Here is a 264,240-nt window from a genome sequence, read left to right on the forward strand (position 1 = left end):
AATTCTTTGCCTTTCCACCACTTAAAATTGACATTTTACTCCTACTAAATATATATATATATATATAAATATAATCAATAATCAATAAATATAATCATCTATCTAGTGTTCAATTAAGAAGTTTATATTTTTATTAATATATTTGCATGAAAATTCTACGTACTGCGAAGGAGATACATTTTTCAAAACAGAAGTTCTTCGCATTCAGCCGTTCAAAATGGAAGCCGCCTGAAAAAGTACAGGCAGCACACATTTTGGTCGCAGGAAAATGAAGGAAGGCGCGGCCCGAAAGAGAGGAGAGAGAAGAAGACAACCACTGCGAATGAATCTGAAATTACAATTTTAGCATTAGCCGAATTCCTAACTAGGAATTGGAAATAGTGGTAGTTACTATTTCCAAGTGGATGGGCCTGGTGAACATTAGGCCTTCCTGGCCACGTTGCACTACATCTGAAATTTCTGTAAAAAAGGTCATCCACCATGACGAAGAACGTCAAATTTCAAATTTTCAAATTTCAGGATAATTTCCTGGCAGTTCAAAATTCCATTCTTCTCCTTCATGCCACTGAAACTCCTCCAGCCTTGCAGTTATCAGCTTGTTGCCATTAAATACAAGTTTTAATTGTAAAACATTGTCTAAAAAAAATATAAGATACAATTTTATCATTGTAAGTTCAAATGAACATTGCTCGTGAGCAAATTCAACGACAGAGAGAAGAGAGATGAACACTTCGTTGAAAGCAGCGAAAACCGGTTCCGATGACGAACCGAAGAGAGCAGACGTGCGGCGAAATCGATTCGTCGAAGCGAGGCATTGCTATTGGTCGGATTTGAAGGGCAAACGCGGTTGGCCGAAAACGGGACAAGCCGAAGAATGCCGAATGCTGCCGATCGCTCTTTGATTCAATGATTGGCTTATAGCTTCGATTCGATTCAGAGTGCTCGTTTTGGGCGTTTTCCAAGTTTGGGTGGTGGGTGGTTGTTTTTGCCTTTTCTGGGGGCGACTTTTCGGGCCAGCCTAAGTGGAATATTGATTGATGGGCTAAATGGGTGGTTGAGGTGAATAAGCAGGAAATTACCTAGCAATACATTAGCGCTGGAAGTCCGGAAAATGGTCAGGTAATTGAAAAGCCAGCAGAGAGCTCAACTTGATGCCAGCTCAATTGGTCAACAGTACAGTCGTGCTTGACCGATCTGCGTTGCTATTAAAGCCTGGCCTGGAAGCCAAGTCTTTTTGCATTCAAGGCCAAACAGAAACATACACGTCTTCCCTTCATTATTCATTTGCGAACATGACAGGGAAGAAAAGCAAACCACTTCCATTCAAAGTCAGCCATATGGAAAGATATCTTTTCAAACAAAGTGAGCAAAGAGTAGTCAAAACAAAGGGAAAAGCGGTCTGTCGCTGCGTGTGTATGTATAATACAGCTCGTGGCATTTTCGGGGGTTGTTCGACGGCAATTGACGGCAGCACTGGGTGAAGTAGAAGTACTGCGACAAATAGAACAGTGTAGGAAAAAATATCTGCAGAATATATCATCTTCAGTTCGATCTGGAATGGGTGCTCACAATTTTAAGTGTACTGATATCTGCTCTGTGATGCTTATATATACATATACAGAAATGAAAACATAAATCAGGGGTAAAGAAAACCTATTTAGGTTGTATATAAAAATCTTTTAGGGGGAAAAGAAAACCTATTTAGGTTGTATATAAAAATCTTTTTAGTCCCATACTCAGGTATTTCAACGGATAAAGTGAAAAATTTGTATTATACCAATTTTATGTAACCTTGCTTATAATAATAAAATAAAACTATTAGAATTTCAATTTTAGCGCCATCAAGCAGTTTTAAAGCAGTAACAAGCAGCAAAACGTGTACATGTAAAATATTATTGACATTCTTCTATGTACAAAAGTAATGTAAGATCTAGGTTTCAAACCAATAAAGCAGTATATTCTACTTCATAGGTTTTAAATGGTGCAAGTCAATGCTGCTACGTTAAGCAAATTAAAACTCAAACAAAGCAGTGTAATATTTTAAAGCAGTAAATGTAATGATGTGAGTCTTTGCTAATTTTGAAACAAAACTACGAATTTCGTAAAAAATAAACAGTTTTTACGAACAAGAAGATTATTGAATTAAAATGTGAACCACTAAAATATTTCCCTTTATACAGGAATGTTTAACCTAGATTTTGCCTAATTTTGAACTTGTAAAGAAGCAAAATTAATTAATTTAGATTTATTTAAATTGAAATTTATTTCATATTTCACATTCAAGATAAACATTTTAAAGTCCACTTGCAAATTGTGTATTTGCGCTTCAGTTTGTGTTGAAAGTGGAATTAACAACACCGGTAGTTTTTGGTTTCTGAAAGCGATAAGTCCATATTGGATATGCAAAACCAACGTAGCCTTTTGATTCGACGACCATCATCAATATTGATTGCCTGCTGCTCCAGTTGGCCCTGCGTGCGAAGGTATTTTACAATTTAGCCGCTTAAAATTTGTTATGCCACAAATCCCCAGCAGCGCCTGTCAAAACGTAAATTCAGGTGCCGAGGCGACACCTCACCTGTCCCGAATGTCCTGCCAGCACCACTCCCCACCCCACCCCACCACCGCCACCACCACCACCGCATGCAATCAGCTCGATCATAAATACTTCATTACCTTTTCCAAAGGCTCCTGCGGCCGATGACTGTGTGCGGGATGCACATTAGCTGCAGCCTTTTGGCCTTGTCCGCTGCACATTTGAAATGCTTTTTCCACCTGCCAGCTAAAATAATCACAGCTCAGATTGGTTTGCCAAATTGCTATTTATTAAAAATCAATGCTGCTGGCCACCGCCGGCCAACGTAATCGCAATGGACGGCGACAACGCCAGCAACAGCAAATCAGCAATTTCAGCAGCCTTAACAGCCTGTCCGACACCCTTTTATGTCGTGTCCCTAGGACACCACCTGCCACAAACCCCGGCCACACTGCAAGAAAACATGTGTCATCTTATGAAAATAATATTTTTTTAGCTTACCTATACATACACGAAAACATATCCCTCGGGCGACAGGTATTTCATTTTAACAAAATTGCACTTTTCATATTTCTCTTTGAAGATTTAAAAGTATTTATTTAATATATATAAAAAAGTTTATAAGTTTAAAGTCAATTTAATAATCAACTTATATGCCTGCAAGGTATAAATTCACTAAATTCAATATTAAAATAGTGCTCCCTTTTATATTTCACTGCCATTAAGATAGTTAAACCAGTTCAAGTTACTATCTTTAACCTGCAAAAGAGGTTGTAATGATAGGACCCCATTTGGACTTCATTTTTATCTGTGCACCCCGGCAGTGTCCTGTCCACGTGGCAGGGTGAGCCGCAACACTGGACAACACAATCGCCGGCTGGTGTGAGACAGTTGCTGCTAATTGAAATCCCATTTGAGGCGGGTATTTTCGATGTTCCACAGCCACAGCGGCCAGTGTAAGCAGATGCCGACGCTTGTCCTTGCAGCGCCAGACATATGCCACACCCCCAAAAGCGAGTGGGGGCGTGGGGGAAGACCGAAGGCGGTGGGGTTCCGGCAGGAGCTGTTCCAAGCAGCTGCCATTGCTGTCGCTGCTGGTTTTCGGTCGACATTTCCGGGCAGTCCGAAGTAATTGCTCGGCAAGCTGTTGCCGCTGATGGCTAGATGGGAAAGGGGGAAGAGGGGTAAGTGGAGCTGGCAGGACACAAGGTCCTGGCGTCTGGATGAGTGCCGAAGTGGGGGAGTGTGTGTGTGTGTGTGTGTGTGTGGCAGGCTGGTTACCCGGGGACACCGATGTAGTGGTCAGCTTAGCCGGCAAGCGGCTTACGTTGGGCATTTCGTTGTGACGGCCACGCGGCGTATGAGGAATGTCAAGTGAATGCGCCCGGAAGCGAAATTCGGCAGTCGCATTTGGCAGTTCTTAAAGTTAGCACACAGCACACAGAGCAGCAGGACAAATCGAATTCGGATGCACCATCTCCTGCTGCTGCTTTTCTCTCTCTGCTGCTGCAGTTACGTGACTTTTTGGGGGGCAATTTTTTATCGAACGACTTTCCCTTTGGCGGGGGGGGGGGGGGGATGAATCACAACCGCCAGCTGTATCCGTAGCCGTAGTCGAAGCCGTGGCCGTATCCGTAAACATATCCGGATCCGGGGCTTTGCATCGCAGCCGAACGGCCGCGCTTTGCATATTAACTAAGTGAAACATTTTCGTTGACAACTTTTCAAACATTTGTGCACCCTGTGCAAATGTTTACCGCCACCTCGAATGGCGGATGGGAGGTAGCTATCCGAATCTGTAGCCTCAAGACGTTTAAAATTGAAATTTAAATTCGATACATAAACTACGGAAATAGGAAAGCGGAGAAAAGAGAAAAGGGACTGCGGCACATCCTTTTGACCGTGCAGCTTAACATATCGACCCCCCTTCGGTTTTTTTTTTGGGGCTGCTTTTGGCAATTCGAAATACAAATTTTACACCATCCCCGGGAATCAAATGAGCCAAGGCCAATAAGTCTGTCGCCCCTTCGCTGGGCTCCAGTTTCCCTCTTTTTCTTTGGCATCTTTTTTTTTTTTCTTTTTGTGCTGGCTAAGCCCTCTAGCCCTTTTAACAGTCTGTCTGGGCCTCACAGGATTTGTGGCCAGTAGTCCTATACCCAGCCTTAATTTCGATTTACTCTTGCCAACACACACACCTACACACACTCACTGATGTTTATTAAATATTGAATGTTTTCCTTTGCTAGATGACTATGCCTCTGGCGGGCAAAAAGGAAAAGTTTCCTCGGGCGCTCCACTTTCATCCTTTGTGCCGGGCAGAATCCAAGGGAAAATTCTAAACTTGCACGGAGTTTTTGGGGATTGGCCCAAGGCTAATATGCGATTATGCAAAGTCCGGCAGATATAGATACATCAATATGCTATTCCCATTGACAGCACACACTGATAAAGATAACCACCGATTTATGTTTGAATATGATAGACTCTTGGCGATTTTCACTTTGTGCACTGAACTGTTAAGGGCAAACTTTTTTGTTATTAAATATTTACTATCATGTCTACTTTATCTTGATAATTGCCTTTTTTTTACATATCAATTCCGCCTTTTATATTTACTTATAAGCCATTTGTTAATAAAAAAGTGAACTTGCTTTTTTAACTGATTAGATACACGTGGGTAAGCCGGAAATTATTTTGTTTACTTCAGAAACACAGTCTTATTGGTATTAAAAGCTGTTGGTTTAAGGTTTTTGCAATTAATGAAAAAAGCGCCTTGTTTAATACTGCCATATATATGTATGTATTTTACTGTATTCTTTTATTTGTTAAGATTGAGGATTTAGCTTTGAGTTGCGTAAGAAACATGTTTCAGTTGATATCCCAGCGACTTTCAGTCGGTTATAACAGATTCGTTTGATCACTTAACGACCCCAGATCTCGACGGTGGAGTTGATTCCGCGGTTCACCTGACCACGAAGATTCACGGTGGCGAAGCGATAGCCCGGACCGCCGGAATAGAGGCTAGGAGATGCGCCGGAGTTGTTCTTAAAGTTGTCGTAGACGATCACGGCGGAGATGTTGTAGAATCCGGCGGGATAGTTCACGTTCACGTTCCAGTAGTTGTTCTTGATCGGATTGCGGACTTCCGTGGTGCGGGACAGCAGGTAGTCGTTGTTATTGCGACGCCCCCAGGTGGCGCCGTAGGCGTGGCAGCCAAGGATCACGGCCAGGACAACTGAGAGGATGAGCAGAAGACGCATGTTGAATGTTTCGTTTCGACGTTCTTGTATCGTTTGATAGTAACTGCTGCGAATGGCCAAGCTTTTATATCGCTTCGCATGACTAAGGCAATGTTTACAAAAGCGCTTCGCTTTTAATTAACTTCTGTTACAGGGCGGACTTATCGCAGCCCATGAGGTGGGGCATGGGGGCGAGAGTCTGGCAAAAAAGGCCCAATAGCGCGAAACGAAAGTAAGGTATACGAAACCCCCCGGCAATCAAGTGGCCGCGATAAGATTACCTGACTCACGCCAGCGGTTGTGCAAAACAAGGTGGCTTCTAAAGTTTTTGGCCAGCCTTCTAGGAAAAGATTTGGCGGGCTTATCACCGAACGCTAAGCCCTCCATACAGGAATTGAAGATCGGAAAGAAATCTCAGCTGCAGATTTCAACTTATAGATACTGGGTCTTGATTGGTAGCACTCGGACTTCTAAAGTTACCGAGGGCCATCTAATCAAAGTTTTCCATAGAAAAAACAATCGAATGCGATACATTCAGTTATTAGTCAGAAATTGATTTTCCTCGAAACTCTCATCAAGTGGCTTGCACTGACAAATTTTCACTCATTAGTTTGGCAAACAAAATCGAAATGCTTTGCTCTATAAATAATCCATAATCTAATGTAAGCCAATATATGCAAATTGGCAACGAACCAAACTTTCTGAAGCTGTCAATAGTTTTGTATATTGATTAATCAACTAGAGAGGAATGTGAATGCATAAGCAATTAAATTATGGCTAAGTAATTAAATTGTGAGTTATACGAGCAACATAAGGCTTGGCTGATGGAGAATTCATTGAAATTATAACATGGCCAAGACAAGTGTCTGTCGATTTAAGCCATGATTACGTCGGACATTCCTCACGACGCATCGCCTTTTGCCCACAAAAGTGTCGAATAGCGAACTTTTAATCATCCCTAATGTAATCCAACTTAAGCTGCCTGCTGTCATTAGCATTGTTTGAACTGGAACTCGCAGCTACTTTAATTAAGTCCAGAGATTATTCCATTCATGCCGGTGGCATTGCGTTCGTGGAGTTGGTTAATCTGCTACGGAATGCATTCGTGGAATCACAGCTCCACCGCGATCCTTGGGGGGTGGCATCCTTATCGCCTGACACACAAATCGAGCTGCTGGTCTCATCCTGGCTGCATATTTATTGCGAATTACCACGGCTAGCAGTCACTTGGTTTGGAATAAAATCTCATTACTTGCAGCAGCCGTGGCTGATGAGGGTGGACGTATTTGTCACTTATGAAAGGGATAATTCGCCACGCTCCCAGGATGTTTGCTACCCCCCACCCCTCCACCCACCACCCCCTAAAAAAAAGAACAAAAAACCGAAAAGGAACCCCACAATGACAACTGAAAGATACAAAGCAGCCAGAAATGCCTGAGGGAATGTCGGCGAAGCATTTTGTACCCACTGCCATTGCCATTATCCGATTGCAGTCTGTGCTGGCATTTTGTGCAGCAACTTGTTAATCACATTTTATTGACACATCGCCGACTCTCGGGGGAATCGATTTCCATTTTTAAATTGGCCAAATTAAGGGCTGCTTTTGGCCTTGCTGGGCCCCCCCATTTCAGTTTGGCTGCTACATGCGCTCGCTTGATAAGCAATTTGTTGTGGACTCACCCGAACATGAAAGACATACACTACAAGAAAAAGTTGTATCTAACAGAATTAGGTTTCGAATTAAAGGTGCAAATGTTTGTAAATTTTCTATATACGTGCAATTCTAGCAAGTCTGGTAAGCAGTAACATAACGATAAGAACCTAACCAGAAAAAAAAACAACAAGCGCAGGGTTTTATCTAAAAAGATCTTTTGATCTTTGTTTATACTTATTTTGCTTATACTTTGATACCCTGTGTTAACCATTCCTTTAATTAAATAAAATAATATTGCTTAGAACTCTTTCTTTATTGATTGATTCCATAGTTTTGCTTTCTCAATTTCTTCTCAAGTATAATAAAATTAATCATGTTTGCCATTTCATATTCGACTTCAATTCGTTTACAACATGCTCCCAAAGATCACTTAACGACCCCAGATCTCGACGGTGGAGTCGATTCCGCGGTTCACCTGACCACGAAGATTCACGGTGGCAAAGCGGTAGCCCGGACCGCCGGAATAGAGGCTAGGAGATGCTCCAGAGTTGTTCTTGAAGTTGTCGTACACGATCACGGCGGAGATGTTGTAGAATCCATTGGGGTAGTTCACGTTCACGTTCCAGTAGTTGTTCTTGATCGGATTGCGAACTTCCCTGGTGCGTGAGAGGAGGAAATCGTTGTTGACCCTGCGCCCCCAGGTGGCGCTGTAGGCGTGGCAGCCGAGGATCACGGCCAGGACAACTGAGAGGATGAGCAGAAGACGCATGTTGAATAGGTTAGTTGAACGTTCTTGGATCGTTTGTTGGCAGCTGCTTAAAATCGGCGAGCTTTTATAAGACAAGACACTTTTAATTAAATTTTTTACAACGCGCTCTTATCTCGCAGAAAAAAGTGGGAAATGGAACAAGAGTCTGGCAAAAACAGTTCATATTTTTGTATTCTCTAAATATCACGGTTATTAGGTGTTTCGTCAAAATGCTGATAAGAAATGATGATCCCCTCTTGAATGACTAACAAAAACATAAATAGCAGCTTTATCTAGAAAGTGTTTGGTGTTTCTTTAACACTTTTATGCTTTCGTCATTCTGACAGTCGAAACACTTTCGTTACTCTAAGCCCACTTTAAGACCATTTTGGATTCCTTAAAAACAGGATGTTAGATAATAAAGGCGATTGTACACTATTTGTTTTCAGTGCACACACATGCACTTACCATCGTCAGATTCGACAATTGGCAAATTTAAAAGCAATAAACGTACAGAGAGCAAATTTTTGGGTTTATGCCCCGTCCTCGTTTAGCCTTTTTTAACTGCTTGTCAGGGGCGTGCAGGGGGCTGGAGGCGGGGGGCGTTCCACCCCCAGGGGGGCGGACGAACGCGTGCCGTCGGTACTTTCCAGCGATGGCGGGTTTCACCCTATGGGATTGGGATATGTCTGGGATTCCATCGCAAGCTGCCAGTGCCATTCAAAAGAGGACTTCCCTTTCATTTGCGCTTTCAATGTCGATAGCTGGCACGACACTTTCCCACTTTTCCATTTTCTCTCGCCAATCCCCTCCTCCGTCCCCCTTGAAGACCAGAGTTCAAGCTGCGCTTTGGTAAAATGTCAAGAGCGGAATGTGCACTTTTGACAGTTTCAGTTCATTCGTCGTACCCCCACCGAAAGCCCAGGGTAACCCTAAACATCCACCCGACATCCGCACACATGGCAACCCTGACACGTACCCCTAATAAAACTTTCTCGTTGGACGAAAGAACAAAGTCAAATATTAGGAAAAATGGGAAGTATGGCAGCAGCAGTGGCAGCGGCTGGTTTATTTTATTTTATTTTTTTTATGATTTTAATGTGCTTTTTGTGCCGTAGAAACCTCTCACAACCACTGAACACCCCCTTCAGTGGAACGAAAATCGAGTTTAGTTGCTATGCTAAACAATGGAAAGGCGAAATAATAATCCACACAATGGGGTTGACTCCTTACTCGCATTATTTCGAATTCAAGGAATTTTCCATTTTCGAGCGGTTTTCATAAAATGTTGTTTGACTTTAAATGCGTGTGTTTGTTTGCTTTCTACTTAAGTATGCTTCACGTTGCCAAAAAGCCCGCAACTTTCGGGCTTTCATTGAAATAATATTATATTAGTATATTCTTCATTGAGGAGTTGCCATAACAACATTTTCAATTGTTTTTCACTTTAATGCACACAAAACTGCGAGCGATAAAACAAAAAATTATGAAATACTTGTAACTTTAGCCTATTTTATTACGAGTTTAAATTGCCAAAATATTGTTTTACCGATTCTGAAGTCCATGATGTTTGTATTTATTATTTGAATAATTTTGTGTATATTTGTTGATTTGTGTGTATTTCAACATAGTGTTTATTACTATATATCGAAAGAATGTAAATTGAATAAACTTTTCTTAATGATGCAACAACTGGTCGAGAAACTAATTTTCACTAATTATTAAATGTAGATTGTTTTTTTTTTTGATAAGCTTATTTATATGTTCAGTTTGTGTAAAAAGTCGCAGAAAACTTCGTATTGCCAATTTAAAATCTGTTATTTTTTTTGTATGTTTTCGTGGTTTAAGAGAAACTATTTCTTTCTTATATTTTACAAATATCGTTTGCGGTGGAATTCCGAGTAATTCAAACTTATTCCTTAAGAACTTGTCACATTCCTGGAATTTTAAAGGTTCCAACGTTGAGAATGCAGAATAAAGAGGGTTTATTTCTAAAGGTGTGGGCTGCAGTTAGCTGGGAAAATCAAAGGGTTGCGACTTTTCCACGACAGTGTGATTCCTGTGCAGGGTCCTCCTTTGTTTTTTTTTTTTAAGCAATATGCAAAATGGTTCCTGGCCAGAAACATAAGGGAGGCCCAATGAATGGCCCCCTTGAATTTAATGCGCCAGCAGCAGCAAATGCAAACATAATGAAAGCGGGAAGAGCGGAAACGGAAGCGGGAAAAACAAAAGGAAAATCTAAAGCCGATGCGAAGCCGGGGCGTCAAAGTTGTTTGCCCTTTGTTTTGCTGGCTGTTACTGTTGTTGCTGCTTTTGCTGGCATTGTTGTTGCTGTTGCTGCTGCTGTTGTTGTTGTTAATTGCTGACTTAATGGCGCTTTAATTAAATCGCAACACTGCAGGCGGCCCAACTAGGTAAACGAAGGGGGGGGGGGGGTGGTTGGTGTGGAGTCGGTGCGATTTAAGGGTGTGAGATGGCTGGCTGGCGGAATTCTTGCACATGGCGACTTCCGGTTAGTCACGAGCCAACCCTACGACCAACTTGATTTGTGACCCTTTGTTAGTTGTAAACGGTCGAAAGTTGTAAACTGTTTTTGCCATTTTTATTTTATCAATAGTCGAAGCATCAGGCATGCGAAACTGGCGTTTTTATAGCTAGGTCTACATAATTGCAAAAATATAAAATCAGCAAAGGCAAGAAATCAGTAAATTATTGAAGGTAACTCATTTAATATATATACAAATTCATGAATTCATATTTATGTTAAAGTAATATATTACAAATTTGATCACTGTCAGCTTGTTTTTTATAAGTTTCCATCAAAGTTCTGCAATAAAGAAGTCTTTTAAAAAAGGGTGTATAAAACTGTTAGTTGTTCATGATGAATAGAGCATTTCAACTACATTTTAGCATTGTAAGACACATATAAAAATTAATTCAAATAGTTGTGCCATGCAGCTGAGTAATATATACGTCATTCGCAAGCGGCACTTTGATTTATTTTGACTGATTTTGCAATCCATCGCTGTCGGCACTACGATGGCCCCACCCCCAAAATTGGGCGGCGGAAATGGCCAAAAGCTGCAGCTGGCGATAAGTTGGCAGTTGCTGTTGTGGCAGACACAACATTAGATTCGATCTTGGGCGCAGCGAGTGCTTAATTGCCGGTTTGGCTGTCTATCAAGACAATCAAGTTGAATTATTCCAGTGGTTATTGTTGCTCGCCGTGCAGTCTGGCGAAAAATTTTAATTAATGCAATTGCAGCGTATAACTACTATAACTAACAAGGAGCAGCAAAATCCATTGAATTTCGCTGTCAAATTGATGAACTTTCGCAACCAATTGGCGGTGGCGCAAGTCTGGCAGCTTGTAGTTTTTGTTCATTGTTTTTGGTACAATATTTACGTTTAATCAAATGGAAAATCCTCTGCGATAACTGGTAGCTGTAATAACAATACATCCAGTGTGCCTTGTGCCGGAGTACTCGTAAACATAATCGCAGTTTCAGTTGTGCGATTTCCTGCCATTCGAATGGATGGATAGTCTATTTATTTTGTGGTTTGCAGTTCGCCGTATATACATATGTATGTACATATGTGGATTTATACATAATTTTAATTAAAAGTGGTAAAAAACACATGTGCCGCAGCGAGTGCACATAATGCGGTGCAGATAAAAATGCAATGTGCCCGCAATACCGCAATTTGTTTAACATTCCAGGCAAAACGCGGACTGCATAAACAATTAAACCGATTGAGTTGAAAATGGCGCGTAAAAAATGCACTGTTAAAACCGCAGGATAAAAACATACATTATATTGTAATCTAACATTTCGATCGTGGCCAGTCAAAGACCGCTTGATATGTTTACTCATATTTAATTGGTTTAGTGCCTGGCGGTATCGATTTCCGGCGTGTTCATAGTGCCACAAATCATCGGAATTCATAAATAATAAAGCCTTTTAAATGATTTAAAAAGCGTTTTGCATATTTCATGCCAGTTCCCAGCTCCTCTGGCTGCCAATTAAATGCTAAATAGATTAAAATGGCAAAATAGCGATAAACTCAATCAGAAATTCTGATTTATGCCTGCCAAATAGGCTTGTTCAGCGCAGTGAAATGCATACCCACGCTCTTCAACTAGCCTGCACTGTTGCACATTGAAGTATTTATTAATACTTTTAGTATGAATGCCATTTTTATCGTTCTATCATCATCATCATGAATAATTAACATGTAAAATGACTTGACTTACACGGAGTTAGGCAAAAAATAGTTTGTTTTTTAAACTTCTGTTTAAATCGTTTAAGCTTTAGCTATCATAAATATATATCTGATCTATTAAACTCCTTCGTTACTTTTAAATTAAGCTTCTTCATAGAGTGCAAAACAAATTATTTATAAGCCCCATCTAATTCGGCGATCTTATCAAGGCAACCAGCCGCAAATCGATGGGAGAGACGTGCTCATAATGCGTCAACTAATTGCTCATTAATTCCCAAACATGATTTCCAATTCAATCAGACTCGGCTAATTACAAAACTTAATCCCATGGAAAGGCCGTTACCCCCCCAAAAATAACACCTGTTGATGCATATGTACATACATATATGCGTATATCCGCGTTGTAGACTTCCGCTTCCCGCACTTCCGATTTCCCATTTTCCTCGTACGCAGGGCCAACGGTGTTGTTCCACGGCAAACTTGCGTCCGGATTTTCCCATTTAGTTTGTTTTGTTTTCCGATTCCATTTTTTTTTTGCCGACTCAAAGGCAAACACATAACACAGCGGCAACCCCCGCTGGACACGCCACCCCCCCCTCCCTCTAGAGGGGCTGCTACTCAAAGTTTTGTCGTTTGGAGGATGGCAGAAAAAGCGAATGTCCACTGACAGCTACCAACAAGAGAAAAGCGATTAAGTCCACCCGGCGTACTACAGTCGACTTAAGGCGATATGGCATCTTTGGGTACTCTTTCTATAGTAATGAGTATGTTTTTGGCACAGCTAATTAAATATTTACCATTAAATAGTACTGCTAGTTTAAGCATCAAGGATGTCAAGAAATGTCTTTTCTTAAAGAGTTAGGCCTTCAATTATCTAAAATCATTTACAATATACTAAGTTCCTGTAGAGCTTCTAAGTCCCCACTTATGAAAAAGCTAACTAATTCTCTTTAGCAACTAACGATATCGAAGAGTATTTTTTTTTCGTTTTAGGGTATATGCAGTTCGATACCCTGTCCTAAAATTATTCGTAATTAGAGCGGCACAAACGCAGCCCATCAAGAAAGGGTAGCATGGGGTCAGCAAATGCGCATCGCTCAGTTTTTGACACGCACGGCAAATATGTTTTTCTGGCTCGAAGGATAGCGGACCCTGTCCAGGAGCGGTTCAACCAAGACAAGAGCCCATTGATTTCACTTACCTTCCTTCGGCTTAACATCATAAAAAGCACTAAATAATGTTGTTTTTTAAAGTAAATATAGCACATGCATGGGGTCAGTTCATTCAATGGGCCCCTTTTTGGCGCGGGTCCTTGAACCGCTCCTGTTGTGTGCGAACGTGCCCTCGCATGGAATGGATGCCGCCCGTCCAGCGGCTCCGCCCTTAATGCATCCTGATTTTTTTCTTTGGACTGCCCCCCATTATACAAACCGTCAGTTGATTAATAAAGCACTGGGATTGCTCGATTGCAATTTTTTGTTGTTTATGATTCAAAAGGAACATTTAATTTATTTGCTTTGTTTTTTGTTTGTTTTGTTTCCGAGTTTTTCTGTTTCTTCTGTTTTTCGTTTCCGGCTGCCGCTCTTCACAAAAATTGAATTTCTGCTTAAGGTTGTCGTTCTGGTTCTTAGCTTTATCTTGGTGCCACGCCCACTTAGAATAGCGTTCGAATAGATAGAGGGGGGTGGGGTCTCAAAGGTGTCAGTGTGTTTTGAGTATTTTGAGTGTTTCGAGTGTTGCGAATGTTTGTGTGCCTTAGCAGATATATTCCTTCTTCATTTCGTTTCTAGACGAAAACACATTAGTTTCGAGTTTTTGTATACACATACAATCATACGCTAGAGTATATCTAAAAGTAGGATACAGGGATATACATCTATATAGAGTTAAAGAGTGAGACATATGTAGAGTGAATGACAACTTGTTTTGCTTTGTGGTTTCTAGGCTTCCGCTCTGTGAATGTGAGTGTGTGTGTGTATGTGTAGATGTGTGTGAGTGTGCGTCTGGTTGTGTGTGTTTTAGCCGCTGCCTTCCGGGCTTTACACGTTTGTTGGTATTGGGGTTGCTTTTCCTCTTAATAGCCTTTACAGTTAGTTTTCAATTTGACGACAAAATATACGTTTAGTCATAGACATACACTCACGTACACATATATAAACATGAAACACATTCAGTTAGTTATAGTAGTGGGCTGCTCCTTTGATTCCAGAGCTCCGTCTCCTTAGCTTTATAATATATTTAAAGTTCTCCTCGTCATCCCCGGTTATCTTTAATTGTTGTTGTTCGTGTGGGTGTTTTCTGTGAGTGTGCTGAGTTTAGTTGGCTGCCTGGCAGCCTTATTTTTGGGGATATTTATTAAATGCAGAGAGCTTTGATAGTTTACAGTTCAGTATTTGCTTAGTAACGTTTCCATAGTCGAGTGCGAAGCTTAAGAATAAACAATATCGGAGATGGCTTACGTAGCTAGACGAATAATAAGCAGCTGCTGGTTTGGAACTATTTTCTATTTCGACCTTAGTTAATTCGGTGCGTGACTGGTTGTTGTGTTCTTATTTGCATTTCTTTCAGATTCTTTTTTCTTTGATTACTACGGAGAACATTTAAACTACGTTTAAGTGGCGGCCTTTAGCTATTTATTAATTGGAAAATATTTTGGGATGGGTGTCTGCCTTCTCTAAAGTCTTTTGGGCACATCCACTCTCATCCCATTGCATTTTCCAAATCTTCTGGGGGTTGTGGGTGTTTTTTTTTTTTGTGGGGGGGCTTGACAACTTTAAGTTGCCGCCTGAGTTGGCTAACGGAAAGGCAAATTAATACACAACTCTGAGGAAATGGATACAGAGATAGAAACAGAAACAGAAACAATTTCTGGCTAATTCAACTAAAAGGCGTACACAAGCAGCAGGGACGTCTTAAGCTGGAGATTTTGGCTCGGATTGGGGCCAAGTGACAGTTTGAGAAGCGAACGCAGACACTCACAAATGCACTGAGCGAAAAGCCAGCTGCATATTGCATTTTTCATGGCGTATCCTGCCAGAAGCGGAGATTATTCCCCCTGTCCTTTGACTTCGAAATAATTGAGCAACGAAACGATTGCGACAAGTTTCTCCGAAACTGAATTAGTGCGTTATACGAGCAAGTTGGGACAAGTTGTGGAGGTTGTAAACGATGCAGGGCATTCTGGGGTTAAGGTGCTAAGGGAGCTCTATGCAAGCGAGTGTGTAGTTGTGTTTGTGGTCGTGGGTGTGAATAATGTTCATCGGTTGTTTGCCATCGGCTTAACATTTGCTCTTTTTTGCTTTTCACCTGATTCAGATTCTGTTTTGAACTTCCTCCCTTATGACATACGCAATAGTAATAATAATAATCAAGGTAAATAAATATATCGCATTCGTAACAATCTCGAGGACAACATTTGTGAACAAAAGATTCCGCATCCTGTTGTCGCATCTCTTCCCGTTCAATCCTTCGTCCTGTGCTTACACTCTACACACATTCAATAAAATATGCACATCAATAATTCACATTCATTTATCATTTAAGGTTCGTGTATGTGTCTGTGTGATTCTATGTGTTTCGCCGCGTGTGAGTGTTTGTTATTCAATTGCTAACTACTTAAATGTCAGTTTTATCTAACGCTTAACCCACATGCCACTCGGGTGGCCAGTTCGACCCGGGCCTTGTGTCAACGGGTTGGAAAATCATAGCTTTTCTATTGTTGGGTGGACCTCAGTTGTTATTTGACTTTTGACTTGCTTTGATGTATGGCTTTCAAGGGCAGTGCGTTGGTCTAAAGCATTACGCATACGCAGTGTGGCCATTTGTTCGAGGAAAGATTCAACATTAAGGCCAGAAAATTGCATCACTCATACGCCGTGTGGCCTTAAAGCATTCGATGTTCATTTGTGCGCACTAGCTGGTATACACATCGCTCATACGCAGTGTGGCCCATGTTAATTTACCCTATTAGCATAGCCTTGTGGTATATTTCTTGAGGCAGTTTCCGTGATATTAAGCTACATGTTAATTTAACTGCTTTTATTAATTTTAATAGTTATTTTCAACTCATTGAGGTCCATCCCAGTGTACTGGTGTGTGTATATGCGTGTGCTTACGTATCTGAAGTTAGCTGGCTTTCAGTGTAATTGGTTTTGCGCCAAACTCTAACAGGTAAATTCACATTTAATCTCACATTTAAAATGCAAAAGTTTCAATTAATTTATTTTGGGCTTCGCTCCGCTTGACTCCACCTGGATACCGCTCATCCGTCGTCAGTCCTTCGTCTCGCTTAGATGTACATGCCCAGATCCGCATGGAAGTCCTGCAGATACGATAGCAACTGTGAGGGCGTAGGTCGCTGTTTGGCCTCGCAGTGCCAGCAGCAGTTCATAACCGTAAAGCTAAGGGTTGGTTAAAGTTACGGTGTAAGGGAAGAGAGTGAAATTTATATTTATATTTTTCGTAAATTCAGCAATATTTTCCAGGGGCTACTTACAATTCATCTGGGCAGTTGACTGGCTGCTCCAGCCGGAAGCCGGCAGCCAAGTAATTGGTAAGCTCGAATATATCCACCTCCTCGTGCGGCATCTGCGCCAGAGTGACCAGCTCCCAGTAGGTCACGCCCAAGGCCCACACGTCGCCCTGGGTGGCATAGACCCGCTTCTGGAGGGATTCCAGCGACAGCCACTTCAGCGGGCGATTCTCATTGTCGCCCAGACAGTCGTAGTCGTCTGGGAAGAGATCGCGAGAGAGGGCGCTATCGCAGATCTTCACATAGGACTCTTCGTCAAGGCTGTAAGAAGGTGTGATAAAATAATAATTTATTTATAATTTATTTATTATTATTATTTATTTTGTTTAAATAATCAATAGTGGTAGACCGAATGCGGTATATATGTTGAATACTCACTAGCAATTGCGTGTAGCAATGTCCTTGTGAACGATTCCCAGTGAGTGCAGATAGGCCAATCCCTTGGTGATGTGCAGCCCAAACTCAACCAGTTGGCGCGTACTCAATGCTGTGCTCGATTCCCGCGACTTTTGCAAGTACCTTAAGTATTAAGAATGTGATTTAAGAATTAATAATTGTTTGATATATATATAGGTCTTTAGAGATTTCCTAAACTCCCTTACACCTTCCATTTTGTACTTACATCTTGAGATTGCCCTTGGACGGATGGGGATAGGCAATCTCCGGTGGACCCGGCAGCTCCGTGTTGGCCAACAGCGGTGCCAGGATGTGCTGATGACTGACGCCGATCAGCAGGGAGGCGTCCTGCAGCAGGCAGGCCACCTGGGTGAGCGATGCGCCATCGATGACGGTCTTTACGAGCGCCTCGCATGACTCGCCCAGCTTGCCGGCGTAAATCCGGCCGAAGGTGCCCTCCTTGACCAGCTCCTCGTAGCTGAGGGCACCGGGCTGGACGCTGGTTATCCGTCGCAGCCGTTGGTTACCCTTCTCCCCGTGACTGGCCATGGTGATGGTGCTGCCGGTGGGGATGCCTCCAAAAAGGCTTAGGCTGCCACTTCCGCTGGTGCAGTTGCCATTGCCGTTGCTTCGGATGCTCTTCGGCGTCGATAGGCTGCAAGGCTGAAAGCAAAAATGAATGAAATTAATTTAATGCAAAATAAATAAACATAATAACAAACCACTGGCATTGTTATAGTCCTAATATTTATACAGTTTATACACACACACTTCATTCCAATCGAAATGTTTGAAATGTATATTGACATTAAAATTATTCACTCAACTTGCCACATGTATTAAACGCTATTTAAGCATTGAATTTATAAAATTTTGTGTTGATTGCACCCAACACACAAAGCTATTAATAATGAATTCAGCAATTAATATATAAGCAGTGAATGTGCAACGTGTGCGTGTGAAAATTCGAGTATCCAAAACGATGGGCGGCGATCTACCCCCCGTGTTTAGGTGACTTTGATCCAATATTGCAATCAAGATTACTTCGGGAAAGGGGTTTCCGCTCAAGTAAGCTGCTCAGTGGCAGGACACTTGAGTCAAGGAAACTGTATAAATTTCCATATTTCCGTGCCCCATCTAATTTGGGCCAACTAAGGACCCTTCGCCACCAGAGAGCCCCCCCCCCCCAAAAAAAAGGCCAACTGGCAAGGACTTTGGCAACAGAAACAGCAATTTCAGCTGCCGGATTTGCATCTTTCGACTTGCATCCGTTTACCGTTAGTCATGCACTCGGCTGCGCTCCTCCGTTCATTCATTTTAATGAATTGAGTTCCGTTTCCGCTCCAAGGCACTCCCACATCTTCTTCAGCTATAATTTAGCCCCTCGAACCCCCCCCCCCCTCCCACCCATCCGCTCGCTTGTCTTACAGCATGAATAATTTATTGGCTGGCAAAAAAGCTTTAATTCGCCGAGCATTATGTTTGCACAGCCGTCGGTTGATGGGGAGCTTGAATTTTCCGTAGCTGGAACTGGGGAGCTCAGCTGTAGGAAATTGCGAACTCGTCTTGGGCAAACAAAGTCTGCTGCCAGATAACCAGAAAGTCGGCTATGGAATGGGGCTAGCAGAGCACACCAACTCGGTTCGCTCGCTTAAATTTCAGCCTACACAGCACATTTATTCCCGCACAACATGAAACAGTTGGCCGAAACAAAAATAGATAAAAAACGAAAAAAAAAAAAAAAAACTAAGAGAAACTCGGTCTAATAAACACAAGAAAAATCAGCACAACTCCCTCGGAAATCTGCATAACTGCGGCCGAGTTCAAGTGGATTCGAGTGGCTTTTCCCTGGACACTAAATCTCCATCAGGTTTCAGGAGCAGGATCAGCGGGAGCAGCGGGAGGAGCAGGAGCTGGAGCAGCAGGTGGATGGCGTTTTTATTAAAAGCCACCGACGGCAATATGCGGGAATTATATTATTTGGTGTGGTCTGACAACAGCTCCCGCAAAAGGCAGGACAAAAGGACACGACCGCCGCGAGGAAGCCAAACGACACAATTGCAGCACATTCGCAACAGCCACAGCGACAAAAGGCAATAAAAACAATAGTTGGCTGCCTTTTGTTAGTGAATTTCATTTCATTATTGCCTTCATTGCCACTTTCCTGAAAGGGGGGGGGCAGCCCCTGATGTCCTGCTGCCCGCCTGCGACTCCTGCTGTTTGTCCTTTATTGTGTTTGTCGTGCTGCCGCTGCTGCTGTTGCTGCCGCGTTTGCTGCTGCTTTTGGCCCACAAAGAAAATTCAATTAAAACGCAACAATATCGCACTCCATCATCAAAGCTGTCCCGCCGAGTGGGATGAGAAAGTGGACGAGGAGATCCCTGGCTGGCTGGCTGCGATTGGTCAACTGGTGGGGCATGTCCTCGCTGAGCCATAAATCCTCAGAGATTCACATGCAAAGGCGCCGCCCCGTTCGCCCATCCGGAGATCCAGATTGTCTGCCAGACCTTGAACCTGTCTGGTTTCATTACGAGTCCTGGCCGCATCCTGAATCCTTTGTGGCATGCCTTAAAGCTCTGGCAGAACGTGTGCCTTAATGTGTTAATGAGCCCAGTTCAACGGCAATTACAATTTGATTAGTCCGTTCAACAATAAATGACGAAAAAGCAATTGAACAGAGTTAACTTCTTATTAAAGAAATCTCTGCATTTAAATTATAATTGCTTTGTAGCCTGTAAACAAACTCTTGGCAATTCGTTCTACTTAATTGGCATTAATATACATATTTCGTGTACCTAAAGTGACCTCTTCAGTAAACAAATTAAAACTCTTCAGCATTTCTAGAAGCATTACAAATCGCCCTTTTATCAATCTTGCAACTTTTCCAAAGCACTTTGAGTGGCTTAGCAAATAGTTTAAGGACACAGTTCAGTTTAAAATAAACCAATTGTGCACTTCAATTGACTTGTGCTCTCATGGCCTTATTGCTCTCCATCTTAGCTGATTGTCATTGAGGAAATACTTCAGATTTTCCTCTGTGTGAGCTGGCCAATAAATGCGAAAAATGTCAGTAAAATTAAAACCAAATTGGGCCAATGTTTGTTGCCAATAAATAAAGAAGGGGGCAATGGATTTTATAGGAGTGCTGCCCACCCAGTTTAAATTGCAAATGAAAATGTTCATTTCGGTTTTCGATATTAAATGCGAATGTCAAACGACGGGGCATTATTGCTTGCCATTTCATTTGAAATTCGAAATGGCCAAGCAGGCCAAAAATAACTGCCAATTGCCAAATGGCCTCGACCATTTTTGATCGTGAAACGATGGGCATGGGGAGCTTGGATTTCGAAACAGAATTTGCAGCTGGGCGTCAAGGATACGGACTAGATAGCTGTTTGAGGACAGGATTGCAGCTGCTGTTGCTGTGGCTGCTGCTTGGCTGTTGTGACATTTCTAATGACAACCGGGGTGAAAGGAGGGCGCTGTTGGGTCCTGGCTGTGTCCTGCAAATGACGTAAGCACAAACAACGAAACACACACGACTTGACAGGCGTCTGATTTGCTTATGTCACTTGCAGCTCTATGGCTGCCCGCAGGAACAACAACCGCAACCATCGTCGCCATCGTCAACCGCTCCAGCACTCCACTTCTACACCGCCCCCGCCACGCCCTCCGTCGGTGGACCAATCCCGCTTGTAATTAAAAACGCTTGATGACAATTTTGCCAGAACGTCGCCCGTCAGCACGTCACTTGCCGGCAAACCGAAGCTGCAGTCCAACTTTTTGGCAAGCAGCCGAGGGAAAAGCAGCACAACATTTTCACACAATTTTCCAACGCCGCACAGTGGGCCGGGTGGGCGTAAATATTTTAATAAAGTCTCACCGCGGCAACTTTCGTGTTGGGCAACCTCGAACAAAATTCGGTGGGAAACTTTTCTTTTAATACACAACGAGAGAGAGAGAGAGAAATTTAAAAGTGCAGTCTGTTATACATTAATTAATTAACCAAAATGTCGAGTAAGGTTATAAATCAAATTCGTATAAACTCAACGATTGTGTGCATCCGAAAATATGAATATAAATGCATAAAGTCAGCTATTGAGGTATAAAAAATTAAATGTTACTTTGGTTTTTAGACTATTTTAGACACTTTTATTTGTATTGCGTTAATAAGTGAACTCGGATTTCTCCAAGCATTGTTTAAAAACCACTGTGCCAAAAAATTGTTGACACAAAATGCAACTATGCAAAATGCTGTTCATGCTGTTGCTATGTTGTGTGCATGCACTTTCTGCGTTATTTTCCCACTAGCACTGAATTTTACTTTAGATGAGGCAATGACAGCATTTTGTACGTATCACGTATACGACCTGTCGCCTTCTCCTAATAAGCCATGGCAGTGAAGTGAAACCAGATGAAAAGCTGGCTGCCAGGTGGAGCTGACAGTGCGTCCTGCACGCCGTTGGCTCAATTATATTTCAATTTACCCGACAACAGGTCTTTTGGCCATTTTGGTACCATCCCCCTTCCTACCCGCTTTCCCCTGGGGAAAAGCCTTTAATCAAGGTGGAAAGCCTCTCTGTCTGACTTTTCCCTCAGCCTTTCCAATTTTTTTTTTCCGACCCAACTAACTGAACTCTCATTATTTTGGCATTTGCATGGCCGATGCTGCCAGAACAAACTGTGTGTGCCTTCTAATTTGCCGGCACCAACTAATTTGAATTTCGTTTGATTTATGGCTGATCGATTTGGCCATGGCCCGAACCGCCACACCCCTCGCCATACTTTTTGATGCATGGCATTTTGATGAGTCCGACCTCGTTAGGCCCGTCGTTTAATAAGCGTTTTTGGGGCAACCAAAAAGGTTCTTTCGACTAATGCATAATTGAAGAGGAGAAGATGTCGGCTGGCCGGCGTTTTACTGGTTTCTAATTAAAGGTGGCGCATACTTAACCAAAGTCGCCGCTTACACGCACTTAATCACGCATAATTGCCTTTCAATTAGCCATTGCGTGCTCTGGCCACGCCCCAAGGTACTTACCTGTCTGCCCCACCCCCTCTTCCCACACTTCCCACTATTTTCACCACCACCTTTTGGCTCAGCATTTAATAATGCGGTTGCACAATTTACACATGTCCCGCACGGAGTTCGATTGATTTTCTCGGTTTGTTGACTTAGCAAATTAAATTAATTTGCTACTGACTGGTCTGCAGTTTGGCTCAGTTCGTTGCTCCCAAGACCGGTACTTTAAGTGACCAACGAAATCTGTCAATTAAAGCTGAAGGCGGCCATTTTAATGGAGAAGTCGTGTACTCTAATTCGTTTTCGGTGATTTCCATGTTGCGCCAACGCAAAAAGTAAAGTGCAGTGTGTAAATGGCACCGCAAGGAAAAGGGGTTGGGGCAGCGCCTGGTCTTTGGTCCTTGGACCACAAAGGAAAATCGGAACAAAAGATACATCCGCCACTTCCGTTTGTCTCTCCTGCGGCTGACAGGAAGCAATCAATATAGTGTAATGCCAGACAAAAGCATCCGCCGCAGTTTGCCTGACCAAAGGGGAATCCCCAACGGATGGATGGCTGAGAGTTGAGCGACTTGAAAAAAATATCGACCGACGTTTGGGTAATTTGTCAACCTTTGGCGACGGCTTTTGTTCGCCGGCTTAACCCCTTGGATTCGTCACCTGGCTGGTCACATACCACGACACCCATTAACTGTCATTCTCTTTTTCAACCTCTACCCAAGTTTTGTTCCGAATGTAAGTAATGCCTTTTAATCAAAAGCAACAACAGTAGTAAATCCATTAATGGTTTACGTGTCGCCGACTTTCACTGGGTGTAGAACTCCCAAGGCCTTGATAGTCAGCTCCCCTTTTCACTGAACATCCCCCCGTGGAGCTTGACTTCACCCCCTGCTGAGTAGGTTGATTTACAAATTTCTTTAATGGGGCGACAACAACATTTTTAATTAGCACCTGTTCCTGCTGCTGCTCAGGTTAGTCAGCCATTTGTCGATCCAGTAATCTCCATAAAACAGGAGGACATGCTCGCAGTTCCGTGGAAATTAATTTCCAACTTTTCTTGGCTCCTCGCCTCGTAATTTCCTCCGTGGTGCGAGTACAAGTACTTCGACAACTTTCTCCCTAATGATGCCATTCAAATGCGTGGCACGATGTTCCCGGCTTCGCTTAACCCATTACATTCTGGGTTCCTTTCGCTCTGATTCCACTCTTTGCTCCAGTTCCCTTTCTCTTTCTCTTTCTTCTTCCAGCTGATCCAATATACTAATGCCTCTGTTTGGATTCAGTTTCAATGCCTTCTGGATCTACGGAACATTGCGCATCCGCCCTGTTGTTCTTACTTTTAGCAGCCCCTTTGGAATTTGCCTTTTGTTGTTGGTGCTGCAATAATATTTTGCAAGTGTTTCTAAACAAGCACAAAGTCATGTTTCAACAGCTGTAGTCTGGTTTCAGTTCGCTGCTGTTTTTATTGTTATGTGCCACTACTTTCCTCACTTCCACCCCTAGCACCCCCTTTGCAACCCCATTGTAACTGCTTTTTGCTAAACTTTCGCTGCACATTAAAGCAATTTGGCCGACGTTTATAGACTGATTTAATAGAAACCAAAGGGGGGCGGGAAGGGGGGATGGCTCCACACCCAAATGAGATATTTCCACACAAATGAACAGAGCCAGACCTCGAATGCGTGTGTGTGTGTGTGGGTGCGTAGAGTATCTGTGTGCAATTGGATATAATTGTTTGACTAAATGAGTGCGTTCGCCTCTTGTTTGTGCCCCCAAATGTGCCATACTTCGCTTAACGCTCACACATGGCCAAAAGCCTGGCCAAAAGGAAAGGAGGGAGCTGGGGTGCAAAGGATCCTTTGGATAGCGAGCTGAACATAACGGAACAACAATAATTATGGCAAGCACTCTCACCCCCCCCAACCGCATCCCCACTTCCATCTCCACTCCGCATCCACTTAAATTTTGGTGGAAAGGGATATATGTGTATCTCTGGAGAGAGTGCGAGTGGGATGGAGCATGGCGAGAGAGGGACGGAGAATTCATTTAATTCCCAGCCGTCTGCTTCGATGCGTGCATCCTTCCACTAGATAGAGGCGAATCCAAATGGATATGACTCTTGGCATTGTGTGCGGCCCGATAGCCGTGTAAGTAGATGGAGGAACAGCTCTTGCCACCCATTCCATCTGCGATTGGAGGCTGTTCCCATAATGAGCATGGAATGGAAGTCTAAACAAACAACGGCGGATCAGGCCCAAGGAGACGAATTAAGCTGAACACATAAAAATCCCATCCAGTTTCCAAGGAAATTGAATATTTAATTATGGGTCGATGGAAATTGCGTTAGAACTTGGTGACGAAAATGGGCCAGACATCATGATGGTAGGCTATGGAGTACGACTAGAAAAAAGCAGACTGGGTCCCCGGAATGTTTACAAGGACCACAATTGAAAGAGGCTGCTAAATAATTTATTCCAATTTGGCTGAGATTTCCTAGACACCAAGAAAGTTAACTTGGCTCGAAAGAAATGCTAATGTTCTCCCTAGAGGGAGAAGTGCTTTTAAAGAGGGAGCGAAAGACTTCAACTCCCAAGTTGATGGAATATAATCCCAGTGCTTTGGATGGAACCCTAATGGTTTGGTTCATTCAGTGGTTAGTTTGTATTAAGTTTACTAATTTTCGCCCAAGGGGTATTCATTGCCTAAAATTCACTGGATTGGAAGCGAAAACCGAGATAAACAGGGCCAGACTGTCTGCGTCTCCCTGAATGGAGCACTATTCGCTTATCTAGGCGGACATTCCACCTCCTTCCTCGAGAGACTCACATGCTCCGCCTTTCGAGGCACTGGGTTTGTGTGTCGCCTTCACCTTCGCCCAGCTTCCACTTCCACTTCCCACCTGCCACATGAAGTACGTGAGTGCCGCACGAAAGTTTCCCCCTTCGAAATCAGACCCAGACATCCAGACATCCTCGAGGGGAGCGGGGTGGGAAAAGCCGCATGTTTATGAATGGCTCTTGTTTCGAGTTTAACGCACTACGGGAGCTTTATCAGCTCGTAAATATAAATTAGAATTTAATTTTTATCGTCGAGGAAAGGTAGCTAAAGGTGGGTTGGGAGCGGGTCCTCCGCCTGGGGAGCAATCGAGTGGTCCTTGGCACAAATTAGAGGGTAGTCCTGGCAACAGGGAAGCGAAATCAGCTTCAAGGGTATCTCCATTTCCATTTGCGCCTGCCACGTGTCGTAATATATCAAAGGCTTTGATTTCGCAGTGGACCCCAGTCGAAATCCCCATTTCAAATCCAATCAAGCCCCTGGGATGGTCGATAGTGGGTTAGATAGTGGATCCACGGCACTCACCTGGGTCAGTTGCGAGGAGGCGTAGTAGGAAATCCTCGAGGGACAGATCGACTCTGGCTTCGAGTAAATCGTCTCTGCGGTCTGTTCAAGGTTCATGGGCAGCAGGGCGGTGGCATACGGCGTGGGGGTGGGTGAGCTCCGGAAACCTGTGGATTGGTCGAGGGAGTGCCAGGAGGAGTTGGTTAGGGGTCACCCGAGTGGACGAGTGGGTAATGAACTTACGGTCGAATATGCTGCACGACTTTTTGCTGTCCGCAGGGTATTTGTTGAGGCTGGCAATGGTCGCATAGGATCCCGTGGCACTCGGCGGTCTTCCCAGGGGATCCAGTCGGATGAACACGTTTTGGTGGCTGCCATAAGCTGCGGTGGTGAAACTGGTGCTAAAAAAGGGGATGAGTGTTAATGGAGTGGCATGGCGATTGGGGGTGGCGAATAACCCACTGTAGCGAGTCCTGGCGAAGCTGTTTGCGCGCCCTCACATACATCATGCTGGCCACTAGTCCCACGGCCAAAACCAAACCCAGAGCACAGGCGGCGGCACTGAGGAGGGCGGGTCCTTGGGAGGGTGCGTGGGCTGGCGCCGGCGATTGATTGGGCTCAGGTGAGATGCCTACGAAACGGATGTCCGATGAGTGATGGATAAGTGGGCGTGGGTGATGGAGTTCTGGGTGTACTTACCTTTGGCGCAGATCTTATTGCGCTTAAAGTGGAGCCGGGTGTCGTTGAATCGAGGAGGAGCCCGTACTACCATGTTGACATTGACGGGCATCTGTAGGCTCGCATTTCCGGTGCAGGGCAGGTAAACCAGGAAGGACTCGATCTCCTGTGGCACCAGACCCTTGTGCGGAATGCTCAACGTGGGCGTGCCCAGTGCCTCCTGGTCGTTGTTATACTCAATACTAATGGCGTATGGCAGCTGGGCAAGAGTGGAATGGTTAATTATCGCAGGTTCTAGATGACTGCTCCTGGTTACTCACTGGGTAGGCAATCAGACTCTGCCAGGAAAACTCCAGCTCATGGACATCCGCGGGCACTGGGACGGTGAAGTGCATTGCGTATGTGTTGATGGCTCCCTCGTGCACATAGAACAGGTCCGCCTCGAGTCCTGCGGGGATAAAAGAACCAACAGGACGTAGAGAAAGTTGCGGATGCGGATGCACTGCAGACGTAAAGCGAAAGTTTCCCCGCAATTTGCTGGGCACACCCACTCCATTTGAGCCGGAGATTCTTTCCGCTGAGCAAACCTTGTGCATTTGCTGTTTACACTCCCCTCAAGCGTTTCTATCTACCATTAAGCGGAAATTGATTTTCTCAGTGGACAGGGATGGTTAAAAAGGGGGGCAACACTAGGTGACAATGCTGGTGGGTAAACAAAGCCCAAGACACAATAATAATCGAAATCGAATCCGTCACCAGCAGGCGAGGTAGCAAGGAGTTTCTCGAGTTCTTCTTCAGGACGAAATGAGGAGCGACAGGCGTCCTGGGGGAAGCTGTTCGGGTTGGCGATATTAAAAGGTGTCAACTGCGACTGCTTCATCATAGGACGGAGTAGCATTGGCGGGCTCAGGAGTCCTGGCGTGTCCTGATCTTTTCCACTCTCCATTCGAATTGCCCACCCGCTGGCATTGAAAGACGAGCTGCTTGAGTTAAAACGACGTGAAATTAAATTTCTTCATTCGCTTTTATTGTTGCTCTTCCTATTTCTATTCGACGCCCCCCTTTTGGGGGGAGGGGCGTATTATTTACTCCACGGGATCAGGCTAAGTTCGCTATTCACCAGAGTGGGAAGGAGTGGAATGCCGGGTGTTTACCAGCTTCAAGTTCGAGCTGCTGCTGCCTGGTGCTCCGATCCGCCGGATGTTGAATGTAGCAATTCCGCTTCCGGCGGACTGAGCGAGGGGATGATTGGCGCAGGACGAAACCGCCTGCATTTAGGATAGAACAAAGCGCTCGCTAGCTGCTTAAAACAATTTTAAATCCAATTACAGAACAAGAAAAAGCATTTTTCGTTAGCTTTCATCCTGCTCTCAGCTTCATCTACATCTTCAGACTGATTCTCCCCACCAGCTCAGCTTTCTATGCGCTTTCCACTTTTCTTTTACCATTTTACCATTTCTGGCTTGTTTTTGAGACCAAAATTGCTTTGCTCACCGTCGCGTTTTTAACCTGGCTCTCTGAGTGGGCCAAGTGCACCACTTGGTCCTACCTACTACCCCACGAAACTTCTTTGAGCTGGTGAAAAAACACAAACATAACCCCAAAGTGCTTCCCATCAAATATGCACAAACACGGAAAAGGACAATGTTCCCCTCTCATCCTGTGCCTTTCTATCTATCCTTTCTGTCCTTTCTCTCTCATGAAGTTTTAGGCAGGAGGCATTTGAATAAATGACTGTCTCAATTAATTCAGTTCTGATTTCTGGGATGTCGCAGCTGCTTTGCCACTCCATTCTCTTAACCCGCGTAATACCTGTCACCTCGATTGGCTTCACTGGGGAGCGCAATCCTGAATTGCACTTTAAGCAGCATCAATTGGCAGTTCTCACCCTCTTGCGCAAGTTCATCCTGCTCCTGGTGGATATCTTCCCATCAGACCCCTTTCCCTATAGTGTCAAACTTTGCTCGTCTTTCATATCACGGTGCCGCCAACTTTGCCTGCGAAAGTTTCGCCGCTTTCATGAAGGCTCCTTTCTTCTTGGCTCTCTACTGGATATTCCCTTCTTTAAGACCTCTTCTTCCAGACCCTGGGTAATACCACTCCATGTGTCTTGCCTCCCTGGCCATAATTATAATTCCTGCCATTGCGATTGTCTCTGAATGACTCCGCCGCGCACACGTGACGCTGCAACCGCAACTCATATTCTCATGGATGGGGAAATGGGGCTCCAGAGATGGGGAAAAAGTCGAGTGAAGGCCAAATAGTGGCAGAAACTGGTTGGCTAAGGTGAATCCCAGTTCCAAGTTAGTTCTGCAGTCTCACATTGCCAACGAGAGGAGACACTATTTGCATAAGAGATTACCGGGGTAATTAGTGTCATTAGTTGGGAGAGTGCACACCAGCCCCCAACCCCCAACCTTCAACCACCTCTTCCGATCTCAGGGGAGTGCAGGATCCCCTCGTCGCTGATTAAGGCTGTTTCTGCTAATTGTCCCATGAATCAGAGATGAGGATTGCCCGTTCAATTGGCACAGTTTCTGATTGCCTCTCCCCCAATCCCCCTGATTTTGGAGCAATAAAGACGGATTCCAGATGCCAAGCCACCCTTGAAAAGAAACATGTAACGGGGGGTAAATTAATGTGCGGATTTTGGACTGTTTTCTATTCATTAAAAATAATTTTCTTTTGCATTAACTTTTCATTCGCAGGGAAGTATCAGACCTTACCCGCCGAAGGTTGTGGTCCACCCTTAGGGTGGGGCACTTGGAAGCTGGTCCGAGGGGATCGGGTGGTAAGGAAAAAGTGTGCACATCAAAGCGAAACTTGTTGAAATTGCATTTTTACGCACCCTTGAACAGGAAAGTCTTCAGCGGAAGGACGAAAGGGCGGAAGGGGGAGTGGCTGTGTCGGTGGCAACGGGGAAAATGGTTCGTTGCTGGGACAACACATCCAAATTGAACTCAGAGGCGGAAAATCTCCAACAAAAGCGCAGAAAATATTTAATTTTAATGCTTTCGACACTTCATAGAAGGGATTGGGTGTCACGGGAGGGGAAGTTCAGGGTTTTGGCTGTGACAATTGATACGAAATGGGTAGAAAGCAATGAACTTTGTTTACTCTTGTACAAGAAAGTCGCCAGAGAAGCCGAAAAGTGCACAACAAATGGTCGGAAGAAAAACCCTCATTTCCATGTGGGAAATGCAGCAAGAGGGTCCAGAAAAAGTTGGCTTGCATGGAATAGGGACTAGTTCGTGCATCCGTGACGAGCCTTCCACATGAAGAAACTCCCATGGAGACCGAAAAGCAACGGAGGATGAAAGGGAAATGAGGTGGAAGTCTAAGGGAAAATCATGCACAGGAATTTTTCATCTGGAGTGTGAGATGGGAGAAAATGGAGGAGGATGGGGGTCATTTTGTTTGATTTCATGCTGCTTGTTAATTTTCAAATCGAAAACACTCCGAGGGTGGCAGGCATCCCGAATGGAATGGACTGGATGGGAAATATTCCAGGGGTGTTAACTGGTCGTTAGAAACATAACGAGCTTATAGAAATGGAGGCGGGAATTCCAAGAGGAAGAAGGAAGGATGCTTGAAAAGAATCGTGGCCAGGCAAAGGAAATGGCGAGGAGCACCAAACAAAGTGAAAGCGTCTCTGGAAATGTGGCTAATGAAATCCGATTTGCATGGGGATAAATAGTTGAAATGACGGGACAAGTTGTTTATAAAGTGCAATTGCCAGGAAAGAGCCCACTTGCCCCATTGAACCGGTTGCATTTGAATGGCCTGAAGGCGGGATTGAAGGGTGTCAGGAGATGGTGGCAATAATTGGATGCAGCGCAGCTCATTCATCCATCAATCTAGTATCCATATCGCAATCCAATTGACTGTGGATTACTTTTACGCCATCAACTAATTGAAGAGTCCTGATTTGGCAACTAGGAAGCGGAGTGGAGTGGAACCTGCATAATGAGATGGAAGCATTTATGCTCCAATTGCAGCTAAGTGCCGGAAAATGCTGTGACCAGCTAAACATCGAATGATGGAGTAGCGACCGCGAACTAGGCCAGTTTCCATGCCTTCCCATCGGAGTTTCCACTTCACTCCCACCTCCACCTCCATTCCCGTTCCTGGGATCCATTAATCAACGTGAGGAGCAGGAAAATCGCAAGCGAAACTACAAGCACGAGGCCATTCCTCCTTCGCGCGTCTATGAAATCCGTGTAACTCCCATCTGGTGGAGTGGGCTGAACTGGGCGGGGGAACTTGGCCTTGGCTCGATCTGGAGCCGGCGCCATCAATAACGAGAATTCGCGTGGAGCAACAAACGGAAAAACAAGAAAACAAACAGGGAACGGCGAGCACGGAAAACATGGAAATGTGGGGAGGCAAAGGAAATGTTCGAGGGAAACGGAAAATGGGGGAAAGCTACTTGCAGCTGTCAGCAAGGTGAAGGTGGGTGGTTTAGGCCCAGCGGAAATCGATTTGTGTGCGATTTGTTTTGGTTTCGCCCACTAAGTATGCCCATATAATTCCACCTCCCCCCCATCCCTCCGGCAACAACCATTCTTTAATGGTCAACTATAATTTCCGAACTATTAATGACTGTGACATGGTCGCCGACTTCGGGGACTGTTTGTGTTTTCGTGTTCGGGGATCAATGAATTTGTACTGTCGCACTTCGGCCTCCAACTATTAATCATGGATCCTGGGTCGGGGAGCCCAATTGGTGGAGTGGGTGGTTTCGAGGTTTCATTAATGGATTAGGAAGCGGAACTGAGACTGGACTTACCCATCAGTTTCATCACCTCGTGGTGGCTGATGAAAATGTTCAGATAGCCGCTGACCGAAGTGGAAATGGTTAGGCATAGGAGCAGGATCGGGAGGGGCGACTTCAGAGGAAGGAGTTCCATGATGGAGCGGGATTTGTTTGTTTAGTGGGTGCCGCGAGGAGTCAATAAATTGTCAGAGCATGTGTCGCCGCAAGTGGCGAACATTTCCACAGCTCCACTTCGTCCGGTTGCTCCCCTTTGACAGCCAATCTCAATGTGTTGCCATTGATGCGTAGCTTTCAGGGGGAGTTGGTGCGGGGTTTCCGGGGTGAAGTTTCCTGGTGCCGAGTTTAATTCGCCTGCCAGTTGCTCCTGCCTTGGTGATGGTTGTCAGTGGCTGGTGCCACAAACAGAGACTCAGAACCAGAACAGATCCCAAGCTCTCGAATAAGCGTTAAAATCAAATTCCAGCTGCTGCTAACTGTTCCGGCTGAAAGTGGGAACGAGATGGCCAGAAAGGGGTCTGTCTGCCAAATTTGGGAACTTTTCAGCCTCGGCTTCCGCTGGCTGCTCCCCTCATTCCCCTCCTGCAACTCCTCCTGCAGTCTGTTTCAGAACAACTTTTCCGTTTTCAGTTTTGTTTTGCTGCGGTTGCTGTTGCTGGTGGCTTTCTCCGCCGCCTTTTTGCATCAGTGTGTCCGAATTTGGCCCAGACTGAGTTTGGTTGGCTTTTATTGGCTGAGCTCCTGTCAACTGGCCCTGCTTTCCTCTTTCGGCTGTGTTGTTTTGTGGCTATCGCCTGTCACTTTGTCCACTTTTCTGCTGCTAGTCACTCCATGTTCCTTGCTCCAGAGGCCTTCCACCTCCGATTTCTTCCTCGTTTATCCACAGTTCCTGTTGGTTAAAAAGTGATTTGATTTAGTGCAAATCAGACTGCAGAAAGAAATAAAGTTGACAGAAGAAGATGCGTTTATGGAGATGGGGTTTTCTCAATTGGAGGACTTAGAAATGAGGGTGTATATGTGACGTTCCAACAATTTGTAAAATCAAAATAAAAGTTTTTCCTTTGCACAAGTAATTAGAAAGTTGAAAAAAGATTAACAGCTTAGGGGTTCCGTGGGAGATCCATCTTAACTTTCCATAAAGTAACTGACTTACATCGCATATGAGTTGGTGGTTGGAAATTGCCGGCGCTTTAATAAATTTGAGGCAGTATTTATGGGTTTGTTTGGCATAAATTATGAACTGGAAAAGGGAACAAGTTTTGGCTTTGGAAATGTTTGTGGTTCAAGTGGTTCAGGTGGTTTTCCCCCTGCTCATTGTTGTTTGGTCTACGTGTTTATTCAGCTGTCCCCCCTCTCACCCCCTCATCCTTGCGGGTTATCCTTGCTGGTTGCGTGTGCAGGTAACCCGAATGGAATGCCAACTGCACTGGAGGAGGAAGGTGGGTCAAAGTGCAAGGGGCGTTGGCCGGTGGGAGATGGTGTGGGGCATCGTGAACATGGCAATGGAACCGGGACAGTGGAGTGCTTTCGAAATGAAATTGTTGCCAAGAAGCAACCAAAACTGCTTCTATCCATGGTAAACTCTTTCCCACTTGGCTTTTGCTTTTTGCTCACAGCTTTTCTCGCTTTTCGCCATTTTCTGGCCGCAATAAAAATCGAAATCAGAAAAGTTTGTTGCCTTCAATTTTCGATTTCTTCTTATTGCCTTGAAGCATTTTTGGAATTTTAAAGTTTCATTAGCAGTAGATAGTTTCCCAGCCGATGGAAGCAATTCCCGAGCTTAACCAAAGAATGTTGCGGTCTTTTTAATTAAACTTATCTGCGCCCAAAAGAGCGCCGCGGGATGGCAAGTGAATCACTTGATTAAGGGCCAGATCATCAGCACATCTAGCCACCATCCACTTCAGCCCCATCATCATCACCTTTATCATCATGAAAGGGAGCCAAGGAGCAGAGGCAGTCGCATCTGCAGATGGAAAACACGAGTTCTCCAGCTTCCGAAGTCATTCAGCGAGTGCATTAATAATTCAAAAGACAAATAAACGAAGGAAATGTGTGTCTTTGGTTGTGTGTTTTCCGAAGGGGAGCTCACGGTAACTGATTTAAATGGAGCAGCAGACAAACATTGAGCAGGGTGCACATCCTGAATGGGGCGGCCGATGGGGAAACGTGCCCATCCTTCATAGCCATCATCATCTTAGTCGATAGCATATTAACTACATCAACTCAATCATAATCATGATGGTAGGAAACGGGACGCAGCCGGGGGCAAAGTAAGTTTCCTTCGAGCATTTTCTGCTTACTCACACGCATCATCTGTCAGTCTGCCACGCCTTCGAATCCATCCATTCTGCCAACCAACCTTCTCCTCCCGGCAAGTGACAAATTGAGCATTGGCCGTTGTTTCTGAAGCCGAAGGGAATGATCGCAAAGGATGAGCCACGAATGGATGAGTTGGCGGTGGGGAAAAGTTTTCAATTACTCGGTGGAAAATAGGCGGGTGATGCTGGAACCGTAATGAATAATAATCTTTGCCGCTCTGCTTGCATCATTTTTCCCCAGCTAATATTTATCGATGTGTATTATTTTCCACCCCCCTGAGCCTGGCCTAGATTGAAAAGGCTTTCGCATCGCTGGTTGGGGATATGGGGCCTCGGGCTCCTCCCGACTCGTTTCAATTATAAAATGGCTTTCGCTTCTAATTGAATCGTGAGCTAGAGTCGGGCTGAGTTAATATTTTATTTCCACCGATTGCTCCTTCTCCTCCTTCCTTAGCCATCTCCATCTTTTCGAGCTCTGTTTGCTTAGCGTTTTCCAGTTGCTCGGTTCCTCCACCCGACCCTAAATGCCCTGTCATGGCTTCAGCCCACCCACTCCGCAATACCCATTCCCCATTTCCCAGCGCCCCAACTCCCAATCCCATTTGTTGTCGCTTGGGTTGGGAAAACAGCCGCGGGGCTTTTCGTAGTAGCAACCAAACTGGCATACCCCCCGAATTCTATATAACTGATGATAAACAGCCGAATGTGGCTGGATATCCATCTCCTTGGCTATTAAAACTCCGATGGAATCTATTTTGGCCAACAAAAACAAAAACAAATTTCGCATTTGAGTAATGCGAGTGGCCAAAATTAAAGTAAACTGAAACTCAAATTGAGTTTCGCCCTCGGCTTTGATTGGGCGCAGAATGAGAATAGTTTTTCCGCCCCCAATAAAATATCGAATTGCATTCCTCGTCATCCCTGTGGCCATTTCCATTCACCTAATATCTACAGTTTCTCTATGATTGTGTCCTTAGTTAGTAACGTGTTCATTAGTAAATTGTTATTCATTTCATTGCATGCAATGAAGAGTTTTATGCAAGTAGGAAACATTCAAATTTTGGCTTAAATTTCATTCTAGTTATCTGTCCGTTTGCATGTCCGTATAGACGTAAAAAATGTACACATTTTTTAAAAACATTATATGGATAATATCTTTAATTTCTGCACATAAATTCTCATTATCAACAGATGTCAGTACTCTCCAACAGGTGGCGCTTTTTTAAATATTTATTTGCGATTCTTTTAAACAAATATTTCTTCCAATTTGCCAAATGTTATTTTTTGAGTGCATAGGCGTCGCTCACATTAATTTGGCGAATAAACAAGCGCGCCGAACCTCATTAAATTGGCGTAAATATTTGAAAATGGACTCCAACTGGGAAAATGGACTTCGGCAACACAATGCGAAATTTTCGCGCTGACCGGACAAATTGTTGCCCATAAATTTTGATAACTGATTAAAAGTAACGAGCGACAGTTTGCCATGTTTACCTGGCATTACCTGAGTATTGTTGTATATTTAATGGCGAATTGCTAGCGAAAATGTTGTCCCAACAATTGGCAATTGCACCACCAACAACCCCTCTGTGCGCTGGCCAAAAAGTGCCTGGCCTAATGTCCAAAATGTTCGCCGGACTGGCTAATTTGTGCAGGCAATTAATTTACATTACAACAGGAGGGGGTGGTGGGAAAATGTCGGGACGATTTGTTCCATTTTGTTTAATTTTGTTGTTGCGCTCCACTGAACTAACGATTTTCGGCCAAACATGTGCGCTAAATATATATCCAAAATACCAGGAACCCTCATAAAAGACATTCATGTTTGCGGCGAAATTGAGCATTAGTGTCTAGGCCTGGCTAAGCAATTAAATTCAGAATTTGTGCTATTTCGGATGATGACAGTTTCCACTTGATGTGGCGCTACTCTAATTACTTTTGTAATTATTGTTTCCATAAATTAGGAAAATTATTGATCTCTAACTTGCCAAATTGGCATTAAAGTGGCGTTAAAATATCCATGCTGTTTGCAGCGTTCATTTATCCTTGGAAATTATGTCATGTCATATGTACTTTCCTTCAAGCAAATGTTTATAATGCAGTGAAAGGGAAATCTTAATAGCATTTCAATTATTTTTGCTATTTCATTTTTAATGGCTTGTCAAACTGCACAAACAAATGTGGATACATACATGCAAATGGAAAATGCAAATCTCATTTATTTTTGCACCAGATTGTGGTCTTTAAAAGTGTGGCAAATTAAAAACTTAAATCTAACCAGAAATTCGTAGTAATACAAACAAAAGTTCTTTTGTTTATTTAACTCCTTTAGATATTTTGGACATCTGATAGTCGAGGTCTATAGCATACTTTCTTGTCTTGTACTGCCATTGTGTTTAAAGACGAAAAAAAAAAAAACAGTTTCATACACAGCTCATAATTTAAAGGTAAGACCCAAAGATCTAACCGCATTGTGGATTCCCTACTCCGCACGGCCGGGTAAACAGAATGAGGACTTTTAAGGATGCTCGTCTGCATACAAGCGAGTGTCTAGTAAATAACCCCATAATGACCATCTCGCATATCCAGTTGCCAGCTGGCTGATCCACAGGAACATAGGACTGCGCCACGCCACTGGGCAGCCGGCCATTTAACATGAAATACAACCTCAATTACGTTTTACGAGTTTAACTCAACACCGTGCGGTTGTCTGATGGGAATTTTCAATATTATGTGGCGTAAATTTATGGTGCCAAGTGACACAAGCCGGGCTAAGCGAAAAAACACCCAAAAGGGAGGGACTTTTATCTCCGCTGAAGTATCTCGACGACAGTCAGGACCCTCGTTTTAAAGCCCCTCCAAGTGACGAGGGCAACGAAAAACGACATGCCGCCCAACTCCCCAGACAATGGGCAATAATCATTGATTTATGGCTGTCATTTTGGTTATTAAAATGATATTTTCCCCGGCTCGTGCGAAAATCTGACTGGCAACGACATCTGAGCCTCGGCTATCTGGGTCAAAACAGGACTGACGGAGACCGATTTTTACAGTTTTATGCCCCTAATTGAAACATCAAGCCGAGTGTCCCGCAACCGAGCGCTAAAAGCGTGCCTAATCTATGCATATTCGCCCAAAGACCCCTAATCAGGGGTTGAGGCATAAAAACCGGGCTAAAAGCGAAACTGTGGCCCGCACTTAGGCCAACTTTTAGTTTCACTTTGTGCCTCCTTTGTTGCTGCTCCCGTCCACTTAGCCATTCAATCAACGTAGGCTGTCGTGTCGAGGCGTTGGCGTGCACTGAGTGGTCCGGTCGGTGGGTTGGGGGTGTGGTTGTTGGGCGCTTGAGATTGGGGCACTGGCCCAAAGGTTTGCAGGGTGGTTGGGTGGTGCTAAGTGTCGGGCCAACCCAAGCGCAACGAGAGATTTGCATTTTCAGCTTTATTCCTCTCCATTTAGGCGGGGTACTCCTCGAATGCCTGGGTATATCGGTTTTTTTGTTAGAACTATTGTTAAAGTGCTGACCCCATTAAACTGATTTACTGATTTACTAAGTCCACTTGTTCTTAAACTTGTTCTTAGTCTAACTGAAATGTTAAGGCATATAGCCAAATGGCATACCATAAATAAATTAAGGAAATATTTCAATTTAAAAGTTTGGTGGTAACTAACATTCTTTGTCAACAGTTTTACTTAGCACTTTATTTGTCGAATGTAACAATCAGTAGCTATTATTAAGAAGTTGAATCTAAAAGATGTTCTATTTTGCTTAAATTTTAAGTAAGAATATCATTTTATCTTATCTGTAAACTTAAGGACCATTTAAAAGTAAGTGCAAGTAAGTGCATTCTATACCATTTCTCTACATCTTAATATTTTTGGCTGTCCACTTGGGCTTTCATTACTTTTTATTGCCTACTTTCGGGCGTCCCAAGGAAAGGGCCATCATTCTCACACTTTGCAATTAGTGTCAGTCCACACTCGCAAGTTCACTCAGTCACGCAATGTGACACCATAAAAAAGGAACTGAAAAGCATATATATATATATATACATGTGTGTGTGTGTGTAAGATGGTTGGGGTCGAGCACAATTATTTATTTAGTTCCGGTCGAGAGTTTGAAGTGGGTGCGATTCCTTGTGACGGGTTCAAGCGGGTGTTGAAATCGGTCAGAGCGAACAAAACACATTAAATGCTTACTTATATCACCGGGCAATCAGCTTAACGCCTGTCGACCGACTCGGAATGCTGGGCTGATGTGAATCCGGAGCTTAATCCTTTTAGTTCTGCTAGCCAGTTGGCATCACACAGGGAATTGTGTGGTATTATTGCACTTGTGATTAGCGGAAATTGCATATATCAGCACTGAACTCCGAGCACTTAATGCCCCATTTAAGCCGTGTCAACAAGCCGTGGGCAACGCGAAACAATTTTGTCGACGGCAGGGCTTTTCTTTATTAATGATTCGGTTTTGCGGTACGCGAAACTCGCAGGAACCACGAAGCTTCGCTTGTTTTGTTTGCTGTTGTTTGGACGGAGAATTTCGCTTTTTCCCTCGAAGCACACGCACACTCACGCACGCACGCTGTTTTTCACAGTTTTCCGGCGGTGGAAAGTCCTCGACGACCGTGTGTTTCGAATAGTGGCGAGCGACTGAAGTCCGACGCAAAGTCCACCGTCGGGAGTCCTTGACTTCAGTTCTCATTTCCACGAATTAGTAACGAAAAAGGGACTCGGCTCTGCTGTGGGCACATGCGCAGCATTTTCGGCTTCCGGTGGGTGGTGGTGCTCCCAAAATGCCGGCAGTAAATTGGGTGGCCGCAGGGGGTTGGGTGCGGATTTTAGGGCCGGAGAAAGGACAATTGTTTGTTTTGTGTTGGTGTTGCTGTCGTTGTTGTTGTTGCTGCCGTTGTTGTTGCCACTGGCGGCTGCCACATGCAACTGTTGCGCATTTTTTTTTTTGCAAATGGCCAGCGCGAAATGCTGTTGTTGCTGCGAACTGCGCTTGTTTATGATTGCACTTGATGTCGTGTTGAGTTTCGGGTATCCCGATAGCGCAAGTAGAGCGGATCCAGCTCCAATTTGTGTTTATTTTGAATAATTTAAATAAATTTAATAAATGGGAATTTAAGTTGGCAAAAGTCAAGGGTACTTGAAATAATTGTTTATTATTTAAATCCGCTTCATAATTTGCTAATTTGTAATGAGAGATAAACATATATTAACTGAAGTATTATGCAGATTTATTGTCTAAAGTATATAATAAAATATCAGTACATATTATCAGTATATATAATCTGTTTTAATGGGCTTAATTTTAAAAAAAGTCTTTATTCCTATCTTTTTGTTCGACACAATTGTGATATCCAACGCTTTGTACGTAAGAGGCGAGGAATTTTCACCTTATTAAGTCTTATGATACGTTTTGCATCCTATTAAGTCAGGATAAGGATTTTCCTATTCTCCTACTATGAACTAGTTCCAAGTACCAAGAAATAAAACCAGCACTGTTGCTGTGAAATTTTACTTGTAGTAGAAGCACTTTTAGTTGCATTCGGGGAATGTTGGCCAGAGTGAGTGAATAAAAGACCCGAATTCGTTGTTTTCTCTGACCCTAAACTAGCAGTGTTTTAGTGGCCAGAAAGATATAGTACGAATTCTCTAATTGCCTGAGAGGGTATGCGGGTGATATATCCTCTGTGCTTGCGACAGGATCTGATGCATGGACCCTTACAAGTAGCCCTATTTTGTCACAGCAAATTCAATTTGTCACTCAACAGCCGACGAAACTGAACAATTTCCTGTTGCCAGCAATGGGCAGCTGGGGAAAATCAGAAGACGCTGCCAAAAGAGCCGGGACAAACAATCTACAAACTAATTAAATAAAACGAACTCCGAACTAAGCAAATTGGGCAACTTGTCGCCGTAATTACATCAAAATATCTATAAAGAGGGGAAAGAAGCGAGCCTTGCACAAAAAGTTCGAGTCTGAAAATAAAAAAAAAAAAAACTGAAATAGAAATATATATGAGCTCTGTCAGCTTGATTCATTGTGGAAGTGAAAATGAGCCAGCAGGGCGAAAGAAACTGGACGAGGTAATAGGTCCTGGGACAGGTCCTGTCCAACTGACAGATGGCCTGGCCGGACCGAAACTTCTAGCTGAGATGGGCAAATATTTTTACGACACAAAGCTTAATTTGCTGGAAGAACGAATGTCAATTAAAATTTTTTAATGAAATAACTTTCCTTGATTTGTCCCCTGCCTGGGGACGACAGCTTTGAGCTTCGGCCCCAGGAATTCAATTAAAAAAGGTTGATTAGTTCGCCATTAGATCGGAGAATGGCTCATTACCAAAGGCAGGCGAGGGCAAACAAAAAAGTGCCAACTTTTAGGCCCTCCAACTTGTCCGCTGCGATACGCTCGGACTTTTAATTAAAGAAGGGACATCCGCACGGCAAGTGGCGAAGCGTACCGAACTGAAACGAAACGAAACGAAAGAAAACCAATTACAAATCATAACAAGGCCTCTGAAAATAATTGAAATTTTCATGGCTAACCAGGCGCCAGTCAGCGCAGTCAACCCCGTCTCAATTCCGCAATCTCAACAATCCATTGCGAGCTGTTCGCACGTGGAGCACGTGCCACGTTGGGCGCCATTAAGTTGCCAGCAAGTAAATTGCCTGTGATAAAATCCCCGATTCTTGTTCGTACGGATGGGGGCGAACGTTGGAACAACGTCAGTACGAACTGATAAGAGACCACTAATCCCCCAACCGTGCACTTATCAGCGAGACAAACACATCTACATTGCCAGCCGAACCCCATCTCGCCTAGCTCTTTTCACACGCTCACTCCTTGAGTAATGAGTACGCTGGTAGAGTCGAGGATGAAGCGGAAAAGGAAAGGTTAAGCCAGTCAACCCTCGATGCAACAAATGGCACTACTAGGGCGGATATAGAACACAATAAGCAGCCGCAAAACAGTACAATAAATGGAAGTGGGAACGCAAGTGGAAAGCACTAAATAGTTGCAGCAGTTGCAGGACGAAGGATAAGCCGCAGAAAAAGCTGCATGCCGAGTGCCAAAGTTCACACCAACCCCATCAGGGAATCCGGCGGAAGAAGAAGAAAGGGGCGGGATAAGGATAATAATGCGAGAGTAAAAACAAATATGCGTTGATCTGTGGCAGGGGTATATAGCGGAGGGTATATGGCGAAATGAATGTGTGGCAAACAGAAAATGGAATCAAATCGCAATAAAACGAAACGAACGAAACACAGCGAGTGAAAACTAAACGGAATGGAATCCCCTTAATGCGGCATGTAAACAAAATGGGCACGTGACCAGAAAGGGCGAAGCCAGCAGGAGCTGGATAAAGGAGCACGGGGTGGATTCCCTGCTCTGGACAGCGGACTGTGGATGTGGATGTGGATGTGGCAAAAGTTGCCAACTGGCCAACAAATTGCCGCATGAAAGTAATCCTGACAGCCTGCAGATTGTTGCGCCATCATAAAACCCAGTCGGATACCGAAACCAAAGACGCAGACTGCGAAGGCGCCAGGATCAGAGAATAAGGAAGCACTTTGCGAGTTGGCAGACAGCAGCACTTGCAAGACATTGTTACGCCCCGATATGTCGGGGCATGGAGGAGCGTCCGAAAAGGATTGTGCATTATTCACACCAGCGGAGTGCAGAAATGACCAGTGGTCAGTGCCATTGCACCATTCCACAGACTCGAGTGCAACTGCAGTCCTTGAATGGCTGTCAAATCAAACATCTTTTGAGCACGCCAGCATCTCCTTTACGCCATTTCATTTCCTCAACGCCTGTCGAAGTGTTTTCTGAGAAATTTCTGAGAACTGTCAGCCAGTTTTCTCTCGTGATGGGGCATTTTCAGTTTAAATACTTTTCGTTTTGACGTTTGTCTGCGAAATGAAGGCGTTTCCCGTTTAGCCGCTTCGATTGCCTCACGTATTTCCCGACTGTTAATTAGCTCGATAAATGTGAAAATAATGATGGGGCGTCACTGCCGACCTCTGTGGCCCGCAAATTGGCATGGCAAATGTTGTTTCAGCTAAGACAAGTCGCCGACCGCCCAACACTTTTGGCACTTCGCCGGCGCCCAATCAGAACTTTAGGGCCAGAAGTTATGAAGTCCGAAAGATAATAATGCGCCAACACTTTATGCCTGATGCCTGGCACTAACTCAAATCCGCCACAAGGGCAACTCAGCTCCGTACTGGCGCACAATAAAGTTAAGTGCACTGCAAGAAATTGCTGCCAACTCTCGCAGCAACCCAGTGCAATCAGTCACGACAATCACATTCTGCGATATTATTATTGCCGGGGCCCCCCGTCCCCCACAAAACTAGAATCAAAGTCGCAGCCAACTTTCAGTCGAGGAAATTGTTTGCCGCTTCCCATGCAAAGCAGCGCCTCGGGGGCGTCGGAAGTGACGGGAAACTTTCATGTTTCATGGCCAGCCGGCGGGAGTGGAGCTGGATGGCCTGGAGTTCAGGAGTCTGCCAGAGACCACCACACCAGCCAAAGCCATCCAAAGGACGTCAACTGTCAGTTGGGTGGCGGCCAAAGAGGATAAGCAGACTAGCAACACGAAGGATACTTGCTGGGGGGGTAAAAGAGCCAAAGGAGACTTTCTTGGCAAACGCTTTTATTGCTCTTAGCCGGCTCAATGTGTCTCCACTTCGAAATGGGAGCTTGTTGGCCTGGGGAGGGTGGCATGTATCCACAGGACCTCTCCCCGCCGAAGAGTTGTACTAAAGTAAATGAAGCGTGACGCTTTGTTTTCCTTTGATTTAGTTTTATGAGTCTGCATCGGATGTAATTGAATTATGCAAGTTGGCGCCGACGGCCAACGGCAGACGACTTTATTAGCATTCGATCGTAAAGTGAGAAAAGTGATGGTAAAGGGGCAGAAAGGGGATGATGACACGGATGAAGGATAACACCAGGAGGCAGAATACAGCATACAGGCGGACTCAAACATGGCTACGCTTTTTAGCGGTGATATTTGAATTTCAGATGATTCCGCACAACTCGCGATGAAATGAATTGGAAAATATGTGGATGAGCCTGATAAAGGATGCGCGATATTCGATATGCCACCGCAAGCCCGAGGAACACTACCTCATGCCGCCATCCACATCCAGTGATAAGCAGTCCAATGAATGCGCAATGCGATGGCAACAGGATGGCATCCATAATGAAATGCCAATGTGCAGGCGAACAAAGCTTTCCACAGCCTAATTGACACCAATGGATGTCCGGGATGCAGAAACTGGCTGGAGAGTCGGAAATCAAATCTGAAACTTGAATAAGGCAAGGGCCACGACAACAAGGGTGCCGTCCCAGGTCAGTCCGTTCGATGGCCATGGCAAAGGAAAGAAATCGATTTGTCAACTGCCTCAGAGCATTTGCTGGGGTTTCTGTTTCAATATTGTGGGCCAATAATTAATATGTGAGTCACCATGGTGCCGGTCAGGATACCATCAATACGATTTGGTGCAATCTGTCATCCCAGTGCGGGTTTCGTTTATCAAAAATGGAGTGCTGGTGCAGCACTCCAATGATGGCAGAGTCCTCCTCCAACTGACAGGGACACCCAGCTACAGGGACTTCCAATTACAGTTTCATGAGCTGTCAGCTGGGTTGGCAGAGTGGAATGGAGTGCTTGGTACCACGGCGGGGATCCCCAGTTCATTTGCGAGCCCAAGCCAATGACAAATTGAAATCGAAAGCGTTCGAAGTGCATCTTTACCGTTCGCTCTCCCACAAAACATTCGTCCAATCGTTGCAATCGGATCCGTGGATTGCTGTCTTGTTGCACTGTTGTGTGCTCGACGGCGACTAAGCGGGTTTGAACTATTTAGGAAACCTAGGAAAGCATCGTAGGGCTTACAATATTCCAAAGGATATCGGAGTTCACGTCAAAAGCAGACACGAGATAGGTCAACAACTTGCTGCTACCTTGTAATTTTTATAAGCCATCGATTGCTGCAGTCATCAGCAATGGAACAATGCACTTAACCAGGCCCCCAGGACATGCTTTCCGCACTTTCCCCACCTCGTCTCCCGGGGCAACTTCAATAGCACGTCGAAAAGTTGCCTAAAAATGCTCACGTCCCCGGAACGTGACCAAAATGTTTGGCCATAAACAAGGAAAATATGAAAATGAAGAGCCGAGCTCAGCAAATAAAGGAAACGAGGAAATCAGGAGGAGGAAGTTCGGAGTCGGTAATCGGGCTGATATATTTATCCTGGCTGAAAGTTCGCTCGAAGCCTCTTCAAAAATTCATCAAGGAGTAGCGCTCAAGTTGGCTTCAGCTGAGTTAAGTTCGTGGGCGGCACCACGCCCTCAACTTCGCTCCCTTCTGCGGGTGTGGACATTAACCCCAATTGGCTAAATGGCTCATTAGGTCACTGGGGGAGCTATTTCTTGTTCCTGGTGTTCCAAAGGAAATGGAGAAACAGAAACAGAAACAAACGCAAGCGAATTGCACTGCTGCGTGGTCAGTTATAATTAGGAACATTCGCATTCGTGGCTTTACGACCGAGCGATTAAGCGAAAGGATACATAGGATACACCCAGTGGGGGGAGTACTGGGATGACCAAGGCCAAGGACACGGCAATACTCACTCCACTTTGGGTTCACATTCAATATTATTAATTGACAACATGGTGTGTCTATACAAACCCAAAGAATCGTAAATATATCGCTTACAGGAGGGTTTTGTCCATTTGGAAAGTGGCCAAAGTCATGTCCAGGATATTTGTTTAAGAGCCGTTAAGGGAGCGGTTGTGAAGTCGCATAATGTCCACGGAAAGTGTATCCTCCTCTTTCGGGTTTGCGGCATTGGAGAGTTGATTAATTGGTCATAAACCAAACGATTATCATTTGAATTCAGTGAATGGATGGGAAGGTGAGGAATGTCCCAGCCCCACTCCAATCCCTCCCAGTTTCACATCTATCTCCCCTCTCGAAGTTCGAGTACCAAACATCGCTGTGGATTAGCCAGGATATGGATGTCCTTCGGTTGCATGGCTGGTGTTGGACTGATTCCCACTTGTGCGCAGGGTAACATTTCTGGGGGTCTGCAGCTCCGATTCCATTTGCCTGGGCAACATTTACCGTTATGATTGCAGAGCCCAACTTCAGCTGATGATTTTCCCTTGAAGTTGCCCCGTAATCAAGGGGATGTGGTGGGCGATGGGCGATGGGCGGAAGGGAGGAACGCCAGGCAGTAATTGCTTAATTTGATTACGTGCCGCCGTAAAAAGCAGAACAGGAAATTTGCACACACACACAAGCTCCGTGCTGGGTAATGAAGTTAGGATGGATGGATGGATGGATGCACGGGTGGATGGACGGATGGGTGGGCTGTTTGGGTGTATAGGTAAGTGAAGGTAAGACACCCAACCGCAGCTCCGAATCCGCCCCATCGAAACAGGAGCGACTTTAAACTTTGTCGCAGACGTAAGCAACTTAATTCGTGTTTCGGCTGAACCTTTCGCCAAATGTCGCAGGCCATTTGCCATAAACAACCTAACAACAAACAAGATGAAGGGTTAGGATGGGGGTCCTGGAAAAGGGGAACAATGGCGTCAAAGGATCGAAATGGGAAATGGAAACTGTTCGCTTCGTGCGATAATTAGAAGCGCCCAGTGCACGCTCAATTAGAAGCTTGTAGCCCCATCCCCGTGGGTTTTCCGGGTGTAGAACGTTGTGGGAAGTACATAGAACATGGAACATGGAAAGTCTTTCTGCCGCCCTGCTGAACGAGCCTTCCTCCAGTTTCCCCTCCTCCGCGATGCAGACACGCGATGATCCGGAGCGTAGCTCAGCGTGAATGAGTCGCTGGATGGACGATTGGTGGGTGGTTGAGGTGAGGTGGTGCAAGGCTTGAATGTCTTAATTAACTGTTAGCTGCACTCTGCGAAATCAACAGGCCATAAACGGCAAGTGGAACAGAGGGGGCAGAGTTATGGCCCGGTGTTTGCCTCTAAATAATGTCGAGGACGTCGTGCCTCATATTTATGATTCGCAATTATTCTACAACGTGTGGCGGCAAGTTTCCTCATCCCCCGCCATAAATTGCAAGGACCTTAAGCAGTGGCAAGGTGAAAACACATTCTACGGGGGTTTTGAGCTGAGTGGCATTAGAAAATTAAGTGAAGATCTGCCTTTCGTAACTTATTAAACATATACCATATACCCAGGTTTTTTTTTTATCATGATACATTCTAACAGATTTTTAGTTCAAACCAACATTATCGAAGAGTTTTATTCATTTGTGAAGTGAAGTGGAAGTGATATGCTCACATTTGTTTTCATGCACCTTTTCCAAGGATCATTAATATCATTTGAACCCAAAAGTACCCCAGTGGATGCGCCGCTGTGCTGGAGTGTTTAGGGGGTTTTAAAGCCAACTCCGGAGTGGGTTGAGCTGTGTGCTCCGCTTATCTGATTCTGGATACACGGAGAGTGCATAAACGTGAACACACACAGTGGGTCTGGAATAATTCTCTTTGCCAGACGCAGACGAAAGTGTTTCCAGACAAATAGAGAGGGGAACTAGGGGGTACACTGTGGTGGCCAAAGATGGGATAGGAGTGGGTTAGGTGGATTTACATGTCACTTGGCCATAAAAAGAGTTTATGTCTGACATGAGCCGAAAACAATTTGCATATATTTCAGCGCTGGATAACGACTTAATTTCGGATACATTCGGGGTGTCCCAAAACCCGCTCACTTTTGTCTGCCTCCGGGGAGCGTGTTGCGTAAGCGCCTTACTCTGGAAGGCCAAAACAGTAGTTTGGCTATTCACTTGTCCTGTTTTGGCCGCTTTCCGCCCGGCCTTTCCGCTGCCCGCTCGTCCACGTGGAAGGCAATCCATTTGGGGACTGCTCCGTCTTCCTGTTTCTGCGCTGACTAACGCCATATTTTCCGCTACATTTCGCAGGGCCGGATTGGGGGTGTGTTCTGCCTGACAGAGATGCATGTGGCATGCCACCACCGCGCTCAGCGACAGAGTGCAGCTTCGGAAATGGCCTGGAATTAGTCAGATGTGAGCTTGAGCTACCTCAAAGTGATTCCACATCGAATGGTTAAGGGGAAGAAGGAGGAGGAGGTAGCGATGAGAGCGCTTCTAATTTGATTTTCACCGACAATGAGCACTCAAAGTGGCCAATCAAAGTGGAAATGGAACTCGGCACAAAGTGGTTGGCCAAAACGCAGAGATACCTCTTAGAACTGCACTTAATACAGTAGCCTTCTATGGGAGCGGCAGTCTTTAAAAGGTAGATAGGACTAGTCAGCTCTTTATTGAAAGTATTATTTTACCCAAAATCCCTTGAATATACATAGTATCGCAAACTTGGCAGCCAATTAAGACTGTTTACCAAATAGACTACACAACCCAACAGTTTTGAACAGTGCATCAACTAAGAGACGCAGTTGGCCAGTCTACCTAAGCAGTTAACGCTTAACTTTGCCCATTACTGGACCCACTTAGGTGGATTCATTGGTCATGGCCAGCACTGGAATTTGCAACATCGCCATTCGAATAAACTTGAAAGTTTTTTGCCCAGAACTTGTAGTGGAAAAAAATGCTTTGGGGTGAAAAAAACTTGTTCATTGCCTCGCTGCACTCGTAATCCCATTCCATTCAAAGTTGCGGCAACAAAATGGCGCCCAATGGCGTCGGCAGTGGCGCCAAATGAATTGCACTTTGTTGAAGCAGAACCCGAACCGAATCCCCCTGAAATCCTACTCCAAACCCAAGGCCCAAAACCCTTAACCCAGACCTCCGCGTCCACCAGACTGGCAGACGCAACGCGAGCAGTTTTATTCACTGTCAAACGGAATTTAACTGAGTTCCAGTTTCAGTTGCCTGGCATTGAAATTAATTTAGCATATATATATATATATTTTTTTTTTTTTTCCTTTTCAACTACCAGTTAAACTAATTTGCCGGGCGCCATCTCCATAATTCTCGCCGGCATGGAGCATTTTTAATTCATTTCGGGAGCAAGCGGATCCGTTGAAGAGCACCATCGGTCGAATTGGTGAGATGGAGCATCCGAGTGCTTCATGGAATACTGGCTACTGGCAGTTGACAGTACACCACGGGTTGGACATGCCCTCGATGGACTGATGGAGTGGCCGTTGAAAATATAGAGATGCATATGGAGATGTACATCAATAACACCTTCGCATCGTGGCCGGTGCTCTTCAAATCCGTCCTGATTGTGTTGTTAATGCCGGTCCACAAGGGTTGCCAAGGGAACCTGCTCCTGATGGAGCCTTTTGCAGAGGCGGAGGCACGAAAAACAATTTTGCAATTGGCATGTCGAGAGTCAAGATGCACTCATGCATGTGGAACGAAGCAAAACCCACGGCTCAGTGCACTCCAGCGGGAATGGAACTGGGACTGGGACTGGGATTGGGATTGGGACTGCTATTGGGAATGGGTATGGAAACGGGATTCGGGCATTCCGATGGCATGGCAACGGGAAGTCAGAAATTATGGAAGTGGCATTCATTACACTAGAGATGTATCAGTTTTCAGTATCGATGGCCGACGCACAAGTTCAATGCTCATTCCGACTGACTGCCTGGACTCAAATTGCTTTGCTGCAATTTGGGCTTGGGTTTGAGTGGGTCCTTAAAGCCAACATCACCGACACCCCCAAAAACACTTGATTAAGGTCAAAGGCAGTTAATGAAAGTTTTCACTAGGCGCACAAACACAAATCGTTCGTTGGCCACAAAGAGCCGAAATTAATTTCATGCCTGAAAAAACACAAATCTAAAATAATTGTTGTTTGGGAAAAATCCAAAAATCCGTAGCAACACACAGGCGAACGAACACACGCAATCTCCGAGCACGACAATAAGCCAAATTTTTAAGACCCGAAAAGCAGGGAACTTTTTTTTTTGGCAACAAGCCCAGGGCTTCGGGGTGCAAAAAAGCCAACGACAATGGATTGAAGGAGCCAGATAAATCTGGTGGTTCCAGAGCCGGGCAATAAATGACATTCCCAAGCCCGAAAGTGGGAAACTCAACTGGGCATGGGAAATGGAAAATGGGAAACGGGCAATGGGCAATGGGAGAGTTCTCCACAAGCCGCAATTTGTGCAAACACGCAACTCAAGCCAAACAAACCGAGGCAAACAGGCCGCCTATGAAATCAAAGACAATTGGCAAAGTTTGTGAAACTTGCTTGATTGGTCAATTGTCCCCACTTTTGAGCCGGACATGCAATTAAAGTTTGCGGTCTCTTGGCCACTTCAAAGGCCCTGACTGTCTGTCAATTGCCCTGCGTTTTGGCCGCACTGCACTCTGGCTACTTTTAATTGTCGGACAAGTTTCGGCCATGGAGCACTTCGTCCGTAGTTTCACTACCCCCAAAGGATGCATGCGGTATGTCCTGTAAGGACCTGCCCGAACTTGCAACCCCACAAATCACTTAGGCAGCCCGCAAATACATGTGCGAATGCAATCACCTGGGCGATTGGGGAAATTGGCAGCACAAATCGCTTTGGCGCCGCCAACAGAAGCCATAATGGCATACAAAATTGATGCTCCCAGCCCCAAAAGACCCACCTCCCCCCCCCACATTTCGGGAAGCGGGAAAGTGGATGCTCCGCATTATGTTCGCGCATTGATCTCAAATTGAATGTGAATCGCGGCGAGTGCGTATCAGTATCCGCATCTGATTCGGCTTTTGATGAGGCACGTGGGAATCGGGCAGGTGAATGGGAAAAGTATAGGATGTGCAGAAAAAGCAGCTCAGCTTAACCATTTAAGAGGAACAACATCTGAAATGTTGCACAAGACTCAGAAACGTGTATAAAAAAAAAGAGTATAAAATAACATTTTCATCATTGTACCCCATAAAATCAAAGCTTATTCATGTGAAACGTGAATGGAATGACAAGCTTGGGATTCATGTAAGACACCAAAATGGCAACCCCAGTGCATTATACTTCATTCAACGGGCATTAATTTTTATATTATCAAATAATGAATAATACCGAACGTAGATTGTTTAGGGAAATATAGTATATATAGTATATGGTACTTTTTTAGTTTCGTACTGAAGAGTATGTAATGTACTTAATGTTATTTAACAATTAAGGCTTGGATTTAACATACTAAACACATATAAAACAGAGTTACTAGAAATAATTCTCAAACGTTCATTTACCTCGATTTGCATGCACTTTGAATGGACTCCACGCCACTTTTACCAGACCACCAAACAATCCGCTGGATAAATCTTTTCGAGGGAGGCTTTTCCGAGCTGCTGATGACTTCATATGCCGTTGCGAACTTATTTTCGTGTTATGGTCCTTTGAATCTCCCTCAGCTGCTGTCCTTGCCACAGACTTTTATGACATTGAAGCACATTAAATTTAACAGCTTATCAAAGCAGTTGACACTTGCTTCGTGTCCCCGTTCCCACCGCCACCCTGGGCTGCCATCCAAAAAGGACATTTACATTTTGGTTAACTGTAAATTGGCTTTGTTGTGTGTGCTGGGGCAAAAGTTTTTGAAGCTCATTGAGCGCGTTAATTGATTTTCGCGCCAAACAAAAGGCAAAGTTTCAAAAGGACATGGACACACGTTATGTCGTGTGCTGGAAGTGCAGGAGGATCGGGAACAGGAGTGGCTGCCATGAAACAAAAGCCGCAGGAACCGGAAGAGCAGCTGGGCGGAGGAGCCGAGCCCGCAGCCGGAGCTAAAAGGCCAATTGTTGGCGGTGGACAAAATAAAAAAAAAACGATGGTGGGGGAGAAAAAAAATAAACTAAAGAAAAACAAAAAACAATCCAGAAAACATAAAAGGAAAAGAACCCGAACCGAACTTTCGATATGTATGTGGATATGTATCGCTATATGTTTGTGTTTCAGCTGGAAGCCCTAAAAAAATATGCCAACAAGGGTGTGCGGTTTGTGGATGGGGATGGTTATTTTCGATGGGAATGGGGGGGGGGTGGGGGATGGGCAATGGTTATGGGGTTGGGGATGGGGCGAGGTGAAGTGAAGCAATTTACGAAATGACATTATTTGAACGCAAAGCATAAAGAAAGCGACGACGACGGAAAAAATTACCCCAGCAACTAAAATAGACAGGGAATCCCCACCGACACCTCACCCACCCACCCCCGCTGTAGTTCATGCAGCATTGTCCTTGTTGTCACTGCCATTGTCCTTGTTGTTATTGTTACGGCGACATATATATATATATGGACTCCCCATTTCATTTTTTTTTAAAGGAACACACCAGAAACAACAAGAAAAAAAGCACGGCCAGAACGAACGTGTTGCAACTTTACATATTTTTACAAGGGGGCGAAAACTATTTTTTACCCATTTTTTTAGATCCGCTCCGGGAAAAGCATTTTGCACAGCGGCGGAGGGCAGGTCAATTGCAGGCGATTCTTTGAATTTTTTCCACTGCTTCCGCTTGAGAAATGCGAGGGGGTGCGGTATTTGGGGGTGGCTGGGAGTTGGTGGGGGTGCACTCAATGCACGAAATGATAATAAAAGCGAAATAAATTTTATGCAGCGGAACGAAGCTCAGCGGCAAAGGGTGGGGCTGCAGAGTGACTAACCAAATTCATGGACATTTAAGGATACAGCGAACGCATAAAGTAAATGAAGTGCATGCAATATTATCCAAACACACACAGATACCCACCCACACATGTGAGCCATAAAAGTCCTCGAAGAACCCATGACTCAGCCCGAACCACAAATATCGATTGAAGTCGAAAAATGAGTCAATCTTCGATCGGCTTTAATGGCAACTGCATAGCGGAAATCTGTGCACTCAATCTGCATGCATGCTTCTATATTTGCCAACATTTTTGGCCCATTCGGCCTTTTAATTAAAAGCCCGCCCCTCACTTCCCTGCTTACTGGCTTCCCCAATCATTCAGTCTGGCAGTAAATTTAGCTATCTATATGTATATATATATATACATATATGGGCAGATACATCCGACTGAAATCGATGTCGGCGGAGGGAAGTTCATCGGTCAATATTTACCTGCTATGATTTTAAAATGTTATCGTCATTTTCTCTGATATGTATTTTAGTCGATTGCGAGATTTTCCAGCCATTGCCCGTCTGTGGCAAATTGTGTTTGCCATGTCGAGAGTGTAAAAACAAATAAAATAGTCCTGGGACCCTGAATGCACTTACAATAATGTCAGCCAAGCTCACCGATTGCCAAATATTTCCATTCCTGACTTTGGATGCTCCAAAAATATGGAGAAATTGGTAATTAAATTGAATATATGTTGACAGCAAATGGAAAATAATTACCATTTGATAGAAATTACCAGCATAGCAGAAATTCATATAAATATTGCAATCTATTGTTTTAAATCTACGATTTATACCTCACTTTCAGTGAACAAATTATTGTTGATGACATTGATTTTATATTAAATTTATTACCTCTTTAACCGAGAAAAAAAAATGATTTGGGATGCAAAATTGGTTTTATTATATTTAAAATGATATACTATGATAACAATTTGTCTATATATTAGTGAAAGTTTTCTGTTAAAAATTGTATTCGTTCAAATGCACTTTAAGCCAATTGTTTTGTTTTAGAGGAGCTACTTATTAAATCCACCGTTTTGCAAATGAAAACGATTTGGGGAACTTGCTCGACATACTTTGCATAGCAAAGCAAACAAAATGTTGCATGTTGAACATATTGAACACAAAGTAAAATGGCTCGAATTTGCAGTGGGGAGGGGGCTGGGCTCCAAAGGGGGTGGCCGATGGTCAATGCAATTGTAGCCAGCAAGCCAATGCCAATGACAGATGCAATTATGCAAATTCGAATGTATGTGGATGTAGAGATGGGTGGGTGGTTGGGTTGGGAGTTGGGGTGTGCGAAAGCAACAATGCATAATGAATGCTCCCCGATGCGTGGGTGTTCGTGTCATGTTGAATATGGACACACAAAAGGTTGCCAATGCCCACTGATGCGTGCAACTGGCATTGCAGCTCCAACTGCAACTGCAGCTGCAACTGCAACTGCATCTGCGTCTGCAAATGCGACTGTGGCTGTGGCATCGCCTGTGTGACTGACTGAGCAATTCCATCTGCCGTCCAGTCGGGCAACCTTTGATTTATCAAATGAAATTGTTAATTTTGCAACCAATGCCAATTTATGTCGGCAGAGGGGCAGCCGCAAAAATTGCATCAGCATCGACAATAATTGACTCGGTCATTGAAAGACTCCTTGTGCCCGCCAGTTAATTCAGTTTCCATTTCGGGAATCGACCGAACCGTTTTCGTTTTCGGTCTCTGTACGCATTTTGGTTTTCGGCTTTAGTTTTTGGCCGTAGAATACGAATTTCAATTAAAATCACTGGCAATCCGAATTAATTGATTTCCATTTAAATTTTAATTTAAATCAATTGCCCTGTGCAGGTCACACCCATCATGGCCACAAAGACAATCGCCATCCACCGCCCTCAAACTCTCACAATTATAGTCATATATTGTTGTTAATTCCCATGTACTGGCTGCATTTGTTTCATTTGCGGTCAAGTGGTTCGGGGTGGAATTGGGTGGTTCTGGGTGCTTTTGGGTGGTTTTGGGTGCTTTGCTGTCTACGGAGATCAATGTCAGACGCAAATCCATTTACCATAGCCGCCCGTTTGATGGCTTTAATTGGCTTTGATTGCAAAATAACAAGTGCATTTAATGCTCGTAAATATGGGATGAAGTGCAGGGTAGACGAAAGCTGTAAAATGTATTGAGACAAAATATCTGTTTTTAATGCAAATGTTTTAATTTAATGAAAAGAAAGGGATAAATCCGATCATGATACAAAATCAGAAAGCCACTAAGCTATTGAAGTATTACACGTAAGCCTACGATTATTAAAAAGATTGAAACTATTAATTCGTCAATGAACTGATGGTAAATTAAACGTACGTATCAATAGCAATTGGAATTCTAGAGAGAACAATCCTGACTATCAGATAACCCATACTCACGTGAGTATAATGATAGTGTATTAGTTATTTCGAACTATTAATTATTTATAGTAATTAAGCGGTTCGGTTTCCTATTCACACATCGCTAAGTGTTAGCTGATTAAATATTTATCTCGACTTAATAATTCTTCAGGTCTCGATGACAGACAGACAGTTTAAGCAATAATTTAAATAAATAATATAATATTGATCGTCTACACACACACAGTATACTCTAGAACTATACTAGATAGGCAAAGGAACAATTAAACGTTTGACTGCAAATCATTTCCGATTCATCGAGCGCCGCAGTACAGTTGTGTTCAAAAGTTTCTCCGTGCCCCTCGAACTAGTCAACTTGACTGCGGGACGAGTGCTCTTGAAAATTGGGAGAATTGTCACCCCGTTGGAGTGTCATGTGGGTGTCACCCAAACCCATTTCATCGCATGTCGTAATCAAGTCAAAGCCAGACCCGCACACATCCGTATATGGCGTTTACCCTCCGGAAAGTCCCGTGCCGACAATTCCACACCCATCCTCTTCCGGTGCCTGGTTTTTTGGTGTGACAAGCCACATTTCAGCCGCAGAGTCTTTTGTTTGACGCGAAATTCAATTAACGTACGTTTCGGGTTGGGGACACAGCCGTGGTATCCAAATTTCCGTGCCTGAGTACCGAGAGCCAATTTACAGTTAACCAAAATTTAAATGACTTTCGAGCGATACCCTCCCCCCCAGCATTCGCACCCCATGCCATCCCAGATTTTGACACATCGCCATGGCGGGTGAGTAGGGGTAGACAGTGGGGCCGGCCCTTTGATAAGTTATAAAATTTAATGCGCCATCATGGTCGTAAAATCTGCGAGACGACAGCTCCGGCAACAACTCAATGCCATACACAATATGAAGTCATAAAACGGAAGGAAGCCCAACGAAACGGAGCGAAAAGTCGACAGTTTTCTGGCGGGGCAGCGCATAAGGGAAGCATAAACAAGCGAAATATGCGAGATGAACGACACGGGATTCGCCTGGGGGAACTCCAACGAGCTGAGCCCGGAGTAAGCTGGGTCCTCCTTCAGCGCGACTACTTGGCATTCCATTGGCATGCGCCACATTTCAGAAGGTCCGGCAGGTGTTTTCCTGCTGATTTAAATTATTTGCATGCCTTACTGGGGTGTCGAGCCCCCGGCATAAATTCCCCCGCCGGCCAGAAATTTTAACCAAAGCCAATTGGCCAAGATAAGATGTAATGGTCTTTTATGGCCCAGTTCGCTGTGGGCACACATGCTGGCTGGCTGGCTGGCTAGCTCGCCGGCTGCTTGGCTGCTTGGCTGGTTGGTATTGTCGCCCCTGGTTATCTGGAAGAGTTACGAGTGAAAGGACCCTGGACATCGTCCACTGACCATAGGAGCAACTTTGTCTCCGAGTCAACGACACTGGCTGCACTCTGTTGCAATGGCTGCAGCAGCGAGGTTTAATGACAGTCGCATGATTTAGCAGAAAGCCAGGACACGAACGACAGGACGCCCCGGCGCGGCAGACGGCGTCCAGACAGGAGGAAGGATAACAGAGGCATAGCTGGCAAAGGATTCCACGCCCGCTGTTGCCCAACATTGGCAACATTGTGGCTCGAGTGCTCGTCCCAGCGGGCAGCTGCTCTTTCCCACGTGCATCATTCGAGTTGCCGCAATTTACATTCAATTTTAGATCAATACACAAGCATAATGGCAGTGCCACTCCCCCACATCGAAGTCCGCCCGCAATAAGTGGGCGGCATTTCGGTATCATTTTTATTGCTCCTTGTGGCGGAGCTAAAGCGATTTGGTAACATTCAAGGTGGTGGCGCCAGAGATGCCTGTTTAGCTATATTATTCAACTCACTTTTTTTACATTAATGCTTATAGCGAGCGAAATGGAAATTCCTTATCATGTTGTTTTTATAATTTAGTTTTCAAAAGTTTTTTATTTATAATATTTTATAAAAGTTTTGGAAAATCTTATAGATTAGTAAGTCAATGTAGAGAAATTATGTATAGACAAGTTCCAAAAATGAGCAACAGATGTCGCTGCTTTCCAGCAGAGGACGTCCTTAAATTTCACAGTTTTTGTTAATAAATTTTTAACTGCGTTTGGTAAAGCTGTTTTTCATGATTACAGCCCCATAAAATTGTGTGATTCTTGTAATTTCAGCTGTAAACTTTTGCGACAACACTGGGTGGATCAGTCACCTCAACCCAGAGGTACTTTTACTGGCGTGCTGATTTCTCAGGTGGTCGCTTTCGCACATGTATTTACATTCACAATGCAGAACGGAATGGGAGCTGGAGCTGGAGCTGGCTGAGGAGCGAGGAGCTCACTAGACCAGAGTTCTCCCATCGACTTTGTCGTGACTTGCTGCTGCCGCCTTCGCCTTCTTTTGCACATTTCACCCGGAATTTTCCCCAGCGGCTTGCCCCGAATGGCATTGTACTCGGTCTGCCATCCGTCGTCGTGTGCATGCTCATGCTCATGTTCATGGACAAACATTACTTGCATCTTTGATTGAGGCCATGGAACTATGAACCACTTGAAAGTTGTTCAACAATTAAAAGTGTTCGAGCTGCCGTCTGACGAGCGAGGCGAGCTCCCCAAGTGGCGCCCAATTGCCCCGGGGGTATTGGGCATCTCACACGGTCGTTTCTCGAGTGTTCGAGGACCACAAACTTTAATTGCATGTCCAGCTGAAAGTGCGGACAATTGGCCATTGGAGCAATTTGCCAAAGTTTGTCAGTTTGCCAGACATTCAGCTAAGCTATGGCTTCTTCGCCAGAGATGACAGCTTAATCTGCATGGATGGAATGGTCTTTTGTTCTAACACCTTTGGGGCATATCGAAAGACAGAGAAGTTTCCATTAACTCAACTATATAAAATTAGTAACATCACTCGGGTTTCATTCTTTTTTAATTAAGTTGACATGCACACATAATCAGACATTTTTCATTTATACGAACAAAGTTTAAATATCGATTGCACTTCTTACTTATTTTCCAACCCATCAATCCCGCTTGATACTGGGAATTTTTAATAGTCTAGCGCTGGCATGGCGAGCAGAACGGAAGGGAAACCAGATTTATGGGGATTTCATTCTCATTAGTTTTTATTAGTTTCATCCTTTGTTCTGGCTGAGAGTTTGATGGAGACCGAGCATGGCCATCACTTTGGCACTTAACATATTGTCCTAATTCGTTTCATGGCCGACATCTCTTTATCGTGTGATTCATTCTGGTTTGCCTTTGGCATTGGCTGTGACTCTGGCTCTGGGTCTGGATTTTCCAGCCCTTTCCCCAACCGAGATCCCTGGCCCACTTTATCTCAAGTTTATCTCAATTTGAGGAAAGAAACCTCGGTCTCCGGAGCATTTGGCATGCAGTGCTCGGGCTCACTAATCGCTTTGTCTGGAATGCTGCCTTGGCTTTGGTAATGCCTGCGGGCCATTTTCGCAAAATCCTTAGTCACTGTGCTACAGTTTGGGCCACGCCCACTACCACCTAGCAGCCTTACCCGCCCACACCCACTTGGGAGCTGTGGAAATTTGCCAGCTCATCATTTGTGCAGGGCTGTGTAATTAAAGGCGCTCGAAAAACTCGACCACAGAGGAGAATCCCTGCTGGAATGGGTGGGCAACTCCGAGTGAGTTGCTGCTATTCCTAGAGCTGCCTTTTCATGTTGATTATGCTAATTCCAAGTCGAAGCTGAACACGAAAACCACTGAACACGACCACTCGCACTCCGGGTCCGCCGTGAACCGGATCTCCCTCACAAAGGACCTTGTAGTCTTTGGCGCTCCACTTCCGTCGCATATCCTGCCGCAGGGCAGCCAAGTTGATGACTACCAAGGAGCAGACGAATCGCTTTGCCTGGCACTCTTAATGAAAAAATGCTGCATAATCTTGGCTAGCTTGAGCATGTTACTTGTGCACTGAGAAAAACTTAGTTCGCACTATTTGAGCACTTCAATATTAAATATGAAATTTGGATTTTGTAAAATTTAATTTTAAAGCGTTACTTAGAATATGTTCACACATTTTATAGCGAGTACAACAATTTAATGAAACTTTTTCGAAGTGCATCTGTACACGTGTTGTTCTTGTTGCGACGTTGTAATTAAGGCCTCGGCAAGTGGGGGCAAATGGATTCCTTTCAGGAATGCTCGGGTTGCGACGAGGCACTTCACAGCTATGGCCATTAACTCTACACTTCGATGGCTAAGCACAAAGGACACTGGGGAAAGGGCAGGCCAAGGGGTGAGATGCCAAAAAGCGACTGTGAAATATTCGCAGCTGACAGTTTTGAAAAATGAAAGCTGAGTGGGCGGTGCACTGGGTTGGTGGGCGGAGGGCGGAGGGCGTGGCACAAGCCATAAAGATCCAGTGGCAGCTTCAGCGGAAGCGGAAGCGTTCGGCTCGTGCGAATATTGCAAATGTGGCGGAAAATATGGCGTCAGTCAAAAGTCAGCGCAGCGCGTTTAATGCCCGCGACAGCAAATAAATTGCATTTCCACTGCAGCAGCCAGGAGAGAGAAAAGAAATGGGGAAAGAAAGAAGAAAGGCCAAAGGAGCGGAGAAAGCGAAGAATGCAGTCGAGAGAAAGGAAATGCGCACAGAAAGCCAGAAGTAAATGGAAATGGGAAATGGGAATGTGAAATGTGAAAAGCAATTTCAATCTAGCGACGCCACCCGCTGGGCTTCAAAGGTGCGAAAGGCAGCCAAATCGCGCATCCGCCCGAGTGGCCCTGCAGTTGGCAGCTCACGGGGGCGCACTTCCACACACCCATCCTCTGCTCCCCCCATTCCCCCTTCCTTAAAGGCGGGCTTAATTACTCCGCCGCCACCGCCGTTCCAGTTGGCTACGCAGCCGCTACGCCCCCAAATGTCTATGGGTATCCTAAATTAAGTTGTTATCCAGTGGAAAAATATGCAAATTGTTTTTGGCTCATGTCAGACATAAACTTTTTTATGGCCCAGTGACATGTTATAGTGAGCCCTCCGGCTCATGCCCCTAATCCCAAGACCCCCAGCCACCCCATTTGTCTGGCCAACACTTTCGTCTGCCGCCAAAAGAAAAACACAACACCACATAGAAACCCCCCAAAAAACAACAGCTCCCTTTTATTTGTGTGTGCAAATTGTTTGGCAGCAGTGTGCGTGAGCGGTGTACCCAGTGTATCGTCTATGCACTCTCCGTGTTCCCAGAATCAGATAGCCCAACCCTCAGAAAAACCAACTCCAGTGCAATTTTCTGGGCAAAGGCGGAGATTTGCCGCCACACGTTGTAGAATAATTGCGAATCATAAATATGAGGCACGACGTCCTCGACATTATTTAGAGGCAAACACCGGGCCATAACTCTGCCCCCTCTGTTCCACTTGCCGTTTATGGCCTGTTGATTTCGCAGAGTGCAGCTAACAGTTAATTAAGACATTCAAGCCCTGCACCACCTCACCTCAACCACTCACCAATCGTCTATACAGCGACTCATTCACGCTGAGCTACGCTCCGGATCATCGCGTGTCTGCATCGCGGAGGAGGGGAAACTGGAGGAAGGCTCGTGCAGCAGGGCGGGAGAAAGACTTTCCATGTTCCATGTTCTATGTACTTCCCACAACGTTCTACATCCGGAAAACCCACGGGGATGGGGCTACAAGCTTCTAATTGAGCGTGCACTGGGCGCTTCTAATTATCGCACGAAGCGAACAGTTTCCCATTTCCAATTTCGATCCTTTGACGCCATTGTTCCCCTTTTCCAGGACCCCCATCCTAACCCTTCATCTTGTTTGTTGTTAGGTTGTTTATGGCAAATGGCCTGCGACATTTGGCGAAAGGTTCAGCCGAAACACGAATTAAGTTGCTTACGTCGGCGACAAAGTTTAAAGTCGCTCCTGTTTCGATGGGGCGGATTCGGGGCTGCGGTTGGGGGTCTTACCCCCATTTACCTATACACCCGAACAGCCCACCCATCCGTCCATCCACCCGTGCATCCATCCATCCATCCATCCTAACTTCATTACCCAGCACGGAGCTTGTGTGTGTGTGCAAATTTCCTGTTCTGCTTTTTACGGCGGCACGTAATCAAATTAAGCAATTACTGCCTGGCGTTTCTCCCCTCCGCCCATCGCCCATCGCCCACCGCCCACCGCATCCCCTTGATTACGGGGCAACTTCAAGGGAAAATCATCAGCTGAAGTTGGGCTCTGCAATCATAACGGTAAATGTTGCCCAGGCAAATGGAATCGGAGCTGCAGACCCCCAGAAATGTTACCCTGCGCACAAGTGGGAATCAGTCCAACACCAGCCATGCAACCGAAGGACATCCATATCCTGGCTAATCCACAGCGATGTTTGGTACTCGAACTTCGAGAGGGGAGATAGATGTGAAACTGGGAGGGATTGGAGTGGGGCTGGGACATTCCTCACCTTCCCATCCATTCACTGAATTCAAATGATAATCGTTTGGTTTATGACCAATTAATCAACTCTCCAATGCCGCAAACCCGAAAGAGGAGGATACACTTTCCGTGGACATTATGCGACTTCACAACCGCTCCCTTAACGGCTCCTAAACAAACATCCTGGACATGACTTTGGCCACTTTCCAAATGGACAAAACCCTCCTGTAAGCGATATATTTACGATTCTTTGGGTTTGTATAGACACACCATGTTGTCAATTAATAATATTGAATGTGAACCCAAAGTGGAGTGAGTATTGCCGTGTCCTTGGCCTTGGTCATCCCAGTACTCCCCCCACTGGGTGTATCCTATGTATCCTTTCGCTTAATCGCTCGGTCGTAAAGCCACGAATGCGAATGTTCCTAATTATAACTGACCACGCAGCAGTGCAATTCGCTTGCGTTTGTTTCTGTTTCTGTTTCTCCATTTCCTTTGGAACACCAGGAACAAGAAATAGCTCCCCCAGTGACCTAATGAGCCATTTAGCCAATTGGGGTTAATGTCCACACCCGCAGAAGGGAGCGAAGTTGAGGGCGTGGTGCCGCCCACGAACTTAACTCAGCTGAAGCCAACTTGAGCGCTACTCCTTGATGAATTTTTGAAGAGGCTTCGAGCGAACTTTCAGCCAGGATAAATATATCAACCCGATTACCGACTCCGAACTTCCTCCTCCTGATTTCCTCGTTTCCTTTATTTGCTGAGCTCGGCTCTTCATTTTCATATTTTCCTTGTTTATGGCCAAACATTTTGGTCACGTTCCGGGGACGTGAGCATTTTTAGGCAACTTTTCGACGTGCTATTGAAGTAGCCCCGGGAGACGAGGTGGGGAAAGTGCGGAAAGCATGTCCTGGGGGCCTGGTTAAGTGCATTGTTCCATTGCTGATAACTGCGGCAATCGAACGATGTATCCTGTTAGCTTTGTGAATCAGTTCGGTACCATATCGGTGAACCATCTCTCCTGTTGATGCGAATTACGATATCTTTTGACATTTGTAAGCCTGGGTGGTGATGCGTGAGTTGCAATAGCCACTTACTGTGAATTGCCTGATGCAGCTTAGTCCTTGTCGAACACAACGCAACTCAACTCGACAGGACACAAACAGCTCTCGGATATTCTCGACTTGCCCCATCGCTTTTGGGTGGGGAATGTAGTAAAAAGGGCAGTAGAGATGCAGATGCAATTCGAACGCTTTTGAATTCAATTTGTCACTGGTTTGGTTCGGAAATACATTCGAAATCAGCACCAACCCCTCTACTTTTACCACCCACCTCATCGGGCAGCTCATGAAATTGCAATTGGAGGACTCTGCAGATGCAATTGGCAGTGCATCGTAGGACCCTCCAATGAAGTTTCCGAAACTGAGTGTCCTATATACGACAGATGACAGATTTTCCACAAATATCAACAGCCTGGCCCTCATTCGTGGGCCATGGTTACTCATATGTTAATTATTCGTCCGCGATATTGAAAAAGAGCTTACCATAAGTATCCTGCGGCAGTTTTCTGCAGCCCGATTCTTGGTATTATAATGTACTGGCCTCCATTAGGCTGATAAAAAGTTTATCATTTCATTACGGTTACATCCTGCTGTCATCCCAATACACATTTACAGGATGTGGCTGGGCTTGGTGTTTCCCTGGCCTTCGGGTGCAATATCCAATATCCTTTATCAGTCGGCTCATCCACATATTTTCCAATTCATTTCATGGCGAGTTGAGCGAAATCATCTGAAATTCAAATATCACCGCTAAAAAGCGTAGCCATGTCTGAGTCCGCCAGTATCGTGTATCCTGCCTCCTGGTGTTATTCTTCATCCGTGTCATCATCCCTTTTCTGCTCCTTTTTCCCCATTTTACCCACTTTACGATCGAATGTTAATATAGTCGGTGCCGTTGGCCGTCGGCGCCAACTTGCATAATTCAATTACATCCGATGCAGACTCATAAAACTAAATCAAAGGAAAACAAGGAGTCACGCTTCATTTGCTCTAGGCCAACTTCGCGGGGGAGGATTGGGGGTTTGTCCAACCAATCCCCGAATTCAGATTGGGGACACATGCAAACGGCTGAAAGCTATAAAATCTTTCACCAAAGAAGTTTCCGAGTTCCGAGACTTGTCGGCTCATACAAAAGTGGCATCCTTTGTGCCTGGTCCTCTTTGGACGCCTATATACCATAAAACTGGATGGCTGTTGATGTCCAATGTCTGCTGCGGATGGCTCATCTTGCCAAGGATGTGCTGCTCCTGCTGCTGGCCACGAAAGTTTCATTTCACTTCCGACACCCAGGGGGCGCAGTTTGGCATGGGAAGCGTCCAACAATTTGCAGGACCCACTTTTTCGGGGCCCTAAAACTTTGATTTCAGTTTGGCTTGGCCTTAATAATATCCTGACTGCTGGCGAATTGGGCAATAAAAGTGGCATGCAATATGCAGATCGCAAAGTACTTGAATTTCGGGTTGCATTATTCTTTGTTTCGATATAAAAAAAACTGGCAACGCTCTTTTTTGGGCTGTCACCTTTCCTAAATAGGGTTTCCATGGCTCCTAAAAAGTTGAGTTTATATTGGAAAGTGAAAAAATCGTCTGCGAAAATTTAGAGAAAAGTTTACATTAAATTCGAATAAGATCTTTGGATAAGTTGGAATCCCTTTAAGTATCTGTAGCTGCGTGAAAATCTGGAACGTTTGTGGTTTTAGATATCATAACTCACTTAACTGAAAAAGTTCAAAAATATTTGAACATGACTAAGCAAAGAAATAGGATTCTTCTAAATAATGAAGACCATATGGGTAGGCGTCGAAAATTCACATTGCAAAAATGGTATTCTGACCAGCTCTTTTGCAGATACATCAAGAGATATTTCAGTTCCCAGGCCTACTAGCAGTCTGATCCGACTTATCCACATTGAGCACAACTACAATTGCATTCCTCCTGAAAACCGAAAAGGAATCAAGCCCAAACGAAATCTACGCCAGTTGGTTTGTTTTTTGAATGCAGAGAAAAATCTTGGGCCACTTGACTTTGCGGACTTAAAGCTGCACGTTCATTGGACAGATGGGATCCTGCAACGACTTCGTCGATTCCTTGCCAGCAACCGCAGATTCATTGAATTCAGGCCAATGTCTGTACTACAAGAGGCAATTGCGCAGCATTTGGCCGGTGAAATGTGCTGCTCGACCAGATTTTATTATGATCACGATGCCAGGCGGTACTTGGTTGCCTATAGGCCCGGAATCGGTCCCAATTCCTTTGAGTTAATTGCTCGCGAAGTTAGCATTAGCGAGGATTTCAATCAGACCATGAAACCAGAAAGACATCAGAAAACATATCGAGACCACCAGAAACACCAAATAGTGGAGAACTCCTTTCGTCTGGGCAGGAAAATCTTTGAGAAGTTCCATGCCAAAAGAAAGTCCTTACGACGGAATGAAAAAACGTGAATAATGTAAAGTTGTTGGGTATAATTTATATGATTGATTTAAAATATATTTTGATATATACATATAGCAGCCTGTTTTACTCATATTTCAAGTAGCTTAAAAAATCCACAAATGCGGAAATGAAAATCTCTCTTTCATTTTATCGTCATGATATTCAAATCGAGCAGAAGGACATAGGGAGTATGCGCTTATGTGGAAAATTTGCACACTTACCTAGCTATACACTTATCTATTTTAATGGCATAAAAAACTTCTCAAATTGCTTTCGTTTGTATCTGCGGAGCTCATGAAGATGCAACTATCTGCAAAATGTCAGGATTACTTTTGTGCGGCAATTTGTTGTCCAGAGCTTGGACTTTAAACCCACATTCTTATTGCTTTCTTCTCTCTGGTCACGTGCCCATTTTGCTTACATTAAGGGGATTTGCTGTATTTGTTTTGTTGTTTAGCGATTTGATTCCATTTCCTGTTCGCCACACACATTTCTTTTGCCATATACCCTTTGCCACAGATCAGCGCATATTTGTTTTACTCTCGCATTATTGTCCTTATCCCAGCCCGGTTTTTCTTCGGATTCCCCAATGGGGTTGGTGTGAACTTTGGCACTCGGCTGCAGCTTTTACTCCGGTTTATCCTTTGTCCTGCAACTGCTGCAACTATTTAGTGTTTTCCACTTGTGTTTTCACTTCTTATTGTGTTCTATATCCGCTCTGGTCCTGCCATTTGTTGCATCGGGGGATGACTGTCTCACCCTTTTCGTTTCCAGCATTTTGTACACCCAATTCGAGGGTATGGGATAAGTCTTCAAGATGATGGCGTTTTTGTTGCAGGGAAAGTGGTGGTAGGATGTGTTTGCTTTGCTGATAAGTGCACGTCTGGGGGATTAGCGGTCTCTTATCGGCGGGAATCCGTGTAGCCTGGTCAACCCACTGCCACTCAAATCGCAGCTCCATCACAGTCAATTTACTTGGCGAGGCTTTAATAGCTGCCATCGAGTCACGTGCTCGAAAGCTTTTCAAATTTGATTACATTTTAAAGGATTTACGAACATGTCCAACTGTTTCGCTTCGATAGCTTTTATTACTCCCGTTGACAGTCTGCCAAGTGTAATTGAATTCAGCCGCTGGGGGAAAGTATACACCCTGGCCATTTAAACTGCTGGCAATTGTTTTGACCAAGTTGTGCAATTTGTCTGACTGCAAATTAAATCCATTGGCGCTGCCTTTGTGTCCTGCTCGCAATTAGTGGCACCAATTGGGATTGCAGCTCGTTCCGCAGCTGATTCGGCCAGATTGGATTAGTGTCAGTTGCCAGTGCAATCAGGAAAACGAAGCAACAGTTGCAGGCTTCCCAAACTGGGCATCCACAGGGTATCGAAAGGCGCGGGGTGATTCAACCAGTGCGCATGTGCCCACACTGAATGCCGAGTGCACCTTCGGCCTTTTCTGGCTTTTGGCCCATGTTGATGTTATGTAAACAAACGACAGTTGGACACACGGCTCCTGGCGAGACTGCGGTGCGGCTTGTCCGAGTGTTCGGATACTCGTTTAATCGAAGGTGGGCTTGGCTTCCGGACCTTTGACAACATCCGAGCCGGTACCGGTACAGGTTTTCCGTGTCGAACCTTAAAGCCAAACGGCAATGGGTAAAGGGACGGTATCCCGTATCATCAGATGCCATGTCGTTTACTCACTGTAATGAAACACCTTTGATATGAAATCCCCGAGAAATGCCAGTGGCTCGTAGTCGGAGATTGTTCCCACATTACTTGTCAGCAGTTTGAGTTGATTGCTAAGGGGTTTGCCCAGCACATTTTGCCCGTGCCACGGATGAATATTTATTCCTCTGCCGAAGGAAACGAGGGACCTGGGCAAATATTTGCTCTCCATAATGAAATAGTTGTCCATTCAGACAAAGTGCTTGTCACGAATGTATCTTCTTAAATCCTCAAAGTCTTCAAGATAATAGAGAATATTTTAAGCTCGTTGGATTTAGTCCATTATTTAAAGGGGTTTTTCATATGTATGTGTGATGGTAGATCTTATACACTCCATATATCTGAAATGTCGTTTGTACACTATATATTCTTAAATGCCGTTTGATTAATATTTAAAAGGGGTCTTAAGATTTTTGTAAATGTATCTTTTAGTGGTTTTAGACTAAACAAACACCTTAGAGTAAAATGGCATTCGAAGTCCTAAGCTTAAGTGTAGTACCAGCACCATTTCGTTTCAAAGTAAATGTCTTAAATTTAAGTTTGATACTATAAAGAAATTCCTCATCGACGATAGAAGTGCTTAGGGTAAAACGACACTTGAAGTCTTCAACTTCAGAATAAGCACTCATACGCAGTGTGGCACAACCACCTTTGCACACAAATCACACATCATGCCACAACCGCAGGATTGCGTGACCAACCTCATGCATATGTATGTGTTACCCAGTGGATGTGTGTGTGTGGGAGGTGGGGAAAACGATGGGCTGAAAAGTTGCTCTGCTTTCGCATGTGTTTACATAAAATCAAAAAGTTGACACTAATTGAAATATGCCGGGGATTAAAAGCCACTCAATAAATGCCAGCCAACGAACCCTCAAACAAGACACCCTCCCCACTAGAGGAAGCACCACCCCCTCCCCCTCCTGATGGCGAACCTTTGTGGGGCTCAAGTTTCGCGACCACAAGACATAAGCCATAAAAGAATATTATGCAAATTTGATGTTCCGCTCGAACACTTTCCAGTGGGGACCCTTCGCCCATCGCAGGGTCCACTTTCTTCGCTTAGTGGCTCGTTGATTGAATGGCCACTAAGTGCTTTCCCCCCAAAAGCAACAGCAACAACAACAAGAGCAGCAAAGGACGACCGATAATCTGACTACTTGAATTATGTCGTGACCCAAAAGTGTGCTGTGATTTTCGTGCTGGCAAAGAGAAATCCTAAATGAACTTACAGCTATGGTCGTTACATTAGTTCAAACGCAATTCAATGCAATTAAAAGCTAATTGTTTTAGCATAAAAATGCATTCTTATGGTATTATTTCATAAGTTTAAAGTTAATATTTTATAAGTTACACATTAATATTCTTATAGAATTGAAGGCACTTACGAGTGTTCTAAGATTTCGGTTCAAAAAAGGTCATGACTGACTACTAGACTGACTACTTTTTTATCACAAAACAGAAAAAATGTATTCGAATAGCCATAAATCAATGATTGAGCTCCGATAGTCCGATGCACCCGCAGTTCAAATATATTCACACATCACATTATTTAGTCTGAGTCCATTGAATGTGTACACTATATACAGACTATCTCAATGGTCAGATGCCCAAATGCGAATAACTGACTGCTTATCCCACATCAGCTGCAGGCCGAAATGTTCCATTAGCTTTAATGTGCCAGCCCAATTCCCAGAGTTTATTAAATTCGCGTGAAATATTTCGCAGCGCACGTTATAATGGACCTGTAATGCAAACTGGTAATGGAATTGGTCCCGACCAGGCCCAAAAACACCTGCCCACTGGCCAGACAAATTTTCAGCAATATATTTTGATGGCTGATTAAAAATAACGAGCGACATTTGCTTTTGTTGTCCCTGTAAATGGAAAATGATTGCAAATGCTTTGTCGAGTGGAATGAGAAGGAATGGTTATTTTTGTTCTCAGGGGCTAATTTGTACAGACAATTAATTTTTGTTACCGATTTGTTCATTGGGGAGCAGCTTGTTTAATAAAAAAAATGTTGGTTGCCCAAACAGATTTTTATCGAATGAAAAATGTATGGTTCATGTTTTGCGGCGCACTATTAAAAATAACAATGGGGGATTTTTGTGGGCTGTATCGAAGATTCAATTGACCTCAAATCAATAAATCGTCCCTTTTGCGTAAATTAAATGTTTATGAGGTTTTTTGTGAAGTTTTTCAAAATAAATTGTGTAGCTTAGTTAAGGCTTGGTTAAAAATAACGTTGTGTAAGTGGAAAGCACTTCCTCACTTCGAATAAAACATCAATCCAGCCTTAGTTCGTTAACCCTTGCCAGTCATTTGAGATGCCTTCTAGCAAAGCCAAGAGCAAATAAAGTAGAGTGCTGAGGTGGAATAAAGTATGGCCCGGAATTGAGGCAAGCTCACGATTCAATTAGAAGTGAAAGCCACTTTGTAATTGAAACAAGGAGGCCAGAGGGCAGCCCATCGATGTCCTTTTAATTGCAGGAGAATGAGTGAGCCATGTCGAGGGCCGGCAATCTCGACTGGGCAGAGTAAATATTGTTCCAGTCTGAAATTGTCCAAGGCAAAGCGGTGGAAGGTGTTCCGCCAAGGATTTTCCTAATGATGAATTGCCACGGGATGCGGAGTAACAGGGAGTTACAGATTATTATTCATTACTGCTCAGACTTCTTGTCTCAGTCATTCCTTCGTCTCCGGCCTGTTTCTTGCAAGTAATTGAAAAGTTTTCCCACTCCAACTCATCCATTTAGGGCTCATCTTCTGCTCATCGCATCTCATCAGCTCCGTTCGGTTCCGGAGACAATGGCAACTGCTCAATTTGTCACTTGCCGGAGGAGCTGGAGTTCCAGGTCCTGAAGGCGTCCCAGACTGACGGATGATGATGCCAGTGACTAAACAGAAGCCTCCTTCATTTCCTTCAGTGCTGCTCCGCTCGCTGATTATGATTGAGTTGATGCAGTTAATATGTTATCGACTAAGGATGTGCTCCTAGTTACAACTCCCTGTTTGGCTGCTGCTCCATTTGAATCCGTTACAGTGATTTCACATATGAAACCCACATTCGCTTCTCTTATTTGTCCTCTGAATAATTAATGCACCCGCTGAGTGACTTCTAAAAGCCCAATAACTCATGAGAAAAGTATACACTTGTTTTTGGGAAGATGCGGCTCCTTTTGAAGTATTTAAAGGTGATGATGATGGGGTTGATTTCCAAGCCCCACAAGCCGACCCCTAATCAAGTGAGTCACTTGCCTCTTGCCTCTTTTGGCCGCAGATAAGTTTAATTAAAAAGACCGCGAAATTCTTTGGTTAAGCTCGGGAATTACTTTCATCGGCTAGAAAACTAACTGCTGTTGGTGAAACTTTAAAATTCCAAAAATGTTCCAACGCAAAAAGAGAAATCGGAAAATGAAGGCAACTAACTTTTCTGATTTCGATTTTTATTGCGTCCAGAAAATGGGGAAAAGCGAGAAGAGCTGTGAGCAAAAAGCAAAAGCCAAGTGGGAAAGAGTTTACCATGGAGATAGAAGCAGTTTTGGTTGCTTCTTGGCAACAATTTCATTTCGAAAGCACTCCACTGTCCCGGTTCCATTGCCATGCTCACGATGCCCCACCCATCTCCCACCGGCCACCGCCCCTTGCACTTTGACCCACCTTCCTCCTCTAGTGCAGTTGGCATTCCATTCGGGTTACCTGCACACGCAACCAGCAAGGATAACCGGCTAGGATGAGGGGGTGAGTGGGGGGACAGCTGAATAAACACGTAGACCAAACAACAATGAGCAGGGGGAAAACCACCTGAACCACTTGAACCACAAACATTTCCAAAGCCGAAACTTGTTCCCTTTTCCAGTTCATAATTTATGCCAAACAAACCCATAAATACTGCCTCAAATTTATTAAAGCGCCGGCACTTTCCAACCACCAACTCATATGCGATGTAAGTCAGTTACTTTATGGAAAGTTAAGATGGATCTCCCACGGAACCCCTAAGCTGTTAATCTTTTTGCAACTTTCTAATTACTTTTGCAGGGGAAAACTTTTATTTTGATTTTACAAATTGTTTGCACATCACATATACACCCTCATATCTAAGTCCTCCAATTGAGAAATCCCCATAAACGCATCTTCTTTTGTCAACTTTATTTCTTTCTGCAGTCTGATTTGCACTAAATCAAATCACTTTTTAACCAACAGGAACTGTGGATAAACGAGGAAGAAATCGGAGGAGGAAGGCCTCTGGAGCAAGGAACATGGAGTGACCAGCATCAGAAAAGTGGACAAAGTGACAGGCGATAGCCACAAAACAACACAGCCGAAAGAGGAAAGCAGGGCCAGTTGACAGGAGCTCAGCCAATAAAAGCCAACCAAACTCAGTCTGGGCCAAATTCGGACACACTGATGCAAAAAGGCGGCGGAGAAAGCCACCAGCAACAGCAACCGCAGCAAAACAAAACTGAAAACGGAAAAGTTGCTCTGAAACAGACTGCAGGAGGAGTGGAAGGAGGGGAATGAGGGGAGCAGCCAGCGGAAGCCGAGGCTGAAAAGTTCCCAAATTTGGCAGACAGACCCCTTTCTGGCCATCTCGTTCCCACTTTCAGCCGGAACAGTTAGCAGCAGCTGGAATTTGATTTTAACGCTTATTCGAGAGCTTGGGATCTGTTCTGGTTCTGAGTCTCTGTTTGTGGCACCAGCCACTGACAACCATCACGAAGGCAGGAGCAACTGGCAGGCGAATTAAACTCGGCACCAGGAAACTTCACCCCGGAAAGCCCGCACCAACTCCCCCTGAAAGCTACGCATCAATGGCAACACATTGAGATTGGCTGTCAAAGGGGAGCATCCGGACGACGTGGAGCTGTGGAAATGTTCGCCACTTGCGGCGATACATGCTCTGACAATTTATTGACTCCTCGCGGCACCCACTAAACAAACAAATCCCGCTCCATCATGGAACTCCTTCCTCTGAAGTCGCCCCTCCCGATCCTGCTCCTATGCCTAACCATTTCCACTTCGGTCAGCGGCTATCTGAACATTTTCATCAGCCACCACGAGGTGATGAAACTGATGGGTAAGTCCAGTCTCAGTTCCGCTTCCTAATCCATTAATGAAACCCCGAAACCACCCACTCCACCAATTGGACTCCCCGACCCAGGATCTATGATTAATAGTTGAAGGCCGAAGTGCGACAGGACAAATTCATTGATCCCTGAACACGAAAACACAAACAGTCCCCGAAGTTGGCGACCATGTCACAGTCATTAATAGTTCCGAAATTATAGTTGACCATTAAAGAATGGTTGTTGCCGGAGGGATGGGGGGAGGTGGAATTATATGGGCATACTTAGTGGGCGAAACCAAAACAAATCGCACACAAATCGATTTCCGCTGGGCCTAAACCACCCACCTTCACCTTGCTGACAGCTGCAAGTAGCTTGCTCCCCCCGTTCTCCGTTTCCCTCGAACATTTCCTTTGCCTCCCCACATTTCCATGTTTTCCGTGCTCGCCGTTCCCTGTTTGTTTTCTTGTTTTTCCGTTTGTTGCTCCACGCGAATTCTCGTTATTGATGGCGCCGGCTCCAGATCGAGCCAAGGCCAAGTTCCCCCGCCCAGTTCAGCCCACTCCTCCAGATAGGAGTTACACGGATTTCATAGACGCGCGAAGGAGGAATGGCCTCGTGCTTGTCGTTTCGCTTGCGATTTTCCTGCTCCTCAGGTTGATTAATGGATCCCAGGAACGGGAATGGAGGTGGAGGTGGGAGTGAAGTGGAAACTCCGATGGGAAGGCATGGAAACTGGCCTAGTTCGCGGTCGCTACTCCATCATTCGATGTTTCGCTGGTCACAGCATTTTCCGGCACTTAGCTGTAATTGGAGCATAAATGCTTCCATCTCATTATGCAGGTTCCACTCCACTCCGCTTCCTAGTTGCCAAATCAGGACTCTTCAATTAGTTGATGGCGTAAAAGTAATCCACAGTCAATTGGATGGAGATATGGATACTAGATTGATGGATGAATGAGCTGCGCTGCATCCAATTATTGCCACCATCTCCTGACATCCTTCAATTCCGCCTTCAGGCCATTCAAATGCAACCGGTTCAATGGGGCAAGTGGGCTCTTTCCTGGCAATTGCACTTTATAAACAACTTGTCCCGCCATTTCAACTATTTATCCCCATGCAAATCGGATTTCATTAGCGACATTTCCAGAGACGCTTTCACTTTGTTTGGTGCTCCTCGCCATTTCCTTTGCCTGGCCATTCTTTTCAAGCATCCTCCCTTCTTCCTCTTGGAATTCCCGCCTCCATTTCTATAAGCTCGTTATGTTTCTAACGACCAGTTAACACCCCTGGAATATTTCCCATCCAGTCCATTCCATTCAGGCAGGCATCCCGCCTGCCACCCTCGGAGTTGTTTCGATTTGAAAATTAACAAGCAGCATGAAATCAAACAAAATGACCCCCATCCTCCTCCATTTTCTCCCACCTCACACTCCAGATGAAAAATTCCTGTGCATGATTTTCCCTTAGACTTCCACCTCATTTCCCTTTCATCCTTCGTTGCTTTTCGGTCTCCATGGGAGTTTCTTCATGTGGAAGGCTCGTCACGGATGCACGAACTAGTCCCCATTCCATGCAAGCCAACTTTTTCTGGACCCTCTTGCTGCATTTCCCACATGGAAATGAGGGTTTTTCTTCCGACCATTTGTTGTGCACTTTTCGGCTTCTCTGGCGACTTTCTTGTACAAGAGTAAACAAAGTTCATTGCTTTCTACCCATTTCGTATCAATTGTCACAGCCAAAACCCTGAACTTCCCCTCCCGTGACACCCAATCCCTTCTATGAAGTGTCGAAAGCATTAAAATTAAATATTTTCTGCGCTTTTGTTGGAGATTTTCCGCCTCTGAGTTCAATTTGGATGTGTTGTCCCAGCAACGAACCATTTTCCCCGTTGCCACCGACACAGCCACTCCCCCTTCCACCTTCCGCCCTTCCGCTGAAGACTTTCCTGTTCAAGGGTGCGTAAAAATGCAATTTCAACAAGTTTCGCTTTGATGTGCACACTTTTTCCTTTACCACCCGATCCCCTCGGACCAGCTTCCAAGTGCCCCACCCTAAGGGTGGACCACAACCTTCGGCGGGTAAGGTCTGATACTTCCCTGCGAATGAAAAGTTAATGCAAAAGAAAATTATTTTTAATGAATAGAAAACAGTCCGAAATCCGCACATTAATTTACCCCCCGTTACATGTTTCTTTTCAAGGGTGGCTTGGCATCTGGAATCCGTCTTTATTGCTCCAAAATCAGGGGGATTCGGGGAGAAGCAATCAGAAACTGTGCCAATTGAACGGGCAATCCTCATCTCTGATTCATGGGACAATTAGCAGGAACAGCTTTAATCAGCGACGAGGGGTTCCTGAACTCCCCTGAGATCGGAAGAGGTGGTTGCAGGTTGGAGGTTGGGGGCTGGAGTGCACTCTCCCAACTAATGACACTAATTACCCCGGTAATCTCTTATGCAAATAATGTCTCCTTGGCAATGTGAGACTGCAGAACTAACGTGGAACTGGGATTCACCTTAGCCAACCAGTTTCTGCCACTATTTGGCCTTCACTCCACTTTGTCCCCATCTCTGGAGCCCCATTTCCCCATCCATGAGAATATGAGTTGCGGTTGCAGCGTCACGTGTGCGCGGCGGAGTCATTCAGAGACAATCGCAATGGCAGGAATTATAATTATGGCCAGGGAGGCAAGACACATGGAGTGGTATTACCCAGGGTCTGGAAGAAGAGGTCTTAAAGAAGGGAATATCCAGTAGAGAGCCAAGAAGAAAGGAGCCTTCATGAAAGCGGCGAAACTTTCGCAGGCAAAGTTGGCGGCACCGTGATATGAAAGACGAGCAAAGTTTGACACTATAGGGGAAGGGGTCTGATGGAAAGATATCCACCAGGAGCAGGATGAACTTGTGCAAGAGGGTGAGAACTGCCAATTGATGCTGCTTAAAGTGCAATTCAGGATTGCGCTCCCCAGTGAAGCCAATCGAGGTGACAGGCATTACACGGGTTAAGCGAATGGAGTGGCAGAGCAGCTGCGACATCCCAGAAATCAGAACTGAATTAATTGAGACAGTCATTTATTCAAATGCCTCCTGCCTAAAACTTCATGAGATAGAAAGGACAGAAAGGATAGATAGAAAGGCACAGGATGAGTGGGGGACATTGTCCTTTTCCGTGTTTGTGCATATTTGATGGGAAGCACTTTGGGGTTATGTTTGTGTTTTTTCACCAGCTCAAAGAAGTTTCGTGGGGTAGTAGGTAGGACCAAGTGGTGCACTTGGCCCACTCAGAGAGCCAGGTTAAAAACGCGACGGGGAGCAAAGCAATTTGGGTCTCAAAAACAAGCCAGAAATGGTAAAATGGTAAAAGAAAAGTGGAAAGCGCATAGAAAGCTGAGCTGGTGGGGAGAATCAGTCTGAAGATGTAGATGAAGCTGAGAGCAGGATGAAAGCTAACGAAAAATGCTTTTTCTTGTTCTGTAATTGGATTTAAAATTGTTTTAAGCAGCTAGCGAGCGCTTTGTTCTATCCTAAATGCAGGCGGTTTCGTCCTGCGCCAATCATCCCCTCGCTCAGTCCGCCGGAAGCGGAATTGCTACATTCAACATCCGGCGGATCGGAGCACCAGGCAGCAGCAGCTCGAACTTGAAGCTGGTAAACACCCGGCATTCCACTCCTTCCCACTCTGGTGAATAGCGAACTTAGCCTGATCCCGTGGAGTAAATAATACGCCCCTCCCCCCAAAAGGGGGGCGTCGAATAGAAATAGGAAGAGCAACAATAAAAGCGAATGAAGAAATTTAATTTCACGTCGTTTTAACTCAAGCAGCTCGTCTTTCAATGCCAGCGGGTGGGCAATTCGAATGGAGAGTGGAAAAGATCAGGACACGCCAGGACTCCTGAGCCCGCCAATGCTACTCCGTCCTATGATGAAGCAGTCGCAGTTGACACCTTTTAATATCGCCAACCCGAACAGCTTCCCCCAGGACGCCTGTCGCTCCTCATTTCGTCCTGAAGAAGAACTCGAGAAACTCCTTACTTCCTCGCCTGCTGGTGACGGATCCGATTTCGATTATTATTGTGTCTTGGGCTTTGTTTACCCACCAGCATTGTCACCTAGTGTTGCCCCCCTTTTTAACCATCCCTTTCCACTGAGAAAATCAATTTCCGCTTAATGGTATAGAGAAACGCTCGAGGGAAGTGTAAACAGCAAATGCACAAAGTTTGCACAGCAGGAGGAATCTGTAAAGGACTGAATTCAGTGTAAACTTTCGCTTTGCATCCGCTTTTACTTTTATATCCTGCTCCCTCTCCATGACCAACTCACACCTGATGTTTTCCTTAACCTCCACAGTATGGCTATCACTAACCTCAAATTCCCTAACAATTTAGCCTTCAGTAGGTATTGACCCAAACAAGGTGAGCATTTCCGAAGGCGAAAAATTCCTGGTCCACCTACAGTGCACCTGTAGCTTTCCATCAATATGTACATGGACTGCCCTTAAAGGGGTTTTTAACCCATGGCAAGAAGGTGTTTCAACATCACTCACTTAACTTATCCGCCGAGCATCAATCATCTGAAACCAATCTCATTAACAAGCATCTCAGTTGAGTCCAATGACTCACTTCTTATCTCCCTTGATATTCCCAAGATTTGTGATTTGGAAAGGTATATGAAAGCATTGCGGTTCATAACAAATACTTGCGGGAACTAAAAACCAACTAAGCCCGCCAGTCCTTAGACCAATCCACAGGTTTCAGGACATAACCAATCCCAACCTTGCACGTTGAACAGACCGCAGAGGCGACTTACTCGAAGCCAGAGTCGATCTGCCCCTCGAGGATTTCCTACTACGCCTCCTCGCAACTGACCCAGGTGAGTGCCGTGGATCCACTATCTAACCCACTATCGACCATCCCAGGGGCTTGATTGGATTTGAAATGGGGATTTCGACTGGGGTCCACTGCGAAATCAAAGCCTTTGATATATTACGACACGTGGCAGGCGCAAATGGAAATGGAGATACCCTTGAAGCTGATTTCGCTTCCCTGTTGCCAGGACTACCCTCTAATTTGTGCCAAGGACCACTCGATTGCTCCCCAGGCGGAGGACCCGCTCCCAACCCCCTTTAGCTACCTTTCCTCGACGATAAAAATTAAATTCTAATTTATATTTACGAGCTGATAAAGCTCCCGTAGTGCGTTAAACTCGAAACAAGAGCCATTCATAAATATGCGGCTTTTCCCACCCCGCTCTCCTCGAGGATGTCTGGATGTCTGGGTCTGATTTCGAAGGGGGGAACTTTCGTGTGGCACTCACGTACTTCATGTGGCAGGTGGAAAGTGGAAGTGGAAGCTGGGCAAAGGTGAAGGCGACACACAAACCCAGTGCCTCGAAAGGCGGAGCATGTGAGTCACTCGAGGAAGGAGGTGGAATGTCCGCCTAGATAAGCGAATAGTGCTCCATTCAGGGAGACGCAGACAGTCTGGCCCTGTTTATCTCGGTTTTTGCTTCCAATCCAGTGAATTTTAGGCAATGAATATCCCTTGGGCGAAAATTAGAAAACTTAATACAAACTAACCACTGAATGAACCAAACCATTAGGGTTCCATCCAAAGCACTGGGATTATATTCCATCAACTTGGGAGTTGAAGTCTTTCGCTCCCTCTTTAAAAGCACTTCTCCCTCTAGGGAGAACATTAGCATTTCTTTCGAACCAAGTTAACTTCTTGGTGTCTAGGAAATCTCAGCCAAATTGGAATAAATTATTTAGCAGCCTCTTTCAATTGTGGTCCTTGTAAACATTCCGGGAACCCACTCTGCTTTTTTCTAGTCGTACTCCATAGCCTGCCATCATGATGTCTGTCCCATTTTCGTCACCAAGTTCTAACGCAATTTCCATCGACCCATAATTAAATATTCAATTTCCTTGGAAACTGGATGGGATTTTTATGTGTTCAGCTTAATTCGTCTCCTTTGGCGTGATCCGCCGTTTGTTTGCCAAGCGATTCCTGTTTTTTAGACTTCCATTCCATGCTCATTATGGGAACAGCCTCCAATCGCAGATGGAATGGGTGGCAAGAGCTGTTCCTCCATCTACTTACACGGCTATCGAGCCACACACAATGCCAAGAGTCATATCCATTTGGATTCGCCTCTATCTAGTGGAAGGATGCACGCATCGAAGCAGACGGCTGGGAATTAAATGAATTCTCCGTCCCTCTCTCGCCATGCTCCATCCCACTCGCACTCTCTCCAGAGATACACATATATCCCTTTCCACCAAAATTTAAGTGGATGCGGCGTGGAGATGGAAGTGGGGATGCGGTTGGGGGGGTGAGAGTGCTTGCCATAATTATTGTTGTTCCGTTATGTTCAGCTCGCTATCCAAAGGATCCTTTGCACCCCAGCTCCCTCCTTTCCTTTTGGCCAGGCTTTTGGCCATGTGTGAGCGTTAAGCGAAGTATGGCACATTTGGGGGCACAAACAAGAGGCGAACGCACTCATTTAGTCAAACAATTATATCCAATTGCACACAGATACTCTACGCACCCACACACACACACACGCATTCGAGGTCTGGCTCTGTTCATTTGTGTGGAAATATCTCATTTGGGTGTGGAGCCATCCCCCCTTCCCGCCCCCCTTTGGTTTCTATTAAATCAGTCTATAAACGTCGGCCAAATTGCTTTAATGTGCAGCGAAAGTTTAGCAAAAAGCAGTTACAATGGGGTTGCAAAGGGGGTGCTAGGGGTGGAAGTGAGGAAAGTAGTGGCACATAACAATAAAAACAGCAGCGAACTGAAACCAGACTACAGCTGTTGAAACATGACTTTGTGCTTGTTTAGAAACACTTGCAAAATATTATTGCAGCACCAACAACAAAAGGCAAATTCCAAAGGGGCTGCTAAAAGTAAGAACAACAGGGCGGATGCGCAATGTTCCGTAGATCCAGAAGGCATTGAAACTGAATCCAAACAGAGGCATTAGTATATTGAATCAACTGGAAGAAGAAAGAGAAAGGGAACTGGAGCAAAGAGTGGAATCAGAGCGAAAGGAACCCAGAATGTAATGGGTTAAGAGAAGCCGGGAACATCGTGCCACGCATTTGAATGGCATCATTAGGGAGAAAGTTGTCGAAGTACTTGTACTCGCACCACGGAGGAAATTACGAGGCGAGGAGCCAAGAAAAGTTGGAAATTAATTTCCACGGAACTGCGAGCATGTCCTCCTGTTTTATGGAGATTACTGGATCGACAAATGGCTGACTAACCTGAGCAGCAGCAGGAACAGGTGCTAATTAAAAATGTTGTTGTCGCCCCATTAACGAAATTTGTAAATCAACCTACTCAGCAGGGGGTGAAGTCGAGCTCCACGGGGGGATGTTCAGCGAAAAGGGCAGCAGGCTATCTAGGCCTAGAGAATTCTAGCCCCCCAGTGAAAGTTGGCGACACGTACACCTTTAATGGATTTACTCCGCTGTTCTCTTTGATTAAAACGCATTATTTACATGTGCCACAGAACTTGGGGGTGGTAAAACAAATTGGCGTTTTCAGAGGACAGTTAATGAGTGTTCTAGTGCAATGGTGATTCCAACAAAGGCCATGGTTATAGGTTGACAAATTACCGCACGGCCAGTCGCACATTTTTTTTTTTACAATTTCAGTTCCAACCAACTCCGCCGGATGCTGTTGTCTGGCATTACACTATTGATTGCTTCCTGTCAGACGCAGCGGAGGTCAGCGGAAGTTGGTCCTGATGCAGGGGGTATCCGTGACCCGTGCGTAGGCCACACAATCGGACATCGGCCATAGTTCTTGCCTCCGGCGGGATGCCGCGGTTTTCGCACCCAACCGCTTGAATGGATCGCGCTGTGGGCAGGACTTTATAGATGCGATGGCTGATTTCATTTGCGGTCAAGCGGTTGTGGGCCAACAACTGCTGGACCTAATCGCTCTGCCCGTTGAATAGTGGAAAGGGGCGGTGGTGGTGGGGTCAAGTTATATGAGTGGCCGGCTGGGCCTGCACTTAATGCCCACTGTCAACTGTAATGGCGCAATCGGGGGCAGATGATTAGCAAACAGTAATAGAAGACAAGGGTTTCCCATAAAAGTGGCGGCAATAACTGGGTCAAAGTGTTCGACTGAACTGGAGAATTCAGATCCGTAGAGTGTTTGACAGGCTCTCCATCGAAACGTCAATTAGAGCGCAGGGCGGAAACAAGCAGTGCAATTAAACTGCGCAGTGCAATGCTAATAAATTGATTCATTTCGATAATAATTGACACTTAAATGGTAGTGCTTACTTAATTTTCAAAGTTGTCCTTAGATTTTGAATAAAAGAAAGCATATGCAACGCGTTTTAATGGTTATATACTATTTAAATATCTCAAGTACATATTCCACACACTTTTGTTTCAACTTTAAATTTTCATTTTAATCTTAAAACAGCTTTCCTTTTCAAAATAAATCTCTGAGAAGAATGTGGAGTCACGCTGCGACCTTGATTAAAGACCTCGTGAGTAGGGAGTCCCGTTGGTGTCCTGCCGCACAACGAAAGTTACTAGCGACGAAATTGAAATACAAACGCATGCTGTGCCACGCCCCCGAGCTCCCTAAAGGGGGAGGGGGGGGCGTTAGGTGGGAAAAGGACGCCGAGCAGCGACACCTGACTAATTTATGTTCATTAAGCAGGCGTTAAGTCGCCTTGAGAGCAGCTGGCAACAACGCGGGGTCCTCATTTGCATACGCTCGAGGGGACGGGTCCAAAAAGGGGTAATAGGGGTGGCTGTGTGATGGCTGGGGGATGGCCCACAGCTTTACACACACAGCTGATTACGCTTTACGTGCCGTAATGCCGAGGTGACAAACCAAAATGTGTAGTTCCGTGTAATTTCGGAAAGGTTGCCAGGACACCAGAACAAGAGCAGGGATGGCAGGGCCAGCCAGGAGATGGGAAAGAAACCCAAGATTAATATGCAAATTCATGTAAAGCATTAAACGTGAGCGGAGCAACATTTTGGGTGTGTGCATCCGAGTGAACCGCTGTGCACAGGGAAAGTATTCCCAACTAAAGGAATTTATCAGAATATATTAACTTAAATTTAAATATATCTATGAAACGTAGTTTTGCGAAAGCAATTTCAGTTGTTACCATTTAAACGCATCTTAAATATTTAAAATATCCATCTTAAAAGGCACCAGTTTTCGCTGAGTGTGGCTGTGTGCTAGCAAATTACCGTTAAGCTGGCAAAAGAAAAGACACGAGAAAATCAATTTCCCAACACGAAATCTCCTCAGCTCCTTCTAATTTGCGCTTAGTGCGTTTCCGTGTCCTGCAGCTGGCGAGAATGGCTGGAATTAAAGCCAGAACTTTGGGTGGGGCGAAAAGGACTGCAGCCAGCCAGCCAGCGGGAAACCTCGAGGCACTCGAGACCAACTCAAAACCAAAGCCAAAATCCCATCAAAATCTATCAAAATCGTTTACGCAAATCGCAAGAGCAGAGCAAGCTCTTAATGGAGAAAGCCCAGAGTCCTTCGACTTTCAACTATCTCTTTATCTCCATTTCAGCTCGCTCCGCTTCCATCAACATCGCTCGCATCCCGAAAGCTGAAAATCCAATAAGGGATGAGCTTCTGCCAGCAGACTGGTGAAAGTTTATTAAAAAAAAACGAAAACACTTCGCACCCAAAGTGGCGCCAACTGACAGCTTAGGTCACCACCCACACCCGTCAGCCCAGTCACCCAAACACCCACCATCCAAACACAACAATGCCCCCAGGATGTCAGGCAGTCAGTCAATTGTAGTTTTCGTGGCTGTTACTCAAAGTTTTAATTACACAGTCACTGCAAGGGAGCCGATCCCCCAGGCGGCGGGTGGCCCTTAGGTGGTGGGGCCTTGGAACAGCCGTCTACAAGGCCACTGACATTCGGGTGCTGTCAATGGAACATCAGACCGGTCTTGTCGGTGCCTGCTGCTCCATGTTGCTCCCCGCCAGATGTTGCCCGGTTTGCACTTGTTTCTGGCCAGTTGGCAATGTTCTGCATGTGCATCATCCTAATTTGAAGGAGATGGGAAGGGCATATCACCCACGAACTTTACTAGGAAACTGAACATGGACTTTGATATTGTATTAGTATAAAGTTATACGCAGCCAGCTCTTTAATCACAAAAAATATGATAATAAATCAATATAAGGGTTATTTGTACATGTTTAAGTATTTGAGATACATTTTTTAATCAAAAATTAAAAACGAAAACAATTGTTTCCTTTGAACTTCAATGTGAGGATTATAAAAGATTAAACAGAATGATTATTACATAGCTATTCATTTAACACCTTTTTTGAAGTAATGATTAATCAAAAACATTAAAAAATATAATTTGTATAAACCCTCATACATAAATACTATGAGCTAAATGTTATATATATGTTATAAATAATTTGTTTTTTAATGACATGCCATCATACAAATACATTTTTCCTAATTTATTAGTTTGTAAAAAGTGTACATTTATTAGGTTTTTATGAGCAAGCTCTAAGTTGGACTTTGAATATCTTTCTTTAGCAAACTTTACGTAAACTTAATTTATTTTCCTCAACTCATTATTGCAGTTTCCCGAGCACTGGCCAAAACCCCCTTCTGCCGCCTGGCCAAAAACTTTGCGCCATGAAAAGTCATTTGCCAGCCATTGGCGAGACGTGCGACTCTCGTGGCTGCCAAATTCTTGGGGACTTCCGCCAGGGAGAAGCACCAGGAGGAGCAGCAAGAGGATCCCTGGCGGGGGAATGTGTCGCGGTTTGTCAGCTTGGCGCGTCGCCCCAATGATGGAGTGCGGCATTGTTGCATTTTAATTGAAATTTCTTTGTGGACTTGGCGCGACAAAGCAGCAACAACAACAACCGCTAACGAGTGCACAGAATGATGGCAAATAAAAGCAAACAAGCGAACAACAAACAACCAGAAACATGGCGAAACACTGTGCCAATGCCAAAGTGGCAATACATAATAATGAATGAATAAAGCGGGCAAAGCAATAACATCAGCGGGAATTTCTGTGACATATACCCTGAGAATCCTGTGGGGTATGCTTACTATTTCGATGCTTTTGCAACATTTTCCTAAGATTAAATACATTTTAGATTATGTGTTTTATTGAATATCATGCAATTTTCCATGGGAAGTTATGTCTTTTTGTTTTTGTTTTTTTGTCAATTCCAAAACACTTAACTTATTTAAAATTAAATAATAATCATAGCCAAAGCAGACCGCTTCAAACACCTAGTTAGATTAGAAGCCAAATTATTTTGGTACACCTGTCCGATTTTATTAAGTATCGCTGCTGAAGTACTGATTATAACAATTGCCAGTGACAACTCAAGAGATTATTCAATCAGGCATTTTCAATGTTATTTTACCTATCTAGTGACTAATATCAAGACTGATTGTCGTTGGCGGTTCTTATCACTGGCTAATTCGCATATAAAGGGGTTCCTCGTTCGCTGACAAACCCTCAATAACACTTTAACCAGCATGACGAACCAAGTGATAGTATTTCTACTGTGCGGTTTTGTGATCATCAGTGCCGGGAATCCAAATAGTGACGATGTGTTACCGCAGTTTCGGAATGTCAGGCAACTTAGGTCCTTGGGCATCGAATTTACCGAATACTTTCGAAATATTTCCACGCAAGATTTAGGCGGCTTGGAGTCCCAGTTTTCGAGTGAAGATGATCTGCTGTGCCTCAACGATATGAAGGCGCTGATGACAGGACTTGGAAGTGCTGAGTACTGGGCGTTGAAAAGTATGTGAAGTTTGTATAAAAAAAAGAGAGTTGGATTTGTCTATAGTTTTTAAAAAATTCCAGTGATCGATGCCTGGGGGTCCATTCCATCGGGACTACTCGCCGGTAATTCGTATGACCTGGGCAACTTTGACGAGTGTCTGAACATCAGAAAGGAGATCGGCCAGGAGAGAACTATTCAAGGAAAGTACTGCTTCCTCTCGGTATCCCCTGCCAAAATCCTGGGGATCGAAACAAGCATAGGTAGCTTCAGAACTGCCACTTGCTTTCCTGCATCCTGCTCGGCGATCAACATGAATGCGTTTGTGGATCAATTGATGATGAAGTTACTCAATGTCAGTGTTCCAAGTTCAGCCATGAGAATCAGTGAAGGCAGCTGTCAGACCAGTGATAGTGAGCCCTGGGATGCCCTCACCATTTTTATGATGTAAGTCCTTCGAAGCTTCATTCCACTTTGGGCTAACTCTTTTGTTTCCAGAGTTATTTTATCCTTAATGAGTTTCATAGTGGCATTATCTACTCTGTGGGACTACTTTCTAGTCAAAGATCAGGGTAAGTTAACCGATAATAAGAGTCCTTATGGATATTTTATACTTTTAATCGACCTTCAGATCAGCTTCCGGCCATTGTGAAGATCTGTTCAGCCCGGTCCAATTCTCGAGCCCTATTTCGCGTTGTAGAAAGCCATTCGAATCCGAATGTAATCGACTGCCTTCATGGAATTCGCTGCATGTCCCTGATTTGGGTGATTACATGCCATCAGTACTCAGTCACTCTTATTTCGCCACACATCAATTTGTTCCGTGCCGCAACGGTAAGTGATATTCTACTTATTTGAAAATCAATTAAAAAGACTTAATCGCTTTGCAGTGGGTGGAAAAACCATTTGCCAGTTTTATTCTGCATGGCTTCATATCCGTGGACTCGTTTCTAGTGATTGGCGGCTTGTTAGTGGCACTGATTCCATTGCGATTAATGGATAAGTAAGTCAAAAATGAGTGACAAAATTAGGCCTATACTGAGTGCAATTATCCGCAGGACCAAAGGCAAACTTAATGTGCCAATGATGTATTTACATCGCTTAATACGCATCGCTCCACTTCTGGCAATGGCCATAGTGGTCCACATGAAGCTGATGCCCTTGATATCAAGTGGGCCACTCTTTGTAGGTGGTTATATAGGTAATTCGGCTTGCAAGGCTGGTTGGTATTGGACTTTGCTCTTCGTGAATAACTACACAGATGCCAAGGTGAGTGCAGAGTATACTGCATACTGCATCCGAAGAAAATAACATATGTTAAAATTCCAAATCTAGTGCCTAGCTCAATCCTGGTATCTGTCGCTGGACATGCAGCTGTACATCATCTCGCCGATCCTGTTGATCTCCCTCTACAAATGGGGCAAGAAAGCAGCTGCTGGTATCTTCATTCTCATAATTTTACTTTCCGCCTGTCTATTTGCCACCATGATGGTGAACGGATATTCAATGATGATCACGTAGGTCATACTGTTTGGTATTAAGATCAAGTTCGTGCATAACCCCTTTCCTATCCAGGGCTGCCTCTCCAGAAGCCATGCGAGATGGGTACTATGCAACCCATACACATGCTACACCCTGGCTTATAGGATTCCTCTTCGGATACTTCCTGCATCTGAACAGAGGGAAGAAGTTCCAGCTTAGCTGGGTGTCCGTGTGGTCAGGATGGATCCTCTGCCTGGCCATGATCTTTACATCGATCTTTGCCCTGTATCCGCCGTCCAAGTGGTCTGATCCTGACGCGTCCACCTTGGCGGAGTCTTTTTACTACACTTTAACCAGAGTGGGCTGGGCTTTGGCCCTTTGCTGGGTGATCTTTGCCTGCGTTCAGGGATACGGAGGACTGGCCAATAGTTTCCTCGCCTCTCCGCTATGGCAACCACTCTCCAGGCTTTCGTATTCTGTTTTTATATGGCACATGTTCTTCATGGAGATGAACGCACGGAGTACCAGGACTAGCACATACTTCTCGGATTACGGAATGGTAGGATTATTAAATAATAATGCTTTTGCTGTATCTCAAATATCAAATTTTCAGATGCTTAACTTCTGGTCGACCCTAGGGTTCACCTTGCTGTTTTCCTATGCAATGCATCTGCTCATTGAGGCACCAATTGGCGGACTTGACATTTTCCTAAGGCCAAAGGGAAAGATCTCTCCTACCGAAAAACAGACATCTCATATTGATGATAAGGAGCCTAGGGACCCAGAAAATCTGCTGGAACCTACAACTTCAACTGTAGATTAGTTCAATAATAACTAAGGTAGTTCATGTAAAAAAATGTATTATTAAAGAAAATATTTTTAATCGTAACTGCTCACAGATAACACATTTCATTTGAATGCACCCAAGAAAGCTTCAAATCACAAGTGCCTTTTAAATTCGGAGTAATCTTCAACTTAATGAATCCATTTTTAATCAAGTATATTATCACTTTGTGGTCGTCACTTGAAACGTGTACATACTCGACTTGTTTAATCGCATTGAGTGGCCGACAGGAAATTATTAGACTTTCTGTTATTCTTTTTTTATTAAATATGGATTGACTAAAATATTTGACTGCCATGGATTTCTTACATTTAATTTCATATAAGAAAGTCAAACTATTTCTGAAAGGGTATTTCAGATTCGTGTTGGCTTTCTCGAACAGTCACATCAACTTTTTGGGGTCGAGGTTCGAAATCCGTCGCATTTTTGCGGCTCAACGCAAATATAATAATAAATTTTGCATATTGCCGTTGCTATTATTTTTCATAAATGAAACTGTTGTCAATGGCTGGGATGGCTGGGCCGCATTCATCGCCTACCGATGTCCTTTAATGGTTATTTTTGTTGTTGTCTATGCCTTTGTTGGTCCTGTTTTTATGCGCATCCTGTTGCCTTTTTGTCACCGTTTATTGTTTTTTGTTTTGCCTGACCAAGGTTATGGGGGGGCTTGGGGCCTCGCGATGCGGTCACTTTATTGTTTGCCGGATACGTTCCGCCACATTTCGAAAAGTGCCCCCGGAACACCAAAGGATGCCGACGAGGGAGCGGGTGAGTGGCGCGATGGAAACCACGTAATTTGCCGTCTGATGAAGATTTACGACATGAAAGCCGCAAAAATAAACGCCAAATACACGAAGGCCACATAAAGCTATCCACCCCCCTTACTTCGCCACCCACTGAGAGCCATGATGGATGGCCAGCTGGCTGAACCTGAACCCTATCCAACTTCCTTCCATGCCATTCTCCCCTCGGTCATTTATGTAAATTTGCTAAGAAAATTAAGCCCGAAATGAAGAGATTTGTCTCGGCTTTATTAGCCAAGATGGAATAGCCTAGGAGCCCGAAGTTCAGCTAGGAGCCAGGCCAAACCAGCATTTTTGGTCCGGAAAATATCCCCCGGGGGAAACAAAACTGGAGCAGGAAAATCGCATGCAGTGCAAGAAATGTTATCTCTAAAGGGGGATTTCTTTGTATTTATTTGACCTATCCATTGTTCAGGATTGCGATTAAAGGAATCCAAGATAATTAAACAAAAATATAACTTTAAAATTACTAGTTAAGTTAAATTTCCTTAATTTTTAATGATTGTAACTCATTTTCTCTCTGTTAGTTTCCTGTGTATTTTATGGGCGTTAACAAGCCTTCTTGTATGTGTGGCTCAAATGAGGGGGCGTGGTGCGTTCCAGACCCGAAAATAAGGACAAAACAAGAGGCTCACGCTCGGAAACACGGATGCAGCATGTCTCATGTTAGTATCTGTTTTTAATGGCAACTCCATTAGATGAGCAGGATCTGCCGCCCACCCAAGGCCGGAAGAGAGGTCCTGCCCCGCCCTCCCCGAGCTGCCTATAAACACTCCTACGATGCGGCGACTGCTTGTCCAATAAATAATTCATGTCTGCCCAGAAGGGCCGCTCCACAGAATCCCCCATCCGCACCCAGTTCAAAAATTCGTAATGCGGATGCAGACAGAGGAAGCTGGGCATGTGGATGTGGAAACGGAAACGTAATGCAATTCACAGGGCCAAATGAAGGGCTTAATGCATGTATTCATTGCCTCGATGTTTACCATAGTATGGAGTATACAATACGGCTGGGGTTGTCCGACAATGGCCCCCAATTTAGAGATTACAATTATTCTATTAACCGTTTGCATAGGGATAAGCAATCGGCAAGGGAAACAGACATATATCGCAATTAATTAATGTGCTTATAGCTTGTAATCTAATGTATCAATTTTGAAATGCACTTAAGTTCCAGGATAAAAATCGAAATTTCTAAATAAAAAATTTATTGATTCTGTGGTAGTTGAGGGCCGAACCACCTAACTAAATAAATGCCTCAACTAATCTCCATGTAACAAACCACTAAGGAGAAACGATGCATACGATAATACTTAAGATATCTGCGAACTGAAAGGTATTGTATAAACCATATGAAAGCCCAAACCCAACCATATCTGGGAAATCTATTTTTAATTAAAAGTAATCCATGGTAAAATATAATATTAGTACTAGCCTACAGAAACAAGGGTCCAATTGAGGATTTTCCGTTTTGTTGGGTGTGAACTCGCTGTGGCTCTTCTTATCACCCGGCAACATGATGGCCTATCTACATTGCAGAAGAGATCGAACTAAAGTTAGCTAGGATTTGGCATTTAGTGGAGTTGAGTTCAGTGTGGAGCATCTTTGAGAGCGCTGAGTGTCCGTAAATTCTGTGAGGTGACCCGAAGGCCTATTGCAGCTTGAGGAGAACGTGGCCGGCGTGCCGTTTGTACAGGACCAGCGACATGTTGACCAGAAAGGGGGCGGCCAGCCAAAACAGCCGTGTGCCGATGCCCGTGTCCTCGCGATGGAAGATCCCGGATGCAGCTCCTCGACCCGTATTACAAAAGGACTCCTCGCAGCAGGAAGTGCAGGAATAGAGCTTGGTCCGCTCGCCAATGATGATGCAGCCGGGCTCACAGTTGGCAGTACATCGCCGGTCCAGGGACCACATCTTGGGCGAACTGGTGGAGTTCTCCGTGCTGGTGGTGTACGAGAACCGCTTGACCTGGCATTGAGTAGGATATGGTTAGTGATTTAAAAACTAAAGATCAGATCCACTTTTAGAGCCACTCACCATGCAGATGAACTCCTCGCCCTGGCACTTTTTCATCAGTGCGGAATCGTTCCGGACCGCCACATCCACGCAGGCCTCCCCATCATCCATCGTGTGGCAGGCAAAGCACCACAGTTTGTTCACCCTTTCGATGGCTGCCGCCGTGCGGTGAATGTGCCCGCTGGTCAGCGAGGTACTGGGTCCGGGTCCGGGTGAACTGGTGCCTGTCACTGGACATCGAAGATGACATGGGAGATGTTATTGATTTTTCTACGCCAAGGTCGCCCTGTCGCAGGACTCACCATTATTCACACAGGCTGTGAACACGATGGACGAACTGGTCAGCAGGAAGTAGAGCAACGTGACGAAGGGCCGGATCATCCTGCTGCTGGCCACCCAATCCCTTGGCTAATCTAAAGTGGCCCGAGGTTCTCTTGTTTACGTGCTCCTCATTCCGTGAACCCCACTGCTCTCCATCTGACACTTGGACCACGAATGTCAGACGCAGTGCAACAGGGGAAGGACATGCGCAGTGGCTTCCGTGAGTAGTCGGGATGCAAACCAGGATTTTCAGCATTATTACCTTTCCCTATCGATAAGATACCGCTATTATTAATATTTGTATGTAATTTTCCGACGGTCAATCGAAAATGATTAAAAACGGCTTTTTTACCATTTGACGTAAGTGAACAACTAATATGTATTTAATTATGAATACGATGTTTTCTTTTTTTAATCTACTTTAAAAAGTAGTTGTATTGCTGGTAAATTGCATTCCCTAAAATTCTAATGAAAACACCGGATAAAGATCCCAGAGACCGCAGGCAACCCAACAGATCCCATCACATCTCACCAGAGATCTTGCTAGGTCCCGCCATATCAGTTGTTTTATTACATTTAAACTTAAATTGTGTATTTATAACAAAATAAACGACTTGACGAACAGCAGGAATACCCGATAAAACAATTTTAATAAGCATGCATATAGCATATGAGAAGCAATTGGACAGGATAATTTGGTGAGCGCATTAGAGATCATGGGAACTAGTAGAGGCGCAGGTACTGCAGCGCCTGGCGACTCTGCATGGGATACAGCTCGCCCACGTTGTAGAGGAGGTCCACCACGTGTGTGGGTCGCAGCATCCGCCAGGGCATGTACTTTAGCGTCTTCTTGTCGCAGTGCACATCCTTCTCCGGCTCCAGGGGCAGTGGCAATTCGTTGTACAGCATGCGACCGTCCACACTGCGTTGCAAGGTGCATGGAAGACCGATCTGGTCGGCCAAGCCCTTGAAGAGAATCGCCCGCTCGAACTGGCATCCACTGCGCACCATGCCCAGTGGAATGAAGTTGGTGTGCAGCACGTGGCGCAGTTCTTGCAGGTGACAGCGGACCGTGTTCCGGCAGCACTCCTCCGTTGAGTTCAGGTCCAGAATCTTAAGATTCTCGCTCATCACGGCGTTCACCGCCTGGGCGATCAGCTTGCTCCGCTTGGCCACGTTCTCAAAGTCAATTGTGCGACGCACGCGCTCGGGATTCTCCACCAAGCCGTGCATCTGGGAAAAGTTACCATAAATTATATATAGTTCCGACGGGAAGAGGTCAACCCACCGCTAGTGTCTGATTGAGTGCCTCCAAATACTGCGGCAAGTTGTTATCTCCAGGTCGCTTACAGTAGCCCCAACCCTGATCTCCAGGCAAGTCCGTGATCGTGCTCAAGCAGCGCAGCGGCACGGCGATCACATCGTTCTGATTCGGCTTGGGACGATCAAAGTTCATTACCAGGACGGCATCCAAAGGCGAGCAATCGTTGCGCAGAATGTCCTGAAATTTGCGGAAGTCCTCAAACTTCCTGCGCGACACATAAAAGTCCTTGCCGGCCGTGATGTCCGTGAAGGTGAGGCAGTTGCGAATGGCGAACTTCATAGTGGGACACTTGGAAAGGATGCTCTCGATGGCCGGGCCCCAGGTGGAAATGCAGAAGGCGTGCTTCTGGAAATCCAACAAACTGGGATAGACGAAGGGTTCAAGTACACTTTAGTGACGTGCAGATATTATATCTTACACTTCCATGATCCCACGGTCGATGTAGGCATCTATGAACTCGTTAAAGCGCGTGGTCTGTAGAATGAAGTTGGTCACCGAGGTCTTCACCAGATTGGACAGGGACTTGAGGGCCCGCTTCATGGATGAGACTATGTAGTTGGCCAGCAAAGTCTCACGCACTGGAGCCTCGTCGATTAGAGTGCACAGGCACCGGAAGATGTTGTTCACCAGGATGGAGTGGGCAAAGGAACGCTGCAATCACTTCAAGGTAAGGTTGGGAGATACACAATAATCTTAGACTAATCACCATTAGAAGCTGGGCAAGCTGCTCGGTAAGTGAACTATACTCGCCGAGGATTGTGCGGTATTCCTCTTTCTGGGCCAGGCTCTCGATGATCGTCAGCAGCAATAGGATGAGATCAATGGACAGAGTGGGCTGTCCCTGCGCAATGACCGCGGTGAGAACAACAGCGATGTCCTGCTCTTGCAACTGGGCAGCTGTCTCGCGGAAGGCGGCCACAAGGAGACGGGACAGAAACTCTCCCGCCTGCTCCCGAGCCTTGATGGCCACGTCCGGCGACATGAGGATGGCCACCAGTTTGCGAATTGCGCCCTCCTGATAGGCGGCCACAATTCGCCGCAGCGCTTCCGGATGGTGTGACATGCGATGAAGTCCCTGGATGACGTAGGCAGCCGGAGCCGGCTTGTTCTGCATTAAACAGGTGAGGAACATGTCTGCGATTTCGGCCTTGTGCATCCTTGGTAGGAACTGCTCGTACTGAGCCGTCTCAGCGAAAATCGATATGATGGTGCAGCGCATCTCCAGCGGCATGAGGTCCATGTGATTGCGCACCTGCTCGACAACCTGGTCGAAGAGGTTCTGCTCGAAGAACAGCTTGGTCATCTTCTCGGATCGCAGAGCTGTGGCCAGAACCTCGATGACATCGGCAGCCTCCGGCCCTTGTGGACTCTCGCAAAACACCTTGACCAACTGCTCCAGCACGAAGTAGCAACGATGCAGTGCCTCGAAGACGCTATCGTCGCCAGTGTCCGCCAGCAGAGTCTTCAATGTTTTAAGGGCCGCCTTGCGGATCTCCTGGAACTCGTTGGTAACCTCACAGATAATACGATCTACCGGAAAATCCGGCTGTGTTGTGAAATCCAGCATTTGATCTGCACTCTGGACCAGTAGCATCCTATGCAGTGCCTCAATCGAGTTGAACACGGTGTCCGGATTCTCCGAACTTATGAACACCAACTTAAATTTCTCCAGGAATTCGGTGGCCTCGACAATGCCATGTGCCATCTGGGGATCCTTCAGGCACACATTGAGTATATACGTCAAGTACTCGATGCAGAAGTCGTCCACCTCTTTCATGTAGAATCTGCACGCCAGCTCCAGGATCTGATCCGCTTGTTCTGGCTCATAGGTGGACATGTCCGTGTTGTCCAGCAGAGCAGTGAGCAAGTACAGAGCAAAGCGGCGGATCATCGTGTTCTCCGACGCGATGAACAAATCCTTCTCCAGCAACAGCTCCAACAAGCGATGGGCCTTCAGTTCCAGCACATTCACATCCTGGCGGCGGGCAAAGTCCGTTATGTGGCTGAAAATGGTCAGCAGGACACACTCCTCCTTTGAACTCAGGAGGAGCAGCGCCGTATCCAGCTTCTTGATCGGCACACTCACTTCCGTGAAGGATTTCTCCTCGGACTTGGTGCGATCCGGGTAAGTGGACTTCGCCTCATAGACGCGCTTCGAAATTCGCGACATGTTTGAAGAGATTTCGCGACAGTATCTATTTGTATATTTTATATATGAAAATAAACATTTATCAAATGACAATTTCTCTCTAGCTAGCTTTTATTTTAACTATATGATTTTGGTATTACATTAGGCTTTTGTTTTGATTTTAAATTTGCGCCTTCTTCATTTAAGCGCCTGAAAGTATGCAACAATATATATGATTGACTGGTTAATAATTGTGTAAACTCTAATGGTACATCAGTTTTCGGAATTCGGAAAAAGAAGTTCCGAAAATGTGGAAATCTTTATTTACTTATACGTAATCCGTATTTGAGCATCAAAACGTAAAACGTGTCTGAAATTTACCATGAACGTACATTAACATTAACTCTCTCTGGGCAATTTCTTATCTGCCAGCTGTATTTCCTATTGAACAACGGGTATTTTGAAAGATAAATCTCTGTTTTGTAATATCCCCCTTATGTTCTTGAAAACCCACCCTTCGTAAAATCCCAACTGCCGCTTCTAGAAAATGATGAGTAGTGCAAAAAATCGTATACATGATATTAAATATGGCTTCAGATGCTATGATATTTCACAGTCTTTACAAAAAGGTTTAACGCAGCAAATGATGATCTTTATACGTCATTTAAATATCGGAATGTTTGTTGAAACGAAAATGTGTATGTATACATAATTCCGTTAAATTTAAAATGGAGCACAGCAATCGATAGGCAACATTCATTCACATTTATCGATCTTAACACTAGAAACACACTAAAAAATACATACGCATCATTTGAATTTAACAAGCGAACGGGGGTGGAATGAGGAAATAGCAATAACGCGACGCTTGTTTGTTTCGCCATCGTTCGATGCAATTTGAAAACAGTTTTTAAGATTAAACCGTAAAATACGGAAATCTAGTATTGGCTGCGGACCACAAAAAACGGAATAAACTATTCGGAATGGCCAAACCAAAGGCGAAGGCGGGCGAGACGGAAAAACCCAAAACCAAGGCAGCGGGAGGAAAAAAGCGTCTGGCGGCCACCAAAAAGACGAAAAAGGATGGTGAGAAGGAAAACGAGGATCAGAGCGTGGCCACCACCTCAGACACATCCGCGGAACTCATGTACGCGATAATGCGACAAGCCGAGCTCAAGGAATCCCTGCACAAGCGCTACTCAAAGGAGATGCAGCAACTGTACGCAAAGGTGAGTGGCGTCGAAATTATTGTATATCAAATTTGGGATTTCAGGGTCTAACACTGTTCATTATCGACAGATGGGACACGAGTCCTTTCGCAAGGCCTTCATCAACGTGTTGAAAGCCGTCCTAGGGGCTGAGGAGGGCAATGAGAACGCAAACATGGCCCTCAACTTCTGCGCCACTTTCGTCACCAGCTCAGATTCGGATGGTACTGAGCCCATGCTGGCCGAAACCTTTCATTGGCTGCTTACGGTGAGTGTCTACTGTACCTACTGTGCTGACGAATTGTGTTCCTAATGCTAGTGCCTTGTTTTCTCCGCCCCCACAGACCTATTCGAGCAACCCGCACATACGTTATCGCATCTGTTACTTTGTGAATCTTATACTTAAGGAGCTCGGACCCAATGCCGCCTTGGATGACCACCAGTGCGATGATATACTGGAAGCAATGCTGGACCGGGTGAAGGATGTGTCCGCCAGTGTTCGCAAACAGGCCGTGTTGGCCATGCAGCGCCTTCAAAATCCAGACAATCCCAGCGACGTCGTCGTGGGCGCGTACATGTACCATCTCACATCCGATCCCTCGCCCAACGTGCGTCAGTGCATCATCACGTGCATGGGCCGAAATTATATTACCATTCCGCACATCCTGGAGCGTCTTTGGGATGTCGACGAGAAGGTGCGCCGACACACTTACGTCAACATGTGCAACTATCCGGTGCGCTCTTACAAGGTTGCCCAGCGGCTTACCCTGCTGGAGCAGGGACTTAACGATACATCGGCAACCGTGCGCAAAACAGTGATCAACTTCATGCTAAAGACGTGGATTGAATCCTATCAGCAAAACTACGTCGCTCTGATAGCGGCTCTCAAGCTGGACTCGAATGAAGAAGAACTGCTGCGCTTTCGACGCGTGGCCAAGCAAATGCTTAGAGTGATCTTCCAGCAAACGGACATCAAGCAACTCATCGATCAACTGCCGTTAAGCGAAGACTGCGAGCTGCACCGCTGCATCCCACACGATTCAGTAACCGTAGAGCTGTTGTTATATTGGCAGTGTCTTAGCGAATATCTGGAGACGGAAGCGCCCGAAATCGAATCGCTGTTGCCGGAACTTAGTGTCTTCTGCACCTATATGGATAAGTAAGTCACGGAATCTAATCCTTACCGCCAGTTGGTACTAAATGTATTCCGTTTTGTAGATTCTGCCAGTTTCAAAAGCCCGATATGGACAAGTTTGCCCAGGTGGAGTTCCAGAACATGCTCCTCTCGCTGGTGGAGATATTAGAGACCTACGATCTAGGCGACGAGATCGGACGCGGAAATATGCGTCTGCTGATCACCAATCTGCTAAAAGACTGTCTATTGGACCACAAGATCGTGCGCGTGCTGGTGCGCTGCATGGAGCAACTGATCACCGACACTAACGATCGTATACAATATTTTATCGAGATCATATACGAGCTATGCGAACTGAACACCAAGCAGAACGACCTGATTCACGATCGAAGTTTGATCAATAAGTTGCTGGACGACTTGGACACTCCGCTAAAAATGAAGATCTCTTCCCTGAAAGTTAAAATTCTTGAATTGGAAGAACTGGAGGGTAATTATGTGCGCCAGAGGGAGTACATACGGGCGCAGTCCGTAAACGATGAAAAGATCGCTGTCACCGAAGAGTACACCGAGCTAATAAGGCCGCTGCTGGAGAAGCACGGCGTGATTGAAATGCCCACCCGACCGAAGCTCTCCAAGCAAGAGCGCGTGCTGAAGGGTCTCTACATCTCCTACTACATGACCGCCTCGCCGCACGTCCACAAGCTGACGCCAAGTCTTTGCCAGTTGTACAAGGACTTCATTTGCCGTTACCTACCGTGCGCCGAAGTAGACATCTTTGAGTGGTCCATTAAATGCGGCACCACCTTTAGCATTTTCTACGAGGCCTACAGCAGAGAGGTCTTCGAGGTAGTGGTGGTGCAGTTTTGCAAAAACAATAACGTCCGTCTGTGCGAAGCGTCGGCCAATTGCATTTTAGAGCTATTGGATCGCTATGGAGTGGATTACTTCAACGATCTTAACCAGACCGGAGGTTCACTGTCAAAGACGAAGCGGCGACAACTGTACACGATGCAGGAGCTATACGATGACGACGATGGCAGCCAGTCGCAGAACAACGAGCAGAATAGTGACATCCTCGTGGTACTGGGCCACTATTTGGAGCGAGTGCAGCACAGAGGTGTAGGGATGGCAATCGTTCGCGGCCTCTGTCGCTTAGTGCTCCGTGGCCACGTCGACGATCGCACGGATGTGCTGGAGCTACTGCTCAAGCGGTACTTTAACCCAAACACCGAGCCTATTATCAACCAGGTGCTGGGCTTATTCTTCGAAGAGCTGAGACGCCTGAACAAGCATAGTCTCCTACAGCCGTGCTTCCTACCCACCGTTTGGACCTGCAACTATGACTCGCCGCTTCACGGCGTCCAACCTGAACACTTGACCAAGTTCTTCCTCGAAATGACAGTGCAGGAGATGAGCACGCCACAAACGAATATCCACAACAAAATAGCGATAAGTTTTCTGCAATACATTCAGAACTACTTTACGGAGCGCAAAGATATGTGCCGTCTACTGGCCAAGGAACTAACAAATCTATCAATAAACGTATTGAACGGTCCGGAGGTGAAGGCTGAACTGCTTGCGCTGGCGGAGAATCTGATTCAGAGCGAATTAGATCCGCGCATGATCAAGTGCATTCAGAACTTCAAGCTGGTGGTAAACGGCAGTTTCAATCCGCCACCTCGTCGGAATCCGGATGAAGGCGAAAGTGATGAAGAGTATGAAACGGCTACTGTGACCACTGCAGAATCGGAAACTGCAGTGCCAGCACAGTCGCAACCTCCTGTTACCGAAGAATCTCCGAACGATGTGACGCAATCTGCTGCCATAACCGCAGTAGACGCTACTGAAACTCCAAAGGCAGCCGCACCGCCAGCGCCAGTCCCGGAACCCATTGTAACCACCTTTGGGAAAGATAACATTGTGGGAATACGTCACCTGCGTCGCTCAATGGCCATAAGCCATTCAGATGCCGAGAGTTTATTAGGACCGCAGTCGCCCAATCCAGAGGAATCCACTGAGTCTGAAGCGGTAGAGACATCCAAACAAAATTTACGCCAGCCGCAAATGAGACGTCGCCTCGAAATGGCAATTGCCCGGTCGTCGAAGACACCGGAAAAGCAGCCCTCCACTGAGGAGGAATCATCCGACGAGGAGATAAGCGAAAGTCCAAATGCAGCAAACAAGGTAAGAGTAAGGCTATTCGGCAGACAACCACAGTCTTTTTTTTTTTTTTTTTTTTTTTTTTAATTTTTATTATTTATTGAATCTTCCCTTTGTGTTAAGAGACTAACAATAAGTGTTCAAATCTTAATCTAACTTAATTAACTTTCACTTAGTGATAGTTTTTTTTTTTTTCATTAATGCCCTAATAAGTTTATTGCTGGGCTGGGAGGTCGTTGCGGTGCAGCCGGCTTTGACTGCATACTCGGATTAGTTTTCTTGCGAGGGGATTTGTATGGGTGGTCAGCTTTTCGTTATACTTCGTTTTTTTCTCAGCTATTACTTCGATTACTAATTTGATTTTTAGGTCTCTGTGTATGTTTTCGTTCCGAAGGTACCACGGCGCTCCAGTGATAATTCTCAGAATTCTTGACTGTGCTCGCTGAATAATGTCTATGTTACTTCTGGATGCGTTGCCCCACAGCTCGGAGCCATAAGTCCAGATAGGTTTTAAGACGGAGTTGTATAGAAGAGCTTTGAACTCCAGACTAAGTGGAGAGCGAGCATTTATGAGCCAGTGGAGGTTCCTTGCTTTAAGTTTAAGATGTTTCGATTTGGCTTCTATATGTTTGCGCCAAGTGAGCCGCCTGTCCAGATGAACTCCCAGATATGTTACCTCGTCGGCTTGTGGAATGCATATGTTATTCAAGACCAGTGGTGGGCATGTTTGTTTGTTTAAGGTAAAGGTAACCTGCTTGCATTTTTGAACATTTATTGAAATTCTCCAGTCGGCAAGCCATCGTTCTACAGATGTTAAGTGTCGGGATAGGAGTGCCGTGGCTTTTATTGGGCATTTCGAGCGACTGAGTATCGCGGTATCATCAGCGAACGTGGAGGTTGTTAGATTGTAGTCTATGGGGAAATCCGCCGTATACAGGGTGTATAAGATTGGACCCAGTACACTGCCTTGCGGCACTCCAGCTTCGATTGCGCAATCGCGTGAAGTGCTTGTATCGCATCTTATTGCAAACACTCTGTTATATAGGTATGACTTCAGTAGCTTATGTGTGTTTTGGGGCAACAGCTTGATTATTTTAAACAAAAGTCCATCGAGCCACACTCTGTCAAATGCCTGCGCGACGTCTAGAAAAATGGCTGTGCAGTATTCTCGATGTTCAAAAGCAGTACGAATTTCTGACGTGATTCGGTTGACCTGTTCGATGGTTCCATGTTTTTCTCTAAAGCCAAATTGATGTGTTGGAAGTGTGTTGTTTATTCTAAGATGAGGGCTAATCCGAAGGAGTAGCATTTTTTCAAACAGCTTTGAAAGACATGTTAGTAAGCTTATCGGTCTATATGATGATGGCTGCGTTTTATCTTTTCCTGGCTTTGGAATCATTACTATGGTCGACTTTTTCCATTTTTGAGGGAAGTATCCAAGCTTGGCGATTGCGTTGAACAACAGGCAGATGTGAAGAATAGCACACTTTGGGAGTTCAATGAGCATTCTTGGAGTTATTAGGTCGTAGCCAGGCGATTTTCTTGGGTTCAGTTGCTCTTTGATAACCTTTGCTAGTTCACATGGTCGGAATTCAAAGGGTTCTTGAGGATCTAGATTGGCTGCTATTAAAGGAGGGAGAATAAATGTGTTGGTAGAGGGATTTGGTCGGAATACATTTTGTAAATGGTCAGCGAAAGCACTGGCTCTTTCTTCATCACTTCGAAACCAGGTGCCAGAGGGACTTCGTAGTGGCATAATTGGCGCTATTGGAGTCTTTAGGTTTCTGTGAGCTCTCCAAAGAGGGTACTTAGTGCTGGTGGGAGAGAGTTGCTCGATATATGAACGTTGGCTGTTTTTTTCCTCTTGTTTGAGAGCATTGGTAAGCCTGCGTGTGGCTATCTTAAGCATGTGCTTAGTAATTGGTGATCTATTAGACTGCCAATCCCTTCGTAGGCGTCGTTTATCTAATACCAGCCGCTCGATTTCGCGATTAGTTTTGATGTAGTTTGGTTTTGCATACGTCACTGGCGGGGTTGAAGCCTTTGCAGCCGAAACTAAAATGTTTTCAAGAGTTTCCGTTGACTTGTCTATATCCTCCTTTGTAGATAATGCCGTCGTTAGTTCTATGTGTGAACAGACATACTTTTGATACCTTGGCCAGTTTGTTCTAAAATTTGTGAGTCTATACGGTGGGTCGACGATGTGGGGGCGAGTTAGCATATTTAGAAAAACAGGTGAGTGATCTGATGATAAGTCTGCTAGTGCTTCGGCGGTGACCATGTTGCGGGGGACATGTTTAGTAATTGCAAAATCGATCAGGTCTGGGATTTTTCTTGGGTCTGCTGGCCAGTATGTAGGCTTACCCGGGGATACATAGTCTAGCTTGTTTTCTGGCTTCGTAAGCGCATTGTACAATTGCTTACCCTTTGGCGACACAAGTCGAGATCCCCAATGGGTGTGCTTGGCGTTATAGTCACCCGCTGCGATGAACCTGTCACCTAGTGTGTTAAAGAATTCCATGAATTGATCCTCAGAGATTGGAAAGCGCGGTGGGCAGTAGACTGCGGCTAGAGTCGTTGAACCATTGTTGAGTTGTAAGGCTATGGACGTAGATTGTAAGTAGTTTTTGTCAAAATTGTTTAAGTGGTGGTGTTTTATGCGATTTCTGATGAGTATTCCAGTGCCTCCATGAGCTTTACCATCTGGATGATTTGTACCATAGAACAAGTATCCTGGTATATGAAAATTGTTTTTGTTTGTGAGGTGCGTTTCTGATAGTAGCATTACGTCGATGTTTTTTTCGTAAATGAACTGTGTGAGCTCTTGTGTATGCCGTGAAACGCCATTTGCGTTCCACAGAGATATCCGTAGGGAAGCCATTATGGGGATTTTGAAGATACAAGAAGTTGAATCAGGATATTTTGGTTTTTCATGAGCTCTTGCAAAGTATTTTGCATGAACGTCATGAAGTCTTTCATGCTTTGCTGTAGGGATAGCATCATAGCTTCGATGCCACTTTGTTGTGTTTGTTGGATGTTTGTCGGTGTATGTTCGGAATGAGCAGTTCTTGTCGGTGGGGCGGGCACTTCTAGTCCGGATTTTAGGGCGCTAGCGAAAGAAATTGTTGGAGTAGTGCTTGGGACAGTTAGGGGTGGTTGAAAAATCGGTTGCGGAGAGTAGAAATTGACTTTGTTGTATGTATGTGCTGTGGCAATACGTTTGTTTAGGCGGCTCTTCAATTCTTTGTACACCACACAGCCTCTGTAGTTTGCAGTATGTTTTTCCCCGCAGTTACTGCATTTCTTCACAGACTTATCGTCCTTGTTTTTGGGGCAGTTTGCGGTAGTATGAGGTTCGCTACAGACAACACATACGGACTTAAGGGTGCAGTATGCCTTGGTGTGGCCGTATTCTTGGCAATTAGTACATTGAACTGGATTGATACGTTTGTGCGGCTCCTCCACGGTGATCCTCCGATGTAGCAAGTACTGTAAATTGTATATTGGGTGCACTTCGTTTTTCTTTAGTGCCTGGAGCTCTGGTTCGAGTTCTATTTTGAATAGTGGCTGCGGAACTTTGTCTTTGTTTAAAATATTAATAGCTGTCTTTGCAGAAAAGTTTTTGGCCTTCAGAGCCTCAATTATCTCAGCTGGTGTCACTGTTGCTTCAATGCCCTTAAGTACTACCTGTAGCCCTTTGCAACTTTTTAATTGGTATGTGTAGTAGTTTTTACCAGCATCATTTAGGTATTTAGTCACTATACGGTGGTCTGCTTCTGTTTGGATCTGTAGTTTTATTTCATGAATATTTCCTTTTTTAAGTGGGATAATGTGGAACTTGCTGTCACCAATCAAAGCAACGAGTTTATTTACAAGTGCATTTGTACTTTGTTCTCGTATGAAAATTGGTGGAGGCCTGGTCTTTTTTGGTTCCCCTACCGTTTTTTCGTTGGGTTGTTCGGTCGCAGAATCAGCCAAGATAGCATATCGGTTTGAATTATTTACTGCAGAGTTTTCATTGCCGTTGTTGGTTCGATTGATTTTGGGTTGATTACCTGCCTTATTGTTTTGAGGGCTGAGCTTTCTCTTGATTTGGATGTAGCGATCCATGCCAGTCTGCACAGTCGAAATCGACTTCTGCTTTTGTTTTGATTCTTCTTTACGTGCATTATTGTTGTTGCAAACGGTCAGTGCTGCTGAATTATTTACAGCTGGCACAGCGATAATTAGTTGGGCCGCTGACGAAGTTGATGTTGTGGCAGTTGCCAGTGAGGTCACTGCACTCGTTATTGCAGTGTTACAGTTACCCGGGACGGTCGTTTGGCGCTGCGAGAGGAGCGGGGTAGGAGAGGCGGTCTCTTCGCTCCACGACTTGTGAGCCGAAGCAGGCAGAGAGGGAGAGCAAGAACGCGGTCTGTCGTTCGCTGAGGGCAAAAGTTTCGAGTTAGTTGAAGGTGAGGTTGCTCGATCACCGATTTGCGGTGAGACGAAAGAAAAGTATGCATTGTTGCGTTGTAAAGAGAGCCGGCGCTCGTCTTGTTCACATTGTCGCTGAGAACGTATGTCGCTTTGATTCATTGTTCCAAGTCCACATATAACAATTACCAGAACAATATGGAATAATTATTTATTCCAGTAAACAATTACTATAGTCAATAATTGTTAGTTGTGCAAACTGCACTTTACACTTTGTGTTTAACTTTCACTATACTGTTGTAGTTTTTAGAACTTGCTATTCGTAGCTTGAAAGAAACACGTCTCCACCCGAAGACTGTGGAATGCCGAATGTGGCACAGTCACAGTCTTTAACATTTAATTTCTCTTTAAGTCAAACGATTCAGAGGTGATCGAAGCATCGCCCACTGCCGCCTCACCCAGTCCCAGAGCAGGACACGAAGCCAGCCACCTACGCATCCGCTCCCTGCGCATCAGAAAAGTCGCCAGCACTTCCACATCCCAGACCACGCCCAAGCCAGTTAGCAAAGTGAGTATGAGGCGCTTGCGCTTGCAGCTCTAGCCACTCCCAATGGACACACGCACCACCTACTCGCTGTTTAGTTTAAGAGAAAAGTTGCAATCGGCATTAACAATCAACAAATGTTTTTAAAACTAAACACAAATTGTAGTTTCCTTTAAGAACTTTAGAATTAATGATGCACCACTTGCTTCGCTTTGCAATTGGAAAGCTGTACTATAGAAAGCACAATAATCTCACATCGCAGAAGGGTCTTTTTTTACATTCTTTTTTTTGTTTTAATTATCATCAGCGAAAGGTCGTTCATCTGGAAACGCCTCTAAGAAACGGACGCAAACGAGTGCTGAGGAGAAGTCCTTCAAATTCCAACTCCCGATCACTGCGGTCAAGAGATTCAACGGCTCTCTCTTCGCCCCGCGTTTCGCCGCGGCGGAAGCAGCAACGCCTAGACAACAGGAGTACCCGGCGACAGCAGATGACCAAAAACACGAACAGTCCCACAGACAGCACCTCATCGGTCAAGGAGAACCAAATACCTCCTGTGATTGTTATTGAGCTGGACTCCGATACAGAGTCAGAGTCCAACGCTAAACCAGAATCAACGCCGCCTAAAAAGCCGCTCAAAAAGACGATACCTCTAATACGATCCCGCCCCAGCTCCAGCACCCCAAAGGTGACCACGCGAAACGAGGCGCGCGCACAGCGGATGAATTCCAAAGTCATGACCCGTAAGCGAATGTCTCTCGAGATGAACCTCAGTGGCGGCCAGCTGCAAGTGTCCACGCCGAAGCGCGTGACGCGGGCAGTGGCTTTGTCCATGAGCACGGACGGCAAGCGCAGCAGGAGGAAATAGCGTCAGCCCAAACTCATTCTGATAGTTTAGTTTCACGTTGTGTGTTCTGTGTTCGTTCGTTAGCGTTAAGTTGCGTACCCGTTTGTTTGTGTAAAATATGTGTAAATTATGTAGTAGTATAAAGTTTAAATAAATCGTTAAATAATTTAACATGAAACTAACTGATGGCCGTATATTAAATGTTTATAATTTATTGAAAATGTCCACATATGTGCATAAATGTGTATTTTGATGCTGGTTACTTGCATGCAGACCAAGCATGCGTGAATAAGTACATGCTGAGATTCTATCGATCCGAATGAAGAAGGGAGCCAATGGCGAGCAGTGATTACGTTAGTTCCAAATTACTTAAGCCTATCCCATGCTTAGCCTACAAATTAGAAACGATAGTTATGAGGTTAAGGCAACGGCGGTCGTTGAAACCAAATCATGGCGATCCAGAATTGGGGGCCTTAAAGGAGTATTTAAAGTTTAAGGCCATTTAGTTTGTGGGCCGTTGTGTGCAGATCCCATTCGTGCTGCTGCAGCGCTTCAAAGGAGGCTTCCAGGCTGAGATTTGCCTCGCTAACCAGGTTCTGCAACTTGATGAGCTTAATAGACTTGTGCACGTCCCAGTTGATGAACTCCAGGGCACCCAAGCAACGATTGGGAGTGCTCTGTGAAATAAATATTTGATTATATGATATTTGGTTCTTAGTGCACAGTGAACTCACATCTTTGCCGAGCACTTTTACCATGATTCGCACTTCGTCCGAGTCCACGCCTCGTTCGCAGCCCTTGGGCTTCTTGTCAGAGAACTCCAGCAGGTCCTCACAGCTCACCGAATTGGAATCCGCCAGTCGGGCGGCGGTGGCTGCAAAGTATTCTGCTTCAGTTTGAGGCTTGGCCGAAGCTCCTCCTGGTTGGTTGCTGGTTAAGCTGGTTTCGGCAACGGACTTCCTGTTCATGGCCATGTTTACGGAGGCTCGAACCTTTTTGAATAGAGCATTTCCAGCCAGCTCATTGTCCACACTTGAGAAGCGACTCACTTCCGACACAGACTCTGTTGACGGCAACGCGTCTGGTTGGCTGTGCTCCGATTCCAAAGCGCTGCAACTACTGCATGGAGTGGCTGTGCGCCGACTGCTCTCGATGTCCAGGTTACGTAGTTCGTCATCGTTCACATACAGGCCGGATATCTGAGTGGCCTCAAACTCGGCGTCTTTGCCCTTGTTGTAGTGCTCCTTCTGAATGGAAAAGTTGTAGAATCCGTCGGTTACATCCGGCGACTGCAGAATGCCCTCCTTACTGGTGTCAGCTTCCATGATGGACTCGAACTGCAACGAAGCTGTATCCGTTAATCCGGCAGCATCCGCAGGTGTCAGCTTATCCAAGTTCTGGTAGGTGTGTGCGGATTCTTTACCCACTGTCGGCATGTTCTCGTATTCCCGCTCCGAGGGTCGCGATGGACGTCGCATGCCACTCGGCCGGACAGCGGCCACTACTTCGATGGCGCGTCCTGGCTGTGGCTGAGAAGATGTGGAGATCTCCGGTGATTTGGCAGCCTCGTCACCAAAGTCCGCCAGCTTGCTGAGGGTGCGTTGCAGACCGTTGGCCGGGATTATCAACGGATACTTGCGCACATGCCGCTTGGTGCTGGTCTTCACCTGCTTTTTGCCCTCGCGCGGCGGCAAGGGTATGGGATTCGGCGACTCCGGCTCCGGAAGCTGTTCTGTCGGCTGTGCCTCGGGAAACTTGTAGCTGCCGTGGGTCATGTAGCTGGGACTCTCGCAAGCCTCCAGCGAATTCGAGTTCTCGTCATTGTGCCGACTCAGGCCGGCGGCCAGTTCAGCCTTGCGCACCCGCTGGGTGGCACCCCGAGTGGGCAATGTCATTGGGCGCTGTGACTGGTGAAGGCTTTGAAGATCGAACTCGTCGGTGTCCAGGTGGCGGAGCAAGGTGGCCGCCGGACTGGGACCAATGTCCAGCAGGGCCTTGCGCTCGATCAGGCTGTTGTAGGCCTCCAGTCCCTCCTTGCCGATCAGCGACTGCTTGGGCGGGTTGGGAATAAAGTGAATGGAAATGAAATTGTACAAAATGATAATGTAGGGATACAAAAGAATAATAACTAAAGCATAGGGGGAATAAATGTATCCTAAGCAATCGCAAGACCCAACGCCAGAAATATTGAAATTCAGAATTAGTTTTGTTTTTATTGAATCCCTTTAAATATGCACAACAATTTCGTTTTTTGATTACCAATTAACTTGTTTGGTTCTTAGAATTCAAACTCTTTTGTTTTTTAAATAGTTGTCGCTTAGTTAAATGTAGTTAAGTTTACTTTTGGGGTTTCTTGTATAATACTCGAGTAAATTTTGGTTTTTAATTTTAGTTTAATGTTCTCTGGGTTGAAACGCTTCAAACGCATAGTTTAGAATATCATGTTTCGCAATGCTTACATTACGATTTTCGTACTAAATATTTGTATACATATAATTAGGTTGATTTAGATTTAGGTAGGTGTATATATAATCTGTATATAATATTCTCATTTTAATGTTATTCATAAATGCATAGAATGCGAAAATCTTTTAGTAAGTTTAATTCATATAATATATTCTTAGTGAGGTTATCAAAAACGTTCGACCCTTGCAGCCGTCGGCAATTCAATTGAAGGTTATTTTAGTTTTGCTTTCGGTTTCATTTTGGTTAGTATGCCAATACTTGACTCTTCAATATCTTCAATCTTAAAAGATACTTAGGGTTCGACACTCTAGTTAAAGTGAGCGTAAATGCTTCTCTTGGTTTCGGTATCGTCTAACTTGTTTGGTTTTGTTTTTGGTTTTTGCTTTTGGTTTCGCTTTAGCTTTGGTTTCATAAAAAATGCAAGCGTCAGGATATGGCACATAATCCGTACGGGATTCTTGCTCCGACGAATGTCTTTGGATGTGGACAAGTTGTGAGGATTGTCAACAGTTTTGTGTGGGTGACTGTCTGTCTGTCTAGTTGTTTTCAGTGTCTGTGTGTGACTTATAACTACCGTGGGCTCTAAGGACTCAGCTCTCATCGGCAATAGGTAATACCCTGTCTAGTTGGATTCCCCTCAAAAAGTGTAGGTGTTATGTGTTTTTTTCGTGTGCCTTGCAATACTGTTTTCGACAACCAAGCTCTTGTTGGGTTTCATTTTATAAAATTCTTGAACATTTTCTATTCCGTTTGGAAGCCATTATCTTTGTTATATATGCTAGTTTGTAGTGAAAAGTTGAAGAAACGTTTGGTATATTGACGTAAGGCTATTAATTTATTTTCTGTTTGAGAAATTGCGGAGAAAACTTTCGCGGTGTTATCTTTTTCAAATTAGATAGAATTTGATGAATTGGGGCGTTTTACAATTAGTTTCAGAAGTCCAAATCTAATTACAGACCACTATATTTTCACATACTTTATCGAACTGGAAAAAGAACACCGCTTTTATTGATACAAAAGAGTTTAGCCGTTGGTGATGATGAACCATGTGATAGATGATGTAATGGAAGTTTGGAAGGTATGCAGCTGATCTGCACATCATTATTATCTGTTCTGAGAGGTCTTCGGTGTTTTCCTATAAGGCACACTCTCATCTCGCTTCAAAAAATTCAAATCCAAAAAATATATAATCTATTCGCTGTAAATACTTCTACAATTTACTCTTCGACGCCAACACTCTACGCTCCCTTCCTCACACACAGACAGTAGCACAAACACAACATCGCCAAGCTCCTTGCGGAGCATCCATTCGTGACCACGACTTGCCGTATTCAATTCGCATCTCTCCATCTCCTCATCGCCATCGCCTTAATCGGACATCACATTGCCAAACAGTAAATTGAGAACGTATTTCAGCATTTTCCTTAGTTATGGAGCCGGACTGGGCGGAATTCGCGGCGCCACAAACTCGCGCCGAAACTGGAACTCATCCCCGCTCTCGGTGCTCGACGAGGAAGAGCTATCACTAGATCTTCGGGCTGAAACTGCTCCACCAACCGCTGCTGTGATAATCGATGCTGTGGGCAGCGACTGCTGCTGGTGCACCTGTCGCCAGTGCATCTCGTGCTGCTTTACCGCCGATGCATGTATCTTCTCCGGCCAGTGGAATTCCGTGGGTCGCTGGGGCTTCGCTACCTTGTTATTTGGCGTCTGAAGGGAGCCCACAGAAAGCTGGCGCTGTTTCAGTTCTTCGGGCGAACTTCCCACGAAGTTGGTGGAAGTGGGACTCTTTCCCGTCAGACGACTAATGTCGAACTCGTGCAGAGCAGCACCACCGCTCATTGGTCGCTGTACAGAGGTTCCTGCTCCTGGCCTGTAGGTGGCCTGCACTGCCGACGAAGCAGCTGAAGACGAACCCGACCCGGATCCGGGCAATTCGGATCCATTTAAAAGGTAACTGGGCTTTTGACTAGAGCTCAAATAACTCGCTTGGGCCATGTTGTAGTTATTGCCCGGACCACGACCTCCAAAATCGTAAATGCGCTCGTCGTATTGGAACTGCTCATAGCCGCCACCCATAACACCAGGTCCTCCTCTGTGAAAGCTGCGTCTTTGCCCTCCAATATTATAGTGCGGCGCCGATTTGATGCTCGAATTGGATCCGTACATTTGTCGAGGAGATATGATAACCTCACGTTCGTCGTGGCATGCGGACTGCACCTGACGATTCATTCCCGCCCGGCGCCGTCTGCCCAACGACGAATTCGAGCTGGCCGCCACTCTGGCACGGATGTCGCACTCGGAACGGGCCAGGCTTGGCTTGACAGGCTCCTCGCCGCTGGATGAACTCGAGTCCAGGGTCATTGGATTGTAACTTAATCGCCTTAGAGTGCGAGCTCTGATCGAACGGGGCTTATACGATGCGGAGCGTCGTGGCAAAGGCTGCTGTTGCTCCAACCTCACTTGTCGCTGGATCACGCCCCTCTCCCGCTGGGGCGGTTCAGAGAGAACCGGTGAAATGGGATGGAAGCTCTCATTGAATGATGTTGAACGCTGGCGGTAGCCCTTGGATCCCATATAAACAGAGCCACTGCTAGCATTCAAGCCCACTCCGGACTTAATGGGCGAGGCGCTGGCCAGCATCTGCTTGGTGGCTCCGTTTCCGAATCTCTCGTAACCGAGCTCATCCTTGAGGCTGGCATATCCTCCTGACATAACCACTGGTGGTGCGCTAAACAGGGGCTCGCCCTTCAAAGGAAAATGAAAACTTTCCTGAGGACTATAGCTGGACTTTTGACTGCTACGACGAGACAACGAGATGTTAGTGTCGCGCGATGCGAATCCCGTGTCTGGAGTGCTCGACCGTTTGTCATCCATAGGCTTGGGATCGACGGGGGCAGCGGCGCTTAGCTGGGCCTGGTTATGCATGTACTGGAGGTGCTTGTCCAGGTGACTGGTTGCCGCATTAAAATCGAACATGGTTTGCACACCGTTGCTGTAGCTGTACACCGCTGACTTTAGGCTTCCGGTAGCACTGCTGATCCCGTCGTCCAGACTGGCCATGTGCGGCAGCTGGTCGTTGAGGATCGTGTCGTTGGAGTCGCTTTTATCTAACTCTGTGTAGGTGTGCATAAAGTCCAAGTTGAGCGCTTTCAGTGTGTTTTCAATGTCCATGATATTGTCGTCAATACTCTTCGGCGGCTGTTCATCCCCGCACTCACGTTCCAGATTCAATGGCCTGCTAAGGATCTCGCGCGACTTTTGAAATAGAAAATCGGAGCTCTCCTTGTCAAAGATGGGTACACGTAGATCGGTGCTGTTTTTGATTTCGCTCAGCGAGCGGAAACGCTGCTCGATTCAATGGAGGAGCAAAACGAGAAAAACAACCAAAACAAAATGCCAAACGCAAACGCAAAAGGGGGAAATGAAAGGGCAACGATGTATGTGAAGGAGAAAGAGCAAAGTATAGACAAAACTCAAGGATTAGAATCCATTTTAGAACCGGAGATCGGTGGCATAGCAGTACTGGGTAACTAAACTGATTGCACTCTTTAAAGGGCTCACCTGTATATCCGGAATGCTCTGCAGTTCCTCGGTGAAATTCTTTTTCTTGGGAAAAGGCGAAGCATTGCCATGGGTGGGCGTGTGGGCAGAGCCGCTGGTTCCTAATCCGCCAGACTTGTCGCCGCTTCCATTATTACTCAAGTGCGGAAACCTAAAACTAAATTTGCGCTTAGGACTGTGGATGACAGGTGTCTGATCAGAGACCAGATCAATCATCGACCTAAAACAAAAAAACATTTTAATTACAGCTTATTTAACAAATACTTAAGGTGTCCAACTTACCTAGCACTAATTTCGTTGGCTATCTCGATGGCATGGTTGAGAATCTTTTCATCCTTCACAGAAATAGGTTTCACAGTTCCCGACGATTTCTTTTTCGAGAGCGTGGGCAGCAGTCCATGGCCATGTTTATTACCATTGGTGTCACCACTTTTTTGACCCAATTTGGCGGACATTTCCGTAATCTCATTTTTATTGTTCACATGATCAAATCCGGGTGACTTGGGATGACTGCCTGTAGCAGCGCTTATCGATCCAAACATCGAGTTAATCTCGTCCAGCAGCGAGGGCCCAAAGTCCAGCTTGTCAGCCGCTATTTCATCATCTGATATCTCGTGGTATTCATGAGGATCATCTACAATACTTCGAGAGGTGGGGCGCCAGCCCGTCTCCGAATGGACACTTTTCCCATCCGCACCATAGTTGTGCAAGCCAAACTCCAGTTCATCGTCTCCTCTGTTAGGAAAAAACGGATTTGTAGACCCGCTGGCAAAGTCGAATGAACTCTGGCCATTGGTAGCTATCAGCTTGGGCGTGTGTTCAGCGGATGGAATGAAGGTGGGGTTCATGGAGGTGCCCATGGCGCCTCCGCTGTTGGCACCCTCTGGGAAATACCCGCTGGCAGTCTGAAGAGAGTCAGGACTAGTGGGCGTGGGCGGCAGTAGGAGAGGTGTTTGTTCAATGTCCTCCGAGGGTTTATAGGGCGTCACTATCTGTTTGGGTACGTGATTGTACTGAAACAAATAATAAGCAATTACATATTAGCAATATTAGTAATATTAGTGGACTAAAGGACTCACATTCTGCGAACTTCCCAGGAATGCGATGTCTCCAAATGTTGCTCCGTCAATACCTACGTGGCCGGTGTGCTTGAAGTCGTTCTGTGGCTTCGATATCATCTCAGTGCGCAGCTTGCGTTTGCTGATTCTGTGGTCACTCACCCGGCTGAATGAATCACGAGTGGAGCTGGGCAGACCTTCGAGGAATGCCACAGTGTTGGAGGGGTTGAAGTAGCCTGTTTTGCCAGTGCTAAGCACTCCTTTCCAGAAGGGTGTGCCCGTATTGCGGTCTAGAACGCTAATAATATCGCCCTGGCGATAAAGTAGATGGTCCTTTTTGGGTTCTGTGCAATTCACTACAGCTTTAAGCTGCTCTGGCTTCATATCGGGCAGTTGGTCATAGATTTCACCGAAGCGCGGTCGCTTGGCAGCGTCATCCTGCCAGCACTTCATCATTAATGTATAATACTCGCTGGGACAGCAGTCGGGCTGTTCAAGCCGCTGGTAGTTGGGTGCATCAATGGCCTCGAGTATCTGCAAGCCGGTAAGTGCCGCCCAGGGCTGAAAGCCGTAGGAGAACATTTCCCACAGGCAAACTCCAAAGGCCCACACATCTGAGGCGTTGGTAAAGCGCAGATAATTGATACACTCGGGCGCACACCATGCGATCGGCAGCTTTAAATTCACGTTGAAATTGGTCTTGTAGTAGTCCTTGCCCACGCCCAGTGCCCGCGACAGGCCAAAGTCGGAGATCTTGACCTTGTCCTTGCTGAACACTAAAATATTTCGCGCCGCAAGGTCTCTGTGGATGAGGCGCTTCTGTTCCAAATAGCGCATTCCATTGCAGATCTGTAGGGCGAACTCACAGAGCGTGGGTATGGTGAGGAAACTGACTCGCAGTCCCGAATCCTTGAGACATTCCAACAGTGATCTCAGATGGGCGAGCTCAGTGACCAGCATGAGCGAGTCAGTGGCCAGGACAACGCCATATAGGCGCACGATATTCTCGTGCTCGATGGAATGCATGATGGCCGCTTCCTTAAGGAACTCCATGGGATTTGACTGCATGCGCTCTCGGCACAGGCACTTAATAGCCACTTGGATCTGCCAAAGATGAACGATAACAATTTTGAAGTTGGTCAAAACTGATCTGAACTCACCCGTTCGTTGCCATTGGACCAGACTCCCTGTTGGACGATCCCAAATTCGCCGGTTCCCAACTGTTTGTTTACACTAATGGAGTCCGCCGGTATAATGTGCTTGTTGTTGGGCACCTTGCTCGGAGAACTGGCTCCGTTCTTGGCGGCCAGAGAGGAGCATGCAGAGGCACTACTGCCATCCAGCGCCACCTGACTTCCGCCGCCGGGCGCCTCTTCCCGCTTAACCATAGTGCCAGGCGCCTGCAGCAGACGCTTGATCTTGCTGAGGTAGCTGTGGGGAAAATGCTTCTCGTAGAACTTACGCAGCCTCCGGATTTCCGGGCGCGAGAGTCCGATGAAACGCAAATCCTCGTCCGCTGCATACTTAAATTGGGCCGCGTTCGTTATTTTCAATTCGTTTCTGCGGGGAGTAAAAAGTATAATGAGTTAGTTCGGTTGAAGACAGGGGGGAAGTGCTTCCGCTTTTTGGGTCACTCACTTGACGGCATTGTAGTACTGCTGCAGTTCGGACTCAGTGAGGAATTCGTATAAATCAATTTGTGGATACTCTGGAACGGGGGAATGTACAAAAATAAACACATTAAGATCGTGGGTATATATTATACAGATCTATATAAGCGACCGCACAAGACCAAATCTCGGGGGACCTTATCTTTGAAGTGAAGAGCGAGTAGAGGGAATACCCTATGCAATAAATAACTTCTTTAACGATCGATCCGCCAACGCAGATGGTTTTTTGAATATGATAAAATAAAACACACACATCTCCTGAATACCCAAAAGTTCTGCCACCGTCCCCGCACCCTCCCCACCATCATCTCACACAGGAGTACGTGAGCACATTGACACAGAATTCCGATTGCCTTATTTTATACCCTACACTCTCTCATAAAATGTATACAACCCTCATCCAATTCCTCCTCTTGAAGGTGAGGTTTTCGGAAGTTTAATGATTAAAGAAAACAACTTTCGTGCTATTAGGTCTATCTAATTAGACGCGCCACTTCAATTGAATCCTAACCAGAAATTAATGGGTGGTTAAAAAAACTTTCATAGGTTATACTGATTTATAAGTCACAATACGTTGAATTAGTCTGATTGATCTAATTATAAATCGCTTTAATGACACAAAAATGATAATGAACTTCATAGGCAAACGAAGAAAGTAAGAGTATCTGATAGTCGCGTCACCAAATTCGAAGGTTCTTTCTTGATGTCGCTGCACCCGCATTTGTCATCCGGCTGCAAGGGGCCATTGTTTGTCCTCTCCGGAGTTGACACAGTGGGTGGGCAAGGGGTAGGTTGGAGTGGGAGTGAAAGCGGGACTGGGATGCGGGGTGGAACTTAAGCAACAAATGCATGTACACAGATTGTAAGCTGATATCGTTCCGGGGATTTCATGGGCGATTACTGAGTCATTCGGCTTGGGAACGGGAGCTCGCTCTAGTTTCCGGCGCCGCCCCGATTCCCGTTTCCTCTAATCCCGGCCGCACTTTCCCGCAGGACTTCGCTGTCCTTGAATATGCAAAATAAAATCGATCGGCCAATACATACACGCACACACACACTTGCACACGCAGGCGGAAGCCTCATCGCAACTACGTAGCAGGAAACTGCAGTTGGAAGTCGTTATTCTTGCACTTTTCACATGTCACCCACGAGTTCATATTATTAGCCGCACAATAAGACAATTTTCCAGTTTTAAACAGCTCTTTTTCTGTCAAACTTACCCATTTTACACTCTCGTGTGCGTCTGCATTGTTTTTTGTTTTTTTGCTGCAATAAGTATGACCGTCACGCGGAGTCGGCTCAATTACCAGGCACCAGTGCTGGAAAATGCTATGTTCAACATCGTAACGGTTTGGCGGGATTTTAAAATTCACTCCTTAATAAAATTGTTCAATTCTCATTTCCTTTTTTCTTACCGGAAAATCAATCGATCATTAATCTTAGTTAAATTTAATAATTTAGTTTTAATGAAATGACTAACAATATTGAATTTCAGTTAATAGCATTTATTCATATACATATGGATTACATTAGTTATACAAAACAATGATCGCTTCGAAGCGTGAATATTTGTTGCGTATTCTGTCGGAAAGTGCTCAGAACAAACGGAAGCTGCTGGGAAAGGCAGTGATCATCATACGGTTGATGACAGTACGGATGTGCTCGTGACCCAGGGCGCCGTTGATGGCGGCCAGCTCCACGAAGTGATCGCGGGTTCGCTTCTCCTCGATTAGCTTAACCACATACTTGTACATGCGACCGTAGTGGCCATGGGCATAGGCGTGCCACAGAGCGAACTGGATGGCCTTGGAGTCGTTGGCGTCCACGAACTTGATAATCTCGGTATACAGCTCGTTGATCTCAGCCAGGCTATCCTTGATACAGTCGTCTAATACAGCCAGCTTTGCCACAGCAATGCCCTTCTTGCTTAGCGCCTCAATGAGAGTGTTTTTCTGTTTGTCCATGTTGCTAAAGAAGAAAAGAATTCATTTCTGACTGGAATGCCTAACCCAATTAAACAACATACGTCTTTATCTTGGCTGCATCGGCACGAGTGTCGTTCTTCAGACCGTAGTAGGAGAGCAGTGCCTCGGAATCGGTCTCCTGGATCACCTTGTCGGCCAGCTTAACAATTCGCTCCAGGGCGCTTCGTACTTTCTTTTGATCCTCCTTTTGCTTGTCGGCGCTCTCGCCTGCCTCTGGTGGCGATGTCTTTTGAGCATTGACGAAAGTCAGCGGCAGTTGCGACTTCAGCTGATTGGACTCGATGTTCTGGATAAGTAGCAGGTTTGCCTGCAAATGCTTGGGATGGGCAGCGACTACATCATTATAGATTTTCTCTGCCATTTCCAGTTCTGTAAGAGGATCGTATGTTAAACTAATCAGAAAATAGTGCTCTATTTTTTAAAATCCTACCACACTTGACAATCTGCGAACATTGAAAGTCGCGAAAACTTTCGGCATAATCGTCGGCATTGGCCTTGCCCTTTTTGGGTGAGGCGGGACTCCCACTGCTGTCCACAGGCGGGTCGTTCTGAACAGAAATTCCATCGCCGGCCGCAGGATTGGTCACTGAGGTGGCCGCTTGTGGAGTCGCCGGAGCTTTCGGTTTTGCGCCATTAGCAGTGGTGACAGCAGCTGCCGTAGCTGTGGATCCTGCAGCGCTGGAACCGTTGCTCGAGCCATTCGTGTGTGACTTTTTCTCAGCGGGATTGAGGATGTAAGTAAATGGATGCTGAGCCACTCGCCGTCCGACCTCATCTTGCGGGAATACCAGATTGCCGCTCAGCCAGGCGCATTGAGCGGGCAGATTGGCCTTGGTAAGTCGCTCTTGGGTAATAGGAGCGATATAAAGCACCCGAGTGGACAGCCTTAGCGGACTCGAGACGTATTTACGACCTCCCACTATGCACTGATTGTAGTTCTCATAGAAATCAAGGGTGAGGGGGCTAGTCAGCTTGAATGAGGCCACCAGATTTGCCTCCGAGATCTTCTCCAGCAGGTCGCGCTTCTCGTGACGCACCTGCAGTCTGATTGTGTATTCGCCCTTATCGAGCTTTGTGAAGGAAGTGTGGGAGTGAGCATCGCCGGTGGCCACCAGGGCCTTGTTTGCATCAAAAAGCATCCACATCTGTGACTCAAACTCCGCTTCATACAACAAGTCGTTAAAGATCGGTGCGTATATCGACACATCTGCGGCCTTGGCCACGTTCAAGTTAAAGGCCAGCAGGTTCTGATACACCTGACGTCCATCTGGGATGACGTCTCGTGTGGCGCTTAGCGGCGAGATCTTGGCCTCGGTCGGTTTTAGCACCACTTCGGCATTCTTTAGCTGTAGCTGGGGCTGCACATCCTCGGCAACCAGGGCCTCAATCTCCAGCTTATGAATTCCCCTGCCCGCATGCATGACGTCTACAAAACAATGGTTTCTTTAGTTCAACAAAAGCTATTACCATTTTACAAATGACTCACAGGCATTGGGATTGTGCGCTTCCACGCCACGGAAACGCAAGCTGTACTTCAGGTGACTCTGGCCGTAGTTGGACCAGTACTTGGCAATGCATAGCTCCAGAATCCTGCCAGACTGTCATACAAATGTGGGTTTTAATCAGTATAATGACTTGGAAAGGTTTCAATCGATTTACCAACCTTAACTTTAAAAGCCATTATAGATTCGTTTTCCGAGCCAACCGATACGATCTTCATGGTCTCAAGCTTACGACAGGATTGCTTGGGAAGAAGTTGGTTCGTGTGTACAAAGAACTTTCCAATGTCCTCGCCACGATTGGGATCGGTTATACGCATACGCAACTCTGCATAAGGATGAAGTGTGACTCACTTTGTGAACATATTTCAGGGAATAACACTCACCCGCCCAAGTAGCACGTTCTGGCACCAGGATGAAGTCTCTTTGAATGGTGTTTGGCTGAAACTCCACGCTGTTGTCTCCCTTGGAAGAGGCGGGTTCGAAGACGGGCGTGTTCTGATCCGACTCCAGCACATGGGGCTGCACCACCGTGACAGGAATCTCAAAGAGAGAACCCTTCTGTACGCAGTCAGTGTCATAAGCCCGAATCCTGGATAAATTTTTATAAATGCGATTAGAAGGGGAAGCGTTTTTGGCTCAAGAGTCCCTTACACAGCGCTGTGAACGCCTGGCTGGAGTCCAGTGGGATCGACGCGCACGGCAATGGAGCGGGTGCCATAGCTGAGATCCAAGAAAGCTCCACACTGCACCCACGGCTGCGAGGCAATCAGATTTAGCCGTACATTGAAGTTAAACTTGTCCTTGGGATCTGTAAAATTGGAACGGTAAGAGCTGGAATTGGGTCTCTATAGTCTCTACTCACCCGCCTCCTTGTCATTGTAGAAGATGGGCTCTATATAAACGTTGTAATCGATGGAGTTACGCTGCACGCCCTGACGCAAATGAATGCCCTTGTCTGCGTTGTTGCCCACGCGCACGGAGAACCTATAAGATTAAAACGAAAGAAATTTATTATTTGGTTGGAATTTTACAAGATTGCTTTGACAATTGTTTACTATTCGGTCATCTTAACGATATACCTACTAAATTATAAAACAAGTTAGCCCTTACTCAGCTAGTGTGAATGCGAACGCGAAATTTAATCGTTTTTTGTTTAGAGATCCTGAGATCTGGCGTTCCACAGCACTCACCTGAGCATATTATCCTTGGACTGGCGGTGCTCCGTCAAATGCTCGAATGCCTTCTCGACATTGAGCAAGCCATGGCCCTGAGCAAAGGGATCTACATAGCCCAGTTTGGTGGCAGTGACGCTGATCGCTCGCTTAATACTGTACGGCGAATACTCGATGTTCTGTTGCTTCAGACCGGAGATGAGCAGCGCCACTGCGCCGGCGACGTGAGGTGCCGCCATGCTGGTACCGTTCATCAGCTGGGACTTGCTCATAGTAAACTGTGGCACGGACGCAATGGCTCCGCCCGGAGCGCATACGGTAACGCCTTGACCTCCGTCGATGCAGGGATCTCGCGATGTCCAGGTGTACACGTTCCCGGGCAGCTTTTCTCGCATCGCATACTCGGCCTCCATCATTTGGGGTGATACGTACGCGCCCACGCCGATCAAACTGGGCTGGCTGATGTCCGGCGGAGTTCCCACAGTACAAAGTGCCGGACCATGGTTGCCGGCCGATGCCACCCACACCACGCCATACTTGTTGACAACCTCGTTCATGAGCTCCCCAATGCGGCTGCAAGAGATTAGAGATATAGATTAGGTATTTTTTCATGAATTTTGATGGTTATCAGTTAGGTGTGTGTCGGCTGGAACGTGTCGAAGACAAGAGGATTGGACTGTGTGAATATTTGGATTTCTCATGAAATTTACCTAGACGCACACATCTTTCTTCTGCGACGCATTTCATCCGACCCAGACCCTGACCCAGACACACTAAAAGACATCACCAACTTTGGGATTAGTTCCGCCGGCCTTTCGCACTTGCTTACCCGGAATTTGACCAATTGGCATGCTCGCCATAGCTCATGTTGATCACATCGATGCGTCTGCCATCGCGACATAGTTCCATCACCTTAGTCATGGCACGCACTAGTGCCGTGCCGGTCTCCATAGACCCAAGTCGACCATCACCGATGGTCATAGAAACGATCTTAGCATTCGGCGCCACGCCATCCACGTCCCGGGAGCTATGGTTGCCGCTGGCAATAGACGATACGTGGGTGCCGTGGGGTGAGCTCATGCCGACCACCTCCAGTACGTTGCCCTCGTCGTGGACGTTTACCGATATGGAAAGAAAGTCGTCCACATTGCGGGTCTCGTGCGTGCGGGAATACTCGCCAATGCGCAGAGCCTGATCCAGATCGCCCTGCTCCGTGGTGTCGACGATTGTCAGCCATCCGTCGGCCGTGGGAAAAAGGATGCAATCGTAGGAGGTCTTAATGTCGCCGTACACCTTCTCGTAGCTATTCAACATCTCTAGCTCAAAGTCTAGATTCTCTTTCAATATCTTCTTGTCCCAGGGCAGTTTTGAGGCTTCTCCTGCAAAGATACATATGTTGTTGGTAATTTTGCCTCAAGTAATCAATCACTTAGCTCACCTGGATTTTGTGACTCAAATTCAACAATCTTGCGACTGGCGTTTGCAGTGGCCGTCTTGTGCGGCTTGTCCCAGTGCTTCAGCTTGGCCTGGGCCACAATGTTGTTCCGCACCTTGGAGGGCAACAAATCGCTGAAGCTCTTGAGGCCTACCCGCACCGCCTTCTCCGGATCTGTGTTCAGAGCCATCAGCTCCGGACTCAGCTTGAGCGAGTTTCCGGACAGGCCCTTAATGTTGCCGTTCTCGTCCGGCGTCACCTTCTTCTTCATGTCCACGTCGCCGCATCCGGAACAGTCGTACCGCTCTATTACTTTAACGGTCTTTCCATCGCACAGCGTCTGTTGCGTAGGAGCAGATTGAAATTGGATCGGTTATAATGAGAAACGGGAGTAAGAAGCAGTCGTGACACAGTAGAAGGATTAAATCGTAATAGAATAGGTAAGACGAAATATTGTAAATATTGGAAGAATAACTGTACAAGTTCTTTGTAACCGGTATAGAGAGTGCGAAAAAGTGCCAACTCACCTCCAGTCCCGTTGCCCGGGGATCGACGCCGGAATCGAAGATGGCTATGGTGACGTCGCGTCCATCGTACTCCGGGTACTTCTGCAGAAAGTTCAGGACTCCCGTCTCCGCCTTGGGCACCAGTGCGCCCGTGGGAAATGACTCGACAATACCGCTGGTGGCCATCCTGCTCTCCGCTGATTTGTCGCTCTGCTCTTTGTTGGTAGTCTTCTTGCTGCTATTGCTGCGCTCAGAACTCTCTGCGAATTCCTTCGTAGCTGTTCAATGAAGAATCGGATTGGTAAGACCGAGATCTGAGTGCAAAAAAATGGTCCAGCTGGATGTACGAAAAGTGCATTGGGAAAAATACCAACCCGAATAGAGCGTAAAACGGTCACGCAGCTTTACACTGGAATTTGTTTTCTATATACTTTCGAGCTTTGAAATTGATTATAAACATTGCGTACATTTATCAGCTCTACTAGATATATCAGATCTATTTACAAATTATTTAAGCCAACTATTGGTCAAAAACTATTTTCAAATCAACATTGACGTTTTTCTAAACGCAGTAGCAGAATAGAATTCAGTCACCGTTACTTTCTTATCGTTACTGGCCCACCTCTAGTTCAACATTCAAGTTTTTGGTATATTTTGTAAGGCTACCTGTATATTGGAACGGACTATCCACGGTCACACTGGGTGTCGTCTTGCAGTAAATATCATAACAATCTATTTCCATTGACAATATGTGGTTCGAAATCCTACCTGGTGCGGTGATCATCACCACGCTCCTCTCGGTGCCCATATACGCCATGTACGGCCTGGACAAGCTGATGATCGGCAATGTGAGTCCCACGCTGGCCTTCTGGCCCAGCAGCCCGAAATTCTTATATAACCGCAGCTGTTTGTGCACCAATCGGAATCTGTTAAACATTATTTAACCGCCTGCTTTTCGCAACGAGTTCGACGGAACACTACGGAGTTACTAATTGTTTGCTAATCGTTTGCTCAACAGGCTTTCCGGCGCAACATGGACGAGCGTTTCAGCCGAGTTATGTACCAGCGCGATTTCCGACTGACCGACAATCCCTACAAGATGAACGTAAGTGTTGTGCTATAGTCTGGCCTGCCTACAACTGATTTTTGTGCGGCAGGCCAACCATCACGTTTTTACCCTATTTTTGGCAGCAGTTTTGTTATCTCACAGCACGCACTTCATTATTATGCACGCTCATTTTGGTTTCGTTGTTTATGTTTTTCTCTGAAGTATGTTAAATAGATTGTTTTTGGTGTTATGAACTAGCTTTCTTCACTAATAAAATATTAGTTTTAAAGTTTTCTATATTATAAGGTAATTGCATTTAAAATCTTAGTTTTCTTGGTTAATTTCGTTTTTATTGTTTATTGATCATTGGTGGCGGTAGTTAATGTTACTTTATTTCCTACGAATTCATACCATCCATTTTTTTACGCTTATTCGAAGAGTTATAAGCTTAAATCATTTACAAAAAACCGAACCAATCTTCTTGCAGGGTCTGGATGCCATACCGGATGAGAAAACGAACTAATTTTAATTAAGTAAAGTTTTCCGTTTAAGCTTAAGTGCAAAAGTGAATAAACGAAACGTGCAGTTCGGAAGTGATAGTTGAAATGGTCGTTTTTGGTTTTTCCTGTAGTTCCTTACAGATTTTTTTTTGCTGCCTCAGGTGTAAAGCTTCTTTCTCTATAGGGTCTTGAACAAATTCCCGATGAAGAGGTGAAGAAGGAGGAGAAGGACCCCAATGAGGACAGCGATGATCCCGCAATCGTGAAGAAGCGGGAGAAAGAGCGGAAGCTAAGGGAGAAACAGCTGAAGAAGGAGGAAAAGCTCAGGGAGAAACAGCTGAAGGAGGAGGAGAAGCAGAAGAAAAATTAATATCAATAAAAACAAACATTTCGCCAGTGGAGCTCTCAAGCCGAGCACAGGACTTTCGGCCGCCTTTGCCGCGCATTTAGCAACCCTGTGCTCGTGACAGGAAACCACCCCTAAGGGAGAAGTACGGGTGGCGAAACATCCCGTCGTCAGCTTTGTGTGGTATTCGGTGAAAAGGCGTCGTCGAGCTGTGTGCGCGGAAATAAACAAATATTCTGCCGACTTACTTCGAGCTTACTTCTTAAAATCTATTTTAAAATTCGGGTAGATTGAATATTGTGGTGTAAGGCGGTAAAATGCCTTAGTTTATGAGTGCTCGCAAGGATTTTGCTTGGAAACGGTTCGCTAAACAAGGCATATACATAAAACACAGCCATGGCTGCCGGGCAATGGGTGGGGGTGGTTGAGCGGGTGCTCCGGGGAATGGTGCTGAAATGGGGGGCCAATTTGGCTGTCCTGGGGCTGTGCGTGTTTCTCTTTGCCAGCGCCACGCACGCGAACTCCCTGAACGCCATCGAGGAGCCCGTCACCCGGCGACACCACCAGCGGCATCACGAGCGCGAGCGGGAGGAGAACGGCTACTGCGCCCCGTACAGCGGCAAGGTGTGCAAGGAATACCTCACCGGCCAGGTGTGGTACAGTCTGGAGGATCCCACTGGCGGGTGGAAGAACGAGCAGGTGACCACGGCGCTCTGGGACGAGCTTATCTCCGATCTTACGGGTCTGTGTCGCGAAGCAGCCGAGGTGAGTTTCGATTGATACATCTAGAGATCCCATCTCATCCCATTAATCTCTTTTCGCTACAGAAAATGCTCTGCGCCTATGCGTTTCCCAACTGCCACATGGAGGGCGGTCGAGCGGTGAAGGCTCCTCTCTGCTTCGAGGATTGCCAGGCCACGCATCTCCAGTTCTGCTACAACGACTGGGTGCTCATCGAGGAGAAGAAGGAGCGAAATATGTTCATCAAGAGCCGCGGCCACTTCCGGCTACCCAACTGCTCCTCCTTGCCGCACTACAACGCTTCCATGCGGCGACCCAACTGCTCCTACATCGGTCTCACCGAACTCAAGGAGTCCGAAGTGAGCTGTAAGTCTTCATTATCACAAACCCTCAAGAAGGTCTTTCTGATGCTAGAATCCCTTTTCTTCACAGACGATTGCCGCAATGGAAACGGACGCTTCTACATGGGCACAATGAACGTGTCCAAGTCGGGCATTCCCTGCCAGCGCTGGGACACTCAGTACCCGCACAAGCACTTCCAGCCACCACTGGTCTTCCATCAGCTCCTGGAGGGCGAAAACTACTGCCGGAATGCTGGCGGTGAGGAGCCGCATCCCTGGTGCTACACTGTGGATGAATCAGTGCGCTGGCAGCACTGCGATATACCCATGTGTCGTAAGATCATAAAATTTTTTCCTCTTTTACTTTTTGTAATTCACCCACTTCTGTTTTAGCGGATTATGTGGACCCCAATGCTGTCGATTTGAACACGCCCATCAAGATGGAGAAGTTCTTCACGCCATCGATGATCTTTCTCTTGGCTGGAATAGGTTTCGTGGCCATTGTGACCCTGCACTTGATGATATTGCTAGTCTATAAGTTGTCCAAGCACAAGGATTACTCTCAGCCTGCGGGAGCAGCCACTGCCGAATGCAGTGTTTCCATGCGTGGAGGAGGAGATTGTGGCGGCAATCTGAACACCAGTAGAGAAACCCTCGGAGGCAATGGAAACACGAACACCTTGGCAAAATGGGGCACCATCAGGAGCACGGCCACAATACACAGCAATTGCGTGGCCCTTACTACGGTGACCAATGTGTCTGATGCGAAGGGCACGAAACCGAATGCACGCCTGGAGAAGTTGGAGTACCCACGCGGGGATATAGTGTATGTGAGATCATTGGGTCAAGGAGCCTTCGGTCGCGTCTTCCAGGCCAGGGCTCCTGGACTTGTTCCCGATCAGGAAGATCTACTAGTCGCTGTTAAGATGCTAAAGGACGACGCCAGCGACCAGATGCAGATGGATTTCGAGCGCGAGGCCTGTTTGCTGGCCGAGTTCGATCATCCCAATATCGTGAGGCTGCTGGGGGTGTGCGCCTTGGGCAGACCCATGTGCCTGCTCTTCGAGTACATGGCTCCTGGCGATCTAAGCGAGTTCTTGCGCGCCTGCTCCCCATATGCCACACACCAGGCGCCGACACAGGATCGTCTGCAGTTGAACGAGCTACATCTGCTGCAGATGGCGGCCAACATTGCAGCGGGCATGCTGTATCTTTCGGAGAGAAAATTCGTCCACCGGGATTTGGCCACCAGGAATTGCCTGATCAACGAGCACATGGCGGTAAAGATCGCCGACTTTGGGCTCTCGCACAAGATCTATTTGCAGGACTATTACAAAGGCGATGAGAACGACTTCATCCCGATCCGCTGGATGCCACTTGAGAGCATACTGTACAACAAGTTCTCGCTTGAGTCGGATGTGTGGGCATACGGCATCTGTCTGTGGGAGGTCTTCTCCTTCGCCTTGCAGCCCTACTTTGGGTTAACCCACGAGGAGGTGATCAAATACATCAAGGAGGGCAACGTACTCGGCTGTCCGGACAACACGCCGCTCTCCGTCTACGCGCTGATGCGTCGCTGCTGGAACCGCAAGCCCAGTGAGCGACCTGGCTTCGCCGAGATCAACCACTGCATCCAGCACAGCATCGCCGAGAGCGAGTGCAAGGCAATGCTCTAGGGGATTGCCGGAGAAGTGAATGAAATAATCCTTGTCGAACAGAACGATCGTCCGTTGTCCTTGGGGGCAAGCAATAGAAGCGCATGAATACGCCAGGTTGGGTGGAAAAACAATAGAAGGGAATGCCATCATCTTAACACTTGATAATAAGCTTTTGGATCTTTAGTTGTGTATCTCAGCATTGCCGCTTTTGGTTTAGGTCATATAAAATAGTTCTGAATTGCATAAAGGTGGCATTCCTTGACTATCTTTTTTGAGTCTCCCCAGCTCTTATGCATATTGAATTCAATTTTGCACAAGGTGAGATCAGAGGGGCATCTGGTTTGTGATTAAGTTAGTATAAATGACAACTCCATATCTTTAAGAGATAGCTCCGTTACCAAGTCTTTCATTCGATGCTTCCTCACATAACTTTCTTTAATCGATACAGAAACTATTTTGATACACTTATACCCTCTGATCTCTCGATCTCGATCGAATAGTCTGCCACAACGAACGCATCATCAACGTCTCGTATCCATATCTAGTCTGTAGATTAAGTTTATATATATATGCGCATATGTAGATTGCATTTTAATGGGAATATTTTTGACTAGGCTTAAGCACTGCCATCGCAGTCGCACTCCACAAAGATCGCTGATCACTGATCGCTGATCACTGGGTGGACAAACAGGAACCAGACACCGGAGACCATCAAAACAATAAGTTAAATGAGATATGGAATATTTAGAGAACTGTCTACAGCCCGAATTTCTGGGTAACTTTACATAATCTTTGTAACTAAAGCAACGTGTTGATTGTAATTTGTATAAATAAACCATCTATAACCGTATCATATCAGCAGTAGTAGTAATTATAATAGTAATTATCGTAGTAGCAGCGATTATAGGTTGCGGGATAGGGTACGGGAAGAGGAACCGGAAGAACTCCCGCGTATCCAGCGTAGCCGCCATATCGGGCATATCCGCCATATCCGCCATATCCTCCATAGCCTCGAAAGCCGCCTCCTCTAAAGCCTCCGCGGCCTGGTCCACCGAAACCGCCACGACCGAATCCTGGACCACGTCCTCCAAAGCCGCCTCTTCCAAAACCACCTCTTCCTCCTCCGAATCCGCCTCCGCGGCCGCCACCTCCGAAACCTCCAGCATGACCGCCTCCTCCGTGTCCTCCTCCGCCTCCACCTCCTCTCGCATCGGACATATGTGCCTGGGCCACAAGGAAAATCAGACAAAACAAAATCCACAGTCGGGACATCTTATCCGGCCAGAACCTTTTCAATCCGTTGGTAAATCACGACTAAGTTCCGATGACTGGGAAATTCTATTTATTGCAAATTAATTAGGACACCCGCGTTAATTGGCAATGCGGGCATGAGTTCATATATTGAAAACCTCGATCGAGTTACTCTTGTTTTTTGTTTCTGTATTTGCGTTGCTTCGCCTCTCTCCGCCGATTCACACTCCTCGATATCACAGCAGCCTAATTGATTAGGCATCAAATGTAATTTGTTCCTTAACCGAATGAACTTAAACATATAGATGGGGGATGAGACGCTGGAGGAGCTTCCTACAGCGCCTCGGGGCATTGTTTGTTTTTGCTGATGATGAGCCTTTCCGGATCCAGAGAGAGCCGCTTCAACACGTCGTACACTTTGGATCGGATATCCACCTCGAAGTCCCGATCACGTCCAAGAATCCAGATCTGATCGGAGTGACCCAGTGAGCCAATGCTGCCGCAGGACCACAAGATGGCGAAGTTCTCGTAGTCTGTGTATAGCACCTGGTACTTTCCGGAACCTGGCAGTAGTCGGGCAATCACGTCCGGAAATCGGGTGGTAAACTAGGAAAAAGGAATTGTGTATATTGTGTGTTGTTAATATTATTTATTGTAGATACCTTAAAATCCATGATGGAGGATCGGCTGTTTTCTGGTGTTGCATAGCCAATGTTCACATTCGGATTACCAGTTCTAAAAAGGACAAACACTTCTAACACACAATATATATTATTAGATTATTTAATCATACATGCGATTAATGTTTTTAATGGCCACAGCCAGCTTGAAATTGGAAAACTTCGATTGTTCGCCCTTGTTGTACGGCTCAAACTGAAAGGTGGTGCATCCGGAGGCGATTTCCGGAAGGTAAAAAGAGCGCTCTACCTCGTACCAGTGTCCAAGGACCTACAAGATAATGACATTACATAAAATAGATATTTTTACTTCCTTTTCAACATGTTCTTAAGTTCTTAAGTAAGTTGTTTCAGTGAATGGAAATTCTTCTACATATTCCAATTACTTCATTAAATCTGAAGGGTTTTATTGGAAGTAGAATCACCTGATAACCATCAGTCTGAAAGCCAAAACCTTTGTCACGCAGCGTTTCTCTCGGCCAAGAAACACTTAACTGGGTTACTAATCAAAATGCCACTTAGCGCAAACAATGCGTAAAACGTAAACATTTTTGAAACTGGTTATAGACTCGGTTGTGGCTGCTGGTCATTGAGAAGAGCCGCTCTTTTGGCCGCTGCTCATCTTGCAGTTCAAAGTCGGCGGTGGGCGCCGCATCGCATTAAAGAGCCACTGCTGGCCAGTCGAGGTCTTTGCCCCGGGTCAAAAGTGCGTTTAGGGGGCGGGGCCGGTGGCAAATGGCTTAATTTACGCCTGTCAACAACTCAATTGGATGATGTGCCATTTGGAAGTGGAAGTGGAAGTGGAGAGGAGGTCGCTAGACCCACATAATGTGAGTGACAATGCCTCCACCTCAACCGGGCAATTATGGTGCATTATCTTTTATGCAAATCAAGGCTCAATCAATTTAATTTGAGCTGCTTAAGTGATTGTTCCAATTTTCTATCCATGATCTCGACAGTGTATCTAAGCGAACAGTCGTCGGCTTTTATAGCTTAAAACAACTACGTGCATTTATGAGTACTAAACAAAGTCCATTTATGGATTCTCAGAAATACTTTGAAACAATCTTTTTACAGCCACCTGAAACCAATTTTCTAATTTTCTCTTTCGAAAAACATTAGTTTCACATTTGTGATGTCATATCGGTGGTTTGGCAAGATGATTCCATAATTACTTGATTGAAATATTGGCTGTAATAGCGAAATGTTCGCACCAGGAATGTTCCACTGTAGTGCACTTTGTTGTCCTTGGCGTGCCCATGTCTCAGCATTGGTACTGGTTGATTTACTTCTTTATAAAATAAGTGGCTTGTTTACCATCAGCAGGCCATAAAGCTTTTGTGCCGCTCGCCTCCTTCTGTAAAACTGGTTTGCATTTTACACGGCGGATCGGATTTGGTGGCCTTAAAATGGTTCAAGTTCATCATCTGCACAATCCCCAAGATGTAAAGAGGGGTCTTCGTCTGCGCCAGACGCCTTGTGCCAATTAATCGAAGATGTGACACGTTTAAGACGATGGCAAATAGACAGGCGATGAGTGGCCAGTTATACAATGCATCTCGTTGTTGTAAGGACAAACAGTTCTCATATATTCATACTCATAGTTATTTTCATACTCATAAATTCTTTGTAATCTTATAACTGGTGTTACTCAGTGGGTCAATAGACACAGATCTTTAGTAACAGGTTTGAAAGGTGGTTTAATAAAGCCAATTGCAAATATGTATATATAGACTGCAAACAAATGTCTGTATGAATATTTACAACACCCAAACAGGCTGTTAATAAAATAGCGATCGAAATATGTAGCAATTTTAGTTAGAGTTTGTAGAGTATGTATGAGAAAACCAGCAACTAACTTACCCGACTCATGTTAAACTTTGGCATCGATGGATAATTCGGGCAACGTCCAAATCCGTAGGCATCTGTCCCAGCAAATGTCACTAATAGCACTCCGGACAACAGCCAAACCCTCGAGCCAAGTGGCTGGCCACTCATCATGGTTGCTTCTGATAGTTCACTTTGAATATTTGGCACTTTAGGCGGCAGAATCGGCACTCCAGCACCTAACTAAACTGTGTGGAATTCGAAATCAGGCAATTTCCATTGAACTCGACCGTTTTAACTTGGCTGTGCACAAAGCGGTGATTTCCGATACGACGGGTTCACTTGGCCAACGAACTATGGATCGTCATGAACCAACTACATATACATTTCCTCAAAGGTACACCATGTCCGTCCATTAGTATTCCGGATGGGATGTGTGCGATAATGGAACGTGCTGGCTACCGGCTTAGTGGAGCAAGCCGGACCGAATTGGTAGGTCCCGCAAAGAAGAAGAAGTAAAGTGATGTGATGTGAGGTGAAGTGAAGTGAAAACCACTAACTGGGTTGGCGCGGCGCCGTGTTTATTATTGATATTTATTTTGGTTTTTGGCTCGTGCCCGGCCAGCGAGTTACGTAAAAGAAAAGCCAACGTCAAAATGCAGCTCGAAAACTGGTTGCTCCACCGATTTTCGCACACACCAAGAGATACTTATTGCGCATTGCAAAAAGCGGGTAAAAGCGAAAATACCTAATCGAGGAAATACTGCGCTGGGATGCATCAATTGTGTCATGGAGTTAGTCGGGTGCATTGCTCGATTTATCTGCGAAAGTGGGCATGGTGTAGACATGGTAGCTTCATTCGAGCGCATCAAGTTCAAGAGAAATAGGAAGTGGCTTTTCTTTGCGCTATTTCGGTTTGCCATTATCGCATGGGCAATGCTAACTATAACTATTTGATTGATAGATAGTGATGTGAAAGGTACTTTGATTGGTAGCTACATAGTATAGTTCATCAGTATCAGTTGGCAATTATTTAATAATATTGTAATTTAAGACGAAATGGAACTTGATAAAAATGATTATGTATATTTTAAATACAATCGTGACTTTGAAAGAAGTATTTCCTTGGGTCTAATTGAATAGTGATATAGGTAAATAGTAAATAATTATATGAAATGCAATAGAATTTACTATATATTAAAACAAGGACATTTGCAAGGAAGAGTGAATACTTGTACCTAGACTAGATCGCGACACATAGCGTAAATTGTTGTATCTAGACTACCAGCCAGGTACACCCAAATATACACTTCCCATCACTGCCAATAGAAAAAAGTGTTAATTTCACAGAAAACGACAGCCGCAAGTGGCTGAAAATAAACCAAGGCAATTGCAAAATACTCTTGTTGTCCAGCTGATTTCACTTTGTGCACATACAAGTATCCGTTTCGATTCGCGTGTAATGTGATAAAGTTTTCTTGCAAAATGCAGAACTAACTATATCTCTTTGTTTACATCGGCTTTTTGCGGTGTTCTTTGTCTTCTCGCGGTTTTTATCTCGCGAACTCGAATTTCAGATGGCGCCAGTAACGCGGCTCATTCACATCGGTTGACCGATCGCAGCAGCAGTTCAATGGAAACTGAATGGATCGGCGGTTTGAATTGAATTCGATTTCGTTATTTCCCACCGCACGGTCACACTGCGATCGCTGCTCTGCCTATCGATATAAAATAGTAATCGATCATATATTTGAAATGATAACTAGAAAAGAACCGTTACGTAGCAAGTTTATTTGAGTTCAGTATCATAAAAATATTGATAAAATCTAGGTAATTTTTAATAAAAATTTAAAATCTGTTGTAACTTGTTGTATTTTGTTGTTAGCGAGTCAGCTCGGTGGGACAGGTCAGTGGGACACGTCAGCGGAACAGGTCGGTGGGTCAGATCGGCGGGACAGGTCGGTGGGGCAGGTGGGCGGGACAGGTCGACAGGACCAGGTTTTTGAATAACAAAAAATAAATAAAAACGTCCCCTAGTTCCATATTCCACTGTTCCTCCATCGCCGCCAATTTGGCGCACATCTTAAAGATATCCGCGTATTGGTATTTTTTAGTACATTCGTTCATCCATCTGTTTCGGCGGATATTTCACGCATTTTGCCTATAGTTAACTGAGTTTTGTGGTGAGTGCTCGATTTAAATGGATATTTAATGTAAGAGAATGTTGGAGAAGGGCGTGGTTGCACATTTTTCGCCCACTGGCAATTAGCCTATGTCAGCATACACACCCAATTGAAAAGATTTCCGTACCGTATGGTCGAATGCTTCAATTCTACATATGTATGGGGCATACCCGCGATAAGAAAGCGTCGGCTAGATGACACATAACTTCAGGGAATTAAGGCGGTTTCAATTGATTTTTCACAGAAAGGGCACGGAACCAGACTGTCAAAATGGTGGCCATCCAATTGTTCAACGAAATCGGCAGTATTTTCCGAAACGTAAGTTTGCATTCGCCTTTTTCACCACATTTAGCTTACTCCAGTTTCTACTCCTTCCACAGACCCCCACGTTTGCTCTCGTCTTGGAGACCCTACTGCTCATAACCGTGATTTGGTTGCTGCTCCACAGACGAGGAGGAGGTCGTCGCCGACAGCTGACCAAGGAGGAGGAAGACCGAATAATCGCCGACTATGAACCAGAGCCCTTGGTGGCCGACACCGATCCCAATCATCCCCTGCTGCACACCCGCGTTGTGCAGTCCAGGGTGGGCAAGCGCATCCAGGTCGATGGACACGACTGCCTAAATCTTGGCTCTCACAACTATCTTGGCTTCCTCGAGGACCAGGAGATACTGGAGGAGGCCTGCAAGTCGCTGCGCAAGTACGGAGTTGGATCTTGCGGACCTCGGGGCTTCTACGGCACTATGGACGTGCATCTGGACCTGGAGGATCGTATTGCCAAGTTCATGGGCCTGGAGGAGGCCATTGTCTATTCCTACGGCTTCTCGACCGTGGCCAGTGCCATTCCGGCGTATGCCAAACGTGGCGACCTTATCTTTGTGTAGGATTGTCTACTTCACCTACTCAGATTGGCGACTAATTACTTGTTATTTGTAGGGATGAGGCTGTCAACTTTGCCATTCAGAAGGGTCTGGATGCTTCACGAAGCACAATCGTTTTCTTTAAGCACAATGACGTTGAGGATCTAGAACGTCTGCTGATTGAGCAAGAAAAACGAGACCAGAAAAATCCGAAAAAGGCGGCTAAGACACGTCGCTTCCTCGTCGCCGAGGGTATCTATATGAATACGGGCGAGATTTGCCCACTTCCCGACCTGGTGGCCTTGCGTCAGAAGTACAAGCTGCGTTTGTTCATCGACGAAAGCATCTCCTTTGGCACATTGGGCCAGGGTGGTCACGGAGTTACGGAGCACTTTAATGTCGATGTAGGTGGTAAACCGGAAAGAAAAACTAAAATTATAACTGGTATTTTTCTTTTAGCGTGATGAAGTCGATCTGATATCGGCCGGCATGGAGGGTTCGATGGCAACAGTCGGTGGCTTCTGTGTTGGCTCGCACTTCATAGCCGAGCACCAGCGCCTCTCTGGCTTGGGCTACATCTTCTCGGCCTCGCTGCCGCCCATGCTCACCCAGGCGGCTATTTCAGCGTTGGATCGTTTCGAACGAGAACCACAAATCTTCGAGCAGCTGCAGGCAAAGTCTAAGACGTTGCACCAGAAGTTTTTGCGATTCAGCAAGCTAACCCTGCGCGGCGATGAGGTGTCACCAGTGAAGCACTTGTATCTTGCCCAGCCCGCCGAGAACTTTGACAAGGAACTGAAACTTCTAACAGAGCTGGCTGATAAGGTAGGCATTTTATTTCCCCATGCAATTATGAAAACTATACATTTCTACTCACTTTTCCCAGTGCATTGCTCGTGGAGTGGCTGTGGTACAGGCTGCCTACCTGCAGAACAGGGAACGCCAACCAGTCCGTCCCAGCATTCGCATTGCTGTCAACCGTTTGCTGGAGAGTTCGGAAATAGACAATGCGTTTGAGGTCATCGAGAGTGTTTCCAGCTCCGTCCTATAAGCCTTGTTGTTGGAAAGGAATGATCTTCTTTCGACAATGGCCTTGCTGTTAAGTTTTAAGGCCTGCTGGCCCCATCATTTTTTCATCACTTCTTCACGACCAGTCCAGTATGAATTGTTTAAGTTAATAGCTAGCCTTGCACTTGCTCTTTGCACTTTGTTGCATTGCATTTTAATGAAAAATTTTAAGTCTAGGAAAACTTTCAAAGATTACACGTTATAGATAACAGAGCTGGTTAAATAAAACTATTAAGTTTATTTGGTAGTTACGTGCCCTTTTATTGGTGTTTCTTATCGCCTGCGCAATCGCAAACGTTTTTGAATATCCCGATAAAGATAAGGGTAATATTATGTGGCATTTGTTGTAAAATTTACAAGAACAACTTCCACAAAGAAACATTCATTATTTATTTATGTTTTTCTTGCATGACAATTAAGATACACATCACACGCTTAATAATAACTAATATGTGGAATAAGCCAGATGGAATGGAAATGCTTTGAAACGATTTGATTGCCAGTGGAGCAGAGCTGTTTCCGAGTGGCGACCTAATCTGTGAGCAATAATCATAACCCTTCGACTTTCAAACCCATGTTTGTGCATTCGATTCACTGATGAACTTGACAACGACGACCCCAAATCATGATGTTGTGCACATAGCGCTCTGATTTCGATGCCGATATGCCAGCCGGCAATCAGCGCCAATTGAGCGTATACGTACTATGAACTTGGGTGCGGTGCTATCAGTGCGAATACGCAACATTTGGCGACAAAAACATGCAATTACAGCAATTTTCGCTATGTTGTTTACATACGCGAATGGCGGGCGCAAAAGGCAAAGCTGCAAAAACAGCTGATCGCAAGCGAAAGCTTTCCGTGCGCAGCGGAGCTTTTGAGTTGGCCGGCAGCTGATAAATGAGCACAGTTGTCGCTCGTCGGTCAACAGGCAAACAAATCAGCAGCGTCTTCGCCAACGCCGCCTTCTTCAGTTCCCACCGTTCAACCGAGACACCTCTCGGGGATTCATTCTCCTCCGCTATGGCCGAGGCTAAGGACATCGAGAAGCTGTTCGAGACGGACGGCTACTTGCGGCCGTTTGAGCATGAGATCCGTCGCCGGTGAGTTAAGATCCCTCCCCGGATGTACAATACATACATCAATACATAGATGTGTGCATAGTTAGATGTACATCAGGTAACCCAAGGTTGGCGCCGGCTTTATGCGCTCCATGCTGATAAGGGAGTGCGGCGTAACCATAGAGGGCAATCGCTGACCGGGGCGCGTAGCCCGGAATTCGTAACCAATGCTGCAGCCGTATCATGCAGTTGGAAAAACTGCGTTCGCAATGTCGAATGAAGGTCGCCGGTGTTTGCCGCCCCGCCCTCTGCGTGTGTGTTGGTTGGCCAGTGCGGTGCCGTGTGTGTTTGTCAAAACGAAATTTTAAATAATATGTTCGCTGCGTGCTGCCGGCGTGTTTGGGGCATGGATGTTCTTGGCCTTGGTGGCATTTTCCGGATTTCCCCAAGTTGTGCCGGCGATATTTCTATTTTGGCATTACTGCAAATCGAAACATTTTGGCTGGTCTTCCGTTCTTGCGCCTTTTGTTTTGGTCTCTTTTATCGGGCGATTGTGATTGCCTTTTAGAATTTTTTTTGTTTACATTTTTAGCCGATTAAAATAAATAAATAGCCACTAAAATAAATTCTTAGTGCAGTGAAAAAAATTAATTATATTTCTAATAGAATTTTACAAATTCGAAAATATTTAAATTCTATTTATTTAATTAAAACAAAATCCATTAAACTAGAAAACAATTTGGCAATGACACGATCTGACCCACGATTTTCGTTATCGGATTTATAAACCTAATGAGAATATGCGAACAAAAATTGAAAAATCCATTAATAATCCATTAATAATAAAAAATATTTCAGAGACTGCCTTACATCATTATATATTAGCTAATATCTAAAAACAGCTCTTAATTAGAATTCACTGAAACGCATCCATTAGACGTCGATTCCATCCTGTTGGTCCTACAAATAATTATTGCAATTATTTCTCCGCAGTCATGGCGTGCTCGAGGATTGGCTGAATAAGATAAACCAAAGCGAGGGCGGACTGGATGGCTTTTCGACGGCTTACAAGCACTACGGACTTCACTTCCAGCCGGATAATTCGGTGATTGCCCGCGAGTGGGCACCTGGAGCCAGAGATGTCTATCTCACGGGTGACTTCAGTGAGTAATCCATCCTTCAATACGAATTGATCTAGTCTAACCGATTGCTACAACCCCACAGACAACTGGCACTGGGAATCGCATCCATTTAAAAAGCTCGACTTTGGCAAGTGGGAGCTACACCTGCCCCCCAACGAGGACGGCAGTCCGGCCATCAAGCACTTGAGCGAAATTAAGATTATAATTCGCAACCATTCCGGTCAATTGCTGGACCGCCTGTCGCCCTGGGCCAAGTACGTGGTGCAGCCGCCCAAGTCGGCCAATCAGGGGGTCAACTACAAGCAGTACGTGTGGGAGCCACCGTCCTACGAGCGCTACCAACGCCAGCATCCGGGTCCGCCAAGACCCAAGTCGCTCAGGATCTACGAGTGCCACGTGGGTATCGCCTCCCAGGAGCCGCGGGTCGGCAGCTACGACGAGTTCGCCGATCGCATCGTGCCGCGCATCAAGCGTCAGGGCTATAATTGCATCCAGGTTATGGCCATCATGGAGCACGCCTACTACGCCAGTTTTGGCTATCAAGTGACCAGCTTCTATGCGGCCTCCAGCCGTTATGGCAACCCGGAGCAGCTGAAGCGCATGATCGACGTGGCACACTCGCACGGCCTGTTCGTTCTGCTCGATGTGGTCCACTCGCATGCCTCCAAGAACGTTCAGGACGGTCTGAACCAGTTCGATGGCACCAACAGTTGCTTCTTCCACGACGGAGCCCGTGGCGAGCACTCGCTGTGGGACAGTCGTCTCTTCAACTACGTGGAGTACGAGGTGCTGCGTTTCTTGCTATCCAACCTGCGTTGGTGGCACGACGAGTACAACTTCGATGGCTATCGCTTCGACGGAGTGACCTCTATGCTATACCATTCCCGTGGCATTGGGGAGGGCTTCAGCGGCGATTACAACGAGTACTTTGGCCTGAATGTCGACACGGATGCCCTCAATTATCTGGGACTGGCCAATCATCTGCTGCACACCATAGATTCGAGGATTATCACCATTGCAGAGGTAAGCTATCCGTTGGTTTTGTTTCTTTCGAAGTAGACAAGACAGTTTTCTTAATTCCCCAGGATGTTTCTGGAATGCCTACCTTGTGTCGCCCCGTATCAGAGGGTGGTATCGGTTTCGACTACCGCTTGGGTATGGCCATCCCAGACAAGTGGATCGAACTGCTGAAGGAGCAGAGTGACGATGAGTGGGACATGGGCAACTTGGTGCACACGCTGACCAACCGTCGCTGGATGGAGAACACAGTGGCCTACGCAGAGTCCCACGATCAAGCGCTAGTGGGCGACAAGACGATCGCCTTCTGGCTGATGGACAAGGAGATGTATACGCACATGTCGACGTTGTCGGACTCCTCAGTGATCATCGACCGAGGACTGGCGCTGCACAAGATGATTCGTCTGATCACGCACGCCCTGGGAGGCGAGGCGTACCTGAACTTTATGGGCAACGAGTTCGGACATCCAGAATGGCTGGACTTCCCACGCGTTGGCAACAACGATTCGTATCACTATGCTCGCCGGCAATGGAATCTTGTGGACGACGATCTGCTGAAGTACAAGTACCTCAACGAATTCGATCGAGCCATGAATGAGGCCGAGGAGCGCTACGGCTGGCTGCATTCCGGACCCGCTTGGGTCAGCTGGAAGCACGAGGGCGACAAGATAATCGCTTTCGAGCGTGCCGGCCTGGTGTTCGTTTTCAACTTCCATCCACAGCAGAGTTTCACCGGATACCGTGTGGGCACCAACTGGGCGGGCACCTACCAGGCGGTGCTCTCCTCAGACGATCCTCTCTTCGGCGGCCACAACCGCATCGATGCCAACTGCAAACATCCCTCCAATCCGGAGGGCTACGCCGGGCGCTCCAATTTCATTGAGGTCTACACACCATCACGCACAGCCGTGGTTTATGCCCGCGTCAGTGACTAGCTAGTCAGACGCAATTAACCGGATCTGACCGGATCTATAAAAATGTTAATGCCTAAACGAATTTCACATTTAGTTATAGTGATTGTTAATGTTACGAATCGGGATGCCATCATTAAAATATATGCTCACTGAGGTATAGTTTTCTAAAATGGTATTTTTTATGGTATAACCATACATTAAATGAATAATATAAAATTTATATGTAGTTAGTAAACTGGGAAGTAGTCTCGGCAATTGATTATCTCTTATCATCGGCTGCCATTACTCATTATTCTTGATTTAACAAATGCTCATTGATTCCATATCCAGGATTTAGGCATTTCCATATTAATTTGATATTAAATGGTGGTTAGATGATATATAACCACAACCAAGATATTGATACATTTCTGCAGTCAGAGTCATTGAATTTTAGGGATTTGGGCTTGCTTTCATTGGCCAATAACAAAGTTATTATAAGCTATATAACAAAGTTAAAATCACTTACAAATCTCGATTTTTATCACCCAAATTTTAATACAATATATGGTATTTGTTGAACAATGACAAGCGCTTGTGCCTGGTTATTGAAGTGGAACAAATTAACTTTTGATAATTAAACCCTTACACACAAAATTAAAACCGCATTAGAATATTGGGATCGAATTCGAACACAGGTTCTTTTCCTATGTTTCCTGAGTAACATGCATTCCATTCATCTACTTTTATTCGGCAGTTACCTATTCTGGAGTGTCGTGAGTGAGATGCTGTTCCACTATATACTCCTTGCAACCCATCTATCTATATGTATGACATTTTCCAGCTAAGTGAACCCAACATCGTCTACAAACTGAAAAATATCGAGTGCTCCACAGTGCCTGGATTCTCCGCGAATGCTTCGTGTCATATAAGAGCAATAAATTGGAACAAGGCGGTGGCTGAAATGGATGTTTATCTGCTGAGGCCTTTGTACAATATAACAGTGAGTTTTGCGGACTTACTTCCTCATCTGATTACTCCACTAATCAGATAATCTTTAGATTCGATTTCAGATCCTCAAGAAGGACTACAGCAACAAGTTTCAGCCGTTCCTCGTAGACGTCGTGATAAACATGTGCGATGCATTATCCAGGCGTAGCTTTATACCATATGGCTTGATCATCCTGAAAATTGCCAGGACGTTCTCGAACTTTAATCACTCCTGTCCATATCGCGGCCATTTGATGGCACGCGGCGCCTACTTGAACGAATCCTACTTGCCCAACGTTTTTCCCCTAGGTTTCTACAAATTCAACATTACGATCATGGAAAACTACATAACTCCACCGAGCGCACATGTTGGGGGTATTATCTGGTACGTTCAGGCCATGCACGCAATCCAGCCGAAAAAGAAAACCAACAGAGACCGGGGTTTTTCCGGGGGCCAACAAAGAGAGCAGAACTAAATGAATACGTAATGATTTATTGCTTTAAATTTTTAAAATTGTATTTTTATTGTTTATAATAAATATATATATGTGTACGTAAATATTAGCTTTAGAATTTGTATTATACATTATGTAGGCTACTCGAGTTGCTTTATTTGTAGCTTTTTCGCTTCGTTATTAGTTACAGTATATCTTACAGAAGTGCAACTCAGTTTTGCTTATTTGTCTTAGAGTACGTACTACAAGCTATTTTAAATCATTGTCTTCCATCGGTTAAAGTAACTCATCTTAAAGTATCTTAACCTGGTTTCGCTTAGCCTAATGTGTGTGTGGTATCTCTGTATTCTTGGGCCGTTGGTTTCACAAGAACGGGTTAAAAAAATAATTTAGTCTAAAGTATGGGTCGGTGCTATGCTTGAATTCCTATTTGTGTACGAATGGCATAACAAGATTGCAAATAAAATATATAAAATATAGATATATATATATATATACGTAAAGAATATACAACATGGCAAAAGAAAGTGTAATGACAAAGGTGGCGGCGGGTCACACGAATGGAAATAGTTAACAAAAATAAATAAATAGATCGAGAACTTATCGAATAAATACTACATGAAATACGTTGCATAGTCGCTCTAGCTGTCTATCTCTCATTATGCAAGGAACAAATTATATTTATAAGTATATTTCTTGAGAACGCTCCCGGTAGTTACAAAAGTGAGCTATCCTTTTCATCGAAACGGAATCGTTCTTGCAAAACTAAATTACGCTAAACATATTCTGCCCGCACTGTAGGCAGGTGAAATTGTTACATCTGGTTTGGGGTGTGTGTCTCGTGTTTTGCACTTAAACATTTAAAATTTATCTTAGGCGTAAAAATTATTTTAATTTACGATGCTCTTAAGTTTGCCGTGAACCGAATGCATTTGATTCCGCCTCAAATCCATTCGCGTGTGTGTGTTTGTTTCTGTGTGTTGAACAACATTTGATTTATATTCTTGTAGGCATTTGGTTTTTGAGTAAAAAAATAAATTTCGTATGCACATCCAACAGTGTGGTAATATCAATGAGTTAGCTTGGCTTAAGTTTGAGTTAATATTCCTTCCATTTCATTCGTTTCTTTACAGCAAACGCTCCTGTTGCATTTCTCCCCGCATTTTGGTGGCCAAATGTGACGATTTTTGAAGTATTCTAAAACCCTAAAAACATTTAAACGTTGCCGACGGCACAGAGCTGCGTTCCCAGCTTTGCGCCATGGGCAACCGAATCTGCGCGGAACATTTTTGAGATTTCTAAAAGAAGTATGTGGTCGGCATTATGGTGGCACTGTTCAAAAATCGACCCATTTGGCCACCCATTAGACCCTACGCGGCGAACAACTGAGCAGCAGCAGCAGCGGCAGCCTGTTGCTGTTGTTGCTGCTGCTGCTGTTGCTGCTGCTGCTGCTGCTGCTGTTGGGGATTTGTGGCCAGGATGGGAATGGCCGTGCCGTCGGCGGTCAGGATCAGGGTCTGCGTGGCCTGTGGAGCCGATGTGGCTTGAGACTGCGACGCCTGTTCGGTGGCCAGGGCCACGTTGCCCGGCAACGCAATCAGCTGCTGCTGACCCGCCTTGCTGGGATGCGGCACCTGGGTGGCGGCGATTATGCTGCCATCGGGCGACTGCAGCAGGATGGTGTTGGCCGGCAGGTTGAAGCAGGTCACGGTGCCGTTGGAGGCCACAGTCTGCAGCTGAAGCGGAGGCGGTTGTGGGGCCAGCAGCATGGCGGTGCCAGTCGTTGTGGCAGTCGCATTGTTCGTGCTGCTCAGATCTAGGCCATTGGCGGTCGTCGTCTCTTGCAACTCCGGCTGCTCCTGACTGGGCTCCTCGTCGATGATCTCCTCGACCAGGTCGTCCTCGTTGAGCTCCTCGATGATGTCGTCGTCGTTCTCTATGTAGCCGGAAGCCTCAACGCCGGAGCTAACCAAATTGACGACACCCGGCGGCGAGGGTGTTGGTGTCGGCATGGCCAGGTAGTTCTCCCCCGACTTGGCCGTCACGGCCGTCCCCTTGGGTATGCGGAACTTTCGCAGGATCTGGGCAGTCGAGGAGGAGAGCCCGGACAGGGCAACTGCATCCTCATCCATGTCCTCGTCGAGCTCATCGTCCTCGGCCAACATCTCCTCCTCGACCACTGGCTGCTGGTGTTCCACAGGTGTTGCCTCCGGAGCGACGATAACTTGGCGCTGATTGCGATTGGTTGCATTGACGCGCACCAATGTAACACCGCCGCCGCCTCCGCTTGCATTTCCGGTTCCGGCCTTGGTGTTGCCATTAAGAATGCTGAGCTGCGGCTGCTTGGCGGCACCACGAGCGGCCAGCAGAATGACTGGTGTCTTCTTGGCCGCCGGCTTGAGGCCATTGCTCGCACTGCTGCTCACCACGGTGGATGCATTGTTGCTAGTGGCTCCGCTGCTGCTGCTGTTGCCGCCGCTGCTGCTGCTGCTGCTGTTTGTTTTGGGAGGAAGGATTGCATTAGTCGCATTTCTTGTGGTTGGCGGCACATGGGACTGGGCAGGGGGATTGGGCATGGGAGAAGTTCGGCTCGAGTGGGTCACAAAGTCAGCGAACTTGTCGACGAAACTGCTGCCGCGGCCACTGCTGCTGGTATTGCGGCTGGTGATGCTGTTGCTGCAACGTGTGCTGCTGTCGCCAAGACGAGCACGGGCATTAGCCTGCTTGACGACGATTTCTTCGTAGTAAATGCGATACGCTTCCACTTGCCGGCGTTGCGAATCATCTTGTGTGGTGTTATTGATCTGACTCTGAATCCGATTCTGATTCTGATTCGGATTCGAATTCGAGTTCGGACTTGGATTGGTGATGGTGTTCTGGGTTCTGTTGTTGTTGCTTGGTGTGGTGTTGTATGGCCTCTTGAACATTTGTTTCTGGTGGTTGTCGTGTTTAGAAGAACCTGTTGTTGTTGTTGTTGTTGATGATGATGTTGATGTGGTTGTTGTGTTGCATGATTATGAATTTTTGTGTGCAAATCATAGGGAATAACACAAGAACACAAACAACAGACGAACGTAAAATGTTGTCGGGTGAAAAAGAAAAAATAAAAACAATTTGATTAGCATATTTGCTGATTTGTCATTTCAATTGGTGTTAGTTTCGATCGTTTCGACTCCTTTTATTTAATTTAGTTGTTAGATATGCTTAAATCAAAGTCAATTTTGGTTAGTAAATGATAAGGGCTCTTATGACTGATAGCTTAAATGGATCGAATGTGGATGTGTGGATGGATCAGAGAGTGTTGCTCTCGGACAGTCAGTGGGTAGTGTTCAGTGTGGTCAGTAGAATGCCATCTCAGATACTTACACCCCTTTTGTACACAAAAGTATCTGAGCAGTGGGCTTCCCATTTTTCCGGGTGTTAGGATGCAGTTAACCCAAGGGAACATGGTTTAGTAACAAAAACAGAAACGTGTTATGCAAAACAAAAAGGGGCAACGAGAAAATAAGGCGAATAAACAAAAGTACACATACCTTTCACTAATTGTCCAATATTTTTTTATATGTTTAATTTATTTTTTATGTTTCATGGAGAGATCATTATTTGCTTGTTTCTTTCGATTTTTTTGGTATTTGCTCGTTGCTGCTCTTGCACACACGCACACACAACAAGTGACGATGGAATAGTGAATGAATCAATGAATAAGGCGAGACGAGACGAGATCTCCTCAAGCAACCGACTATTATGAGTATGTGATGTGTCGGATGTAAGTACACAAATGCTTCGCTAAGTTAGTTTGGTGGATTATTTATTTATATGCTTGTCCGTTGATCTGGGCAAACATTGAAAATGTCTTCCATTTGCGTTGCTTTCGTTTGGGGATTATGATTGGGTGGTATTCACTTTTAAACTCGATTCGTTTAGCTATCGTATTCATTGCGAACTCGGTGTTGAGTCTTGTATTCGTTAAATAGAATTTTTGGTACTTTGGCTGCAGCTTTCTGTGTGGATCGTTTTATTCAGAGAGCTAATAGCACTGCCTCTGATATATCGTAGCTATAGTTACAAATCGTTTTTTTTTTTTTTTGATTAGGTATTTCGTTGTTGATTTGATTGATTGATTGATTGTTTGATTGATTGGTTGGTTGTTGGATTGGTTGTGTGTACATAAAATAAAACAAGAGAAAAGAAAGAAAAAGAACAAAATTGCATTGAAGTATAAAACGTATTTGAACACAAGTATTTTTCGAAACAAAAAGGGGGTGTTTGTATTGGTTATTGTTATTCGTGGTATTAATTGGGTAATATTTGATGGCATATCAATTTTACAAGAAAGCAACAACAAGCCACACAAGGAACAATCTATTCAAAATAGAGTGCGATACCTCAGTGGGTTATGATTGGTAAATAAATAAATAAATGCACAAACTTCAATTCATACGACTAAATTACCAACTGAAAAACTCGGTTAAATTCTACTAAGTAATATAAGTACGTAATAAATAAAGATGTACATAATTGGATGATTACAAAAATAATACAACTAATATATGCATAATCCTAATTTAAAACTAAACAAGTCATACTTAATGTTATCCCCCATTCCCATGATGTTTAGTTTTCGTGTTTTGTAGGCGGCCATCGGGTGTTAAGTGTTTCTTTTTTTTTTTTTGTATAAAGTACACCGTCGATTCGCGTTTCAAAATACGTGAAAGAAAGATCGGAGTCGCAGTCGCAAGTAAAAGGGGTTACGGTGGCAGAGATAGCAATATGGATAGAGTTTTAGATACAGGTACAGATACAGAGATATAGTACAGATACAGATACAGAGCGGCAATCTAATCGAGCGCGTTACACTAAGAGAAAAATCGAGCAGACAAGGGGGTATTGGGGATTGGGCAATAGTGGGCATGGTTAGTTGGAAAGAGCGTTTACCTAATTTCTTTGGTTTCCAGCAGCGACGAGGTGTTCACATCGTTCACCGCATTGATCATCGAGGTGGGCGAGAAGGGCAGGTGGTACATGGAGGCAGTGTCCAGGGTGTAGGCGTCGCCGCCCTTAATCAGCAGCTCGTTCTTCAGCTCCATGAACTGCTGGTGCGGATTGTGATGCGTGGCGAAGGGCTGCTGCTGCAGTAGTTGCGTCTGCTGGTGGTGTTGCTGCTGCTGGTGATGGTGCTGCTGCTGCTGGTGGTGCTGCTGATGCTGGGTCTGCGCGTCCAGCGCGTTCGCATTCAGCGTGGGCTGCGCTCCGGCGTGCGTCGTGAAGGTGTACTGCGAATAGGGACACAGGTCGCCCAGCTCGGCCGTCTCCAGCTTGGGTTGGAAGTTCTGGAGGCCGTCGGGCGTCAGGATCTGATAGCTCTGAACCGTGCCGATCACGTGCTGCTGCTGCTGTTGTTGCTGCTGCTGCTCGGCCGATGTCGGTGTGGCCGCCGCCGTGGAGCTCAAATAGGTAACGTTGTCCAACTCGTAGTGAGGCTGCTGTTGCGCCTGGCCGGCGGGCTGCTGCGCTGGCTGCTGTTGCTGCTGCTGCGTCGTCTGATATGTGGCCGTGGTCTGTTGGCGCTGAGCCTGCGGCGCCGTCGTGTATATCGCCTGGGTTCCGTCCAGCTGCAGGGGCACCAGGTTGCCGGCTTGATCCTGGATCATGATGCTCTGACCTTGCAGCTGCTGTTGCAGCAGCGCCTGCTGCAGTTCCAGTTGATTCGAGTAGATCAACGTGGTGGTGGGCGGCGCCGGCTGACCATTCGGCGTGGCTGGTCCTCGTTGCAGTCCCACGGAGCTGGTGGCGCCCGGATTGGCCAGTGCCAGCTGTGCGCCTCCAGGCAGGATCATGCCGCTGAAGTCCAGCGATGGCAGCGTCTGCAGCTGATGCTGCGGCTGCGATGGCGTCGAGGGAGCCAGCGTTGTGATGCTGTGCTGGATCTGTTGCTGCTGCTGTTGCTGGGAGTGACTCACGCTGACTGGCGCCATGGTCAGAGACTCCCCATTTTGCACGTCGTCCAGAACACTGTCGATCTGCGCTAACCGCTTCTTGGTCGGCGTGCTGCCATCCTTCGTCTTGCGGACGCGCGGAGTACGAGCGGTACGCGCCCGCTTAGCCGGCGGACCGTCAGCCTTTAGCGGCGTCGTGGTGGCCGATGGTGGCATGGGAACATCGCCGTGCTTGTCCTTTTTATGCATCTTCATTTTGTCCGGACGCGAGAACTCCTTGTTGCAAATGGGGCAGGCGAATATCTTGCGGTTTTGGCCCTCGTGAAAGAGGTAGGCGTGTCTCTGGAAGCTATACTTGTTCTTAAACGTCTTGAAGATATCGTTCTTGGCGCAGACCAGGCAGTAAGCCACGCCGTCGATGATGTGCTCGTAGCGGGCAATGTCCAGGCCACGTACACTCATCTTTTCCAGGTACTCGCCCTGCTCGTCGTCGGCGATTACGCGCGTCTTGCGTTTGCGCTTCTGCTTGGCGGCCGCCGCTGATCCCGATTTGGGCACCATTGAGGACAGCACCGTGTTGCCTGAACCCGTCTGCTCCTGGCTGATCGTATAGCTGGTGGTGCCGGCTGCCAGCTCCGCCGCCTCGGCCTCCACCTCGGCCTTGATCACCTGGTACTCCTCGTACTCATGCTCCTGCTCGGCATCGTGCTCGTTTTCCGGATCGTGTTCGAGGCTCTGCTCCTCGTACTTCACATGCAGCATGCCGTTCTCATCGTCGTCCTCCTCGTCGCCGACGACACCGTGCTGGGGATCGTACTTGATTATGTCGGCGGCCACGGCACTGCTGCCGTTGCTCAGGCAATCGCTGCTGCCGGGCTCGCTTTTGAGGACATGATACTCCTCGTACGTGCTCCCGTCGAACTCGATGATCGTGCCGTCCGTGTTGACCAGGGCAGTGGTGGTCGTGGTCGCGGGTGCGTTGGCCTGCGACACGGGAACGGGCGTTGGTGCGGCAGAACTGACCGCTGGCATTCCGCCGTTGTAGTTCTCGAACACTATGGTGGTCGGGGTTTGTCCATCCTCGCCGGTGGTGGTGATATAGTGGTAGTGCTGTTGCTGTTGTTGCTGCTGCTGCTGCTGCTGTTGTTGTTGTTGTTGCTGTGTGGCGGCCAATGTGTCCACTCCGTTGGTGTTGGCGTTCGTGTGCAGGATGGAGGACGAACTAATAGTTGTGACCACATTGTCTTTTGTTTATATATATTTTGAAAATACATATTTGGTTTGGTTCATAAAAGATGTGTTTGAATGTAATATTTGCATAAATCAATAAATCAATTCGTAATTGAAATCGAAATCAATCAACAATTCACTCAAATCAGGTTCGCATAAAACAAATGTTGTGCAAAATGAAATCTACTTGCGGCCAACAGCAAAAAAGGCAAATGCCACAGATGCAGTGCATCTGCTGCATTTACGGGCGGGCCTCTTTATCAAATCGATTGGATAAGGCAATACAGGACATATAGATAGAAAGTGAGTGAATTGGTTTTTGTTTGTCGGTAGAATTTGTGTTTACTTAGATCTACATTACAGCAATCGTAATTCGTAACTCTGGTACAGTACTCGCAACTCAATACGTACTAAATAAAGTTAAATAAATAATCGACTTCGGTAACTGAGGTGGTGGTAACAGGTGGACAGAGGAGAGGATGAAACTGGTGCCAACTTTGTGTAGACTCCTCCTCCTCCTCCATCGCTTGGGGCGGAGCAGGAGGAGCTGGCAACGGATTGTGTTTGTGTTGTGTCCAAAGAGTGGGAAACAATAAGTGAGAGATAGAAAAGACGGGAAAGTGTCGTTGCTAAAAGTAACTAAATCATAAACGCAAATCTATAAATTATAAACTCTATTTTCAAAATTTGGCGCGCAAGTGCTGCCAAGAGTCAGCGCGCGCATGGGCAGCACTGATGCTCTCATTGAACTCACTGCTGCTTGGGCGCCAAAGTTTGAACTGCAAAACCTTAAACTAGCTAATAAAGTAAAATAATACGTGATCGACAATTGTTTTTGAGCCTTTTTCGACGCGTTACTGTTTTGTACGGAGCTCCCTCCCTCGGTTGAAATGAATTGTGCACTTATTTATTTGATTTTTCCAATGCTCTCGACAATTCGAGTAGAGACAGGACACAGACCTGGGAAATGGTGTCGCAAATTAAAGACAAGCATGTAGTGTGTGGAGCAGTTGAAAGCGGTTGTTGTTATTAATTGGGCGATGCGATTGGAGTTCGATTTATTGAGATAGGTCGGTAATGGTTAATTGAAGATTTCATTGCCTTTTTATTTCGTTTATATTCTTTTGTATTTTGTTCATTTTTTGGGAGGTTCAAAGGTGTGACAAGAACACGGAACACAAATGGAAGTCAAATTCAATGTTTGCTCTCATTCGAAACGTTCTCCCTTAGTGGCGCATTTGAATTTTGGCACAAAAAGTTGAAAACTCAAAATGCAGTTTGAATTTGGAAAGTCAGGATGATATCGATTGGATGACATGGATGTGCGACAACATTTACAATTGATTGGATTCAAATTTGGCCAATTCGGTTGACGGTCAAAATCATAATTGTGTGAGTGCGTTTGTATTTACAATGAGAGCGGTTAGTGGTAATAGCTTCAACTTAAACACCAAATACGAGTACACAAGAGGGTTAGGTTAAACCATACACAAAGACTACAACCAACAAACAAATTAATTAACGTAAAAGCGAACAAATTCAAGTTGTACACTTACCGGCAACACTAGTTGCAACATTCTGTTGCTGCTGCTGCTGCTGTTGCTGCTGCTGCGGACTACTGGCCGTAGTTTGATATGAGGCCGTGGCGGCAGTCACGGCATGTCCATTTGCATCACAGAGTATTTCATTTTGCAGCTGATAGACATTTCCATCCGTGCTCGCATATTGTTGCTGCTGCTGCTGCTGTGGAATGCCATTCAGGGTATTGGCCGCGGGCAACATGTTGACGTAGACAATCTGTTGCTGCTGCCCTTGACTAGACTTGGATGTGGATGCTTCTGCGGCTGCCGTTGCTCCTCCTGTTGCTGCACTCGTTTGACTTAGTTTTGGTATCTTGCCCTCAAATTTACGCGATTGTTGCATAAACTGCAGCGACTGTCGCTCCTTTTTGGCATCTGAAAAACGTCAATCGATAAAGTTTAGTACTTGATCAGGCAAGGATTTCAATTGTTTGTGAATAAATGCGGTTGATACGGTTACTGTTGGTGTAAACACACAGATACACACACATACACACATGTGGACTCGGGGGGTTTTCTGGATAGGAGGCAATGCGATTTGGGTGGAATGAGGATGTGTAGTCAAAGCGAAAGAGCAAGTGAAGCGGATTCTGGGGGCGGCAAAACAAGAGGAACGGATTCGGCCCAGACAGCACCAACACCTTGAATTCGGTTTAGTAAAACAGTTTTGGTTTTCGGTTAGTTTTTAGCATAGACTTAAAAGCGTGATCGTATATTTCTCTGGCGCACTCTTACAATTAGATAGAACGATTTATTTGTACATTAATCGCAAAACAAAAACGATGAACGATACATGTGAAACTGCTTGAAACATTGTCAATTTGGTTAGAACAAAAAACTACTGGGAAATTTGGAATGATTTTTGCTAAAAAAGAGACATTGGGGCATTGGGTTAGAGAATTTGGATGGCTTGGAGGTGGATAGGTGAAGCTGTGATTATGGGGATGCAGTGGTGCAGTGGCTGCCTAAGCTGCTGCTCTCACCTCCTCCGCCATCTGCTGGTGGTGTTGTGGTTGTGGCTATTGATGTTGTTCCAGCGACTACGGCGGATGTCGGTGTTTTTACGGCAGTTGCTGCAGAACTAACCGCCGGAGACGTGGTGATTGAGTCCTTTTTCCGCCGCGCAGGAGTCTTTCGGGGCGTGCCACTGGCCTTGCCACGCCTTGCACCCCTCGACGTCGAGGAGGTGGAGGAGGCCGGCGATATGGAACGGTCGTCCTTGGTGCGCGGACTACGGCCGCGATTGTTTCGCGAGTTAGTCTTGCGCTTGGACGCCAGCCAATCGTCGTCATAGTCGGCATCATAGCGCCGCTTCTGCTTGCGCCGCTTGAAGTCCTCCTCCTCATCATCATCTTCTGTCAACAGGCAAAAAGGGGAAGACAAAGAACAGATGCGAGAAAGGAAACATATTATAGTTAAGCTGGGGAAAGGGGAAGATGATCGTTTTGAAGGGCACCTGCCGGCCCACACACCTGTGCCGTCGTCAATGTACTCAAGCAGCTCCTGCTTGGTCTTCAGATTCGCCGGACTCTGTAGACTCATGGCATCCTCGTTGGGAAAATCAGCCTCATCCGTGGCCAGATCGCCCGTGTCCAGCGTCAGCACGCTCTCCTTCAGCATGGCCTTGACGTCGTCGGGGACGTTGGGATTCTGCTGGATTTCATCCAGGTCCAGATCGGGATTACGCTCTTTGAAACTCTTGGCCTTGGTAGGATTGCATTGCTTTTTCATTCTGCGGAGGAGCAGGAGATAGGAATAAGACTCGCTGGTAGCCCCACAAGTAGCGCAAGGAAACCTACTTTTTATCACACAGCAAGACATCGAGATGTGGTGGCAGGGGTGCTGCACTGAGCACCGCGTTTGGCGGATCCTCCGGATGCCGCCCCACGTCACGCCCCTCCATCCACAGATCGTAGCGATCGCTTTGGAAGCGCTTGACAAATGTGTCCATCGAGATCTTGACCATATCGTTGCTGCAGGTGCACTGCACCGCCCGCTTGCCGTACTCGATCCAGCGCTCCATGGCAAAGTTGGTGGACTCGGCACAGTTAAAGCCGTGATTGAAGCCGGCATGATAGCCGAACGGAAATGTGATCATGATCTCGCCCGCCTCCTGCGTGATCTGCAAGAGCCGGATTTAGTACGGCCACTATGGACAGGATTACTACCGATAAACGCACCTTACTGACGGGCACGTCATGTTGCTTGAGAATCTGTGGTGAAATCAACGTCATCTTGTGGCGCAAATATGCGTTGCAATTCTTGTAACTGGCCGGAAAGTACTGGTTGGCCACCTTCTCCAATTTGCGACCACACTCCGGCGGCACCACATACCACGTCTTTGGCGCCCCAAAGTGTAAGTAATTGATGGAATAGAGATCCATGTCCTCCGTGTGCCATGCAAAGGTCGTCTTCCACATGCCAAAGTACAAGTAGGCTGTGTTCACGCCGTCTATCTGGATGTTATAATCCTTGTTGACATAGTCAAGAATTGTGCCCAGCCGGTTGATGTTCCAGCTCTGCAACGGCAAAGGCAAAGGCAACGAATCATCAGCTAATGCCCAAACCTAAACCCTAACCCTAACGAACTTACATCCTGGTCTGTGTCTGTGATACTTCCGCTGACATCTGCCCCATAAATGGGCGCCACATATGTTATGTTCTTCCAGTATTTGCGCTCCAGATCCTCAAAGTCAAAGTGTTTGGGTGTGGCGTAACGCTCGGTGCTGGCCAACTCGCTAAACTGCTTAACTGTGAGTGGCTTTTTCTGGATGTTAATCTGCTGGTAGTATCCCTGTTTGCCGGTTACCACCTGGCAAATGGGCGCCGGAATTGTGACATTTAGAGCATCGAGATCGGCGTACCCACTGCGACGGGGCACCCATTCCGGCGGAGGCACCACCTTGGCCAAACCGGCTTTGTGGGCACCCTGGGACTCCATGTAGGCCACGTACTTGGGAAAGTCCTTGAACTCCTCCCAGGTGGGTCGGAAGACCTTGATGCGTGGCACCTCTGACATTTTCATTCTCGTCTCAGTTTTTCTCTTTTTTTTCAATTCCGACCTGTTGTCGGACACTTCTTTCACAGCTAGGGTGCTTCGATCTGGAACTGTGATAGAAGCAGCATTAAAACTCCGTACTCCCGTGCACGGCCCATTAATCCCGGGCAGATGCCATTCATGATCAGCCCGTCTGCCTGCCCCATCGCTAAGCGCTCAGCGATCGGATCGCTTGGGATCGGCATTCTGGCTGGCAGTCACAAAACAAACAGAGAAGGAGCGCTGAGGGAACAGCTGCAACTTTTCGAGGTTTTCTTTTTTTTTTTTAATGGGCGCGGCAGCTACAACAGCAGGCAGGCAGGCAGGACGACTGGCAGGAGAATAGAGGCTGGCAGGATATGCAGTTGCCGTTTCCCCCGCCCCTTTCATTCGAGTGGTTTTCCTCATGGGCCAGCCGGACCCGCAATAACCCATAGGAACCCATAAAAAGTGCAATGATCGTTCGTTTGATAACCTTACTAACTACGAGGAAATGTTGTAAATTAAATAAGTATATCAGATTTCATGCACAACCGGCTGAAAAATTGGGAGTTAAAGGAATAAGCGGTAATATGGAAATTATGTATGTTGCCTGAAAATGGTAAATTCGATTCATTTCTTACCACAAAATTATTTCGATTAAATATTAAATGATTTAGTTATGCTATAAATTACAATTGAATTATGCTGATAATATATCGATGATTGTGATAAATGTAAACAACTTTGCCAAAAAGTTGTAAAATTCAGGTATTCGAAATTTAAAAAACTAATTAAAATTAAAACTCCTATGTAAGTAAACATACGAAATATATTTAAACGATCCCCGCAGGATTAGGATAACTTAAAAAATAATTTTACTAATATTGACGCTTTGTCTTCACACTATCACTTAATTAATAGTTACAATTAGCATACAAAATTATTGAACTAAAATTTATTTAAGACTAGTTCGCAAAACTATTTTGTTTACATTTTATAGATCCCAAATAAAATGATTGATGAGTGTAAAACGTAAAATAAAACAAAAGTACAAGTCATGCGTGATTGAAAAATTTCTCTGTGTGTATTTCTGTATACGATAAGCCTCCCAAAAAAAAACACAATAAATCAAGATGAAGGGGATAATTAATTATTGAGCCCCATGACGAACCGTTATTCCCGCGGCAAGCCATTTATAGGGATTGAAAACGCCCAATAAGCAAATGACACAAATCCGGCGACATCTTTTTCCCAGTCAATACCAATACCAATTGTTTTTCCGTTTGTTTTTCCTATTTTCCGTACAAGCAGACTGAAAGCTCTGCAGGCCAGAGGAACAGCAAGGATAACGATAACGAGGACAACGCTGTGCGAGACATCCCAGAGCACTAGATGAAAATTTACGCAATTTTTCGACCACGTAGAAAACTGTACCACCACCCGAGAATTTCAGAGAGCGAGAAGACCAAAACCGAACGAGAGCGGAGAGCCGACGATGTTGGGGAAGGGGAGGGGTAACGGGATAACTGAGAGGGGGGAGCTGACGAGTGCGCAAAACTATATGCTAGTTAACAAGGAGAGAGCAAATATGGTGGGAAGAGCGAGTGAGCGGGCAGGATATACTCGCTACAGAGGAGATTCGACATGGGCGAGTCGCAATGCAGCGAGTGCGTATGCATGTGTGTATGTGTGTTTACGAATATGTGAGTGTGTTTGTGAAAGGACGAAATTTGGAACTCACTTGTGATGTGCTTTGATGGGTTTTTTTTTTAGTTCTGCTTCTCTAGTTTATTCGGTGTTCTCCATGCGTAAATCCCAACAAAATGTCAAAAGTACTTTTATGACTATATGAGCAACTCCAACTGGATGTGACTAACGTTTTGGATGCTGCTGCGTTGCCTTTGTTTGAAGTGATTTGTAGTTTATTGCACATTATTTTTTGTGTATTTGCATATGAAACTTCTGCTGGCGTTTTAACTAACTGTAACTAATTTGCACAATTTGATGTTTTATACGATACACTTGAGCACTATTTTCTGGGTTTTGCAATTCTTGTAGAATGATTTAGCTTTGGTATTATTTTATGTTATCCTGCAACATCTGATGGCGTCGTTGTTTTGCGTTTTACACAGTCTTCGACTTGATGGCTGCTGCTCTCTCTCTTCGAGGATGTTAATTTATATATATGTATATTAATGTGGATGGCTAACTGGCACTCACGACGGGCGCGACATGTCTGAGCGGTCTGAGTGGCAAGCGTCGACTGAACGCCAGTTCGATGCCAGGACGATGGCGACGCAGGCGTCGAAAGAACTCGCTCTTCGCTCGCACTCGCACTCGCACTCACACACACAGCAAGCACGCAACACAGACACGCTCACGCACACACAGTCGCGCCGCACAAGAGCGTTGTCCTTTTAATGCGAATGCTCTGGTCAAAGCATAATGCGAAAGGAAAATTGGTGTAGAGCAAGAGGGAGACGGCGCAAACAAGTTTGACAGGATAATTGTGGATAGGGAAATGCAAGCCGTGTGGAAAACTGGCAGTTTTAATCGCTCCTCCTTTTTCCTCTATTCATTCGTGGATCGAACAATGCCTTTTTCCTCCTCTTTAGTTTCATTGCGAAAAGCAAATGTGGCGAAAGGAAAAATGCATTCGCCATCGCGAATCGTGAATCCATTCGCACATTCTCTCTCTTTCTCTGCATCTCAGTAAGCAGTCAGAGAAATCGCAAAGGACTTAATCCTCATTATGCATTGTCCTGGCACGGATTTCGGATTTTGGCGAAGATCTAATCTAGGACTTTACTGATCCCGGATCGCCAGTGATCGTTTGTAGGTAAACGACAGATACAGAGGCTAGAGGTTGAGGATCCACTTGAGACGGGTCGCAAGGACTCTCTCACTTGAGACGGCTTCGTGTGTCTCGTACTTAATAATTGCATATTTGTATAATAATTGCAAAACCAACAAATAGCGTTCAGAGCAATGGCTCGTTTGGAATAATTGTTTGTTTACTTTTATGCTAGCCAATTTCAATCTAATGCTTTTTATATAGTGTTTTCGATAGATTTTCCATTTTAAATGTATTACACATTTAAGCTTGATCCTGTGAACTCCGTTTGCAGAATTAGTACCATTTAAATAGAATTATAATTTCCAAGCCGATCGCATTATATCTTTTAAATCATAACGCCCTCAACTATATTTCTCAATAATTTCGTTAATAAGAAAATGTCATATTGTTGCAACTGTTAAGGACATTAATTTCCCCCAAGCGCAAAAGCATAATTTAGTAAATCCCCTATAATGTTCAATTTAATGGCATATGCGCTTAGCGAATACAAATAAGCACATCTGCAACTGCATCGAGCAATTATGTGATAGCGTTTCGATAACAAGGTTTCTTGCATCCTGTGTGCAGAAAACCCATACAAAAACCGACGCAAAATAATAAAACAGGACGGGGAGTGAAGGAGAGGAACAAAAAAAGGAAACCGGGCTGAGTAATTACAGCAGCTTGAAACGGTGAAAGGAATGCCCCGTGGTAGTATAATTTACAACATGTCATTAGCCCGGCGACGCCTATGGGAAAATGGAGCTTGGGGGAGCGGCTAACGGCAGGATCAAAGCGTGACCAGAGCACAAAAGAACGGTCACACTGCTCGGCAGGACTTGAAACGAAAGAAACAAAAAGTGGCGGGGTGTCCAAGGATCCTGTCCTCAAAACTTGTCCAAAGCAACTCAGGCATAACCCACAGAGAGAGAGCAGGAGAGAGATAGAGAGAAACAGAGAGAGGACGAGCGGAAAAGGACGAAAGAGAGAGAGCTTGCAGCCAAGCAGCGAGAATGACCAGGCGGCGGCTTCAACTTCCGGCAGGAATGGCTCACACACACACATACTAACAGTGCAGTTGTGTACACAATGTGGTCATTGACTGAACGGTAAAAAGCGAAAACAGGAACCAACAGCAGTAGCAGCAACAACAACAACAACAACAACAACTGCCGATGACGTCGTCGATGAAGAACACACGGAGAACCGCCATAATGCGCGTCCCCTTTTTCCACATTCCCACCGCGCCCCCCTCCAACACCAAACCACTCCGCCTGTCATTTTATATTCCATTTTACAAACACACACACGCACGCACACACATTCGTCCTGTGCCTCGTGTGATTTCACAAGGCATTTCTCTTCAGCACAATTTCTCACAAAATTTCAATTCGAGCTCGGCTTCGCCTCAGCTGCGACAACAGCTACAAGATTATTTATGCTTTTTTCTATGCTTGTTCCTGCCGCTCGTCGTTGTTGTTGTTGTTCTTGTTGTAGTTGTAGCTGCTGTAGTTGTTCCTGCTGCCAGTTGCCTGTTTATATCCTTTTGTGACGCTAAGCACGCGCGACGAAGCCGCACAGTGGGATTTTTACATTTGTAAAAAGTTGGAGAAATTTACTTTCTTTTTAAAATCGACTGATTAAAATTCTTATTTTTTATGTTTATTGGGGATAAAAGAGGGCATTTCCTATTTTTTTTCGTAATTCGTTTGTATTCTTCACCTTACTTAACTACCTAAACTATATGGATATGCATATATTTGGATTGAACAAATTAAACTAGCTATTATAATTTTGATGAGGCAGTTGCCAGAAAGCATGCAACGATTGTTACAAGCTTTGAAGCTTTAGTGGTAATGATTTAAAGGCTTTAAAGGACTTAAAGGACTTAAAATTAAAGACATCCCACTGTGCGGCGAGGACAGGCATCGACCGAAAAGCAAAGCACGCGTCCCCTTTTCGAAGTTTCCCTTTTGTTGTCCTTTATCTCAATTGCACAACTGTTTGGCTTTGGCTCGTTTCTCTGCCTTTGCCGCTGGCCTTTGTTTTGTTTTCATGCTTTTCGTTCGTTACATTTTGTGATTCTGGTGCGTGTGTGTGTCTATGTGTGTATTCATGGTGTCTAGTCCTCCTGCGAGTCCTTTTTTTTTTTGAGCAGGCGCCCAGCTACATTCGTCCTGGCGTCCATTCTTTCGGTTATTGATGTTGTTGTGCTGTTATTGTGTGCTAAGTGAATAGAAAGCGCAGAGGAAGGAGAGCAAGAAGGAGCAAAATTCGAATTCGATGACAAGTTTCCCGTTGCAGGCTTTCCGCGCACACTCGCTGCTCTCTCTACCTATCTCTATTTCACTCTTCTATTTCGCTCTCTCAGCTGCAGCACGCCCAGCAGCTGCCAATCTAATTAATTCTCCTTTTTCTCGCTATCGTTCGTCTATTGCTCGACACTTTTCGCATCCCAAGTCTTATTGGTCAACAAAATGGCGGCCATATGAAACAGAAAGCGCCAGGATATACGGCTAAGTATATGTGTGCATATTACATGTGGAGCAAAAAGCATCAGGATGTATGACTAAGGATATGTATATATACTACGAGGAAAAGCGAAAACTTTTCAAGTTGGCCGTGCCCGTGTCCGTGCTTAAGTGGCTACTTCGTTATCCTGCGAAAGGAAAGTCGATCGGAGCAGGATGTGCGCACCGGGACCTTAGTCGCAGCAGACAGACACACATTTTATGCTCCGCATTCAGATCTGTGGCATTGCAACAATACATAGAACGAGGCCAAGGGACACTAGAATGCAAAAGCAAATTCTAAGGACACCTAATTGTGGTTTAAAGAATAAGTATTAAGGTGAGCAGTTAAGTGTTCTCTTAAAACGCAAGCATTTATTTTGAGAGGAGAGGAATTTACATTTGATTATGAAATTCTTATATGTGCGATCCATTTACATGCAAGTTTGTGTATTAATTAAGACAAATGGACTTGAATTGAACATTATTGCATAAATAATAGCAAGGAATTGAATATTGTCACCTTAAATTCAGAACAAACCAATAGGTAGTTTCCTTTTTCATTTTTATTAATTAATTTCCTTTTGAAAATATCGAGCAATGTTGCGAAAAATCTCTGAAAAGTATGCCACGATTTGCAAAAGAAGCCCCAAACAACAATTTAACCTCAAATTGGGAATGCCTCAACCTTTCCCAACACCACCTAACCCGCTTACTATACACTTAAATACCCTTAGTTGGATTGGTAAGGATCGCATCGCACCACCCACCGGCCACCAGTGCATCACAACCACCCGGCGGGGCGGCGACCTGTTGAGTTGACAACTTGTTCGCACTTCATCCACTCGGAACCACCACACCTGACCTACGGACGGGATCTTTGCCAAAAGCACCACCTAGTCGGTCCGGGGGTATGTTTATTATGCTTTATGAATGGGAGCGGGAGCGGATGCTCCTTGCTCTGCCTCAACTACCACCGACCACCGCGGATTCGCTCTGTTTTGGTCTCAATTGGTATGGTTTGGGTTTTTTTTTTGTGTTTTTGGTTGGGAAAACCCCTAAATGTGACGTCGAAGACGTTGTGTGGATGGATGACATGCCGGCACACGCCACCATATCAGCCATATCAGCCGTAACCGTATCCGTTCCGTAGGTGGTGGGTTCGGAGGCACATGACCAAGAGCAAGAGCGGATACGGTCGGTGCCGGTATCTCTGCTGGGGTTGCTTGCGTTTGTTTACATTTTGGGGGGTTTTCCCAACGTCCTTGCACCTACGAGAAGGCCGTGCTGTTCGATGTGGTGCGTGCGTGTGAGCGGAACCACCCCATGCGCCATGTGGCCCAGAGCAAGTGCGCCAATGTAGGTCGGTGGTTGCTCTGGCTCTAGCTCTGGCTGCGACTCTGGCTCGGGCTCTTGCCCTGGTGGTGATTCCAAAAATATGCCCAGACGTGTCTAAGGGTTACTGCCACTGCCGCTGTCACAGTTTCGCTTTTTGTTTATAAACATTGCGCCAAACAGCTGATTTTTGGCCATCCCCCAAACGACAGTGTCCCGCATTCCGCTCCACACAACCCCACCAGCACCCTTTCTCCACCCACAAAAATAAGGGGAAACCCGTCACTCGGCAAGGATAAAGTGCGCTCCAGGCGGAATATACTGCATCACCTGCATGCCGAGTCCTTAGTCGAACCGCTCTCCTCGTTCAGGACAGCTGGCTGGCTGGCTGGCTGGCTGGCTGGCTGGCTGGCTGGCTGGCTGGCTGGCTGGCTGGCTGGGTGGCACAGCGGCAGACCGGCCTTTTCAGAACCGACAGATGTCTGTCGATGTCGGCCGTAAAATGCAATGGTCGCTCGTGGGCAGGCAGTCCAACGAATTGCAGCCGGCCCTGAGGTATTGTGGCATTGAGCAGGAGCGAGCTGTAAAGGACGATGGCTCCGATGGGATCGAAAGCGAGCCTACGTAGCTGGCCTGCTGTTGCATTGATTACTTCACGGACGGAACAGCAGCGGAGCGGTCGTTAACATCTGGTCCGCTTTGCCCTGCTCATCGTTCATCGATCCTTGCCTTGGCATGTGCCACGAACCAAAGGACATCTGCCAGCTGCACAAATGGGCCCCCAACTATTCTATCTAGTTCCTGCTATACATTTTCAGTTTTTCAGCATGGCAGTGCGCTCTTTTTTTGCGAGCAGGGAGCGCGAAAAGCTAATTAAACAAGAAATATAGGGCGATTCCAACTCGTTTTTGATGAATGACATCCTTTGTCCTGCTGCAGTTTCAAGGCAGTTACAGTTTTTTTTTGCGGTGACACCAACAAACACAAAGAAAAGTACTTTTTTCGGGGTAATGATAATAAATCAATCCTAACAGCATTACTTTAGCAATGAATTCGTTTTCACTAAATTTACACAAACCATTCCTACTTTTTAAGCCTTTGTATATTAATATATACAGCCGAGAATACCCTGTGAATATTTTTCTTATATCAAACCCCAAAACTGATGATGATGAAGTTTGTTAGCAAAGCTGATATGCTGGCTCCATGCCCAGCTGCTTCTCCAGCATCACCATTTGGATCGGCATCAGCTGCCCGACCCCACAGGATGCCTTTCCAATGCCCAACGAGCCAGCATAAAAAACCTGCAGCAAGCGCAGACCAAACAGCTTTCCGAAAAATGAACTCTCCCAGCTGTAACTGGACACCGAAACCCGTAGGGATATGGCTGGGCATGGGAGTGGGGCATAGGGATAAGGTCGAGTACAGGAAGAGGGGAACGATGAGTGCCCCAACCGGGAAGAGTTTCGAGTTGCGTTCTGAACAACTGGCGGACTGGGTAAGAAAACCGGTATGTGAGCGGCGAAAGGACACGACTGCGATCGAAGGCGATTACATTCAATTTACGAGGAACGAGAGCTGGTGAAAAGTGCCAGCCAAAACTGTTACACAATTCGAGACTTCCGCTTGCGACTGTCGTCAAAAAGGAAGTGCTAAATGTCGCTAAAAAAATCACGGCTTCCCCGTCGGTCTAAAGTCTGCCCTGCTCCAGTGGCAGCTGCATTTTGCCACGATGTATGCGCAGGCGTACATTGAACCTAGTCCTTTTAGCTGGATGAGGCAGGTAAGAAGAGACCCAGACAGGACGGCAGATGTTCCTCTTCGCCAGTCCCTTTTGTCGCAGGTCAGTTGCTGCCTCCAGAAGAGTTGATTTCGTTATCCTGTGGGCACGTCAAAGGCTTGTCAAACATTTGTTTACCTTTGTTTGCTTAGAAGAAGTCATTGAACGGTAGAGCAAGGTTCTATCCAAACCGCAGCTGCTTTGTATATAAAGACTACAAAGGCAGCTCAAAAATGCATAGAGACTCCTGATCAAACAATTCACATTGTAAAATGTGGTCCGGTTCATTGATAAGAAGGTTAATTGGTGCAACTCTATAGAGGTAGTTTAACATTAAAGAATGTAATCCAAAGATGTACAAGTTTGAAACGCAGTAACCCCATAGTGTGTATAACTTCTTGATCAGTGTTAACAGTCCAGTCGTTCCAGACATGTCCGTATTTTCGTTTTTACACAACCTAGTACCAAATATTTTAAAAACTCCCAGAGAATATTTCTGTTACAAGTAGTTACTTAGTTGTAAATTCCCAATAAAATGGAATAGAATGTGGGTTCCATAAAAATTATCGAGAAGAGGGACCAATTTTAAGAGTCATTGCTCAATATCATTGTTCCTTATGTAAATAAGAAAGACAAAATTTTTAATTCTTTCATATTCTGAGTTACGTGAAAAAGGAAAAAAAATCAGAGAAACGATCGGAAAATTAATCTTGTAGTAAGAGGAAAGCCATTATAGCTTCGTTCATTTTATGAGTCTCTTTTACACTGGCAAAAATATATATGGATCTGGAAACTAATATTATGTCCCAGTATAACCGTGAGAATACTAGTAAAAAAAATACGTAAAACTTCGTCAAAATCATTTAAACTTTAATGGTAACTATGCTACTCTAATTTATATTTTAAACGCCAGGCAAACTTTCTAAAAGGGGTTTTCAGCTTTTTCCTTAATTGTTAGCGCTAAATAACATTTCCATGATATTTATTGACATGTGGATCTATAGTGTTAATTTTCAATCGAAGCCCACGAATCGTTTGCACTTTAAAAATATTCTATCTTGGTGTAAATGACTACAAATAAATCTAATTAAATAATGTGGTGTCAAGTATATTATATATATTTATGTTTTAATGTGTAAACACCCCTAGAAACACGACCTCGAGTGTGCATCGCAGTCATCGGGAAAGGAACCACACCGCCAGTCCGGTGTTACCGGAGCTACCCAAGTTAATGGAATTAATTCGCGTCCAAGCGTTCCAGTAAAAAACGGACGGAACGCTGTGGGTGGTTGGGAGGCAGCCCCAGTGGACGAATTGAAAAATCGATTTTGCACGGCGGACTCGCTGCTGCGAATCGCCAATTGGTAGGCAGTGCACTTTCGGCTGGGAAACTCACCCGATGGATATGACGCCGATGCTGCTCTCCTCCTCCCCGCGCACTCCTCCAGCTCCTGCGTGTGGCAGCTCTGGGCGGCTGGTTTTCAGGAAGATGTGGAACACCTGGTTTTTCGCGAATTCCTTGCAAAGCGCGCTGCTGGTTGCAACGGAATCGGGGAATCGGGAATCGAGGAATCGCAATCGGCGTACGTGACCGAGAAAAGGTGCTCGTTCACAATGGACGCAGACGCAGTTTATTTACAATAGATTAGCTTTCGGTTGCACATGTCTGCGAGTGTGTTGTTGTTGTTGTGTTGCTAAACCTATTGTTTTTCGATCTCGTGAGCGGCTAGAACGGCCATGCTATCGCTGCACGACAGTAGTTCTTAGAATTTATATAAATTTGGCAGGAATTTCCTTGCCATTCTTATAGGAAGATGGCTGCTTATCAGACGCTTCCTCTGCAGTCCAATGGACACACACTCGAATGGGAGCACTTACACTAAACGGAATAGTTTGTCATTTTATGGGGTGGTACACTGTGATAGTATTTACCGATCTCTGATGTTCGTCCCACTTTACATTTCACAAAGGAACAACACACAATACACTAGCTTCTGAATTTATTTTTCGCAAAAATCTTCCCATACAAAAACACCAAAAAACACGACTGTAAGTGTGACCAGATTGCAGCGATAACGCAATCTAAATTTTGAGCAGGCCTATCGAATTCCGACAGTGCTGTTAAACTACATTTTCGTTAAAGCTTTTAACAAAATAAAGCATTTAAGATATAAAAAATATATTTTGGAATAACTTGACCATTTAAGTTTTGATTCCGGAGTAAGCAATTTCAGATTGTTTTATATAATTTAAATCTTTTTCATACTGGAAAAATTTAAAAACTTTTAAAATATTTATACAACATGTTAAAATATAGTCGTATTTAGTTATCGTAAAATATATTATCATTGATTTCTAAATATTTGAAGCACCTTATATTTTAAAAGGTGATAAAATTCTATTGTTTTTCCGTTTAAAAATAAATGAATATTAAAGAATTTATGTATACAAAATATTAATCTTACATAAGAATTTTAAAATACACTTAATATAAATCATAAATTCAGTTTTTATACCTTTTAAAAATGATTAAATGTTATGTGCCAAATGGAATTCAAAATAATAATATCTGTTGGCAACCCTGGTCCCAAACTGCACACGTTTTCATATGTTTTTCTGCGACTCCAGTCTAACTGCATGTGAGTAATGTACTTCGTCCATTTCGTCATTTAACTTACAGTTGCACTATCCAGATTTAATCCTGAGATCAACTGAAAAATGCCCGAGGCTGAACAGCAGAACGATGCCAACGCACCAGCCGGAGCCGGGGGTGATCCTCCCAAGACGGCCAAGCAACTGGAAAAGGAGCGTCTGAAGGCGGAGAAGCTGGCCAAGCTGCAGGCGAAGCTGGACAAGAAGGCTGCGGCTGCTCCAGCAGCGGGTGAGAAGAAGGAGAAGCCCGAGGTTAGTGAAAAATCCATCCCAAAAGTGCCTCCTATTTTGTGATCTCAAATCGAGGTTATGTGGCCAAGTGAGAGGCAGTAATTGCTGCCCATTGTTACTGGTGAAAGCGAGTGCTACTTATATGTAATGCTCGAATTACTTTACTTTGCAGAAGCGCACCAAGGAGGTGAAAGAGGCTGCCGTGTACACGGCCCAAACCGCGCCCGGTGAGAAGAAGGATCTGAGTGGAGCCTTGCCGGATGCCTACAGTCCACGGTATGTGGAAGCACAGTGGTACAGCTGGTGGGAGAAGGAGGGCTTCTTCACGCCCGAGTACGGAGTGAGTTTATCCTTGGTTTTGGTTAAATGCTGGTTTCTAATACTCTTTGAACATTTAGCGCGCATCCATAGACGCCCCCAATCCCAATGGCAAGTTTGTGATGATCATTCCACCACCAAACGTGACGGGCTCTCTGCATTTGGGTCACGCCCTGACCAACGCCATCGAGGACGCCATCACGCGCTACCACCGCATGAAGGGACGAACCACTCTATGGGTGCCTGGTTGCGACCACGCCGGCATCGCCACCCAGGTGGTGGTAGAGAAGCTATTGTGGCGCGACGAGAAGCTATCGCGGCACGACCTAGGTCGCGAAAAGTTCATTGAGCGCATCTGGGACTGGCGCCGGGAAAAGGGCGGTCGCATCTATGAGCAGCTGAAGTCCCTGGGCTCCTCCTATGACTGGACCCGAGTGGCCTTCACCATGGACCCCAAGCTCTGTCGCGCCGTTACCGAGGCTTTCGTCCGATTGCACGAGGAGGGCAGCATCTACCGTAGCTCCCGACTGGTCAATTGGTCGTGCACCCTACGATCGGCTATTTCGGACATTGAAGTGGACAAGGTGGAGATTCCCGGTCGCACATTCCTCTCCATTCCCGGATACGAGGACAAAGTGGAATTTGGTGTTCTAATAAAGTTCGCCTACAAGGTGGAAGGCAGTGACGAAGAGATCATTGTAGCCACCACCCGTATCGAGACTATGCTGGGCGATACTGCTGTGGCTGTGCATCCCCAAGACGATCGGTACAAGCACCTGCATGGCAAGTTCGTAGTCCATCCGTTCTCCACGCGCCGCCTGCCAATCGTCTGTGACGAGTTCGTGGACATGGCTTTCGGTACGGGTGCTGTGAAGATCACCCCAGCCCACGATCCCAACGATTACGAGGTGGGCAAGCGCTGCAATTTGCCCTTCATTACAATCTTCAACGACGACGGCTACATAATCGGCGACTACGGAGAGTTTACTGGAATGAAGCGGTTCGAGTGCCGCAAGAAAATCCTGGAGAAGCTTAAGGCCCTGAATCTATACCGCGAGACATTGAACAACCCGATGGTGGTGCCCATCTGCAGTCGCTCCAAGGACGTGGTGGAGCCGCTGATTAAGCCGCAGTGGTATGTTAGTTGCTCGGACATGGCAGCCTCTGCCACTGAGGCAGTGCGCTCCGGAGAACTAAAGATCATTCCGGAGCATCACACCAAGACGTGGTACCACTGGATGGACGGTATTCGCGACTGGTGCGTGTCGAGGCAGCTGTGGTGGGGTCACCGGATTCCGGCATACCATGTCAGCTTCACCGACCCTTCTCTTCAAACTGGATCGGTGAGTAAATCTACTTTGGATAATAATAATTTGTATGGGTAATATATTTCGTTGGATATCTTAGTCTGCTCATGGAAGTGTGGTGCGTAAAAAACCAAAACATAACTCTATAAATTATAGACAACACTTTTAAATTAGACAAATTAAAATTTTCCTATTTGTTTCATTTTTAGAACGACGACGAGCAGTACTGGATTGTAGCACGCAGCGAAGCGGAGGCTCTGACCAAGGCAGCCGAACGTTTTGGAGTGGACGCCAGCAAGATAGTACTGAAACAAGACGAAGATGTCCTGGACACATGGTTCAGTTCGGGAATCTTTCCCTTCTCCGTTTTTGGCTGGCCAGACCAAACTAAGGATCTGCAAACGTTCTATCCCACATCGCTGTTGGAGACGGGTCACGACATTCTCTTCTTCTGGGTGGCTCGCATGGTATTCTTTGGACAGAAGCTGCTGGGCAAACTGCCGTTTAAGGAGGTCTATCTTCACCCCATGGTGAGGGATGCGCACGGACGCAAAATGTCCAAGTCCCTGGGAAATGTTATCGATCCTATGGATGTTATTCGTGGCATTACGCTCGAGGGACTGCATGCTCAACTTGTGGGCTCCAACCTGGATCCTCGGGAGATCGAAAAGGCTAAGGCTGGACAGAAACAGGATTATCCGCAGGGAATTCCCGAGTGCGGCTCGGATGCACTTCGATTCGCGCTGTGCGCCTATATCACGCAAGCGCGCGACATCAACCTGGACATCAATCGCGTTCTGGGATATCGTTTCTTCTGCAACAAGCTGTGGAACGCCACCAAGTTCGCCCTGCTGTACTTCACCGGCTCTGAGAAGTTTGACACGGAGCTAAGTGCGTCTGCAGCGATCAACCAGATGGACGCCTGGATCCTGTCACGCTTGGCAGCTGCCATAGAAGCTTGCAACACCGGCTTTGAGTCGTACGACTTTGCTGCAGCGACCAGCGCCTGCTACGCATTCTGGCTCTACGATCTGTGCGACGTGTATTTGGAGTGTCTGAAGCCGATCTTCCAGAGCGGCAGCGAGGAGCAGCAGACCGCCGCAAGGCGCACGCTCTACGTATGTCTAGATTATGGACTGCGCTTACTCTCCCCGTTCATGCCTTTCATCACGGAGGAACTTTACCAGCGGCTTCCGAGGGCAAATCCCGCTCCTAGCATTTGCGTGGCTAGCTATCCCAGTAAGTCGCATTTGATTTCTTCATGATGATAGAATTCAAATAAATTTAACTTCCTCATAACTAGGCAATACATCCTGGCGCAGCACAAAGATAGAATCGGACGTTGAATTTGTGCAGAAGGCGGCGCGAATCATCCGATCTGCCCGTTCCGACTATAATCTGCCCAACAAGGTTAAAACCGAGGTGTATATAGTATGCACGGATTCGGTGCCCAGTGAAATACTCAAACGCTACGCCAGCGATCTGGCCACAATCTCCTACTGCTCCAATGTGGTCTTTGACAGTCCCGCACCGCAGGGCTGTGCGATCCTCACCGTGACGGGCCAGTGCGAGGTGCACCTGCTGCTCAAGGGACTCGTGGAGGCGGACAAGGAGATAGCCAAGCTGCAGAAGAAGAGCGACCAGCTGGTGCAGACGGTGGGCAAGCTAACTCAGGCCATCCAGGCCGCCGACTACGCAACTAAGGTTCCCGCCGAGGTGCAGGAGGCCAACGAGACAAAACTCTGCGAGTCGCGGGCAGAGATCGAACGCATCGCTGCCGCCATCGAGACTCTGAAACTAATGTGAACAGGGAACGTGGTAACCGCTAGTCGGGAAGACTGGTAATTGATATTTAGTACGCTTGCCTTGCCAGCTGCTGGGCTTTACTTAAAAAATACAAGAACGCGCTTCACTCGCAAACAAAGTTAATGCATTTCGTACAGAGTAGACAAATCGATTGATGTTTTATTTATTCATAACGTCCCACACATGAAATTTGCCCCAATATAAATAAATAGAAAAGATAAAAATACCTAAGGGATTTTGGTTATTCATAGCCCGAGCGAGCTACCAGGTTAATCGAGTGGCATGATCCGTCTTGCGCTTCGACATCTTAATGTACCCCAGAAACTGCAACTCGGCTACGGCACGCGTGAATCGGGCCCTGGTTGAAAGGAAAACCAAATGAAATTGATGATATTACAGAGAGAAATCCATTTTTTTACTCACTGGATCTGGGGATCGATTTGTTCCTGGGCCACTTCCTCGTGGTCGCTGTCGCTCACAACAGATCGAAAGGCCTGCAGCCAGTCGAAAAGGTTGATCATGCGACCGCACTCCAGGTGCAGCTTGTAAACCACGGAGAGATCGGGCAGTGTGCCAACCAGCAGTGATTGATCTTGTAGCTCGCAGCACTTGCACTGCATGTAAAAATGTGGATTATTCAGGGCAGTGTGCAGTGCAGCCCGCGGAGCACCAATTATGTTTCGCCGCACGGTAGCAATGTCGCTGAACACAAAAAGTTCGTGAATAGGTGGTGCATCCTGCAGCGCACGGAGATGATCCTGTACAATCTGCGTTTCGATAAGCTGCAGAGTCTTTTGTAGAGCTCGTCCGAATTGGGTGGTGGGCGTGTTCAGCTGATGCCGCATCTTGTCCTCCTTGCTACGCTGTAGGAGCTGATCTTTCAATTCTTGACGCGAGGCCACCGGAGTCAAATGGTCAGTCGCCTGGCGGGTTTCATTGGGCGATGTCGTTGTAATTGTCGCCATGGTGGCCTTGACCACTTCGTCCACTGCAAGGCGTATAGCTTCTAACTTAGGTCTCAGCACAGCAGTGCAGGCCTCGCCCAATTCCAGCGGAGCAATTTCTTCAACCAGGAACTGTTCGGTTCTTTCCAGGGCTCGATTCACTTTAGCAACAAATTCGTCCTTGGACAGAAAGCTTAGCATCTGCAGGCACTCCTTGTACTCCGGCGTCGAAATGATCGCACGATTAAGACAGTTGACGTACAGTTCCCGGCGTAGCTTTCCCAGCGGACAGCGCGGCAAATCACCAACCAGCTCTGTAAGGAACTCCAGAGAGCAGCGGAAAAGCAGGAAGTGGAGCAGGCAGTCGCGCAGCAACTGCGGCAGTTTCTTCTTTAGGTAGTCATCGTCCGTGAGCACGGCTATGATGCGTTTGCAATCATTGATCTGCTCGACGTACGGACGAAACGATGGGAGCCTTCTGATGGTTTCCATATCCTCGTGGGTCAGCTGCTTTATGCGTCCCAATGCTTTGCTGTAGTCTGTGCAAAGAGCAAAGGCATTCCCACCAAAGAAGTGTTCCATCAGGCAGTACTTGAAGCCCTGAATAAAGCCGTGGATGGAGAAGTCGTAGTATAGGAAGATGTGCGTCAGGAACTTGAATGTCTTTCCCGACAGGTGGAAAGCGTACTTGGGCGACAGCAGAACTTTATCCAGCACCTAAAGGTTGTTAGAAAACCGATTAGTACATAAACTAGCACAGAGTTAAGGAATATTACCTCATTAAGGCCCGTGGGAGCAGCTTGAGTCTGGAACACCCTTAGACGAATCTTGCTGCTGACGTGGTATGGTAGTGTCCCATGGACAGCTGTCATGGCCGTGGCCACTCCCAGGACCAGGACGAATGGAAGCGAGCCGCAGTGAGCGCTCAAAATTAGAATAAGATCCTGCAGCACGCTTGCGTTAAAGCACTCAAAGTCGGGAAGGATGACGACCAGCTGGCGGCGCTTCTGTTCCGAGTCAAAATTGTTCGTGTACCAAGACTTCAACTGCTTCATGGTGCACTGCGAGCGACGTAGCCGCTTGCGATCCCGTTCGGCACCATCCTCGTCCTCGTCCTCGTCTTCCATTTGCTCCACTTCTGCATTATCTTCTACGAGCCCGAAAACCAATGTCTCAACGGCCGCCTTGAGAGTGGCGCAATCCCTGGACTGCAGCACACATACCATTGCAGCACGTTGGGCATGGAGTCGCTGGGTAAGTGCCGTGAACTGGCTGAGATGATCCGGCTGATTAATGCCCGTTAGCAAGGCGGCGGTGGGCAGCACCTCGTCCGGGGTGTCGCGCTCTGCCTGCCCCACCACAAAGTCCACCAGTTGCTCCAGAGTGCGGGCATAGCTGCGGTGCTGCAGGTCGGCAATGTGATCGTTTATCTGATTCCAGGCCTTGCGATATTCCTCATAGAAGGGCTGCTGCACTACCTCTTTGCCAAGAAGACTACTGGATTCTGCGGCAGGACGCTTCCGTTTGCTGGCCGCCTTTTTCCCTGCTCTCGTAGCGCCATTTTTGTAGACAAAACAGCCCTGCAGACAACAAAAATAAGTAGTTAAACATCTATGTCCAGTTTGGAAGCCGAAGCCACTCACCTTGGACACTGAAATGGTGGGATCCATCGCTGGCTTTGCACTGCGGCCCGATGTCGTGGAGTCTTTAAGTCGCCGGGTTGCGTTTATTTATTTATTTGTTTAGGTCAGCTCTGTGCCAATTAAAGTTTCTTCACCGGTAGGAACGCGAAATGAAATCAGCTGGCTGTTGTGTTTGGCGCCAAACGGGCGGCAGTGTTGGCTAACGACTTTAGGGGGTATCTTTGAAAACAAGTGTGAAAAGTATAAATTAATTGAATATTTCATCTAACATGAACTAATAATAAGAAATCATACCCTTCGTGCTCGTACGCCACCATTTTGGTGGATACGAATTCGTCGTAGTTTCTGTGAACAGCACCAAGTTTTTTGAACGTTCGCCATCGCAACGATCCGACCATTTTGGGGCCACTTGGAATGAGAAAAGATAGAGGAGCAGGAAATCGAGGAACAGTATGATGGCTGCCAGGAAGTAGTCCTTCGTGCGCATCTCGGCGAACCTTCCACCGTTTATAATCTGCGCGTGATACATGACAAACTGTAAGGAGGAAACTAAATGACAGAAACTAATTCAAAAATGTATGACTCAGTACTAACCATCAAGATGCTGATCACTATAAAGCAACGGGCGATTATAAACGAGTATGCGACATTAGCCACGATGTAGAGCATCACGAAGTATATGGCGCCGATAATGGAAACCACTGCAAGCACAAATAGCACCACAACATCCAAAGTAAGATCCAGCTTAAGGGGATAACAATAAAAATGTGAAGCTTCAGATTTGAATCAAATGGCTTTCATGTGGACTCTTCTTACCGGAAGAAAGGAACCACAGACAATAAAAAGCGCCAATGCTACGGTCCATATAAGGAAGCTGAAGAGAAACTGATACTTGTAGTGGCGGGCAACCAGCGGTGCAATCCCCAGTACAATGCATTCAAACTGGAAAGAATAAGTTCATACTGCCACCCAGGTTATGTTTCACATTGTAGACTTACAATTAGAAAGGCAAACAACCAGTTTACCATTTTATTAAAGCGCAGTACCTCGAAAAATATGAAAAGTACGAGGAGTATCAGGCCTATTCCAAAAAAAAGGCAGCTCAACCAATGGTACGAAGTAAAAAATTCCCTTAGAAAATTTCTGAAAATTAAGAAAAAGTGCAGTGAGGATGAAGTAATGTGAAAATACATACGTACACAAAGCGGAAAGTGGCCCATTGCAACAGCGCAAGGATCAGGAATATCGCGGTTAGTAGGTAAGTGATCAGAGCGAACTTTCTTCTTTCCTTCTTGTAGTAAGAACTTTTTTCCGGAATGTCTGCCATTGTGTAGTGTTTCTCGAGTATTATTGTTTGTATTGTGATGTTTTTTTTTAACGAATTTAAGTGTACAGTAATACGAAATGGGAACTAGATTGATTTTAAAATTATATTCTTGGGAAAACACGTAAGTGCATAATAAAATTTTTAAAATATTCGTTTTGGCGCCAAATGTTGCTGCTGGATATCGATATCCACTATCAGGGTTGCCACATTTTCAGCCGGTCAGCTGTTGCTTCCGATAATCAACTGCATCTTCTGTTATCGATTGGCGGCAACACGGGATTTTCTAACAATATTAAATAGAATAATAATAATAATTACATTTATACAAATACACGGCAGGGAAACAAATTGCACGCCAGTTTGGAGGAAATGCTCAGGACAGTGACCATTGAGCTTTAGTGGAACTTTTATTCCCTGAAACAAAAATCAAGAACATTGAAATTCTTTTGTGTTTCGAATTTTGATCAATTTATGACTGAACAGGTAATCAATAAAGTAGCTCCATTAAAAAACAGTAACTCTAACAATTCATTTTATGTATCCTTGTTTAAAGGGCAGCCAAGAAGAAACGTAAGCGATTGGTATGGAAACGCCTGCATATGCCACGAAATCTGGCGGAGAACTGGTGCTGCCCGAAGCTCTGGAGGACTTGATGGATTTGGAAGACCAGGACGCGGGCGGGATGAAGTCCAACGTTAAGGATAAATCCATGGATTTGGATATCTATCACGATTTGTACGATATAGAGCCTGCAGGTTCAAAGAAGCCTGACCAAATGGACAGATCCCTTGAACTGGACATCTACGATGATTTGGACGACTTTCAGAAGGCCGAAGATCGTGTAAGTTGTGCAGGAATACGTCCTTTCAGCAGAGTTACCCATTTACCATCTCACAGAATACCAAGGAGCTACAGGCATGGGAAGCCAAATACGAAAAGGCACTGGCCGAAATTGAAGCGCTAAAGGTTGAGAATAAGGCACTTGGCAAGAAGATAAAAACCATGGAGGTTAATCTACAGAATCTACTGGACACAGCTAAGGCGGAGGTAAAGAGAAAAGAGACACTGATTGCCGAGCTGCGAAACGAGTAAGTTAGCATATTGACTCCCTGCTTCTTAACAAACAACACATTGTTCAACAGAAAGGACGATGTATGCTTCCGACGAAAACGAGCACGGGCGTTTGACGTACCAGGTGCAAGGGAACCCGAAAGTAAGCGTCCGAAAGAATTTCAATCTACACCAATCGATGTCAGGAAATATCCGGAAACGAATAGAAATCCGTTCAAAACGGCTGCAAAGGACGCCGCTAAGGATGATGCTAGGAAGATGATGACCAAAAAAGATGACACAACGAAAGTCGTATCAAAAGATGTTGAAAGAGGCGTAAAATCCAAGGAGGATAATAAGATGGCGACCAATAAAGATGATGACAAGAAGTCATCCTCAAAGGATGATGCTTGGAAATCTAGGACAAGAGAAGACGCCAAGAAATCGGTCCAAAGAAGCAAGTCTCCCAGGCCGGAACACTCAAAGACCACCGATCGGAAATCTACTGCACAGGCTCGTCGTCCAGATCCACATCGCAGCCGGAGTCCAAAACATAATTCCCGGCGAGATCATCACAGGAATCAAGAAAGCAGTTCCCGGCACGCCAAACGGCGAAGCCAATCCGCATCGCCCAGGTCAGTAAAGCAGAGGGACATAAGTTACATTTGTTGATAGCACCATCTGATTTTTGTAGCAAGATACAATTGCCAAGAGAAAAAGCAAATGCCATCATCACACTTACTGACGATGAAACAAATGACCAACGCAGCAAGAGCCCAGTCCCCGTGACCGTCAAACTCGTAACTGAATCTCAACCGGCTGAAAAAGTCGTTTCCAACCGAAGGGATGCTGCTTTAGAAACCAATGCAAATTCCTCAAAGGAATCAAAAGTAGAGACGAAGGATATTACTCAACCGACAAATGGTTTAATTGCTGAACCTTGTATTCCAAAACATGAGATTATTCCGGGGTTAAGCTTAATTAACCCAGAATCGGCGGATTTTTCTAAAAATGAGATCAAGTTAGATCCTGTAATCTTACAGGATCGTACAGAAGACTCTGGCCACCAACTTTTAAATAAGGAGCCTATTCCCAAAGTTGTAGTACTTGAAAAATGTAAAAACATTTTAGCTGAAGATTGCCCAGCTGATGAGCAACCCCTGGACAAATTCAAGGATGGAAAAGAATCTGAAGAGACACAGGCAAAGTTAGACAAAAAAGAGCCTTTTGCAGTTGAAACTGCTGTTGAAACTCCTAGCAAAGAAGAAAGCAACGACAACATAGTATTATCAAAGAATACGACGTCTCAAGCTGATGTGTGTTCTCAGCATGATGAGAATGATGAAGCAGAGATCCGAGAACCGATGGATCAAGTTAACTCCGTGGTCGAGTCCGACTTGGGAGTAAGGATTATTGAGGATATTCGGTTGCCCAAGATGGCGAATATCGACCATTTTGCTGTAAAGGTCGACAACCATGGTGAAGCGCCAGCAGCTGTCACAGATTCCGCTTTAAATCAAGAGAACCTAGCCACACAGGACCAAAAGATTTGCGCAGAGATGAAAGATCCAACTATTTTTACCACCTCGGACGAAACTCCAATAAAGTCTGCTACTATATTATACGCCAAGCCCGATTCAACAAAACTGGATCACAGCGATGAACATGACGAGGTTATCCTGGAAACTGCCATTGACATGCTGAAGAAGGAGCAGGATGCAGCGAGCACCGCAGAATCCACATATCCGAAACTGCGGATCGCAGAAGATGCCATTGAGATGGCACTAGAGCAATTGCACCAGCAGTCGCCGGACGAAACTGTGGTGACCTCAACGTCGAATAGAGCGCCGCAGACGCCAAAAAGCCTCATCACAATACTCACCCAGACTCCAAAACAGGCTGATCCACTAAGATCCCAAACGAAATCGAAGACTGTGTCGCCGATGGCGACGCCTAAGAAGACGGCCACGGAGAAGACCCCAGTGAAGAAGAGAAAGGTCAACATGGATAGTTCGCCGCAGGTGCCAGCCCATGATGTTACCATCGACGAAACTTTGGGTGCCTGCAGTCTGCAGGACGAGAGCTCAACTGTGACCAAACGCTGCTCCCTGGGCCACACAGACTACCAGTACGAACAGATAAAGGACGAGGTCATTTTAAGAGTGAAACGACGGGGTCGCCGACGAAAGCCAACACCTATGGAAATACCTACGACTGCTGCGGACAAACCAATTTGAAATAAAATTGTGTAATCGATTTGAAGTGTCCACTTCGAATTTATTTATATATATTACATTGCTGCACCCAATGATTGGGTGAATAGGTGTTAATTCACGCGATCAGGACTTTCGATCATCTTGAACCATGAGTAGGCAACGATCCAAAAGTAAATGGCTACACCTGTGGGTTTTGAATTATTATTAATAATAAGGTACTTAAAATAAGCAAACTATTCTTAATTCTGGATAGTGTGAAAATATATCAAATATTTTGCAAGCTTTACCAAATCCGCCGATGATAAGGAATAAGGTCAAAATCACAGGGCCAATTGCGACGCAAACATAAATGAAAAACATAAGATCATAAACAATGCGAATTGCGCCTGTTATTAGATAGCCAATGACCAGTTTTTTGGATTTCTGGAAAAGACGAGAGTCTTAATTAATAGATTGCTTCTAACTAGAAATGAATACTTACCACCCAAACAGAGCCAATAACTGAGACACAAAACACTAGGTGGGCAAAGTGGATGACAAGTGTGATGATCCAAACGTAGTAGGTGGAAGTGTAGCTGACCTCAAACGTTCCCATATCATGATCAATCCACCAGTCCTCATAATAGGCTAGATCTGTGCGACACTTTATATTCAAATCGATTGAGATCATATTAAAACACATACACTTAGTTTCCAAAACAACTGCCGCCGTCACAATCATATCTATAAGGGCGATAATCAAGGCTCCCCATCTTAGCTCCCAGCAACAGCACTTCCTAATGGTACACTTCATTCTAATTTAACTTGGTGTCTCGGGATCATTTTCGTATGGGTAATGTTGTCGTCTGAGTGATCTATATGTCCGCTGAGCCTCCAAGCTTCTTGTACCACGAGAAGACAACGATCCACAAGCAGACTGCAATAACTGTGGGTCGCGATAAGAAGTGCGTTAATTTGAAATACTTTAATACATACATTTAATTAGGTATTATATGCATTCAATCGAAATGAAAGTCAGGGCCATCTTGTGTATTTTTTTTGTAAATATATATATGAAACAACTTACTTAGGCCAATAATGATGAAAATCAGTCCCGGGATATCGTGGTCGCCCAATTTAATGCACACGAAAATGAAAAAAATGATATCAATAATTACGCGAATTATTGCGGTTATCAAATAGGGAGCTACGAGATTTTTATTTCGCTAAAAAAAGGGTTTTAAATATACAAGGAAATTACTAACAACAATGACTACTTACCACACAAAGAGAAACAAGAACCAAAATGATGCAAACTATGTGGGCAATGTGGACTATGGCGACAACATACCAGACGATATTCATACCCCCACCGTAATCCATGAAATCTGCAAGATTCGTGCAATTGGTGCGTTTTCTTTCCCTATCCTGTAAATACTTCAATCATACTCACCCGTACACCGGATGACAACAAAGCCTGCAAAGATCCAATCAACCACGACGGCAATAAGTGCACCCCACTTCAGCTCCAGGCAGCAGCATTTCTTTATGGTTGGAATGCCCATTGTATAAGATTTTTAATTTAATATAATATGTATGTGTTGCGATTCAGTTGAGACTTGTGTTTGACAAGCTAGGATTTCGAATGTTTTTCATAAGGATACCTGATGCCCTACGATTTTCATTCCAACGATTACTAAATTTATGCCGAGATGGCGGGGTCAAACCAAGACACGACTGTTAGCCAAAAGTAAGTGGCCGGAACTGCGGAGAGGAGGAGAGGATTGATGTCACGATTGAGCGCTCAATTTGATTGAACCATCAATTGGAGAGTACTCACACAAACTTAGACCTATGAGCCAAAAACTGGTGGTACAGTCGAACGACTTGGTCACTATCCAAATCAGGATGAGAAGCAGCACAACGAAGCGCATCGGTGCAGTGGCCACATAGGGGGCAGCCATGATTTTCTCCTCCTAGACGAGTAAACGGGTATATTAGGATAAGTTACTTGGACAGGACGGAGCATGGAGCACGTACCGAAAGAGCGGAGATTATGATCAGTATACAGGCGCCAATGTGAAGAATGAGGACAATCAGGCCAAATATATACATCGAGTAGCCAAACCTGTTGAAGTAGAAATCTTCACCGACGTAAAACCTGTACAAATCCGAACTTTTGACAAGGGATGGCCCATGTACAGTAATCGGCTCCTGTGTAAGGATCAAAATATCTGCATCCACTTTCCGTCTTATCCCTGTGGGAGAACACAAACGTGGTTATCCTCAGTGCCGGAATGACACACGGCTTACATGGCAAGTAGCATCCGCAGAGTATACTCAGGATGATGTCCACGAATCCAATTATAAGTACGCCGAACTTCAGCTCAAAACAGTAGAGAAATTTATCGACAATAGCCATTTCAAAAAATTCAAAAGTGTACTAGTTTTTAGAGTATTGAAAATAGAGCACTCGGATGTGGCAATTTATCATGATACGAATTTGTTATTATTTCTTTGCATAGAAATGAACTTAATAATGTGTAAACTGGCCCAGTAAATAAGAAGTTTAAATGTCTTTTTGTATATATTTTATTTTTTTTTTCCCAAAACATTAACAAATTATTTCTACTTACTAAATAGAAGCTGAAACAAAATAGCATGAATCTGTTTTGAACAAAGTGCACAGTAGTAGAATAAAATATAAAATATATATAATCTTCTATATATACATTATCTTCATTAGCATTTGAGCCCGATTCGCTCCAGCCTGCCAATTGGATACAGAAGATGATCACCTTTGGTGAGAGGAAAGTGGATGGAGGGTATCTCAAACTATGTAGCCCAAGCAATAGCTTCTATATCGATTCCTTTAGGTACTAAGAGACTGAAACCTTACCGCTGGACAGACATGCCCTTTTCAAACTAGATATTGGCGGATACTTGATATACAAAGGCTAACTTTCGTTCTTATTCCTGCTTGGACTTCGACGCCGCTCCCTCGCCGAGCAGAAGGCGTCGCACCGCGGGCACCTTGAAGACCGGAATGGAGAGCACGGCGCCGGCACAGGCGCCGATCCAATAGACAATGATGTGCTCCAGGTGGGTGTGACCGCGACAGCCCCACTTGAGGGCGGTGGCCAGGACGGGATTGAAGTAGCCGCCGGAGAAGTTGAAGGCTGCAAGCAGGACATAGTTAAAGGCGTAAACTACTTAGGAGACCAGCAGTGGGCAGGCGGATCGGATCGAGCAAGCGCTACGCCACTCACCTGCCACGACTAGGCTGGTGCCGATGAATGAGTCGATGTAGCTCCCGAACCGTGGCTCCTTCTCGCTGATCGTCTTCGAGGCCAGGCGGCACAGCAGCGTGGCCACGCCCTCGATGACCGCACCCAGATATGGGCTGACCTGCATATCGGCATTGCACGCCTCAAACGCTCGTCCACGATGGGTCTCGGCCAGCTCCAGCCACCAGAAGACCTGCACCACGCGATACACACAACAGCCGCCCATCAGCTCGGCCCAGCTGCGCAGAGCCATCTCCTTGAAGCTGGTGCGACCCTCCACCACGTCCTCCATGTGTGTGTACGGGCAGGCGGAAGCGTCGCCCCACACGCGTCCCCACCAGATGGTCAGCAGGAACAGGCAGACGGCGTACATGGACACGCCAAAGTTGTCGGCCACTGGGAAGTGCAGTTTTAAATAATATTGTCACACTTTATAGTTCATAGGTTATATATAGGTTATATTGGTCTTCAGAGCTGATTACTCATACGCACTGTTGGCTTTGACAAATTCTGCTTTACTATTAACAAGATGAAAGTCAAAATTATTGTATATTTCTCCAAATATTTCACTCTTCTGAGACAACATAATTACACAAGAGTTGGAGAAAGGATTTCTTATAAAGAAATTTAAGCTGGCCAACGTTTCGTATGAGTAATTTTTATAGAGCCTAATGAACAGTAATGAAATAACTTCAAAAACCTTTACTCACCAATAATGAGCTCGAAACAGCAGGCGCACAGCTCGGCGGCGGCGATGGCCTCGTTGATCAGGATGGGTACCAAGCCCTCACGGGTCACCAGTCGCCGGCTGATCACACGGGCAATTTGGGCCAGAGCACAGCAGCCCACCATGAAGAGGGCGCTGATCCCAAGCGCTGTCGTCGACATGTCCTGCGTTTTGGAATGACACTTTTTAAATACTTTAGCTTATGCTGCTACTTTACTTTATGCTGCTTTATTCTGAAGTATAACCATTTTAGGTCCTACATCCTATTAGTTTAGCAGTTTCCTCTTTAAAAAGTATTCTTACATGGATGATTGCATTTTTTTTCCCGCGGACAAAACTTTTAGATGCCTAATGCTTGTGACCCTTTAATCAAGGCCTCCTTATCTCGTGAACCTTGAATAACTAGCATGTTGTAAAATATTGCACACCAGTGCATTTTGTGTTCAAAAAAAACTATTTCCGAATGCAGTGCACAAGCAAGAGCTCTAAAAATAAATTTGTTGCCTGAGTCTTGACCGCGAAAAGATAGCTAAATAAACACAAGTTGTTGAAAAATCTTGGATCTCGCTGCTGCAGCGATTGTGTACGAATTTTGGAAACCCAAAACTGGCAGCCGTGTTCCATGTTTTTTGGATACGGGTATGCACATACTTCGCAATTGTAAAAGACGAGTTGGATTAACGAATTGGCGGAGGACCGCGTTTAAAGGCTGAGAACTGCGCGACGACTGAGGCCTAGTACAAGTGATTTATCTATTGATCACTCTCTGCGCGCCGGGAAATCATCTGGCTCTGCTATATTTATCCACTGGGTCCTGACGTAATATTTCGCTTCTACGCCATAATAGCGCCCATTTTCAAAATTTAAACGCACCTTGCTGTGCGATACTGGGCAGCACTGCCATGTATCGATTGGCACCTGACTTATCGATAAGCAGCTGATTCGCTTTAGGTACCGTTTAAACGTGCATTTGTTTATTATGCAAGGCATATTTGTAAATATGATATTAGCTCGGCTAACTATAACATAAAGTGCTAACGTAAATATACATGTTGAGTTGGAAAAAGTAATATTACCAAAACCTTACACTTTGATCAAATTACCCCGAGTAAACACACCCACAAATCAATGCAAGTGAGTTGAACACGCATCTAAATATACATAATGTTTATAAAATAAAAACACAATTGATTTATTTTAGTGCTGGAGCTGCTGTGCCGGGTCAGTCCTGCAAGATTGCCATGGAGAAGCTGCATGTCCCTAGCCATTCAGCCGGCACAGAGACGCCGCTTTGCAACAGAGGCTGCCGGAAAAAGAACGGAAACCGAAAAATCTGCATTCACTGAATGGCGCACCGTCTATAGTATGCCGGGCATACGGCTCGTGGCCGCATTAAGTAGGTTGAAAGTCTACCAGGCTGTCATCACGGCCGCCGGAACGCCCATTGTCTTCGCCCTGGGCAGCGCCGGGCAACTCAGCACGGATGCACTGGCCATCTATGCCGCCATTGGAGTCACTGGCCTGATCACCCTCACACTAGCCAGCTACGCGTCCTCAAATCTCGTGGGCTTCATCTACGTGAACGAGGAACAGGATCTGCTCAAGCTGGCCTACGTAGACTTCTGGGGACGGCGACAGGAGACACTCATTGAAACCGAGGATCTGCTGCCGAGCTGGGAGCAGGGAAGTCCGTCTCGACTCAGATTCGTTTCGCCCATTTGCTTGCGCAGCGATTCCAAAAGGCGCTACAAACTCCTTAATCGCTTCGGTCATGTCAGCGATCGCCAGTTGTTTGAGGGTCTCTTTGGAAATTGAATATACATTTAGGCGATTGTTATACCAGAGATACCCATTTGTTAATATCTGAATTAGAAAATCATGCCATCTTTTTGTATACAATACTTTATAACGAGTATTTTTTAAGGTCAGCTACATCGCTTTATATAAATATATGTGTATATTGCTGATCGGTGGCAAATATGTCCATCCAAACAAGAATGAATCACTTTCCCAATGCAATCGCCTCTTCCACCTGTGAAGATAGGAATGTTTAGCACGGGGATTCTAATACTCCGAGTTATAACTTGCCGTATCCGGTAGTTTTCGGTTGAAGGTTTCCGGCAGTAACAGCGAGAGGAGTCCAGCCACGAGCGATAGTGTCCCGAAAAGTAGCAGAGGTAGTGGGTCATAGTACGAAGCCTGTCAAAAATCAATCCGGATTATATGATTTGCCCTGAATTCTGGACTGAACTCACCAATAGGGGCACAAATGGAGCCAGCATTGCACCGAAGCGGGCAAATGTGGACATCACACCAACGCCGCCGCTCCTAATGACCTAGGATAAACGAAATGGAAACTAACCTGCTGATCTGAGTAAATGAGTTATGTACCGTGGGCATCATTTCCGCTGTGAACGTGTAGATGACTGCAAAGGAGGAGGTGATGCCCAGTTTTCCGACCAGAAAGAGCGTCACAACCAGCCAGTTGGCACCTAGAAAACCAGGTGTATATTATTGCCAGGCAAACCGGAGATATGTTAAAGTGTAAGGCTATCCTTCTTGGGAATCTAGGGAACTTACAACTCCACGAGTGCCTACTCTCGACTCCAGTCTGGCAGGGAATCCAATCTCCTTGCGCTTAGCGTGCATGCATGGTGATTTAGATCGTTATTATAATACTACCCTTTGATGAAAATGAAAAATGAATAATAATTTCACACCATCTACTATATGGAAATCAGTCTAGATGGGCCTAACAAGTTTGTAACTGGCTAATGAGTCGTATGAGTAATATTTAGTGATCTCAAAACTGATCGGAATCTGATTCATATCTTACCTAGTGTAACGAATCCGCTGGCCACACACGTGATAGAGCAGAGCAGCAAGGAGCCAGAAAGTGCCACACGTCGTCCAAATCTCCGCAGGAACAGCTACTGGCGGAGGATTAGGGATGAGATTAGTCACGTTTCCGAACGAAGGCGGTGTCAACCTACCCATGCGAGGCTGTAGCCGGGTATCTCTACGAGGCAAACCAGGGCGAAGTTTAGGTACTTGTTGCCACTCAAACTGGTGGCGTTGAGCGAGAGTCCATAGTAGACGATGGCATTGACGGCCCAAATCAGCAGCAATATGGCGTATCTGCCCATCAAAATGTGAGAGCGCGCCACCTCCTTGACGGCCAACCAGATCTTGTCATCCTTCTTTACGTGCAGGCCACCCTCGACATCATCCTCTTGGCCCGTTTCTGCATCAAGCTCCTGTTGCTTGAAGCTGGCCATCAGCTCGACGGAGATGTCTCGCCTGTTAACCTTTGCGGCCCGCCGGATGATGACTCCCGCTTGCTCCCGCCGGTTACGAGCCAGCAGCCACCGGACGGACTCCGGTACCAGCCAAAAGTAGGCCACGCAGATGAGCGGCGGTACAGAGAGCGCCAGTTGCAATTGCCGCCAGTCGGGCAGGAAAACGGACAGGCCCAGGAGTGCCTCGCCCACGGCATAGAAGTAGTTGAGCACAATGGAGGACATTTCGCGTTTCCGCGGCCCGACCATTTCCACCCCAATGATGAAAGCCAGCGGATAGACACCGGAAGTGCCCACTGCATTCAGCAAGGCAAAGAACAGGAAACTTATGTAGTCCCAGGACAGCGCCTGCGCCACTCCCGTCAACGCCATGAACACGATGCAGAAGAGGAAAATGTGCTTGCGTCCATATCTAAAATAGGTGTAAATTAGCTAATATTATACCTGTTTTGAACTATCGAGAATATATCATGTATTTAATAGCCTACAATAGAATATAAAGTTTCAGAACTCGTTGCTTACCGATCGGCGAGGTAGCCGGATAGAGCTGTTCCCACAACCAGACCAGCAAAGTGTATAGTGCCCACGAATGCCAGCTTCCAGAGATTCTCGGGGCATTGTAGTCCCCACTGCTGCACAATGGTCCGTTCCGAACTGCCGTACACAAACTGATTGCATCGCTCCGTTTCCGTCGTGAAATTCTCAGCAAAGCACTGATCCAAAGGCCACGCACTCCAAGGATCCGATGAGGACTCAAGATGGTCACCGTTCGCCACGAACCTTTCGCAGGTGGACGGCGTAAAATGGCCCCGCTTGCTCCAGCTTCCGGGCACGGCAATCGACACCCAATTCGCTCCATATTCCGCATCAACCAGCTTATCGCACTCGGGCACGTAGCATCGATAGGTCGGCGATCCTGCCGTGAAAACATACGACAGGCTATTGGCGGCAGCAAAAAGTACGGGCAAGCATATGAGCAGATAGTTCCGCCGCTGAAAGCGTCCGAATTCTCCGATCTCGACCAGGATGTCGTCAAAGTCCAGGACGGCAGACGCCGCACCTGCCGCTGGAGCTGACATTCTGAAGTTAATGTGGGTTTAAACCCACAGACTCTCAGTTTTAGGGCACTTCACCTGCGATTACCATAGGTAATTATAAGGCATTCTAATGTTTATCACGTGTTTTCGAAGGTGTATACATATATAGAAGGTGGGCACCAGATCAGAAATAGAAATGCCTGTACAATAAAGTTTTCAAAAAGTCCAGAGGTCAGTATCTAAGCAAACTTAACAAATTTAAGAGACGTCTTTTAAAAACAGTCAACAGGTTGTGTCATTCAAAAATCCATGTACAAATGTTTGTAATTATATTTAAAGTAATCGTGCTAAAAACTAATTTAAAAATCTTAAAAGCTGTAGAACATTTTCTGAATTTTAAAGATGTTTTCCAGTTTTCTTTATACTTTTACCCATATGAGATATAGAATCCATGCGGAAGATATTAATTGTTAAGTTAAACATTATGATCGATGGATTGACTGTTTGATCTTGTTAATTTAAACGAAGCACTATTCAATGTAAAAAGTGGCCAAGTAGTGGCTGGAATTTATATGCATGCACGCAATCCAATCAGTGTCAATTGAGATAGAATGCTGCATCTTGGAAAGCGTAGAGTGTTGTAATGGGAATACGTCTTCCAAGTGCCGTAATTGACAAATGGAGAAGATGCATGACTGATGCGTGCCAGCCTAGAATCATGCATTATGGATGAACCGTGTGGGAAGTGGCCAGGGGTAGACCGCTTGATATGAGTATTCCAAATCACGTACTTTTGCAAAGGTCAGGGCTGGAATTGGGTTATATTATTGTATTGGACTGGTGGGAACCTCTGCAGGCTGTTGAACTACGTCGCCCAAATGTCCAGATAAGACTGGCCCCCCACATTATCTAATCACTGCGAGTTTTATTGATGCACCTAGTGCCTCTGACTGGCGACACTCGCTCGGCAGACCGAATAATTACCGGAGACGCACTGGCTGAGCACTTGGCAGGTGTACGTAGGTGGTTTCAAAGGGTCACCATTCACCAAATATTACGCGCCTTTTGCAACGATATCCGGGTCCGGCAATTCGCTTTGGATTCCCGTATCCGGTCCGTTTCGCTCGCAGTCTGGCGAAATACTGCATTGTATTAAGAAATCAAGTGCAAACGCACACAGAGAGGCAAAAACAATTGAGAGAGTGCTAATATCTTCGTGCTCAATCTCAATTCAAAGTAGCCGGCACATGAAAATCGATATCGAGAGAGTTTGGGAGAGCGGCTAAGAGAATCGCATGATGATCACAAATAAAGTTTTAAATATATCTAGAACACTTCTGTATTGTTTAAGAGCAGGAGGGGTGAATTAGAAAAGCATTTTGGAAGAATTACTTGACAATGGTGATTTATAGTTAACAAAACAATTCGAAATGCCTTTATATGCTTAAAGGATATTTGTTTTCGGGTGCCGTGTAGTGTACATTTATCAGTTTGAGGCGTTAGCCTAATATCAAGAAAATCCTAGGTAAAGTGCAGCAGGATTCACTTCTTCAGCTTAATGAACTTCGAGGCGAATTCATAAATGCCCACAGAGTTGTTGTTCTTCTGGTCGTACTCCACCCAGTCGTCCTCGGACAGGTCCACCTCCTCGAACTGCTGGCCATTTTCAGCGGATGAGACGCGCCAACCGACGCGCGGCGAGAATTCGACGGGCTCTGCGCCGCGGCACTCGAAGACCACGATGGTCTTAAATGCGCCAGAATCGTCCGCCGTGTAGGGAGCTGTGTGGATGGATGCACTCAGTAGTTTGGTGGGGATACGTTACTCAAAGCCAGCCTACCATTCGACTTGTCGACGATGTCGATGCTGTTCTCCCGGCTGCACATCTTGCACTTCATGAAGAAGTTAAAGCCGGCCGCATTGCGCGAATCCTGTTGCACACGTTCGGATTCCGTGATATCGTGCCACTTGTCCGACTGCTCGCCGCAGTTGCTGCACTTCAGCTTCAAGAAGAAGGAGTAGTCCGGATGAGACGTCTCCAGCTTGTCCACGTTCTCCAGCGTGGCGGAAATCTGAAGGCCCACACGAACCATTTTTACAATAGTTAATATTTATATTGAAGTTCTTAGCGGCAATCAGCTGTTTCATAGGGTTGCCGGACGGGTACCTATTTTCTGTGTGTCATTGCAGTGGCAACGCCTTCAGCAAGTAAAGATTTTTCTGCGCTAAAAAAAATAACAAAAAAGATAATTGGAAGCTAAAATAGAAATAAGTATGGATTTAAACATGAAACCGTCTCTGGCTGCCGACGAAATGTTTTCCGAAGGCCCCGGCTACATGGAAATGGACGAGGTAAGTCCTCAACATAGCTTCCCATCGAAGAATATGGTCGTCGAAAACTTTGTTTATCCTTGTAGCCAACATTGCAATTAAAAGTAAACAACAATCAGATAAATCTACAATCTTCTTTAGAAGTAGTGTTTCCCCGCAAAACAGGAATATGTATCTTTCATTTCATCTTTTGGCGACTTTATTTATTATATTAATTGTTCCCATGTCCAGAGTTTTCATCAATGCTCATGGCAATATCCTACATAAATGTTAAAAACCTGCCACCATACGCTCATATACATATGTATATATTTATATTGTATTCCTTTAGTCCGGCGGAGCCACAGGAATGATGATGGACCACCTGCCCTCCAACGATAAGCACGTCCACGCTGACTTCTACAATGATTTTGATGATCTGTTCGATGAAGACAACTGGGCCAAGATGAAAACCGATGGGAAACAGTAGAGGCCACCACGCAATAAATGGATTGAAAGATTTGTATTCGCGACTCGTTCTTCTGTCTGTAATTTTACTTGCACAATCAGCGATCATTGGTGTATAAAAAATTGCTTCAACTATTGTTTAATCGCTTATTATATTCATTTGGTTCGTATAACTAAGGTAAATTGCCATGTGAGATAGTGCCGAGGTGGATATGAACTTTGGCTTAGCGTAAATCAACAAAATGCATAATTTTGTACAAAAAAACGAAACTATTAACTAAATTTATCGAACTGAGTTTCAGGTGGAATGAAGCAATCATAATTGAGATAAATACAAATGTACACAATAACCTAATGGATCCGTGGAAGTTGTTAACCAAGTTGTAGGCCCTCTGCAAAGCTATCCGTCCAACGGCGTGCCCAGATAGACCATCGAGACCTCGGTATTGCCGTAGACAGCGGATACTGTGGGATAGAGCTTTTTGTCCGGCAGGCCTGCAAGGTGAAAGTGCATAGAATCGTTCGTATCGCTGGTATCACCAAACTATTTCCCCTTACCCCGGAAGGCCACACCGAGGAACTCGTAGTTCTTCTCGAACGACAAGGTGTTGTCCTCGCAGTCGAGAATGACGCGTATCCGCTCGCCCACTTGGTACTTGGGAGCATTGTTCAGCAGCGGGTAACTGCCCTGCATGTCGCCGTTGTGCAGCAGGTGGTTCTCGACCAGATTCCAGCCCCAGCTCTGGTCGTCGGAGCCGAGCAGAGCCACATAGCCGTGACACTGTAGAGCCGCCTCCTTGGTAGATATGCCGATGACGGCCACAGTGCCCAGCGGTCCCTCCCATATCACCTCCCAGGTGTGACGACCGTGGCGGAATCCTATCTTGCCCCGGGCCGCGTCTGTGCTCTGCGCCACGGGATTGCTGCGGGAATGGAGGGACATACATATAACGCCGACTCAAGCAAACCGAATACCTTACCGATGCAGGGTGAATCCGTTCGGCTTAATGTACACATTCCTCGAACAGTCGTTGGGGCTCCAGGCGTGAAAATAGGCCCGCAGCTTCGTCTTGTACGTGGAGACGGAGGCCAGCAGGTCCGATTTGAGGGACTCCTTGGGCAGCTTGTTCAGGCAGTGCCAGCGCCAGACGTCGCTGTTCTCGTCGTTGAGGAAGTGGTACCAACTTTTGCACACCTGCGAGCAATGACTGAGGTCGTCCAGCTCCAGGTAGGAGAAGATTACCTCCAGCACATTGTAATTGCACAGCGCCGCCACCGGATCGACCATTGTGTGCGTGTGCGCTCCGCTGCTGGGCTCGTGTAGATAGCTGCTTGGATTTACCCGTTCCTGTTGATTGTCATTTTCCCACACCAACCAAATGGGTAAAAATAAAACTCGAAAACTTTAATATTCTGCGATTCAGGGTGACCGTTGGCGGGCTGCCAGCGAAATACCGCTCACCTGGACAAAGTGGCAACTTTGTTTACATCCGCGACCAGTGTGCGATAGCGACTGTCGCACACAGCTGCTTACAACACTGCGTAAATTGATGCGTAAATTGGCGCGCACTGTCTGCCATTTCATTCGCACCCGCACACAGCCTGCTTTGCCTTTCCCACATGAAAACGAAAAGCAGCCACTTGGTGGAAATTTTGTGACCATTTTGTTGCGCTTAGAAATTGCGGAAATTCGCGCTGCTGCCAGCCGTTCGATAGCTAAAAGTTCGCCGTATCTTTTGCCACTAATCTCGTGAAAATCCGTGCGCCGAAACACCGCGAAAAAGGCCACCGAAAAAGGGCCGCCGCTGTGAGTGTGTGTGAGCAGCAGAAAAGAAAAAAAAAATGCCCTGCCGCTGGAAGTGAAAAATGCGCTCGCCATTTTGACTTGGGCGACACTTATTTTTTGTACAAGTGCGCTCCCCATTGCAGTCGTCGTCGTCGTGGTCGTGGTCCGCATCCGGATTTGCACACGTGCCCCAGTCCGTGGGTGCAGTACGTCCGCCTATCCACCGCCGTCGCCCATTCCAGCTCCATTTGCCCCCCCCTAGCACACACGTTGCGGCGAAACGGCACGTAGCACTGCTCTTTCCTTTTGTTTTTGGCGGTCCACCTGGTGAGCGGTAAGCGACAACAACAAGATCACTTGATCTCCGGCGGCCGAAAAATGGCGCATTCGACGGGCGGTACGGTGAAGACCGATGAGGTGAACTTCTTCTTCCGGAACGAGCACGGTAAGTGGGCGGAAGCGGTGTCCTGTAATAGGAGTTTTGCTCACGATGGAGTGAGTGCACTCCCTCCCTCCGCTATAGTCCATCATACACACACACCCCCTCATACACAAGGCGACCCACACAGATACGCTACAAAGTTGCATGGGCAGCGTAAAACGCCATCTTTGCTTTTTCGGGTTTCTTTTGCCTACCGTATTCATCGTTTGATACGCTTTGCGGGGGGAGGCCAGCGAGACGAACCGAAAAGAGTGCTAGAAATTGGCAAAAAGTAATAATAAAAGACAGAGACCCCCGCGAAATAACAACTTATATCAGTAAGCCACCCAGACCCGCCCCCTTCTGCCATCTACGCCCATCGCCCAGTTGGCGCGCTTGCTCACACACACACATGCACGCACACTAGCACGCGCGCGTTTTCTCCTACTTATTTTTTTGTTTTTTCATTGGGCGGCGAACAGCTGATTACTTCGCCGCCACTGCGAATTCGCTTTGAGGATTTAGCATGAAGTGAAGTAGTGATAAATCGTTGATTTCAGCTACGTACAAAGGTATTATTGTGAGGGACATTGTAAATTCAACTTGAAACAAATGTATCTGAACAGCGTGACATTCTGCCATATCTTAGCGAGTGGGAGAGAGACGGGGCGCACCGCCAAGAGAGATCGGGGTGAGAGAAAAAAGGCCACAGCAAGAACAACACTGCCACACACACACACACGTAGTCAGCCACGAAGCTGAAGCCCAAAACAGGCGAGAGCAAATAGGTGTAAGCGCTGTACACGTGTGTAGTTGTCCGTCGCCGCGTTTATGCGGTATTTACCGTACCCCGCAGTACTGAACTGATTAACTTCATGAGTTTCATTCAGTCATGATAGCAAAGAAGAAGATATGGATAGCTTTATGACGTGCTTTTATTTGTATAAAATGTCTCTTTAATCCCCAATATGTAAAGAAATAGTAATTTTTAATCAGTGATATTGCTCTTTGTTGAATATGAAGCGCGCATAAACGCTTTATATAGACCAGTATATCAGCCTGTTCGTACCAGCGAGTTACCTGGTTTGTAGTTATCTGCTGGTTGACTGGTGCAGACGAACTATGGAACTGCTTCTCCAATTGTAGGGATTATGGTTTCACCTGCATTTTGGGACTCTGCCTAGGCATTGTAGGATAACTCCCGCCGAGTTTAAGACTCCCATCGTTACCATCTGGTGGGACAGTCCGGCATTTTCTCGCATGTGTCCGCTGCTCAAGCCCCCGTGAGTCTGACTCACTTGCAGGTGTGTGTGCGTGTGATGTGCCCGTGGGTGCGGGAGAGTTGGCAGGTATTTTTAGCGCTCGACCCTTTGCGGTTTTTGTTTTGGGCATCTTCATCTCCATTATGCGTTGTCCACCTGCTTTGTTGTTATGATTATGCAAATATTGGGCTGGCGACAGGTGAACAATTATTACATCGAATGAATACCATCTAAAACTGGAAATGTTTAGAAAAGCCGGTTGGATACGAAACCCAGGGGTGCCAACCGAGTAGTCTTAATGGGTTTCCGGTTAATTCTGCCTTGATATTATAGTTGCTTTGGAATGGAAGTGCTCATAGTGTTGGATATACCAAATTAGCAGTAAATAAAATTTACTAAAGAACGCAACTAAGAACAGTGATTTGAAATGTCACGCTTTTAAAAATACTAACCGGTATCATATTTGCTCTTACTTTTTCTTCTGCTTAGGCTTCTGCTTGATTTATTGTCTTTCCAGTTAAAAGTCGAATTGTGAGTTTTAATGGGAAACCTATAATCGCACTATATTTAATTCAAATTATATTCGAACTTGGATTAATCCGACTAATGACTGATCAACAATCTTGTCGAGTCACGAACTTTAGTATCGAACCATCTCTAATTGGTTAAGGGTCACGTGGTTGCCATCACTAATGTCCAGGCGATCTGGTTTCGGGTTGTTTATGCTTCTGCATTTGTATCCTTGTCACACCGATTGAAACACACGCACACTCACCACCAGCACGTGAGTGTGGGTATACCTTGTGTGTATGTGTGTATGCACCCCAATCTTAATGTGCCGCTCGCCTTTCGTTGTTGTATTCCGACTCCAGTGCGCTTAACTCGCTCCATTCCATTCTCTTCACTTCGCTGCGATGAATTCACCGTATATACGGCGAAAAAACGCATCGTTGATAGTACCACACATACATTCAGTTACTCGCTAACACTCTGACACCCATGTGTGTGTCTGTGGAGTACATGCAGTTTTGTTATCAACGACGGCATTTCAGTCGCGTGTTATGTGTATATCGGAAACTAAGGAACCTCCGCATCTTCCAATTTCCAATTCTGCAGGACAAATATCCAAAATGCTGAAGCCGGCCCAGAACAAGTCCGAAATGGAGGGAGGTAAGCCCGTGGCGGTGGTCTACGCCACCGGCTCATCCGCGCGCAACAGCGGAAGTGCTAGCGGCATCGGCAACGTGGGACGCATGGGCGCCTTTAGTCAGATGGTAAGTGTAGAACGCGGTTGCTCACGTTGCTTACACTTAGTACCTAACGATCCGATTTAAACGCAGGGCAGTCAAGGGCAGTTTATACGACTGCAGGACAACGGACTGTCCATTCCAAAAACAGAAGGTAAGCGTGTGATCCTCCTCTTACCACTTCAATTAATCATTGTATCCCTTATTGTAGCAGGTACCACCTACACCACCGTTTCGGCGCAAAAGACTTCGGGTGCTGGCAGTGGTCATTACGACTTGCCCTTGAAGGGAGATCGCTATGTGAAGTTTACACCAAATCCCATAAAAATGAAATCAAAACTGTAAGTAGTAACCAACCGAGCAGGATCGAGGAGGATACTATAGCTTTGTTCCTTCCCAAACAGCCATGCCATTCAGAGCAACTCGTTGCACTCCATGTCGGCCTCCTCATCGTCCGTTCAAAGGAAACGCAAGCCGGACAAGGCAGGCAAAGGTTTGCGCCATTTCTCGATGAAGGTATGCGAAAAGGTGGAGGAGAAGGGCAAGACCACCTACAATGAGGTGGCCGACGACCTGGTCAGCGAGGAGATGAAGAACAATGCGTACGACAACAACTGTGATCAAAAGAATATCCGACGTCGTGTCTACGATGCGCTCAACGTACTGATGGCAATCAATGTTATTTCCAAGGACAAGAAGGAGATTCGCTGGATAGGACTGCCCGCAAATTCGACAGAGGTGGGACTTGTGTTCACCAAAGGCACCAAACTCCATGCTAATGTGATTATTTTGTCCCCTTTTCATAGACATTTCTGGCCCTGGAAGAGGAAAACTGTCAGCGCCGCGAGCGAATAAAACAGAAAAACGAAATGTTGCGCGAAATGATCATGCAGCATGTGGCGTTCAAGGGATTGGTCGAGCGGAACAAGCGAAACGAGAGCCAAGGCGTGGTGCCTTCCCCGAATGCCTCGATCCAGCTACCGTTCATCATCGTGAACACGCACAAGTCCACGAAAATCAACTGCAGTGTGACCAACGACAAGTGAGCGCTCACACTCAGTCGGAGTATGGCTTGTATTCTATTTCCCATATATCGTTTCAGGTCCGAATACATATTCAAGTTCGACAAAACCTTCGAAATGCACGATGACATTGAGGTGCTCAAGCGTATGGGATTCCTATTGGGTGAGTGTGTTTAATATTGGGCATTCGGGATAAGAAATTCATTGCATATGCTATTACCTGCAGGACTGGATAAGGGCGAATGCACGCCGGAGAACATTGAACGAGTCAAGTCGTGGGTGCCTCCAAACCTTGCCAAATACGTAGAAGGTATGACCATATATTGTCTTCCAATTCACTGTTATTAAACTTTATATTTGGCCCAGCCTACGGCACCGGCAAGACTGGCGAAAATATGTACGAATCGGATGACGAGGACAATGAGTTCAACGGGTACCTGGAGTCGGCCAATGAGTCCCAGGGCTTTGCACAACACTCGGCACAACACACCACCGATGGCGAGTTCAAGCTGGAGATGGATGATGACGAGCTGGACGACGACATTGATTGAGCTGATGGTGCCGCCGTCATTGTGCCAGCCATGGCCGATGCGGACACGGATGCGGATGGAGGAGCAGATGCTGATGCGGAGGACACGTTTAGTTTTACGTTTATCAACGCTTTGTTAGGTTTGCCACGGCCCCCTGGTTAGTCAGGAGCCGCACTCCACTCCAATCCACTCCACACCCAATCCGACCCACCCACACAATTGGTTTTGTTTACTTCTCAATGAGACTCTTAAATTATATATATACAATCTCGCAGCGACGAGAAAGATTCGGTAGTTCATGTATGTAAGTGTAGTTTGCATACACAGTTTGTAATTGTATCATTGAAGATTTATGTTTAAGCTGAAACGTTTTTAAAATAATTTGTCTAGTTAAGGAGAACGCGTTTTTAGTTCAAACCACAATTCACATAAGGCAATACCGCGAAACCACATGCCCAGACTAATGTTCACTCTCTAATTAGTTGTTATCAGTCTCCCTTTTCCCCCCAATGGCCTTTTCATGTTTGGGTAGGCTTAAGCAAAAGCGATAATGTTATGGGTAATTGTCTCTTAATAATATAATATACCAAAACTGTACACAACCGCAGTGAAATGCAATTATTTTTAGAATGCCACGAGCAGTTTGAACTGCAGACAAGAGCGAACATATGAAATATGTTTAATTTGCTAACACCCTTTGACAAAGCGATTCTTTTAGATTCTCAAAACCCAAATTTTAAGTTGACAAGGGAGTGCAGATAGTTGCGAAATAATCAACCTACCTAATTAGTAATAACAATTAAAACACGATATACATTTTCAGAATTTGTATTTATATTATTGAACCCTCTTCAAGTGAATACAACAGCATGCAAATACAAATTAGTAGTCAAGTATAAGGCGTTAACAATTAAGTGTCGAGCATGTAGTTGTGTAATGAAACGAAATAATTGCATGGATGGAAAGGAAATTGCAAACAAGTGAGACGAAATCGAACCGAGTGACAAGTTAATAAAGAAGTAATTTGCATATTGTAAAATATGATAAACAGAGAATTTAATCTTTTCCTCCCTTCTGCTTGCACCCAACCCAAGCAATAAGTCCAATAATCCATGACATCGCATATGGTTTATGTTTACTTTCATTGGGATCGCTGGCTAATAAACATTTACAACTAAATGGAAATATACAAAAGGCGGAAGCTAACCTAAAATACAGGGACGTGGACGTACATATACAGAAGCTGAACGGAACGTAACTTAAACTTAAGCTAATTCTCCGAGGATTTGGTCGGCTCAGGCGAATCCCTCGCCCAGCACAGCTGACGTCGTTGAGGGCGGTCCCAAAGGCGCCTGCTGCTGGGCAGCCAGGTTAAAGTCGTAGTTCATTTGCTGCTCCAACGGAGGAGACGCAAAGGCTCCCGCGGACAAATTCATTAGTTCGGGTTGTGGCTGAGCGGGCTTGGTTTGATCCTGCATCTCTTGGCGCATTTGTTGTGGCGATTTCACATAACTAATTGGAATGATGCCGGAGGTCTGTCCGTTGGTGGTGGCTAGAGCCCAGCCGGTGTTCAGCAGATTGAGCGTCTGCTGGATGTCGCGGGGAGCCACATGTAGCATTTGGCCGGCGCGCAGCGAAAGCTCGCTCGGGCTGCGAGCCACGAATTCGTAAACGGCCTGAGTCTGAATCGGCGCAGTCCACTTGGCCGGATTACGGGCTGGTTGGGATGAGAGCACAAGCGTTATTCGCAGTCTTATCTGAACAGGCCTTATCGGCCAGATTATAGCACATGAACGGAGCAAAGTGCTCCCGATTAGATAAACTGGGCTGTGCAATGTGCAGGCATGTCTTACCTTCCTCCTGGGCGGTGTTCGTCACGGTTCCCAGCAGCTTCATGATCAAGTAGGGAGCAGTAAAGATGAAGCTGATAAAGGCCAGCACCGGCCAGGGTGAGTTGCCCTTTCGCGGCACATTAGGTGCTCCTCTCGCCTGGCCGTTGTTTTCGTTCAGTGCCTCGGCAAAGGCCTTCTTAAAGGCTGCCGATGAAGGGTCCAGGTTCGATAGGCGCAGCCAATAGAGAATCCTTTAACGAAATATATATAGTTATAACGGTTTCCACACTTTTGCACCGCACTCACTTTCTGTACATCCAGTTTAGACCGCGGAATATGGCAAACGTGGTCCAAAACTGGGCAAACACACTTCGCAGCCGTACAAAGTTCGTGGCCACGCCGAGAATGGCCCGAAACGAGCTGGTCAGCGCGAAGAATGTGGAGTCCAGCATAGAGGCGATGTTGCCGATGGCCGACACCAGAGATTCGATGCTCTGAAAGGCCGGGCGCGAGCTGGACTCTGCCATATAAATGAACCGCTGCTCCGCATCGTTTTCACCCATTGCTCCAAATCTGTTGTACCCACCGCCGAAGCCTCCACCATAGCCTCCGCCATAGCCACCTCCATACCCGTATCCACTTCCAAATCCACTTCCAAGTCCACTTCCAAATCCACCCAGTCCACCATATCCAAAGGCGCCACTGTTGAAACCACCATAACCCCCGAGTCCGTAGTTGTTTCCGCCGTACCCGCTGCCGAAACCACCGTACTGTTGTGTCTGCTGGAATGGGGATTGCGGCAGAGGAGGGGGCTGCGCCGGTCCGGGCAGAGCCCTAACATTGCCATACGGAGTACGCAGCACCGCTTCCGGCGGATATCCTCCGCCGCTTGAAACGCCCACTCCGATGCTGCTCGAGGGCGGCAGTAGCGGGGCATCGCTGATCACCGCACTGCGTAGGTTATTGTTGTCGACCATGGTGACAAAATCCGACTTCGACTTCGGACAAAAGGAAAAGTGCTGTGAACTTTACCCCACGGCACGGTAGTTGCTTTTGTACGATCGGCTCGATAGTCGCTTTTTCGCACTGATTTGGACGGACGGTAAGTGACCGCTTCGTGCGGAATTGCTCGTTGTTATGGTCTCGGAACTCCAGGAGAGTCTTATCAACGAACTTTGACGAAATTTTTGTTTTAACAATTAATCAATTTTAGCAGTTGTACCGTTTTATCTATTTCTAGCTAGATTTAGCGAGATTTCCAACCGGTGATGGCACTTGAACAGAGTTACCAGATCTGGGCTTTATATCTCTGGCTAGATCAACTGTAAATAGCTAAAGCTTGTAAACTACTTAAGCTCCTTCAAAAGTTTTGCTTTATGCAGTTGTTTTTATAACACAAATTGTTTTGATAATTATACTTGCGCCATAGTAACAAAGTAACATTAAATTCAATCAAAATTTATGTTTTCTTTTTTAAGCAAACTGTCTCTTGACGTTCGTATTCTGCATACTATTTGAAGTTTACAAATATATAACAATAAAGAATAAAACATAGAAAATAGACTAATAATTGTTATTTTAATCCATTCGCGTCGGATAACAACTCTGTCACCACCTGACCAACTCGCAAGCAAACAACAGCTGTTGAACCAGCGAGAGCCGAACACAATGAGTTTTGATGCCGATTGTGATGAGTTTATTAAAAACAAACTATTCCGTAGTAAAGGGAAATGTGGTAAGTTGACCCGCTCACTTGGGTGCTCCGAATTTGCAGTGCAAATTTACCTCACCCTCAGATATATATGCCCGGCAATCGGATGTCTGCGTCGCGGTGAAGCAAAAGTCCACATTCCGAGCCACTGCACCCACTTTGCCCATGGCGGAGGGCAACAACAACAATGTGATTAGCATGCGGTATGACATTTGGTTCCACATATCCATGCACATTGATCCGGAGGACGTACAGACCTTCGCTCTAATATGTAAACAAACCTCCAGACTGGTGGCTTCTCGCGCCTTTTGGCGCAATCTTTACCGGCGTCACTGCACCGGAGCCACCTCTGGTTGGAATCTGAATCTGCCCGCCGAGCTGCAGCTGGAGTCGATACGCAATTGTAAGACCCGGGCGCTTAAATCCCTTGTCATCGCGGCGCTCTTTCACTGCCACCGACCGCTGAAGGTTCGCCTGGAGCTAGGCTATAACCTGGACTGGATGTTGCAGCGCATCTTTGTTTCCTGTTTTCAGACGCATTACCAGTGTCTATGGATCATGTGCTACAAGTTTTGGAACCGACAGTCCCATGAGCAGGACGAAACGGAGACGCACACCGGCGAAGTCGTAAATGACTGGGAATCCCTGGCGGATGATGATGCGACAAAGCTAGCTCCAACTTTTTGTAATCCCCACGAGGGTGTGGTTCTGCTTGTTGTTATCTGCCGCCACTTCGTGCCAACTTCCAACCATCTAGCCTATGGCCCTCAGCAGCAACGTTACCGTCTGCGAGCCACCCGGGAACTCCTCTGCACGGATATGCGGGCCAAGAACCTAGAGCTGGACTTCGCCGAGGATGGCTGCCGAAATGTGTCGGTAACCGTTAAGCACGATCGCATCGAAAAGTACAAAGTATTGCCCTGGTGGCATCCGGACTTCCAGAGATTCGTTAAATAAAACTCACGCAACGCAACTATTGTCAGTTTTCTTATCTGCATTATTTCTGTGTTCGCACCTTATCACAAGTGCTACCGCCCATAACAAGTGTACAACATTGTGAACATTCGTCTAGCATTGATCGTTTTTATTCAAACTGTCACTTCTGGAGGGAAAAATCACATTTGCATGCCTAAGAATAAAGCAATCAGGTGCATCGTCGTGGTAAAAAGCGATTAGGTTAGGGACTACAACTGGAAGAGGACTGTTCGTTCATACAATATATATATATATATACACACTTTTAACTTAATCATAACTCTAGGTGCCACGAATACAAATCATGCAATGAGGTGGCGTGTTAAATTCCGTTTCTCGGTGTTCGGTGTCTTTTCTTTGTTGTTTAGAATATGTGAAAGCTTTCCTGCGGATTAACCTACACCTTGCCCAGGAGATCGTGGCCATAGGGCTTCTTGCGGTATCCCTTGAAGGCGAACAATTTAAATGCCAACACCATCATCACAATGCAGAAGGCGTACAGCAGCATGCCCATCCGCATATCCATGTCGGTGAAGACACTTGAGATCTGTCGCTTCTGCCGCATTTTGTCCGCCGTGGGATGCAGCAGCTCCTCCCGCTGCACACCGTACCGGCTAACGAACTGCGGATTGTGTATGTTCTTGAGGAAGCCCAGCACGGCGTCCTTGTTCCATTCGATCTCCAAGTTCTCCGACTTGGAGACGGGCGTGCGGTAGCATTCGTTGCAGCTTTCCGGCGCTGGGAATTGCTTCTTGGGGAACTCTGGATCCTCGGTGGCATCGCCTGCCAGGCGCTGGTTCACCTCGTTGTGCGCAGCCCAAAGCCACAGAACAGCTTCCTCTTTGTTCGGCACACTCCAGATTTTTCGCCTCGATGCCATTGCCTGTGAAACGCAAACAAAATAAGTTACTCAATGAGTGAGCGACACAAAAAAAAAAAAAAAAACACCTGTTGTCACAGCTGCCGAACGAAAACCTAGTTAATTACAGTGTTAACTCGCTGGGAGAAACTCGAAAATAAATGCAAGTGGGTACAAAATAGATTTATGGGAGGCTTAACTATAGCCTTAATCCGAAACAAGAGAGAACACTATCGACTATCAGATACCCATTACTCAGCTAGTGCGAACGAGACAGTTCAAATTTTTTTTGGCATAAATTTACAAGAAATTTGCACATTAATTTACAAGAATAATACAGAACATTTTCTAAAAGGCCAAGCCAGTCCTAAAGTTTCAGAGAGAAAACAACTAACATTGATTTGAAATGAAACAAGTAAGTGATTGTTTAAATACAATAAATACAATTCGCCCTTGAAGCCTACTAATAAATAACTTGTATAGTTAGCCTTAAGAGAAAGTTGTTGTGTGACTCACGTGAATAACAAATAAAATCTGGGCTCAGCGAGAGGTTCAGAAAAACAGAAAACAATTATCAGAGTGACTACATCGTGGTTATTCAATTAGTGGAGTACGTGTAGCGAAATCAATACCAGGTAGGCACTACAGATTAATCGTGAAGCCCCGGCAATCGGAGGTGCTGATCCGCAGAATGGATTTTTTTAATGTGAACACAGCATTAAATTATACACAAGTGCTGCTGTTTAATGGTCTAATTTGGGCGGTAAATTAGTTTTCTGCTGAAAAAAAAGATCGAATTTGCATGCACGGAAAATTCCAAGAGTCAGCACTCAAGTCTTTTGTTTGGTAATCAACTATCCTACCCTACGCCATAACGATCGCCTTCCTAATCAGCACTATTGTGGTCATTAGCACGTAGCTACCACTCCGCCTGCTGACTCACCTGAAAGTGCTCGGAGCACTCGGTGCAGCCGAAGAAGTTCTTGATGTACCCGTGCATGGCCTGCAAGACTTCCAGCGGATCCTGGGTCTCCTCATTGTTGGCCGCCTGCACGGTCATGAAGTGGAAGAGTGTCCACAGGGAGCAACTGAAGCCGCGCAGGCGGGGACTGGATCCAACGCAACCCACAAAGTGGTTGGATGAGTAGACGGGCGAGAGATGAGCCTCTAGGCGCTTCAGCTCCTCCTCGAACTGGCTACCCGTCAGTCGTTGATCGTTGAACTGTACCACGTAGTCCTTCAGCTTGGACACCAGCTGGTGGCCATTGGCGCCGAGCGGATTGTAGCGCTGCAGCACAGCTAGGAATCGCTGCAGTGCGAGCAGTTTCTCGCCACTGATCTCGCCCACCTTGGACACCTCGTTGTGCAGCACCGTGCGTATGGCCTGCTCGAGATCCGCCTGGTAGACGAAGTGCTTGTTCCGGTGCACTTCATCGATCAATTCGTTTTGTCCCTTAATCTTGGACGCCGGCGTTGCCGATGGTTGGTGCACCTTCACTGGCCTGGGAGTGATATTCTTCTTACCCAGTACATCCCACAGCTTCTTGGCATACGATTCACCATTGGTAGATTCCGGCGCGTACGCCGTAATTTCACCTTTGCGATCCACCAAGCTGAGGGGCAGATTGGTCGGATCAATCTTGAATTTGGCGGCCACGGCTGGATCGATGACGCGCCGGACCCTCACCGCTGGCCACTGGGTCATGAACAGAGCCACCTCGACGCCTAGAGTGGTGTTCTCCGGTTCGTGAACCACTGCCACGTACTCCGTGGCGCTGCTGAGACCTTCGAACAAACTGCTGGCTGAATCGTTCTCCGTTAAGTAGTGAAAGTTTGGCCAGTAGGAATTGTTGTGGCTGCTGGTCAGGTTCTCTGCGGCCACCATACCCGCTAGTATTTCGCGGATTTCGTTTTTATCCTGCGTATGCAGGCTCTGCCCGTAATGCTGAGGACCCGGCTGGAAACCGGGGCCCAGATAACGTAGCGTTGGATAGCCCATCACCTCGTAGTTGCGGCAGATGCCATTGTTCTCCTCGGCGGCGCAATCGATGGCCGCCACGATGAGCACCTCGGACCAGGGCAACAGGTGCTCCGCTACCGACTTGTACGTGGGTGCGAATCTGCGACAGTGGCCGCAGTAAGTGTTGTAGAACTCGACTAATGCTCCGCGATTCTGGTCCAGGACGGTAGCATTGAAGTTGTCGACCGACAGGCGGATAACCTTATCCCCGTCGTCGTAGAGACCCAGTGTGGGATCCGATGGAGGGGACTGCTGCTTGAGGAGCGCCTCGTATCGCGGAAGGGGAACGCCCGCGGATGCGATGTCCACCAGCAGAGCGACGGCCAGAATCACCAGGTGCGTCGCCGACATTTTGCGGATCTACCCAATTTGCGGGATCGGTTGCGGCTGCGATTCGTACGGAATGCGATGTGGAACGCGACTGCTCTGCTGCGATAAGATTTAACTTCACCGAAGCATTTGGAATGTTTTACGGTCGCAAGTGGTTTGATTAACTGCTGCCAGGGATGCCAAATCGTCTGCTTTCTAGCTACGATTCTTCAGCTATTTTCAAAACTCGCGAAGCGAAACGATGTTAAACGTTTTTCGTGCCATATAATTTGTGCATTTTTAAATTACTTTGCCTATTAATTTGTTTTATTGTCAGTAAAAGTCATTTGGTATATATGTATAAACTACTAGCTACACGAATTCATTTTTACTGCGAACTAGTTCGCTCCCAAAATTTTAAAACCTAAAAAAGAAAAAAATTATTAAAGTAATATAAAAAGAACAGTGCACCTAGGCTAGGCAATGTTTTATACCTGCTTGCACTCTACATCAAGGAAATGATTATTTTTCACAATTTAAAACTTTACATTGTTTAGTTAAACATATTCTTTTATTTTATTGTCTCGTTCGTCATATGGTTTTCGATAATCCGCAAAAAAAAACCCCAACCTATTATGCACACGTATATATTAATTGAATCGCCTTTAAAAGTTCCAAGAAAAAAAACAAAGCAAAGTTTCATCGAAGCGCTATGCCTTATCAATTTTGTATGGTTTTTGTTTTTGTAATTTCACAGTAGAAATCCCCATTATAAAGTCGTTCTTTAATTTCAAATAAAATTTTATTTTTAATTTCAAGTTTTTATGTAATAATATAAAGCAAACTTAAGAACTTAAGCTTATAACATTTGTATTCCTTTAATATACCATCGTTTATGACATTTGATTTATTCGTATTAAGTTACTTATTATTACCTTATATATTTATATTTCTTTAAATTAAATCATTTGTGTTCTTTAAAAACCGGATTGCTTCTGTTAAATTCAATCTTATTTAACATTTTACGGGTTTCCTAACGTAAAGAGTTGTGTTCTAACCGTTTCACCATACTCGACTTAACAGTCTTACCGTTAGCAGCAGAGCCAAAAATCGCTTTGCAGCACTGTCTCAGTTGGGGGGTACAAAAAATAACGGGAGCATGATGATTTTGCGCTCGTGGGATCGCGTTAAACCTCGTTCCATTTCGGATTTCGCATGTTTCCTCCTGGTGGCTGTCTTTGTGCCCGTGACATACATCTTCCATGTGACCATTGTTATGCCGGAACTGTTTGCCATCGGAGGGATTTGGTACACGTTATTATGGTTGGCCAGCCTGTTCCTCATCTTCAACATCACATCCAACATGCTGGCCTGCATGCTTGTGGACACTAGTATCCGCAGTGGGTAGCAAGCAGTGATTTTGTGGTATCCCTTCTAAGATTGTCTTTATAGAGGAGCTGCTGAAGCCACCGTTGGATGCGGCGCAGCTGGCACGGTGGCACTCTTGCCAGGATTGTCAGACATTGGTGCCACCTCGATCCTGGCACTGCGAAGTGTGCAACGTGTGCGTGCTGAAGCGGGACCACCACTGTCGGTTCACTTGCTGCTGCATCGGGCATCACAACTACAGGTACTTCTTCTACTACCTGGTTTACATGATCATCGGATCCTTGGCGGCCGCCATCATGGAGAGCATCTATCTGTGGCATCTCCATCTGGACATCTACTGGCGCTGGTCTACGCTGTTCACCATATTTGCTCCCGTGGTTAGCCTGATGCTGTCTCCAAGCTGGGAGTCCTTCTACTTGGTCATATATGATCTCACCCTTCTGGGCTTCGCCATATCATCCTTGCTCCTTGTCTTCCACTGGTCGATATTCAAGAGCGGTTCGGTGACACGAGAGCGCGGCACAAGAAAGTACGATCGCGGTTTGCGGGGTAACCTGGAGATGGTTCTGGGCAAGAGAATGCATCTCACCTGGCTGTCGCCGTTTCTACGCAGCGATCTGCCACACGACGGAATGAACTGGGAACCCATAGCCGCCTTTTCTCCAAAGGAGGAATAGATCTGAATTGTGTCTTACCCATTCTTGACATTCATTAGAGGCATTTACTTATATCTACTTCATAACAAAATCAGTATTGTTTATTTTAAGACTCACTAGTCAACATCTGAATTGGAAATAGTATCCAAATTTATACGTCTTACTATTCTCTACTTGACCAATGGAAATTAATTTTTAATGTTTACAAGTCACACATTTGATCAGCTTACAAGTTAAAATAGTACAAAGCCTTTTATTAACATAAAGCTTTACAAAATATTTAGAATACTGTGTATTCATTCAGTAATGTCTATTATATGTATTAAATTAATCTGTTTAATGAAACCAAACAAGTATTTATTAAATGGTTATTTATTTAACAGCGTTCATTATATAATTTACAAAAGACTCTACTACTTATCGAGGAAACTTTCGCCTACGAGCGATTTCAGCTTAGACAGGTGTGTTTCATTTAGGGTAAATCCTTCATGAATACGTTTGGCTAACTCCCTGGAATCAAAGTTGTTCTCAACGGCATATTGCAGGGCAAACAGCGCCTGGCTGGGTGACTTCTCCTGCACACTTGCGTCCACAAATTCTATCAGAGCATTTAGGCTTGGTGTTCCGGGAATTCTGTGCTGGTTCTTGTCAATGTGGGCGAAGACTTCGGTCGCCTTTTCGTAGCTACCACCGCGAACGAGAAGCGTGAGTATATCTCCCAGCATTTGGCCGGTGAAGGAGACCTTTCGGAGACGCTTGATAGCCTCCTCAACCCTTTCGAACATATCCAGCGCCACCTTGGCGCCCTGCTCCGGCAACTGTGCTTGGGCGGGGGAATCTGGATTCGGCTTATTATCTACCAAAATGCGAAGAACGTAGAGTAGAAGGCTCTCTCGGTGCGTGTGATCGAACACAACCATGTCAGACCAAAGGCGTGGCACATACTCAACGGCTCCGTTGATCTCAATAGCTCTTAGGATCTCCTCCATAATACCGGGCTCGGGTATGTAGATGTTGGGCACCAGCAGGTCGTAGCTCAGCATGAAGTCCTCAGTTGACTCAGTTTGACAAAGCAGTGCCAGATAATTGCGGTAGTAGATTGATTCCTTGAATGAGTCGCCAACCAAATCGTAGTTCTTGCCCGTGTGCAGCAGTTCGTCTACCTTCTTCGCCAGCGATTTGTCGTGTAAATGATTGCGGCACACATCCATGGCGGTGGCAAAGAAGTATGTGTCTTTGGGATGCTGAATCTGGAACTCCTTGCCAGAAATATCGTTGAGGATATCCACAATAACATGGGATACTGGTCCTCTCTCTCGGCAGAAGATGATCAGCAGGTAGTAGTAGGAACCCAGGCTAGGATTCACACCCAATTGTTTGAATTCCGGCAGAGCTTGGAGGGCAGCCGCGCGTGCCACCTTAAAGTTGCCAAAGGTACTAATGCACTGAAGCACTGCGTTCAAAGTTCCCAAGTTGGGTCTTAGCTTCTGCTGCGACATTTCATTCAGAAGATCCTTGCAGAGCTGCCAACGCTGCTCTGCTGTGTCCTTCAGGAAGCTCACTATTTCGATAACGGAATTAAAGGTGTTGGTGTCCAGTTGCACCTGCTTCTCGCCAGCCTCCTGGAGCAATGCGTATGCCCGCTCGCACTGCAAGTACTTCGCCATTCCGCGGATAAGCGAGGCATATGATTGGGGCGTCTTTGGTTCGATTTCGGAATACAGTTTCTCTGCAAGATCGCCATCCTTCCAGGTCTTGCCACTACGCTCTCTTCGTTTATTGTTCTGCAGGAACCAGCGCTCCTCAATGTATTCCTCCGGTATCGGCTCCTGGTTGTTATGGAAGCACACCAGTTCCAGCAGGCTCTGCTTAAGTTCGGGACTGATTGGATTTCCTTTTTGTTCCAGAAGGTTGTAGACTAGCACAGCGTCTTTGAGTTCACCCTGGGAAATCAGTTGGGCGAGGGAGGTCTCGTCCACCACTGAATCCTCGGTATAGACCATGCTGGGGGCGAATTTTTCGATGGCCGGCTGTGCCTCTTGGTGCTGTGAAATGGGAAATGATTAGTATGTATGAAACATTTCTACTTAGCTGCTTACCATAAACAGCTCGCGGTGCTCCTCCTTGATCCACTTGGCAGCCTTGCGTCCCGATTCCTTTGACATGGCATAAGTACGCTTCGCCGCATTGGACATGGGTATCAGGAACGGGTCATCGTGGTACTTGTAGTGGGGTGCGGTGTAATCCCTGGCCACCGTGCTAGCCAGAGCCTGGAGCAGATCGGTGGGCGAACGCTCGATCCGATTGGGAATCTCAATGGGGGCATCTTCCGCCGGCGCCGCTGTTGTGTAATGTGCTCCGCTGGAACTCAAGCTGCACGCGATGTTCGCCCTGGGCAGCAGTCTCAATTGGCGCGAGAGGTACATTGTTTAGCGGGCTGGACACAAATCAACTTGATTTTCAGTAATAAAACCAAGAAAATTAAATGTTTTTCTGGTTTAAGTGGGGAAAAATGCAGGTGCTTCTTCTTGTCCAGAAAGTGTGGCCGATCAGCTGAGTCTAACAGTCCGGTTAACAGTGCGTTATAGTATGTCGTTTTCCAGCACTACATCAGGGATACCACACAAATTGAAAAATGAGCGCCAAATTTAAAATGACTTCGTTATCTATCTTATCAATTTCAATTTCCATAGATCTGTACTTTTGGTGAAAGTGAACAGTGTTTATATATTTGATTTTAATATAACAATTAATTGATGAATTATCTCGTAGTATACATTAAAATGCCACCATCAATCAGTACTGTGGCTACAAATGCTTTTCAATTCAGTTACTGATCGACTTTCAAGGCGTTCGTTTGTCTGTTTTTCTACCTGATCCTAACTTAATGTCTCAGCCCAAGCCGATTTTGTATTACGACGAGCGCAGTCCGCCGGTCCGCAGTTGCCTTATGCTAATCAAATTGCTCGATATAGATGTGGAGCTCAGGTTTGTGAATCTCTTCAAGGGCGAGCAATTCCAAAAAGATTTCTTAGCGGTAAGTAAGTCAAATTTATTCAATGAATAAATTGAATCAATCATTATTTTAAGAAAACGAATAATTTAATTTGCGAAAATTCCTTATAATTATAATTTCTGTTTTATATTTTGCCATTTTTATTTAGTTAAATCCCCAGCACAGTGTTCCCACCCTAGTCCACGGTGATCTGGTGCTGACGGACAGTCATGCTATACTCATTCACCTGGCGGAGAAGTTCGATGAGGGCGGTAGTTTGTGGCCGCAGGAGCACGCAGAACGGATGAAGGTTCTGAACCTCCTGCTCTTCGAGTGCTCCTTTTTGTTCCGACGTGACAGTGATTTTATGGTGGGTGATTCGCAACTAAAACTAGCTGTTTACATATTTTGTTTTTTATTTTTCCCAGTCGGCGACTGTCCGCCAGGGATTCGCCAATGTCGATGTGGCACATCATGAACGCAAGCTGACCGAGGCGTATATTATCATGGAGCGTTACCTGGAAAATAGCGATTTTATGGCCGGGCCACAGGTAAAAAAAGACCAGCTCATCTGATTGCGATTCCCTGTCGTTGTGGCGGCTCAATTAAGTCTAGAATTTCACCTTTGTTTCCGCGGTTTCAGCTGACGCTCGCCGACTTATCCATCGTGACCACATTGAGCACCGTCAATCTCATGTTTCCCCTGTCGCAGTTCCCACGTCTGCGGCGCTGGTTCACCGCGATGCAGCAGCTGGATGCCTACGAGGCCAACTGCAGTGGCTTGGAGAAGCTCCGCCAAACGATGGAGAGCGTCGGTAGCTTTCAGTTCCCATCGTCATCAGCGGTAGTCACCGAGAAGGTGGAGTAGCACTAGAGGGTTATCAAAAGGCTTGTTTAACTAAGCATTGAATCGGATTTAATTTTATGGTTGGTTTGGGTTTTCTTAACCTCTTACATTTGAATAAATTCTAAAACAATGTGTAAATTATATTTAGCAAATTCTTATATAAGATCTAATGCAACATACAATGTGCATATGTAAAAGTCTTAACTCAAAGATAAATAAACCGATTCATGGCAGACAATAATAATGACTCGCCAATAGAAATTCATGACAGAAATCCTTCTGAAATAATTCCCCTTTTGAAAGTGTAAACTACTAATGGGTAAACGGATATCTAGCCATCCAACCCTTTTACGTGGGTGTGCAGCCAATGTATATATTTGCTCTGGTGAAGGCAAAATAAATGTATTTGTAATTCCGCCAAATTCAAAGTAATTTAGCGGTTGGCCGCGACCCTTAAGCAAGCTCATTAACTCATGCGAATGGATGACCCGTGTTTACCTCGAAAAATGCTGGCAAATATTTGACTGCTCTGGACGTTTGCGCCCGTAATGACAGCTTGTCAGGCCTAATAGCCGTATCGAGTGCCCTCCAGTTGAGCGGGGTAATCCTGTTCGAGGACCAGTTTGCTAATTGCTCCGCATCGAACCTCGAGGAGCAAGTAACTCGATGCCCTGGCCAGCCAAGACGAACAAACTTTGGCGCACGCAGCGAGCTCCACATCCATGGCCACGTCCATCTTTACAGCTTGGTGTCTACGTGCACCTGGTCCTCTGGTCGGATGTCTGCTTCTCTGCTCCTCTGACCCTCTGACTTTCCAGCTGCCAAGTGTCGGGCAAGATGCAGCCATTCCTAATGCCTTTTGTTGGCTGTCCGAGCAGCATCTTCCCGAGGCACGCGGCAAACTTTGCGCTTATACTTGCAGCAAGTTTTTCAATTTCACCCGGCGTTGTCTCAACATTTATCTGCCCTTCATGTTGTCAGTGCTTGTACAGAGATTTTTTTTGTCATGGCCACCGGAATGCTTTAGCTTTCTGTCAACGGCCATCCAAAAGCGCATCCGGGGTACCAAATATATAAAACTGAATAATTTTACTTAAGTTTCATCGTACACTTTTGCCGCAGAGATTAGCAACTTTGTCGGTGAATTTGCATCAATTTGCAATTTTATGTGGGACGGCAAGCCGCAAATAACAATTTGTGTATGCACAAGTGTCCAAGGAATGAGAATAGATTTAAATATTTTTGTTGCCTTGATTTATAATTGATTTATAATAGACAGCTTTATTATTATAACAAGTGCATTTAAGAATCTATATATATATATGTTAAATTTTATATTATCTAGGAAACTATCCTAAAAACAGCACAGAAATCTTTACAGATTTGGTTATACTGACATTGAGTTTTACAATTTTTAATTTTGAGCACATCGTATATTAAAAAGTTCTTTTTTTCTTAGAGCATAAACTGTGTCGGCATTCAAAATGGAACATTTTTTCTACCACTTTTTCGTATGTATTTGCATGTCGCTATGAATTCGATTAAAGGCCACGTTGCCCCATACATGCGACTGTATTTATGGGCAATTCCAGCGGCGGACGATGATGATGCAATGCCACCCACTGGGAAATGTCCAAATGCCTCAGCCTCGCGGAATCAATTTGATATATATACATATATATATATAGGTATAAAGGCAAATTTACTGTGCAAACTGGGCGAAAAGGCAATTTAATTTAAATAATTACTCTTGTTTTTATGAAGCTAAAATAAATAATTAAAATCGAACTGGCAAGGACTTTTTAGCCTGCATAAATTAGACACAGTTTGAAGGGAAAACATGGTGGTTACAAGTTTACTTTTGCCTAAAAAACTTAATTATTTTGTTTTTCCAAAACTGCCAATAACAACAATGGAATGGAAAATGCAAATTTTCCTTCGTATTATTAATGTGGAAATTCCGAAAATTTCAGGATTTCTACTTTACTTTTGACTTAAATTGTGCTAATGAAATAGAAGTTTTGTACATTAACTTAACACCCTATATGCTCACAAAATTCCTGGCAAGCGGAGTTCCCATAATTAGACGTATAATGGCTTCAAATTAGCATGGCTGCTAAAAACTGGAGCCCATCAAGGAGAAAACCCTGATGCGGCACACGTTGCCATTTACAAATCGAGTTACAGATGACAGACGACAACTTTTGTGCCAAACTTTTTCCTTTAGCAAATGATGACAGAATGGAGGGTGCAGGTCCAGAACTCCTTGAGCCTACATTGTGCAAATTGATTTAGTGTAAAATGCTGCTTTGAAGTCCGCCTGTTCAGCGCCTGCCAGTCAATTTGTCGAAATGGAAAGTTTCTCGATGCGGGAAAGTGGATGAAACCTCATTACAACAGACTCCTAGTTGCAGCCAGCCAGGCAGCCAGCTTTAAAGTGTTAGCCAGGGAATTCAATTAGGCCAGGCCATGCCAATTCCCCATTGGGAACATTCGGAGGCCAGAAGTCATCGGAGCGTGTTGCTGAAATATTGACAAAGTTTTCGCATTCGACCATTGGGACAAGCGATTTTGGGTTTAGCTTCTCGATTATTACATGGGCCAATATTTGCCGATTTTATTTCGGGTCAAACATCTCGCCTTTGGCCGCTGCTGAGTTGGTCGTAAATTGGAAAGCACAGTCACAGTCGAATTATTGATTAAAAATCCCTACACTTTTCGACCAACTAACCGCCCTCGCACATATAAATTTTGTATTATATTATTTTCACCTTCCTTATTCTCGGCCAGCTGGTGGAGCAGAAAGACCTTTTTGTTGTGGTTAAGTGCTAGGCATCTTGGTTGCGGTCCGGCTGAATTTCTAATTAACCTTTTTTCGGGCTTTTCGGGTGGTGTAGGCGGCGCCACCCGGGGGGGCTTACGTCTCAGGATTTTACGTTTGGGTAAATAATATTGGGCGTAAGCCAAACAGAATAGAAACAGCTAATAAATAAAAAGTTCAAAAGATTCCGCATCGCAATCATTGCTGAATCAAGTTTGGAACAAAAGTATAAACAAAATTCAAATGAATTGTAAAATAGTCTAGAGACTGCACACCTTTTTTTAAGGTATACAATTTAAGCGCTAGGACTTTTTTGATTTTTTGATAAAATCCTTTTTCTATACTATTTTTAATAAGAACTTATATTTTTATTAGCAACAAAGTAATGTGTGTGGAGTCAATAAATAAATTTGTGAAAAGGTGTCAGTTATTGTTTGGCTTATATTATAAGATTTAGATTTAGAGAAGCCGATAATTGGCAAAAGGGGAAAAATTTTAAATACAAAACAAATAATTCCTCCAACATTGTGCTACGAATGTTCTTTGAGCGACAAAGTGAAAATGTTGAGATTTATTTAATTGCTTTTGTCGCAAGGAGCCGAAAAATGTCTACAGAAATTATGAGAAACTTATAAATAACTAGTGGATGCCATGACCGCGGCGAATCGAGTGTTTATTTTCGTTAACAAAATGACGACATTGGGCATGATTTTCCAATTAAATGCTGAGCTTAAATAAATAATGCGTCTATTTATAGACGGCCAACTCACTGGCAATGGGGCACGAGTTGCCAGTATCTGTATTCGAATCAATGTTCTTCGTTTTGTGTTTGTTTATAAATGAAATTGCAGTCTGCAAACTGAAACGCTTGACTCAATTTCCGTTTCCGCCCAGCTTCACTGTAAGCCAGCGGAAGCGGCACAAATGCCAGCAAGTGGTTGCTGGATGGCCCAAGGGCTAGCCGGATCCTTTGGAGCCATTGGATCCATTGGATCCCTTTGGTGCCTTTACTCCCCAACGACCTAATTTTCGCTTGACTTCATTTCGGATATGCGTTGCCATTTTGTGACCATTGTGTGCTGGCCATTTTGCGGAGCATAGGCCGTCGGCCTGGTTGTGGATTTTTTTATGCTGATTTATGGGAAAATAATCCCGGCTAACTTAGCGCCTGCAAAATGGTTCTCCTCCGCCAGGATGTTTGCACACTCGAATCTAATTTTCCTGGCCAAACACATACACAATGCTCTGCTCTGTGCAATTTTGGCACAAACGTTGATGAGGATGTCGTCTGATGAGGATGCATGAGGGACCCCCAGGGTTCGGATAATCATTTAATCAGCCATTTGTTTGAATTGCAATCCAAGGGAGACGATAGTAATAGTACTTTCCAAAACCATCGGGTGTGTGCCATCGCGTAATTGAATTTGATTCTTTCACTTGACGAGCCACACCCCTCAGCAAATGCAATTACAATAATTTAATTGCCGTGAAAAATGGCCGCCCGGCTGCGGGGCATTAATTAAATTTTTGCGAAGACAATAGTCAAAACCCAGCCTGCGGCGCATTTAATTCACTTAAATGGCAACCAATGCGGTTTACTTCAATTCGCCGCGTATTTGTTAATTAAAATAAAAATGTAAGAAAGAAAACGCTCCGTCGAAGTGCCGCGGGCCAAGGAGGCGGTAAAAATAAACGAACACGCCATCTGTTTTTCTCCGCCGTGGGAAAAACAAGAAAAGCCTGGAAAATCTCAACTATTTCGGCTCGGCTCCACCTGTTCGGCGTCGAGAATTTAGAAATAGTCGCGCTACCCATAGCACAAATTCGTCGCGCCTTTTACGTGTATCTCGTAGATTTTCCGACTGTTATCGAAATTGTATCTGCTCTAGCAAAAGATTTTCCCCCATCCCGAAATAGATGTCGCTGTGCGATTTGTTTGTTTGGCTTTCCCCCCCGAAATACTCTAATAAAATATTAATTTTTGTGGGGGGGCACGAACTTTGACAGTTCCCAGTCGCCTTGACTGGTCGCCTCTTCACTTTATTGCCCTCTCGTTAATTTTGAAGGCATGTTTTGCTGATGGCTGTCCTCGAACAAAGTGCTTTTCAATAACACAAGGCACATAATTCAAGTTAATTTCCCGCTCATAAAGTAATCGCTGTCCTTTTTACTTTTTAAAGCTTGCAAATTGCTCCGTCTTTTCCTGGAGACATTATTTATATCCATTATCAGATTATAAATACATTGTATGAATATTTCAATAATATTTATAAAAATTTAAAACATTAGTATGATAGTAGTATGATGAAATTATTTCGAATATTCTCTTAATAAACTAATTGGCATGTTCTAAATTGTGAATATTGCAAAGGATGCTCCTCACATTTTGTAAATCTCTGTAAATTCTGAAGGACGTGTCTTTGGAAGATTTGATTATCAAATATATTTGAAATACCAATTAAATCCAATTTGAAAAACATTTTCAGTAAAAATTAATAAGTACATGTCATTTTTGTAAACTTTTTATGCAGAAAGTCCTTTTAACAAGAAATTGCCATGTCGCTGATCTGATCTGATAACTGTGAATAATTGTGAGGATGTCCATGTCATCATAAATTTCGCTGTAAATTCTGGAGGATGTGTCGCTCGATGGGAACCAATTTGCTGCCATTTTTAATTATGACCCAATGCATGCCGATGGAAATTACGGGCAACGAATGCACGCGCCCGAAATGAGTTCAAAATGACAGCAGGACAGCAAGTCCGAAAAAATGCGGCTAACATGCAAATGAGCAGTACTTTGAAGAGCACAATCTACACACACTCGCACACACACACACACACACATACCATCGATTGGAAATGTGTGAAAATAATGAAGCATTTGGATTTTTCCTTTTTCTCAACCGATGATGATCTAAAATTATAACGCACGATTCATACGCGGGAGACGGGCAAAGTCGGCGTTTCGAATATATAGAACGCCCACGCTGCAAAATTTTCACACACTCGACTCCGAATTCGGATATATTTTTGGAAAATTCTTGAACGAATTCGTCGGAGAACGCTCTCTCGCGCTTTAAAAGCCGCATACGCCCCGTTGGCTGGCATCAGTGTTAGCTTGTCAGAGCTTTAGTGAAGATCCCGCAGGACCCGAAACCAAAAACCAAGAATCAAACATGTCTCTTGAGCGTGCCGTTCGTGCCAAGGTGAATACTCAATCAGTGAAGAAAAAAGATCCTTAAGAAAACATAGATATAAAGGAAAATAGATGAAAGAAATGTGAAATTACCAAACAGTTTTGTGAAATATTGTGCCTAAAATATGAATTTTTTCTTATCCGATCCACCTAGATTGCCAGCAAGCGCAATCCCGAGATGGACAAGGAGGCCCAGGAGTGGATCGAGGCCATCATTGCCGAGAAGTTCCCCGCCGGCCAGTCCTACGAGGATGTGCTCAAGGACGGTCAGGTGCTGTGCAAACTGATCAACGTGCTGTCGCCCAATGCCGTGCCCAAGGTCAACTCCTCGGGCGGCCAGTTCAAGTTCATGGAGAACATCAACAACTTCCAGAAGGCCCTGAAGGAGTACGGTGTGCCCGACATCGATGTCTTCCAGACCGTCGATCTGTACGAGAAGAAGGATATTGCCAACGTTACCAACACCATCTTCGCTTTGGGCCGTGCCGTAAGTTTCAAATCGCCTTCTATCCCATTGTCAGCCAGGCTAATCCTTGAATTGCGGCTCATTGCAGACCTACAAGCATGCCGACTTCAAGGGTCCCTTCCTGGGCCCCAAGCCCGCCGATGAGTGCAAGCGCGATTTCACCGAAGAGCAGCTGAAGGCTGGCCAGACCATTGTGGGTCTGCAGGCCGGTTCCAACAAGGGAGCCACCCAGGCTGGCCAGAACCTCGGCGCTGGCCGCAAGATCCTGCTCGGCAAGTAAGCGCCAAAGGATGGCCAGGATGTCCACACCCTTTTCTACACTTATGCTAAGTGAACACACCCATATATATTTTGTATGATGAAAAACATGAAGAACACAATGATATTCCTCACCAAAGCAAAACTCAACACCAATGAACACACACTCACACAAAACAACACATAAAAGCAACGCAAAGGCTTGTCGCCTTATATTAAGTATACGCCTAAGTTAATCTATTTATGAGTACAATAAAGTAATTCAAAGAACCCAGTTTTCCACTTTCCGATCACCTCTATAACCTTGAGCTCTCTACGTTCTTGCTGCTGTTGTTTGTGTGGGTGTACAGACTTTATTTATCTGCCTATGGTGCGTTCTAAAAATGAATTTCATACCTATAGCCATATAGCTGAATATATATATATACTATATATGCATCATCGTATCAACGTTATAAAGCAAACATAAACACACTCTGTTGAGTGTGTGCGATGTGTGAAACATTCCATCGAAGCGTGTCGAGGTCAGAACATCAGCGTTGGGCAGAGTTATTATCAAGATGGGCATCTCGACACTGACTTTTACATATATTTTATATGTAGCGAAAGGAATTTCCCCCAAACTCACCTGTCCGAGGCGTGAAATTGTTCCCACGAAAGAACACACACAACATTATGTATTGCAGGTGCAACTATGCTGGTGCCAAAAATGAAAAAAACCAGACATCTCTCGCGAATATTTCACGCCTTCAGCTGGCACTTTTCTAATTTCTCGATTTATTATAGTTTGTCAGTGGGTGGAATTGATCTCTGTTGGCTTATTATGCTGAAAGCAAAGAGCAGGAATGGAAGAATCTGGAAATATTTTGTATTAATTGTATGTTAGATCTATTGAAAAAATATGTCTTAGAACGCAGAATATATTCAGCATGGATTTGTTATTAGTTTTAAATGACGCAGTCTGCAAATGAAATATTTTCCTCATTCGTTTTGGCTAATTGAAGTGTACTCAGGTCGTGTGTACAATATTTTAGACTCAAATAGTGCTCAGAAAGGATGATTAAGAATAAAGCGTGCCAATTTCCGAATCGGTATATTTAGAATTTTGAAAATTTCCAACAATTGGTTGCTAGAAATATTAATGAGAACAACCAAACGGTATTTCCCCTTGGTTTTGTTGTTTTCTTCAACATATATATATGGATGGAATAAATAAAAGCAGGCAAATAAATAACAAACTTGACACTGAAAATGTGGGGGATATATATATATATATACATATATATTAATAATGGTTCATTAAGAGATTTTCTCTACCGTTTCAGGGTTATTATTGATGCATAAGCTTACGACTAGGAAGTCTTGAATTTTCCATTGTTTATAGCATTAATAAACGACAAATATTATATTATTTTTGTGGAAAAATGTATTTGGTTGAAAAGTGGTAATAGCCCTATTAAATAATCGAGCTCTTTTTTCGAGGTGACATCAAACTTTGCAGCTGATTGGTAAGTGATTTTAGGGTTTCCCGGAGACTCGAGACCATTTTCTCCTTTTCACGAACATAGGCGACAGTTCGATCGTAGTCATACATCAATGCGGGCATAGCCAGGATACCACCCTGGCATGTCAAATCTCTCATCCGGCGCCTAATAGCCTTGTGCTCCAGTTTTCGGCGACACAGCTCGGATTTTAGTTTATTTTTCAACTTGTGCTTTTCCAGCAGGTTATCTTTAAGAACGTGAATTTTGTTCTTAAGCTCGTGGGACTTCTCTCGATTGTGCTTAGTCATATGCAGTTCGGTGTGGTAGAGCCTGCGCTGTCTTTTTAATTCAATATTTCGCTCTGATGGAGATGATTATTATGCATATAATAATGAACAAATTTTAAGCAGAGATGTTCATAGGACTATACCTTCAATCTTCTTTTCTAGGCCGATCGTTTTGTTTTGCACGGAAATAAAGTCATTCAAGCTCACACCGTCGCAAACCGTTTCTACATCTCTTATTTTCTAAATGGAGATGTTTCAGAAAAGTATGTTGATACAAGTAAAACAATCAAATTAGAAAACATATGAAAAATTGGAAAACAATATTGGTGATAGTAAATATAATGAAAAACTACATGGCTGGATAGTGGGAAGCAATGTGTTGTAAAATATTGTGAATAACTTAATAGCATTATGTGACAATTTGAATGAGCATAACCGGCGGATAACATGGTTGCTAACATAGCATATAACATGTCGGATAACATAGCATGTAACATGAGTTGGCAGACAACACGGCGATTAACATATAATGTAATATGACGGATAACATGGCGAATAACATGAAGGACAACACGGCTGATAAAATGGCGGACAACATGGCGGATAATATAGCATGTAACATAGCATATAAAATGGCGAATGACATTACAAAAAATACGGAGGATAACATGGCGGACAACATGGCGGAAAATCTCTCAACAACGCGTTCAACATCGTGGACAACTTTTTGGACAACATCCTGGATACCTACTTCTAAGATGCGGGCCAAGGTGTGTTTCTGCGACATGAGCAACAGCCGGGCATCGCTAATTTGATTCCGATGGTCGGCCATAAGTCGGAGTTCGCGGGCAACCAGGCGCTTGAGGAAATCGGTCTCGGCGTCCGGACGAACCAGGATGCGTTTTAACGTCTGCTCGAGATGATGCTCCGTGCTGAGAACGATGTTCATGGCGTTGGCGAGGTCCAAAAACGCAGTGGTCATTAGAATGCCATATTTCTCCCTTACCCTGATGAGGCGCTCTTGACCATAGGACAGATAGGTCAGGGCGTGATCAAGGCGACGGGAGTAGGTTGACTCGGCGTTCGGCGTTAGGCGGTCAAAGTATCGGAAGTTTTTCGTGCGTCGGAAGTAATCTACCATTCGCTCCTCCAGCTGTTTGTTATGATCCCTTACACTTGTGTAATCATGCACCTCATTCTGCAGAGCGACCAGCAGCTTTTCTTTGTCCAGTCGCACCCGAATATATTCCTCAGTACCCCGATGCTCTGGCATGACTACCTTATGTATCAAATGGTTTATAAATTCAGAAATAACCTGGCTTGTCTCTATAGTCCTCAGTTGGGCTGCCACATCGATTTCGTCCGTTTCAAGGTGTTCCGTTGTTACTGTAAACAACTGTTCAAAGCCCATGTAATCATTTCTTTCTTTTTCCAAAGCTGTTGTTCTTGAAAATTCGTCTTTTATGGGTGCCAAAGACTCGCAAATCGATAGTGAGTCGTACAATTGATCCATTGGAGTACGCGGATCAATGGGGCCAATGGTGGATTCTTCTTCCGACTCTTCGGTATCGAAGCTTGAATTGCCATCGGTTGGGGAACTTTTAAAAATTAATGATCTGTTCGATTTAATAGAATGGGAAGACTTTCTTGACGTGGGCGGCGCACTTGGCAGCGAAATATCCGACAGACTGGGCACCAGCATTAAAGATTTAACGGCCACTTTCATGGGATCTATGCTCTTGGACCTCTCGGTCACTGGTGCTTCTGAATCAGATTCCGATGGGGTTTCGATGAGATCGAGCATGTCTTCGTCCTCGGCATTAACTGCGTCCAAAGTGTCTGCTGCGGGAGCAATATCCGTGGTTCTTCTGTTGTCACTGTCGATATCCTCACCCAGCTTGGTCCACAGCAATGTTTCATCGTCCTGCTCCTCCACTTGTGAAATGGACATGTGCCGTTGAATACTGTCTTGTGACTTGCTGGCCATTTCGTCTTCCCTTTGGTCCCCCTCCTGTTCGCCGGACTTCTTCATTTTCATCTCCTCCGCGTCACGCTCCTTTAGTCGATTCATGATGTCCTTTATTGCCAATTTTCTTTCCTCCTTTCTAATGATTTTCAGTCTTTCTTCACTGTTTTCATTTGATGACATAGAAACCATTGAAATATTCACCGAAACAGACTTTTTACTATCGCCTGAAAATCTCGAGAGAACTTCATCAGCCAAGCTTCGTACCGCTTCGTTTTCCTCCAACAAATCAATCTGAGGTTCTTCATTATTCTCCGTTTCCATCGTGTATGTATATATTTACTTCACTACTTATTTCGTTTTTGCATACGATCTTAAGTATTTGTATTTTTTATATTTGTTTTAATGTGCTTTTGCTGTTTTTTTTGTTTTTTATTATATTTTTAGTGTTTATGTATAGAGTTGTTGTGTACTCGTGTACATTTGTTATGTATCTGGCCCTATGCTTTTTTTGACAGTTTTTTCATCGAGACAGATGTTGTGAAGGGTACACTATAGTGGTGTACAAGTATTGCTCTTTCAATCCATTTACAACTTATTGTCACAGTAAAAGCAGCCAAACGATTTTATTATAAATTGTACTGTTTTATTGATTTGTGGATTCTTACAACTCTATATACTTCTTCCCTCTACATAGCTGAGCCGACGTTGGAGTGACTTTAGGGTTTCCCTGAGCTTGGCCACCGTTTCCCGCTTCTCCTTCAATCGCTCCACAGTGTTGTCGTAGTCGTACATCAGCGAGGGCATCGCCAGGATGCCGCCGTGGAAGGTCATATCCCTTGACTGCTGACGCATCTTCTTCCGCTCCAATTTCACTTCGTAGAGACGTCTACGCAGGTCTGTCTGATTTTTCATGGCATTCTTCAACCGGATTTTACTTAGCTCAAAATTTTCCGCCAGAGCCAGCGCCTTTTCTCGATTGTGTCGCGTGAGATGAACGTCCATGAGGAACTGGGTTCGCATCCTCTTCAGATCGGTATTGCGTTCTGCGGGAAATTTGTTCATTAGCCCATGTATTTTTTTTAGGCAATAATGGTGCTCACCCTCGATTTTCTTTTGCAGGGCAAACACATTATTTTGCACGGACAAGAAATCTTCGATACTCAAGGTCTCACTCAGTGTGTCAAGTTCCTTGATTTTCTGCTCAAGTCACAGAAGAATAATGTTAATTTGTTAAAAACTGCTGCGGAATTCGCAGTCCACGGCAGACTTACCCCCATAATGCGACCTAAGGTGTGCTTTCTTGTGATGAGAAACAGTCTGGAGTCGCTGATCTCGTTCCGCTTGGCTGTCATCATTCTCAGTTCGCGATCAACTAAACGTCGCAGATTATCCGATTCGGGCCGGACCAGGTGTTCCCGGAACAGGTGCTCCAAGCGTTCCTCAGTGATCGAGGCGACACTCTGGGCGGAGTGGAGATCCAGGATCACTCTGTTCATCTGGATGGCGTGCTTGTGCTTGGCCACATCCAGTCGATACTTCAGACTGTCAAGCAGGGCCAGGGCATGCATGTATCGGGAGTGGAATCGTTTTTCATTTTCCGGCGAGAGTGTGGCGAAGACACGGGCATTGCGATTGCGTTTATAATATTCCACAAGTCGATTGCCCACCATTTCGTTGGTGTACTTCTCATACAAATATGTAGTGATGACTTTATCAAGCTCGGTCAATAGCTTATTCTTGTCCAATTTCGCCCGAATTTTATTGTCCTTGTTGTGGATGTCCGATAAACTAGCCGTCTCCTCGAAAAGGTCGTACAGTAGTTCACGGACTACCGCCTTGATCTCGAGAGCATGCGAAATGACTGGATCGTCTCGGACCTCGGGAACTGCAAAGGCAACCTTTGACAATGTGCTGAATGCATCGATAGAATCTTGGTTTTGTTCCACTCTTTTTACGACTGGAATTTCATCGAATTCCGGTATGTCGGAGACATCGAAAGAGTCGACCTCACTTTCTGGAGCCGCCTCCTCAGCCTGTTGCTCTTTGTCCACGTCTCCAATCGATTCCGACGACGAGCTGGAACCGGAGTCCATGTTCGACGTTGGATCCGCAAAGAAGCCATGATCTTGCTGGACGCTTATCACCGACCCAGCGTCCAATGACTGTGAAGACTCGTCGTGCTCCTCCGATATGTCCGACAGACTGGGCACATCAAAGTCCCTCAGAAAGTTGGTTTTTAACTGGACTGAATCCGGATCGCATTCGGTTTTTAACGTTCTTGTCGATACAATGCTTATGCCAGTCAAACTAACCGAATAATCAATGTCCTCATACTTCACATCCGATTGGAATATGTTTCTATCAGCGGGGCCATCTGAGAAGCCATAGGTGGGGAATAGGCTGACCAATTTGGGTGGATGGAATGGATAGTCTTCTGAGTCGTCGGTGAGAACTGACGAGGACACAGACTCCCCGTCTCCAATGGTGGGCTCATCAAAGGTGACTACCTGTTCCTGCTCTTCTTCCTCTACCTCATTATCCCTGATCTCTTCCATATATTCCGGTGTAAAATGAACTGGGCTCTCGATTGCTGTCGGTGCAAAGCGAGTGGTTGCGAAATTCTTCAAACGCTCCTTTCGCTCCTTCTTCAGCTTCAGTTTCTTTTCTTCTGGCGATAGTTCATCTGATGCTTCCGTTTGCTGCACTTCATTACCAAGCTCAGTTGCTTCGATAGCTACGTGTTCGGTGGTTTCCGCTTCCTGTCCCTCCTCCGTCGCCACCTGGGCGGTAATTGCGCCAGATTCGATCTGTGGCTTCTCCTCCCGCGGCTCATCGCCAGCTGGTTGGTTGCCCTCCTCTGGCTTGGAGATCACTTCGGGCTCAGCTGTTGATTCTGGTGGCACAACCACTGGAACAGTGTCTACCTCGGATTTTTCACCTGCCTCGATGGCCTCCACCACGTGCAAGACTTCTTCCGTAGAGGCATGATTCTGGGACATTTTTGGTGTTAATGTGTGTGTGTGTTTTGTTTTTTTTTTGGTGTTTTTGTTGTTTTTAAATGTTTTTATTATTTTATATTTTTTTGTGTGTGTTTATTTTGTGTTACCTGTGGGTGTGTTGTGTTTTTGAGTTTCTATCTTATTGTGACAAATAACTCAAGCTAAATAATAGGTAATAAAAAGTTTATGTCAATATGGATTAATTAAAATTTAAATATATAAATAATAAATACATATATCCAATACTTTTTGCAAAGCTCTTGCAGTACAAGTTATAAATGAACGCATTTGATTTAAAGAAAAACTGGTATACTTTTAGGCTTGACATACTAATACTATATCCATTTAGATTAAACGTTCTTAAGCAATAAACAAAATGAATTTAAATGATATGAACTTGTGTAAACAGATTCTTTAGTCTTAATAAGAAGGCGATTTTTTATTTTTAAGAACTACAGCTCCATTACCGAACTTTGTGTGGAATTAAGGCGAAACTGCCGGACTTTAAGCACCATCTGGGGTCCAATTGGAGGACCTAAGTAAATCTTGCGAGGGCTTTAAAGTTGATTGATCGTTGCCCATTGTGTGCGTGTGTTCTTGGAATTTTTTTTGTCCGGGTGCGGTAAACTTTATGACATTGATAAATTTTTAATAAATATGACAAAATGTCGGCGCTTTAATTCACTGCCATTTTGGGCAGCGGCACCTGGTGCCTGGAGCAAGGATTTACATAAAAGTGCTGCAGTGCTGAAGAGTATAATTTGCATGGGAAGCACTGCAGCACGTGGAATGGATTTCGGGTCTTAATACTTTCCGTTTGATTGTCTGGGCGTGGAAATTGATTCAGCACAATGCCAAATTGCTTTAAATTATGCATGAGCCTGCGACTTTGCTCCACCCAATCCACTGCTTTCCCTTTGATGTTGCGGAGGACATCTGGGAATCATATTCAATAAGTTGGATCCGCAGTAAGAGGGCAAATAACTTTTTTTATGACAGACGCAATGGGCCAATCCCCTTTGATGGCTGTTAAATAAATTTGTTTTCGATGTTATTTAAGACGCTGCCATTGCCGCGCCTTCAGGTGAATAATAGCCAACTTTCTGATGGATATTTAATAGTCGGGTAAACACCGGTGACACTATAATTGCCCCTACTGGGCACTCATCAGTGGACACATGTGACCTACCGGTGGACGCACTTCCCAGTCGTCTCACGTCTTCTTCGGCGAAACCGAAAGGGAATCCTTTTGCTATTTATCATTCAGTCCGAAACTTTTCGGGAATCCTTTCACTTTTTTTTTTTGTTTGCTTATCTGTCTTAAGTGGCATTTTTGGCTTAGGCGTCTACAGTATCTGTCGGATACTTAGGAGAACTCTTGAACTTGACTTTCCCTCCACGAAACGCTTCAATTACGCTGGCACGTTGCGCCGGCAAAATTGTAATTTACGAGTGTTTCTCTACACAGCGCGGGAAAAGATAGTCTTTTGGATACACAAATCGAACAGATTAAAAAATGATAAACAATTTTATGGTAAAAGTTTTCGTTTTACTTACTTTTACTTATATGAAAAGAAGAAATAGGCAAGCGCTTAACTTTCGGATTTTTTGATTTAATGGAGCTCTTTGGAATTCATTTTTTCATTAATAAATTTAATTTTATATTTTTTCCCAGAAATTATATATACATATATATGCTGTTTAGATTAGAAGTTCAATTTATGTGGGTCGTTCTTTAAAAACAAATATGGATTTCACTGAAAAGCATTAAAAGATTAGATGAGTTAACATATATATTATATATATATTTAATTAAGGAATTTATCTATAAAACAAAATTGTAAAGCTAATAAAAAAATATTATGTATTCAACAAGATTTTGAGTGTTTAAATTTGTTTTAAAATAATTCTGAATACAAAAATATTACCTGTGACTGGTAAATTTACATTTTTTGCTTGCTGTGTACTCGGATTATACTTATACATTTTTGCTCATCTGTTTTGAAGTAGCATCAATAATTACAAATTGCGCGTCGGGATGATCTGTAGTGATCCGTGGGCTTATCAGGCCTGACTTTGGCAGCTCGATAGTGCATCGCGTTCCACAGCCTCTCAATTTGTTGTCATGAATTATGCAAGTGAGTCTGGATTTCTGGACTCGCAATTGGCGCAAACTCGGAAATTGCGCAGTGCCGCGGAAACTGAAAATGGGAGAGAGTGTTATGTGCAATCTATATGAAATATATGTATTTATACATTCGCATTTGATGGAAGCTTTAATTACGGTTGCACCCGTAATCTGAAAATCTGGACAGAAACGAACTTTTGAGGTTTCTTGGCAAATCTTTGCCATCGGTCGTAGTCAGTTTGCAAAATAAGGTCTTGGCGCAAAGTGTGCCTAGAGGAGCACAGGAGAGTTTACATACCTTAAAAGGTTATACCACAAGGACTAGATCAATGCAGCGATCACTGTTACTACTGGCCGTGTCAGCCATCCTTTTCTGTGCTGCAGTGGCTCTGCCCTCAAGACTAACCAAATCCGAGGAGGATTGGCTGGAGCAGATGCTGACGCTGAGCGAAGACAGCGGTGAACTGCAGGACCTGGACGAGAGCACCGGAATCCATATTATCAAACGATCTGCCAAGGATGCCAGCAGCTCATCTGAGGAGCATAATGACAAAGCCAAAGACAAGGCCAAGAACAAGGCGGACAGCTCCGGCGATTCCTCCTCCGAGGAAAAGACAACACCAGCTGCGGTAGAAGAAACAACTACGGAGCACACTGCTAGGAAACGCAGAAGCACGGAGGATACGATGGTGCGATCCTTTTGCCAGTCACTGAAAGAATTCGATATTAAGAATTTCAATCTACAATCTGCATATGACCGGGCCGTAAGCTTTTGTAAGCAAAGGGAGTCTAGACGAAGACGCCAGGCTGCCGATCAGAAATCCAGCGATGCGCCGGACCTGGATGCCCAGGCTGAGAAGGAACTGGACGAGCAGATGGCGCAGGCTGTGGCGGAGCTTTTGAAGGACAAGGACAACACCAGCATCGAAGACTACGCCCAGGGATGCGAGGTCATGGAGGTTAGCTCCAAAGAGGCCAACGAGGCCACCTATGCCGAATGATTTTGAATAAACATAAATAACATTATAGCTTATGTTTTCGTAGCCATATTACATTTTTACTATTATTATAATGACTGAGTCATCAAAACAAGAGATTAGGCTATTGCCTATGTATTATTTACTTTTTAACTTATGGGGTGTGTTTATTCAAGTTTACGAGTAACACGTATAAATATCAGCAACAAGAAATATTTTCCTCTTCTAATAATTAATTTTGCCATATTATTTAACTATTACAATTTTCATTACTTGAAATGCATTTGGAAATTAGCTCACCTAACATTGAAACTTAGCTTATTTAATTGTGTAAGTCAAATTATGCATTACGTGTCTGTTTTAAGGGACTAAGTGCGTCTGTTTCAATCTACATGCATTATAAAGAGTCATTTCTGAAACCCACTATCTGCCTGACTCAATTGAATTTGAGTCTATAATCACATAATCGCCGAGGAGGCGATAGCACATTTGTTGAGGCTTCGCCGGTAACGTGTGCAGCTGTCCAGAATCAGTTCGAAAAAATCAGTCTCAGCGAGAAGAACCCACCCATCAAGCTAGTGGAATAGTGGAGTTTACCAGGATATACAAAGATTACCGGGATGCGTCGATCTGTTTTGCTGTTCCTAATCTCCGCCATTGTGCTGAGCGCGGCACTTCCTTTGCCCCCAATTTGGGAGGACTCCGAATCGGATTCCGAGTATAATGATTATAGTGAGCTATCGAAGCAGCAGAATCTGAAGAGCAGTATCGAGAAAACTATCAGCAAGCGAGCTACCAAGGACACTAGTAACAGCACGGAAGATGATGAGCTCACGGATGGTAGCAATGAGAATGTTAACGATAAAATGGACAGCTCAATGGAATCGTCTTCTATGCTGATCATGGCATCCGAGGAAGAATCGGAGTCCGCTGTCAGAAGGCGCAGGTCTGGTGAGAGGAACAGGAATATAGGGCTCCTGGCCACGATTTGCCCAAATGCTGATTTCAGAGATTTGGAGAACGGTATTACCCTAGATTCTAGAATTGAAATAAGGGATATGTATGCGATTTGTAAAACTCTACCAGAGTCCGGTCGTCTACAGCAATACAACCGTTCATAAATTAAATAAAAGCAAAGAAGAATTCTAAAAATTTAAAAATTCTTCTGAAATTTGTTTCCCTCAGTCATGAAACCCCTGTCTCATTAGTCATCTACCTCATTATCAGTAAAAACCATCCTTATCACGACAGCAGTCGTCAAAGTTGTCTGACCTCAGAGCAAAAATGTCAGTTTCATGTTTGTTTACGCTTTTGAATTTATGATTTACTCATGAGAACTAAAAAAAGGTCTGCATTCTTGAAGTGATTTTAGAACGCTTTGGTAACCAATATCTTGTTAATAAGGATTTAGAAATATAAAATTTTTTTTTGTAATATTACCAACAAAATCTTTTGGAGAATTTCGATCGATACTTATAACCAACTTTGAAACTTCTCTTTGAAACTGAAGCTAGGGTATCTGTTAGTCGAGGAAATTGACCACAGCATGTTCTTTAGTTTCCGTACGAAAAACTATGCATATATGCTAAACGAATTGTTTTTTTTTGTTTTCTGAAGTCTTTTTTGTGATTCGTGTCATCTGCATTTTGCGCCCTTTCCGACGTTTGGGATATTGAAAAATTTTCTCGAAAAAATCGCCTACGGTTTTCTCCCTTTGTTTGTCACCATTTGTTGTTGTTGCAGCTTTGCGGCTGATAAGGCACGTTTTGTTCACTCTTTTATGGCCACGTCAAAGAAATGTGTACGAACTATTCCTTAAACATGCATATCACACACATGAGCATATCCACATTTGTAGTATTTCCTGTGCTAATCGAAATTTCGTTGTCAGGTGTGTGCCACTTTTTTGGGGCCTTTCTCCGAAAATTTCCCACACATGGAACTCTGATTTCCATTGTTGTTTATTTGACAAGTCGAATTCTTTGCCTGTGAGCTTGGCACGTTCAAGTTATTTATTCTGCTTTAAACTTGGCAGTTGACGTGCATCACAAAGATGTTGGGTATGGACATGAACTGCGCAAAGGCTTTAAAATATGATTTTATGGTAGAGGTAAATTAAATTAACCATTTCTTAGTTGATAATAATTGGGATGTTACTCGTGAATTAATTACTTTATTCGTTTAAAAGTATATAACACGTAAGGGAAAGCGTTTCCGAAACTACATAGTATACATATTCTTGATCAGGATCACTAGCATATCCGGACATGTCCGTATGTCCATCTGTCTGTCCGCATGAACGCTATGATCTCGGGAACTATAAAAGCTTGAATTTTCAAATTGGTATTTGAGTAGTGATTTTATAAATAAATTTATAAGGTATCATCTGTTACTTTCATCTCCAGTTCCTTTTCTTGATTGAATATAAAACTAGCTTGCATGCGTAGCTTTAATTAATACTCGTTGTTGAGCAATGAATAATAACTTAATAACAGTGGAAAGAGAAAAAACAGCTGATGCTTTGACTATGAATACCAAATGCACTTGTGAATTTAAACTTGTATATTTGAGAAGATCTTTAATCAAAAGCAAAAAACGCTTCGACTTGGCAAAAAAAAAAAGCAACAAAGAATGCAACAGTTTTGCATCGTCACATTATCTAAAAAAAAAAAGGAAAAACAGACCACGAGGAGCAGAGGAAAAGCGCGAGAGAGAATGGGGAAAATAGAAAAAATGCAGCCACAAAGGAAAACTTCTCGAAAATTATTTTAGTTGCCCAAGTCGAGTGCAGTCGTGTGGAAGTGAAAGAGAAGCCACAAAATACAATAAAAAAAAAAGAAAAACAAAAGAACCAGGCAGCAGGCATAAAAAAAGCGTTAAATACACTTTCCATAATTATCCCTCATAGTCGTGCTTATTCTTGGTTATTCAACAATTTCGGAGTTTCCGTACTTTTCGCCACTTTGCGGGCCAAGATCCAATGAGATTGGGGTTGTGCAATGCGTGACTGCTGATTATATAAGTCGCACAATTACCCAAAGTTCAGGCATTCAACTAGTTCCTTCACTTTCAATAGAAAGTTCGAAAGTAAGCGAGTTTCAGGTTGTGTTGAAAAGCCGGCAAAAGTCGAGTAATATTTTTGCACAGGCGGAATTTTGACAGGCAAACGCAAACAAGCAATCGGAAAAAAGAGCAACTAAAACTTTCGCAGCGCTAAAAAAAAGAGCAATATAAAAGTGGAAAGGTAGAATAGAAAAGCAAGAGTGCCGCCGGCAAGAGTGCGAATTTATAAATAAAACCAGCGGATAGCAGGAAGAGATCCGGTATCTCTTCGCCAGAGAACGGGTAAACAAAGCGATGCCGGAACAACTGGGTCTGCTATGGTCCGTGCCGGAGTCCAAGTCAAAGGCGCCCATCATCAAGGTGTCCTGCGGCATCGGCGATACGGACGGCTATCCCGCCTTCGATGTCGACTCCGATGCGTATGCCACCAAGGACGACAGCCGGTGGGGATTCCTCATAACCGGCGGAGCCGAGTTCCATATGCCGCTGACAGTCTTCCAGGTGAGTTGCGTGGTTAAGCTTGAGGTCGGCATGGGGGTGGTTCACCCTTGGGAACGGGACCATCTGGTGCCTGGCCAAGAATTATATTGATACAGTCAATCTCGGGCCATTGGAAATTTTAGCTAAGGCACTTAAGCTGAACTGGATAACCGGAAACCACCAGGAAAGGGAAAAATACAATAGAAATTTGCAATATAAACCAATTCCTCATTTCACTTCAAACTTATTAAAGTTACACCGCATGAAGATAATTTATAACATGGTTGATAACTAGTGGTATTAAATAGTATGCGTTTGCTTAGTGGTGTTTATTTCAAGTTAAAAAATGATTTAGATACATCGTAGGCTTAATTGATTTTTAAGATTTTAAGAAGAGTTTTGAGAAGAGAAAACCTGCTGACTAAAATCTTTTTTCTATTTTTCAATTATTTGAACAATATACGTAATGTATAGAATTTTTATTGATAATCAACTGGCTTGAGTTACTCTTGCAGTAGTATCTACTGTAGCTTCTTTCCGCTGCAACTGCTGTTTCGTCATTGTTTCCAATTTTTGGTTGCGAGCCAGAATGACAACAACCCAACCCACCAGCCCACGTCAAATTTGAATTCCAATTATGCTATGACGAAGTCGCATCGAATGCAAATTGGCTGCCGCCAAATAGAAGCGGGCATTTTATTGTTTCTTCCATCTGCACCTGCCGCGCCCCGTCTTCGGTCTTCGTGTTCGGTCTTCAGTGCTCAGTCTTCGGTCTTCAAGTCTTTTCTAGCCTTTTAGTTGGCGTGTCTTGTCTCCGCCTGTTTTGCTCTTTTTGGCCCACTTCAGTCTCGAGTGAATGTACAATATTTGGGTTAGCCGAACACCCCTTCCCATCAAACATAAAATAAATACGCTGGTTGTCATAAAAGATATTTGTCGAAGCAGATATACAATCGAATATCGGATCAATAAAAGTATTTTTACACGCATTACAACTGGAGAAATCCCATGATTATGGGTATTGGAAATCAAAGTCATAACCATTTTGTATTTGTATTATAAACAACACTTATAAAAATGTTACGCACTGTACCGTATATCTATGCAAAATGATTTCCCATAAGGCAAAACTATTAGTATTGCTTTTGGCTTTTGTGCAACATTTTACTTTTGACGTTTTGCGTTTAGTCTTAAAGAAAAATATCAATTGTTGTTTTGTTTGTTTTATTTTTGAATTCAAGTCATTTTGAGGGTAACATTTGAAGAGTTTGATGAACTTAATGCCTAGTTTGGCGTAGCTAAACTTGCTCTTTAAACATTAAATTCTCACATATGTAATATACTTCTGAACCGTATTTATTTCATCTATTTTTATATTTTTCAAGGGATGTCTATTATAGGGTACACGCCAAGTTGATTATGCTTTCTTTAAAAACACCGCATTGTGTCTGTTTTCTTTTAGATGTTATTGTTTTTTCATTATTTTTGGGCCATTTTCTTTTGGGAGCAGCCGTTCAGTCAGCTCATCTCGTATACATGTCATCTGTATCTGTCGTTCGCGCATCGCTTATATTTTCTGAACCTAAACTCAAAGTACGCAGATATCCATTCAATTGCGCCTCGAAACTCGCACGGTACGGTTTTTGCTGCTCTTTCATCTGCTGAAAGTGAAAGGAGCTGCCACGATTTCGCTTTCACTTACGTTTTCGGTATCGGCATCGACATCGCAACGCTCTCGATTTCAATCGACATCCTTGTGGTCCTTGCAGGTTACCCCCAACGGCCTGGCCGACAAAGCGGGCATTCGCCTGGGCGACATCATACTCGAGATCAACGAGGAGGACGCCTCGCAGCTGACGCTGTCCCAGGCCCACGAGAAAATCAACTCGACACCCAAGAAGATACATTTCCTGCTGCGCAAGTAGGTTGCCCCAGATGCACTTGGCCTGCGGTGCGTCTGGGAGGCTTTCAGGCCGTTTAACTTACGTAATGAGCAAACTACTGTCTGCTGTCCATCTCTATAACCCCGCAGCATGGAGGAGGACGATCCCATGGGCCAGTTTGAGGCTGGGGAGGAGAAGTCGATTGTGATGCGGGTTCCAAAGCCTTTGCCGCCGCCCAGTGGTGAGTACTTACTTTTTGCATGGCTTCCCAAATCAGTTCATTCGCCTACAGCTCCATCCCATTCCTTTATTACTGACATTAAAGTGTAGTGAAAATGTTTTACTTTCATTAATAACCCAAGTGCAATTAATAATATGTGATGTGTGTTTGATAAGTTACTAAGAAAATATCACTTAATGCTAGAAAAATATATATCTAAGTTAAAAGATGATTCAGTCAGCTTATAGTTATTTTCAATTAAGATTAAATAAACTTCCATAAATAATGAAATACAATACATTGAATGATACTTAGTAATAGGAGAATGAAAAATAAAGAAACTCATTTACAGCCTCTCTTCTAACTGCTTTATAAGAATTCACTTGTCTTAAATGTATAACGTTCGTATCAGAATTAATTAACAATTAATGTAAATATGTAGTCATTAGGTTTCATAGTCCCCAGTTGTTTCCTGTGTAGAGCCCCGAACTCACTTGGCTTTGTATCTTTTTGTAGAATTCACCCCAACCCCCCTGCTTGGCTCGCGTTGTTGGCATCCGATAATGTGGCAAGACCCTCCGGAGCCGCCGAAGCCCAAGAAAAAGAAAACGAAAACGCAGCTGGACGACGAGGGCAACGAGGTGGTCATTGAGCTCAGCGAGGACGAGTCGTCCGACGAGGAGGAGCAGGTGAACCAACCACACGATTGCATGCCAACAACTCTGCCATCGAAATTAACACATTCCGTTTTTCCATTCTCCTCTTTCCGCCGTGTTCTCCGTGTTCTCCATGCCCCTCCCGGTGTAATCCTTCCGCGATCCAGGAGCTGCCCCACCATCGCATCATCCGGAACATCCGGCGATTCTTTGCGGAGGTGGGCGACAACCAGGAGCTGCGCACGAACACCATTGAGAACATGCTGATGGCCCTGCCCAGCGCCTCCAAGGCCAAGTGAGGAGCCGTTCACCCAGCTAACCGGCTTATCCCTGGCAGCAGAAGCTGTCGCATCCCTACACCTGCACTGAGAAAAAATGCCAGTCAAAAGTTTTTATTACCCACCAAATATGTAAAAGATATAATGTTTAGTTCAGTGTAAACATTTTGAAATGAAATTTCTTTAAATATAATTTATAGCTGCAAATTACTAGTTAGAATCTTTTTCAAGATAGAGAATGAAGCATTTCAAATGTTCAAAATTGTTCTATCTATAAATTACAATCTCAGATAATAAATAGTCTTGATTTAGATGAAGCTTTTCCCCTGTGTAGAGTTCCCTAACTCTTTCATACTTGTACATAATTTTGAATATTTCGTGTCTGTTTTTGTCGCTTTAATAAAAAGAAACCCCCCGAAAACCCCAAAATACCACTACTCCTTAATGGATTCCATTTAGGACGCATTCGAGCCAGCTCCATCGAGATGCGTCTGCTGGAGATGCAGCGAAAGTTGTCAGCCATTGCCGAAATACCGAAAATCCTGTGCTCCACTTTGGCCACCGTGTCGCAGAATTTTGGCCGAATGAGTGAATCGGAGGTGGATGAGGATGACGTCGGGGAGGAGGAGGCCTATGTGCAGCGGAAGTTCTCCTACGACGAGGATGCCCTTGACTTTGAGCTGAGGAACGGGGAACAGGCAGGTGACACTGACAGTGATGAGGAAGATTTGGTGTTGGTTCGGGAGGAGGATGCTGAGGACGTGGATGTACCGAAAGGTGCCAAGCAATCAAAGCTGCTGAAGGATGTCACGCCGGAATCGGATTATGCATCGGAAGCCAATTATCCGGCAAATGAGGCGAGCGATGACACGGAATCCGACGATGAGGATGAGCCGGGCAGCACGGTATATTTCATGAAACTGCCAGCGGCCGCCGCCGAGGATACGTATTCTTCTACGGAGGACGAGGATGACAGCGATTTCCTGAACACCACCTACACGTGGAATCTCCGCAATGTGCCCAAGCTGCGAATTAACGATGCCGAGGCCGAAGGTGAACTGACACTGGGACATCAGGCGCGGGAGGTGCCTCAGCAGGAGCAGCCACAGGAGAAGCAGCCTTGTCTGGAACCGGAGCCACCGAAGGTGCGCCCAGCCACGCCCACACCGAAGGCTCCACCTCAAGAATCCGCCGAGGGGCAGACACAAAAGGTAATGCCACCGCATATTTCAATCAGCGCAGTAATTTATGATGATTTCAAGCGATTGCGATTACAAAGTCTGGTAGGAGGACCGTTATTATTTTGATTGGTAGTAAACTAATAAGGAATTCAAAATTTAACTATTTTCTTAGGAATCGTTTTGGTTAATAGTTATCAGCATATGCATAAAATCATAACTCTTCTTATAGTTGCTATTCAGACTGGATAAACTGGAACGATCCTGGCCCTGGGCAGACCGCGAGAAGATCATATACAAGTAAGTGGTGAATCCGGACACATGTCCATGTATGTAGCCCTAATTAAAACCCTATTTAATTCAGGCAATCCACTTGCCATTTGGTGCCACGAAAGCCACTGGGATTGGTGGGACAGCGAATGCAGCTGCTGCTGAAGGACAAAAAGGAGTGAGTTCGTGAAGGGAGCAAGGAGTCAAACCCATGTTAAACAGTTCCTGCCATTAGTCTAAGTTTAACCTCAGAGGGGGACAGCTGGGCGTCGAAGGGTGGTGTGAAGTGGCCAACTTTTAATTGAGTTCATTATGCAAATACACAGGCGACAACAGCAGCCTCAACTTCAGCAGCACTTCAATTAAAAGCCGCACACCCAGGCATATTCGAAACTCTATTCAAACACGCTTCACACCCAGCCTTTCAGTCGGGTAAAATTTTTAATTAAAGTGCACTCTGCCGTATGCCAAAAAAATCACTGCCAAGTCAAACGCAAGCAGACTGAAAATCAAGACAAAACCACAGCCAAATCCAAACCCAAACGAGACCAGAGCCAAGCTCTTCAACCGGCACTTGCAACTTGGCCAGGTTTATGCATTATTTGTGACCCACCGCACCATAAATTCCATCTGAAGGCCAACGCAATGCACTTATTCCTCCAACAGCAGGACCTACGAGTCACGCAGGATGCGGAGAAGGTCGATGACGGTGCCAAAAAATGTTCCTCGGAGTTTACACTTATTTTTAGAACTCTTGCACACGGTTGTATCATTTCAAGAATAGCTAAGATCCCCTTTTATTATATATGGTATCTGAATTGTATTTGAATTTAAATTGTATTAATATTATAAATGTGGTTAACAATTTAGGCGCAAAATTCATTTTTTTATAAATTTAATAATTTTTGAAAATTTTAAACATAAGTCATTGTTCAAATATTTCTCCAAATTTAATAAAGAATAACATCACATTTTTGGAATTTTTTGAACTTTATTTTTTCCCTAACTTCGAACTCCAACTGCAACTTTCTGTTAATTGTTTGCAAGTGCATGCAACATTGAGTCGGCAAGTGAATAAAGAGCCTTGTTGGCATGCACAACGTAAATGTTTTCTCTCCAGCAAAGCTCGCATTCGATGGCAGATTTTAAAACAAACAGCTCGGGAATTAAACAGCTCATTTGCCTGCTAGCCTGATGAGAAAAGTTTACTCCGGCGGGCGTACGAGGCGTATGAGCGATATCAACCTGGGCTGAATACAGCATCGTCTTCACTATGCTTCCGGGCGCGAATAATCTGCAGAATTATGAGTTTCTGTGGGCAGGAGTGTGATAGTGCACATTGTGAAACTGCCACTTATCGCGCACACTTTACATGCATAAAACATCGTGCGCACAATGGGGCAACTGCGAGGACACGTGCCTGCCATCCAAACAAAGTGGCAGTCGCAATCACAGCCACCCACAGGGACCCTCTGTCTCCCACTGCCGCCAACTGCCGCCCACAACCACCCAGATCTCACCCAGTCCCACCCAATGACACTTGCAGGGACGTCATTATGAAAACCACCAACGTGAAACGGCCAAACCAGAGCCAGAACTCAACGGAAAGTCCTCAATAAGTGTCAACAAATGTTGACAGCACTGCAATGAGCTTTGTTGCTGCAGAGTGTCCTGGTGAGCCAGGATACGGTTTCAGTCAGGTCGTCTCTAGGTTTACGTGTATTTTAGAATCAGTGTGCAAACTGAAAAGGCAAGGAAAAATACCTTTTTGCTTTGCTCATCCATCAATTAGCTAAGTCTGAACTTAGTAAGTCTCATTTGCGCCCATTTATTTGTTAAAAAGTTTATCCAGGCATTTATTTTCTGAATCTTAATTGTATTGTAAATTGATGGCTCTTTAAATTGTATATTTGAAGGGAAAAATATATAATTGAAAATCGTATTGTAATTGCGATGGCTTCGCTCTAAACAGAAAATTAGCTGTAACTTCCACTGTGAATGGGGAAATCCGTATTACTTACCCGTAGTTACCAACTTCACACCCACCATTGGCCAAATACCCAACTGAAACTGGACGTCTCCATTGTACCAATTCAAAATAGTTCAGCATTGTTTTTAGTGAAGCCCAGCAATTCTCGTTAGACCCCAATATAAATTAGGCTTCATGTTGTGGCCCAAAATAGGTTTGGCTCAAATGGAATTCGGAAGCACCTGTTGTGCTTTCATCACCAGGCTTGGATAACCTGGCCAACGTCCATGGGGACGAAACGGAGGAGGGCCAACTTCAAATGGCATTCATTAAATGGGCATTAGGTCCGGACTGGAATGCGGTTGTTGCTGTTGTTGACAGACGTACCCCGGATTCATTAAACAAACTGAAAGTTGACTAATTAGCAGAGCAGAGCAGATCCAGAGGAACTTGCAAGTGTATATAGCATACGTAGATATAATTAAAATTTTATTACATTTGCGTACATTCATAGACACACTAAAAGCGATTGCCAGAAAGCTCAGCTTACCACAGAGAGAGATAGAGATATATATATATTTTTTGGGGAGGAGGGTGTTCGGGGCACTAGTCCTAGGATACACTTAACACTTAAGACAACAATGATATTTAATATCCACATAAATTCTTACATTCATAGGTACAATAAATATGTTCTCATTCAAGTGGGTCCGTTGCCGGCAAAAGGCTGAAATTTATTTCGCATTTCGCATTCTGAGGAAACCAAGGAAAACTGCTTCTGTATATACTATTAAAACTTAACATTTAGCATGGCGCAAATTGTTGCAAAATATATTGTACATCAGCCTAGCTGGCTAAGGAACTTATTCTGGGTGCTTTGAAGTTTTCCGAAAGTTTCGTAACAATATCTCGGGTGTCTACCAAATAGACTATAAAATATGCATGGCAAATTTAGGAAAAATGCAAATTTAGCTAATGAAAATGTTACTTTTAAGATTTTAGCTGGGCTTCTTTATCGGCAGTGCCTCTGAACATTTAACAACAATGACATTGACCACTTTTGGGCACCCGTTTATTTATTTTAGAAACTCTATTTCAGGAACATGCCTGGCGATACTAACTGGGTTCAATGGGCTGTAGCTTTTGGTGGGGTTTGATTTTTGGGTTCTTGACCTGTTTCGGTTTTGGTATAACTGTGGCTTAAACTATGAGATGTTGTGTGACTCGAAGGGTTTAACCTAAAGCGCCTCATCGGCCATATGCTGTTGGCCAGCTCTCTCCATGCGAACGATGACAGTGCCCATGCCATTGGGATGGCCCTCCTCCGCTCCAGTTGCACCTCCTGCTCCTACTGCTGCTGCTGCTGCTGCGTCGGATGTTGAAGCTGCGTGCGATGTTGCTGCCGTTCCTGTCTCGGCAACATCTTCCGCAATGGTCGTCATCAATGTCGGCCTGTCAACGGCACCTGGCGCGGATTTGGCCTGGCCAACGGTCTCTCCGCCCTCCTCCATGAGTGGCTGGCTCTGGCGGGAGTGGTCGATAGTTTGTCGCCGTTTCAGGAACGGCATCCGGTCGCGCCAGCCTTCCAGGAAGGACGACGAACTCGCCAGGCTCTGGCTGCGAGCTCTCTGCTGATCCGTGGACAACTGGTGGCTTTGGTGATGGGGCTGGTGGTGTTGGGGTCCTGCTGAGGCGCGTCGCTTGGCCGACATGTCCTTTAGTCATACCTTCTCCTCTCCTGGCAGTGGCGGTCCGCAGCGCACGAACTACAATCAAAAGAACTGAGAATTTGCTATCATGGTGGTTGGCCAGTTGGCAACGGTGCGTCGGTTTCTGTATAACTGTCTTATGTCTCTTTTTGTTTATACTGTTCTAATTCATTTGGTTTTTGTATTATTATTTGTTGCATGCGATTAATTCGGATCTATAGGCCAATAAACTGTGAGTGCTTAAGTGTGCTACTGCTGCTGCATTACTCATACGCGCCGTAACCCGTGGTACAAAATTAGTAGAAAGTAGAAAGGATGGGAGAAAAGCATGTGAAGCTTTTAGTACAAATCTTACCGAGACCTGAGTGGCTGTATAGGAATTGGTCCGCGGTCGGTTGCTGAAGCACATCATCCGCCACTTGCGCTTCATTTGGGCAATCACCTCGCCGTTGCAAAAGCAGAACAAAATGGCAACGCACAGACCCTGTAAAAATAGAATGGAACCAGGATGAGCAGGCTGGCCAAATTATCGTCGGGGCTTATCGCAGTTGTCCTTATTGCAGTGCCCATCAATTTTGTCCCTTTTGTACCCTGTAAATGGGTATTATTGGTATCTAATAAGCTTAGTTTCCATGCCATTAGGTTGACCTAGGAACAAAGCCCATAGCCCGGAGAAAAAAAGTACAAACGAATATGAAATTTGTTCAAACCTACTTCAAATCAAACATCAACTTTTAAATATGTGCCAGTGATTTTATACCAATTATGTTTTCCAGGGTATAGCAATAGCCGACACCCTGTTTTTTCTCTCTATTTCTAGTTTCTTGTTTCTTGTTTGTCCTGAGTCGCTCCTAATACAATACATAATACAATTTTGCTTGTTTCTTTGGTTATTCCATCGTCCTGCCACCGAAATGGCTACGTATTCATTTCGCCCGTCAGACGGCCACTTCAACGGGCCGTGAGTCCTTCGCTAGCTCCTCCACACCGATGCGAACCCACTGTTTGGCATTTGTCCTGCCACTTTCTGCCTGATTGTTGCAAGCGGCATTTGTGGGGGCCACATATATATATATATATGTAAATATTTAATGTATGGCCGGGTACGTGCATTGACTACTGCCTGGATTTCTGGTTAGCACTTCGGAGCGGGGATTCTTTTGATTGCCACTACTCACGGAGACCCATCATGGACTCAATCAGCCACAGTTGCCATCCATTTACTCCCCTGTTTCTGGCTGCCTTTCCATAATCAAAATGGGGCTTTATAACCTCACAGCATATTGCAATGAAGATATTTGTTGTTTGATTGCAAATGAACCACTTCTTCCAGGACTAGAATTGATTGTCTCCACTTGAATTGGTTGACTCTATCCTAGCTCAAAGATTGTATGTATTGTACTGAGCCATCTAGAATAGAATTCTCTTTCTGTGCGTAAAACTGCATTTTAATCTTTTTCTTTGCCAAATGGGGTCAAATGTTTCGATTTGCTAGTTTAAGTTATTTGCACTGTTTCTGCACTGTTGACACTGCGCACATTGTTATGTAAATCGTTCCTGTTTTCTTATTTAATAGTTTTAGTTGGCATAGTTGGTTCCGGGATATGTTTAACCACAGAACGGATGGCCAACATGTACTACATGTACCAAAATATAAACACTATCCGGGCTTATTCAATTTTTTCACTTATTTTGCTGCGTTTTCTGTGTTGCCTTCCTCTTCTCTTTTGTCCCATTTATTAAGCTTCCGGTTGAACTATCTTTCTTTGTCTAGAATTTTAAGCCATATACTATAAGTGCTAACCAGAAAAAAAGTTTGTGTTGGATTAATATTTTTTTTGGAACAGATTTTATCCGTTTTTTTTTTTTAGCTTAATTACAAACAAACGTTTATTCGAATAGCACTGAATTTTATTTAATTTCCAAAAAGCCTGTTGAATAAGAAGCTTTAGTAAGCCAATTAGTTGATTTAAAATATTTTGGCAAGAAGTCAAGAGAAAGCATTCCAAGAGAAATTTATATTACGATTCTGTTGACATCTGACGTTTGTTTTCCACTTTAGCTTTCTGCCAAGCGAAAGTTTTTAATTCAATTAAAGTGGAACGTGTTTAGTCTGCACATCTGCTAAATACCAAATGTCCCTAAGCTCATGGGGGGAAAACAGAGGGAAATCTCTGCGGAAAACTCACAAGCGGACAAATGCCAATTGCAGCAAGTTTCGCATTTCGGCAGCAAAACAACCAAATAAACACGTTTACATGCATATAAATTCTGCTCTTTGACTAAGTAGTTTTGGGGCTTTTCCATTTCCCTCGTCGACACATCCCCCGCCACCCAACTAAAAAATTATTTGATATTCTTTCCGGAGCTTAAAACTTGCGGGGAATCTTTTACGACTGTCGGCATTATCAGCACGGCTGCCACAATAAATCCAAATTATATGCAACCACTGAGTTCAGCGGGAAAACTTCGCCATCTTTGCAGCAAATAAGCCAACGGAAAACAGCGACATAAAAAAAAGTGAATAAATACGACAAGAGGAAAATGCAAAGGAAAAGTACCCGTCGACTGGCTTTAAACTTTTAGCAGTCGAATAAAAGATTTCACCTATCGATTGGCAATGATGAAAAAAGGCTCAGACCGAGGTGACAATGTTCAGTTTGCCAAGTTATAGAAAATAGTCAAGAGCTCAACTGCAGCTTAGTGGCACCCAAGATGATTTTATGTCTACTCGCAAGATAATGGATTTTCCTGTTGTTTTAGGGCTGTTTATGAATTCAATGGGCTACCTTTTTGAACCGATTGAGTTGGGTTTTAGATCGAACTAAAAGATTTTCGAATAACAGCTAGGGGGTGCCTTAGAAATTACTTTTGAAATTTTGTAAAGGAAAGCCATCTAAGCTGCAACATACTTTTAGGCACCTCTACCTCCATGGCAACTGTTATATCAACAGTCTGTAATGAAAAACCATTTCGTGCACAAAAACACGAAAATATATGCAAATTATTTTATCTGTGTACTGCAAACATGAACTGAAAGATTCTTTGGGTATTCAACAAACAAGAAGGCAACGTAGCTGGATGAAGTTTGCCGTCGTTGTCTTTAAGTTGCGGCCAAGAAATATATGTATGTGTGTTAACCATGTGTAAATGCTGGTCTATCGAGACTGAGTTGGCCGAGGGACAAGCTCGAGTTGCTTTTACGAGTTCCTGTGTGCGAGAGTGCATTTCATGCTCAACTTGCTACATTTTTCCAACGGGGGAACTTCGCTCCAATCTCGGCCAGCAATTTAATAAACTGAGATCAAGTGAAATGCCAATGGTGGGTATTTCACATGGCGTGTATTTTCATTATTGATTTGAAAAGAGCCCCGATCTAATGAGCTGCTAGTCCTGGTATTTGGTATTCGGTATTCCAGTAATGCTGGCTTATTTGCATTCCCAGTGGTGGATGGCACCATGAGGCGAACTAACATCATAACTTTTTAGCCAGCTCGGAGTCGTAAAGTGATTTTATGAGAGCGTGCAAAACAAAAGCCGGAAAGAAAAAAGCAAAAAAAAAAAACGAAAAAAAAACGAAACGAGAACAGAAACGAAACGAAAACATTTTACTTACTTGAAATGAGGCCGTAAACGCCGAGATGATTTCGTATGTATTCTCCCAGGGATGTTTGGGTGCAGGACGAAAGGGCGTAAGGATGTACTGGAGGCCGAGCAGAGGAACCAAAAGCAGCGTTGCCCTAAAACAGGATGAGAGGGTGAATTATAATGCCTTGTTTTCGTTTTTCAGCTGTGTATTAACATGCAAGTCAACGCGGCGTATGCGTAATTCAAAATGTAAAATGAGCCCAACTTCCAGAGTGCAGAGCGAATAAACAATAAAAGACCTGATGGCCGATGGGAAAGAGTCTAAATACAAGGGAAACAAAATATAATTACGCATTCGCCCCGTGGGCCAGTTGAGAGTTCTCTGCTTCGCTTATAAGTGTTTCAATCTCCCCCCCAACAGTTCTTTTTTTTTTCTTTTGTTTTGGACGGGAAAACTTACCGAAATGCTTGCAAAACCGTTCGCGATGGACCGCAGCTGCCCTGAATACTGGCCGGGGCATTCAGTTTCAAAAGGACCACTCGCACAATGTTGCACAGGAACAGGAGGTTCAGGAACATGGAGATACACACAGGCACCATAAGAATGTTTTGGTAGTTGGTTTGGTTCATCCAGCAGCTGCAAGTTGGCGAAGGAATGCGAGATGAGTCAGTGGGTGAATTGCTGATTGATTTGATTAGCATTTGGTCAAGAGCTCGACAGACTGAATATCTTAGCTACACAGAAATATCTTGATATCAATCTGTGATACTCAAGTCTGTGGGATTTCATTAAACTAGGATACTTCTAGACAACACAATATGGTTACACCTTGTCTGTTGTCGGTCACTTTTGATAACTATTGGCATTCCTCATTTTCTTTCGGTGTAAGCTGTACCCATTCATTATTCACTTACTGACGATTGTCCTCGGGCGTGCCGCCCAGACCGCGAGCCATGCTATAGACGAATATGACGATGGCCGGGGAGCCCCAGCCGAATGCGATGAGCCATTTGACCAGCCTCTTCTCGGAAATGAATGCGGCGACGAGGACGGTGTGCAGATAGAATCCCTCGCAGAGCATCCAGGAGTAATTGGACAGGAGGAAGTAGTGTAGCGTTATGTGCAGGGCAACGCAGCGCATCTGGGTGTTCGCACGGAGTATGGAATATGGAAATCGGAAGCCGAGGTTGATTCACCATTACGCATTCGCCAGGTGTGCACACTTACCGGACTCTGATGCAGTAGCTCCGAATTCGGCATGACCAGCAGGTACCAGACCAGCCACAACGAGTTATTGGCAGCGAACGAGGCGAACAGATTCATGTGCAGCGTGATGCGGGCGCACTTCAGGGATCTGTTCAATCGAAAGACAAATATGCGAATCGAATTACTTTGGCCGGCAATTTGTGGCAAGTTTTTATGGCCAAATTTGCAAGTTTGTCTATGGCTTCATTTGCATTCGGGGCCAGGGGCATGTGAGGCAGCTTGGATAGGGCCGAAAGAGGCAGAAAAAGTCCTGCGACCAAAAGGACAAAGTTCATTTGTCCATTTTCCCATTTTCCGTTTCTCCTTTGCTCAATTGCATTGATTGCTGACATCTGGCCAAACTGAATCTAGTTTGATTTCTTTTCAGCAATTTAATTCAATAGGTTAGATTGTTTTCGTTAATCCCTTCTCTACTTTACTTAATTTACTTCTGTCTAAATAAATTATTTTATATACTACTTTTCACTTCTAAACTTTCTTTAAGCAATACAATTATTGACTGAGAATATACTGATGGTATATTTTATAATAATACTTCTTTATTTATTTTTGGCCGCTCACAACGACTCAATTTCCTTTATACTCTTATATTTTATTTGAATGAAAACTCTGGTATTTTCATTACAGCTGTTTGAGGAATGCGTTTTTCCGGGGCTGGTGTTGCCCATTGCTCTGTCATTAAACTTTTAATTATTCACTTTTTTAGGGCAGACCAAATTCCCACACGTATCTGGACCCATTTTATTTGCCTTTGGCACACAATTTAAAACAGTTCTGTCAGTTGGCCGAACCGTCTATGGGATCTCGCCCCTCAGTCCGCACATCCATTATCCTTTATCCTTGAGCCCCAGTTCCATTCGAATGTGCGATAAACAAACCCAGAGCACTAATTGGTCTGCAGGCACTGGGAAATTAATCGATATCCTGCTTCGAGTCACCAGGAGATGGGGACACAATGTATTTTCCCATTTCCGGCGTCAATTGTGCCGCATTAAATGAGCAATGAGTGCAATGAGCATTTGGGCATCCAGCATCCAGGTTGGCAGTTGATTAAGCCACTGTCGCATTTGTTTGCCATCAGTAAATTTCACTTATGGCGCCAGTCGTCATAATATAAGTCGCAATATAAGTCACCAGCGTGCCTCATTACCCCTAAGTGTTTTTGCCATCTCCCAACGAAGCTGTCAACTTGTGGCCAAGATGAAGGAGTGCAAAGCCCTTGGCCATACTCACTTGAAATAACCCAATATGGCCAACGACAGCAGAATGGCCAGCAGTGAGGTGCCGTAGCCAACCTCGGAGATCAGATTCACTGTGTGCCTCCACTGGATATATAGTGTTGCGATTAATTAATTACATAAAGGATATATAGGATATTTATGTATGGGATCGGCTTACGTTGAGGTCTTCGAGATTTACGCAGGTTGTGTAGTTGGACCATGTTTTATTGGTCAGCGGATGCTTGAACCACTCGCCATCGAGACCGCATTCCTTGTGGGCATATCCTGCATAATTAAAGCAATGTCAGTTTGCGATAAATAAAAAATAATTAACCATGCTGTTTACTCTGCTTATTACAGCTCCTCAATAAATATTGTATATACGATTAATTCTTTACCGTTTTTTCTAGCAAACATTTTCACATCCTGTGCACCACACAAATATTTACACTTGCTAAATATGTGTGATTTCATGATTGACTACTGCATAAATATTCCGGCTCATATTTACATTTTGCGGTCGGCCCGAGCATTCAATTGAATTAACCATTATTTATTGCATCTGCCACCAAGTTAACCGCAAAAGAATTGCGGTTCGCATTCGAATTGCAAGCATATCAATTTGAAAATTGCATAATCATTCTGTTGTTTGGGTCATGTGTGTGTTTAAGTCGAATCAATTCGAAGTTCGTGACAAAAACTTTCCATTCGATTCGATTGTAGATTACCAAGTTTGCAATGCAATTTACCGAGTGGCACTTGTAGAAAAATTACTGGAGAATTTTTGTTAGGAACTTCGAAGGTGAGTTTTATCAGGTCGTTCGTTTTTCCGGCTCTTCCGTTTTCTTTTTTTTTTCGACCGATGATCTTTGGCCAAGAATCCATTTATCGCCGTTTGGCACGCAGACCGAGAAAATCACGTATACGCGCTGTGTGGCAGATAAGTAGCCGGGGGGTGAGGGAGTTCTCGACCACAGCTCACCACATCGACATCCGGCGACCGGAAGTGCCATAAAAGTTAATGGCGGCGCAGTGCCAAAGCACATAATCTTGTACAAGCTGGCGGCGACCCCGTAAGGCAAAAAAAAAAATGCAAAAAGGATGAAAAAGGGGGTGGCGCCATGCTAACCACAAGCTAAATGTAGCAAAAGTAGCACTTTCTTGACGCTCGCCTTGTTTTTCTCCGCTCTGTCATAACAAAAAAAGTCATTCAACTCTCGCTATTTTCGTTGCCCTGGTCATGGCCAAAACGAGGTTGAGGTTTAAGTTGGCTGGCTACATATTGTATACCATTAATGCAAATTATCATGCAGCGCATGATTTATGCCATAAATTGGTTCAAATATTTATCCACATTTATGACGATTTTCTAGAGCGTGCGCTTTGTTTTTAAACGTTTGCTTTAATGCCAAGCATAATTAATTAGTTTTCTTTGTGCGTTTGGCCAATCAGTTGATTAATTTATATTTATATTTATATATATATATATTTATAATTGAATGAAATACACGCAGTGTGGCAGAAAGTTGAGAAATAATTCAAGTCACCTTTGATATTTTTATTTATGATATGTTAATGATACGACAATGAGTTGGTGAAACTATTCAAAGGGTTTTCTTCTTCAGTTATGTTATTATGACCGTCATCAACACCTTGCCAAGAACACTGATTAATGATTAAAAAAATATGAAATTCACAAACATGATAAAATTTAAATCCCCTTTCTTCGTGCTCCAGCATCTTTAAATACCCACACACATATTTGACTTCTACTCTGCCCAGCAGCCTCAATCAATTTGGCCGTGTTTTCTGCCTTACATTTGATTTCGGTTAGACTCTGGCAAATTGTGCCAAATCAGGCGAAACATTTTAGCATTTTGTCGAGCTCTTTTGGATAATTTAGTGGCCCAGGGAGCTCCAAGGAGCTTTGCCTTTAGCCCGTGTGGTTTTGTGAATACTTGATGTTTCCATACGACACGAAATCAAAGCATAAACATAACAAGTTTCCAATTGATTTGGCCTGGCTTGGAGCGTATTTTCTGTTCCATTTATGTGTATATAACGATGAGCTCGGGGATGAGCCCAATTAGAGGGTAGACTGGCACACTCCACCTACCAAACAACCCAACCAACTTATCCAACCGCATTGCCTCGTGCAAACACATTTCCCTTTGGCATGCTATTTAACCTATATGTAACATACATACATGTGATATATGTATGTATATATATATATTTTTTCGTGTCATATGCAGATCCCCAGCTGACCCCGAAACGGATGTAGCTTTGTGGAATTTAATAAACAATTCAGCTCCTGCCCCGGCGCACTTACTTGCTGGATCGAATCCCGTGATGAAGTCCGGGCAGAGTTCGTAGGCGGAAGTGCCGACAGCCGTATCCGGCCAACAAAGCCAGCCATCAAAGGTGCCGGCACAGTGGGTTCCTGCTTCTGCGCCTGGTCCTCCGGAGCCTGTTTGCCAAGGGGCCAAAAGGAAAGGGGAGTGGTTAGGTCAGCAATTTAAAGTTACTCGTGCATAATGGACGCCGAAATTGCAGTTGGCCAGAGCCAGAAGCACGGGCAAAAATATGTAGTGAAATACCAAAAACTGTTATATTTCCCTAGTGCTACAATTTCAGAGTGAATTTTTTCTTTCGCTTAAGTAAAGACAAATAACTGGCATAAAGAAAGGGAATGTAAGTAAAACAGTGCAAAAAAATTTATTTTGATTTATGTTTATAAAAACATCTAAAATTTAAATGAAATTTACTGGTGAGCGTTTTACAACTGCATCAAATAAAATAACTGCATAAACTTTAATAGTTATGTGCTGTGTGATATATTTTCTCGCAGTGCACGACTCACCCGCCAGTTGACCGCTGGCATTTAGCCGCGTTTCGCAGGCGGCCCGAAGTGCATCGAAGTCCGGTCCGCTCTCCGCCACACTTTCGGCGATGGAGGCGACGTTGGTGCCACTGCCACTGCCACTGCCACTGAATGTTGCATTGGGGTTGCCAATCTGGTCGCTCATGGTCGTCGTGGAACTGCTGCACTGCGTCCGCTGAAATAAAGTGGCAAATAAGTTTCGTTAGTCAATCAAATGGGTTTTGCCGAGCTCATAAATGCGTGTGCGAGTGTGTGGCGCCCCCATCATACGTAAGTATTTTGCGTTTTACGCTCCATTTGAAAGGGAATTTAATTGGTTTTCCAACAGCTTGGCGCTATTAAAGTTCCAGGACTGAATACTGTTGCACTGATTGCAGCGGAATTATTTATGGTCGAATACATTGATTTTTTTTTACACAGAAGATGTGGGTTGCGTGTGTAACTTAATTGAGTTTAAGCGATTGCATCAGCTATTAATTAAAGGCATTCGTGGCAGAAGTCTAAAAATAATTGCTATTTTTTCAAAATAATGTAAGTATAGTCAAAAGAAATAAAAACTGTCATCTGGTAATTAAGCATAAATACTGTTACGGAATATTAAATATTTTGTTAAAAAAAAGTTTTCTAATTGGGAAACTAAAAAAATATTTAAAGTATGTAATCGAATAATAAAAAAAACTATTATTATCAGTGGCAATTATTTTCATTAATTGTTGAGAACTGTTCAGCTGGAAATTGACCGCCACATTTATTTTTGTAAATTAATAGTTTAAATATGTGGAATTTGCAGAGCAATCGCTTCACCAGCTTGTATTTGTTTAGGTTTCTACTTATTGATTTTAAAATATAATATTTATTCGGTGAGCTTGCACATTTCTTTAAAATAAATAATCAAATAAATATTTACTTGTGTCTGCTTGCATATTTCTGTCAACAAAAAAGTGCCAGCATAAGTGTGGCTTGTTTTTGGTCAGAAAACAGCAAACAAATGTTTGTGCCAGTTGTGTAACTGGAGTGCATTCCTCCGGAAACTGGTCATGTCCAGTTGGATATCAAGGATTTTCGATTTCGGAAATCGGGGCCTTGGATGGCAAACGACAAATTTCTGGCATGTGAGATTGCGTCAGGTGGCTGTCTTCATTTCCATTTCCATTTTCTAATCTTATCGTTTAGGCAAATTGCCGACTGCACTCGAATTGCGAAAGTGACAAGAGCAAAAACCACAATGACAGTCGGCAACGCAGAAAAGTCTGCTTCGCAAGCGAACATCATAAAATCTAGGATTGCAAATTGGCTGAGCAGAACATCGAGGGGGATTCCCCGAGAGCTGAGTGTTGGGTTGGGCTGGGTTGGGTAATGGCCAACTGAATGCACTTTGTGTGCACAACACTTGAACACTTGTGAACGAGTGGCGTTTTATGACAAACGCCCTGCTATGTTTGCTCTGGTTTTGCGGCTCTCCATCTCTTCGTGTAATCATAATACAAGTTTTATATTTATTGCACGAATTACACGAAATCGCAGTACATCACTCAGCGCAACTCGCTCGATTCTCATCGCCCATCTTCCAGCAAGTTGGCTTAATGTTTAAGCCAAAGCTGAGCAGACAAATTTGGTTATTAACCGGCCATAGCCATAAAAACGTCTTCAGCATTCGAGGGCTTGGGGCCACTTAAATTTTACGATCTCTCGGTACAAACTTGCCCATAAATCGTACACATTGAACCTGAGCATCAGCCATTGTTTGAATAAGTGATTCGGTCTTCAAGTGGGTTGAAAAATAGTCGGGTGTTAGATAAAAATCGGATAAATCATGTTGAATGTGCGGGCCACAATATTATGGACTAGGAATTTTCTTTGAGCACATTGAGTGCAAATTTCAAGCACACGAAGCTTGTGGGTTAAACTGCAGCATAAATATATTAACTGAATTCCTATTCATGTTAAAAAAAATCCTTGTGTAACAAGCGCTCTTGAAATGTTTGTTGTAGTACCTTTCAACTGAATTAAACCTCTTTAAATGACCTCCTCGAATGAATACATTATGACACAAGTTTTATTGATCCAATAATACAGGCACTAGTCCTATCTTTAAGTGTTTAACTGTGGGTTCAATGGAATTTGCTATGGTGCTGAGTGTGTGAATCTGATAATAAAGGTGCTGGATTTTTCCTAGCATACTTTCTAGCGTGTCCCATTGCCAAAATGTGGCAGCTCGTGCTTTTAATGTTCTTTCAGCAGGGGGGAATGGAGCTCATGGGCAACCCCCAATTTCTACGCCCACCACCCGCGATCGGCTAATAAAAATATTTTTACGACAACTCGCGAAACTCACGCAAAACGTTGGCAATAACAGAAATTAGCTATAAAAGCGTGTGGAAAAGTGCCATAGGCGAAAAGAAGCTGTCGAAAAAAGTTGGTCTACAGGGCGGAAATTTGGGGCTGGGAAAGCAGCTGCTATGCGTTAAGGAAGCTCGACTTGACTTGGCTTGGTTTGGCTTGACTTCGTCAGCCCTGCGCTAATGCTCGATGTCAGGGATCCGTAAATTGCATTTGATAAAAGCAAACGGGAGGAGACCTCAATAAAAGCGTCCAAAAGCCAAGGGGAAATGGGAAAATGCGGTGGGTGCGGTGGAACTGGGAAAAAGCATAAAACTGGCAAATGTATGTGGGTTACACGTGTATCATGTAGGGGCATCTATAGTCTGGCACTCGGCGTTGAAGTGTCGACCCTGACCACGCCCCCGCGCCCACAAACAATTGGGAAAAAGAGAGGCCGTGTTGAAAAACTCTGCACACGAAATGTTGCGCAAAACTGTTGGGTATTAAAAAACGTAGCCATGCGAAATTGTGCCGTCTGCATCTGTCAAAACGTTTTCAATAGCTGGTTTCGTTTGGTTTGGTTTCGGGTTTTTCGCGCTTGCACACACGCAAACACGCGCGGCCCCCCTGACGTATGAGTAATGAAAATGTTTGTTTGCCGTTTTCCAATTCGTTGGCTGTCAGTTGTGAATCGAGCCTTTGGATTCGGACTCAGTGGATTGGAAGCCAATCCAAAAAAAAAAAAAACAACCGATGGCCACCCAACCATCCCCATGGATAGTTTATCTTCATTCTGCGCCGAGCACAAAACATCTTTTAGTTTTCGCCGCTGCAATTTATTAGGCGCATAAATCATGCGTACAACGCTGTCTGAACCAGTTCTATACCGCCCACATGGCAAGATTGTGCTATGATTTATTCTAGATTTTTCTTTAAATTTCTCTTACTTTTTAGGCAAACAACGGCATCAATTATTGAATGTGCTGGTGGGCGGCAATTAATATCCGCATGAAATGTAGCATGAAAGAATCGAATCGAATATGTCATAAATCCAATGTGTTTTGCTTAAAGAGATTGTGTTAAAAGCCAGCCAGCCAGCCATTTCCACAGACTTTTATGCTTTATTGAGTGTTTTATTTTTGGGGATTACGATTTGTCGAACGGGCTCTTAAATCGCTTAAATACCATTTCGCCTAAAACAACATTCAGTCAGCTGTTGCGACAGGAATGGCTGAAACGTTTTAACCTTGGCCCGAACTATGGCATTCCATTCAGATTTCGCCGAATTGCCATTGATGCACTGAATCGTTTTCCATTTTCCACCACTTTTGTTGCGAATGGAATGACAGAACATAAAGGCAATTTATGAGTTTCCAATTTCGATTGCTTCTGTGGATTTCAGCCGGGGATTATAAGTAAAAATCCTTTTCATTGAGCAAAAATGTCGTCAATTGAGCTTGAATGAGATATTAAGCTTTAATGGGACAACTTTTGTTTTATTAATGGCTTTTACATGAAAAGAATTAAAATAAAATTTGAGTTTTTATAAAAAACGCGTGTTTCGATTGCTGTTATGAATATATTTTTAATTATTTGTTACTAGGTGCGATAGATTCACATACGATGATGGTTCAAAGCCAGGGTTTAGTAGATCCCGTATAATATATAATTAAATATTTTATATTTAGCTGACATATTTTGTTGGCACACTTCCAGGACTTCCTACTTGCTGGCATTGTTATCACCCGATGATGACGTACAATTTATTCAAAAAAAGAGTTGAAATCATGTTCTCCACACTGATAGACTCGTGCTGCTCAAGATTCCCATTCTAATCGAAAGTTGGCATCCTGGGTTCTTCACCAGGCGCAATGTCCTGGGAATGTATCATCATCACGCAGGTTCCTTTGTTGATGTTGATGAAGTGACAGCTGCTATGGGTACGATTTTGTAAGCGTGCTGGCTGATTTATATAGCAGTGCACTTGGCAGCGTGGAAAGGAGCTCATATTTCAAATAAATATAAAGTGTAAACACCGAATCGCTCAACAGGCGCTGCCCAGATCCTTCCGACCAAATGGGACACTACTTTCATCGCTCCACAAGCGGATGTATCTGTGTTAGCCGGGATTATGCTGGTTGGTTAGCTGAGAAGAGGGCGATAAAAATGTTGCCAGAGATTACCAGAACAAGCGATTTATTTATTTTCCACACACACACACACTTGCCCACTTGGCCATTTGGCTTTGGGCTGAAAAGCGGCGAACGTGGAGCGTGAAAGCCGAGCCCTAATGGAATGGAATAATTTATAAAACCCGTCCGGCAATGAATTAAGGAAAGATGAGGCTCTAAGTTCGTCGGCCGGCCAAAAAAAGGAGTTTCAAAGGAGCGGCGGCTCTAAGTGCATTTGTGCCACAATCTTGCCTTCAGCCCTGCTCTTCCACTCTCTACTCCCAACTATGATGTTTCCCTGCATCCTTTGAGCTCCCTATACCGTCGACCTTTGTCCTGGTTCATTGCTTTTCCGCTGGTCTGAGCTGTAGGTGGGTTTGCGGTGGGTTCTGAAATGAAATACGTGCCACACGTGCTAAATGCCTTGTTCTCACTTCCTCCCACCAACAATTGCACAATTTGTTCGCGCACTGAATTTGCATGTGTCTAAACCCGGCAAGGTGTGAGATCTGAAATGGACTTTGTTTGCCGTCTGTTGTTTGCTCTTTCACAAATGTCTTGCGGTCTACTCAAAAGTGTGCTGAGCACACACAATAAACACCCACAGATTTGGCCATAACAATATATCTCAACATGGTTTTCTTACTAGACAACTTGTACTATCATGATGGTTAGTACACACATAAGATATATTATTATTATTATTACAGGGCTCTTGTGCCTTAAATTTCATCCTTTTTATTAAAAAAATATTATTATCCTTTATTTCCATTTCTTTTCGTTTTTTTTGGACTTAATTCTGTCAGTAAGTTGCTATTTCTTCCAACCTAACAAAGTGCTAATATTTTGAACGGCACTGTTTACCCGCATACGTATGTATATATAATACATAAACTCAAGAACAAGAAGCCCAGCTGCTCAGAGGTACAATGCATGTGGCGTATCCTTTTCGAAGAGTGACAGTCCTGGCAACAAGCAGGGCAGAATCCCTTTCCGCAACTTTTTATTTAACTTTGTCATTTGGCCAAAGCCAGTGAGAAAATTCGTACTTTAACTGCGCTTATTTGTTGTGCTGCTTACGTACTTTGATTTCAAGAACTTTGCGTTGGGAATAAATATACTTTTCCCCCACTTTTTCGCGGCTCAAGTGCACATTTCTTTCATTTTGTTATTGTTTGGCCAACTTTTTGTAAGCTTGGGAATTTGTTTTTCGGCTGCCTCTTATAATAATTCCGGTCGAGGCGTGTTCATCATACAATTTGATTATTTCTCTGCCGTTGCTAGGACGGGGAATTTTCGACAAATACTTTGTAGTCCAATTGAAATATGGCCAGGCGAAGTGGTTAAAGTGGGTTACTTTAACTCAAACAGAAACGAAAACGAAAACGACAGTGAACTTGTGGCTAAAAGCGTCTTGAGAAGTTTCAAAGTTCAGAGCAAATTTGCGAAATTGCTGAGCAAATCTGCGGCCTAGAAAAAGTTTACAATAAATTATTCGTGTTATGTAAAGCTGGCCGTTATTGCGTTTTTGAAGTTCATAAGGGTTTTAAAGATACAATTGAAAGCGTCGGTCCTTTTTAGAGTTTTCCAAGGTGTAGGTAAATTAATTTATTTGGCTCATTTAATTTTCCAATATTTCCAATTCACACCCCAATCGCTAGCTCACAATTAATTTGATTTCACTACAATTCCATCCTAAATTAGTGCTAGAAATTAGGGTTTTCCGAGCACGAAGCCAGGATAATTATTTGGCCAGCTCACGCACTTTCGCTTCCTGCGAAACGAACTCAATTCATATCAATAACATTATTTTGTGGCCGGCCCTAATTTTCGGCATTTTCCTTCAGCCAGGATCTCAGCTTCATCCTGTGCCCTGCCATCCTGCCATCCAATCACTTGCCCACAATTTTGGCAACTCAAATTGGCGTAGGCAGCATTCTCGTCGCATAACCAAAAACACACGACCTCGGCGCACTTTTCACTTTTCATATCAGCAATTTTCTGCACGTCTCGTTGAGTTTTGTTTAAATGTGTTTACAATTGACTACACCCGGGTAAGGAAAACCCGTCGAAATTGCAGAGGGAAGATGCCAAGAGGGGGCCAATGCCATTGTCAAGCGCCCAAGTAGAATTGTTTTGTGCTCGTCACCTCTATTTCCATTTCCATACTCAAAAAAAAAAAAAAAAAAAAAAAACACAAAATTGCGTTCTCCTCTGGCAGTCAGCTAATGTCAATTGGGAAGTCAGTTTGATTTTCATATTTCATTTCATTTGCAATTTGCGCTGCCTTTGGACAATTGTTGCTCTATTCATATGGAAATTCACATTCGCCGGCTTAGCTGCTCCTAAAACGACTGTCATTGCTGATGTTTTGATGTTTTCATGTTATTTTTCAAATATTTCTCATTTATGTATATTTTCGAGAAGTTTTGCCAACAACGCAAAATAAATAGTATAAGCATAGAGCTAAGTTGAATTATAGAAGTAATTTTGTGCCAATTTAATTTTCATTTTGATATTTTATTTAAAAGTTGCTTAAAGTGCGTAAATTAGACTGCATAAATGCACATATATGACTTACTATATTTACTTATATTTGAACTACTTAATATTCTAAAATATACTCGATTAAAAGCTTTAATTTTGTTGAGAGAATAATTATGAGATTGGAAAAAGGCCATTGCTTTGGTATTATATTAGATCTAACTCAATTGCCCCCATCTAGTTGCGGAATTGTTATTGAGTTGTATTTATTTATTCTGTTGCTTTGCACTCTCCCCAAATGTCTTCAGCATTTTGCATCTATTATGAGCACTATTATTTCTGCTGCCTTTGTTGTTGCCTTGACACATTTGTGCTGCTGCTGCTGCTGCTGCGTCTTCTGTTGCAGCTGGGTTTCCTTTGTGGCTGCCCCAACTGTTGCTCTTTGTGGCACTTTGCTGGAGGGACCTTGTGTAATTGTCGAAGGCGTCTCTCGTGCCCCCTATTCCGCCGATCCTCTCCAGCATGCATAATGGGTGAACAATGGTCGGCAATCGTGGTTCAATAACTTCAAGTGATGGGCAACTGCTAGCGGATGCCTCATTTGTGCTTGGAGTCGCTTTCGATTCCACAAAGTTTGTGCCTAATTTTGCATATGGAGCAGACAAAGGAAAAGTTTACTTAGGACTTTTGCTTGTCCGACCGGAATTTGTACGCGATTTATGTCCAATTGTAACTGCCATGCAATTGATTTCGATTTAAAAAACACTTGGACTGTCTAATGTCCGAAGAGTAACAGGAAAAGTTTTTAATTAAATTCAAAAGTTTCGTTGAAGTGGTCAGTGTTCCAAGTGAGTACAAAGTAAGCTGCCAGCTGAAACCGAATCTAATCTGTATCAATAACAAGCAGCGAACTGCGTCACCCGAAGATACGACTAGTTGTCTGAGTATCTGATGGAATCAAATATTAATTAAATGTATCTTCGGCTGATGGCGCGTGCTAAGTCCGAATTTACTTGTTGCTCTATCTCTTCGAGGTCGGATCATAAACTTTTCCGACAGCTGCAAACTTTTGTTTGCCGACTTCTTGTTAATGAAACCGAGCGACGACACTAGACATACTAACGAAGTAGTAGAACTTGTTGGCTTAATTAATTCAGTTGTAGTGTAATTTTTCCGCCTCGAACTTCGGCCGCCTGTGATATTTAATTAGGCTTCCGATGACAACGGCATGAGCATGAGCATAAATCTGCTTGCCAAACAAATGGGTTCGTTTGTGGACCTTCAGCACAAATGTATCTGCCAGATACAATCGCAATTCCATTACAAGCCAGTCACGCGTGTGTGTGTGTGTGTCCTGGCCAACAACTCTTGGCCACATTGTGTGCTTGGCATTAAGTGCTTATCTGATTTGCCTTCTCGCCCACGAAAGACGAGACCATAACCAAAACCAAAGGCAATGGGAAAGGCAATGGCAAAAGCAAAGCCAAGTTGCAGCCGCAGGCCATGTCAAAGGAACTTTGGGCTTTGAACCTTTCGTGGCGCGTTATCGAAAACTGTTTTGATTGCACGCCTCGGAGCCAATTAAAGCCATGTTGCCAATTTATCGAAGCTCGTCCCGTCCAATCGTCCAACAGAGCAACTGGATCTGGATGGCCAACGCAACTGTTGGATAATTCAATAAACTTGGCCAGATTTATCTCCCAGGGCGACTGTGTCGCTGGCCAAAAATCTCAACTCATGTGGATTCGGGGAAGATGTCTGATACGGCTCCTCCTTGTGTTTGTGCATTTGGCAAATTATGGCATTATGGCACATGTTTAACCAGATTCTCCTTGCCTGGCGCATTGTGAATTAGTAGCATGCAGATGATGCACAGAGCAAAACTGAACATTAAGTTATACTCGTGATAAAATGGTAATTTCTAATTAAAAGAATAAGATCAAGTATAAGCCAATTTGTATTTGAGTTTGATTTTAACCACTTACACACAGTATACACTTTCCAAACTCATACTACCAATATTAAGGACTTAAAAATTTTCTTTGTGTAGCTTTTACGATCCCGATTAGCAATGCAGTTCGGTTGCCGCATTCTCCTTCACCAGACTGAGCATAATTTTCCATATTTCATGCTGCATGCAACAATGAATGCCAAGTGGGTTAAACGAATGCAACATTCGCCCCCCCCACCCCCTGCGCAATATTTCAAATTGTTTAGAGCAGCGTGTCTTTTGCATTATTAGGTTCTGTTGTTTTCAAAAATAAACTTTATTTATAAATTGCACAAACATATTAGTTTCTCATTTGAATATTCACGTATTATGATTTCGATTTAATGTCTTCTTTTATGGGACTTTTATTATCTGTTGAAAGCTGTTAGGCTGGAGATTTATGATTATTAGTATGTGAACATTATAATTTTTGCTCTGGCTAATCGCTGAATGATGCCACCAAATTATTGGCCTCAAGAGTTATTTACGACCTGTGCTTTATAAAGTAGAATATTTAATAGCACCATAAAACCGCTGCTCACAACAAATGGCTTGTAGTCAATTATACTCCAATTTGAGTAAATGCCTAGACCTTGGCGCTCTTAGCACACTTCACACTCAATTTAACACAGGAGACGATGGCCAAGAAGGTGCTACAACTCCAGCCTGGAAGATGGAAAACGAATGTCGAGGAAAATGCTTCTTAAGTAAAAGCAGCAGGAAAATTCAGACCTCTTGGCAGCAGCGGTGTCAAAGGCAAGCGAAATGTCGAAATGAATTTTCAGACAGTGAATTATGTTTTCCTTTGCCACACTCCGTTTTTCTCTTGCCGTTTTTTGTGTACTTTATGCCATGGGGCGGCATCTTAATTACCTGCAATTTCGTGGCCGCAAAGCGCGCACGCAAAAAAAGGCAACAAAGGTTTGAAAAGTATTGTTTCGCGGGAGGGGGGATGCCCTACACAAAAAAAGGACGCTCCTTCAATAGAGCGTTTTAATTTCAATGGGTTACTATGGCCATGGCAGCTCGAGGCTCTTGCAAAAAGGATATGCTTAATGTATGGATTTTGTTTGCCAACTTTTGTGTAGCTCCTAGCTCCGCGCTCCGTGCTCCTTGTTTCCCAGCCATCTCGCCCTTGGTAATATACAAGCAAGCGAAATGGGTCCGCAATAGATATAATACGCCATAACTTAGCATAAATTACGCGGACACGCCCCAAGGGGGCGGCATAATTGCTGTTTATGCATACTTAATCAACTGACCAAAGTCGAAACGCAAAGGATTTAATGACGAGCTGAAGCTCCGGGTTTCGCTGATGGGATCATCTGGCTGCAAGTACAAAAGCGGAATTATGTCCGAGCACGGAGCACGGAGTACCCGCAAAACTTCAATTAGTTTCTGGTTTAAGTTTCAGCCCCCCAGCTGATTGGTTCCAATGGCAATCCACCCTCCCGAGTACGTGAGCGGAGCACGCTGTCCATCCCATTGGACTGGGCGAATGACACTTGCTGCCAATCCATCTGCCACTCACTCGAGACAGGCGTGCGAAGATGGACATTTGTTAAAACAATCCGCCACTGGAGGTTGAGGTACTGCACAGCAGCACAAGGAACAATCTCATGATCGATTGGAGATTTATTTTAATCCACTTTGTGTTCTCAAAACATTATGCCTCTTTCTATTTTAACGTATTGAAAGCGAATTAACTTTGGAAACAATCTCTAAGCATTTTAAATAAAAGGATTTTCCAGAATTAAAATTAATATAATGAATTCTTTAATGTTCAGTTCACATATCTGCATTAAAGAAGTAGGCAAATAATATTATTTGTGTTTAATACGTTTTAATCTATAATCTAATCTAAATAATAAGAACAGTGTTCTTGTTAGCACAGTAGAAATATTTAAAGCCTTACAACCAGATTGAATAAGTGTTTAAGTTATTTTATTCCATTGGCGCATCAAGTACGATTTCATTTGTTATCCAATACGCCTAAGTATGTATGAAAACCGAAAAATTTATATATGATATGCATATTTATTTAACTTTTGTTTCAAAGCGCCATTGTTTTCTGTGGCTTGCGATGTTTGGATATGCGGTGGTGGTGCTTCCTCCGAGAGTATTTGTGAAACATTTTGCATTATTTATACTACTCGGGAACTCATTAGCCGGGATTTGGCCAAAGGTCGAGTGGTGGGGGGCAGCAGCTTTAAAGGCTTCGGTGAAGCACATTAAGAGCAGCTGACCTTTGACCGACTTAATCCGCAGCTCAGTGCCACTACATATCGCCCGCCTGGCGGCACTTGACTGCTGAAATCCATTCGCAGGACACTCGAGCAGATCCTGTCGCATAAAAGCGGGCTCTAATTGAAAGGGAATCTCCAGCAAATGTGTCCTAATTAATGTTGCAACATTTGTTGCTTAAACTTTCGACTTTTGTACCCGGACACCAAGTATTGTAATTAGAGGACCGACTGCTGGCGGTAAGGACGCTAAACAATCCAATAAACAAGCTAATGAACATCAAATGAAACTTGTAAAGCGAAAAACCCCGAGTCCAACAAAGGCGACAATTTGGCAGCGGTCATTTGGCCACAATTCACTTCCCCTTTTTACATCTTTAATTAAGTTATGCGCACTTTTTAATTGCTCATTTCATTCGGATGCGTGCCAGAATTGTGAGGGCGTACGGAATGATGTGTGGGTGCAACCTCAGCTCCACCTCTTTTCTAATGCAATTCTCGTGTTGCATGTTGCATAAAAAATCAGCCAACGCATAGCCAACTGAGATGTGCTTATTTATGCCATTTGACGAGCGTCTTGCATTTGGAACCTTGCCACATGTGCGTCGTGCCATAAATATTACGCATACGCAGCATTGACGGCACGTTGGCCACAAACGCTAACCTGGTTTACCCAGACAAAGCCAGCACCCAATTTATCATTAGAATTTCAATAGAGCCTGTACTTGCAATCTTGAAATTTAAATTCATACCTACGAAATCGGCAGAGTTCAATGGCATTTGTCTTGAAGGAATTTTACAATCTTATTTTGGAATATTCCCTAATATAAGTATTTTCGAACTAATCTAGAGTATTTCTTATTAAAATAAATCAATAAAAATCCATATCGTTGGACTTCATAACTATCTTATCACTGTTTTGAGTGAAGAATGATACTCATGTTGTTCACTGGGTTTCGTAAATCAAATTCATAAGATCTGGTGAGTATTTATTTTAATTAAAATATAGCAGCCAAAGATTTCGACGAAAATTATAATCGAATAGATAGGACAAAGTATCTGAATTGTAAACCATACTAACTATTTTTATTTATTCTTATGAGATATGAAGTGAATGCCTCGAATTGAAAGAAAATTTATTATGACTATGCAGATAAGAAAAATATACAAATATTTTTTAAACTATCCTAAAGTATATCAGTCAAAAAGGTGTAGTGCCACATAAATGTACTTTTGCATTAAAAGAATGTATTTTAAAATCTAATAAAGTAGGAAAACCGTATAGTGTAAACCATTTTAAAAGTCATATTTCAATCTTCTTTTAAGGATCATTCTATCCTGCGTAAAAGTATCCACATATCCGTTGCCGTTACAACCATTTGTTAACTTGTAACTCAACCGTGCTTCAAACAAATTTGCAACTTTTCAACCGGCGAAAAGTTTTGAGTGCCGCCCCCGAATTCTCACGTAAACTGGCGCAGTTTGTCAATGTGTCGGCGCGACACGCTCCGCAAAATTGTTTTAATTGCAATTACCGAAGCCACACTATTTCTGGAGGAGTGCCCAGAGGCTTCTGCCCGAAATGAAAATTTAATGACAATTTGATTTGCAGCTGTCAACACTTTTGGCCAAGATGCCAAGTGTTGAGCCGACAGGCGACTTCCGCTGCGATAAACGGGCGTGTCATATGTCAATGGCGCCGATGTCTGAACAAATATACCCAAAATGTTTGTGGGCCACAGAAATGTGTCTACTTGCCACAGCTTAATGTTTCAGCTAATGACAACCAGTGTCGAACAAGGGCCAACAGCTTGAGCATGACTCTTGCAATTTGCGGCTGATTTATGGTCTGCAATCTGCAATGGAGGGAAACTGCTCGGCGTTATCTAAAGAGCATATCGATGTTCGCCGCACAACGCGATGCGGCAAATCATATTCAAAAGCGGCCCGAATCGGAAGTGCTGGCCACCAACAGGTGTTCCTGGCCCATGTTTTGTGGATGCGGCTGCTGTTAATTTATGGCCAACTGCGGGGCTCTTTTTTCGGCTGCCAAGCCCACGCTGCAATTGATTAATGTCAGCGCAAATTATGCTGAGCACTCCTCGTGCCCCTTGACTTGGTTTTATTTCTTATCTCTTATTCTACTTTTTTATCAAAGGCGGCGGGGCAGCACACGTGCTGGCCACCTTGGCGTGAATGCGGATGTGTGTGATGCTTCATTAGCGGCACAAAGAAGCTTCCGCCAGCTGGTTCTGTGGCTCTGTGGTGACGTGAACTGTCACCGGCAGATGGAGCCAAGGGATCCAAGGGAGCTGAGGTGCCCAGGGATGCCACGAGGCCAGGAAACATCCAAAAAGCCAGCAGGTGGGCCAAAACCCAAGGCCTGTCATCGGCAGAAAGAGGGGCAGAGCGGCCAGCTGTGAGAAACTATTTTCCCCACTCGAACTGACGACTGGCTAAAGCCGCTGGAAAAGCTGCTCCAATAATTCCTCCAGCTAACGATCTTTGTTACGAAGCCCACGACTAAATGACGCCGCAAGAATGCAAGTCGAGCCTAAGCTCTATGCACTGGAAACAAATAAAAGTATTCATTTTTAAAGATGAAGATAAAAAGTAATATAAAAGTAATATATTTCCAACTTAAATTTCGAATAAGAATAAATAAGTATAAATGATAAGATACGTTACTATCTTAATGATCTTGTATCTAGTTGCGATTATATAAACTCAAGAGATATAGTATCTTATGGATAAACAACTTATTCGTAACAATTTAAAAAGGGATACAATTTCTTATCAGTCTAGGTAATTTTTATCAATTGATTATACATTAGATTCCCAGTTTTGCGTCAGTGTGTGGGGGATAAAATCACAATTCCTCCTGCAACGGGGCTAGCAAGCAGGCTCAGCAATGGACCCGGAATGGTCATGACACCGAAGCACTGAGCATCTGAGCACTGTGTGGCTATCTGGCATCAGCAGATGCTGCTGCTGCTCCGATGCTGGCCACTTTGAGACTTTGAGATGTTTGGCCAGCAGACAAATAAGTTGATGTTGATTGTTTTTGCCTGACGGCGGCACGTAAACGATACTGACAGTCGGTCGGTTGGCCAGTCGGGATCCATCTGGCCGGGCGAAACTTAATTTCTACATTTGCCGGCAGATAAAGCGCAGAGTGGGTAAACTGGTAGCCCAGCCGTACAGTGGGGCAAATCGGTTAGTTAGCCGGCACAGAGGCGCAGAGCACACATCCCCTCCGTTAGACGCTTTTAGAGATTGTTAAATTCCAATTAACAACTTTTTCTGCCAGTTCGTCTGGCCGGGCTGATTGTGGAGGCTGCAATCTCTGCGAGCAGCCTTTTAAGGCTGGAGTTCCAGCTCCAGGTTCCCTGCGACCAAGAACAAGTTGCTTTGGCCACGTTAATTGAACCCGCACACACAGTGGGCCATGTAAGCGGTGTACTCTGTTTGTCTTTGGCCAACATGGCCTGAGTGTGTGAGTCACGTTGGCTCCTGCCTTGTGATATTGTAATGCTTTATGGAGTCCCATAACCATTTATTTTAATTTTCCTGCATTTGCCTGCGTTGCGGCCAATACGAGTACTGATTTGGCCTTAACACTGACGTTGGCCGTGCGATCTCATCATCGTTTGATCATCGTGCCCACTTCGAAACTCGACGCACACGGGGCAATGAAAATTAATTGAAAAATTGATTGAAATTGTGCACTGAGCGGTTCAATCAGCGCCAGTTTTTTGTTATTGTTTAGACCTGTCCGTCTCCCCTTTTTCCTTTTTTTTGTTTTCGGTTTTAGTGATGAGGAAAACTCGTGCCCATTGAACCCAAAAATAGCTTAAATTCGCAATTAATTTGGAAAATTCGTAATACAATAAACACCGTTGATGCCCAAATCTGTTACCGCTTTGCAACCATGTTGTTGAAATTGTTGCAAGGGAAATTAATTTGGCAACCGGCGAAATAGGATGTATCAATCAGTGGACCAAAGCTACGGATGGATGGCAAATTGATAACAAATAGGGCAATCGATATTGGCCCACATTCGACGGAGATGAGTGCTTGTCAAAAATTGAATTGATTTCGATTGTGTTTACATGAACTCGTACACATCCGACAAATCACTCATAAGCACTATTTTATAAACATAATACAACATGGGCAAGTGGCAACGATTTCCTAATACATTCATTAATGGTTAAATAAATAAATTGATAATAATGGCTGTGTTTATTAGGCATAAGAATGTTAATGCTCGATACGAATAAACGTAAGCTATATTTAGCAAGCCATTTTACTTAGATATTAATTTAGATGCATAGATTTTGAAATTTTCAAGATTGTTTTGATCAAAATTCGAAATACAATAGTTTTTGATGTGGAATGGTTGTGGAATTTTGGTTTTTTGCTGCACTTAATGAGCTTTTAATTGCCTGTACTTTTTTGTCTGTATCTTGATGAGGACTTTCTGTACAAATGCGTTGTTTATTGCACTTTAATAACATACTTTGCAAGTATTTAGAGTCATAACTTGGTGCCTTATCTGTTTTCAGTTGCAGCCTAAACGATTTCAGTAGTTACTTTAGTAAAAAGAAGATACTTCCTGCATTTCTAGCTCGAGAGCAGTGATTTATATTTCTCGAGAGTCATCCATTTGCTGCAAGCCACCAGAAGTAAATATGCACTCGTATATTATCTCTGACAATATTTACTCATTAGCCGCTGCATTTGGCTCACGTGGACATAAACAAAGCTACGGGAAAGGAAAGCAAAATATAATTTATATATATATATGTATTTTGCAATATGCATTTTGTGGTCCAAAATATTCCCGGCTAAGAGATAGCGCTTCGCTAAAATTTATTGTTTAAATTAAAAGCTAATGCAAGCCCACGCCACGACGGTAGTCTATATACATATATGTAAGCCCATGTATCTTGGGCCCAGTATCTGTATCTATGACATCTACAGTGCAGTCCCGGCGCCACGTAAACGGCTAATGGCAAATGGCTAACAGCTAACAGCAAATAGCAAATAGCGAATTTAGCCGGTGGCAAATTGTTTGCTTTTGGCCGCCAGGCTCAACTTGTTACAGTGACAAATGACGGCAGATATATCATGATCATCGCACAATAATGATAGTGTCGCGTCGTGCTGTGAAATCATCGTCGACTTGCAGATTGTCGATTCCAGATTGCCTGCCGTCTGTGCGCTTAACAATTAAAGACATTTCGGCCAGATCGCAAGATTTATGGCCTTACAACGTGCGTCATCATGAAGCTGGAAATCAAAAAATCAAACGAACCGAGAGAAATGCTGCTCCATTGATTTATGCAGCTGCTACCCAGGATTTGAAAGCCAAACAAAAGTCGATTCACACGCCGAACGGAATAGGAATGGGCTCCAAAAACTAAATCCTTTGAGCGTTTTTTTTTTTTTTTTTTTTTTCACCCAATCAAGCATTTGCATAATGGCCCTGCCTTGGGAGCATATCTCAAATATTTTATTTATTCACTGGGCCAACTTCTAAGGACTTCACTCGTACAAAAGAGTCAGAAACGCATGTTCCGATTTCTTTGACTTTGACAGATTTTCTTCACTCTTTATCAGAATTAACGAGGGTAAGTTCATGAAAAGTCTTAAAAAGATGTATGTGAAATAAATTTTTTTTTATGTAGATTTAAACAGAAAGTAAATGCAACGGCTTTAACCATTTCATATGGCCTTCTTGCTCAAAACTATTTTTTCCAAAAGAGTTCCAAAAGTTATTTGTTTTGTGAAAACATATTTTCTGTATTTAAATTGACTTGCCATGCCATGGACAGTGCTCCCACGACTCAAGAAATTAGCATATCCTTGGTGATAACATAATACAATAGACCGATATAGTTGCATGAAAAATGTGAATAAGATGTGAATAACACGATAAAGTCCCCTGAAAATGTAAGCCGGAACGCACAGGACTCATAATTTCCGGTTGCGAGCAGCGGCATGTGTGCGTTTTGAAATATTTCTCCCATTGTGAGTGGAATCTGGGATCCGTGGGCTTACCGTGATGGGAGGAGGCTGGCACAAGGAATTCCTCCTAGGCAGCCTGTCGCATATCCTGCGGCGATGCAGTGACTTTTCCTGACTTCCTTCTGGCCTGCCTCGTGGCAAAGGACCTGTTCCCAAGCTGCAACCAAGCGGCGCTCGTTGACGTTGTCAGCAGTTAATTGAATTAGTTGTTAATTTATGGCTATGTTTTCACTGGGAATTTCGTGAATGTGCGCTGCCTGCCGAGAATGTCGAGGGAAATGAAGAGTGGAGCTATGCCAAGGACTCCTCTGCAGACTCTTTTGTCACACCGTCGTCGGCGTTGGAGACGGGGACGAAGACTGGGACTTGACTTGATTAAACGCCTGCCACTTTAATTGGCATTTAAGCGACGCACTCGCAATCGGCCACTCACACCACACCGTGCCACACAACGCCACACGTTGCACGCAAAAAGCGATGACAATGGCTTGGAGAAAATAATAATAAAGGAACAAGTAGAGCACACACACTTTTCAATGGCCGGGACTAAAACTTTTTATTGTACACCCATTTGGGTTTAATGAGCGATTCGCGCACACCGTTCGAAAATGGCTTTGGATATGCTTGGCGGAACCGGCTCGGATGCGCGAGGAGCGTTCCGAATACGCGGCAGTTGGACGGCAACTGAAGTCAAATCCGCATGCCACACGGCGAGCAGCCGGCGTGGCTGCTACTGCGCAACATGTTGCTGCAGCTAGCAGTAAACATTGCGAGTCTTATCACTGCACTGTGGGGCAAGTTTGCAAAAAATGCACAGTAAGTCTCAAATTAGGCCTGAAAGGGAAATGATTCACTTGTAAACTCAATCACAACATTATCAGCTATGTTTTATAGGAAGTAACATTTAACCAAAAATGTTCTAACAATAAATATTTCAATGATAAAAATACGCTTAACTTTGAATGTTTGCAAAAAAAATCTTTATGGTTTCACATAATAGAAAGAAAACCCTTACAACAGAATACTGAAATGTTATTCTTTATTGGGTTTCATTTTTATCAAAATTAAAATGGTTTCCGACCCACAGTGCGCTGGCCTCCAAGAATGAGTTTTCCGAGCTTTAGCAGAGCTTTTCGCTGCGACGAACGGCAGTAGATTGGGCACAGGGCTGTTCATGTTGCTAGCAACTTGTTGCGCTGTCTTTGAAGAGACTGATAAGGAATAATGATCCAAGACGACACAATTAAAATTTAGATTATGAGAATATGCTGCCATTGATAAACATGACTGGCGCCATTAAAAAAAACCAAAGTTTAATAATCGCTATTCATCACTTTAATAGCATCGAAATTCTAATTTTAATTCATACTATCGACGTAAATATTTTTGAAAAGGGGAAAGGCCTCAAAACAATACTTTGGAAACACTTGTTGATAGTCAGACAATATTTACGTTTTCGGAAGCTTAAAACTTAAATAAAGCTACAATGATGGGTACTGTTGTGGCTAAGGATATTATTAAAGCTCTCAACCAATAAAGCTTTTGAAACTCCTTTTAGCGCACAGGAAGCTATTAAATGAATATGAATTCGATTTCAGTACATGGCTTTTGAGAATTTCCTTTTACCTTAGAACAACTTTTATCTACGTCGATATTATCACAAATAACTGAGATTGGAATCTGATAAATTTGAAAACCGCTTGATAGATTGTCTCACACCTAGATAGTCTGGCTTCTTGAGATAATATATCGCTTGTCTGGTAATTGTCACAGACAAATGTTGATATCGCGTCAGGTCTGATAAGTCGGCAATTATCTCTAATTGATAGGGCAAGCGGTGGGAATAGAAAACGAAAGCCCCAAAATTCCCAAGCGATTGTACCTGCCAAGTAAGTTCCCCGAGCGGATCTCTTTGATTGCTCAACGCTAATGCTTGAGTAAACACTCGGCAAATCTTTCTTTTAAACGTCTTTTATTGGCAAATTCTTTGTTTAGCTTAGGACACAACATAGGTGAATGCAAAGCCAGCCTCATTCTGCCTGTAGATGTCGTCGCTGTTGAACAGAACCATTAAAGGACCGGGATTGTTGCCTGAAAAATGGGTAATAATAAATAATATTAATTTAAATATCAAATATTATATACGAACAACAGATTTATCTATAATTAAATTTTTCAAAAATAATCTCGGTTTTAATAGATAGAAACTGATTTAACCAGAAGTTTGCTCACTAGTGTAACCTGAGCTTTTGTCCCATAAAAAGCTCTATGATACTTACTCGATATGACCACATCCTTCTTAATGGAGCCACAGAAGTAGGTGGCGTGCTTGTGGGTATCCTCAAAGGTTGCCTGTGGCACCATCAGAAAATCGGCATCCAGATCGTTGGTACTATCGCTGCTGTAGCAGTTCTCATCGGTCATCAAGGTGGAAGCGGAAACCACATCTCCCACGTTGAAGTCATAGGCGCGAATGCTTTTCGAGAATTGTGCAAGTGAAGTTAATATATGTATATGCGAGAGGCAGATATTCTATCACTTACGTTAGAGTCTTAGTATCGGTTTGGCGACGGAAGCAGATGGCGTAGTTCATGCGAGATGGATAGATGCCATCGCCATCGTTGTAGTTGAAGGACTTCACAGCTCCCTTGGCCTCGGGGAAGTACTGCCGACAGCCGGGCGGGGCAACAAAGAAGCCATCCTTGATGGTGCTGGCACGACTCTCAATGGTGACATCGTCCTCCAGGTCCAACGAGCGAACGGATGCTCCGGCCGGGCACTCCAGCTGCGTGACGGTCATGTCCCAGTAGGCGGTGGGCAAGCCACTGGCTCCAGCACGATCGGCCAAACTGATGACCAGATCCACCAGAGACTCACCATCGGTGGCGTTGAAGGGCACATAGATGTGCTGCCACACCTCGGTACCGCACAGTTTCAGTCCATCGACCTCGAAGTAATCACGGGTGCACTCGGCATAGGTCAGGCCGGAATCATCGGTTTCCAGCGTGGGTTGAGCCAAGGTCATGGCCCAATCGATTCTCAGCTGGCAAACGTACTTGCTGGTTGCCTTGATATGGTACTCGCAAACCCGCGGAGGATTCGTTGGGTTCACCAGGTTAATGTTCTTCGAGGAGGTAGTGCCTCCGCAGGTGGGCGTGGCCACCGAAGCGGCTTGAGTGGCCGCAACGACCGCGAGGAGGAGCAGGGCGCTTGCAATGCAGTTCTTCATCGTTCTGAGTCGTCACAACGGTCAGTGGATGGCTTTTTATGGCCCGCCGGCAATCTCACCTGTCACCCCTATCGCACCCAATTGTCCAGGTTCCAGTGTCAACAATCATGATCGATTGGTTTTATCGCTCCGCTGGCCCAAGGGGGCACCTGCAGTCTGACGGCGAAATCGCAAACAATTGGAGTCCCTCTATTATTGGTTAGCCACGGAAATGATATTTTTAATAGCTCTATCAGTGGGAAAAAGTCTTGGCAATCTATTTAGGCTATTTTGATCTTAAGAGCTTTGTATACTCTTACAAAGGAGTAGTATGACTTTGTCCAGAAACTTGCAATGGTGTGACATTTCCATTTTCAGCTATCAAGCTATTGATTCTAAGAGTTTTCAACTTAGATAATTATTGTTTCCTCTTTGGTGTTAATGATGTAGGTATTTCCCCATTGCCCTCTTTAATTATATTTCTTTTAACTATGTCAGCATTCAAAATCCAATTTATTTCAAATTAAATTACCTTATCAGATAAATGTGTAAATGTGGCAATCAATTGATTGGCATATATACTTTTTAAACAACTTTCGACTACGAATAGAACTCAGCTGGAACTGCATTTATCGAAGCTGAGTCCCAATTTTAGTTGTGCAATTTGGCTCTAATTGGGGTCTTGTCAACTCAATCACTCACACTACAGTACTTGTTACCTCTTTTCACTTTTTGACATCATCGTCATCGTCATCATCATCATCATCATCGTTACTATCGATTGTCATCTTCGTTTATGGCGATGATAATGAGATAGCCAGCCAGTCAGCCCTCTCAGTTCCCTCAAAAACAGTGTGCAAACATAACCCAGTTTTGACAGATCTAAGATCAAAGTAATGGACACTCCGTTGAGGTTCAATGACTCGATCGATCGGCAACTTCGGCCAGCAAGCAGCAAGTTAATAGGCGCAACTAGCCTGGCTTGAATATTCATGCCGGTAGGTGACGAACCGAGCTTCTTACCAAATATTGACACGCCGTTGCTTCTAACACGAAAATCTCATCACCGCATCGCTGCCAGCGCCGCTGTATCTTCTTCGGATTCTTCGGTCCCAAGAAGTGCTATATAAGCGCTGCGACCCCCAAAAGATCCACACAGTCGATGTGAAAGTGCGTGGGTGAATAGAACCTGAGTGAAACCGAGGATTATGATTGGATATACGCTGCTGTTTCCGCTGGGATTATTGGCCATTGCGCAGGCGCAAACGCTGAATGACACAGCAAGCGGTGCTCTGGCCGTCGCTCAGGAGCCTGGCATGTGGCGCCAGGCCAGACGGAGGAGTGTCCTGGCAGATAGCTGCGTCACCAATAGCGGCACCACCGGCACCTGTCTCACACGCTTCAAGTGCATGCGGCAATCGGGCACAGTGAATGGATACTGCGGCACCTACGGCGTGTGCTGTGAAAGTGAGTTGAAGAAAGTGATATGGAAAATGTGTGATCGGTAAAAGTAGGTCAATAGATATATTGGCCATGATCATGAATTCACTAGAATATTATGTAATTGCTCTCTCTCAAGTGTTTAAACGTGTAAAAGGAGCCATTTGCATTTTCAATGAGTTGCTATAACATTAAAATTCACTGAATTGTATAGATATTTAAAACAACTTCGTATGAAAATACCTTAAGACGACGAATACTTATATGAATTATTATTTCTCTTAAGTTAAACTAATAGTTCTTTTTTTCCGTAGCCAACCTTCAAGTGGGCTCTTCTACGCGCCAGAAGCGAACGATTATCAAAAATCCTGGCGTTTTATCCAGCGATTTGAATACCTACACCATCGAAGCCTTTAGCAGCAATGTGCAGCAATTGCGAATCGATTTTGAGCAGTTCGTGATGCAGCAGCCGACGGATGTGGATGGAGTTCTCGAGTGCCAGGACTACTTTGAGGCGGGCGGCTTCAAGTTGTGCGGAGTAAACGATGGCCAGCACCTGTACCTGCCCTTCAATGCGGCTGCGGGAGTCGATCAGGTGACTCTAACGTTTGTAGTGACCTCCAGAGGAACAGCACCCGTGTGGAGGTTGATCGTAACCCAGCTGGAAGGTCCACCAGCGAATAGCCGACGGCGTTCGAGCACATCTACCGGCCTGGGAACCTCCACCAATTCTCTGCAAGATCTAAGGGACATCTTTGCCTCGCACCACGCTGACTATGAGCTACTTGCGCCGCCCGGCTGCCAGCAATACTACACCGATCTGTCGGGCACCATTCGCAGCTTCAACTTTCAGACTTCAGTGACCAGCAACTATATGCCTGACTTGAGTTACAACATCTGCATCAGATCAGCTACTTCCGCCAGCATGATCGAGTGAGTTTCATCTTAGGGAAAACTCCTACTACTAACTACTTTTCGAAATCTTTATATACTCATCTGGGTGAAGTATCTAGTCTAACCACTAATATTATTTCAATGGGATAGAAGTAATAATACTTCCTATAGAATAGAGTATTAAGTATAGCTTAGTTAATTAGTGTCTATGGGATAGATTTAGTCCACGTATTAATTATTTAATTAACTTAATATTTAATCATTTTTGAACCACTTATAAAGGCAATTCTTATTTAATTCCTACTTAATTTCTTAACAGATACTCCTTTAGCAAGTTTTCAATGTCGGTGCAGTCGGACTCCGGCGAGGGCTACGACGAGTTCTGCCACGCCACTGTCCACACGACTGGCAGACAGGAGGACTACTTGATGATACCGCAGAGCATTCTGGCCAAGAACATGGCCTACCAGCCCACCTACTACTGCGGCACCAACGACAACCTGCTGGTTTATGGTGAGTGTTTGGTTTTGCGAAAGGGGAATGTTCGTTGGAACAGCGCCTGATATGTGGCTTCCCTATTTGCAGCCTCGCCACCCTACATGATGCACTTCTCCAGCGATGACCTCACCTTGAATCGTGATGTGGAGACGGGCTTCAGTATGACTTACCGCCAGAGGAATTCGCTACTTTAAGCACTCATTTGTTTTCACCTAGAATTGGATAGTTTCTTGCCGCAACCATTAAATAAACTCGAATGTCTTTAAGAGAAATACACGACTTTAAGCTTAATTTTGGCATTCATTTAATGAGCTTGTTAAGTCGAGGGGATTATGACAAAATATCGGGGTGGGGAAACTGGATCATACACACACACACACAATCGCACTCGCAAAAAGTTGGACAAACGCATTAAGGAGCTTGTGCGGTCAGCGACACGATTATCCTTTTAGTTGCGTAATTAGTGTGATTAAAGTCAAGAGCTCCGATATGCCCGATGGGGAGTCAATACCCCTGTATGTGTTGATGCTAAAATGCCACCGTAGAACAAAGGCCAACAAATAGAAATGTATAAAACGCGCCATTGGCAGCTTTGAGTGCTGGGAATCGAACCGCGTCGTATACCCACAGACCCCCATCCCCTACTGATTCCCCGGAAGCCTTTCACTCTGACAAGGTGCTAGATTTGGAAGCCCGCTAATTGACGGGCAGCGCATTCTTCCAGCGATCATGGCTCATTTAGCAGCGCCGGCTCCGAGAATCACTCTCACCCAGCCAGCCAGCCAGCCAGCCAGTTAACCAGTTAGGCACCAGCTCCACGCCACTCCACTCTCAACTGGTGTAAATTGTAAAATAAGCCAATCAGGCAGGCACATGCCCAGTCCCAGTCCCAATCCCAACGGTCAATATGGTTGATTGGTTCCGGGGGAGTCTCTTTATGGCTGGATTAGCGTGTTCGCACCTGCCGTGGACAGTAGCTCTATTAGACTGCCAGGCGGGGATCGGCGAATGGAGCTTCCTAAGCCCACCGTGACCCATCATTAATGGTTGCCAAAACAAAAGGCGGTAGTAGTAAGTAAATAAATACTAAACACAAACAACTCGGACTAGGCAGTGTTTCGGTACTTTGGTAATGAGTAAGCCACTTGTAAAATGGTTGCCAAATCTAATGACCAATTTTTGGCACCACTTTGGCTAATGTTTCATTACATTACTTAAAGTTCTGTGTAGTTGGGCTTACTTGCTTAACTTTCCACGACAAAATGGAACTTTTTGAGTATTTAGAATTAAATTAAATTTCTATTATAGGACTTTTCCAACCATTCTTTAATTTCCATATTACTCTGGATAACTTTGAAAGAACCCCTGGATGTCGAGACAAATTCTTCTCATATTTAGGGCATCTGGTAGTCGCAAGCTTCATTTAATTTGTATCTCTATCTACTTTTATTGCGTTCGTTGTAGGTAGCAAACAACAAGCCATAAAGCAAAGTTCCCTTGCAATGGCTTGCAGCGGCTTTCCCAGGTACAAACTGCTAAATGTTGCTCATAAATTAACGCCAAACTAAACTGCTGGTAGATGGCGGTCTGTGGGTGGCGCCGGGTGGTGAAAAAAGGATGCCCAGGACCTCCTGAGGTGGCTAAGGCTAAATGCTGTGAGTGGCAAAAGATCGACGACAACCAGCAACTGGCAACGCGTCGCAGCTGCAGTGAAAATAACGAAAATGCATTTTAAAACCCCCGAAAGCAAACGAGGCGGCGGACAGAGCGAGGAAAAGCCAGGGAAAACAAGGAAAACTCACGGGGTGTGCAGAAGGAAAAGGCCAGCGTTCCACTGGACTGGCCAGTCTCTATCCCTCTCTCTCTCTTAGTGCTCCTCGCTTGGCTCTCCTTCTCGCTTGCCCAGAATGCCAGTGTGTTTAAGTAATGATTTTGCAAAATATGCGCAAAAGTGCCAACACCAACACCCGGCAATATGGTGCCCTAAATGGAGTGTAGCCGGAAGTGCGAATAGCGCGCAGCTGGGGCGACCAGTTGACCAAGATAAGATGCCGCTTCAATTCGGGCTTAAAGCCCTTTAAAGCCACCTCGCATTGATGGCTAATAAGCAAAGAGGGAAAGCTCGGACAACCGAATGCAAGCCAATTTGTCATGGTCAGCAGGGGTGTGAAAATGCATGCCAAAGTGGCTTACACGGGCTGCAGTTTTTGGTTCGCGACAGCGCAAATGGAACTTGTAGGCGACCATGTAAAGTGCACTGAAAAAATAATCTTTTTTTTAGCATGTTTACAAATGTGTAAACTAAAAATAAATATGCTGCAACTGAATCTAGTTGTTGTTTTCTCTGGTCATGAAATTTGCTTTCGAAATTTCATACATTTTACATTTTTGTATCATACTTGTAAAGTCTAGATATCTATGTACAACTTTAATGGAATTTTGCCATTCTATGTGTGATGTTTAGTAGACATGTTTTTTACTTTCTAAAATAACCTTAAGATTGGATGACCCATTTTGTTGGAATTTTTGACGTGTGTCCACTTTCCCGCCCTTCTGTTGTCTTATCAACACATTGTCGCCAACATGCAGGCTCGTGAAATGAAACGAAAATATTGAAGCTGTCCTTTGTGGCGGGCGGTGCTTTATCGAGCGCCGCCCACCGAAATGTCCTGTTCTCATAACATTTCTAAAGACAAAAACTGCAAATTCGAGATACAATTGCAATGCGGTGCATGTGAAAGAGAAGCATGTGTTAGTGGGAGATGGGGAATGAATGGTGAGACTTGGATGGCGTTCAGGGTGGGGAACCACTCACGTGCGATCTGTGTGCGAATTTTTGTTGATTTTCATGGCATATTTTACACTGGCTGTAAATACACAGGCGCACGTGTGTGTGTGTGTGTGTGTGTGCGGGTGTGCAGCAAGAAATAAAATTGAAATGAAATATGCAAACATGAAAAATATGCGCCAGCCCGAAAATATGCTACGAAAAAATTGCCAGTTCACAGAGAGGCACACATACGCACACACACACACACAGATGCAGAAGCACACCCACACTAGTACACTCGCTCATGCACCCACACTGTTGCACTGGCCACTCGGCTGCGATTTATTGCATTATCAATAAAGTGAATAAATTTTGAGGTTATTGTGGCGTGATAACGGCAATTTTTGTACTTGCTCTTGTTTCTCCAGCATTCCAACTGTCTGTTCGTCTGTGATTGTGTGTGTGTGTGTGTGTGTGGGCTGATTGTATCTGTATGTGTTACGCCCTAGCGTGGGGCGTGGCGTGCTGGAGAATGGTAATACTGTGTAAATGGCGCTGTTAATTAAAAAATCACACCCATGCGTATCGCCGTTGCCAACAATTAACTGATTAAATGCTTAAGCCGCTTGGCTTAAAGACTTCCCCATTCAAATTGCACGGCTATTGAAGGGATTTCGCTAAAGGTTTTTGAATGCAAAACAGTTCACTTGAATGGATAATGGAAATGTTAAAGGAGTACATTTTTGCACGATTGTGGCAGTTCCAATCATACCAGTGACTTAGTCCCATTTCAAGAAGATTTGAGGTAAGCATTCAAGTATGATTTTAGGACTGATTTTAGTGAAAATAACTTCACAACCGTGAAGATATGGCGAAAAAGGAATCAAAACTCGCTGTCAAAAAAAACTAGTTTCATACATCTTTTGGTTTTAGTTCATTGAAATGCATTAAATTCTTGTTGAACAACTCACATAGAAAATTTCTCCACCGAATTGGCAACTTGTTCATTAATTAGCAGCCAATAACCTGCTAATTTCACACCATAAACAGAATGATCAAAGAGCTTGTGTGCCAAAATGGCAATGGCACGGAGTACGGGTATCTAAACATTGCTACGGTCATTCGGTTTTCCTAATTTTATTATTAGGCCCGCCACGAGTTCTTCTCTGTTTACATTCCCACAGAGACGAGAATGAGAATATCGGAATGAGTCAGGAAAACCTCACCCTTCTTATTGGTCAGCTAATTCATGCGGAAATGCAAATCCAAATTCGAAAACCAAATCCAAAACCGAAAGCAGAACCAAATCCAAAACCACCTACTTCAGTCTCGGGAGTCTAGATACGAATTTGAGTTTGAGTTTGAGTCGCTATGCAAATTGCGTTGGCGACACGGTAACTGTTTGAACTATGAATTTCTCACCGTTTGTGTTTATGGAAATTTCGGGAATTATGCAAAACGCTGCTGACTTACCCACACCCACGCATACATACATACACCATACATGCACCATACACGTACACACAACACACCCCATTTGTGTTCTAACACCCTTTGTGTGGGTGCTTGTGCGGCGATTGTTTGCCTCTTCTGTGTGAGTTATAATATGTTA

The 264,240-nt window shown here is 44.7% G+C and overlaps 49 protein-coding genes, 3 long non-coding RNA genes and 1 other non-coding gene across 108 annotated transcripts, besides 4 other annotated features; 21 read left to right on the forward strand and 32 right to left on the reverse strand.

Moving 5' to 3' along the window:
* Positions 1-3,274: 3,274 nt before the first annotated feature.
* CG13323 (uncharacterized protein) lies at positions 3,275-5,836 on the reverse strand. 2 transcript variants are annotated; one of them, NM_001299441.1, is made up of 1 exon: positions 3,275-5,836. In NM_001299441.1, the coding sequence occupies exon 1, from the start codon at positions 5,794-5,796 to the stop codon at positions 5,458-5,460; it is 339 nt and encodes a 112-aa protein (NP_001286370.1). In that variant the 5' UTR covers positions 5,797-5,836; the 3' UTR covers positions 3,275-5,457. The 2 variants fall into 2 exon arrangements, with proteins under 2 accessions (NP_001286370.1, NP_610832.1); NM_136988.3 differs by having other exon boundaries at positions 5,316-5,836.
* Positions 5,837-7,725: 1,889 nt separating this feature from the next.
* On the reverse strand, positions 7,726-8,236 carry CG13324 (uncharacterized protein). The gene has a single exon (NM_136989.2). The coding sequence runs from the start codon at positions 8,196-8,198 to the stop codon at positions 7,860-7,862; it is 339 nt and encodes a 112-aa protein (NP_610833.1). The 5' UTR covers positions 8,199-8,236; the 3' UTR covers positions 7,726-7,859.
* A 5,589-nt stretch (positions 8,237-13,825) lies between these two features.
* Drl-2 (Derailed 2) lies at positions 13,826-38,119 on the reverse strand. 2 transcript variants are annotated; one of them, NM_001299442.1, is made up of 11 exons: positions 37,664-38,119; positions 31,158-32,031; positions 26,689-26,816; positions 26,390-26,627; positions 26,153-26,321; positions 25,934-26,091; positions 25,712-25,857; positions 17,555-17,991; positions 17,311-17,451; positions 16,897-17,193; positions 13,826-16,801 (listed from the first exon to the last, which is right to left on the reverse strand). In NM_001299442.1, exons 2-11 carry the CDS (start codon positions 31,276-31,278, stop codon positions 16,690-16,692), a joined length of 1,947 nt encoding a protein of 648 aa, NP_001286371.1. In that variant the 5' UTR covers positions 31,279-32,031; positions 37,664-38,119; the 3' UTR covers positions 13,826-16,689. The 2 variants fall into 2 exon arrangements, with proteins under 2 accessions (NP_001286371.1, NP_610835.2); NM_136991.4 differs by having other exon boundaries at positions 15,158-16,801.
* A 24,355-nt stretch (positions 38,120-62,474) lies between these two features.
* On the forward strand, positions 62,475-63,475 carry CG44341 (uncharacterized protein). Its single transcript, NM_001299443.1, has 2 exons — positions 62,475-62,774; positions 62,830-63,475. Exons 1-2 carry the CDS (start codon positions 62,726-62,728, stop codon positions 63,423-63,425), a joined length of 645 nt encoding a protein of 214 aa, NP_001286372.1. The 5' UTR covers positions 62,475-62,725; the 3' UTR covers positions 63,426-63,475.
* Positions 63,476-69,348: 5,873 nt separating this feature from the next.
* CG13325 (uncharacterized protein) lies at positions 69,349-84,594 on the forward strand. Of its 4 annotated transcripts, none has more exons than NM_001299444.1 (11): positions 69,349-70,222; positions 80,822-81,292; positions 81,634-82,011; positions 82,075-82,438; positions 82,490-82,563; positions 82,623-82,825; positions 82,882-82,994; positions 83,050-83,260; positions 83,327-83,508; positions 83,567-84,032; positions 84,087-84,360. In NM_001299444.1, exons 3-11 carry the CDS (start codon positions 81,741-81,743, stop codon positions 84,294-84,296), a joined length of 2,094 nt encoding a protein of 697 aa, NP_001286373.1. In that variant the 5' UTR covers positions 69,349-70,222; positions 80,822-81,292; positions 81,634-81,740; the 3' UTR covers positions 84,297-84,360. The 4 variants fall into 4 exon arrangements, with proteins under 4 accessions (NP_001286373.1, NP_610836.1, NP_001286375.1 ...); NM_136992.2 differs by lacking the exon at positions 69,349-70,222 and adding an exon at positions 74,885-75,080; NM_001299446.1 differs by lacking the exons at positions 69,349-70,222; positions 80,822-81,292 and having other exon boundaries at positions 81,718-82,011; positions 84,087-84,594.
* A 1,900-nt stretch (positions 84,595-86,494) lies between these two features.
* On the reverse strand, positions 86,495-87,632 carry CG3955 (uncharacterized protein). Its single transcript, NM_136993.3, has 3 exons — positions 87,440-87,632; positions 87,159-87,367; positions 86,495-87,089 (listed from the first exon to the last, which is right to left on the reverse strand). Exons 1-3 carry the CDS (start codon positions 87,516-87,518, stop codon positions 86,772-86,774), a joined length of 606 nt encoding a protein of 201 aa, NP_610837.1. The 5' UTR covers positions 87,519-87,632; the 3' UTR covers positions 86,495-86,771.
* Positions 87,633-88,090: 458 nt separating this feature from the next.
* Positions 88,091-91,035, reverse strand: CG13326 (uncharacterized protein). The gene is made up of 4 exons (NM_136994.2): positions 89,489-91,035; positions 89,201-89,433; positions 88,747-89,143; positions 88,091-88,691 (listed from the first exon to the last, which is right to left on the reverse strand). Exons 1-4 carry the CDS (start codon positions 90,950-90,952, stop codon positions 88,182-88,184), a joined length of 2,604 nt encoding a protein of 867 aa, NP_610838.1. The 5' UTR covers positions 90,953-91,035; the 3' UTR covers positions 88,091-88,181.
* A 686-nt stretch (positions 91,036-91,721) lies between these two features.
* Cap-G (Chromosome associated protein G) lies at positions 91,722-101,400 on the forward strand. 2 transcript variants are annotated; one of them, NM_206105.4, is made up of 6 exons: positions 91,722-92,139; positions 92,210-92,386; positions 92,463-93,277; positions 93,337-95,437; positions 100,242-100,397; positions 100,681-101,400. In NM_206105.4, exons 1-6 carry the CDS (start codon positions 91,894-91,896, stop codon positions 101,239-101,241), a joined length of 4,056 nt encoding a protein of 1,351 aa, NP_995827.2. In that variant the 5' UTR covers positions 91,722-91,893; the 3' UTR covers positions 101,242-101,400. The 2 variants fall into 2 exon arrangements, with proteins under 2 accessions (NP_995827.2, NP_001163135.1); NM_001169664.2 differs by lacking the exon at positions 100,242-100,397.
* Positions 95,477-100,202: a mobile genetic element.
* A 13-nt stretch (positions 101,401-101,413) lies between the features above and the next one.
* Positions 101,414-111,257, reverse strand: Ack-like (Activated Cdc42 kinase-like). 4 transcript variants are annotated; one of them, NM_057738.4, is made up of 8 exons: positions 111,199-111,257; positions 109,947-110,016; positions 109,469-109,868; positions 108,330-109,412; positions 107,533-108,263; positions 107,251-107,470; positions 101,955-103,268; positions 101,414-101,897 (listed from the first exon to the last, which is right to left on the reverse strand). In NM_057738.4, exons 1-8 carry the CDS (start codon positions 111,200-111,202, stop codon positions 101,706-101,708), a joined length of 4,014 nt encoding a protein of 1,337 aa, NP_477086.2. In that variant the 5' UTR covers positions 111,203-111,257; the 3' UTR covers positions 101,414-101,705. The 4 variants fall into 4 exon arrangements, with proteins under 4 accessions (NP_477086.2, NP_477087.3, NP_001260935.1 ...); NM_057739.4 differs by having other exon boundaries at positions 101,955-103,271; NM_001274006.1 differs by lacking the exons at positions 101,414-101,897; positions 101,955-103,268 and adding an exon at positions 103,642-107,034.
* A 207-nt stretch (positions 111,258-111,464) lies between these two features.
* On the reverse strand, positions 111,465-117,721 carry TppII (Tripeptidyl-peptidase II). Of its 4 annotated transcripts, none has more exons than NM_165966.2 (13): positions 117,347-117,721; positions 116,600-116,856; positions 116,076-116,412; positions 115,467-116,016; positions 114,656-115,210; positions 114,328-114,449; positions 114,117-114,273; positions 113,849-114,054; positions 113,627-113,790; positions 113,450-113,561; positions 112,394-113,389; positions 112,005-112,332; positions 111,465-111,946 (listed from the first exon to the last, which is right to left on the reverse strand). In NM_165966.2, exons 1-13 carry the CDS (start codon positions 117,513-117,515, stop codon positions 111,574-111,576), a joined length of 4,326 nt encoding a protein of 1,441 aa, NP_725252.1. In that variant the 5' UTR covers positions 117,516-117,721; the 3' UTR covers positions 111,465-111,573. The 4 variants fall into 4 exon arrangements, with proteins under 4 accessions (NP_725252.1, NP_001286376.1, NP_001286377.1 ...); NM_001299447.1 differs by lacking the exon at positions 117,347-117,721 and adding an exon at positions 116,953-117,025 and having other exon boundaries at positions 116,600-116,892; NM_001299448.1 differs by lacking the exon at positions 117,347-117,721 and adding an exon at positions 115,348-115,410 and having other exon boundaries at positions 116,600-116,877.
* Positions 114,563-114,595: a mobile genetic element.
* Positions 117,246-118,770, forward strand: ND-MWFE (NADH dehydrogenase (ubiquinone) MWFE subunit). Of its 2 annotated transcripts, none has more exons than NM_001103827.2 (3): positions 117,246-117,426; positions 117,597-117,683; positions 118,311-118,770. In NM_001103827.2, the coding sequence occupies exons 1-3, from the start codon at positions 117,328-117,330 to the stop codon at positions 118,494-118,496; spliced, it is 372 nt and encodes a 123-aa protein (NP_001097297.1). In that variant the 5' UTR covers positions 117,246-117,327; the 3' UTR covers positions 118,497-118,770. The 2 variants fall into 2 exon arrangements, with proteins under 2 accessions (NP_001097297.1, NP_001097296.1); NM_001103826.2 differs by lacking the exon at positions 118,311-118,770 and adding an exon at positions 118,114-118,229.
* On the forward strand, positions 118,643-122,064 carry Nrk (Neurospecific receptor kinase). The gene is made up of 4 exons (NM_057907.4): positions 118,643-119,237; positions 119,300-119,579; positions 119,646-119,888; positions 119,948-122,064. The coding sequence occupies exons 1-4, from the start codon at positions 118,869-118,871 to the stop codon at positions 121,228-121,230; spliced, it is 2,175 nt and encodes a 724-aa protein (NP_477255.1). The 5' UTR covers positions 118,643-118,868; the 3' UTR covers positions 121,231-122,064.
* Positions 121,943-122,528, reverse strand: CG15870 (uncharacterized protein). Its single transcript, NM_136997.3, has one exon. It carries the CDS (start codon positions 122,421-122,423, stop codon positions 122,052-122,054), a length of 372 nt encoding a protein of 123 aa, NP_610841.1. The 5' UTR covers positions 122,424-122,528; the 3' UTR covers positions 121,943-122,051.
* Positions 122,529-122,538: 10 nt separating this feature from the next.
* On the reverse strand, positions 122,539-126,612 carry GLaz (Glial Lazarillo). Of its 6 annotated transcripts, none has more exons than NM_001274011.2 (5): positions 126,483-126,612; positions 125,004-125,215; positions 123,257-123,411; positions 123,126-123,198; positions 122,539-123,069 (listed from the first exon to the last, which is right to left on the reverse strand). In NM_001274011.2, the coding sequence occupies exons 2-5, from the start codon at positions 125,139-125,141 to the stop codon at positions 122,797-122,799; spliced, it is 639 nt and encodes a 212-aa protein (NP_001260940.1). In that variant the 5' UTR covers positions 125,142-125,215; positions 126,483-126,612; the 3' UTR covers positions 122,539-122,796. The 6 variants fall into 6 exon arrangements, with proteins under 6 accessions (NP_001260940.1, NP_001260936.1, NP_523727.2 ...); NM_001274007.2 differs by having other exon boundaries at positions 122,634-123,069; positions 125,004-125,210; NM_079003.5 differs by having other exon boundaries at positions 122,634-123,069; positions 125,004-125,210; positions 126,466-126,612.
* A 465-nt stretch (positions 126,613-127,077) lies between these two features.
* Spt-I (Serine palmitoyltransferase subunit I) lies at positions 127,078-129,324 on the forward strand. Of its 3 annotated transcripts, none has more exons than NM_165967.4 (6): positions 127,078-127,180; positions 127,395-127,468; positions 127,531-128,030; positions 128,087-128,414; positions 128,470-128,835; positions 128,897-129,324. In NM_165967.4, exons 2-6 carry the CDS (start codon positions 127,421-127,423, stop codon positions 129,059-129,061), a joined length of 1,407 nt encoding a protein of 468 aa, NP_725255.1. In that variant the 5' UTR covers positions 127,078-127,180; positions 127,395-127,420; the 3' UTR covers positions 129,062-129,324. The 3 variants fall into 3 exon arrangements, with proteins under 3 accessions (NP_725255.1, NP_725256.1, NP_610842.1); NM_165968.4 differs by having other exon boundaries at positions 127,078-127,150; NM_136998.2 differs by lacking the exon at positions 127,078-127,180 and having other exon boundaries at positions 127,364-127,468.
* Positions 127,080-129,325, reverse strand: asRNA:CR45142 (antisense RNA:CR45142). Its single transcript, NR_124538.1, has 2 exons — positions 128,888-129,325; positions 127,080-128,827 (listed from the first exon to the last, which is right to left on the reverse strand).
* Positions 129,326-129,980: 655 nt separating this feature from the next.
* Positions 129,981-133,376, forward strand: AGBE (1,4-Alpha-Glucan Branching Enzyme). Its single transcript, NM_176162.3, has 4 exons — positions 129,981-130,179; positions 131,131-131,300; positions 131,362-132,302; positions 132,365-133,376. The coding sequence occupies exons 1-4, from the start codon at positions 130,100-130,102 to the stop codon at positions 133,229-133,231; spliced, it is 2,058 nt and encodes a 685-aa protein (NP_788342.1). The 5' UTR covers positions 129,981-130,099; the 3' UTR covers positions 133,232-133,376.
* A 598-nt stretch (positions 133,377-133,974) lies between these two features.
* CG33137 (uncharacterized protein) lies at positions 133,975-134,655 on the forward strand (the record flags this gene model as incomplete). The annotated part of the gene is made up of 2 exons (NM_176163.3): positions 133,975-134,192; positions 134,251-134,655. Exons 1-2 carry the CDS (start codon positions 134,016-134,018, stop codon positions 134,653-134,655), a joined length of 582 nt encoding a protein of 193 aa, NP_788343.3. The 5' UTR covers positions 133,975-134,015.
* An 18-nt stretch (positions 134,656-134,673) lies between these two features.
* CG17724 (uncharacterized protein) lies at positions 134,674-148,666 on the reverse strand. Of its 5 annotated transcripts, NM_001274016.1 has the most exons (9): positions 148,141-148,666; positions 145,974-146,488; positions 145,561-145,899; positions 145,180-145,502; positions 144,853-145,112; positions 144,364-144,735; positions 143,357-143,755; positions 138,168-138,690; positions 135,133-137,593 (listed from the first exon to the last, which is right to left on the reverse strand). In NM_001274016.1, the coding sequence occupies exon 9, from the start codon at positions 137,559-137,561 to the stop codon at positions 136,005-136,007; it is 1,557 nt and encodes a 518-aa protein (NP_001260945.1). In that variant the 5' UTR covers positions 137,562-137,593; positions 138,168-138,690; positions 143,357-143,755; positions 144,364-144,735; positions 144,853-145,112; positions 145,180-145,502; positions 145,561-145,899; positions 145,974-146,488; positions 148,141-148,666; the 3' UTR covers positions 135,133-136,004. The 5 variants fall into 5 exon arrangements, with proteins under 5 accessions (NP_001260943.1, NP_610844.1, NP_001260945.1 ...); NM_001299449.1 differs by lacking the exons at positions 138,168-138,690; positions 144,364-144,735; positions 144,853-145,112; ... (1 more) ...; positions 145,561-145,899; positions 145,974-146,488 and adding an exon at positions 139,570-141,814; NM_143700.4 differs by lacking the exons at positions 144,853-145,112; positions 145,180-145,502; positions 145,561-145,899; positions 145,974-146,488; positions 148,141-148,666 and having other exon boundaries at positions 144,364-144,392.
* On the reverse strand, positions 135,133-148,666 carry seq (sequoia). 2 transcript variants are annotated; one of them, NM_001299450.1, is made up of 4 exons: positions 148,141-148,666; positions 143,357-143,755; positions 139,570-141,814; positions 135,133-137,593 (listed from the first exon to the last, which is right to left on the reverse strand). In NM_001299450.1, exons 2-4 carry the CDS (start codon positions 143,721-143,723, stop codon positions 137,584-137,586), a joined length of 2,622 nt encoding a protein of 873 aa, NP_001286379.1. In that variant the 5' UTR covers positions 143,724-143,755; positions 148,141-148,666; the 3' UTR covers positions 135,133-137,583. The 2 variants fall into 2 exon arrangements, with proteins under 2 accessions (NP_001286379.1, NP_001027415.1); NM_001032244.2 differs by lacking the exon at positions 135,133-137,593 and adding an exon at positions 138,262-138,690.
* Positions 135,133-156,917, reverse strand: Kdm4B (Lysine demethylase 4B). Of its 5 annotated transcripts, NM_001274013.2 has the most exons (9): positions 148,141-148,666; positions 145,974-146,488; positions 145,561-145,899; positions 145,180-145,502; positions 144,853-145,112; positions 144,364-144,735; positions 143,357-143,755; positions 138,168-138,690; positions 135,133-137,593 (listed from the first exon to the last, which is right to left on the reverse strand). In NM_001274013.2, the coding sequence occupies exons 2-8, from the start codon at positions 146,403-146,405 to the stop codon at positions 138,662-138,664; spliced, it is 2,154 nt and encodes a 717-aa protein (NP_001260942.1). In that variant the 5' UTR covers positions 146,406-146,488; positions 148,141-148,666; the 3' UTR covers positions 135,133-137,593; positions 138,168-138,661. The 5 variants fall into 5 exon arrangements, with proteins under 5 accessions (NP_001260942.1, NP_001163139.1, NP_788344.2 ...); NM_001169668.2 differs by lacking the exons at positions 135,133-137,593; positions 138,168-138,690; positions 143,357-143,755; positions 148,141-148,666 and adding exons at positions 156,257-156,739; positions 156,793-156,917 and having other exon boundaries at positions 144,114-144,735; NM_176164.4 differs by lacking the exons at positions 135,133-137,593; positions 138,168-138,690; positions 143,357-143,755; positions 148,141-148,666 and adding an exon at positions 156,793-156,917 and having other exon boundaries at positions 144,114-144,735.
* Positions 156,918-157,429: 512 nt separating this feature from the next.
* ValRS (Valyl-tRNA synthetase) lies at positions 157,430-161,289 on the forward strand. 3 transcript variants are annotated; one of them, NM_001274017.1, is made up of 7 exons: positions 157,430-157,499; positions 157,541-157,764; positions 157,916-158,083; positions 158,142-159,404; positions 159,469-159,486; positions 159,578-160,607; positions 160,672-161,289. In NM_001274017.1, the coding sequence occupies exons 2-7, from the start codon at positions 157,579-157,581 to the stop codon at positions 161,172-161,174; spliced, it is 3,168 nt and encodes a 1,055-aa protein (NP_001260946.1). In that variant the 5' UTR covers positions 157,430-157,499; positions 157,541-157,578; the 3' UTR covers positions 161,175-161,289. The 3 variants fall into 3 exon arrangements, with proteins under 3 accessions (NP_001260946.1, NP_725259.1, NP_524838.1); NM_165970.2 differs by lacking the exon at positions 159,469-159,486 and having other exon boundaries at positions 157,554-157,764; NM_080099.3 differs by lacking the exons at positions 157,430-157,499; positions 159,469-159,486 and having other exon boundaries at positions 157,520-157,764.
* An 18-nt stretch (positions 161,290-161,307) lies between these two features.
* Orc3 (Origin recognition complex subunit 3) lies at positions 161,308-165,127 on the reverse strand. 2 transcript variants are annotated; one of them, NM_057556.6, is made up of 9 exons: positions 164,961-165,127; positions 164,760-164,904; positions 164,578-164,703; positions 164,356-164,505; positions 164,056-164,296; positions 163,762-163,980; positions 162,895-163,698; positions 161,598-162,835; positions 161,308-161,532 (listed from the first exon to the last, which is right to left on the reverse strand). In NM_057556.6, the coding sequence occupies exons 6-9, from the start codon at positions 163,786-163,788 to the stop codon at positions 161,436-161,438; spliced, it is 2,166 nt and encodes a 721-aa protein (NP_476904.1). In that variant the 5' UTR covers positions 163,789-163,980; positions 164,056-164,296; positions 164,356-164,505; positions 164,578-164,703; positions 164,760-164,904; positions 164,961-165,127; the 3' UTR covers positions 161,308-161,435. The 2 variants fall into 2 exon arrangements, with proteins under 2 accessions (NP_476904.1, NP_725260.1); NM_165971.2 differs by lacking the exons at positions 164,056-164,296; positions 164,356-164,505; positions 164,578-164,703; positions 164,760-164,904; positions 164,961-165,127 and having other exon boundaries at positions 163,762-163,917.
* Positions 161,308-165,127, reverse strand: CG34315 (uncharacterized protein). Its single transcript, NM_001103828.4, has 9 exons — positions 164,961-165,127; positions 164,760-164,904; positions 164,578-164,703; positions 164,356-164,505; positions 164,056-164,296; positions 163,762-163,980; positions 162,895-163,698; positions 161,598-162,835; positions 161,308-161,532 (listed from the first exon to the last, which is right to left on the reverse strand). Exons 1-6 carry the CDS (start codon positions 165,086-165,088, stop codon positions 163,970-163,972), a joined length of 801 nt encoding a protein of 266 aa, NP_001097298.2. The 5' UTR covers positions 165,089-165,127; the 3' UTR covers positions 161,308-161,532; positions 161,598-162,835; positions 162,895-163,698; positions 163,762-163,969.
* A 197-nt stretch (positions 165,128-165,324) lies between these two features.
* FLASH (FLICE-associated huge protein) lies at positions 165,325-169,049 on the forward strand. 2 transcript variants are annotated; one of them, NM_206106.3, is made up of 5 exons: positions 165,325-165,571; positions 165,642-165,929; positions 165,986-166,176; positions 166,231-166,773; positions 166,833-169,049. In NM_206106.3, the coding sequence occupies exons 2-5, from the start codon at positions 165,672-165,674 to the stop codon at positions 168,373-168,375; spliced, it is 2,535 nt and encodes an 844-aa protein (NP_995828.1). In that variant the 5' UTR covers positions 165,325-165,571; positions 165,642-165,671; the 3' UTR covers positions 168,376-169,049. The 2 variants fall into 2 exon arrangements, with proteins under 2 accessions (NP_995828.1, NP_610845.1); NM_137001.4 differs by having other exon boundaries at positions 165,647-165,929; positions 166,833-168,398.
* On the reverse strand, positions 168,389-170,817 carry CG34312 (uncharacterized protein). Of its 3 annotated transcripts, NM_001103829.3 has the most exons (10): positions 170,647-170,817; positions 170,374-170,591; positions 170,174-170,309; positions 169,787-170,097; positions 169,615-169,721; positions 169,421-169,559; positions 169,039-169,279; positions 168,836-168,987; positions 168,642-168,777; positions 168,389-168,538 (listed from the first exon to the last, which is right to left on the reverse strand). In NM_001103829.3, exons 7-10 carry the CDS (start codon positions 169,145-169,147, stop codon positions 168,465-168,467), a joined length of 471 nt encoding a protein of 156 aa, NP_001097299.1. In that variant the 5' UTR covers positions 169,148-169,279; positions 169,421-169,559; positions 169,615-169,721; positions 169,787-170,097; positions 170,174-170,309; positions 170,374-170,591; positions 170,647-170,817; the 3' UTR covers positions 168,389-168,464. The 3 variants fall into 3 exon arrangements, with proteins under 3 accessions (NP_001097299.1, NP_001286380.1, NP_001260947.1); NM_001299451.1 differs by lacking the exons at positions 170,174-170,309; positions 170,374-170,591; positions 170,647-170,817 and having other exon boundaries at positions 169,787-169,976; NM_001274018.2 differs by lacking the exons at positions 169,421-169,559; positions 169,615-169,721; positions 169,787-170,097; ... (1 more) ...; positions 170,374-170,591; positions 170,647-170,817 and adding an exon at positions 169,330-169,395.
* Positions 168,389-170,817, reverse strand: CG34235 (uncharacterized protein). Its single transcript, NM_001103830.3, has 10 exons — positions 170,647-170,817; positions 170,374-170,591; positions 170,174-170,309; positions 169,787-170,097; positions 169,615-169,721; positions 169,421-169,559; positions 169,039-169,279; positions 168,836-168,987; positions 168,642-168,777; positions 168,389-168,538 (listed from the first exon to the last, which is right to left on the reverse strand). The coding sequence occupies exons 1-4, from the start codon at positions 170,753-170,755 to the stop codon at positions 170,036-170,038; spliced, it is 525 nt and encodes a 174-aa protein (NP_001097300.2). The 5' UTR covers positions 170,756-170,817; the 3' UTR covers positions 168,389-168,538; positions 168,642-168,777; positions 168,836-168,987; positions 169,039-169,279; positions 169,421-169,559; positions 169,615-169,721; positions 169,787-170,035.
* CG30058 (uncharacterized protein) lies at positions 168,389-170,817 on the reverse strand. 2 transcript variants are annotated; one of them, NM_165972.4, is made up of 10 exons: positions 170,647-170,817; positions 170,374-170,591; positions 170,174-170,309; positions 169,787-170,097; positions 169,615-169,721; positions 169,421-169,559; positions 169,039-169,279; positions 168,836-168,987; positions 168,642-168,777; positions 168,389-168,538 (listed from the first exon to the last, which is right to left on the reverse strand). In NM_165972.4, the coding sequence occupies exons 4-7, from the start codon at positions 169,896-169,898 to the stop codon at positions 169,209-169,211; spliced, it is 429 nt and encodes a 142-aa protein (NP_725261.1). In that variant the 5' UTR covers positions 169,899-170,097; positions 170,174-170,309; positions 170,374-170,591; positions 170,647-170,817; the 3' UTR covers positions 168,389-168,538; positions 168,642-168,777; positions 168,836-168,987; positions 169,039-169,208. The 2 variants fall into 2 exon arrangements, with proteins under 2 accessions (NP_725261.1, NP_001286381.1); NM_001299452.1 differs by lacking the exons at positions 170,174-170,309; positions 170,374-170,591; positions 170,647-170,817 and having other exon boundaries at positions 169,787-169,976.
* Positions 170,818-170,984: 167 nt separating this feature from the next.
* Positions 170,985-173,076, reverse strand: AQP (aquaporin). Of its 2 annotated transcripts, none has more exons than NM_001169669.2 (4): positions 172,999-173,076; positions 172,331-172,511; positions 171,603-172,016; positions 170,985-171,512 (listed from the first exon to the last, which is right to left on the reverse strand). In NM_001169669.2, the coding sequence occupies exons 2-4, from the start codon at positions 172,506-172,508 to the stop codon at positions 171,304-171,306; spliced, it is 801 nt and encodes a 266-aa protein (NP_001163140.1). In that variant the 5' UTR covers positions 172,509-172,511; positions 172,999-173,076; the 3' UTR covers positions 170,985-171,303. The 2 variants fall into 2 exon arrangements, with proteins under 2 accessions (NP_001163140.1, NP_523728.1); NM_079004.5 differs by lacking the exon at positions 172,999-173,076 and adding an exon at positions 172,651-172,691 and having other exon boundaries at positions 170,985-171,542.
* A 209-nt stretch (positions 173,077-173,285) lies between these two features.
* On the forward strand, positions 173,286-174,340 carry CG4627 (uncharacterized protein). Its single transcript, NM_137002.4, has 2 exons — positions 173,286-173,481; positions 173,549-174,340. Coding segments are annotated over exons 1-2 (615 nt in total). The 5' UTR covers positions 173,286-173,480; the 3' UTR covers positions 174,163-174,340.
* On the reverse strand, positions 174,239-177,827 carry CG4630 (uncharacterized protein). Of its 2 annotated transcripts, NM_001274019.1 has the most exons (9): positions 177,668-177,827; positions 176,169-176,779; positions 175,341-176,058; positions 175,184-175,277; positions 174,928-174,984; positions 174,739-174,839; positions 174,603-174,683; positions 174,436-174,546; positions 174,239-174,379 (listed from the first exon to the last, which is right to left on the reverse strand). In NM_001274019.1, the coding sequence occupies exons 2-9, from the start codon at positions 176,723-176,725 to the stop codon at positions 174,350-174,352; spliced, it is 1,749 nt and encodes a 582-aa protein (NP_001260948.1). In that variant the 5' UTR covers positions 176,726-176,779; positions 177,668-177,827; the 3' UTR covers positions 174,239-174,349. The 2 variants fall into 2 exon arrangements, with proteins under 2 accessions (NP_001260948.1, NP_610847.3); NM_137003.4 differs by lacking the exon at positions 174,928-174,984 and having other exon boundaries at positions 176,169-176,883.
* Positions 177,828-177,975: 148 nt separating this feature from the next.
* CG4646 (uncharacterized protein) lies at positions 177,976-178,831 on the reverse strand. 2 transcript variants are annotated; one of them, NM_001299453.1, is made up of 2 exons: positions 178,524-178,831; positions 177,976-178,464 (listed from the first exon to the last, which is right to left on the reverse strand). In NM_001299453.1, the coding sequence occupies exons 1-2, from the start codon at positions 178,774-178,776 to the stop codon at positions 178,226-178,228; spliced, it is 492 nt and encodes a 163-aa protein (NP_001286382.1). In that variant the 5' UTR covers positions 178,777-178,831; the 3' UTR covers positions 177,976-178,225. The 2 variants fall into 2 exon arrangements, with proteins under 2 accessions (NP_001286382.1, NP_610848.1); NM_137004.4 differs by having other exon boundaries at positions 178,074-178,464.
* Positions 178,832-178,862: 31 nt separating this feature from the next.
* On the forward strand, positions 178,863-179,595 carry CG17059 (uncharacterized protein). Its single transcript, NM_144126.2, has 2 exons — positions 178,863-179,035; positions 179,346-179,595. The coding sequence occupies exons 1-2, from the start codon at positions 178,958-178,960 to the stop codon at positions 179,481-179,483; spliced, it is 216 nt and encodes a 71-aa protein (NP_652383.1). The 5' UTR covers positions 178,863-178,957; the 3' UTR covers positions 179,484-179,595.
* Positions 179,519-181,039, reverse strand: Fsn (F-box synaptic protein). 2 transcript variants are annotated; one of them, NM_137005.2, is made up of 4 exons: positions 180,924-181,039; positions 180,442-180,809; positions 180,020-180,384; positions 179,519-179,956 (listed from the first exon to the last, which is right to left on the reverse strand). In NM_137005.2, exons 2-4 carry the CDS (start codon positions 180,747-180,749, stop codon positions 179,862-179,864), a joined length of 768 nt encoding a protein of 255 aa, NP_610849.1. In that variant the 5' UTR covers positions 180,750-180,809; positions 180,924-181,039; the 3' UTR covers positions 179,519-179,861. The 2 variants fall into 2 exon arrangements, with proteins under 2 accessions (NP_610849.1, NP_725266.1); NM_165973.2 differs by lacking the exon at positions 180,924-181,039 and having other exon boundaries at positions 180,442-180,918.
* Dp (DP transcription factor) lies at positions 181,013-186,782 on the forward strand. 3 transcript variants are annotated; one of them, NM_057691.4, is made up of 9 exons: positions 181,013-181,692; positions 184,047-184,204; positions 184,271-184,331; positions 184,389-184,518; positions 184,582-184,915; positions 184,984-185,219; positions 185,280-185,362; positions 185,426-185,509; positions 185,566-186,325. In NM_057691.4, the coding sequence occupies exons 1-9, from the start codon at positions 181,626-181,628 to the stop codon at positions 185,748-185,750; spliced, it is 1,338 nt and encodes a 445-aa protein (NP_477039.1). In that variant the 5' UTR covers positions 181,013-181,625; the 3' UTR covers positions 185,751-186,325. The 3 variants fall into 3 exon arrangements, with proteins under 3 accessions (NP_477039.1, NP_001260949.1, NP_725267.1); NM_001274020.1 differs by lacking the exon at positions 181,013-181,692 and adding an exon at positions 182,171-182,240 and having other exon boundaries at positions 184,392-184,518; NM_165974.3 differs by lacking the exon at positions 181,013-181,692 and having other exon boundaries at positions 183,902-184,204; positions 185,566-186,782.
* lncRNA:CR43918 (long non-coding RNA:CR43918) lies at positions 182,755-183,042 on the reverse strand. The gene has a single exon (NR_073874.1). It is a non-coding gene; the product is annotated as a long non-coding RNA:CR43918 (long non-coding RNA).
* Positions 186,783-186,855: 73 nt separating the features above from the next.
* Pex13 (Peroxin 13) lies at positions 186,856-188,814 on the reverse strand. Its single transcript, NM_137006.3, has 3 exons — positions 187,868-188,814; positions 187,583-187,812; positions 186,856-187,446 (listed from the first exon to the last, which is right to left on the reverse strand). The coding sequence occupies exons 1-3, from the start codon at positions 188,536-188,538 to the stop codon at positions 187,025-187,027; spliced, it is 1,323 nt and encodes a 440-aa protein (NP_610850.1). The 5' UTR covers positions 188,539-188,814; the 3' UTR covers positions 186,856-187,024.
* A 348-nt stretch (positions 188,815-189,162) lies between these two features.
* On the forward strand, positions 189,163-190,243 carry fsd (fates-shifted). The gene is made up of 2 exons (NM_137007.4): positions 189,163-189,296; positions 189,358-190,243. Exons 1-2 carry the CDS (start codon positions 189,230-189,232, stop codon positions 190,227-190,229), a joined length of 939 nt encoding a protein of 312 aa, NP_610851.2. The 5' UTR covers positions 189,163-189,229; the 3' UTR covers positions 190,230-190,243.
* Positions 190,244-190,337: 94 nt separating this feature from the next.
* Positions 190,338-193,876, reverse strand: Qsox1 (Quiescin sulfhydryl oxidase 1). Of its 2 annotated transcripts, none has more exons than NM_001299454.1 (2): positions 192,050-193,876; positions 190,338-191,130 (listed from the first exon to the last, which is right to left on the reverse strand). In NM_001299454.1, exons 1-2 carry the CDS (start codon positions 193,475-193,477, stop codon positions 190,645-190,647), a joined length of 1,914 nt encoding a protein of 637 aa, NP_001286383.1. In that variant the 5' UTR covers positions 193,478-193,876; the 3' UTR covers positions 190,338-190,644. The 2 variants fall into 2 exon arrangements, with proteins under 2 accessions (NP_001286383.1, NP_610852.1); NM_137008.3 differs by having other exon boundaries at positions 192,050-193,626.
* Positions 191,323-191,403: a mobile genetic element.
* A 683-nt stretch (positions 193,877-194,559) lies between the features above and the next one.
* CG4676 (uncharacterized protein) lies at positions 194,560-195,635 on the forward strand. Its single transcript, NM_137009.3, has 2 exons — positions 194,560-194,835; positions 194,888-195,635. Exons 1-2 carry the CDS (start codon positions 194,595-194,597, stop codon positions 195,499-195,501), a joined length of 855 nt encoding a protein of 284 aa, NP_610853.1. The 5' UTR covers positions 194,560-194,594; the 3' UTR covers positions 195,502-195,635.
* Positions 195,636-195,835: 200 nt separating this feature from the next.
* Positions 195,836-198,048, reverse strand: CG4679 (uncharacterized protein). The gene is made up of 2 exons (NM_137010.3): positions 197,580-198,048; positions 195,836-197,525 (listed from the first exon to the last, which is right to left on the reverse strand). The coding sequence occupies exons 1-2, from the start codon at positions 197,904-197,906 to the stop codon at positions 195,894-195,896; spliced, it is 1,959 nt and encodes a 652-aa protein (NP_610854.1). The 5' UTR covers positions 197,907-198,048; the 3' UTR covers positions 195,836-195,893.
* A 260-nt stretch (positions 198,049-198,308) lies between these two features.
* Positions 198,309-199,593, forward strand: GstE14 (Glutathione S transferase E14). The gene is made up of 4 exons (NM_137011.3): positions 198,309-198,517; positions 198,645-198,845; positions 198,904-199,026; positions 199,119-199,593. The coding sequence occupies exons 1-4, from the start codon at positions 198,368-198,370 to the stop codon at positions 199,341-199,343; spliced, it is 699 nt and encodes a 232-aa protein (NP_610855.1). The 5' UTR covers positions 198,309-198,367; the 3' UTR covers positions 199,344-199,593.
* A 2,982-nt stretch (positions 199,594-202,575) lies between these two features.
* Positions 202,576-203,625, reverse strand: lncRNA:CR45278 (long non-coding RNA:CR45278). The gene has a single exon (NR_124539.1). It is a non-coding gene; the product is annotated as a long non-coding RNA:CR45278 (long non-coding RNA).
* Positions 203,626-205,249: 1,624 nt separating this feature from the next.
* Positions 205,250-207,460, forward strand: Mp20 (Muscle protein 20). 2 transcript variants are annotated; one of them, NM_001014522.2, is made up of 4 exons: positions 205,250-205,352; positions 205,497-205,829; positions 205,897-206,084; positions 207,392-207,460. In NM_001014522.2, exons 1-4 carry the CDS (start codon positions 205,323-205,325, stop codon positions 207,408-207,410), a joined length of 570 nt encoding a protein of 189 aa, NP_001014522.2. In that variant the 5' UTR covers positions 205,250-205,322; the 3' UTR covers positions 207,411-207,460. The 2 variants fall into 2 exon arrangements, with proteins under 2 accessions (NP_001014522.2, NP_476643.1); NM_057295.4 differs by lacking the exon at positions 207,392-207,460 and having other exon boundaries at positions 205,897-206,339.
* Positions 207,461-207,473: 13 nt separating this feature from the next.
* CG4712 (uncharacterized protein) lies at positions 207,474-210,304 on the reverse strand. Of its 2 annotated transcripts, NM_165975.2 has the most exons (4): positions 210,008-210,304; positions 208,589-209,942; positions 207,981-208,077; positions 207,474-207,911 (listed from the first exon to the last, which is right to left on the reverse strand). In NM_165975.2, exons 1-4 carry the CDS (start codon positions 210,109-210,111, stop codon positions 207,523-207,525), a joined length of 1,944 nt encoding a protein of 647 aa, NP_725272.2. In that variant the 5' UTR covers positions 210,112-210,304; the 3' UTR covers positions 207,474-207,522. The 2 variants fall into 2 exon arrangements, with proteins under 2 accessions (NP_725272.2, NP_610856.1); NM_137012.2 differs by having other exon boundaries at positions 208,589-210,304.
* Positions 210,305-210,431: 127 nt separating this feature from the next.
* Positions 210,432-212,917, reverse strand: CG4714 (uncharacterized protein). Its single transcript, NM_137013.3, has 3 exons — positions 211,078-212,917; positions 210,907-211,003; positions 210,432-210,849 (listed from the first exon to the last, which is right to left on the reverse strand). The coding sequence occupies exons 1-3, from the start codon at positions 212,803-212,805 to the stop codon at positions 210,476-210,478; spliced, it is 2,199 nt and encodes a 732-aa protein (NP_610857.2). The 5' UTR covers positions 212,806-212,917; the 3' UTR covers positions 210,432-210,475.
* Positions 212,918-213,074: 157 nt separating this feature from the next.
* Positions 213,075-214,076, reverse strand: lncRNA:CR44343 (long non-coding RNA:CR44343). The gene has a single exon (NR_124540.1). It is a non-coding gene; the product is annotated as a long non-coding RNA:CR44343 (long non-coding RNA).
* Positions 214,077-215,166: 1,090 nt separating this feature from the next.
* On the forward strand, positions 215,167-216,026 carry CG4716 (uncharacterized protein). Of its 3 annotated transcripts, NM_165976.2 has the most exons (2): positions 215,167-215,622; positions 215,703-215,879. In NM_165976.2, exons 1-2 carry the CDS (start codon positions 215,263-215,265, stop codon positions 215,709-215,711), a joined length of 369 nt encoding a protein of 122 aa, NP_725273.1. In that variant the 5' UTR covers positions 215,167-215,262; the 3' UTR covers positions 215,712-215,879. The 3 variants fall into 3 exon arrangements, with proteins under 3 accessions (NP_725273.1, NP_001286384.1, NP_610858.1); NM_001299455.1 differs by having other exon boundaries at positions 215,167-216,026; NM_137014.3 differs by having other exon boundaries at positions 215,167-215,958.
* Positions 216,027-216,465: 439 nt separating this feature from the next.
* Positions 216,466-217,057, forward strand: CG10799 (uncharacterized protein). Its single transcript, NM_137015.3, has one exon. It carries the CDS (start codon positions 216,531-216,533, stop codon positions 217,029-217,031), a length of 501 nt encoding a protein of 166 aa, NP_610859.1. The 5' UTR covers positions 216,466-216,530; the 3' UTR covers positions 217,032-217,057.
* Positions 217,058-218,078: 1,021 nt separating this feature from the next.
* Positions 218,079-218,252: a mobile genetic element.
* A 428-nt stretch (positions 218,253-218,680) lies between these two features.
* CG42319 (uncharacterized protein) lies at positions 218,681-224,916 on the forward strand. Of its 6 annotated transcripts, NM_001144176.2 has the most exons (7): positions 218,681-218,997; positions 219,058-219,474; positions 221,223-221,374; positions 221,486-221,577; positions 222,950-223,701; positions 223,901-223,968; positions 224,033-224,916. In NM_001144176.2, the coding sequence occupies exons 2-7, from the start codon at positions 219,268-219,270 to the stop codon at positions 224,118-224,120; spliced, it is 1,359 nt and encodes a 452-aa protein (NP_001137648.1). In that variant the 5' UTR covers positions 218,681-218,997; positions 219,058-219,267; the 3' UTR covers positions 224,121-224,916. The 6 variants fall into 6 exon arrangements, with proteins under 6 accessions (NP_001137648.1, NP_001097301.1, NP_610861.2 ...); NM_001103831.3 differs by lacking the exons at positions 222,950-223,701; positions 223,901-223,968; positions 224,033-224,916 and adding exons at positions 222,073-222,245; positions 222,380-222,694; NM_137017.3 differs by lacking the exons at positions 218,681-218,997; positions 219,058-219,474 and adding an exon at positions 221,065-221,162.
* Positions 224,917-226,377: 1,461 nt separating this feature from the next.
* On the reverse strand, positions 226,378-254,507 carry Dh31-R (Diuretic hormone 31 Receptor). 3 transcript variants are annotated; one of them, NM_165979.3, is made up of 11 exons: positions 253,852-254,507; positions 236,555-236,750; positions 236,024-236,161; positions 233,870-233,976; positions 233,705-233,796; positions 232,433-232,559; positions 232,120-232,346; positions 231,665-231,841; positions 231,233-231,356; positions 227,972-228,100; positions 226,378-227,673 (listed from the first exon to the last, which is right to left on the reverse strand). In NM_165979.3, exons 2-11 carry the CDS (start codon positions 236,718-236,720, stop codon positions 227,629-227,631), a joined length of 1,332 nt encoding a protein of 443 aa, NP_725278.1. In that variant the 5' UTR covers positions 236,721-236,750; positions 253,852-254,507; the 3' UTR covers positions 226,378-227,628. The 3 variants fall into 2 exon arrangements, with proteins under 3 accessions (NP_725278.1, NP_001260951.1, NP_001260950.1); NM_001274021.2 differs by having other exon boundaries at positions 226,378-227,688.
* A 1,274-nt stretch (positions 254,508-255,781) lies between these two features.
* CG4734 (uncharacterized protein) lies at positions 255,782-257,047 on the reverse strand (the record flags this gene model as incomplete). The annotated part of the gene is made up of 3 exons (NM_137020.3): positions 255,782-255,909; positions 256,098-256,294; positions 256,362-257,047. The coding sequence occupies 3 exons, from the start codon at positions 257,045-257,047 to the stop codon at positions 255,815-255,817; spliced, it is 978 nt and encodes a 325-aa protein (NP_610864.1). The 3' UTR covers positions 255,782-255,814.
* A 527-nt stretch (positions 257,048-257,574) lies between these two features.
* CG17047 (uncharacterized protein) lies at positions 257,575-260,127 on the forward strand. Of its 2 annotated transcripts, none has more exons than NM_001299456.1 (4): positions 257,575-258,493; positions 258,781-259,399; positions 259,680-259,873; positions 259,946-260,127. In NM_001299456.1, exons 1-4 carry the CDS (start codon positions 258,235-258,237, stop codon positions 260,050-260,052), a joined length of 1,179 nt encoding a protein of 392 aa, NP_001286385.1. In that variant the 5' UTR covers positions 257,575-258,234; the 3' UTR covers positions 260,053-260,127. The 2 variants fall into 2 exon arrangements, with proteins under 2 accessions (NP_001286385.1, NP_610865.1); NM_137021.3 differs by having other exon boundaries at positions 258,179-258,493.
* Positions 260,128-264,240: the final 4,113 nt, after the last annotated feature.

This window comes from Drosophila melanogaster, chromosome 2R (genome assembly GCF_000001215.4).
Source record: "Drosophila melanogaster chromosome 2R".
NCBI lineage: Eukaryota > Metazoa > Arthropoda > Insecta > Diptera > Drosophilidae > Drosophila > Drosophila melanogaster.

Excerpts from the sequence above, each read along its gene's own strand:
- CG13323 (NM_001299441.1), bottom strand. The coding sequence starts at position 5,796 with ATGCGTCTTCTGCTCATCCTCTCAGTTGTCCTGGCCGTGATCCTTGGC.
- CG13324 (NM_136989.2), bottom strand. The coding sequence starts at position 8,198 with ATGCGTCTTCTGCTCATCCTCTCAGTTGTCCTGGCCGTGATCCTCGGC.
- Drl-2 (NM_001299442.1), bottom strand. The coding sequence starts at position 31,278 with ATGGAACTCCTTCCTCTGAAGTCGCCCCTCCCGATCCTGCTCCTATGC. Across the intron at positions 26,628-26,688 it reads AGAGTCTGATTGCCTACCCA|CTGCCATACGCCATTAGTAT; the intron begins GTGAGTAACCAG and ends ACTCTTGCCCAG. Across the intron at positions 17,452-17,554 it reads TCCAAGGGCAATCTCAAGAT|GTACTTGCAAAAGTCGCGGG; the intron begins GTAAGTACAAAA and ends TTAATACTTAAG.
- CG44341 (NM_001299443.1), top strand. The coding sequence starts at position 62,726 with ATGACTAAGCAAAGAAATAGGATTCTTCTAAATAATGAAGACCATATG. Across the intron at positions 62,775-62,829 it reads AAATAATGAAGACCATATGG|ATACATCAAGAGATATTTCA; the intron begins GTAGGCGTCGAA and ends GCTCTTTTGCAG.
- CG13325 (NM_001299444.1), top strand. The coding sequence starts at position 81,741 with ATGACGAACCAAGTGATAGTATTTCTACTGTGCGGTTTTGTGATCATC. Across the intron at positions 82,012-82,074 it reads TGAGTACTGGGCGTTGAAAA|TGATCGATGCCTGGGGGTCC; the intron begins GTATGTGAAGTT and ends AAAAAATTCCAG. Across the intron at positions 82,564-82,622 it reads CTTTCTAGTCAAAGATCAGG|ATCAGCTTCCGGCCATTGTG; the intron begins GTAAGTTAACCG and ends ATCGACCTTCAG.
- CG3955 (NM_136993.3), bottom strand. The coding sequence starts at position 87,518 with ATGATCCGGCCCTTCGTCACGTTGCTCTACTTCCTGCTGACCAGTTCG. Across the intron at positions 87,368-87,439 it reads CACAGCCTGTGTGAATAATG|TGACAGGCACCAGTTCACCC; the intron begins GTGAGTCCTGCG and ends TTCGATGTCCAG. Across the intron at positions 87,090-87,158 it reads GCGAGGAGTTCATCTGCATG|GTCAAGCGGTTCTCGTACAC; the intron begins GTGAGTGGCTCT and ends ACTCAATGCCAG.
- CG13326 (NM_136994.2), bottom strand. The coding sequence starts at position 90,952 with ATGTCGCGAATTTCGAAGCGCGTCTATGAGGCGAAGTCCACTTACCCG. Across the intron at positions 89,144-89,200 it reads GACCGTGGGATCATGGAAGT|TTTGTTGGATTTCCAGAAGC; the intron begins GTAAGATATAAT and ends CGTCTATCCCAG. Across the intron at positions 88,692-88,746 it reads CACTCAATCAGACACTAGCG|ATGCACGGCTTGGTGGAGAA; the intron begins GTGGGTTGACCT and ends AACTTTTCCCAG.
- Cap-G (NM_206105.4), top strand. The coding sequence starts at position 91,894 with ATGGCCAAACCAAAGGCGAAGGCGGGCGAGACGGAAAAACCCAAAACC. Across the intron at positions 92,140-92,209 it reads TGCAGCAACTGTACGCAAAG|ATGGGACACGAGTCCTTTCG; the intron begins GTGAGTGGCGTC and ends CATTATCGACAG. Across the intron at positions 95,438-100,241 it reads GTCCAAATGCAGCAAACAAG|TCAAACGATTCAGAGGTGAT; the intron begins GTAAGAGTAAGG and ends TTTCTCTTTAAG.
- Ack-like (NM_001274005.1), bottom strand. Across the intron at positions 109,869-109,946 it reads CAGTACTACAATGCCGTCAA|AAACGAATTGAAAATAACGA; the intron begins GTGAGTGACCCA and ends TACTCCCCGCAG. Across the intron at positions 108,264-108,329 it reads TCCTGGGAAGTTCGCAGAAT|TACAATCACGTACCCAAACA; the intron begins GTGAGTCCTTTA and ends TATTTGTTTCAG.
- ND-MWFE (NM_001103827.2), top strand. The coding sequence starts at position 117,328 with ATGTGGTTCGAAATCCTACCTGGTGCGGTGATCATCACCACGCTCCTC. Across the intron at positions 117,427-117,596 it reads ACAAGCTGATGATCGGCAAT|GCTTTCCGGCGCAACATGGA; the intron begins GTGAGTCCCACG and ends TTTGCTCAACAG. Across the intron at positions 117,684-118,310 it reads ACAATCCCTACAAGATGAAC|GGTCTTGAACAAATTCCCGA; the intron begins GTAAGTGTTGTG and ends CTTTCTCTATAG.
- TppII (NM_165966.2), bottom strand. The coding sequence starts at position 117,515 with ATGTTTAACAGATTCCGATTGGTGCACAAACAGCTGCGGTTATATAAG. Across the intron at positions 113,791-113,848 it reads AGAACGTGCTACTTGGGCGG|AGTTGCGTATGCGTATAACC; the intron begins GTGAGTGTTATT and ends ATCCTTATGCAG. Across the intron at positions 112,333-112,393 it reads TTCGCAGATTGTCAAGTGTG|AACTGGAAATGGCAGAGAAA; the intron begins GTAGGATTTTAA and ends ATCCTCTTACAG.
- Nrk (NM_057907.4), top strand. The coding sequence starts at position 118,869 with ATGGCTGCCGGGCAATGGGTGGGGGTGGTTGAGCGGGTGCTCCGGGGA. Across the intron at positions 119,580-119,645 it reads CAAGGAGTCCGAAGTGAGCT|ACGATTGCCGCAATGGAAAC; the intron begins GTAAGTCTTCAT and ends TTTTCTTCACAG. Across the intron at positions 119,889-119,947 it reads CTGCGATATACCCATGTGTC|CGGATTATGTGGACCCCAAT; the intron begins GTAAGATCATAA and ends CTTCTGTTTTAG.
- CG15870 (NM_136997.3), bottom strand. The coding sequence starts at position 122,423 with ATGCGAGAGGAGGTGGAGGCGGAGGAGGACACGGAGGAGGCGGTCATG.
- GLaz (NM_001274011.2), bottom strand. The coding sequence starts at position 125,141 with ATGATGAGTGGCCAGCCACTTGGCTCGAGGGTTTGGCTGTTGTCCGGA. Across the intron at positions 123,412-125,003 it reads CAAAGTTTAACATGAGTCGG|GTCCTTGGACACTGGTACGA; the intron begins GTAAGTTAGTTG and ends ATTATCTTGTAG. Across the intron at positions 123,199-123,256 it reads ATTAAAAACATTAATCGCAT|AACTGGTAATCCGAATGTGA; the intron begins GTATGATTAAAT and ends TGTCCTTTTTAG.
- Spt-I (NM_165967.4), top strand. The coding sequence starts at position 127,421 with ATGGTGGCCATCCAATTGTTCAACGAAATCGGCAGTATTTTCCGAAAC. Across the intron at positions 127,469-127,530 it reads TCGGCAGTATTTTCCGAAAC|ACCCCCACGTTTGCTCTCGT; the intron begins GTAAGTTTGCAT and ends CTCCTTCCACAG. Across the intron at positions 128,415-128,469 it reads CGGAGCACTTTAATGTCGAT|CGTGATGAAGTCGATCTGAT; the intron begins GTAGGTGGTAAA and ends TTTTTCTTTTAG.
- AGBE (NM_176162.3), top strand. The coding sequence starts at position 130,100 with ATGGCCGAGGCTAAGGACATCGAGAAGCTGTTCGAGACGGACGGCTAC. Across the intron at positions 130,180-131,130 it reads GAGCATGAGATCCGTCGCCG|TCATGGCGTGCTCGAGGATT; the intron begins GTGAGTTAAGAT and ends ATTTCTCCGCAG. Across the intron at positions 132,303-132,364 it reads GGATTATCACCATTGCAGAG|GATGTTTCTGGAATGCCTAC; the intron begins GTAAGCTATCCG and ends TTAATTCCCCAG.
- ValRS (NM_001274017.1), top strand. The coding sequence starts at position 157,579 with ATGCCCGAGGCTGAACAGCAGAACGATGCCAACGCACCAGCCGGAGCC. Across the intron at positions 157,765-157,915 it reads AGAAGAAGGAGAAGCCCGAG|AAGCGCACCAAGGAGGTGAA; the intron begins GTTAGTGAAAAA and ends TTTACTTTGCAG. Across the intron at positions 160,608-160,671 it reads TTGCGTGGCTAGCTATCCCA|GCAATACATCCTGGCGCAGC; the intron begins GTAAGTCGCATT and ends CCTCATAACTAG.
- FLASH (NM_206106.3), top strand. The coding sequence starts at position 165,672 with ATGGAAACGCCTGCATATGCCACGAAATCTGGCGGAGAACTGGTGCTG. Across the intron at positions 166,177-166,230 it reads ATTGCCGAGCTGCGAAACGA|AAAGGACGATGTATGCTTCC; the intron begins GTAAGTTAGCAT and ends ATTGTTCAACAG. Across the intron at positions 166,774-166,832 it reads AGCCAATCCGCATCGCCCAG|CAAGATACAATTGCCAAGAG; the intron begins GTCAGTAAAGCA and ends TGATTTTTGTAG.
- AQP (NM_079004.5), bottom strand. The coding sequence starts at position 172,508 with ATGTCGACGACAGCGCTTGGGATCAGCGCCCTCTTCATGGTGGGCTGC. Across the intron at positions 172,017-172,330 it reads CTGTTTCGAGCTCATTATTG|TGGCCGACAACTTTGGCGTG; the intron begins GTGAGTAAAGGT and ends TGCACTTCCCAG. Across the intron at positions 171,543-171,602 it reads CACCAGCCTAGTCGTGGCAG|TTTACGCCTTTAACTATGTC; the intron begins GTGAGTGGCGTA and ends TCTCCTAAGTAG.
- CG4630 (NM_001274019.1), bottom strand. The coding sequence starts at position 176,725 with ATGTCAGCTCCAGCGGCAGGTGCGGCGTCTGCCGTCCTGGACTTTGAC. Across the intron at positions 176,059-176,168 it reads TCCGGCTACCTCGCCGATCG|ATATGGACGCAAGCACATTT; the intron begins GTAAGCAACGAG and ends CACCTATTTTAG. Across the intron at positions 174,985-175,183 it reads CAGCGGATTCGTTACACTAG|CGCAAGGAGATTGGATTCCC; the intron begins GTAAGATATGAA and ends ATGCACGCTAAG.
- CG4646 (NM_001299453.1), bottom strand. The coding sequence starts at position 178,776 with ATGGTTCGTGTGGGCCTTCAGATTTCCGCCACGCTGGAGAACGTGGAC. Across the intron at positions 178,465-178,523 it reads CATCGTCGACAAGTCGAATG|CTCCCTACACGGCGGACGAT; the intron begins GTAGGCTGGCTT and ends CCATCCACACAG.
- CG17059 (NM_144126.2), top strand. The coding sequence starts at position 178,958 with ATGGATTTAAACATGAAACCGTCTCTGGCTGCCGACGAAATGTTTTCC. Across the intron at positions 179,036-179,345 it reads GCTACATGGAAATGGACGAG|TCCGGCGGAGCCACAGGAAT; the intron begins GTAAGTCCTCAA and ends GTATTCCTTTAG.
- Fsn (NM_137005.2), bottom strand. The coding sequence starts at position 180,749 with ATGGTCGATCCGGTGGCGGCGCTGTGCAATTACAATGTGCTGGAGGTA. Across the intron at positions 180,385-180,441 it reads AACGGATTCACCCTGCATCG|CAATCCCGTGGCGCAGAGCA; the intron begins GTAAGGTATTCG and ends CCATTCCCGCAG. Across the intron at positions 179,957-180,019 it reads CCTCGGTGTGGCCTTCCGGG|GCCTGCCGGACAAAAAGCTC; the intron begins GTAAGGGGAAAT and ends TTCACCTTGCAG.
- Dp (NM_057691.4), top strand. The coding sequence starts at position 181,626 with ATGGCGCATTCGACGGGCGGTACGGTGAAGACCGATGAGGTGAACTTC. Across the intron at positions 184,519-184,581 it reads ATAAAAATGAAATCAAAACT|CCATGCCATTCAGAGCAACT; the intron begins GTAAGTAGTAAC and ends CTTCCCAAACAG. Across the intron at positions 185,363-185,425 it reads GCGTATGGGATTCCTATTGG|GACTGGATAAGGGCGAATGC; the intron begins GTGAGTGTGTTT and ends TATTACCTGCAG.
- Pex13 (NM_137006.3), bottom strand. The coding sequence starts at position 188,538 with ATGGTCGACAACAATAACCTACGCAGTGCGGTGATCAGCGATGCCCCG. Across the intron at positions 187,813-187,867 it reads CTAAACTGGATGTACAGAAA|GATTCTCTATTGGCTGCGCC; the intron begins GTGAGTGCGGTG and ends ATTTCGTTAAAG. Across the intron at positions 187,447-187,582 it reads GAACACCGCCCAGGAGGAAG|CCCGTAATCCGGCCAAGTGG; the intron begins GTAAGACATGCC and ends CATCCCAACCAG.
- fsd (NM_137007.4), top strand. The coding sequence starts at position 189,230 with ATGAGTTTTGATGCCGATTGTGATGAGTTTATTAAAAACAAACTATTC. Across the intron at positions 189,297-189,357 it reads CCGTAGTAAAGGGAAATGTG|ATATATATGCCCGGCAATCG; the intron begins GTAAGTTGACCC and ends CCTCACCCTCAG.
- Qsox1 (NM_001299454.1), bottom strand. The coding sequence starts at position 193,477 with ATGTCGGCGACGCACCTGGTGATTCTGGCCGTCGCTCTGCTGGTGGAC. Across the intron at positions 191,131-192,049 it reads AGTGCTCCGAGCACTTTCAG|GCAATGGCATCGAGGCGAAA; the intron begins GTGAGTCAGCAG and ends TGCGTTTCACAG.
- CG4676 (NM_137009.3), top strand. The coding sequence starts at position 194,595 with ATGATGATTTTGCGCTCGTGGGATCGCGTTAAACCTCGTTCCATTTCG. Across the intron at positions 194,836-194,887 it reads TGTGGACACTAGTATCCGCA|AGGAGCTGCTGAAGCCACCG; the intron begins GTGGGTAGCAAG and ends TTGTCTTTATAG.
- CG4679 (NM_137010.3), bottom strand. The coding sequence starts at position 197,906 with ATGTACCTCTCGCGCCAATTGAGACTGCTGCCCAGGGCGAACATCGCG. Across the intron at positions 197,526-197,579 it reads AGCACCGCGAGCTGTTTATG|CACCAAGAGGCACAGCCGGC; the intron begins GTAAGCAGCTAA and ends CCCATTTCACAG.
- GstE14 (NM_137011.3), top strand. The coding sequence starts at position 198,368 with ATGTCTCAGCCCAAGCCGATTTTGTATTACGACGAGCGCAGTCCGCCG. Across the intron at positions 198,518-198,644 it reads TCCAAAAAGATTTCTTAGCG|TTAAATCCCCAGCACAGTGT; the intron begins GTAAGTAAGTCA and ends ATTTTTATTTAG. Across the intron at positions 198,846-198,903 it reads GACGTGACAGTGATTTTATG|TCGGCGACTGTCCGCCAGGG; the intron begins GTGGGTGATTCG and ends TATTTTTCCCAG.
- Mp20 (NM_001014522.2), top strand. The coding sequence starts at position 205,323 with ATGTCTCTTGAGCGTGCCGTTCGTGCCAAG. Across the intron at positions 205,353-205,496 it reads AGCGTGCCGTTCGTGCCAAG|ATTGCCAGCAAGCGCAATCC; the intron begins GTGAATACTCAA and ends CGATCCACCTAG. Across the intron at positions 205,830-205,896 it reads TCTTCGCTTTGGGCCGTGCC|ACCTACAAGCATGCCGACTT; the intron begins GTAAGTTTCAAA and ends GGCTCATTGCAG.
- CG4712 (NM_137012.2), bottom strand. The coding sequence starts at position 210,127 with ATGGAAACGGAGAATAATGAAGAACCTCAGATTGATTTGTTGGAGGAA. Across the intron at positions 208,078-208,588 it reads CCTTGGCCCGCATCTTAGAA|AAAATAAGAGATGTAGAAAC; the intron begins GTAGGTATCCAG and ends ATCTCCATTTAG. Across the intron at positions 207,912-207,980 it reads CCTAGAAAAGAAGATTGAAG|AGCGAAATATTGAATTAAAA; the intron begins GTATAGTCCTAT and ends CATCTCCATCAG.
- CG4714 (NM_137013.3), bottom strand. The coding sequence starts at position 212,805 with ATGTCCCAGAATCATGCCTCTACGGAAGAAGTCTTGCACGTGGTGGAG. Across the intron at positions 211,004-211,077 it reads CCTTAGGTCGCATTATGGGG|AAAATCAAGGAACTTGACAC; the intron begins GTAAGTCTGCCG and ends TGACTTGAGCAG. Across the intron at positions 210,850-210,906 it reads CCTGCAAAAGAAAATCGAGG|AACGCAATACCGATCTGAAG; the intron begins GTGAGCACCATT and ends AATTTCCCGCAG.
- CG4716 (NM_001299455.1), top strand. The coding sequence starts at position 215,263 with ATGCAGCGATCACTGTTACTACTGGCCGTGTCAGCCATCCTTTTCTGT.
- CG10799 (NM_137015.3), top strand. The coding sequence starts at position 216,531 with ATGCGTCGATCTGTTTTGCTGTTCCTAATCTCCGCCATTGTGCTGAGC.
- CG42319 (NM_001144176.2), top strand. The coding sequence starts at position 219,268 with ATGCCGGAACAACTGGGTCTGCTATGGTCCGTGCCGGAGTCCAAGTCA. Across the intron at positions 219,475-221,222 it reads TGCCGCTGACAGTCTTCCAG|GTTACCCCCAACGGCCTGGC; the intron begins GTGAGTTGCGTG and ends TGGTCCTTGCAG. Across the intron at positions 223,702-223,900 it reads CCGAGGGGCAGACACAAAAG|TTGCTATTCAGACTGGATAA; the intron begins GTAATGCCACCG and ends CTCTTCTTATAG.
- Dh31-R (NM_165979.3), bottom strand. The coding sequence starts at position 236,720 with ATGAGCGACCAGATTGGCAACCCCAATGCAACATTCAGTGGCAGTGGC. Across the intron at positions 232,560-233,704 it reads GCCATATTGGGTTATTTCAA|ATCCCTGAAGTGCGCCCGCA; the intron begins GTGAGTATGGCC and ends TCGATTGAACAG. Across the intron at positions 231,357-231,664 it reads ACGGTTTTGCAAGCATTTCG|GGCAACGCTGCTTTTGGTTC; the intron begins GTAAGTTTTCCC and ends ATCCTGTTTTAG.
- CG17047 (NM_001299456.1), top strand. The coding sequence starts at position 258,235 with ATGATTGGATATACGCTGCTGTTTCCGCTGGGATTATTGGCCATTGCG. Across the intron at positions 258,494-258,780 it reads CTACGGCGTGTGCTGTGAAA|CCAACCTTCAAGTGGGCTCT; the intron begins GTGAGTTGAAGA and ends TTTTTTCCGTAG. Across the intron at positions 259,874-259,945 it reads CGACAACCTGCTGGTTTATG|CCTCGCCACCCTACATGATG; the intron begins GTGAGTGTTTGG and ends CCCTATTTGCAG.